Here is a 253,787-nt window from a genome sequence, read left to right as displayed (position 1 = left end):
ATGAGATAAGAACATGTCTGAAAGTTCACAAGAGTCAATTCAACTCAATTATTGAATTATTGACACATTCCACTGTTCTAAACCCTACAAAAACTCCCCATCTGCTTTTGTATTTACAGTCAATTCTAATGTAACTACAGTTGGTCTGCAGTATCCTGTGTCAAGAGAAGAGGAGCCGTTGGGATTACAGAGGGGATATCTGAAATGTGTTGTACTAAGGTGTGTCCTGTGTTTATGGGAGATCAGCTGTGACCCTGTTGTCCAGGAAAGGGATGCTTTTAGGCGGTCTCTTTGCACTTTTATGGCCCGTGGATATGAGGCAGGCTTCCACAATGGAGAGTGACTAATCCGATTGTCTAAGGGGAAAAGGAAGACGCGTGTGGGTGAGTTGGTCATACCACACGTGCATTACAGAAAGAGATTACATGTTGTTTTGGATGAACAGGGGAAGTGTGGTGGTTAGCTCATGGACATGCACAAAAACAATTGTAGTCAAGGCTGCAAGTAGACCTGTCACGATAATGACTTTGGTGCTTATTGTTTAATGAATATGAACTGGGGCAGTACTGTAGATTTAGAAAAGAGTCTACTAGGATTAACTTTAAAGGGGCCATATAAAGCTATATTCTGATCTCTGTTATAAATTTGTTTCCTCATCATAAACATACCTGGGCTTGTCTTGTTTTATTCACACGTTTAACACACAAAACCTGCATATTTAGGCTCAGTTTCTCTCTCAAACTGAAAAATGTCATGTGGTAATACAGGATGTGCTCCACTGTGTTTAGTTAGTCTACTGAACAAAAGGTAAGAGGAGCTATTAACTTGAAAACTACTGCTTCATGACATCAATAGGTGGATAACGCAAACATGTTTTTGAGGAGATAACAACATTCTAACATGGTTTAAAGCTCACAAGGGTCAATTTTGTGTAATACAGGACCTTTAATTAAGCATTATTTTATAGCATTAGTGGCATAAAGTACTTTTATTTTATTTATTGTGATATTGACCCGAGGAGCTCACAATGAAAAACTACTACTTCAGAAAATCAGCCTTCAGTATACAAGGCACCAAAAAATGCAACTCTTTTCCTTACCTATTTTTGAATGATGTATATTTGTATCAATTTGTATTGTCAGTCACGGTCTGCTATGGTGTTGTTCCCATTGACATTGAGAATTAGCCTCGGTGAAAATGTAGTGGTGTGTGACATGAGATAATGAAGTAGAGCTGCACAGTTTGGGGAAATGTCTAATTACAATTTTTCTGACAAGCACTGCAGTTGCAATCAGATTTTCGATTTATGTTTTAATAATAGGGCCGAGAACTGACATAAAGACTGAAATATGAACTCACAAACTAATACAAGAATCACATTTCAGAACATGTTTGTACAGATGCAGCTTAAGACAGGATATTTTATTGTTTGTGAAGGAAATGACTTCAAAAATTGCAGCCTTTGCGATAATTGTATACATCCAAATTGAGATTTCGATTCGATTGTGTTTGATCTTGCAGCATTATGAAGCAAACCTGCCTCTATCAAATAAAACAAAATAATAATACTAATCATTTTCTGTTGCAAAAGATTGATAAATACAGTAGATATGTTATTGATCCCAAAGGAAATGCAATATCTCTCTTCAAATGTTGTTATTCTGACAGGCCTGGCTGCAGGAAAAATCAGGATGAGAATAGTTGCAATTAGCACATGTTAAATGATAGGCTACAGTCATTACTTGTGCAAACAACAACACATCCGTATCCATGGGGTCTTATTATACAAAAGCTGCTAACCCTGTACTTTAGACCTTTACAAACAAGTTCAGTCTTCTCTCAGATGTTAATTTGCACTGTGATATCAAGCTTCATTTTAAAAGAGAAATCAAATCAGAATGTCTCCAGGAGCTTTAAAAGTTCCACATTACACTATTTTCTGATCTATGTTATAATGTCCTTTTGTTTTGTTTCATTCACACGTACACATTGGAGATACAGACAGCCCAATAATGCAGGATTAGTCTAACATGTGAGAAAGAAACGAAACGCAACTGCAGGTATGTTTATGATAAGGTACATTATAACATAACTTAAAGCTCACAAGAGTCAATTGTGTGTACTGAGAGAAAACGGAAATATGAATGGATAAACTAAACCCTTACATTTCAGGACATGTTGTAGAGGTCTAAACTACACATACAACAAAATTCAGACACAAATTGATACTTTGATTTGATTGTGATACAGTGTACAGTCTTAGTAGTTGTAATACTGTAGTACCACACACATACTGAGCGGAAATCATGCTGGCACCATCCTGATGAAAGATGAGCTGTATCCTCCGCCGTGACTCATATTTGTAGTTGTTTATGGTGTTGTGCAAGAGCAGTTTTCACAAGTCCTGGTGCTTTAGACTGACAGCTCCATGGAACAGGGCCATAAGTGTAACTGATCCAGCTGCTTATGTCTGTACAACATATGGAATAGTCACAACACACCACATCAAAGATAACTGTGGGATTATGTTACAATAGTTGAGAACAGACAACTCCCTCAGTAAACTCCAAGTCATTTGAGAAACTGTTTATGATATAAAGAAGGTCTATGTATAATGGTTATTGTGGTAGGGCTGGGTACCTTTCTTTAAACAGTATTGTGCTTTTTGGCGGATAGACTATGAGTTTTCTCTCATCACCTGACTGTCTTTCAGAGCACAATTTAATTAAAATAAGATACTTCTTGTACTTCTTCTTCTAGAGATCGACTGATATGCCTGTTTTCATGGCAGATGCTGATACGATTGTTTAGAATCCAAAGGAACTGATGACCTCTGACGATATTTTTGGGCCGACTTTAGATTCTGCGTAGAATCCAATCTAGTCACATTTTTGCTGTACCTTCTTTGGTCTAAAATGTTCAAACAAACCTTTTTGCATATATTTTTTCTTGCATATTTAGGCTGCTGGTTGAGCCAAACAAAATATCGGCCTCTTCTGGAGATGTATGTCTGATAGCTGATACTCTAAAAAGGGCAAATATCGGTCCGCTGATATATATTGGTCTATCTCTAATCTCAACCCCCCAAATGAAACCCCCAGGCCCCACTTTGGTCACCCCTGGCCTAGTGTCTCTGTCTTTCTATAGAGATCACCAGAAAGCTTGGCAATATGTTGATGAGAAACACAAATTCTAATTGAATCCCGGTGACATTTAGCAATTTTGTTGATATTGATGACCAAATAGAGAGAAGCAGGATTAAAAAGCAGATATAGTGTTAAATCTTTATAGAGGTACGACTACTTACTACTACTTCATACATCCAAGTTGTAAAAATATTGTATGTTTTGGCATATCGCCGACCCCACACTAACCATCAATGAAACAGCTACACTTCTCAAATGTGTACAGAATCAGTGTAATCTTGAAAAACACCATGCTCTTAGTGCGCATAATGGACGTGGCCTTTTTAAATCAGATGAAGTCATTGTGAAATACAGTTATGTTGCACTTGTATTGTTGTATTGTTCCTGCTACTTTAAATCACAGGAAGACAAGCTGACAGCGGGTGAAAAAGCTGCTCTTAAATCAGTCATTCATGAAAAGTGAGTGCAACATTTGTGAGGAGATTGTGTCTTGGCCCAGCTGTGCGTCAGGCTCCAGTGTGTGCGGCCGAGTCGGGGCATGCCTCCTGCTCTGTCTGCCTTTGTGCCTCGGGGCCTGAACACACACAGTTACACATAAGAGGGAATATGCTATAGAGCAGGCCCAGAAAACACACAAGATTTAGAAGTTAGCACGGGGGATATTGTGAAGTGGCTGTAAATTATAAAATGAACAGGTGATGTCCTTGGGCGACGCTGTAAACCCGGATTTGTTCAATTTACTCAGACTACTCGTGGAAAGTGATTCACAGGGTTTGAGTAAGTGAAATAAAGATGTGAATGTCTGAGTAGAGTAAACATATAAACAAATCCTCAAATAATTACTGTTGTGCTACTGTTGTTGTATGTGCTTTATCATTTTAGTTTGTGACAGGAGAAAGCTCATTTAGTTTGAGTTTAAATTACCTTCATACTGTTGTTATTTTGGTCACACTTAGTTCAGGAAATACTAGCTAATAATAACATACATAATAAGTACTTAATTACATCTTTGTCAGTATTTGTAAAGTACTTTCAATGTATTTTTTGTCTATGGCTGTATTTTGCAAGTATTAAGCCTTTAAGTATTTTTCTTCCTATTAAAGTAGTAAGGATTACAATAGGTGTTTTTGTACATACTCTGAAATCTTAATAAGCATTAATATGTGTTTGATACATACCAACTATGAGCTAAACAACAGCTAATTAGTGTACCAATTATCACTTAGTCAGTGGTTAATGTGTGGTCCCTCAATTAAAGTGTCAGTGTTGTTTTTTATTTAAACAATGTAAGACACATTTTCATATTTAAGCTTTTAGTGCAGCAACCCAATTTTTTGGAAAAAAACACAAAATCCTATTATATTGTGCTCTGGATAGGTAATAGATATTGAAAAATGTATAATATTATTTAATTTGCTGTTTTGGAGCTGTAAAATTTGATGATGAAAAATGATACATTATATAAAAACTAGTTAATAAAAATAAAAAAAACATCAGTGTAATTTCCCAAATATTACTGCACTTCTGTGTGTACTTTTAAAGTCAATCAATGTTTAGTGCAGTACTTCTACCATAATATTTACAGGCACGTTTTTGCACATTTCTGATGGGCTGCAAAAATATCACCTGAATATTGTCATTGTCATAATCCCCCCTAAACTTTAGATGTTCATTTTTGTCCCTATTTTTGATTAAGATTAAGTGAATCTATTTACAATGTGAACACAACACAGTCTGTGTTTGCCCTTCTGAGCCACGTGTTCTGGCAAACACTCGTGAATGTTTGGCACTGAGGATTTGTGGAGTCTCTTACAAATCAATCAATATTACAAGGAGTAGATTGTGATGGATTATCGCTGACAACATTTCAAAAACTGGTAACCCAGAGGCTAATGAACTGGAATTAACATTAACATGATTGTGAGAAGGGTCAAAGGTTTGTTCTGGGACAACATACCTATGGATTTTTGGCCAGAGCCAGTAACAGAGTAACTGTTGAGGGCTGTAATTGTCCTTTGGAAGTTTCTTCTCTATTATTCTTTTTCCTTGCAAACAATTGAAAATTTGAGGGCCTAATCGTTGAATGAAAAGTCCCCAAATTGGGTATGGGATTAACCCGTCCAGTGAAATAAAAATAAAAAAAGAGCATCACAACAATGCCCAAATTGATCCGACACAATAGCGTCACTTAGATGTGGACCCCTATGGGAGTTGGGACAAGCAAAGCTTGGCGAACGAAATTCAGAACAGTGATAGCAAACAAAAAGACAAGCCAAAAGTTGAATTGGCACATACACTTATGATGAACAGAAAGTTGGCCATATTGGATCAAAAAGTTGTAAATGCTACTAGTCCTTGGTTTTTGGTCTAAATGAGCTCAAAAGGCACATCACATTTGGAGACAGGTTCACAAAAATCTGTTTTTTTGGGATATTCCATACTGTTTCTTTGATGACTTCTCACAGCCACTGGCATTGGTCTAGAGATCTTAAATTCAGATCAGAATTGCGTGAACCTGGCCTGAATGTAATGGACTATGAAGTCTAATACAACTGAGCACTATAGCGCCCCTTACAATAGGCATGGACTGTCAACATCGGATTTATACCAAATTTGGGGATTAATTTCGATGCTTGACTACAAGGAAAAAAAAAAAATTTCAGACATGGGGCATTTTTCACATTGTATAAAAAAAAAAAAAATATTATTTAAAGGTGAACTGTGTAATTTTTCTGATGGAGGAACTGTGGGCCTGGGCAGCTGTCGGGAAGGGACAATAGCATGCTGGGCGGTCACGTGGGAGGGGCATGTGTGCCAGCGAGTGGCTTTAATTTCAGTTGCTTGCTCAGCAAAATGTGAACAGCTAGAACTTTAACCGATTTTATAGCAGACTTCTATTCTTGTTTTTTTTTCTTGGCCTTTTATTCACTTTTTTACCTAAATGAATAAATTAACTCAAGTGCTATGTCAGGAAAAATATTGTAGACAACCTCTAAGGCACTTTTAAAACATTTTGACTTTGAGGTAGATTTCTGTCAAGTATTTTTAGTCTCTGATGAAGTGCTGATGTGCTGAGAGGACTAGGCTGCATGTGCCAATCTTTGTAACAGTTAAAACTAAACTGCCACTTTAACAGACTTCTATTAAGAGTGCTTCAAAGACATAAAAAAATAAAAATAAATAAAAAAACATGAGTTTTATTACTGGTGAAACACTGCATGCAGCATGGATATAGCTTCATTTTATTATTGGTGTAGTAGTGGAAACAAGTTAATAGATAATAGTTCTGATAACTTGTTCTGATAATGACTATATCGACTTATCGATCAATATATAGTCAATATGCTGGAAAAATATATTTTCGACATTTATTTTTATTGTGGGTACAGTTTCTTGCAAAAGATGGGAGAAAAGGGAGATTTTTGTAATTTTTATGTCTTAAAATAAGATTAGGGTAGAATAATAAAATGCATCTCATGTCTTTTTAATGATACTGGTAATTTAAAAGTTACTGGGACTATCCTGCTTTGTGTCAGTGGCATGAAGTAGTTTGAATATTATTATTTATTGCCGTATTTCTCTATAGTGATATATCGTGCTTCATGTGTGATTGTGACAGGCCTAGAGCTAACAGACCCACCTCTTTAAAGTTTCATTCCACCAAGCAGCAGATTTACATTCAGGTGTTTTTATTGTTTAAAATGACTACGTGGCATTTTCAAATCCAACATGTGTAACCTGGAGTCTGAATTCTCTGAGTCACTGCAAGTAAATACAGAGCTGTGGGCGGAGATTAACCTGGCTCACACTAGATTCATCTGTGTGGCCCTCGCTGAAAGTGATCAGTAAACACTCAACATCAGGATGATCATGACTATTTGAATCTGAAGGCATCACAACACAACACAAAAATCTAACTTTTGTTTTGTTGAGAGAAAACCAAAGACATCTTCCCTGTCCACAAATGCACAAACAATATTATCTGCATTGATGCTAAAATAGACTGAAGTATGTCTGTCGGTATCACCATATTTGTTTTGGTTTGTTTGGGCACTTCACCTTTGGCTTCTGCTCAAACCTCAATGGTGCAACGTGATTGGCCCGCCCACCAATTAAACAGAACAGCAGGTGCACTCCAAGATGGATTCTTGTGAGTTTGTGAACTCACAAATTTCATGAGAATCCATCTTGTTATGAAAGGTTAGACAGAGAGAGAGGGGGGAGGTGAAAGCAGATATTTTCTGAGCTCTCAAGCCTCAAATGCAGGACAATACAGGACACAGCAAAACATAATTACATTGATGGTACACTCTTATGACATGGCTCAAAACTCACAAACGGTTGTCTTTATACATATTATAATATTTATAATATGCCCTTTTTAAAGATTGTCTCTTCACATAATAAGGCAGCTGGAGTTTGACTTAAACCTGCTCGTAAACTTGAGCGTGTCTCGGTGCCCTTGAAAATCCGATGAGGAAGCTGAGTGTGCATATTTGTGTCTCTCTCTTTCCGCTGGCTGTTTTGTGTGCCAGGATCCTAATATCAATTTAACAAAAAGCTGGGCCTGGCAGGGAATCCGTTTGGAGCAGGAGGAGTGTTTGGCACCAGGAGACACGCTCAGCTCGCATCCTGAACGTACCTCAGCTCTGCACAGGCTTTGATCAGCGCGTGGAGGAACGCGCTCCCATTCTTCTGAGCAGATGTTGATGTTAATTACAGCACAGCCTGAGGGGAGAGACACCGTCGCCCCCTATATACTGTGCCATGAGTGCAGGTGCTGGCGCTCTGTAACAATCAGCATTTCATCACTGAGGGCTGATTTTGGAATAGGTTCATATAATATGAGGGGGCGGCTGATGTGGAACTGGGGCAAGACAGGTTTGAATGATAGCATAGCTGTAAATTAGCCAAAAGTTTGCCAAAAATAAAAAATAAAACCATGAAACAAATGTATTATCTAAGGTCAGGTTATCACATAAAAGCGTCATTGTTTCTAATGGTGCTGACCTTTGTTGATAAAGCATTCACCGTCTGATCCACAAGTGCAAACTGATGTGTCCTTTGGCAAGACACCTAATCTGCATTACCTCCAGTGTCTGCAGGGCACGGGCTGTATCTGAAACAGTACATCAATTCTAGATTTATAGTTGGAATGTATGAACAATGATAAAACATGACAATGCCTGAAGATAGAAAATGTAATAACTTCTTTAACACAGTAGTAAATCGTGGACAAAGGACATTAACCCAGTGTATGTTTGAAACTTACCATCTTGAGCTGCAAGAGCCCTGGAGAGGCCCTCACACAAGCACATGCATACACACACTCTCACAGATAAACACATCTTCATGGCTTGTTTTAACTGACCGCTGTCTTCTGCTCAGCTCTAGGCCAATGACTTCAATGGTGAACCGGGATCTTGTGCGAGAGGCCCACGGATCGGCGATGGAGCAGCTGATTGGGTAAGACTTTACACACTACACCGCACAGTCCTTCACATGTTTCACCGTGTTTACCAAATGACCTTCCTGTCTCTATTCTGAGGTTTCCTGGACTTGTTGCTGATCTGTGGGCACGGCATTGTAACTGCACTGCCATAACTCTGCTCTGAATGGGGGATTTGTTTCACTATAGGCTATTTCATTTAAAAGAGGAAACTCCCTATATGTGATACGCTTTACTAGGGTTTTCAAAATCAGTTGATACATATTTTTAAATAATTTATGTCACAATATATACTGTGTATATGTGATGGTCTGATATGGCATGTGATCAGCTGATATCAATATCAATATTTGTCTTTCTGTAGTGGTTGATAACCGATTTTTTATATTTTAAAAGCGATTACAAAGTCCAGTGATGCACCGATCTAGTTTTTTTCTGTTTCAGTACTGATGTTGATACTGTCATGTAAAGTAACTACAGAACAGCTTTGAAAAAAATATATTAAGTTCAATATTACAGCGTGTTTTGGGTCAACATTGGCCAATAAATCGTCTTATTACACCAATTTGTAGACCAGAATGGGACATCGACTGAACCGATATCTTGGGTCGATCCATCAAGCATAAATTATGAATATGTCTTTCCCTTATATATTTTGTTGTATTTGTATGGTGATAGTACAGGCTCTTCATAGCTACGTTACTTATATATTTCCATTAGAAACAGAAAAAAAGTTGACCAATACTGATAAAAACATCTGCATATCGCCCATTCCTTCCCTTTTAAAAACACAAAATAGTGGTTTAAATTTGATCGATACTCCATGAAAAGTTCACCTAATTACCAAGTGCTTTTATTTCTGTCCCACTTAAACTGTAAAAATTCTATCTTTACATTAATTACTAAAACATGAAACCATGAGCTCCCCATGCTTCGCTTTTGTACATATTAAAAAGCTGCTTCATCACCTGGCATGTCTGGATTATCAAAGGCCTGTCTTTTTATCCAAACTGGTGTAATGAATCTGCATGCTAAAGCAGACTCCTGGATTGATGGATGGGGAGAGTTTCTCAGAAGTATGCGCTTGAGCAGTAAATGCTAAGTGCAGTAGTGTGAAGAGGCACTCACGGATCAGGTGTAGTTGTGTGGGGAGTCACAGATGGACTTTTGTAAGGACTCAGACTTTGCATTTGAGCTGTTTAGTACTGCATGATGTTGGAACAGTATTGTGATGAAATTTGCAATATACAAATTATTACGTTATGTTATGTAAGGCCAGTGTTATGCTATTTCTGATCTATGTTAAAATATTGTTTCCTCATCACAAACAAACTACACACACCTTCACTAGGATCACTTGGATCATTTCAGCCCTGGATTTGACAGTCTCTACTGAACTAAAGGTAAAAGGTAGCTAGTAACTTGAAAACTATCGCTTCATGACATCACAAGGTGGAACAGAGCGATTTGAGCTTTGGAGATGTAGACAGACCAATAATAAAGAATAAAGACAAACATGTGTGAATGAAACAAAACTCCAGATATGTTTTTGATCAGGTAACAACATTAGCCAGGTTGGCACCATCTAGTGCCTCTGCTCAATTTCATTTCTCTCCAGCGAACAGGTCAGAAATTGGAACACACTAGTCGGTTTGCATATCCTTTGGACTTCCTTTGTCAAATACAAACTTCGCATTTTAGCATTCGCACCTTTAATTCACAAGTTTATCTTGCAGAAACAACAATGATCGTTGACAGACATTTTCCCTCTCTGCTTTGTTTGCTGTTGTACCGGCAGTTACTTGGACACTTGGAGTGTTCTGGCACATTACATATGTCACAACCAAATAGCAGCTATTGGTTAAATAAAAAAGTACCTGCCTACTGTCGAGCGAACAAATCATTTCCACGAAGTGAAACCGGCTGATGAATCAGGCTATAACAACATTCCAACATGACTAAAAGCTCACAAGAGTAAATTTTGCGTAATATAGGACCTTTAAGAAGTAGGATTCTGCAGAGTAAACATTGTGAACAATTCCAGGAGCATTCACATTTGAGAAAGGACTGAACTATGAACTGATAAACTAATACAAGAATCCCATACATTTTAGTGGTAGTGGTAGTGACAGGATATTCTGTTTTTTTGCAAAGTGCATTATTTTTAAGTTATTGCAGCCTTCTTGAATTGCAGTTTCGATTTGATTGCAGTACATTTTGCAGCTTTTAGTGTTTTTAAAAGCAGTGCAGGGGGCTGGATAGAAGAGTGTAGGAGTGATGGTCCAAGAAGAGATAGGAGTTTGGGGGAGGGGCGCTGAGTTTATCTTTACACATACTTCTGGTGCTTGGTGGTGGAACTCACATGGATACATCGAAGCACGGGGCATATTTTGAAACTTTCTTTTGCAACTGATAAAGAACGTAATAAGCTGGGTTCACATTTTAGAGCTTAGTTTCAAAATGTCAGATGGAAAGAACATTTGCTAACTGTCTGTCTATATGCTTGCAATCGCACATTATAAAGATTCATGTGGATAAGCCCGATAATTACAGAGATACTAAACCAGGCCAAGATACCTCCATTAGTTTAACGACAGACTTACTTTCTACTCTGTACAGTAAGTTATGAATCACATTAACACAATTATTCACTTATCATAAATAGGGCAAGGCGTTAAGGTTTTAAAGCTCCTATATTACGCGAAATTGACTCATGTTTGTGTAATCCTTTATTATTAGTCTGTCTGCATCTCCAACGCTCAATATGCTCTGTTCCACCTTGTGATGTCATGAAGCAATAGTTGAAGTTAACAACTGCCTTAATGATAGGGCCGAACTTATCCAGATGATTCTAGTGAAGCTGTGTGGAGTTGAAAAACACAGTGGAGCACTTCCTTTATTACCGCATGACATCATAAGGTGGATTAGAGTGTTTTCTGTTTGAGAGAAGAACCTAAATATGCAGGGTTTGTGAGTTAAACGTGTCAGTGAAACAAAACACAAGTCGAGATGTGTTTTTGATGAGGATAACACATAACATTAGGTAAAATGGGTCCTTTAAGACTACGGCAGCACTCTTTAGTTTTATTTGAATCATTTAATCTCATTCAATTTGTAGCATATAAATGTCACATCCTGCTTATCCACCTTATTCCAGCCCACTTTCGTCTCTAAATGCTCCTAAATCGTGCTTTTTGTGGTGGCACTTCTGGCTGAACGTGGATCCCATTCATGTCAGTGGAGAATTTGGGAAACATTTTGCATCTTAAATATGACTTAACGTCAGTTCATTTGTGTAAAATGTTCAATTTTTTATGTGCACCAACAAGAAAACACTGCACACTGCTTTAAAACTGCTTTATAGTCCGTATTAAATGTATTTGCTCTCAAGATTGGCAGCCCCATACAAAATAATACAACCCGAATGATGGCGGCATCCAAGGCAACTTCTGAAATAAGGTGAATATCACACTTTTAAGCACTTTTGAGCAGTGTGGTCTCTTGTATACATTTATGATAATTCACTAAGCAACAACGTCTAATATTCTTGTCCCATTATTGAGTCCAGTTTATTTTGGAATATGGGGAACAATTTTAGACAATTTTCAATTTGACTTTTGGCTTTCAATGCAATTTCATTAACATAAATGAGACAAACTTTTAATCAGCCCCATTTAAAAACTACTACAACTACATGCTAATATTATTCTAATTTTGATGTTTACTGTCATGTTTCCTTTATTTTTACCATATTTTATGCTGCTGGCGTACATGTACTCGTGAACCTGCACAAACTAATTAGTCTTTTCTGCTAGCTAGCGTCCACGTGTGAATCACACTTTTCTTCCTGTGCAGTAGATGTATAATTCATACCTGAGTGGCGCGTGTACCTGGGAATGCGTGCCAGCTTGCTCGTCTCCTCCTACAAGCTGTCAGCTCCAAACCCCTCATTTTCAACGCACTGGAGCCGGGCCCTTTTTGGTGTTGTCTATTGATTTTGACATGTCTTTGATTGCTGATTCACCCTCCTCATTACCTGGCAACCTTTGGCTTTGGGCTCCGGTGTGCCGGCCTCCCTGATTGAGTGGATGCTCAGGAGAGGTCTCACTACTGACTGGCCCCCTATGACTCACCACTGACTCACCATAGGAACAGATCTGTCAGCTTATAGGCCTTGTGTACACACCTTTATTTCCTCCTCCCGCTCGGATTAAACTGGCGGAGATAGGTCGCAAAGTCGCTCACAATGTCCTTGAAAACTTGCCTTTGACGTCAGCGGCCAGTTCATCTACTCCTCCTCTTACTCTTCCTCTTTCCTAAACACACACACATACACATACACATACACACTCACCTTCAATCTACACAATTTGTTAAAGATCCTACATTACGAAAAATTGACTCTTGTGAGCTTTAAGTCATGTTATAAAGCTGTTACCTCATCAAATACATACCTGGAGTTGTGTTTTGTTTTATTTGCACATGTTTGAGTATCTCCAAAGCTCAAAATGCTCTATTACACCTTGTGAGGTCATGAAGCAGTAGCTTGAAGGTTAACAGCTATCTTTTACCTTGTGTTCAATAGAGATTAATTCCAGGGCTGAAATTATCCATATTATTTTAATGAAGGTGTATGGATTTTACAAACACAGTGGAGCACTTCTTGTATGACATCATGACATCAAACATCTCTTCTTAAGGGAATAACTCAGCCTAAATGCTCAGATTGTGTGTTAAACATGTGAGAATGAAACAAAACACAACTCCAGGTATGTTTTTGACCAGGAAACAACATTATAATAACATAGATCATAAAATAGCGTAATGTGGGCCCTTTAATTTCAAATAAACAACTTTTTAATTTTTTGACACTTTGTTGAGTCAGGCCTGATAAGCTAGCGGCTGGTATAACAGATGATTCTGGTATTCAAACGTAATTGGGTAGAGGATTATGACAGTTCTCACCACTAGAGGGGGTTACAACAGCAGGTTTGTATACATAGAGTGAGCATCTGAATGTGTATGTATATGTGTGTGTGTGGCATTTCTTGTTGTTCATCTGTCTCCCGTCTTCCTATTATTCAAGCTTGGGAGTTTTGTATCTGATTGGTAACACTGCTGCAATGTGGTGGCTCTCTTTTGATGGATGTTGTGAGAAAATATGGCGTTCATTTTAGAGCTATAAAGTGGGTGATAATTCAGCTGTCTTTTTAGAAACGGCTCCCGGGACAAATTTGTGTTACATTTGGATGTGTTTGAGAGCAGTTCTTCTCATAAAGCATGTGCTGGGAGCAGCTTGCAGGTGTCCCTCAGCGGCATGCGTCAAGATGGCTCCTTTCACCACATGATAATTACGACGTCAGAACCACAGTTTACTTTGAATACTGAGGGATACAACAGATGCATTATTGATTTATAATGCTCTGACCACACTGCAAAAGTTACACTTTATAGTCTGTTTAATATATGAAAGAGAACATATTATTCTTTTTTTATGATCTATGTTATAATATTGTTTTCTCATCACATACATACATGGAGCTGTGTTCTGTTTGATTCAGTTCTTCTCTTAAACAGATGTGGTAATACAGGAAGTGCTCCACTGTGTTTTTAAACTCCACCTTCAGCTTCACACACCTTCACTAGAATCATTTGGACAATTTCAGCCCTGGTATTGCCAATTTCCACTGAACTAAAGGTAAAAGGTAAAAGGTTAACTTGAAAACTACCATTACATGACACAAAGTGGAACAGAGCATTTTAAGATTTGGAGATGTAGACAGACTAATTAATTATTAATTAGATTAATTCAGAATTATTCAAGCATCTGTGACTGAAACAATTATGTTTTTGGTGGATAACAATATAGTAACGTAACTTTAAGATCACAATAGTTAAGTTTGTGTAATATAGGACCTTTAAAGATAAAGTATGTAACTTTCTTGAGGTGCTGCATCATGATTCTGTTGAAATAAAAGAATATAATCATACTTAAGAACATTCTCCATAGAGATAGATACGTTTTATGCCATTCTATGGAATATTATAACCACTAAACCAGGGGTGTCAAACATACGGCCCGGGGGCCGGATGCAGCCCTCCAAGACCTTTAATCTGGTCCTCGGCTGATTTTCTTTTATTTGGTAATTTTCTGCAGCGCTTAGCATAGCAGCATCTCCAGCGTCTCTGTGCGTGGCCCCTCCCACCAGAGCAGCACAAATGAAGACTTACCTCTTTCCAAACGCTCTTAAAGGACGATCGTTTTGACTGTTGACCGTGACACCCTCATCAGCAAAATGTCAAAAATGAGAAAATTGGACACTGAGTGCAGGATTTTCCAAGAAAAATTGACTTATTCCTATTTGCATACAAGTTAATGTTAAAACATTTTGTTGAAATTGTATTTTTCTTAAAGTTTCAGGTTGTTATAATATTTTGTAAAAGAAAGAGTTCATCAATTAAAAAATATTTCTGTAATAGATTTGTGTTTCTCTGCACAAATATTTGAACTTATTGCTATTTTTGGGGTTTATATGCCATGAGTTTTTCTGATCCGGCCCCTTTGGGATCAAAGTAGGTTGGATACAGCCCCTGGACCAAAATGAGTTTGACACCCCTGCAATAGACCAAATAAGAATAAGGTTTGTGGAGATGCAAGCCCATTCACAGCAACATTTTTAGTGCCATAGTGACATGTTGCCATAGTGATTAACAATTCAAGACAAAATATGCTGTTTTCTGAATGGGGAAAAAGTTCACATAGCAGTTATATAAAAGAATGTGGTGTAATACTAATTTATATGAAAAAAATCTGTATTTTCATTTATATCGACTTGTATCTGAGTATACATTGAGTGCCTTATTAAGTCTGGAGCGCTAATAGTCTTCACAGTGTTTATTTTGTGCATTATTGAAACCTGGCCGGGCAGATGGTGTGTTACTCAGAGCCATGTGGTCAGCCCTCCACAGCTGATCGGGTTAAGTACCTGTGAGAACCTGCCACACAAAAGGCAATCTGATCCAATCGCGGTGACAGTGTTGTTTTGTAAGCAACAGCATAATGGTCCCTTTCTTTCTCTACCAATCTGTCTAACCTGTCTTCACTTCCCTGGTGTTTGAGGCTTTACAACTGTATTCGTCACAGGGCTACAAGAGAAATCATAATTTGAATGGACACAATTAGCAAATCGCAAAAGCTGAAAAGTACCATAATAAATTCCTCAGAAAACAACAAAAATATTATCCTTGTGTAGTCAGTAAAGAGTTCTTTTTACTGATGGCTTGATTAATCTTTATTGTTTATTTTGAGACTTAAAAGATGCCTCTGATTTCACTAACGCCACTGTCAAACTAAAATAATAAACATAAATTACAATTAGAAAAGTATAATATAAAAGACATAATATAATAATAAAGACATGAACAATTACAAAACATACCTCGCTGGCTGACCCATACTTTGGAGGTAGAATGACCTTTTAACACAAATTTATTCACTTTATTTTAACTTTAATTGGCTTGGTTTGCCGACACGCCACACTACTGCTGCTCAATCAGGCGTGCGTCTCTAACAAGAGTTCTTCTCTTATGCGCATATTACATATTATTCAAGAATTATTTTAATAAAAAGTAAATCACAATTATCGTAGTAAAATATTCTGTTTTATTCTACACAAGGTTAACCTTGTATTTTAAATCTGTACATGTATGTTCTGAAATGGGATTCTTGTATGAGTCAGTTCATATTTCAGTGCTGATGTCAGTTCTTCTGGAATTGTTGAAAGGGGCATTTCGTAACTTTTCTAGTGGCGGGGTCTGTCACCTGCTTGTATCTATGGATGTGTCATTGCTCTCCCTGGAATGTTCGACAGTATGGCAGTATGACAAACAGCTCTACCTTACATTTATTTAATTACAGGTGGGTTTAATCCCACCTGTATTTGAATGTAACCGCCCTCCCATGACTGTGAGGGTGGTTGCTTCTCCACAGATCTGACCTGTAACTTGGTCTGGTTTGGTCTGCATGATGATAGAAAGGTTTAATTTCAGACAAAGCAATAACACCTCCATGGAGAAAAGCATTTGACAGGCCCTCCTCCAGAAAAGTTGCAGCATGCACCTTTACATTTTTTTCTTTAAAACTTTGAACAGAATCCAATTAAAACATGAATTAAAAATCTAATCACAAATTCAATATTTTACCCAAATCGTTCTGAAATTCATCAAAACACCCCAATTTTTTCCTCTCATCTGTAGACATTTGCCGTCCATAATGAGCAGTGAGTTGTACACTGTCTAGACCTCTATGCATACATCTGTCATTATTTATCACTTTAGAGAGACATATTTTGCTCAGAACTGCCATAGAACTTCCCTCTATGATCTCCTCACATTAAAAAGTGTGTGGTGTGTGTGCGTGCCGCCTGTTACTTTAAGAGTCCCCCTGGGGCCAGTAAAACTTCATGTGACCAGTGGAGCGCCTCTGCACATTGTAGTCATTGTGTCTCGTAAGCAGCAATAACAGCTCCAATATGGCACTGGAGAAAACAGTATGGTGTCGCATACTTTGACTGCTCTTGTGAATCTGGAACAAGTAGATATTTCAAGAGCCTGATTTACCCGACGCTGTACAACTGTTCATCCATAAGATTCATTCATTTGGTCTGTGTGTCTGTGTGAGAAAATTAATAGAACTGTATTATAAGATGGTTATTATGCAGTTATTTACTGTTTGGTTATTTTAGTAATCGATTATTGCAATTATTCTGTTACCTGTAATAATACTAATAATGCTTTTATACTTACACTCACAGGCTCAAAAAACCCTACTGTAATTATTATTCATTCACTCCATACTACCACTACTACTACTCTAGCAGCTGCCCTGTGGTAGACTGACAAAAACGAGGCTGCCAATCTATGCCATCTGTCTTTCTGAACGCTCACCTATCACATATATGGAGGCAAAGTGGGTGAAGGATGTAGCAACAGCGTGCACTGTCAGGAGCCGAGCTTGAACCTGCCGACCTTTAGTTTGGTGGACAGTTCTCTGGATTTAGGCTTTTTCGTTTATTTTGTTTCCTCAGAGCAGGGGTCAGCAGTATTAACACAGAGACATGACAAAAGACAAAAGAAAAATATGTAAAACTGGACAATATGCAGTCACTCAGGCCAAATACCAGCTTGAACATCACCCTAGTCTGAAATTTCCAGCTTGAACGTCCCATTCTCTCAGCTTAAACTCCAGGCGCCCCCTTCTCTTGCACGGCACACCGATAACTGCTGTGCCCAGGCCTTTAGTCAGCCACGTCATGGACTGTGATGTATTGAGTTAGAAAATCAGCTTCTATATCATAATAAAATGAAATGTGAGTAGCGAAACCAAATGTTGGGCCTTGTTTATGTCATTTTACCGATCTTCCCGAAGCGCAACACTTTTTTTCGATATGTAATATCAATGTAATTGTTGCATTTGTAAAGAAGAGGCAGGTTCGGTGGATTTATAGTTGTTTTATTGCCAGAAAACAGCGGCAGGCAACTGCATTCATGTTCACATTCATTGTCATCTATCTATTAGCTTCTCTCTCTCTTTACTTACTTGCAAAAGACTTTTGTTCAAAAATCATTCAGAATCACTTTTAGGAATGTCTTAATTATGTATTTCATTGAAATATGTAAGATAAAATCCTGAAATAGTTGCAGCACAGTTGAGACCACAAAAGTTTTTTTTATATGTATGAACAAATATGTTAAGATATATTGTAATTTGCGTTTGTACAATATCTATAATCACAAAAAATGATTTTAGATTTTTTTTAAATATGTATATAGATTAACTTCATGGGGACTTTCCAGTCAGCGGGACTTTCCAGCTGGTTCCCCTCAGGCCAGATCTGTACAGTCAATCCATGCTGACAATGCATTTTATGAACATGGGGTACAAGCAAAACCTGCATGAGCTCATAATGCGCTGAGCACATGGGAGGGGTCTGTGATGATCATTAGAGCCTGTCTCAAACTATTCAAAGATGCTCTGTGGGGCAGTCAGAGTGGACACCTCCATAACTTTACAGCCAGTTTTACCAATCTAAAGATCTGCCATTTATACACGACATTCAGGTTTCCAATTCCAAACTGCCTGACTCCGGACTCTGAACCACTTGTCGAACCTGTACATTTCTTTTCACTAATGCATCTTCTACTTCAGATCTTTATTCTAGGTGATGTTAAAAAATGGCCAAAATGTAAAATGCTAATGTAAGCTGTAGAGTGTGCTTTGAAAGTTCTTCTCACATGATAATGCTGCTCCTCATTAGAATCTCAAAGGTGTTGCTGCTTCTTCACTTTGTACCAGAACAAACTGGAGGTGAGTGTTACACAGAGAAGACGCTCAGTTTTTTCACACGAACAGGTCTAGAGCTCAGGTAACTCTGGAGATGTGTGGGGCTGTGTGAGGCTAAGTTATTACATTGTGAGAAAGCAAATCATACGGCTTCTGGGCAATACAGCATTCTATTTGAGCCAGACAAAGAGTATGTCTATTGTAACTACAAAGATGGGGCACTGCACATTATAGCTGAGCAGGTTTTGTGATGTGGTGACGTTATAAAGCCTTTGTAATTTTGTGTAGCCCCAGTGACGTTATCTTTAGGACTGTGACCTCTGCGTGTCTTTGATGTCACACAGTAGCTCTATAGAGTACACGTCATACTGTAGAGTACTTTATGACCTGTCCCTGGACACAAGGGAACAGGAATGTGTGTGTTGTTTCTGGAAATCATTAACAGCATTGATCTGTTTGCCATTAAAGGCCTAGATTACACAAAATTGACTGTTGGGAGCTGTAAGACATGTCAGAATGCTGTTTCCTCATTAAAAACATACTTCGAGTCGTGTTTAGTTTCATTCACACATTTCAGTAAGCCTTTATTATTAGTCTGTCTGCATCTCCAAAGCTCAAAATGCTCCATGTTGTGATGTCATGAAGCAGTAGTTTTCAAGTTAGCTGCTACCTTTTACCTATTGTTCAGCAGAGATTGTCTATTCAAGGGCTGAAATTATCCAAGTAATTCTAGTGAAGGTGCAAGTTTAAAACACAGTGGAGCACTTCCTGTATTACCACATGAATATGCAGGGTTTGTGTGTTAAACATGTGTGAATGAAACTAAGTCCAACTCCAGAACATATCAGAAAATAGACCAATATGGGTCCTTTAGGCAAATGTTACACCCCACAAAATGAACTACAAGACTTTGGGCAGCCTTTTAATTTCATATTTCAGTTCATTTTTAACAAGTGTTTTTTGTTTTCTACCTCTTCAGAACAATACCAAATCAATGCAGTCTTCCCATAAGCCCTTGAGTCTCAAAGAAACATGACCCTGTTATTACATGGATACAATGAAATGATCAAAAATAAATAAATTAGCAATGAAGTATGTCTAATGAGTTTTATAAGAGACATTCTGCATTTTAATTTTCAGGGCACTACACAGGTTAACTGAAAAATGTTGTGGAGTTTTTATAGCACATATAGTCACATATTGAAGATAACGGTGCCATAACGGTGAAGACCCGTTATGGACAAAACATGTTGGCTTTGGACATTTCAGTAAAGGCCTTTGAATTATGCGACTTTTACTTTTCTGCCTGGATTTTGTCTAAGTTTTGATTCATGTTTTTTTCCAAGAGCACCTCTTTTCACTGATTGGAACACCTGCAGCAAACAGCTACATTTTTGTTTTTCTGTGTATTTATTATATAGTTGAGTTCTCCGAAAAGTCTATGGGAAAAATGAATGGAAGTTTTCTATCTTCATGGAGATCAAACCAGACCAAATTATAGGTCAGATCTGTGGAGAGACAACCCTGCTCACACTCAGAATGCCTGTTTTTCTAGGATTTTTTGACCTGCAAAACCACCTGTAGTAGAATACATGTAAGATAGATTTGTTTAAAGTCATACTGTGGAACATTCCAGACACAGCCATAGAAGCATAGAAAAAGTCACATAGTGTACCTTTAAGCTGTACATTCATGCACATCCAGTAGTAAATCACATGAAAAAGTTAATCAGTAGGGGTGTAACAATAACCAAAATATTGTGATATTATATCATCAAAAGTCTCTCAGTAATATCATGGGCCATCACAATATATATATAATTATATATATATATATATATATATATATATATATCATATATATATATATATATATATATATATATATATATATAATATTGAATCACAAGTTTCTTTACTTTTAATTTATTGTTATGGTGCAGCAATAGAAAAAAACAGAGGGAACTACATCGACCATGATCCTTTGCTCTGTTTTGGTGCAAACTACATGAAGAAATAGCAGTTCTAAGCACTTTTAAATATTAGTTCTTTGAATTAAGTCTTTTAAGAGATAAAAGTAGCATATGCACAGTTTTGTTAGATTCCACAAAATATCGCAATAAATTCTGTACCGTGAGATGTATATTGTGAAAATATCGTACTGTGAGATTTGGATATCGTTACATCCCTATAAATTTGTAAATACAAAATAAATATTTTACTTTCCTCTGTTTTTTTAGCTGTTACTGCACCATAACAATAAATTAAAGCAAAGAAACTTGTGATTCGATATATTGGGATGGCCCACGATATTATTGAGAGACTTTTTACGATATAATCTCACAGTATTTTGGTTATTGTTACACCCCTACTGATTAACTTTTAAATGTGATTTCTTACTGTGCATGAATGTACAACTTAAAGGTACACTGTGTAACTTTTTCTATGCTTGTTTCTATTCTGATATGAATTTACCTTGAAATCAGTTCTATATCATTCACAGCAGAAGCCGCTCACATTTTCTGCACTACTGTAACTGCTTCTATGATCTAATTACACTGGTACATGCAGTAAGGATCCAAGTACACACATAGTTTTACAGATGTTTAATGAGACATTCTAACTATAACACCGCAATCATAGTTTCACATGCATAAAAAAAAATCCAGTTTAAATTGGAGTAGACCAGTTATCTGCTTTTCCATGGTGTGCATGTAAAGTGTCATTGACTACGATCAGATGGGCTGCTTCGCCGTGTAATGAATCACAGAGAGCTGTCAGCTGGACTAGAGATTTAGACAACAACAAAAACAGTGGTCCACTTCCGTCAAAACAGGCCTGAGTGTGCCCAGCCCCGCCAATGATGATTTAGTGTGTAATGGGACACTGCAGTCTCCGCTAAACAAAAACATGGGCTGCGAGCAGAGAAAACAGGATACAAGAAGGGAAAGTTCATTGTTATAAAAATCAATTATGAACTTAATGTGTTAAAATATCTATGAATACCAGCTTTGCACACGTTTCTTTGGAACAAGGAAATCTGATAATGATCGCACACTACATTTCACATGCCCTTCCCAAACAAACAAACAAAAACCTTCCTGCATCCATCTTGTGAAATAATAGATTGTAATTTCAATAGAACATCTGACACCACTTTATTATAACACCTTAATGGCCCATATTATGTGATGTTCTGATCTATGTTCTAATGTTTCCTCATCACAAACATACCTAGAGTTGTGTTTTGTTTCATTCTCACATGTTTAACACACAAATCCTGCATGTATAGGCTGTGTTCTTTTTGCAAACAGAAAACTCTCTGTTCCACATTGTGATGTCAGGTCATAGGTTAATACAGGAAGTGCTCCAATGTGTTTGTGTGTGAATCCAGGGCTGGATTTGGATCTCTACAGAACTACATGTAAAAGGTAGTTTTTGACTTGAAAACTACCACTTCATGACAGCGTAAGTTGGAACAGAGCATTTTGAGCATGTTGAAACTAATAATAACAGATTACTCAATCATGCGTGAATGAAAACACAACTCCAGGTCTGTTTTTGATGAGATGACAGCATTATAACACGACTTAAAGCTCACAAGAGTCAATCTATCATAATATAGAAGCTTTAATGTGTCATACCAAACATTGTGCTTTTTTGTCACCACCACTTCCTCCTGTTCCAGCCGACTACTGTAATTATGAAACCTGACATGTTTTAACATATATTTTGTGGTTTCTGAGTTGAAGAGAGTGATCATTTCATTCAGACCACCCAGAGGAATCTGCTCTCGAAATTGCAGTGTTCCTTTTGGGGTGAGAGGCCGGTGCTGAGCGAAGGACACAGTGGTGAGTAGCAGCAAAAAGAGACGTCAACATAAATCTATACTCGCACTTTCACTTTGAATTTGTAGTGCGAATATGAGCTGGAAAAACATAATCATAAATGCGTCTTCAAGTCTTTCTTTGGTGCTTTTTCACTTTCCGCTCTTGTAGCTAACTGTCAACATAAATTTGCATCTCACAGCTTTTTTCTTTTTTTTTTCCGACCGCTATTACAAGACATAATTTTTGTTGTATCAGAAAAAGCCCTGAAGCCACTCCACCTGCTTTCCACCCAGACCCAGACGGTGGTGGAACATAACAATTTAAAAGTAGTCAAGTATTGTACTTAAGTATAGATTTTAGGTATGTGTACTTTACTTAAGCAGATTTTAAAGTGAATGCTTTTGCTTTACTGCATTTTAGAGCAGGTATCTGTACTTTCTACTCCACTACATTTCTGAACAGGACTGAAAAGTAAAAGTATTTTTATAATATTGTGTGAGACCTGCTGAAAAGGCTGTGGGTTTCATTTTAACACATTTGTAGTCAGAGCAAACAAAAATATACAAAACTATAAAAAACTATTCTATTCTAACTCTGTGTTCATTTGTTTCTATTGAACAAAATCCAATCCATCTGAAACCTTATAAGACCTACAGATATGTGTTAAATACTTTTACTTTGTACTCAGGTACTTTAAAACCTTTACCTAATGGTGCACGATGAAACTTTTTGTGAGTCCAGCACATGCTTTTTTCTATGGATACGTTATTGCTCTGCCTGAACGATTGCACGATTTTATGTGATACTATTACTTTTACTTGAGTTTTTCTTTTATTTTTGCTCCAGTATCTGTACTTATACTTTAGTAACAAAACTGAGTACTTGTTCCACCCCAGACCAGCACACTCATGTAAATACAATCTCATATGCACATTTCATCTTTGCTAATCCAAAATACGCCAGTGGGGTTTCTGAATCATGCGGTCCCCAGCTGTTGTTGATGCCTCTTCAATCAGTCCCTCAGCTCAAGTCGGAACATACCAGCAATCACTGTTAGGAACTTGTATAGGATCATCAATTATCCAGGCTGACTGTGTTATGGAATACAAAGTGTCTGCTTATGTAATAAATATGGACGCATTATTTGGGTGCAGGGGGATAGGTGGAAGAAAGACACTTTGAATGTGAGGGTGCTGCTTACGTAAGAGGATTATGGGTAACACTTTGTAAAAATGATCAGAGGAGATGAGAGAGGCACTGACTGGCACCAAGGAGACGTCTTTGTGTGGAGCTGTGTGGGGCTACAGGCTTTTGTCATGTGATGGAGCTGTATGTGTAAGTAAAGGGGGTTTGAAAGTGAAAGTAAAGGTGAAATGAAAAGTGATATCAGAGCCTGGTTTAAAACATTTACAATTGTTAACAAGATATAATTATAAACACCATGAGCATTTTTGACAAAGGAAAAATACAGATTTTTTAGGTTTTACTGGAGACATTTTTACAAGTTGAGCCAACTAGAAATGTTTTGCTTCTTCTGCAGCAGTCATGTTAAACTCAGGCCCGGGTGCCAAATTTGGCCCGTGATATAATTATATTACATATCTTGAAAGAAGAAAAAAAAATGCAGATAGTGTTGAAATTTTTCAGTGAATATATAGTTTGGCCCATGACTTCGTCCCAGTTTTTAATTTTGTGCCCTGTGTGAATTTGAGTTCGACATCCCTGATCTACAGATATATTACACATTCATAAATTATACTTTATGTGAAGCTCAAATACAACTTTGAGGTTAGAAGTTTGTATTTTCCCGTGCCTTGTAATACAGAAGACAATTAACCAATATGTGCACCTTGGAAAGTCTAAACTTTGTATGTGGAGGCTGTATTGTTTTCACTGTGTTCTGCAGATGTCAACACTTTGCCCAAGACAAATTTCCCTCTGAGACAATAAAGTATATTTGATTAGACTGTGAAGTGCACTCCTGTGTGGGCTGGTCGACTCTCATAGGCCAAGTCACTGGTGCATGTTCATTTAGAAGGGTATTCAGAGTCTACTCCCTCCATATCTCTGTGCATAGATTCAACAAAGAGCAGATGGACAATATTCTTTGCCATCTCAAGACTCAAGACTGCTACTTTCTGTACCCAGTGTTCGCACAGAAACTGATACTGCTGCTTTTCAGTATTCTGCACTGACAACCTGGAATGGAAACTAAAACAACTGGTCCCAGTAAGTCTGTTTAGTCTGACTGATTAGGCATTTCAATGGAACATTCCTGGTTAAATAAATGTAAAAAATAAATAAATTAAACATAAAAAAAAAAAAAATCACCATCAATACACTTGAAAAAAAAGAATGGAGATATGATCAGGACTGTCTTTCAACACAGAAAGACCAGGGCCTGGAGTTGAACCAAGAACTTTTTGCCATGAAGCGTCAGTGTGAACCGTGCCACCAGGCCACCATTTATCCTCACTGTGTGTGTAGTTAGCATGCTAATGAGCAGGAGGTGATCATTCTTTGCAAACATGCTAATCCCATTGTTTTTACTTAGTAATACACCATTGCTCTTGCAGATACACAAATGTGAAGGAATTTTCTCTGCTCGCTGACAGGTACAGATGAGGCTCCTGGGTAAAACAAGTGAATACAAATCCTGGAGAACAAGTGGAGGAAGGGAACATTCTCACGCATGGAAAAAGAAAGAGAGAGAGAGGGGTAGAGAGAGAGAGGGGGGAAAGAGAGAAAGAGAGAGAGCGAGTTGGAGGAGAGAGGAAGAGCCGTGCGATTATCCCGGGGCGAGTTTGTAGGGCCCTTTACTGATGAGTCATATTCGACAGTGGCGGCGCGTGTGTCACCTCTTTCGGTTTTATTATTCCACGTCCATATCAAACACCTCTCCGCTTTTCAATCCCTTCATTTTACCGTGAATAAGGTTGATGCTGTGGTTAAAGGTCCTGTCTGACTAATCCTGACACTATAATTACACATGCCAGATTTTTCTTTTTTCTTTTTTCTAAGTCCCTCTCCTCTTGTTCTTCAGAGCGGCTTGTTTGGAGCCACTGGTGCTGTCAAATGAGCCATGAAGTAGAATGACGAATCCGGGCTCCCGCCGATTTGTAACTGGCTGGGTTTGTGTATCCAATTCGGAGTAATAGCAAAGTCAGGTCTGTACTTTAACGTGCTGACGCAAGCTCCACACTGAGGGAGGCAAAACTCTATTAACCGCCTGTGACGTGTTGAGGAACTGGTGGCATACACGGGTGACCGGGAGCTGTTTGTTGACGCATATGTAAATGAAAAGCCATTTGGCCACTTTGGTTTGAGATGTTTGCCAAATGAAAAAAGACAGCGCGCCCAGACCTCCACCAAAGCTTTGTCCATGTCCCCGAGTTCATACGCACATACAGGCTTCTTCTAGTTCAGTCTGTTCTGTATCAAATGAGCCACAAAGCAAATATGTCAAAGAAACATTATGTAACATCAAGTTTTTATTTTTATATAACTTCATTCACTCTTGTTTCATCACTATATTTTGGTTAATACCAGTCAGTAGTCAGTCAGTCTCATTATTTGTTTTATAGAATACCTGTGCAGTGCGGTGGTGTGATTTTTGGCCCTTTTTGAGACGACTTTTCACTCGTGTTTTTGGGATCAGGATGAGTTTTGGCTTAATCATGTGTCATGCTTTGCGTAGTAAACATGGAGTAATGAGAAAAGATTTAATACCTCACGACCAGCTCCCGATCAGCAATCGTAGATCGCAAGAATATCCAACCTGTTTGAAATCCAGTTGCCTCTTGTGAGGGTTTCGTACTGTTGAAGTAGTTTGTATAGAGCAGGAACATAAATCGCGAGCTGTGGACTTTTAAACCCTGTGATTTGGTCATACAGTTTGAGCTGGGGCTGAGTGAAATAAACAAAAATATCGCAGTGTATGTCCCACATAAAGTGGTGAGGCTCTATAAACACCTCTTTTCTAATCAAATATCTTGTATAATAAACTGTATGCACATTCGATCCAGAATAGTGTCTACTAAGACGTTATATAATAGTATTTCCCTTTATTTTTATGATATTTGGTTTGTTTTTTTAGGTCACAGTATAGTTGCATCTTTATTTTTTATTCAGAAAATGTAGCTCCATAAACCAGGTCACATATTAGAGAATAAAGATCAGTTAGATGAATGAAAATGTAAGATTTGGTTATGAATCTCCAGCATTTTACATTGTAAGTAACATCGCTATAGGTGTACGAGCTACAATGAAAATGTAATGTGTAAGGTGAAATTGAAAACTCTTGGCAGTATCATAACTTTTCCAATCTTTACTGTTGTCTTTGTTTAGTAGGATTTCCTCAACATGTATATCTTTTTTTAGATTGATGAGAATGTCTGTGAAAAGTCATCAGGTAGATCCACATTGATCCACACACACCATGTTTACATCCACACCCAAAATCTGGCCATAATCTGATTTCTGGAATTATCATTTTATTATTGAAATGTCATGTAAACAGTTCCATCTGATGTGAGTAATCTGAGTACTTTCTGTTTGTTCTCGCTTATGCAGGTTTTGACAAGAAAAATTATGCTAAAAGGGCAAACTAATAAGGCAAAGAGATAAATAAAAGAGAAAATGAGAAGAATTAAGGACTTATTTGAAAAGTCTAAGATCAGATCTAATTATCGGTGTATCTGATTATTCCACTTATCTGATTTTCCATGTAGATGTACCCACTAACCGGCCCGTGTGACGTGAGCTTGCCTGAATAATGAGCTGCTTTTAAAATAGCAGTTGGGTCTGTCACCCCTACAATCATACATTTACCAATAACCTTGCATTTGCCTGCGTCAAAAGGTGACCTCCACTTGACCTTGAACAAATGGACTGATGTTTTTGTATTAGTGCTGTATGCTCTGTGACAGTGTGTAATGCTTTATTCATCAACCAAACCCATTTTAAGCACAGAGCATCAAGGCGAAAAAGACTGGACCTGCTCCTCTGTCGCACTATATTGAGAAATCTCCTCTGAAGACTTGGTCAGCTTAAAGTGCTGCTGGAGCCTTTTTCAAAATCGGCTGCAGTCTTCAAATCCTCTAAACTGCATTTCAAACTAAATATAAGTCACATTCTACTGACGTTTTCTATCACCCTTTTGCAACTTTTTCCTCTTCACTTACAATTGTTACTGAATTAATGGTGCACTGTAGCTTTTCTGGTGAGGAATGTGCAACCTCGATATGATACATTTTTTATTTTTATTTAAATGTGGATCGTGTAATTTTTCTGGTGGAGAGTCGGTCAAATCAAGTTACAGTTCTGTCAAGTTACAGTTCAGATCTGTGGTTAGGTCAAATCAGAATACATATTTTTCTAGGTATTTGTGTCTTTTGTTTTATTTTTATTGTATTTATTTATTTATTTTTAATTTTTTTTTTTTAAATCTATTTTATTTTAGTACTGCTTTTATGTATTGATTTTATTATTTGTGTTCACTGGTTTTATTATTATTATTTTATTTATTCTATTAGTTTCCTTAGGGCTGAAACATAATTCTGCAGATTTTTTTTTTAAAGTAAAATGTTTTGCATTGCTATGTGAAGCACTTTGGAAACGGTTTTGTTTATAAAATATACAAATCAAGTTGGATTGGATTGGATATTTTTGAGTAATAGAGCCACTTGTAACTGAATAAATGTAAGGTCGAGGTGTTTAATGTCATATTATGGAACATCCTAAGCAGATCATTGCCATATCTGTATAAACAAGAAAGTGACAGACCCCCAACGGAAAAGTTAAGCAGTATGGATTACACAATATGAAACATACATTTTAAGGGTGTAACGATATCCAAGTCTCACGATATCATTACAGTATGAACCTCAAGGTATGATATTTATTGCGATATCGTGGGAAAGCTCACGATATGGTGGGGAGGCTCCCATTCGGATTGTAACAATATCCAAATTTCTCGGTACGATATTTTCACGATGTACATTTCACGGTACAATATTTATTGCGATATTTTGTGGAGGCTAACAAACAAATCTATTAATATGCTACTTTTTCCTCTTAAAATGCCTTGACAAGACTTAATCCAAAGAACTAAGACTTAAAAGTGCTTAGAACTGTTATTTGTAGTCATGTTATCATGTAGTCTACACTGAAATGGAGCAAAGGATCATGGTCTATGTAGTTCTCTCTGTTTTCTTTGCTGCATCATAGCTCTTAATTTAAGCAAAGAGACTTGTGATTCGATATATTGTGATGGTCCACGATATCATTGTGAGAACTCTGACGATATGATATCACCATATTTCGGTTATTGTTACATCCCTAATAAATGTATATTTCTTAAATTTTTTCAATTACTGTTTTATTTACCAAAAATACAGTGAAATAAATGCATTCTTACTGTGAATAGAGTCGCCTCTCCACAGATCTGACTGTAGGCTTTTCCTCATTTAGTTGATTCATTGGTTGATGGTGTTTTAGTCAACCAAACTTTGCATTAGTTGACTACATATTTAGTTTAGATTATAAGGATCAATATACTTTTTCTGTATAAATAGAATTCTCATGCATATATACTTTGGGTCAGATACATAGAAAATAGTTACGAAACAGTTTTTACAGTTTTAGCCACGCCCCTTTTAGTCAACGGCAGGACTTCTTTAACACTAACATCGAGGTGGCGAACCCTTAGAAAAGATATACATTCCCAGACGTAATATTGGGCCATTGTGTGTTTCTTTGTGACCTGCCAAGCCATCCAGACCATCCAAAACCACAATCGTGCAGGCATGAGGGCGGGCTCACAATCACTGCAGAAGAAGAAGAGAATGAGAATTTGTTGAGCGATGGACTGAGACAGCAGAGGCAACCAATCGATGAGCTCAACAGTTTAGCACAAAACCACCAAAGCTAACACAGCCTTCACAGCACATTAGGCTGAATGGGGGATCACTGGACAGCACATACACGGGAGGACAAATACTGAGCAGAAAAACCAACCTGGGTCATGGTCCACAGACTCAGACCAAGTTTTTTAAGTCTTGTCTGTGATTTCATAGCTTATTTGAATCATTTATCACAATATAACGGTGAAGGGCCCATGTTACACTATTTTCTGATTGATGCTGTGATGTTGTTTCCTTCTCTAAAACGTACCTGGAGTTGTGTTTTGTTTCATATGCACGTTTAACACACATTTCCAGCATATTTTGAGTTCTATTTCCAAACTGAAAATACTTTATTCCACCTTGTGATGTCATGTAATACAGGAAGTGCTCTACTGTGTTTTTAAACTCCATACGAGTTCACTAGACTCATTTGGATCATTTCAGTGTTGGAGTTTCCCACCTCTACTGAACAAAAGGTAAAAAGTAGCTGTTAACTTGAAAACTACCACTATATGACATCACAAGGTGGAACAGAGCATTCTGAGCTTTGGAGATGTAGACAGACTGATAAACCAGGATTACGCAAACATGTTTGAATGAAGCAAAACACAACTCCAGACATGTTTTTGATGAGGTAACAGCATTATAAGAGCATTATAATGCCTTAAAACTGTCAGCGTCAATTTGCGTAAGGACCTTTAAAGTTGTGGATGCCTAAGGAGATTTAATACGTATTTTCACTGCTGTTCTTTCCATCTACTGTGACAATATGTAGCTGTTTCCATAATACTGGTGCCATTGTATGAATATATGTATTTTAAATTGAATCTCATTGGCTCTTTAGTTGTTGCCTTGTCCATCCTAAACGGGGACATTTATAAGCTTTTAAACATGTTATAATAGTGTTCCCTCATGTCACACTAAACTGTAAATGAATTTCGTCCTACATTTGAGACTTGTGTTGTTGTATTTTTACCTCTGTTTTAATCTACCCCCATCCCCACCCTCATCGCAGTACTAATACTACCAGTAGCGCGTGTTTGTGAATACGTGAAAAATGAAGGCTCTTCAAAAGTTCAGTATTCATTCTTCAGAAATAAAAACATATAGGCCTAAATGAAAATCTGGTGCTTGCTAAAAAAATAAATAAATAAAAAGGCAGGGCTTATGACCAGTGATGGGAAGAATACTGAAGAATACTACAGAATGCTGAATACCCAAATTAAAATGTATTTTGTAACATATTCTGATACATAGTCCAGAGTACTGTATTCTTACATTGAGTTGCATTTAAATTATACTGTAAAACATCATCATATATAATTACAAACAGCATTATTTTTTGTTTTCCATTAACTTATGTCTAATTAGAGAAGGAAAAATCACATGCACACACATAACAAGAGCTATGTTTGCTTGTTTTCTCTCTAATACCGTGCAGTCCAAAGTATTCCTTTTAACTTAGAAAAGTAACTGTATTCTGAACACCACCAAATGAAAAAGTAAACCAGAATGCAGTTACTCAAAATTAGCATTCAGAATACATATTTTTATTTTAGTACATGTATTCAGTTACGTCCCAACACTGCTTATAACTAAATACCAGAAAAAGCATAAGTCTTCTATAATGATCCAAAGGGGAAGCATTGACTTGGCTTCCTCGTACAATAATAGATTTTCTTACAAATAAAATCAATCAGCCAAGACAAGTGGTGTTCCAACTGAGTTTTCGATTGTGCAATGTTAGCGTATAGTCTTGTTTCTATTTTGTCTTTTAACAATCGTCATTACTTACTCTAGTGAACCCTTAACCTTCTTTGTTTTGTTAATTTAGCAGTTATTTGATCAATCAAGTCAACTGCAACCTTGCTGACCGCGCGCCGACCAGCTGACCCAGCGCTGTCAGCCCAGTAATTGAATGTCAAAATGATAGCTTGCATACTCATTTGGTTATACTGCAAAAAGCAAAATCTAAGTAGGTTAAAATGACTTAAAAGGTGCACTGCGTCACATTTCTAGTGGAGGGATCGCCACCGGCTTGTCCTCATGGAGATGTTATTGCTGTGTCTAGAATGTTCCACAGTATTGACAGAACATGAGGGAGACAAGCAGGTTACAGCACTACACTGCATTACAAGTCAGATCTGTGGAGAGTCGCCCCTATTCATAGAAGGAATTCTTGTATTTTTGAGTGATAGAAACACACCATAATGAATAAACGCTAGATGGATATGTTTAAAGTCATACCATGGAACATCCCAGGCGAAGCAGTAACAACTCCATGGAGACAAGTAGGTAGTGGACCCTCCACCAGAAAAGTTGCGCAGTGCACCTTTAGATTAAGAATATTTTACTTTGAGTATATTGAGCTCGACAATTAAAATGATCCACCAATAAAATAATAGCAACATTAGATTTTGTTTCTTATTTTAAGTGCAAAAAGTCTTGTTCTATTTTATTTGTCAAGTGAAATGTACCCAAATCATGATAAAACTTTCTTAATTCAAGTCATCTTAGGCCACGTTCACATTTCAAAACATTTCCCTTCATTTTTACCCTTCTTTTATGTGCAAACAGTGAATCGTCTCTGAAAACAAATCTTTCTTAAAAACTCTGACTAGAGTGGAGATTCTGGAAAACTATGGTTTCGCGTTTGCATGTAAAGTGAGATAAACAGAGTTTTAGGAGCTGACGCACCAAAAGTGTGACCAATGTTTAGCTACCTTTTGCTGTGATGATGATGATGATGATGATGGATCATTCAGAGCAGCAATTGCATTTCTTCTGGTGCAAACACTTTTCATGTTTACATTTGCACACACAGCTGATGGATCATATTGATGACCAGAGATGAATCATCTCGGAGGTCAGCATTTTTACCACTTCTTTAACAGATCTGCGGAGAGGCGAGCCCGCTCAGTAATGCACGTTTTTCAATTTTTTTTGAGTAATACTTACAACTGTAATGAAATAAACGCTACAAGTTTGAATCTAATCCAGGTGCCGCCCAGAGGCTTGATGTAGTCACGACAGTGCTCAATGGCTTATTTAAGCGACACTGTGTGCACAATGTTATTTTGGAAAACGGAGGGAAATATTTGTTTCTCAACATATCCGGCGATGTGTAAACGTAGCCTTAAAACTGCATTGCGCAACTTTTATGGTGAAGGGTCCAGCACCTGCTTGTCTTCTTGGACGTTATTGCTTTGTCTAGAATGTTCCACAGTAGAGATTAAACCTATCCATCTCAAGGGAGACAACTATAGGCTACATTACAGGTCAGATCTGTGGAGATGCAACCCTCTTCACAGAGAAAATCATTGTGTTTTTGAGCAATGAAACACCCATAATGAATAAATACTACTGTTTAATGTCATACCATGGAACATTCCAGGCAAAGCATTAACATCTCCATGGAGACAAGCAGGTCACAGACCCTCCACCAGAAAAGTTGTAAAATGCATCTGGGCTAGATTTCCGTTTTTGCAGTGTAGAAATTCTGTATTCCAATCATGACAGGTATGATAAAGCAGCCACGAGAAAGTCATTTTATACCGAGATCATATCAGGTGTGTGGAGGGATACGCAATGAAGAGGAAAGATTTTAAAGAGACTGGAACGGCAGTATAGGCGTAGGGATATCTGCTTGTGTGGGAGTCTAATTAGCCCCATAGAACACCCCCTCCCTCCTCACCACTCCTCCTTGTATCCGCCGCAAAATAACAAGAGGAACGCGCTTTTGTAGCTCACCTCATCGCTACACATCAAACATTTTTTCGGGGGCAGGGAATTGATCGACAGGTACAGTTAAAGGGCCCATATTACGCTATTTTCTGATCTATGTTATGTTGTTTCCTCATCACAAACATGCCTGGAGTGTGTTTTGTTTCATTCTCACATGTTTAACTCACAAACCTGCATATTTAGGCTGTGTTCTTGTCTCAAACAGAAAACACTCCACAGAAGAGCTCCACAGTTTTAAAGGTGTACTGTTTAACTTCTATCGTGATACTTGCTTGTCTCCATGGAGATGTTTTTTCTTTGCCTGGAGTGTTCCACAGTAGGGCATTAAATATATGTCCCTTTCATTTGCTCAAAAATACTTGCTTTTCCATAAATTTGACCATTAACATGTCTCCATTGTGATTGCCAAGTTTATTTCCATACGGTGGAATAATCGTGGCAGTAATATCTCCATGGAGACAAGCAGGTGGCAAAACCATCACCAGAAAAGTTACACAGTGTACCTTTAAACTCCATAAACCTTCATTAGAACTGGAATCTGGAATTGTCAATCTCTACTGAATAACATGCAAAAGGCAGATGTTAACATGAAAACTACCACATCATGACATCACAAGTTGGAACAGAGCATTTTGAGCTTTGCAGATGTACACAGACTAATAATAAAATGCTAATAAATCATGCGTAAATGAAACAAAACACAACATCGAGTATGTTTTTGATGAGGTAACATTCTAACATGGCTTAAAGCTCAGAAGAGTCGATTTTGCGGAGTAAAGGACCTTCAAGGGGAAATCCTGGATCCTGGTTTTGGCAGACAGGGTTGCACCTGATCTCGGTGTGAAAGAATCCATCCACGAGACACAGACGCACAGACAGACATACACTGAGACAATACGTGCGAGAGGAACAGCAGTAGCAGAGGCAGCAGTGAGTCCGAGAGAGAGAGAATAGAAAGGAGGGGGTGGGCTGGAGCGGCTCATATCCTCCCAGTAGCTCGCGGCGCTCTCCAAAACACGAGAAGAACTGGTGTGGAGACGCTGCCATCCTCCTGTCTCCCCCTCTTTCTCTCTCTCTCTCTCTTTCTCTCTTTCGCTCCTGTGCATCTCTGCGGGGGCATCACTCCATCCGAAGCCATCGCCAGCCACTTACAATTTGTTACTATTTTAAGAGAGCGCAGTGAAGGAGGCGAAGAGCTGTTTTGAGGTGAAGATGAGGGAGCGCAGCAAGAATCGGACCCTCGGCTGATGCTGTGAAGGAAGGGAGGAGAAGGAGGAGAAGGAGAAGAAGACGCCAAGGAGTCCAAGGAGGAGATTTCGGAAGAACCATCACAGAGACAATGTCAAGTTTTGGGAAACTCACTGACTACTTCAATCGCCGCAAGTCTCGTGAGGAGCTGAGGGTGGGGAGGAGCTCGCAGCGGAGCGGGAGTTACTGCTGTACGGTCGCCGAAGCTAGGTAAACTGTCTGTAAACACAAATCTTCATCTCGTCATCATCATCATCAGCAGCATTTTCTGTGTTACTTATGACAGTGGAGCAAAACAGCAGAGCGTTTAGTAGTAGATACAACATACAGAGATGTTCAAAAAGGTCAGCTGTCAGAGTATGGTAGGATTTTAAGTGTGCATGTGTTCATTTGTTCATAATACTAAAATTTTACTAAAATTCAATTTCAGTATTACAGAATTCACTCAATATTCGATACCACAATGCAGATATTTTTTATTTTTCTCTTTTAGTCATAGAAGTTTCATATACAAAATAAACCTCAAGCTCAAATTTTGTCTTGTTAATGATTTATTTATTTTTTTTCAGTATTGACACTCGCTCAAATGAGTATCTAGTTTTGATATAAGCAGTAATATTGCAGTAGCTGGTATTGAGTTTCACAGACATGTACGCAGCATTGCATTACAGAGATCAAAAATGTTTTGTAACCTCAAAATCTTCACATTTTAGTTTCGTAACCTTAAAATTACCCTTATTTTATTCCAGTTGAGCCTTTGTGTATTTTGTATTTTGACACTGGTGTACATTTTAAATTCAGTGATTTTTAAAAATGGCCTTGCTGAATCTTTTTTGTTGATTTATTTTTGTAGTCCTGCTGTGATAGTCACCCAAAGGTCAGTGCTGTCAGGGCTTGTTGCGTCCGTTGCTTTCATGTACCGGTGAAAGTGGGTGCTGGCGGGTGCTCTTGGGTGCTACTGGGTGCCCTTCCACATGTTTCTCGCGTGAGGTTGTGTTACATAAGTGTGAGGGTGCTGGGGATGTCAGGCGCACTGCTACCGCTACTATGTATCTACCCACTGACTCACTCACACACAGGAACACACAGGAATCATTCTATAGAAAGAAATCACAAAGGTGCCGTCAATAGTACAGAGGACAGAGCAGGAAATAGAGAGGTTAGAATAAGAATGATCAGGATTCAAACTGTTTACTGTGCTAGCGTTACCTTGAATTGAGTCATTTACAGACTGTGTGAATCATTTCAAATAGTTGTAATAGTAAATCACTACTGAAAAACATTTAAAAACAAAAAATAAAATGGCATCAACAAAAATGAAATGCAGATATTCCTAATACAATGAATACAGGTAAGATGCACTCTGTAGTGTTTACGTATAACCACTATAAAAAAGCTTAAAATACCTTTCTGCTTTAATGACACAATTGCACAAACATTTATTTATGGTAAAAATATGCATCCAAACTTGGACATTTGTATAAATATATTGGCTTTAAATTTCCAGCACGGGATGATTTTTTTGTTTTGTTTTGTTCAATCTGTTGGCTAAAAATACACACAAAGCTTTTTTCATACTTAGTAAGAGAGTTGAACAAAACATGACTACACAGCTCTTTTATAGGTTTGTGGTTAAAAAAAACAAAACACTTGGGGTGAGTTTGTAGTAAATTTAAATTACGTAATTTGGAGAAAATTATCAAAATTTTTCAAAAATATGGCCATCTTTTGCTCTGAATTCTAAACAATCAACATCAGACATGAAAACCCTATATCAGTCAATCTCTAGATATTTGTATTGCCATACCAGATAAAATATAACCCGTGTGACGTGTTAGTGAAAGCTGAGAGGAAGTAGATCCACACAGTAGTTCTTTAGAGCTTCAAAACACCACAGTGACATCACAGACAGCTTCAATAATCTTGGCGTGTCTCTGTCTACAAAACCTTCATTTTACAAAATCAATAACACAGTCCTCACCTCAAAGGTAAATGACCCGCTCACAGACAGTTTGTTGAAGAACTCATTAAAGCAATAATAAGGACAGCCCAAGGTCTACATGAAGGACAGCTTATCTTTCATTCTCTGACTTTGGTTTTTATCAGCCTACTTTGAACCAAAAACCCTGCTTAATCATTGTCAGAAAAAGCATCTTTATAGTACGATAAGTCTCTCGCAAATGTGTTTTGTCTAAATTAACAACCCGTGTCTAGACTAAAATCACAGCCTCTGACCCTGGAACCATTCAAACGTCGTGCGGTGGGTGGACATGTGCCACTGAACCGTTCCTGTGTTCCTGCCATTTACAAAACCAGGCCTCTCTCTGGTCCCAACAGCTTTTGTCTCTCCCACTCGTTTTTTCACAAGTGATCCCATCCCACGCTCCTTTATCACTTCTTCCATCTATCCTTGGAGCGGAAAAACAGCTTCAAATAACAGCTTAAATGAAAGAAGGGCTCATTTTAAGGCCATGGGTGACCTTACTCGGGATGACACATAATCAGCATCCGCGAGTCGCTCTATGGGGCCCTGGTAATGAAGTTGTAAATGTCATTTGCGCAGGGTTAAAACCTCTGGTCGCTCCTGTCTGCGCCTGTCACTTAAGCTTCTAAAAGCAGCTTTGTTCAATCACTCCATTCTGACGTCCAATTGTACCCACTTAAAGGCTGACTGATATAGACAGGGGTTAATCTGAGCCGAACTACACAGTCAAATCTGTAATTTAACATATCAAGTCTCTCTTTAAAGTGCACATGACATTTTAGACACTTATTTCACTAAAACTTACTTAAAGGTACGCTATGCAACTTTTCGGTTGGGGGCCCGTCACCTGTTTATTTCTATAATTATGTCATTGCTCTGCCTGAAATGTTAGGGTTAAAATTTTTTTACAAAAACAGGCGTTCTGACTGTGAGCGGAGTCGCCACATATCTGACCTGTCTCCATGAAGTCATAAAGGTTTAATATCATACTGTGAAACTTTCCAGACAAAGCAAGAACATCTCCACAGAGAAATTTTGACGGACCTTCCACTAGAAAAGTTACACAATGCACCTTTAACATCATCATATTTAAGAATTTTAACTTAAAAAAAATTAAAAAACTTTTACTTTCTGGTTGGACACAGGCACCATATGGCGTACATAGAGGTAATTCTATACCTGTTACCAAGCAACCATAGTGCCAATTGTTAAAAATGAACTAATAAAAATAAATGACAGTAGGTCTACCTTTGTTTTGTTGAATTAATGGTACAGTGTGTAACTTTCTGGAGGTGGCATGTCATCTGCATTATTCCATGGAAATAGAAAGTTGAAACCTTAATTCTCCTTGATTTCAGTGAAAAACTATGAGTCAGGTTTGTGGAGATGTGAGTAAAAACCCTTTTTTAATTGTATCTTTAATTTTTTGTGCAATAAATACAACCAAAACAAACAAACAGCAATAAAAAAAATAAAGCCAGAAAAAATAATTCCTTGCACGTAAATTGTAAATAAATTATCGATGAAATTTTCTGTGTTGATGAGAAAGATGTTTTGTACTTTTCTTCTAATTTTGTCCCCCTCAAAACCATGTAATAATTGTAAAAACACACACTTGAACCATTGTGTTACTTTAGAAAAATAGTGCTTGGCTAACTTCTCCAATGATCCCTGTGCTATGGGAATACAATCCGTTTAGCAATGAATGCCTAATGCTTTGAATGGCTGTTTAAGTGAAGCTAAAGTCTATAAATTATTCATATATTAGCGTCAATAACACGCTATTACGCTGGAAATCCAATGGCGTATGGGGTTCATTAGTCTGTATTACTCACATTTGAAAAGGCTAACTCACTCAAGTACGTGTGTGTGGAGTGTGGAGAAACTGTGCTTTTGTGTATCAGCACCTTGGATAGCGCTCTTCACTGGCGTCGCATTCAACAAAGCACTCAGCATTAGTCGCTATTATGCAACGCTGTAGAAAAACATCTGTATTTAGAGCAAACTTATTTATGCTACAAGAATGATACTTGTCTGGGTTTACAATAGACACCCGTGCAAGTATTTTTAAAGATGCAGTATCTGTCACCTGCTTTTCAAATAGAGATGTGATTGCATTGACTAGAATGTTACACTGTGGTATTTGTTAGGGGTGTGCAAAAATATCAAAATATCGATATATTTTATTGCCTAATGTGATGATACAGTATAGATATCATGGGCTGCTGTATCGATATATCGCCAAGAGTACTTTGTTGGTATATTTTACTCAATTAGTTTTGTTGTTAGTTCAGTGGAAGATGCAACACATTTGACATATTTACTGTTTTGAGGATTAAAATGTTTGAACTTTGCACAAGAAGAGGTTTAATAAAGACTTTTAGTATCACAGCCATGATTTAGACATTATTTTTATTGAACCGTATCGAATCAATTTGAAATATATCAGATTGAATTGAAAGTGCACTGTATTGAGATACGTATCATTATTGTTTACATGAATTGAGGTATGTATCGTATCGGCAGCTTCTTCATGATACCCAGCCCTAGAATTAGTTTTTGTTTAATTGTGCAGTTTGTTCAGGGGTTTTTATCTTTTAAAATATTTTAAAAGATAGTATATTATGCTAAATTGATTTGTTAAATGTTGTTATCTCCTCAAAAACATACTTGGAGTTGTCTTTTGTTTCATTCACACATGTTTAACTTAACTTTTATTATTAGTCTGTCCACGTCTCCAAAGCTCAAAATGCTCAGTTCAACCTTGTGATGTCATGTAATTGTAGTTTTCAAGTTAACAGCTACATTTTACCTTTGTTCAGTAGAGATTACCAATTCCAGGGCTGAAATCATCGAAATGATTCTAGTGAAGGTGTTTGGAGTTTAAAAACACAGTAGAGCCAGTATTACCACGAGTTTTTACAGTTTGGGAAAACAGGGTTTGTGAGTTAAACATGCGTGAATGAAACAAAACAAATCCCAGATATGTTTTTTTTTATGACGAAACAAAATTATAACATAGATCAGAAAATAGCCCTTTAAAAGAACACACTCTTAGTGGGGTTGCATTTCCACAGATCTGACTTGACCCTGCTTGTCTATACTGGAATACTGGATACACTTTTTGCCATACCAGACAACGCAATAACATGATCAAGGAGACAAGAAGGTAGAGCAACAACAAAAAAAACGCAATGCACCTTTAAACTATTTTTACAAACTGCAGTGAATTTTTAAAAGTACAAGAAGAAGAAGAATGTGCTACTTTTAGAGGTAAAAGTGGGGCAGTAATACAAATTGCGGTACAGCTCTTGCTCTATATTTCCACAGCACAGGGAATCAATTGTGTTGTAGCCCACAGCGAGAAGGCAAAGGCAGAACTGACACTGGTCCTTGGAGCTCAACTCAGTGAATGGTACATAACAGAAACAAGAAAATATTTAACTTTCACATCATCTATTCTTGTCTTTCTTCCAGACTCAATTTAACCTCAGAAAACAAAAACTCTGTAACAGTGGTTTTATACAAAGCACTATGACGATACCAGGAAGCTCAGACTGCAGGATGGTATCATGACTTGCGATGTTAAAACACTGGCAGTGATAAACAAACAAAAAAAATCTATTATTGATTTTTACAAAACATGGTTCTAAAGGGCAAAAGCCTAAATTCACACTATATATAGAGTCCCCAGATCACAAGGCAAGGTTATATTGACCACGCATTCAGAAGGGAAAGTGATACAAGAATAGCATGAACTTTCAGTCACAGGTGCAAAACTTTGGCTCTGACTCTTCTCATAAAGAAGTGATTATTTGCAGTGGTGGAAAGAGTACTGAAAATGTATACTCTGTAAACACAAGTACAGTGGCTCGGCTTAAATTGTACTTGATTACAATATCGATATTAGCTTTTTCAGTTCTGATACTGATCCCGATACCATGGCTTTAAGTAGTAAATGATATCAACTGATACCTGTGCAGAGACTGAGAACAGCATTCATTTCCTTTAAAACAAAAACTAAATTAGACAAAACTGATCCAAATGTGTTATGTAGTTGTTATATATCCCTCAATAAACAACTTTGTGTAAATAAAAGTTCAAATATTGTGACTGCAACCAGAAAATAGTTGTATTACTAGGGACATAACAATAACCAAAATATCGTGATATCGTATCTTCAAAGTTCTCACAGTAATATCGTGGACCATCACAATATATCGAATTAAAGTCTCTTTGCTTAAATTAAGAGTTAGGGTGCAGCGAAAAAGACAGAGGGGAACTACATAGACCATGATCCTTTGCTCCATTTCAGTGTAAACTACAAGAAGAAATAACAGTTCTAACCACTTTTAAGTCTTAATTCTTTGGATTATGTCTTAATCTTAAATCATTTTAAAAGGAAAAAGTAGCATATTCACAGTTTTAGCTATCTCCACAAAATATTGCAATAAATATCGTACCATGAGATGTATATTATGAAAATATCGTACCAAGAGATTTGGATATTGTTACATTCCTAATTGTGAGCTTTCCCACGATATCGCAATAAATATCATTACACCCCTACTTATTACATCACTGTATTTGTCCAATCAGGATATCGCATGAACCCATATTTAGAAGCCAATATCCGATTCAACAGTTGTTTTCAATATCGCCGCCGATATCCAATACCAGTATCATATTTGTGCTTCTCTAGTCAATATAACACATTTTGAAGAGTGATACATTGCTGAAGTCAATACAGATGATAATATAAAACCAAACTATAAAGCAGGATTATTCACAAAAACATATTTTAAATGTACAATATTGTTAAAAATTGTTCAGCTGTATAAATATATAGCAGAATGTAATTAGTTTGCGCAATTTTAATTTACTGTAGTGTGATTTTAATTCATAATTCTTTAGCTCAAATCTGATCATATTGCAGAAAATCCTACTTCTACATATTTTATTTTATTATTATTTTTTTACAAAATTTTAGTTGTATTTTTGATCTCTGATCTCTCTCATATCCAAAACTATATTCTCTGAGCTCTGGCCAATCAGCAGGCATCGCAGTGCTCTTCTGTGTGTTTGTAGGTAATAGGTGGATTAGGGACAGCAGTGAGACAGCCGTTCACCTGGACTTACTCAGATTTGTACTGTATTCCTGTGATTTCCATTGTATCTCATTCCAATTACATGCCCTCAAGTGAAAGTGCAGGTTTCAAAATCTACTAAAAAAGTACAGTTACTGGAAAAATCAACTCAGTTACTGTAATGTAAGTATTTGTAATTGTAATTAGTTGCTTTCCACCCCTGATCAGTTGATTATTGTCGACACTAAAGATGTAAGCTACAATAACCTTCATTTCACCTTCAAGTGTTTTCTTCTTCTCTCAATATCATCCCAGCATCATCTCAGCTCAGACGTGGCTCAGTAGTATCCTCAAACAATTCTTTTGAAAAACACTGTGGCCCCAGTGTCTGCTTATACCACTGTGGATAAGATATTGTTTGTGAAAATTCCGATCGCTTGTCTCGTCCTGTTTTGTCAAAGTCGCTATAGCAACAGGTCCGCGGGATGCGTCTGGTGTAAGCGGCGGACTGGTTTGGCCGGCTGTTCTTCCCAGTGTGCGGTCATGACGATGCACCCAAGGGAGACGAGCGCTTGGTCTTCAGCTAGTCTTGTTTACAGGGTGATGGCTACCTGGGTGTCATTTACCCCCAGTCTGAGACTTGGACAAGAATTAATGTTAGAAGTTGTTGAGTTGGCAGAAATTGAGAAAAAAATGTGGTAAAATGTACTTGGTTTTCTTACAAATAATTTTTAAATTATTGTTTATAAGTTAGTGTGACATAACCATGCATTGTGTAACTTTTCTGCTGATGGGTCCTGCTGTCTCCATGGAGATGTTATTGCTGTGCCTGGAGTTTGCAAACAGTGTAGCATTAAAGTTATAAATCTCCATGGAGACAAGCAGGTGGTGCTACCAGACCAAGTTACTCATGTTTAATGCCATATTGTGAAAGATTTCATGGACAAGCAGGAAGCAGGCTCTCCAACAGCAACAATACATAATGCACCATTAAAATATACATTTAATTTAATGTATTTATTTTTGCTTCTAAAATTGTCATGATTATTTTGCATTTATTATGATTATATTGTGCCCTGAATAATCACAATGATTGAATAATTAATTGTCACATCCTCCAATTGCTGTGATCAAACCAGGGAGTGCGACGTCACCCACAACGTCTGGCTCCAGTCAAATGAAGCTTATCAAGGCTGGCAGTTCCTAACGAGGCTGGCGCCACCAAGTGCCTCTGCTCAATTTCATTTCTCTCCAGTGACTAGGTCAAGAATCGGAATACACTAGACAGTTCGCAAAAACCCCGGAAGTGCAAGTTCAGGCACCAGCCAATTAGCAAAGAGCCATACATTCTGTGTTGGCAATGATTCCTGAGATTGAGGATTTAAAGCCGGTTTCTACGAAGTGAAACCGGCTGATGAATCAGGCTAGGCAGTTCCAGGGGCAAATCTTGATTTACAGACAAAATAGCAAAACACCAGGATCATGTAGGTCGTGTTAATACAAAAATTTTAAGACCAAACTGAGGAGCCTGACAGTTTCTGAGAGAGAGGTGAGGTTTTTTTCAATAGAAAGTAAATTAGAGCCGATGCACGCCCATACTTACTTCTTATTTGGGATGCAGCAGCTAGCACATTAGCTATAACTATTTACAGTCAACTGATCAAACCTCCCAAGACCTCTTAGAGTACTTTGCTGAAGAAAATAACTCAACACATTAACTTTAATTTCAGGGAAATTGTAACTGACAATTCCCCAGTAAGAGTCCTTTTAGTCAGAAGATATTGGACGTGTATTGAATTCCTGTCAGCTTCCAGAGACAAACAGTCAATTTGAGAAAAACATTTGGCTACTATGACATCATATCATTGGACAGAAGTAAGCAGACACAAACATGATAAAACACGTATTGGTGATCTGTCTGTGTAATGGCACGTAGCATGTTTAAATCGATGGATGGTGACAGTGAAAAGTGGGTCCTTGGTACTACAGCTAAAATATTAGATTTTTACATAGGGCAATGTCAAAAGTGAGACATGTCTAATGAATTTGTCTTGAGAATTTGATGATATCATAATTTCAGATGGAGGGTGAGGGCATGTAATAACTCTTTGGGATTCACTGTTTTTGAAAGTAGGCCCAGTAATCACAGGCATGAACCATCAGCTTCTGGCTCCATCTTTTCTCTTTACTTTACATTGCAAACTTGTCACCCCTCTCTCTGTAACCACTGCAGTGAGCTTTGTCATTTGGCCTTAAAATATCCATATTAACCCGCTCTACATGATCCTAGTGTTTTTATTTTGCTGTTTTGTCTTTAAATCAATTCCTGCTCCTAATATGGATCTCGGCTCCAAATTCACCCCTATAACTGCCAGCACTGTGAGCTTCATTTGACTGGAGCTGAACACTATAACACTATGGGTGACGTCAAACTCCTTTAGTCCGCTTCTTCATACAGTCTATGATTCTGACCCGAGCTCCAGCTGAATTTTTACTCATAGACTTTCATGTACTATCCTCCTGTGTTAGCAGAGTGGCCTCTTGCTGACAGTGCGGGCAGGTGCACTTTACTTCAAAGATGTGCTGACAGCTCGGGCTCTGTCTCCTTACCTCACAGTTCCGATGGTAAGCAGCCGCGGGCTAGCTGCTAACACCTCCTCTGTCAAACATCTGAGGATGTCAAATAGAACGTAAACATTTGGTTTGCTCAGTGCTGCCCCCTGGAGTGCTCTGTAAGGTGAGAGCACATGGTGAAGATGGCTGGAACTTCCACTCTCAGTTTTAGGATTTGTGGGCAGTACTGCAGGAGTGGATGAAAATGTGTATATATCTGTTAGTAAAAGTAGTAAATATAAGACAGAATTATAGTTGTACTGTGAAATAATCTAATCTTCTCAGGGTTCTTGTACTGCCGCTACTACTAACTTAGAATGAGTTCCGGCCTTGGCCTTTACTTAGCCCATTGTCACCCCAGACAAATAAACTGTTGTATTCTGTGTTGTAAAGGGAAATGATAAAGCAGAAAGTAATGTTTCCTTCTTGAGTAAATACATGTGGTAGTTGCTGTCGTACTTTCACCACTATACACGTCATAGTATTAGTCACTAATATTATAACAAAAACACATAAGGTCTTGCGTCACATGAGTGGGAGAGCAGATGACAAATGGTAAAGAAAAGCCTTGTATAAGTCTACTTCCTGTCCACACGACGTACCATTTCCAGCTTTAGCTGAATACACATTTTGCCAGAAGCAGCAGGACACAGCGGTCAGCTCTGCAGTCAGCCTGGATGATTTTCAAAGCCCAAAATTGTCACACATGCTCTGAAGGTCAAAGCCTCCTCCACTTCTGCCTCACTGACTTTAACATCTTGACTTTTTTCACAAAATTCCCCCACATTCGTGTTTGTCAAGTGTTTTTACAAAAAGAGATTTAATGTAGAATTTTCTGCCAGATTCCTTGCATCACGTTGTGCTGAAGTTATGTAACCGTCTGCAACTGACGATCTGATATCCCTGTGCTGCCAAAATGCTTTTGGCCCCTAACCTGCACCATTTGTTTATGAGAGAAACGATGCTACAGCTCAACTCAGTCACAGTCTCCTTCTGTCTCTGTCACCTGAGATGTTCTCAAACACACTGTGTGCCCAGGTATTATGTGTTGTTTGTATTAGCATTTGCAATATTGAAAGAACTCGTCACACGTCTGGAATGTACTTAATTTCATTAAGGATTCTTAATTGTGTTTTTTTATGTAATGAAGCAAATACACTGAACTAGACATCACAGTTTGCGAAACCTTGACCTGCACTCACCTGTAGTGTTCTCACGATACTAACATTTCAAACTCAATTTTCATAATAAGGAAAAGATTCTCAATATCGATTCAAATAGTACAAGAATAATTATTTAAAAAACTGTATTTAGCTCAAAATCATTTTAATGCTATTCTCGAAAGGTGAATTTCTGCTCAAATGAGTATTTTGTTTTGATACTAGTTTTAGTATCTATTAATATCTGATTTTTGATTTCGAATAGGGTTGACTTTTGACGATCCTACTCACATGTATGGCTTTGGTGTAGGGCTGGAATAATCATGAGTTGACTACAAAAATGATAATGATGAATTCAAAATGAGACAAGAAGAATACATATTTTGTGCATGAATGAGAAATACTCTTAATTTGAAAACATTCTCCTTTTGGTACATTTGAAATATTTGTTTCACTATAGCTTAGTAATCAAATTAAATAATCCCTGACTAGTCGTCTACTAAAATAATCAAATTTATTTTATTTTGTCAAATCTAATACAGTTCCACAGTTCATTGTGCATCAGAGACTCTGTACATGTGTCTCTACAGCCTCTCCCAGTCTGTTGGACATACCTCTCCTCTGTAAACACATGGGGTAAATTGCCTGTTGTGGAGTATTTTGTAGGAGCACTACTATTGATCTGCTCTCCCAGAACACACTGTGGGGGGTATCAGTTAAAAGCATTTTTATTGGCCGCACTCCACACAGCTGTCGTCTTCATTATGCTGAGGTGAGAATAATTCCACTATTGATCAGTGGAGCTGCTCTCTTGTAGCTCATTAAACAGTGTTGGTGTGTACAGTGGACTGCGTTTGGAAGGGTCTCTTTTACGCACAAGAATTCCACCTCTAATGAACCAGTGGAGATGGGAGGGAATTAGCTGTAATACATTCCAATGGCACAAAAGGCTCTGCTCATTATTGGGATAATGACATTAGCTCTATAATTGATAATCTGTTCTCTCTGACCAGGTCGCTCGAGAGGAAGCTCCAAAGACCGTTACTGGCCAAGTCTCGAACATTACCCAGCATCCCGCAGTCCCCCACTGTGTCCCGGGTGCCCTCTGATCTGATCTCCAGGAGCCCTCCGCTGAAAAAGAGCCCCTCCACAGAGAGTCAAGGGAAGGCCTGCACACTGCCCCCTGCAGGTAAGAAGCATCATCAAAGCACAGTTCAAAAATAGTGCTCAATGATGGTAAGCACATTGTTTCTTTTATAACAGTAAATGTGTAAAACTAGGGATGTAACAATATCCAAAACATATTTCTTCATGTTGTTTGCACTGAAATGACTCATGGGATATGTAGTTCCCGATGTTTATAAGCTGTTGCTACTGTAAAACAATGCATTTAAGCAAAGGGACTTCCAATTCAATATATTGTGACAGCCCACGATATTTTTGTGACGATACGAAATCACGATATTTCAATTATTTTTAATCAATAGAAAAAACATTTCACACCAAGTATGGCCCAATATTTTGCCTTTCTAATCTCACCAAATCTAAACAAGGATTAAAAGAAGTTATACCAGCTCCAACTGTATTATTTCATTGTGTCATGGGGCAAGACACTTCCCCTGACTTGCCTGTTTATTGTAATGTGTGTTTAAAGGGTCAGTATTACTGTATTTTCTAATCTATTATAGAATGTTGTTTCCTCATCCAAAACATAGCTGGACTGTTTAACAGACAAACCCTGCATATTTAGGCTGAGTACTTCTCTCAAACAGGAAACACTCTGTTACATCTGTGTGATGTCATGTGGTAATAGAGGAAGTGGTCCATTGTGTTTTTAAACTCCATACACCTTTACAAGAATCATTTGGATGATATCAGTCCTAGAATTGCCAATATCTACAGAACTTTAGTTGAGCTAGTTTATTTATTTACTGAGACAGGGACAGTTCACAATATACATTAACCTTAACAGGAGTCCCTGGGCAGGTTGATGTTATAGTTCATAAACTCAAACATACAAAGAGAATGTCTTTATAATGTCCGGAGCATCGTAACAATTCTGTTTCATCATTCACCCCCAGTTCTCTCAACATAAAAACATCCCTTAATCAAATCATCATTCAGTTCATTCAGTTCAGAACATCACTCTCTTCAGACACTCATCAGTCCACATTATGGGCCCAGGTTTGGTTTGAAAGAAGCCACTGTTTTGCCAGGAGTGCCATAGTTTGTACATTTGATCAGCTCTGTTTTTTTTCACAGTTTTTTTTCTATTTTTCCACTGATGGACGTCCGCACATGAAAAGGTTGAGTTACCAAATGCTGTCCTGCGTTTGGGGAAGCTGCTCTCGATGTACACAGTGGATCGAGTGGCTCGGGAGGTGGTTTCAGAGCGTCAGAACTAAAGCTACAATGTACCTGTTAACTTTAAAACTACCACTTCATGACATCACAAGGTGGAACAGAGCATTTTGAGTTTTGGAGATGTAGACAGAGATAAAGGGTTACTCAGACAAGTGTGAATGAAACAAAACACAACTTCAGGTGTGTTTTCGATGAGGAATCAGCATTTTAACACAGCAAAATGCTCATAAAATATGGGCCCTTTAAGCCAACATCACAGCGTAGGTTTTAGCAGTATCCAAGGACCTAAAGACAGTCACACATTATTTCTATCAACAAAAGATGTTATTTTTATCTTTATTCAATTATTTATATTGATTATACTGAATAATGTATGCAAAAGTATGTGAAAATGATGTAATGTCACCTGCTTGTGACATTTAACATTTCTGCCTTTATGTACATGTATTAAATTGCAGGTGCTTTTATAGCCTTTCCACAGATCTGACCTGTAACTTAGCCTAGTTTGACCTCCTTGAAGACAGAAAGGGTTAATGCCATACTGTGAAACAATTCAGACAAAGCAATAACATCTCTATGAGGAAAAGCATTTAACGCACCCACCACCAGAAAAGTTACACAACATGCTTCAGTTTTAGATCAGCTTAACTCACTTAACCCTTGCATAACGTCTTTTATAAACTTAGCCAAGATTCTCAACAAGGCACTCCAGCTGTAGCTAAGTTTGACCCATGTTTGTAGTCTAAATACAGTTACTTTCCTCATAGATTTGAGAGTGAAACCTGCTTTGGCCTTCCATTCTTACACAGTGAATGATGAGTCACTGGAGTACTGGCTCAGGCTCCCTCCAGTTCTGCACAACGGGAGCAGACGTCCTCACAACAGGGAGGCCACAATCACAGTGACTTTATTTAATGGGCTTTTTATTCTTTAGCTGCACAATCATTTTATTTCTAAGTCAGAAGTGGAGTTCTGTGAGAGGTTAGATGAAATAAACCAGTCTCTTGTGATACTCTCGGGGTCATTATGTGTCTCTTGAACTGCTGTCATTGACTCAAGGCCTAACTAGTCACATCTTAAAATTCTTTGTTTTGATTTCTCCTGTCGCTCTTACAAATTCTACTAGGGATTGTTTTTAGATCGAAATTATTCTGCAGATTTGTAAAATTGTGGCAAAGTAAAAAATGATAAGACAAGTATTGCAATTGTGATAAGATTTGCAGTTTATGTATGTATTTCCATTTGAGAGGTGACATAATTTAGATACAAAATTACAAGCATTTCAGATGTTTGTTAAAGTCCAAACTATGTCTTTTTATACATAATAAGATCTCATATAGTTTGTATAGTTTGCTAACAATGAGCTACTGGATTGTGAAGATGTATGGAGTTTAAAAACACAGTGGGGCTCTTCCTGTATTACCACATGACATCACAAGGTGGAACAAGGAGTGTTTTTTCAGTTTGAGAGAAGAACTCTCATTTTGTGTGCAGGATTTGTGTGTTAAACATGTGTGACACAACTCCAGGTATGTTTTTGATGAGGAAACAACACTATAACATAAATCAGACAATAGTGTATTATGGCTGCCTTTTTAATCTGTCAAATTAGTTCCTACAGTTCTCACAAATCCTTTGACACTAGTATTCACATAGATGTTTTTTTTTTTGAATCCATGCAATTTTAGTACTGCGTTTCTAGTGAAGCAGGGTGGATCACGAACACAACCAATTCACTCTCATCCCATGGGTTATTTACTGAATTGGTTCCATTCCTTTCTGTGATTATCTAACAGCCACCAAGGCACATATATAGAACTGAATTTAGAATGTTCAGTGAATTTGGGTGTTACATAAAGGAAGACCTGATTCAAATGAAATGAGTCATGGGGAACCCAAATCATGACTGAACAACAAAACCATATGATGAAACACAAACAAAGCTTTACTCCTCCGCCCTGACCTACATACTTCCTGTTTTAACACATTCATAATTTTTGTGTATAATTAAAGTCAGTGCAGCCTGCAGCAGCCTCCACATGAATTCAAAGTGGGTCATTTGTAACATAATCTCTCCTTGGCTCCTATAAACATCTTCACATCTGAAATATGAATGAACAAGTATGCGGTTGGCGGTGGATCACATAGGACCTGCCTGGGCTGAGCTTGCTCTAGAACTATTTCGTGTTCCTCATTCGCATGCGGCTCCAGTCCGGGAGCTTTGTCAGGGATGATTGACGGTGTTCAGTAGCACCACATCAAAGCTCCACTGCGCTCTCCAGCCTGGAGATGTGCTTTGGCACTATTTTAAATGTTGGGATAAGAGGGAACGCTGCCCTTGATGTTTAATACAACAGGTTTTCATGCTCCACTCACTGCCTCCTTCCAGAAACAGAACCGACCGCTTGTGTTACCCAGAGTGCTTTGTGCTTATTGTATTGTATTGTGGAGTAAAAAAGAGGTATGGAGGTGTAATACAAAAGCAAGACTTGGAGGACAAGAAAAAGGCAGAATAAATCTGATGCATAAAGTGCCCAGACTCAAATATCTGTGTTGCCTCAGGTGTATGCTGCTTAATGGCTGAGCTTACCTCCTGCCATATGCCAACAATAATATTAATGGTCTGATTCAAAGAAACCATTTGTTATGGCGCTTTACACTGAGGGATTTTATGAAAAATAAACAGTTTATATGGATAATTAGAGGTGGATAATTAATATGAATACTTACTTCCAGTTTAATTAATTCACCTTCCAAAATGCTAATTTGCAAACTGCTTCTTTTTATCATCTACTTTGCACCTGTGCTCAGACATTTGATAGAAGGCTCTTATAAAATGGTGAGATTAGACTGTTCTCTTTAGGTGCAAAACTAAAGTTTGTGTCAGATGGAACAGAATGCAGCACTACTTTATGTTGTTTGTGAACATTAAACCCCTGTCCCTCTGGTCCTCTGGTCCTCTGGTCAGTCTGCGGCGGTCTGCTCTGTTGAGCTAATACTGGTCTCATGTCCCGACTTCACCTGTCCCAGCTGATTTAGTCTGTCTCGACGCGTCTCCTCTTTTCTAGTCGTGGTGCCGCTGTGTTGCAAATATCAATTTGAGAGAAGCTTCAGTCTCACGTGGGCCATTGTTGCTTAGCAACTGCTTTCATTGACCAGGATGCTGTCTGCTGAAGTCTGTTTGTGTGTGAGCCAGTTTAAAAACAAGGTGCAGAAAAGTTAGGACAAATGAAGTTGTCTAATAAATCAGCAGTATTTCATTCACAGTTTCTGTGGTGTCCAAAAGGACTGGGAGACTTGTGTTGGCTGTCTGTTGGAGAATGAGAGCCAGATGCGTTTTGGCTGCTGTTCAGACAGTGGAACTAATGCTGTGAAGTTACATTTGAAAGATCGTTCAAAAACAACTCAGCGGCCAAAAGCCTGCTGTTACAAAGTCTTAATAACATAACACAAGTAGTGAGAAAACTACTGTCAGCTCTCACAGTCAGGCCAGTGGCCATGTCTCATCACAGTGTACCGCACTGAGTTCACTCTGGAGAGGAGTACGGATATTCACTCGATATGATACTGTGGGTGAAATTAAATATACTACACTTCATCACATTCAGTGTGATCTATGAAAAATCATAACTGAGTTATGTGCATTTCTTTTGATTGACATGACGTTTGTGTCTTTACCCAGCATGCACCAGGCTCTGTAAGTAACTGTGGGTGCACTTAGTGTTCTTGGAGCTGGTGGTTTGGCTTTGGACAGCGACACACGTTGGCTGTGATTAGAGCCATCCATCTTGTCCCAAAGGAAAAAGGCGATGTAAATGACTGTCTGCTTCTTGGGCTGTAATTTCCACCCAGCAACATTCATAAATAAGATGAGGCAGGACTGTGATTGGGAAAAATATGATACCTTAAAAGGCTGCTTAATGACAATCCTGAAATGCTTTATGGAAGTAATCAGCGGATGACAGATCGCAATTTGACTGGCGAGTAATTGCGGTGCATAAATAGTTGTGATTTGTCAAATTGGATGTGCTCAAATCTGTTTTTATTTTTTACAACCACAATTTAGAAAAAAAATGTTGGGTTGCAGTATTTAATCATTTTAGAATTTTATGTAGTTACACTGTTGCACAGTTTAGAGGAGTAACAAAATAAGAAAAAAGTACTATTAACAACATTGGCACTTCATTTTGATGTGTTCAGGTGTTCTCTTTCTGAATGAATTATGTCCAGCCTTTTCATACTGTATTTTTTCTCTATACTAGTCTATTTCTTTGCACCAATCATAGCCCCCAATTTGATGTCACTGTAACATATCAATAGGTTGAGTTCACGGTCTAGAATTTGGTGTTGTCATACTTCCAGTATAACTCTGTGACGGAAGATTTACTGTTTTTGAAAGAAATAACCAAACTTTAGGATCCTCAGATGTTGAACCCTATCATGATTTATTAGCAACTGAGTCCACAAACTTGGCATACTGTTATCATGGCCTTAAGTCCTTTTAACTGACAATAATCTTTGGGGTTGAATAATGGCACCTGTTTCTGAAGCTATTGTGAAAAAAATGCTGACATTGAACTTTGTGCCAGTTTTTGTTTCAATGCAGATAGGTCAAATAATTACAGAGATATTAACCATAAATAACAATCTCACAATTAAAACGCTGATTCCACCATGGAATTCTGACCAGTCATGTAGCTCGATTTTAAAATATAGGAATTCTTAAGTATTGTAATGTCACGTGAACCCAGCCTTCATCATACTGGGGGTGTTCTATATGTATCTGTATGGTGGGATGTTCAGCTGTTACCATGGAGACACAAGGCAAACGTTTGCAAACACAGCCAAATACGTTTTAGGATAGTTTGAAAACTCAAGAAACAATACAAAATGGATTTAATTTAACACATTTTCAGGAGCCTCTGATTAATTCATGGACGTTCATGGTCCTGTTTAGGTGTTTGATTTTCAAAAAGGTGAGAGTGAAATTGAAAAATTGTTGGCTAATGCTAAGTAACTTGTCACTGTAATCAGATCACCGGTTAAATTGTGTTAAAATAAAGCTCCGATGAATCCAACTTGCTTCAGACAGAGTAGTGCTTTCAGTTAGTTGGTCAATGTCAATTGTTCACGCATTATTCTTCCATGTTTTCCAGGGGAGTTGTGGCGCCTGGAGGATGACATGGAGGCAGAGGATGAGTCAGACAAGAGGAGCCCCACACAGGAGCACAGGCCCCGCTCCCAGTCGCCCTTCTCCCACTTCAGAGCCAGAGCGGCCTACCTACGCAAAAGTGTCTCCGCTGATGACCACCTGGACATCGGGTCAGAGTTCACGACGGGGGCAGGAGCCGAGGGCAAGCCAGGCCGCAACAAGAGCAAACTCAAGAGGAAGTTTGTAAGTTGATATTGCCTTTGTATTTGCTGCTTTTTTACTGTGTAGAAGAAGAGTACATTAGCATTGTGAAGAGGAGGAAAGTGAGTCATATTTGCTATACTGGTACTGTATGTGTGTTTGTCTCTTATGTGTGCAGCTGGGGGCATGTGTGAGACCTTGAATATTATTGGTGGGTCATTTATAAGTTCTTATATCTTGATGTTTGGAATGTCAGTTGAACAAAACAATATAATTTATCATAACAGCTTACATGATCTGTTTTTTTAAAGGGCTCATATTACGCTGTTTTCTGATGTATGTTATAATGTTGTTTCCTCGTCGCAAACGTACCTGGAGTTGTGTTTTGTTTCATTCACACATCGGCTGAGTTCTTCTCTCAAACAACAAACACTACACTGTTCCACCTTGTAATGTCATGTGGTTATACAGGAAGTGCTCCACTGTGTTTTGAAACTCCATACACCTACACTCATTAGAATCATATGGATAAGTTCAACCCTAGAATGACCAATCTCTACTGAACAAAAGGTTTGCGGTAGCTGTTAATGTGAAAAGTACTGCTTCATGACATCACAAGGTGGAATAAATAGACTTCCATAAACAGACTACGTTCTGTGTTATATATTTATATTCTAAGTCACAATGAATGAAACAAAAATGCAACTCTAGGTATTACTTTTGATGAGATAACAACACTCTAACATTACTTAAAGCTCAGAGTAGTTAATTTTGCATAATATAGGCCCTTTAAAGTGTATTCAGGCTATAGAAGTTCTAGAAACCACACGATGTTCGTTCTTTTGCATATTCTGCCCCTATAACCTAATGTTACAGTAACAGTAGAGTGCATAGCAGATGGCTGGTTGGAGCTGTCAAGACAAACCAGAAAGGAGAGGAGGCTTGTTTTTGTTTGTTCTATGTTTGAATAGATGTTTAGAATATTTTTTAAAGCAACACACTGTAACTTTTTGGAGGCAGTACGTCACCTGCATGATTCCATTGAAATTTAAAGTTAAAACCATAATTTGGCACATTTATGGTTTTGAACAAGATGGTTTTATGCCATATAACCAAAGGAACAACATTTCCATGGAGATAGGCAGGAAGTAATAGCCAGGCTGGCACCACCTAGTGTCTCCACTCAATTGCATTTCTCTCCAGCGACTAGGTCAAGAATTAGAATACACTAACATGGTTTGCAAGAACCCCAGAAGTTGTAGTTGTAGTCCCTTTGGTGGTACAACACAACAGTAAACAAAGTGGTCGAGATGGATATAGACGAAGCCATACATTCTGTGTTGGCAACGATTCCCAAGATCAAGGATTTAAAGCCAGAACAAAGAGAATGTTTGGTGAATTTTATCAAGGGGAAAGACGTTATTGCCCTTCTTCTTACGGGATGTGGGAAAAGTTTAATATACCAGTTAGCCCCATTAGCGGTGCATTACATACGTCACGACCAAATTGCAGAGATTGGTTAAATAAAAGAAGTACCTGCCTACTGTCGAGCGAACAAATCCTAATGCTGCGAGGTCAGACAATTTCCATGAAACCGTCTGATGAATCAGGCTAAGGAGGAAGCCCTGCTCCAGGCCAAATACGCATTATGTCTGTGGAGATGCAAGCCTGCGCATAGCAAGGACACATATTTTTCAACAATTTTCAGTGCAATTAAACACCCAAAGAAAGTTACACAGTGGGGATTTAAATAGTTTGATTGTGTTTAACTTATAGCATTCAATTATAATCTAGCTTTTTTTTGTTCCCTGTCCATTTTTACATTTTGAAATGCAAATCAACCTACTACATTTTGATTAGATGATTGATTTCATTAGCCTAGGTGAGAGCAGTACTGTCCTCATTTACCCAGACTCAATGCCTTTCACATAAGTACAATGTTAATACCTTGATTTCAGTGGAATGCATGTTTGTCTACTATGGTCCATCTCCAAGTCAAACATGCTGTCATAGCCTGCCCTTGTGTTTTCTTGCTTCTTTTGGTGTCCAGTGATGCCAAACAGGAGCGGAGCCTTTTAGTGAATGTGTATTAAATATTCATCATGGAGGCCAATATAGTCTGCCGGTCACATGTAACAAGACCCCTCATTACCAGTTTAAGCTTTGTAATTGGGAGTCCTATGTCCCCGGTGCTATTGGACACCTGTACACTCTTCAGAGAGCTTAGAAATTGTCCAAATACTTCACGAGGTTGGACGCAGCCCTTAACAACGTGCCGGGAGTATTTTGGAGTATCTATCCTGCGTATTTTCAAAACGTGACTAGAATTGGACAACTTTTTAGTGGCATGAAAATAAAATACTTTTGTCATCGCAATGGGGACAGCACTGGATCTAATGACCTGCCGTGCATGCTTCAGGGTAAGAGCTCGCATAATTTCATCCAATTAAAATCCCAATTCAGCCTTCCCTGCACTAGTTTACACTCAATGGTTTTTAGTGGCTGTTGTTATTCGTAGAGTTAGTTCTGTGTAGCAGCTCCTCTGGGACTTCCAATAGTGCGTGCCAGATGGAAAATACAGAGAAATAAAAATATATTAAGAGTCCATTAGGGAGGAAGGTTACATAAGGCAGTGGTTTTTCAAATCTTGTCAGTTTGTTGTTTTTGAAAGTGGAGCATTTTATGGTTTGGGCATCTTTTTGGGGGGATTTGTGTTGCTGTCACTGTTTAAAGGAATTGCAGTTTAAAAAATACCACTACAAAACACTACTATACTGCTACAACAACTAAACCTGCATGAAGAGGACACTAGCACTACTACTGATGATTTACTGCAGGTGCCGAAGTTAAGGTACTGAGAATTCAGATTCAGAAGAGAGAGTCCTTTTAGGTTTAAACCAGCTGGATTTCAGCACTGAAACTGGCAACCCTAATGAGAGACCTGTGTGAGGCTCATTCTGCTTTCTGATTGTTGTTTTGGTTTTCAAGATGATTATCCAGATTATAATATAAACAAACTGGCCATCATGTGCAAAGTTTTTGTGATTGAGAATAATCTATATTACAATAGTTAACAGCAAAAGCAACATTTGATTTGAACATACTACTATTATATCTACTACATATCTGGGACACAGTTAGGTCATGTTTTTGGGATTTAAAATAAAAATCTTGCATATAGTTCCTTTAAGACATGCGAATGTGCTGGCTATATTCTGTGTGTGTCTTTGAAGCCTGGTGAAAACGAGCTGGCGGTGTGCCTTCTGGCTTGTTGAGATGGTGCTCATGTCGGACAGTTGAAGTTGTTTTTAACCCAAGAGGCTGGCGAGGACAGAGCACACACACAATGGTGTATTATGTGCAGAGGCAGACAGAATATGCAGAAACAATGTGACAATGATGGGACTTTGGGGAATGTACCCAAACGGTTTCAAAGAGAAGTCATTGTCATTTTGGTGAAGAGCCAAAAGAAAGTCAAATTTAAAATGCTTCTATTTAGAAAATAGTCAACATTTTGATTGAAGTGTTTAATAATTTTGCATTGCATTTGTCATAAGAACCTCAACAACCTGTGTGAATGTTCTGATTCAGTTTGTAGCAAGTATAAGAAACTAAAGCCACAGTATGTACCTAAAGTACTAGTACTTCTACTAAACGATTCAATTAAAAGACCATTTTTCATTTTGGTTGTGCTTATTGCACTGTATAAAAATAAGCATGCTTACTTAGATCAGACTTGCACCTCCAAAAACCTGACTTTTAACCCTATGGAAATGTTGTTCCTTTGACTATAATCTTATGCTTTTAACTTTTTATTTCTGTAGAATCATGGAGGTGATGTGGCATCAGAAAGTTATATACTGTACCTTTAACTGAGTTTCAGTTGTGGCTCAGGGTGAGGGAAGATACCAGGACACAGTTTGTCCCAGTTGTCCTGATGTGCTGTGCAGAGTATGTTGTGTATTACACAGTGTGTGCTGTGTCAACAGTGCTCCAGGTTCTATTTGACAGCTGTTACTGTCTGTCTGATCTATGTGCATCATGCTCATGTGGACAGAGGCTTAGTTTTGTGAAACAGTGTAACTGACATTTGTGTCTTTATTGCTTCTACTTTGAAATCCAAACTTTTGTCACCTCAAAAATTGTGCCAGGAAGTATTTGTGCTTCTGAAATAAGCACATTGTTTTTCTCTTTTGAAAACACCTCAGTTATATTTTCACAAAATGACCTTGTGGCTCCTGTATGACTCAACGCCTTTCTAAAGATAATTCTGTCTTGTGTATTTTATATTGTGTACAGTGCGTCACCGTGACATTGGAAAGGCCTGCAGGGTACACACATAATCACAGCGTATCATTCAGGTTTGATTGAGCGCCTCGTAAGACTTGCTCGTGATAATTTAACCATATTTAATCTGTCTGTTTATTCTGTGACTCACCAATCAACTCTATTAAGCAACAGCAAGGGCCATGCACACTTTTTCAAACTATTATCCACAAGGAAGCTCCAGTTTCTAATAACACATGGATTGTTAGTTTTTGGGCAAATTTTAAGGATTTGTGACTCAGATTTGAACAGGCTTGTCCATAGAGATGTAAAAATGGTGGTACTAAAATAGGATATTTTACCTAGTCCTTGTCACAGCCCACCTCTGTTTATTTGCTTCATTAAACAAAGTTATAAAGGATGGTTTAAAATTCAAAAGTGGTTAAAAGATATGGGTCCACGAACAACAATACATGTCTTCTGGGTTTTAGATGACTTCACGCAGACTGGACCCTATGTCACAATATAAAATTTGTATTATTGTGAGAAGAAACAATGTGCCCATTAATTTACATTGTGTAATACATTATACTTTGTCTAGCAAGACTTCTGAGTATATTTTGCTTCTAAAATGGTCATCATTGTGGTCCTTTTCTTATGATTATATTGTGACCAAAATAATCAGATTGAACTTGGACTGAACCCTGACTCATCCTGGACTAGTGACTTGAACCAAATTGAACTTGTGACTTAAAGGTCCTATATTATACAAAATTTAATCTTGTGAGCTTTAAGCCATGTTACGTACCCGGATTTCTGTTTTGTTTTTGTTTTCATTCACACATGTCTGAGTACCCTTTATTATAAGTCTGTCTAGATCTCAAAAGTTCAAAATGCAGAACACAGAATTTGTGTGTTAAACATGTGCAAAAAAAACACAACTCCAGGTCTGTTTGTGATGAGGAAACAACATTATAACATCGATCAGAAAATAGCGTAATATGGGCCCTTTAACTACAACACTGCTATATATTGATACTAACACTGTCTGTCTGCTGTATAAATAGACCAGACATCCCAGTTGTGTATGTGTGTATGTCCAATAGGCATAATTGCATTCATGGCGTTGCTTTTGTCACTGAGCTGTGCGTGTTAGAGATACGCTTGTCACTGGCAGCATCGTGTTTGGGCTGATTACCACGGCAGGGGAACAGGCAGACCATGTCCTCATACATAATACTTCATAATACACCCATCATGGACATTTGATTCAACACGGGGGACAGAGCGCATGAAGAGAATATACTGGTGCAATTAAGTGTCACCATGGAAGCGTTATCATTATTACCACAATGTTATTTCACTTTTAAATGTCCTATAATACACAAAATGGACTCTAGAAGGTTGTTACCTCATCAAAAACATACCTGGAGCTGTGTTTTGTTTCACTGACGTATATTTGAGTGACCCTTTATTATTAGTCTGTCTACATCTCCAATTCCTTAAATGCTCTGTTCCAGCATTAGTTTTCAAGTTTATAGCTACATTTGACCTTTTGTTCAGTAGTTCAGTAGAAAAGTAGGCAATTCCAGGCGTGTAATCATCTAGTGATTCTAGTGATGAATTAATTTAAACACACAGTGGAGCACTTCCTGTATTATATGAGATCACAAAATGAAACAGAGTGTTTTCTGTTTTTCTGTTTGACTAAATATGCAGGATTTGTTTGTTATGAATGAAACAAAACACATCTCCAGGCATGTTTGTGATGAGAACACATTATAACAGAGATCAGAAAATAGCACAATATGGACCTTTTAAATGGCAGTGATTGAAAGTTTGTCTTGTTTATGTTCATGAAATCAATGCTGAGAGACATATCAATATCAGAAAAAAATCTTGCTATTTTTTGCTTTATCAACCAGCCTTAATTTGGCAGAAAGCAAAATGTTGTTTTCAAACTGGATTGCATTGTGATGGCTCGAAAAGTGGTCTCTAAAATGCGGCTGGCTGTTGTCTCAAAGGAGGAAAGAATTTAAAAAATAAACGTCTCATAATGTAGCTAATGTTTTATCATTGTAACCATGCTAGTTTACATGCCAAGAAGCAAAAGCTAATGTTTGCTTCCCATCTGCTGAATTTCTATTGTTCAAATACCAGCAATGAATCATGGGTGTTTTTGTTGCTGGATATATCTTCCTGTGAGGCAGTCTCAGATGGCTCCGGGATGTCATTGAGCATCGCACTTGAATTTCAATGCAAAAAGGAAGCAGAAAAACACAAGAAAAATGTTTGAATAATGTGTTTTGTATCTTCCCCACTAGAGGGCACTGTGTACAGCTTAAATGGAAAGTCAAACCGAGATGGAAGGCTTAAGGGAATTTTTCTTTTCTTGTGTTCCAATATTTATACAAGGTTTGTCTTCTCTGAGATCTCAAAGCTCCACTGGACAGGTACAAAATTGCTCCTCTGTAGCTAAGCCATGGCTTCTACTTCCACAAACATTTATCAGTGTCTCCTGGTGTGGTGCAGGGCAGATAGCCAACAGGAAAAGTGAAAAAAATCTAAACAAATAAGGGCCATATAAGTCTTGTGGTGGCCATGTCTGTCTATTTAAGATAATGTTTAAAGAGCCATATTAAGTTATATTTTATGTTATAATGTTGTTTCCTCATCAAAAACATTCCTGGAGTTGTGTTTGTTTCATTCACACATTTTTAACACACAAACCCTACATATTTAGGTTGAGTTCTTCTCTCAACACTCTGTTCCACCTTGTTATTTAATGTGTTATTACATGAAGTGCTCCACTGTGTTTTCAAACTTCATACTTTAATTTCAATTCAATTCCATTCAATTTCAAACTTCACCAGAATCATTTGGATAATTTAAGATCTGGAATTGTCAATCTCTACTGAACAAAAGGTAAAAGGAGCTGTTAACTTGAAAACTACCACTTCATGACATTACAAGGTAGGGCTGTGCCAAAAATTGAAAATTGAGATTGAAAGATCGATAGATCAATAGACTGCATTCTTGATCTTCAATGATGAGGCATGCGCATTTTAATCAACAGGTCAACAGCTGATCACGTGGCAGAAAGAGCTGCACGCTGCTGACGATTTACTCCCTTTTTAGGAAAAAAGCAGCCTGAGCCACAGGTGTTTCTTTATGTCCCTTGCATGTCCAAGCGTTTCATAAGTTTTGAGTTGCACAATTTGACTAAAATTAGGACACAATTATTGGTCCTATCAACATGAAATAAATACCGTATTTTGCGTACCCTATACCCGAATCCGCTCGGGTGTCCCAGCACGATTTCAGTAAACTACAAATCCGCACCACCTGCAGCGCACGCAAACACGCACGGAGCAGACAGCGACTGCGCAGCGAAAAACACCGGCAGCCACACTCATCACTCCAGGCGGACGAGGAATGGAACGGAGAAACGAACCGAAAAAACGAGTGCAATGTGCCACTTCTAGACACAACTGAACAACTGAGTCACTGCCAACACGCCAACAATCCAGCGGTCCCAGACAGCGCCCTCCCTACACGCCACAACTGAACAAAGTCAGGAGTCACCGTGAACGCGCCAAACAAAGTCCGACTGACCCATCGAACTGTTGTGTTTCGTTTAAAGTCAGGTGCGGTTTATTTGTGAAAAAAGTTAGAAAATAGACCATTCTACGACAGCGCGCCTTATAATCCAGAGCGCCTAATAGCTCGGAAAATACGGTGCTGTAGTTATCCTGACACTCTGCTCTTTATGTTTGAAGTCCACACGTCTATGTTTTCAATAAGATGGAAAAAAAATCAAATTGAAAATCGAGAAAGAAAAAAAAAATTGTGATTCTTTTTTTCCCCAGATCGTCCAACCCTGTTAGAAGGTGGAACAAAGCATTTTGAGCTTTGGAGATGTAGACAGACTAATGATAAATGGTTACTAAAACATGAGAGAATGAAACGGAACACAACTCCAGGTATGTTTTTGATGAGTAACATTCTAAGAAAGCTCACAAGAGTCAATTTGGTGTAAAATAGGAGGGGGTATTATGCAAAATTGTCCTTCTGGAGCTTTCTACCAAGTTATAATGTTCATCAAAAACATGCCTGAAGAGGTTTTAAATGTCATCTGTGCCTGTTTGCATAATCTAGTGATGTCTCCCTCCTTATGGTTAGCAGTATGATCCTGTAAAATCCTGCTCATGCACAACTTTTTTTATTTTTTATTTTTGTTAATATACAAGAGCAGGAAACAAAACAATGCACTACAACTTCACAAACCTGTTATTTGGACCTCCTCAAAAACAAGATGACACATCTCAGGGGGCATTCCAATAAAATAAATAAATAATCCTGTGTGGCTACCTCTTCTTCTGTAGACTATGTCAGTGTGAATGTCTCCCTAAGGTCCAAAGTGGTACAGCTACATGGTCATTACAGCCTGTATTGTATTTCTGACATTTTAACAGCTATATCAAGTATCATTTTGTGTCTGCCTCTAAAGGTGAAGTGGACCTAAAGGTGCTCAAAGTGCTGTAAACACGCCCGCCCTGGTGCTGTGGGATGTTAGTGCGCTACAAGTTCTGTGTTTGAGCGTATCATTTGAAAGGCCACAGATGACAGGTGTTACAGTGAGATGGATGGTGTGGCCGCTAGCGTTTTTGTGACTCCGTACAATTGCCTATAATCGGCCTGGCCCCTCAATCAAACAGGGTATACAAGAGCAGCTACAGCATTAGCACGCTAATTAGCCACTAATTACTCTGATGCTACGGCATGCTAATGAGAAATGCTGTAGTGGAGTTAGTGTTTCGAAACATGATTTTGTTCAGTCACGCCTTTTTTGGCAACGAAACAAAAACAATGACACCTGATTAATTTGATTCAATCTATTCTTTATAGAGGTTGATTTTTTACCAAGAATGAAGAAGGGAAGTTGTTGTTATGGCAAATCTTGTTGTCAACTTTGGGTTTATCTTGCGCAGATGAGCGTTGCAGATTTGGCAGTTTACTGAAGCTCATTTATATCCTCTGTGACCAAGGATTTGTGGCACACGGTGTTAGCTTAAGTGAAATGTGTACTTGCATAGCCCACATGGTTCAACAATCTGCTAAAGATGCAAAAAATATAAGGAGTAGGCTAATTTTAAAGCTATTATTATTATTTTTTCACTATTGTTACAAAGTTATATTTTCAATGTGTCGTGTTTTAAAGGTTTTATATTATGCGAAATTAACTCTTGTGAATTTTAAAATGTTGTTACCTCACCAACACATGACCGGAATTGTGTTTTGTTTCATTTACACATGTTTGAGTTTGAATGCCCAAGCTCACAATGCTCAGTTCTACCTTGTGATGTCATAAAGTGGTAGTTTTCAAGTTAACAGCTACCTTTTACCGTTAGTTCAGTAGAGATTAGCAATTTCAGAGCTGAAATTATCCAAATGAGGTGTATTCAGTTTAAAAACACAGAGGAGCATCTGTATTACCACATGACATCACAAGGTGGAACAGAGTGTTTTCCATTTGAGAGAAGAACTCAACCTAAATATGCAAGGTTTGTGTGTTAAACGTGTGAATGAAACAAAACACAACTCCAGGTTTGTTTTTGATGAGGAAACAACATTATAACACAAATCAGAAAATCGCGTAATATGGGCCCTTTAAAGCTAGCAGCCATCATTATTTTACTGCTGTTACAAAGCAATGTTTTATAGTGCTGTGAAAGTAATTCTACGCCTTCCACTTGTACAAGCATTTTACTTTTGTTCCATTCATCATCGAGGCTATAACTAAATGCATTTTCTCATTAAATTTCCCCCAAAATAATGAGCTTTGTAGTGACTCATTATTTGCATAATGTTTGGGAGAAAATGAATCCTTTGTATATTTTATGACTTTCCTCAAATATCCCAATACGTTTACCCACATTGCTACGACCATATTCTTAGACTTGTAACCCAGGGTTCTACACAAATATAACAGAGGAACATTATGGAACGTTAATTCATTGGCATAGTAGCAAACAGTTATTAGTATCAACAACTGCAACATTCACATTACATTTTTTATAGCTGTCATGTCATCAATAAAATAAGTGAATTGTAAGTAAAAAAATAAATAAATAAATACAAAAAAATCTAAATAAGGTGTGCTATTGTGCTATGAAAGGTTCAATTATTATGCAAAATTGATTCTTGTGAGCTTTAAGCCATGTTAGAATGTTCTTACGTCCTCAAAAACATACATAGGAAGTGTGTTTTGTTTTTTGTTTTTTTCCATTCACACACCCCAAACTCCTCTGTTCCACTTTGTGATGTCATGTAGTGGTAGTTTTTCAAGTTAACAGCTACCGTTTACCTTTTTTTTCGTAGAGACTGGCAGTTCTAGGGCTGAAACTATCCAAATGATTTTAGTGAAGGTGGGGCACTTCCTGTATTACCACATGACATCACAAGGTGGAACAGAGTGTTTTCTGTTTGAGAGATGAACTCAGCTTAAATATGCAGAGTTTGTGTGTTAAACATGTGAACAAAACAAAACACAACCCCAGGTATGTTTTTGATGAAGAAACAACATTATAACACAGATCAGAAAATAACTTAATATGGGCCATTTAATCTACTGTAGCATAGCATAGTACTATGTGTCCATTACCACATTAAAAGAATTTACCAGGCTACTATTACCACTACTATTTGTACAACTGACTGGACTCTCCAAATTGTATGTATTTCTAAATTCCAAAAAAGCTACCACATTTATAAACCCTCAAAAATAAAACCCACTGGACATGTCCTTTCTTACTTCATAGTATTCTAGGAGGAATCCTTCAGCGCCATCACTGATTCTTTTGTTGCGTCATTGTCCACATGGGGGCAGCATCTCTCCACTTATCGTCCCAGTGCGCCCAGTGGGTTGACAAGCAGTGTTGAGGTTTCTTGTAACTGACTTCTCCATCCTTTCATGACAGACTTCACAACTGTGCAGACAAGCCCTATCTTAGCGGACTAATTCATAACTTTTATTATCCACGGAAATTTGAATTCTCTACATTATAGCTGGCTCTAAACTTAAATAAGTACCCGAATAGCATTTTTTTGTACAAATGTATCGTTTTGATCCACTTAAAACTAGCTCGTATTAGAAAGTGCTGTGGGAATGTTTTGCGCGTCTTCTTTGGTCGCCAGTAGCAACCAGTGCGGCAGCGTTCATTAACTATGTAGATTGAGAATGGCTCCTCTCTGTTTCTTCCTCGAGTGCTTTGTTTTTATAGACATGGGAGCTCTTATAATGGATTAACAAGTCCTCCTCCTCCTCCTCTCTTCTTCTACTCTTTCATTCATCGCACTATTGATGGACTGTAACTCTATGTACTCACTGCCTGAGGTATTGAAAATGACAAATGTAGTCACTTACTCATGGAGGAGCTATTGTTTTAACATTAGGTAAGCGCTGAATCATTTGGAGGTGTGCTTGGTCATATCCGAACACCAGATGCCCTTCCGTCATGAGGTGAGGGTTGAACCGGGTTGTGAAAGATGTTTCATCATGTAACACCTTCTCTATACCTGACCCTAGTGAGCTTAAAGTGAGCATGACTGTGCTTCCGGCTCCATGGACTCCAGTTCACTTTGTATTGAAAAAACATCATCCCTCTTTGTTTCACTGCTGCTGTCAGGCTCCCCAACTTGGTCTTAAATTTTCATATAACCCATCCAACCCATTCCTACTCCTAATATGAAACTCCAAATTTGCCCCATAACTGCAAGCCTTGATGAGCTTCATTTGACTGGTGCCGAACGCTATGGGTTGCTATGATGTCACACTCTCTTAGTTCACTTCTTTACACAGTCTATGGTCACACTGTCATTGTGAAAAGAGAAATATAGTATGTAATTATAACTAGATATAGTGGGATGCATTTATAATACTAATAATAATTGAATACAAAAGCTTAGAACAATATTAAAAATGAAAGAACAGGATGGGAAATAATACAAAAGTGTAGCCTGCCCCATGCCCAAAGTTGCTGGGATAAGCAACTTTGAAATAAGATAATAAGAAGTACAATAAATTAATCATTGTTCTGGTTTTGGCTTTGTCCTGTACTCAGTTTGATTGTATATGCAAACACATGTAACATAACAAGGCAATAAAAAAAAAAATAAAAAAAATACAACATCCTATTAAATAATTAAAAAAAAAAAACTATGTAAAAATCTGTATCAAGACTTCCTTTACATCAAAACCCAATTTGCAAACACAATTGGATCTTCCTTACACTGGTATTATACTGATTCCTGATATTTAGGACACAAACTGATTAAGGTGAGAAATGTTTTCACCACAAATAAAGCTTTATATAAAAGAAATGTAGAAACTTGAGAAAAACTTCTGGTCAGAACTTCTTAAAGCTGCCATCATCGGCTCTGGCAGTTTGCTTACTTTTGTCTTTTCTCTAATCTTACCTCCTCCTTGTCCCCCTCTCTATTTATTTACTTAAGGCCCACTGTGTTTTTGTAGTAATCCACCACCAAACAAATGCTATTGATCCTCATTTCAGCAGAGTCTCCTCCCCTACTGAAACAAGAGCTATTTTTGCAGTGAACTTCTCATCATTTACAGGACATGATTATGCAAAATTGTTACATTGTTTTCCCCTCAGTATATACATGGAGTTTTGCTTCATCGATGCTTGTTTCATTAATCCACTGATCCAAAGTTGTCTTCTCTGAGAACTCAAAAATGCTTTGTTTGATTTTGCCTGGATTGTTGCATCATAGGTAAAAATCTGGACTCCCCCTGCACAGTTTTTAAGTTTGTAAAACCATCACTGTTCCACGGTTTTATCATGGTCACAAAGAACCCATGAACTGTTTGTTCCTGTTGCTGAGAGGAGACGGAGCCTAAATACCCCATGGGAAATAGAGGTGTAGTCTATTAAGTGTTTTTCAAATATAGCCATTATTTTTAAATATAAAAACGTAATGTGTGTTTTTCAAGGTGTTCTGGCAGAAAGGGACCTCCAAAAGCACGTTTATGAGAGGACCAGGTCTTCTGCTGTCTTCTCTATGGCTGACGTTGCCTTCAATAAGAGTAGGGTGAGTGAGTGAAGACCAGGGGCGCTGTGTTTATTTGTGCGGCGCAAGGTTAAAAACTTCCACCCCTTTAATTGACATTCCGGTAACACTTTCCAATAATGGGGCAAGCAATTTCCTTTAAATTGATGTGTGCGTTCACCGCAGCTCTCACTCACCCATGGATGACCCACACAAAGCTGCCTCGTCTTTGTCGCGCGTGTGGGAGCGTGAGAATGGCTTCCTCTGGTAGCGCCAATGATTTTGGGGTTTAAAAGTCAAACATAAACGCAGGGGTAAATATAGTGGGGGCTAATTTGGGCTTGTCATGTTTGCCCAACAGTAAAGGTATTGCGGCAAGTTTATTTTTTACTGTAAATTATGGTCAAACGTAAGCTTAAATGGGGTTTCATGTGCCACAAAAAATCAGTGTTCTTGTGTGGAGTCATAGCATAGTGGCTGGCGGAGGTTTTGTTTTGTGGCTGGATTACAGTGGATATTAGAGTACACATGACAAGTCTGTTCCTTTTCTTTCATTTGTTTGTCTTAGGATCATTTAGTGGAGGTTTTGATGTTGTTACCGAAAGAAAGCCCGCCATTACTGTAGTGGTGATATTGGGTCTGGCAGTCTATTGGCTAAGTGTCAGCTTAGACTTTATATAAAAATGGACATAGCTAACCCAATAGCTGCTGCGTTCTAAATAGGAAGCGAGCATGGGACGCTTCTGGCTCCATCGTCAACCCTCTCTCTGTAACTGCTGCAGTGATTTTGGTCTTAAAATGTTCGTATTAACCCGCTCTACATGTTTCTGGTGTTTTCATTTTGATATTTTGGTCATAAATCGATTCCTTTTCCTTTGATGGAACACAGCTACTAATTTGCTCCTATGACTGCCAGCCTTATGAGCTTCATTTGACTGAAGCCGAACACTGTGGGTGACGTTACACTTCCTTAGTCTATGTAATTAATGACTTTATTAAAATGACAGTATAAGGCAGTATAAGTATGACTGCTGAATGTGCCAGAACAGATCTTTTATTATGATTATGATCAGACGATGGGTAAACACATGCCACTAATTTTTTATTTATCTATTACCTTTGATTAATCCGTTTTAAAAGAAATCATTCAGTCATTGGATCAGAAAAAGCCCATGAAACTAAGAGAGATAAGATGAAGCTCAACTGATGCATCTTGAGGACTTCTTGACAGAGTATTTTTACAGGTTTTTCCATCAAAAACACAAAAATGTCATGTTTCCTGTGTTATGTTTATGTAATTACAGTTCTGTCTGAGTCATAAACCTCTTCTCTCAGTACATGACAGGTCTTGGACTCTGTGTATGGTTCAAAAAACAGACATTTCATTACTAAATAAGTTAGTTAGTAAATGATTTGTTTATCGCTTGGGTCCTAAACTGGGTACTTTGACGAGTATCATTGTCAGTACAAACCAACATTTTCACTGAGCATTATTCCAGCTTGTGGACAGGTTGTATTTGGTCTCTTCTTGGTTTTGAAAGATGTGGTAAATGAGGTGCCTGTGTGTGTCTTAAACTATCTAGATGTTGCTATTATCCTGTCCTCAGAGGTGTTGTTAGCCTATTTATTAGCCTTATTTCAGTCTGGACATAAATACATTCTTCAAATGTTTTCTTGTAGTGAGTGACATCTTGTCGCAAAACAAATCAGCAGCAGAAAAGCTCATTTTGCTGACACTCTCCCAATGTGTGTCTGTGAGAAAGTTAGCTAACACAAACACGCCCCTCCACCACCACGCTGCATCCTTGGCCCGCGCGCTGACCGCCAGAGCGGACCTGCGGCCTGGTGACGCTGAGTGAAATGTGTGTGTGTATGTGTGTGGTAAGTGTGATACACGCCTATGTTATGTGTGTGTGTGCGTGTGTGTCTGTGTGTGTCTGTGGTGTGGCTCTCACTACAGCCTCCACACACACTCTGGGCTCACATGTCTCTCCTGGCATCCTCTCTCTCCACTCATGTTCTCATGGAATAGTGGAAGTTTAATTTCAAATCAAAGTTTAAAGCTTACATGTACAAGAAATGTTATGGTTATTTATGTAAGTTTGGTTTAGTGAGGCGGTCACTTAAAGTACATGACAGAGGACCAGTGGTTTGAATGATTCATTCTAGATACTCTTTAAGATAAAGGAAGGAATATTTCATTTGCTGCTAGAATATTTTAATGAAACATACATGTTTTTAAAACCTGCCATTAGCAGTCGATTGTCTGAGCAGCACATACAGTAGTGTATAGCTGAGCACATCTCATACAGAAGTCTGTGTAATGTTCTCACTCACCCTCGTGTCTGCACCACTGCTGTAGTGCCACAGCACATGAGCCTCACATGGAGCTAGACGCCTGTGTGGAGCTGGTGGGCTTCCACAGAAGTGCTCCGCTCACTGATATCAAACACAGATGTTGGCTGTTCTCCATCAGACGTGGTGAGTGTGTGAGCACACAGAGATATGCTGATCCTTGAGAACACATGCTTTCTTTGAAACTAAAGCCATTATTTATAGTATCATTTTGATTTCATATACAGATATTGGTGCCTCATGAACCTAAAAGTGAATATTAAATGTAACTAAACTCGTCTGGCTGTTAGAATAAAAATGCACTGAAGGATCCAACAGTGGATCATTGTAGCCTCCATTAAACATGGTGTGTGAAGATGGATGAGGCCACACAAATGAGCTCATTTTTAGTCCCCCACAGCTCTGATGTGCAGCTCTTCAAACATAAGACAGATAATGCCTGGACACCTCTTTGTGGCCATATTAGAAATAACATCAGGTGAGTCTGTGCACCTCAAACTTGCCCTCACATTCTTAAAATTTTCTTCATCTGCTCTAAAGCCCCATCTGATTGCTCTTTGGATGGCACCTTCATTTGCTGATTTGCTGTTATAGTATAAAGTAACAAGCATGTTATTGAACTTTATATTTTCATTTTAAGTGACATTTATGGTTCTGAAATAGCAACAGGTCACCGTTGCTGTTTTTTTTTTTTTTTTTTTGCCAAGTTTCTCCAGTTTTCTCCAGTATTCATATCATTATATTTATTTAGTCAATGTTTCAGTTCTATGACTTTGGGCATAAAAGTTGCTGATGAGACATTGTGATTTGAGATGTGTATTTGGTTGACTGGATTTCTGCAAGGACAATTTACTCACACCATTTGTGATACTCATGAAGAGTGAACCCCAGCAGGCAACGTGACAGGGTGTTAGACCCCCCCCCCCTCTCTTTCTCTCTCTCTTTCCCTCTCTCTCTCTGTGTCTCTCTCTCACTCTCACACACACACACACACACACACACACACACACACACACACACACACACACACACACACACACACACACACAGTCATATATTTGGGTGCACACATGCCAAAGAAAAACCACAGTCTCTAGTGGACTTGTATACACAAACTCTCTCTCACTCACACTGGCAGCACGCCTCAGAGCAAACTTTGTCCTACTGCCCCCTTCTGGTCACATGCTGAACTGAGACTTGGCAGCTCTCCTGTGTATTTACTCAAATCTCTAATACATATCTGTTCTAATGAGAGGCCAGACTCCAAAAGTGCAGCAGCTGAAATATGATGTGTATCATGGGGAGCGACAGGGCAGGGGCAGGGGAGGGAGGGGCGAAGGATAGGCTTCATTTCACATAAACAACCAGGTCACCAAGTGTCTGGACACATTTGACTTGTTTCTATGATGGGGCTGAAAGTCATAATAATTTCTATATATTTATGTTGCTGTCTGTATGTTTTTTTCATAGGGGCCACTCTACTTTTCACAGCTAAAATTGCGAGGCAGATTACTGCTCAGCCAGGTCAGACTTAATTATGTTCTTTCTTTTTAAAGCTGTTTTTGCCTGGCTTCAAAATGTCGTCAAAATTCAGAATGGAGGAAATATACAGAACACATCAACAAAAGGCAAAATGAAAAAAGACATGCAACTCTGTAGTGTTACAAGTGTTTCTGGAGAAGAACATAAGACCTTCTCCTCATCAGTGAGTGTCCTCTCCTAACACTTCTTCAAGCGCTCCGACTCGAACGGCTGATGTGGTGACAGCTCTGTCCCTCTGAGCAGATCCTGTGTCCTGCAGACTGCTGGTGCATCCTCTCCTCACGCCTGTCTCTTTAAGATGCTGTTTGTTTATGCCTGGGCTCAGCTCACAGACCTGTGCAGCCTCAGTCCAGGGCTCCTTTCATAGGGGCTCCATTTTGTTCTTAATAAAATGGCACTCAGTGGCCGGGGGACTGGCAGGCACCCAGCTCCCTGGGAAACCAAAGAATGCCGGCCTTCATTTAGTGACAAACAGCTCCTGCCTGAGGAGGCTAGTCCTCTCTGCTCAGCATTACACAGGCGTGTGTCTCATGTGTCCTGCTGAAGGGGCAGGTATGGCCCTCACTGAACATGCAGATGTTACTCTCTTCCGCACTGGTGTCTACTCCATGTGCTGGCATCCCACTCACAAACATGCTCTCCTCCATCACTCCTGCTCAATGGTGGGAACAGAGCAGCCATTAAGACCCCCCTCCCCACCCGCTCCCACTCCCTGCTCCTGACATACATACTCATACTGTAGTCACTAAGAGCTCCTGTCACCAGCGACATATGCAGCCTTACAGACATGCACTCAGAGCTGAGAGCAGACACACCATAATATGTGGTTGGAAAATATGAATGTTTCAGGCTTTAATGTGGCCTTGTTTCTTAGATCCTTGTGAAGTTGGTTTACTTTATCATTTGATAGACAACTTAACCCATAAGCCACTCTGTTATGTTTATGTAGTAAACTGAAATACAGTCACCCAGCAGTTGTTACAGAGACACTCTACTTGATTTAGATGTTTTCGATCAGGTTTCTCAATGATCTGGAAACATCTCGCTCAAATCCGTCCTGAGCTTTATTACTGTTGGTCCCTGGACAGTGGCTCTGCAGGATTTTCCCCTTGTGTATTCTGTTCCACTGTGGCTCTGTATTGGAATGTCCTGGGTCCGTCCAGTTGGCCCAGGCTCCAGTGTTTCCCTGCCCAAGGAAACTCCCCAGAGTCTAGACCTTTTGCTAGTGCAGAATCTCACCCCTCTATATTTTAGGTGTTTATGTGTCTTAAACTTCTTCACACTCAGCTTCTTTGCCCGTCCTTGGTCCCATTACATTCTGACATGTACCGAAATACAAAGAACGGTATTGATAGATGAGTAGAAGAAGTGGACAAGGCGAGAATCCACTTTTGGTCTGTGATCTCCTGCTAATGCGACACATGTGAAAGGTCCTGGAAACAATGAGTCAGCCGGGGCACCCATGGGACCGTCTCTGCTATCAGCACCGAGCAGAATGTCTGTGGAAGACCATTATAGGCCGCTCAATCTGTCGGACTTCTCCTTTTGGGGACTGAACCAGATTTTTCTGCCTTCTCCCAGGCTGTCATCTGAGGACAAGATTTGGTAGACACTGTGGCATAGCTTCACTGAAATATGTAGAAATTGTCTTTGGTTTGTGAGTAAACAAGATGACTCAAATGTTATTGGTTTGATTTCGAGAAAAGCTTGGTAATTGGCCAAATGGGTGAAAATTATGGTCAAGAAACATCTCCTAATTAAATTCAGTTACATTTAAACTTTTCCCTGATCATAACTTGGGTTGCTTCATTTGTTTTGCTTTGCTTTTTATATTAGATCTATGTTGTTGTAAAGATTGAATTAAATTGTTTAGAATAAGCCCTTTTTTATTGCTAGTTGGTTTTCCACGGTTGTTGGCTGCCGACTGTGCAAATGATTCTGGTCATCTGTCTGTAGCTCCCGGCTAAGAGAGAAAATCTGCCAAAAAAATCTCTCATACTCTCCCTTTATTGCATCACTGACGTCTGTAAATTAGTCAAATGTATTTATGTAAACACAGCTTCTTTTGAGAATGTCTGTCTTGTTCAAACCTACAGCACAAATGTTCTAACATCCCGCTCTGCCTGTCACCCTTGGCCATCCTCAACAGAAAAGTGTTTTTATCATGAGGTGCTCTGAGTGACAGTAAAAGCCCAGTTTAGGTCTATTTTTGAGCCTAATTGACACTCATAGCACAACTACTTCCTGTCCTGGTCATGATTAATTGACAGATGAGTGCCGCAGAAAATTAAAACAAGATATGTGTTTTACAACATTTGTCCTCAACCATCTTTAAAGGGTCCTTATTACACTAGTTTCTTATCTATGTTACAGTGTTGTTTCATCATCAAAAGCATAACTAGAGTTTTGTTGTTTCATTCACACGTTTAACACACAAATCCTGCGTGCCTATATAGAGTTCTTCTCTCAACACTCTGTTCCACCTTGTGATGTCATATGGTAATACAGGAAGTGCACCACTGTTTTTAAACTCTGTACACCTTCACCAGAATAATTTGGATGGTTGAAGCCTCGGAATTGCTAATCTCTACAAAAAAAAAAAAAGATAAATGGTAGTTGTTAACTTCAACACTACTGCTTCATTACATCACATGGTGGAACAGAGCATTTTGAGCTTTGGAGATGTAGACTGACTAATAATAAAGGATTACTCAAACATGTGTGAATGAAACCAAACACAACTCCGGGTATGTTTTTGATGAGGTAACAACATTCTAACATGGCTTAAAGCTCACAAGAGTCAGTTTTGCGTAATATACAACCTTAAACTGTCAACAAGTTATGTATCTGTATATTTATTTGTTATTTTCTTTTTTCAATTTGTGTAATTTTAACATTTTATATTTTAGAATATCTCTCCAATAAATAAAAAATTACAGCAAGCGATGGACTGTAAGCTCCTGATCGATACATTTTCTTTTGTATAGTTAGAATCTAGGGCAAAAAAAAACAGTTTCAATTATTTTTCCTCATATTGTTTGTTCACCTTTTATTCAGTTTTATTTTATGTTACTCTAGTTTAAAAACACCCAACTTCTCACTGGATGGACAATAATAAAAAGAAAATGAGGAAAAACAAGACCTAAGCATATCATTGGCATTTAGAGATAACTGATTAGAATATAATTAATTGACAAGCCTTAGTAAAAACCTTTCATGGATGTAAATACTTCTCCAAAAGGGCACCAAGGTAATGACTAACTTTAATATCTGATGCACAACAGATGTTAAAATTACATCACTATTTGAACTGATCTGCAGTCAAGAGTTCGATCACTGTAAAAAACACCAATAAAAACCATTAAGGCGCTCAAATAGTTTAACAGTTAGCTATGATAATGGGCATTTTGTAGCCACATACTTGTTTTGTGCGTTTGTATCATGTCTTGGATGTTGCTGCTCAATGATTTCCACATCGCCATGGCTACACAATAATAAATCTGCAAACCTCTTGTGGTGGTGTTAAGGTGAAACAGCATGCTAAAAATGCATGGCAGTAACAAACATCCCTGGATCGAATTGTTAATCCCTGTCCCTCTGATCACTTTGTTGTTGAATTCCTCTGGTTTATTACAGAATTTGCCGCAGATGCCAAGTCTTCAAAGCTCCACTAATGGCCTAACACTACATAGACTGGACACTGGCTTCTCCACACCTGTATTTACTTATATGCACTATACACATGGGCTCATTATATTTTCTTCACACCGACGCACTAGTCCGACACAGTGCCCCATCAAAGGAGTTCCATCGACTTTACACGTGAAACCATCGTCTCACTCCCCTCCCCGCTGCATGACTTTTTTTTCTTGCCAAGGGCTTCAAGATCAGACTACCAGCAGATATGTGCATCCATTAGGGCTTTGCAGTCACTCAGCGGCAGTATTGTGATACAGGGGAGGTGGCGGGCGGGTGAGGAGCGGGTTGGTGAGGAGGGGCGGGTGAGGAGGAGACTCTCTTGTCGCTCAGTGCCAGGCTGAGGGAGCACTGTGGACGTCTTGACAGATCTGCCGCCTCTAATGTGTCCCGCGGGGCCCTACCTGGACCTGCTGCTGATAGACGCACAGGGAGACATGGAGACGTGAGAGAGACAAGACAGAAGGTTAGCTGCAAAAAACACAGGGAATTCTCTAAGCTCAGGTGTCATTCATATACAATGTGACTGTACATATGTCTTGTAACTGTCTCAAGCCTCAAGCCCCAAATTCACAGGTAACACCAAAGCACCTTCTTAGGATTCTGACTATATCTGACATCATAGTACATAATTCTCCCATCTACTATTTCATATCTGATACTCATGTATTATTTAGACAACAGGGACAGTTCATATGAATGAACATGTGATCCGTATGGAAGATTATAGCCACAGGACAATATAAAATAATAATCTTAGACAAGCTGGTGATGACACAAAGATCACAAATTCCATACAAAACAACTCTATCATAAATATTTACTGTTGTAAACCCCCAACCCATACATAGCAGTTTGACATAATTCCGATTTTTAATGCTTTGTTTTTTTCTGAATTCGTAATAAATTCCAATCAAAATGGTATGTAAAATATAGATATATTTTTTACTACAACACGTAATACTTGTGTGTCAAGAAATAGTCACTAAGCTGTTTTACTTGTAGTTTATAAAATGTCTGTATAAACTGGAGAATGACCTGTATCACATGTCCGTCACCTCTCATGGAATGTGCTCTGACTATTGTGTATTCACGCAGCGGTCAGTGGTCACTTACTGACGCGGAACACAAGCAGGAAGTGGCACATCAGTTTTCAGTGCTACATTTCGCTAATATCTCTTTTCTAAAATAATAACACAACAGGATGCTTGTTCTAACAAAAGAAACGCAAAAAGGCCAATGTGTTCTAATTGGATGGTCCACTGCAGAAGGACAGCACTGTCCTTAATGTGGGCGGGGTCAAAGGTGACTGTATTGCATTTGTAAGGTCAGCAGTGGAGGTCGCGCTCAGCTCTGGGCCTTCCTGCTGCAGACAGCTGGGTCATGCCACCTACATAGAGTCCAATTATCCCTGCCAGCTAATAACTGGTGCGGCCGTTCCAGCACACGGCACACGCGCTACAATGAATGTCGGCGTGCATACTTGTCTTTTTTTAAACACACCCATGTGAGCCAAGCCTTTGGAACACGCTGGAGCCACACGCTGAACGCTGACAAAACCTAATAACATGAAACCTTCACAACATTATAGCAAACTACAAGCACTGTAACATTAACAACTTAAGTGTCCCCAAGAGTGTACAGTCTCTACTTTCATTCATTCTAGTCATACTGCCTGTGTAGATATAGATCAGATAAGCATAATATATAAGAATGCAAAGCTAATTCTTCAGGCTGATCTTCATGTGGAAGTGGTCTGTGCTTTTTGACAAATGGCTGCATTGTTTGTGTCCAAACAAAGAGTTTGAGGTGTATTAATTGGTTTTCCATTGCTGCTTTCCACCATGCGCCCTGCTACGGCTGGCATTCAAAACAGCTCTGACAGCACAGTTTGTTAAAATACTTTTGGTCATTCAGACAGTTTTCTACAAACTCCAGCAAAACCACAACAAATACCAAATATCCAACCATTTTGTTAAAGTTGTGGCCCAGTCAGATGTGACAGTTTTCCTTTGGTAAAACCAGGGCCCTGTTGTTGATATCGCTTCAATAAGTTACACTCTGTTGGCGCAAATGAACTGTGGACTTGCCAGTTGTGCTTAAATAGATAGTGCTGTACCAAACCCTTAAGGAAATACAAAACACAAAATATAGAATGAAGACAGCGGGCAGGAGAGGGGATATTTCGGGGAGCATCATGGCTGTCTGGCTCAGGCTAATGCCCTCTTCAGTGAGCTGGAATGGCACATAAGCTCCCATTAATACAGGAATGAGTTGAATTTAGCTCCGTCTGCCTGCACGGCTCGGCCTGGCCAGCCCCACTGGCTTTCCATGAAGTGTGGGGCACAACACTTAGTGAACAGCTCTCCGCTGTGCTCCGGCATGCCACACCCGGCCCACACCCCCAGCACTCGCCTTTGTTCTCTAACTATAGCTGCAGTCGTGCCAAGGCCCCCGACTTAAATATTCCACTATAAAACAAGTGATAATGAACATGAAAAGCACCAGTGTTGGTAGTTGACTGAGCCACTAAGCGCACACACACATACACACGAGCGCGCCCACGCTCTCTTACATGTATGTGCGTGTAGACAGATACACAACAGTGCAGGGGGCTGCATAACCTCTGCTTACACAAGGCCATTGTCCAGTGAACAGGAGAGTGTGGAGAGAGGGGACCAGCCAGTGGAAAATGATTGATCCGCTTTAAGGGTCCGATAAGTCCTCCAGCTGATGTGGGTATAAATGTCTTTCCTACCTGGCAACCCCTTTCAGCATCACAACAGAGATATTTATACAGCCCCTCCCTCCACGAGACCTTGACCAAAGCTTTTGTGTCAGAAATGGACCAGGAAGTGATGCTGAGACTAAATAGTGAGCCCTATCTATTCACAATACTTATCGGACATCCCGTTGAAGTTATAATAGACTAAGATGATTTGGCCTTTGTTTTTGAGAGAGTGCAAGTTAAAGCAATGGGCTCTTTTCATACTTATGTCACAAAACCAGCAGACGTTTGGAAACATGTGGATGATGACTTCCGGCGGGCTCTCAAAAGTCAAAATCTGGGAAAACTGAGAAAATGGCCTGGTTTTCTTCATCTAGATGTCATTGTATTCTGTTTTTTCCCCTTTTATAAACTGCCTATTAGTTTGAGTATTATAAATTGTCTAACTCAATAACAAAAAGATGTGATTGTAGAATTATATTATGTTTGGCAGATCAACAGTTACAACCAGCTGCCTGTAAGTGACATCGAAGATGCGATTAGAGTCACGTCCCCCATGGAAAGGTTTGGCAGGTTGTGAAGGCCGCTGCTGTCCATGGTTTTATCAAACATTACCAGTATTGGTAACTACCCTGGAAGTTACCATGTTTCTTGTAAGCGTGAATAGGGGGAGAAAGTGGGGAAAGACTTTCAGTGCTGCAGCTCTATCCCTAAGCCACTGGATGATTTGACTCTTGTACACAGCTGTCGTTATTGCACATGCAACTCAACTATTTGTGCAACAAATGTAAGATGTCTTGCCCATAAGCACAAGGACAAATCAGAGGGGGGAATAAGTTGCCAGTGGCTTTCCAATCCACTTATAACAATGTTGAGAAAACCCTTAAAGTTACCCTTACTGAAAAATGTAAAAGTGGGCAAGGTACAAATCCAAGGCACTCCGACTGAATATATTAAAAGCCCTTTATTACATGAAGGGATCCCAACACGTTTCGACCAGCTAGTTGGTCTTCATCAGGGCATTACGCCCGGGTAACTTTCTGTTGAGATGACTAGTTCAACCTTCGTAGAGTGCCTGTACTGCTATTTTTAACTTTTTTATGACCCAGTGAAGTGCTCTACCTCTTTTCTTCATCTGAAAACTCTTAATGTGTTTGAAGATGACCTTGACAGAGATAAACAACCAGTTATTTCTGATTTATGTTAGAATGTTGTTTCCTCATCAAAAACACACCAGAAGATGTGATTCATTTCATTCAGACAGGATTAACACAGTTTTTATCTCAAACTGAAAACGCTCTGTCCCACCTGGTGATGTCATTTGGCAACACAGGAAGTGCTCCTCTGTGTTTTGACACACCATACACCTTGACTAGAATCATTTGGATCATTTCAGCCCTGGAATTTACCATCTCTACTGATAAAAGGAAAAATGGATCTATTAATTTATCGCTTCATGACATCACAAGGTGAAACTGAGTATTTTGTAGATGTAGACTAAGGGTGACTCAAACATGTGAATGAAACAGAACACACCTCCAGGTACATTTTTGAAGAGGTAACAACATTATAACATGGCTCAAAGCTCAGAGTCCGTTTTTTGTAATATAGGAAGTTTAACACACACTATCATCTGGTCTTTCTCCTCATGGTTTGTATTGGTTTATGCTGAGATGAAGTCCACAGACTGAGTGGACACATGACTGTAGTGTTTGTCTGGCTATTGATAAGACCATTCAAAGTGAGTCACTGTGTAGCATCTGTGCTGACAAGGCTGCATGTAAAGGTAGCCTGTCTGTGAGCTCCCCTGAGTGCCATGCCTGTACAGTATGGTATATATACGTGCACACATGCCTCTCTGTGGGCCCTGTGCTCTCCCTGGGGTGAGATGAGACCACCACACCCCCTCCTCCTCCCCTCCGCCCCCCCTCAGCAGCAGCAGGTCTGGCTCTGCTCTTCTCCTCACCCGGCAGCGCACAGACGTGGCCCAGAGCCAGAGGACGCCACTGTCAGGATGGGGCTGGTGGACGGTGGAAGATATGTGCCACTCTGAATGTGTGTATATGCACGGCAGGCTTTGGGTTGGGGGGTTGCAGGGGGGCTCTATCCCCAGACACAAGTTGCTCAGTTTTTTGGAAACTCTGCAGCCCACCCAAGAGGAAAGAGTAGGAGGAGGTGGTGGCGGCGGAGGGAAGGAGGACCGAGGCCTTGGGGGAACAAAGCCTTATTTCAAACTTGCCGAAAACAGGGGTCTTTATGTTGTGATGCTGGGGCCCCCCTCCTATGTAGGGAGATGTTATCGCAAAGATGCAATATCCACCTAGGCACAGGGCCGTGGGGGGGTGTGCCACTGCATAGACCTCCAGTGTTACACTAAGTACCCCGGGGCACTGACCTCACTAATGAAGTCTCCCTTGGCTGCAGCGGCCACTACTGTACCCTCCTTTGTCTTTCACACGGGGATCTCTCACTCCATTTGTCTGTCTGCTGAGCGTCGGGCGGCTGGGCTGGCACACACAACAGCTGTGTGTGTGACCACTGCCATACTGTTTACTTTGCTAGTTTGTTTATACAGCGTATTGTTAGTGGGCCTTATCCTCGCGTGGTAATGTTTGTTTGTCTTGTCCTCTGTCTTGAATTGCTCAATGATCCCTCTCTTTGAGTCGAATGTCTGTCTTTCTCTGTGTGCATGTGTGTCTCCATAGCTGCTTTGAAGTGTCTCCCTGATTTACTGTCCGGCTGTCTTTTCTAGTCTGTAAGACTTTGAAGCTTTCAGTTATCTAACCATTCAAACTCTTCGTCTAAGCTTACGGTGACTTTTAGATGTGACCTGAAATATGTTACATCAAGCTCCAGAGGGAATCTGTAGAGGTGGGAAAAGGGAAATTTGATTTTGGAAGATGGGGATCCAGAGTAAGGCACAATTAAAGTGGACGCCCCACATTCCTGTGTGGAGCCAGTGGCCTGGGGATAGGATTTGCTCAGTTTTCCTGACAGCTTCGAAATCCTAACAATTCATGGTTTGATCCTCATTTGAGCCTGTATCTTCTAAACTTTACATTTCGATGATACACTTCACTTTGCAACAAATATATCTATATATAAATAGCCACAAAATGCTGTTATTGAAAATGATACATTTACAGTATTAAGAATGATTTCAAAGCTTAGAGCTGCTGTTGTAAGATCATCCAGGGTTATATCCAAATAGTAAAACAACACAATTTGGATGAAGCTGCTCTTTGATGCTTGGGCTTTATACAGACATCTTACAGAATGGATGTCACGGCCTCCTGTTGACGCTGCTAAGCCCTCCCTGGGCTCTTAACCCGTCCGAGAGTGGAGGGGTGTGGCACTGAGCAAACCCACCAGCTCTCTGTGCCATTCCACAATGCCCGGCCCCCACAGAGCCAAAGTGGAAAGTTTGCTTTAGCACCCACTGGGTTAGAAGATGAAAGAGCTTTAGGGCGACATGGGTGTACGATCGGGAGGGCGAGGGGAGCATGGAGCATGGGTGTAGGAGGCTTATATCTCTTTATCCTGTCTGGCGTGCTGTGGCCAGGCCGGGACGCACATCAGCTGTCCACTTCTCTCCAGCTGCCAGTAACTCTGCAGTCCAAAGCTGCCCTGTCTGCGGGCGGATTACCTGGGCCAATGCGTGTACCCCCTTTTTACAGTGCGCTATAGGCCCATGCAGCTGCCCTCACCTGAGCACCCCTGCATGGCACTGGGGGCGCAGATATAAAAAGATGAAGGGCAGGGCTGGGCCGCGGCATTGGCAGGCCTTTGGTGCCCGCTGCTTTTATGGGGGCTCGTCGGGATTAGCTGGCGGACGGCGGTTATTGATTCAATTTGAGATGCTTTTTTATCTGTGAGCTCGCTAAGGCCAGCGCACATGCTAGCTTCCTCCGACGGGTCCTAATCCCTGCCCGTTCTATAAAGCAGTATGCCTTTGGTGGTGAAGGAGATGCCAGTGCGGATACCAGTGCAGCGGAGGAGGCATCTGTCATGTGTGTGGGATCAGGGTCTGGGCGTGCTGACTGCAGGTTTGAGCTAGTGCTGAGAGCAGAGCACAGAGAGAGGGGCTGTGTCTTTGGTATGTATACTCGTAATGTGGTTCACTGCTGGGAACGTGTCTTCAGCATCGCTCCAACATATATGCACTGTGAATATTTGGTGTGTGACTCATGGGGACAAAATATGAGCACGTACTGACAGTAGGGGAAAGGATACTATGTAAATGGAGGGGCTGCTGCCATATTTTACAATGTCATCTCACATGTAGGCTGCTCAGCTGATTTAATTACATAGACAGCATGTGCCAAACCATCTCTTGAGGGCCCAACAAAGAAGAGTTTGGGCTGCTGTAGAAGTTTATGTTGACTGGACTTTATGTTATGAAACTCAATATGACATGCCATTGGGCGCATAGGTAAGAATGTGTTCCTAGCGTAATAGACAGCAGGGCAGCTTGAACCATTGTGAAGACCCTTAGCCAAAGCAATTGTGACAATTGACTGTCCCTGATTTAGCAAAGAACAGGAATAAAGTTGCATTGTAGATTGAGATTGGAAACCTCAGACACTAAAAAAGTCCACGGCTCACATTATACTGTTTTATCAATTTTCTGGTGCAATCTTCAAATTAAGAAAATACCAAAAAATCTATTAAATGTCTTATAAAATGTATTGTAATATTAGTTAACACATGTTCTTAATCTTTGAGGAACATTTTGAAATACTGTTTGGCACTGAAGTTAGTCGACATGAATGTTTATTTAAAGGACCCATATTACACTGTTCTCTGATCTATGTTATAATGTTGTTTTCTCATCAAAAACATACACAAAGCCTGAATATTAATCCATATTTAGAATCCATATTTTTATTTAGTTCTCCTATTGAACAGAAAACACTCTGTTCCACCTTGTGATGTCATGTGGTAATACAAAGTGGTTTTAAACTCCACACACCTTCACTAGAATTGTTTGCATGATTTCAGCCCTTCCAGGGCTGAAGGTAACTGTTAACTGAAAACTACCACTACATGACATCACCAGGTGGACCAAAGCATTTTGAACTTTATAGATATAGGCAGACTAATAATAAATGGTTACTTATACATGTGTGAATTAAACACAAACACAGGTATGTTTTCGATGAGGTAACAACATCTGAACATGGCTTAAAGTCCACAAGAGTCAGTTTTGCATTATATAGGACCTTTAACAGACAATTTTCTGGGAGAGGATCTATCACCTGCTTGATTTCATGGAGATGTTACTGCTACACCTGGAATGTTTGGGAGTATGGCAGTAACTTATGTATCTACATCTATCAATTTAGTCATTACATGTTTACGTGTTTATAATGCTAAAAATACTTTGAAAACATACATTCTTACTGTGAGCAGACTCATCTCTCCACAGATCTCACTTAGCTTGGTTGCATCACACTCCATAGATATAGGTAAGTTTAATGCCATACTACTGATTATGCCAAAGCAAAAAGAACACCATGGGGACAAGCAAGTGACGGACCAGAAAAATTACACATTGTACTTTTAAGACTGAAACTTTGTGACAAAAGAAAATAAAACTTAATTGAAAGTTGTGATTTATCAATAAAATGGGAAAAATAATGATACCCACCCCAACCCAACTAATGTAAACATATAGCAGTCATTCTTTTTATCCTTTCCATAAATCTATTCAAGCACAACTGTATAAAGTGTAGAAATAGTGAAAGCAGTCTGTGTGAGTGACAGGCGACCGCGCGGCGAGCAGGGCAAAGAGCAGAGGTTAATGAGAAGAGCAACATAGACGGAGGGATGATGAAAGAGTGATTCAGCTCTCTGGCCCCGCCCCTGCCCTCCCGCGCTCCCTGTTTATTCTGAGATTGTCATTTGTCATTGGTGGAGCCTTTTCTTTCGTTCCTCCGACAGCCAGCTCCAAATCATGCGCAGACAGATGGAGGGGCCAGCAACTCAAATAGAGATGGGACAGGGGTGGAAGAGGGGGGTCCGAGCCCAGGCCAACATCCCACGTTTGATGTCTCTCCCCTGGGCCTCATCCGCTCTGTCACCCCCCTGGACGGCGCTGACAGATGGAACTTCGAGACACCAACCCGCTGGGGACAGTGGCACCGAAATATGAAACAGAAGGAGGGACGAGTGTGGGAGATGAATGGTTCTCTGAATGAAAGTTGATGGAGGAAACTGTGTTCAAAATGGTGAAATCGCTCTGCTGGCTGCGTTCAGGCGTGAGCACAAAGTGTTGCTCAAGTTTCATGGATCTTCACAAGGCACAAACTCAATAACATGTTTTCATGCAAGAACTAATGTACTATAGTGTTCATTTAAACTATTTTCTGCTCCTACAGTACCAATTCCTTATAATCCAATCTAATATTTTGAAAAGAGATTTTTCAAAATTTCTCACTAACAAAATGATTAAACATGCTTAATTTGCAAACAGAGTGTCACAGACAGGATAAAACTCATTATTAGTCAGTTAATATTTTTGCATCCATTGTGGTTTGATCATAATAAAATTCAAATAATATTGTATTAATATTATTTTATTTTTTTTCTCTTTAATAAAATTCATCTCAGTTTGCACACTGTGGTTGCTTTCGCAGGTGACCACTAGAGGCTGACAAACAGCTGTATCCGCACTGCTTTAATGTGAGCCACTGTTGAGCAGATTGACAAAAAGTAATGTACCAGGAATCAACATAAATCTCCAGAAGGAGTCTTCTTGGCATTGGAGTTTTTCTGGAAGCTGGACTGTTACATCCTGTAGCTCAAGCTGTCAGCATACTCTTCACTTTGCTACTACACTCATTACAAATAACTGCTCCATAAATCATAGGGCTTCCTGTCCAGCACTTGATGAAAATGTGTGCTGATTGGCCTCATCAGTTCAACCTTTGTGTCCACAGAGGTGCCAAAAGACACCAGTAAACGCCCCTCACTAGTTTCCTCTCATTCGCCTCAACGCTGCCCTGCAGGTGCCAGCATCATGCAGCCATGAATGGAGAATTGTTGTGTTGTGTCGCGCTCGTGCCCACCAGAGGAATCTGAGAAGTTGGATGTAATACAAGGGGGACATCACTGGTGCTGCCAACCATCTGGGACTCACCTGCTACCTCCAGCGTACAGGGAGCCAGCCTTGTATGGTGTGGGCACTCAGGGCAACTGCAGCAGACAAATGGCAATCTATCTGTTAGTTTCCAGCTACTTTGGGAGCAAGAAAACTGACTCTTGGCTTCTTCAGAAGCTCATCTGTCAGGAGTAGGATGTATCAAAAAAGAGGAGTTCTACTGTGTACATAATGTCAAATATTATTATAGAAGTATGAAGGACACAAATTTCAGTTGAGATGGCTCTGTGATCAGACACACCCTCATCAACTGTATCATGTCATTCATGAGATTACAAAAGTATGCATATGCAATTTGCAAAATGTAATGGAATGCTTGGAAATGTTCTGCTGACTGTTTCTTTTTTTTTTTTTTTTTTTGACTCAGCAAAAAACTTTGAGTTGTTGCTCTTTTACTTGTAATATTTGGATGTGCTCATTTCAGTTCTAAAAAAAAAAAATACCATAATGTAACCAAATAACGTTTGAAACGACGTAAGTGTGACGTATATTCTCCACCTTGTGGCTGTCACCATTTGATGCTAATATTCTATTTGGGTATTCTACTGGTGGCCTTCCCCATGTGGTGGAAATCAGTATCTGTGCTCAGGTCTGGGCCAGGGGCATGGGTCAAGTTTAGTTTTCCTGGCATTTGTGGCCTGGAGCTCATGTAGCGCCGCAGCATTACGCACTGTATTTGTGTGGCCTTTCTGATTGCTGCTGCTGGCACGCTGGAATGTGCACACTTTAGACACAGTTGTCCTTGCCATTTGATTCCAGACCGGGCATTCGACGCGGACATGACGGGTGTGTTAGGTCTGAGAGTCACACTCATTGTCATCGCCACCAGACAAGCTCTTGTTTGGTCCAAGTATTCCGTGTACTTGGAAGCCTTAAGAGTACTAGATGCATTTAGTGGCACACATTGTAGTCTTTATAGCGGCGTCTCCTCCCCTCACCCTCCTACTTTTTCTCCTCTTTTCTCATGTCTACACGACTCCTGCTCTCCTCTTTCCACTGTGCCAGGCATGGTCTAAACCACCAGCCACTTTCCATTCTCAGACAATTGTCTCGCCAGTAAATATTGTTTTAATAATGGCAGACCAGACATGATTAAATAAATGCTTCATATACATGTAATGGGACAAATTCACAACCATTTGTTTTGGCAAGTCTTATACACAGACTATAAAGCTGAAGGTAAAAAGGTTAAGACTATATGGTATGAGAAGCAGCCCAAATGAACGGAAAGAAAGGAGATCCAATCAGTTGCGCTAGGCCGGCCTAAAAGCAGGACTGCTGTGATGATGCAACAGTGAGTTTGGATGCCCCATGGCTGCGCCTCTACCCCACCTCCTGTCCTCACCTCCTACTGTTTCCAGCCCCAGCACACACACACCAGGACTCCGAGGTGGCGCCCAGACTCAGATTATTTACAAGCGCAGTAGCATTAAAGGAGACGGTGGTATTTCTACTTTTAAATACCTGCAGTGCGATGGAATTTTAAAGGGAAGACACAATCTCTGCAGGGTTGTCACTGGTCCTCTTACTGTTGCAGTTTGTCTTATGTCTGTATTAGATGAGGGGGAAGGAGTTTTGTAAAGAAATGCATTATCTTTGGGTACTTATCTTTGGGCTGGTAACCTTCTTCTATGACAAAGCTGCTCCAGACACTTGAGCTGCAGCTGAGCAGGACATCCGTGCCCCAGTTGTATACATACTTTATCATGATGGGAGTACAAATTGAGTGAATTGTGTGAATGCAATCCAGCATTGTAGCCGTGTTCTGCATGTTCAGAATAGCAACCATTCCCAGATATTCCGGTACGCACAAACACTGTAAATTAGAGGCCTGTAGTTTGCAAAAAGGGGTTTGAAAGATATGTGTGGGGGGAGGGGCTGTGGGGTTAAGGGGAGCGGGGCCACATGGAGTCAGCAAGGGTCAGGTTTGCTGTCTTAGGTATCAGCATCCGGACACAGACGCCAAAACAGCACAAACTGGAGAAACCATTAGACCCGAGGGGAGGGGGGAGAAGCGAAGGTGGGTCACTGCTACTGTAGCCCCCCAGAGAGCTGAAGACATGGCAAAATGGGAAAGACAACAAGGGGGGTCTACAGTGAGACAGCAAAGAGGAAGCACAAGGCCTTGGCGTCAGCTGGAGGTACGAGCAGGGATATGTTATGACATGGAAATCCCAGCCCGTTGGTCACGCCGACCTGTGTGAAGCCCAAAGCAGCAGGAAGACCCGGAGTCTAGCCTGGCTGCCTCCTACCTGCCGCTGTCAGGAGCCAGGTCCCCGACTCAGCCTTGTAAACAAACCAAATACCGTGGGAAAGACGAGGCGCTAGGCAGAGGATGCTGCTGTCTCCAATGCTCTGTCTCTGTGCTCCTCTTGCTCCCGCTCATCAATGTCCAAGCTTTTTCCTCTTGGGTCAGCTAAATAAAACACCCTCCTTTCCTGCTTTACCTCTGACCAATGTCCCCAGCTTGTTAACCTTCTGCAAACCATGCGCCGTTTTTATTTGTTTGCTGCGTGTAAGTACGAGGATGAGGTACGCTTCCTGAATAAGGAACTTCAAATGAGGGATAGCAAAACCCAGGAATTCAAAAATACCAACTTTTTGGCCACTTTTCCCAAAGAAGCATGTTATGGTTATTAATAACGGTCGTAATAGTGTCCCACAGATTTAGCTGTTTTCATCCCTTAAGGTTATAAATACAATCTTCTGTACGGCGTGTTTACAAACTTCCTGCTTGTTTACTTTTGCAATAATTAGCCTGTGTACCAGAATAGCCATTACTGTGGGTCCCTACAGCAACCACAGACCAGATTTACCGATCTCACCTTAACTTATCCTGAATAATACCATCGAAAGGAAGTCAAAGGCGTTCCCCTCTTAATCTCTCTGTCCCCCCAACAGGTCTACAAACTGTCACTTGTAATAAATCGTGAAAACCTAAGCTTTCCACTTTTGAATGACTAAGCAGTGGTTAGTTGGAGTGGGGAGGAGAGGCTGGCCCCCTAGACGCCTGTGAGCCGTCGGGATGCACACTCACCCAGCCACAAAAATGAGCCCTGGCCCAGATCCGGCTTTACACAAATACGGTGGTGCTGAAATACACACAGCAGTGGAACAGTCAGGCAAAGTGGGACAGAGCAGAGGAACGGACAGTTAGTAAGAAAGTAGATCATTGACGAGACATGGCTTCATTCACATTTTCACTGGCCCGCTCTGTGAGAAGTGGAAACAGACAGCATTTGTGAATCAGTAGTAAATCTCGTAAACAAGCTACATACTGAATACTAGTGCATGACTATTTGAACATACGGTTTTAAACAAGATATTCTGGTAGGGATAAACTATATCAATGGGGATTTTATATGCCAACAAAAATCATATCATGAATATCTTTAAGGTCCTATATTACACAAAAATGTCTCTTCTGAGTTTTAAGCCATGTTATAATGTTATCACCTCAAAAACATACCAGGAGTTGTGTTTTTTTTCATTCACACATGTTTGAGTAACCTTTTATTATTAGTTTGTCTACATGTGCAAAGCTCAAAATTCTCTATTCCACCATGTGATGTAATGTAGTGGCAATTCCAGGACTGAAATGATCTACATTATGTGTGAGATGTGTGAAATTTTAAGTGTAGCATTTCAGTATTACCACATGGCCTCACAAGGTAGAACTTTGCTTATGTTAGGTCAGCTCTGTGGAGAAGCAACTCTGCTTTTTTACTTTTGAGCAGTAAAAAGTTCAAAGTAAATGTTACTAATAAACGCCATACTGTGAAACATCCAAATGGATACAAGCAAGTTGTGTACCCGCCACCAGAAAGTTGGTGCACTGTTACGAAATTGCCTTATTACCTTATAAAATGTAATAATGTAATCCATTCCAAAAATATCAAAACTGTAACAGAGGGAAAAACAAAACAAAAAACTATGACATAATGCTTACTGGAATCAATCAAACCCCTTGAACTTTTGAGCAACAAAGTCAAGAAGACATTTCTCAGCCTGACAGCTATTGTACAATTTAGAATAACGATGTTGCACAAGCTCTGAAAGACACAACCCAACAAAACACATCTTTCCACAAAGCGTTTCTCATGTAAAGTCTGAGATCACAAATGCTACAAAACGTGACAGAACATTGACTCAAAGGGCTGTTATAATCCCGCATAGATTGGCACTTGGCTTGATGTCACAAATTGTCTTTAAGTCTGCAGTGTATATATTATAATTGAATAAAATCCAAGCAGGAAGAGTAGACGCTCTTTCCTTTACTCAGTACGTCAGAGGGGGCTCATTTGGGTGTCCAGATGCCAGTTTTTGCCATGGCCGAGGCTCCACTCCGTCAAAGTTACCAGTGAAACATGTCTCCTCACCAAATATGCCCTGTGGTAAGAATCCATCTCCATTCCTTTTGCGATGGATTTTTGCGGCGGCGTATTTAGGTGCACGGTTTGGGACAGGAAGAGGGTCTAGGGCTGAGGTTATTTGATTGCTTCATTATGGTCATATATACGGCCTTATATTTATGTATACTTTGTTATGTATGTCATTACATGTACATGAGTGAGTGTTTGTTTGTTTGTGTGTGCGTGGATATTTGTGTGTGTGTGTATGTGTGTGTGTGTGTGTGCGTGTGTGCGTATGTGTGCGTGTGGCAGTAGAGAGGGCCCAGTGTTCGGACCACCCTGCGCGCCAGCCTGACTGACAGCATGGGGCTCACACACACACTCACACACATATATATGCACACGTCAGACGGTTCATTTTTCACCATGTTTTCTACTCTATTAATGTTTCATGACCAAATACATATCAAGCTCCAAAGAAAACACACTGCATTAAAATGGAATAAATCACTTACGCAGGGAGCACTGGGTCTCTGGCACCGACCTGTATGCCACCCAGTAGTATCACATGACTGGGGCTGCTGTTTTAACCCGGCTGCCACCTCTCACTCCACACCGCCACGTCTGATTGGAACGGACAACCCAAACTTTATTCAGGCGCTGCGCAAATTGTATGTTCATTTGCTCTTTAATATTAGGGATTAGAATCAATTTGGTGATGACATATAAGCTACCCATTTTTCGTTTCTGTGTTGTTCCAAATTAGTCGTGCATGGTGTTTTCTTTTTCTTTTCTTTTTTTCCTATGCTGTAATATAGATAGTGCTATGCTTTATAAGATTTCAGAGGAGGTAGAGGTGGGGCATGTATTAAAATAGCATTGATATCTGAATGGTCAGGTTAACGTAGGGTTAAGATACCTCTGCATTTGACCCATCCTTCATATCGCTGGAGCAACCTGTCAGCAGCAGAGTTGTTTTGAACATATGCAAAATTAGAGCGATGGGTATCATGTTTTGTTTTTTGTTTTTATTTAAAACTGCACCATGTGACTTTTTAGTAAAAAATAGACTAAAATAAAAGACGTTTTTGTCATTTTAGATTGCAGTGAAAAACAGAAAAAAACTTGAGAAAAAAATACATCCTTACTGTGAGCGGGCTTACATCTCCACAAACATGAACTCTTTTCATGGTTTTCATGGACAGTACACAGTACTAAAACTCATCTATCGCCATGGAGAATGTTCCGAAGTATGGTTCTAACATTGTATTTCCACAGAATCATGCAGAGGATCGCCAGAAAGTTACATAGTGTTGCTTTAAATATATATTCACTAAAAATAGCTGCAAGTAAATATGTCTACACATTTGGTTACTTTACCAATTTGTGCATCACAACCTCTATCAAGATATTTAGGTCCATTTAGGACTTCTGGGAAATTCAAAAACAGAATCTGATTGTTGTTTAGCCTGATTCATCAGCTGGTTTCACTTCGTGGAAACTGTCTGACTTCGCAGCATTAGAATTAGTTCGCTTGACAGTTTATTCGCTGCTATTTGGTCATGACGTATGTAATGCGCCGCTAACGGGGCTAACAAGTATATTAAGCATTTCCAAAATCCTGTAGGAAGAAGGTCAATAACATCTTTCACCTTGATAAAATTCACCAAACATTCTCTTTGTTCCGGTTTTAAATCCTCAGTCTCGGGAATCAGACATCAGCACAGAATGTCTGGCTCTTCGCTGACTGGCTGGTGCCTGGACTCACACTTCCAGGGTTCTTGCAAACCATCTAGTGTATTCCCATTCCTGACCTAGTCACTGGAGAGAAATGAAATTGAGCAGAGGCACTAGGAAGTGTCAGCCTGGCAAATTTTTTTATTGGCAGGAGAAAAAATGGCATTCAGGGTGTCAATATCAAGCCCTATAAGAAAAAAAATTGCTGCACATATATTACATTTACCACAGTTTAACAATATTTCTCTTCAATTTACTAATGTGTCATATAAAAGCACATTTTAACTAATACAGTATTATAATAAGAAGCTTGAGGTGCTGTGGCGTGTGTGACAGGAAGCCAAAGAGGACAGTAAATTGTTGTGGACGGTTGACGGACGCTGCACATCAAAGTCTGATCTAGGGGCCCCGAGCTCTTTCCCATCGTTAAAACCAGGGTCCACTGTAACCCGCCGATGGATCATTTAATTCTAATGAGGTGAAATAAATAGACCCATTTCCACTGGTGCCTGTCTAGCTTGGTTGACTATTTTTGAAGATAGCTGTGTCTCTACTTTGTGCGTTTGAGAATATCCGTGGTACAAACATCCTCTCAGAATGCGTCACTGGCCCTGGAAGCTTCCCCCACTTCTTTGATATGATTAGCATGCCGATCACTGTGTCGTCACCGGGCTTACTTTGAGTCACGAGGGACACTGTTTATAGTGTAGTGTGTGGTACGATTTAAAAGTGTAGGCAGGGGGCAGTGCAGTTTACCAATGACTCATTTAGAACAAAAAGAAGTAGTAGTGTTGACGTGACTTATTGATTCATGCAAAGTGGAGGTAGTTCTATCTGGGGATGGTGTATGTACTGGCTTTCTATAATTAGCTACCTTTGCTTGTGTTGACTTACTGTCCAGGCACACAGTTACGAAAGCTTTTGCAATTCTGTTTTACAAGTTATCCCAAGTACAATCCAATATCTGCGACGTTAAGCATAATTAACATGTTTTTATCTGTATCTACCTATTTAGCTATAAAATCTTCTCTAGGCATTCATATTGTTATTGCCAAAACACATTAATGTTTCCAATAAAAAATGGTTTAGGGTTCTTACTTCACTCAGGTTCAATCAGGATATTGCATAGTTACAATAACACAACAATATGTTTGCTTACTATTTCAAAGTGTGAAATATAGCCAAGCACAAAGTTATGTGTTACATGAAAATTGTAATTAATGCCTATACATTCAACTAAATAATGGAACAAAAATGCTTTAAAGGTCTTGTATTATGCAAATATGTCTCTTGTGAGCTTTAAGCCATCTTGTTAAAACATACCTGGAGTTGTGTTTTGTTTCATTCACACGTATAAGTATTTCTTTATTAGTTTGTCTCCATCTACCAAACTCAAAATGCTCCCTCTGTCCTGCGATGTCATGGTAGTCAGTAGTTTTTAAGTTAGACGCTACCTTTTACTTTTTGGTAAGTAGAGATTGGAAATTCAAGGGCAGAAATTAACCAAAATATTCTAGTGAATCGATATCTATCTACATAGTCTATAGACTTTAAAACACAGTGGAGCACTTCCTGTATGTATTACCACATGACATCACAAGGTGGAACAGTGTTTCTGAGAGAAGAACCTCGCCTAAATATGCAGGGTTTGTGTGTTAAACATATGTAAAAGAAAACACAACTGCGGGTATGTTTTTGACAAAGAAACAATATTATAACATACATCAGGAAATTGTGCAAAATTGGCCCTTTAAATCTCCTTAAAACACACAGTAAATCTGTAATAACAATGTCATTAATGTGTTTTTTCTAACGAGCAGACTCTGCACAACGCCTGTGCACTAATCCACTTTGATATAAAAACATAATGGCCTATGCGTTTTCCCTCTAAATTTCTTTATTATTTTGCCATTTACAGTTGTCAAGTTCATCTTTTCCATCAAAGCACGAGCAGCTTAAGCAGTGGCACGGACTATTAAGCTCCCACTTCAAGCCCTGTTTTCTCTGATGATGCTCCAACTGCTTGGCTGACAGATAGCACTGGCAGCCAATCCATCTTAACCAGACTTTTCATAAGATTGAGTTATATTAAAGGGGACGTATTATGTAAAACTGACTTTTATGAGATTTTAACCATGTTATAATAGGGTTCCCTCATCATTAGTTTACTTAAAGTTGTATTTTGATTGATTCAGGCACATTTGAGTAATCCTGTATTTTTCTGCATCCAAGGCTCGAGAGCTTAGAAACAGTCTGTTTTCACCTATCATCTATTCTCGCCCACTGTTCTGATCTTGCATGCAATTATTCAAAAAATCATCAAAAGTCATACATGTAGTATTTAAACATGTCACATGGCCATTTGTCAGATATTGGTGAGGCTAATCATTTCTGCGGCTTTGAACCAGGTGTCTGTGCTTCTTTGTAAATCTGTAAGACCAATACTGCAGTTTACAATTAACAAAACAAATGATCTACTTCTGTTATAGTTCAAATATTACACAAAAAATATTACACAAATATTACACTAAAAAAGCATAATATGTCTCCTTTAAAGGGCCCATGTTATACTATATTCTGATCTATGTTATAATGTTGTTTCCTCATCAAAAACATACCAAGAGTTGTGTTTAGTTTCATTCACACATGTTTTAACACACCGCCCTGCGTATGTAGAGTTCTTCTCTCAGACTGAAAACCCTCTGTTCCACCATGTGATGCCTTGTGACAATACAGGAAGTGCTCCACTGTGATTTTAAACTCCATACACCTTCACTAGCATTATCTTGATTTCAGCTCTGGATTTGCCAATCTCTATGCAACTAAAGGTACAAGGTATCTGGTATAGGGATGTAACAATAACCAAAATATCAGGATATTATATCGTCAAAGTTCTCATAATAATATCATGGACCATCACAATATATCGAATTACAAGTCTCTTTGTTTAAAGTAAGAGTTATGGTGCAGCAATAGTTAAAAAAAAGACAGAAGGAACTACATAGCCCATGATTCTTTGCTCCATTTCAGTGTAGACTACAAGAAGAAATAACAGTTCTAAACACTTTTAGGTCTTAGTTCTTTGGATTAAGTCTTGTCAAGGCATTTTAAAAGAAAAAGTAGCATATTAACAGTTTTGTTAGCCTCCACAAAATATCGCAATTAATATCGTACCCTAATCGTGAGCCTCCCCACCATATCGTGAGCTTTCCCACGATATTGCAATAAATATTGTACCATGAGGTTTATACTGTGACAATATTGTATCGTGAAACTTGGATACTGTCTAATCTGTTAACTTCAAAACTAGCACTACATGACATCACAAGGTGCAACGCAGCATGTTGAGCTTTGGAAATGTAGACAGAGTAATAATGCAGGATTACTCAATCATGCATGAATGAAACAAAACACAAGTCCAGGTACGTTTTTGATGAGGCAACAGCATTATAACATGGCTTAAACCTCACAAGAGTCAATTTTGTGTAATATAGGACCTTCAACATTTCACTTTTTTCTCAATCCAAGCCCTTGCCCAAAACTTAACAGGCCAATTATCTACAGAGGAGAAGTAAATAAGGGTCCCGTTTTTCAAAGTCCCCGGTTATTTATGTGAATGAGCTGCATTGTGTGGAAACGTGGCAGGCCCTTACTAACCGCTCCACTTGTTTAGATTTTCTCGATGGAATCCCACACACCATTGTAAGCCAGCGCTAACCACCAGACCATATAGGACTCGCGTGTTTACGGCAGATCTATTCACATAAATGCATTTGATTAAACTTACGCCTATGCCGCACATACATTTCCATACAGACCACAGACACCTCCCCCCATGTGCCCACACCCCCACAGACGCGAGCCGGCCGGGTGACATCATGGCCCGGATGACAGCACGTCTTCCAACCCTATTAGCGTGATTGCAGGTGGCTCCGCTGCAATGATTTATGGGTAAATATGCACAGACGCTCGCACTCTCTCTTGTGTTGATTTACAGTTGGTATTGGAACCGCGGAGCTTGGGAGGGGGAGTCCTGTACAAATAATGACATTGTAAAATTGCAGACCCGCCCTGGCAGCATGGGAGGTGGTGGACATACTTTTGAGTGTCAAGTGTCAAATAAACTTGGCTGAAATTACACTTAGCGGGCAAGTAGGTTAAGACCTGTTTGAATGGAGCGTTTGACAAAATCTGGTTATTCTGGTCTTGCAGCAGCTCTATATTTTTGTTATAGAAGTTTGGTTGGTTCATCGTGATAAAATACAAAGAATTAAAGGTTAAAGATCCCAAATTACGCTGTTTTCTAATTTGTTATAATGTTGTTTCTACATCAAAAACATATCTGGAGTTCTGTTTTGTTTCATTCACACATGTTTAAAACACAAACCCTGCATATTTAGGCTGAGTTCATCTCTCAAACTGAAAACACAAACTGCTCTACCTCATGATGTCAGGAAGTGCTCCACTGTGTTTTTAAAATCCACACACCTTTGCTAGAATCATCTGGTTGATTTCAGCCCTAGAACTGCCAATCTCTACTGAACAAGAGGTAAATAGTAGCTGTTAACTTAGAAACTACCGCTTCATGACATCACAAGGTGGAACAGAGCATTTTGAGTGTAAGAGACGTAGTCGGACTAATAATAAAGGGTTACTCAAACACGTGTGAATGAAACAAAACACAACTTCAGGTATGTTTTTGAGGAGGCAACAACATTATAACACGGCTGACTCACAACGGTGAATTTTGTATAGGACCTTTAAAATTTTAATTACTAACAAGCTCGAAATTCACAAAACAACAGATGAAAATGGTGTGTCATCTTGAAGGAGGTTAATATCTCTGTAATTACTGGGCTTCTCCACATAAAACAAAAACTGACTCAAAGTTCAGTGTCTTCTCTGTCAGCGTAAACAAACAAAAGTTATTTATTTATTTTTCCACAATAGCTTCAACCCTAAAAGAGTCTTCGTCAGTTGAAAGGACTTTAAACAATAAGATTAATATGGCAAGGTTGATGAGCTAATCCCTAACAAATAATAAGATTCAACATTTGGGGATAATATGTTTGGATATTTCTTTCCAAAACAGTGAATCTCCCATAGAGTTATATAAACCTCTGCATTCCTTCTTAAAAGGTGCACGGCTCAACTTTTCTGGTGGGAGGTCCGCTACCTACTTGTCTAGATGGAGATATTATTGCTTTACCTTGGTATGAGTTTTGAAGTATGAAGTTTTCTGCAGTGTTATGAAAAGCAGTTTGTTTTAGTTCAAATAAAAATGTTCTGAGTCCGTGTCAGTTCAATATTGACCTATTGATTCCTTTAGCTTTGTACCACCTGCAAACTTCACTTTTTAATTGTGTTTTAACTTTAAGCTGATTCAGTGCATACATAATTTTTCTTTTTGACCTTTGCTGGCCTTTTCATTCTAATCTTTTCTTTTCCCCTGCTGTGACGTGGCTGATTGTTGTGACTGTCATGTGGACCCCCCAGGAAACTCTATGAATGAAATGTATCCTGGATTCACTCTCCTCCCGGGAGCATTACCCACTGAGTCCTCCGAGCGAGTTACTAAAATAGTTTGCATAATGAGATCAGCTAGCATATACTGTATATTTTTGGCTTTAGTACTTAATATTTACTTATCAGTACCTGGCAACATCTCAAGTTCAGTAAACAGCTTGGAGGTTAGAAAGAGTCTAAAAACAAGCTACAAAAAATTGAGATACAAATGATACTTTATGCCTGTGGTATTTAGAGATAACTATATTTAAAGTCTTATATTATGCAAAATTGACTCTTGTGAGCATTAAGTTATATTAGAATCTCCTCAAAAACATTACCTGGACTTGTGTTTTGTTCCATTCACATGTGTTTGAGTAACCCTTTATTATTAGTTTTGTCTCCAAAGCTCAAAATGCTCTGTTCCAACTTGTGATGTCATGAAGTGGTAATTTTGGTAGTTAACAGCTACATTTTTACTTCTTATTCATAAAAAATTGGCAGTTCCAGGGCTGAAATTATCAAAAATGTGTGTTATCAAAAGTGTGTAGAGATTACAGAGTTTAAAAACTCAGAGAAGCACTTCTGTATTGCCACATGACCTCACAAGGTGGAACAGAGTGTTTTCTCTTTAAGAGCCTCAATACTAGTATATGTGTTAAACATGTGTGAACAAAACAAAAAACACAACTCCAGACACAGATAAAAACTCTGTAAGTAAATTGTTTATGTACATTTTTAGAAAAACGAGTCAAATCGAAAATTGTGATAAATCAATAGGAGGGGATTTTTCTTTTTTCTGTTGTCATAAAGCCCAACCCTTCAATATCACCCTAAATATCAATAACTGTTATTTAGGTCATGTAATTAATTGTAATTAGCCCCACACAGATTTTCACTGACACATTTCGTTTGTTTACATTTCACACAGTATCTCATTCATTTCAGAGTTTGGTGTATCTTCAGCAATCAGCATGAGCCAGCACATAAAGAGGACAAGATGACACTATTTCCTGTGTGTGTTTTTTTTCTTCGACTGACATTTCCAGCAGCTATGAGTAATGCTGCCTTCTCCGCGGTGTGCTTCTTAGGCGTCACACTATAGACTGAGTGGACAATGTGCTGGCAGATATTTATGAATTCCCACCACAGTCAGTGCCTACAAACACAGTGAGTCACCCCTCTGTAACTTCATATGACACATACGTCCACTCTGTATACACTGTAGACATATGGGACAACCTCCAAGAGCGCACGGGAGCATCAAAGGTCACCAGCCGATAAGTACAATTCACTTTCTGCTGCCCCATGGACTTGTATTGATGTTTGTGTTGTTAAAAGTCCAAGTGGGTGGTCTGGTGCGATGGAGAAATTGATAAAGTGTTAACGTTATTTCATGGCTCCGCGTCTGGCATCATTCTTTTAAATCAGGTGTCTACTTTTTTAGTCATGACACCAACAAAAGAAGTGAGAAAATAATTATACTGACATAATACGATCATATTTTCAGTTATTAATGGTCTTATATCACACAAAATGGATTCTTGCGAACTTGCGTGAAAAACCATGTTAGAATGTTGTTACCTCCTCAAAAACATACCTGGACTTTTGTTTCATTCACATATGTTTGAGTAATCCTTTATTATTAGTCTGTCTACAGCTTCAAAGCTCAAAATGCTCTGTTCCACCTTGTGATATCATGAAGTGTTATTTTTTAAGTTAAGTTTTTACATTTAGTTCAGTAGAGATGGACAATTCCAAGTCTGAAATTACCCAAATTAAACTAGTGAAGGTTTATGAAGTCTGAAAACACAGTGGAGCACTTCCTGTATTACCACATGACATCACAATGTGGAACAGAGTGTTTTCTGTTTGCAGGAAGAGCTCAAAGAAGGTTTGTGCGAATGGAACAAAATGCAACTCCAGGAAATAACATTACAACACACTATATGACATTTCAGGTTAGGGGTTCAAGTTACATAGTGCATCTTTAACTCTCCCCTTCTAATCCTTTTGACAGATTAACATTTTCCTGGACAAAATAAACCCAAATTTCATCCTAAACTAAACTACAATTATGTTTTAGAAATATTAGAATAAAAAAACTGAGAATATAAAATACAACATAACCTGTTAAACCAGCCAATATTATTTACAGTTTTGTCAAAATTAACTTGCTATTTTGTGTTTTGAAGTTATTCAGTACTGCAATATTCCTCTACTGGTTTACAGTGTGTGGGTCGTAATGTTCAAGACCCAAGATTATTACCCTTACATAACGCTTACAACTTTTATAGCAGCAATTTTAAGTATGTCCCTTGTTGAACTACATTAGTGTAATATGTTGTGTACTATAAAAATGTAAAAAAAAAAAAACTGCACACATTACAAAACTGAACCTCTGTATCAAGTGGGTTTTAAGTGTCAAACCCCTGTGGACTCTAGAAACATATTTTACTGCTTGTGTTGTAGAAAATGGCTAATTAGCTAATTGCTGCACTACTGCTGATTAACATTTTTTGCATTCTTTATAATTGATTTTTCCACGTACATTAAAACAAGAGGTTTTGACACATTTTCGAAATCCACCTGTTGTTCACTTCCTCGTCCATCACCCCCCTGGTACTGTATGGACCCCCCACCTGTATTCTCCGGAGGCTACTGTGTCTATAATGAGCGTTTCCTTCCACCCCCCGTCACCTATTCTCTCGCTCCTTACCCCCTTTCCCACCTCCCTCGCTCCCCTCCTCGTCGCCGCGTGCAGAATTGGAGAAGCTTATCGCCTAGCAACCACAATTAAAGTACAACAAGTCGGCAGCGGTAGCGAGCAGCATCGGAAGCTTTGCCGAGGAAAAAACAAATCCAGCCGTGTGACCAATCGCTACTGGAACGTGAAAGGAGTTACGACGGAGAGGAAAGGCAGAAGTTTGACAGACAGGTGACTGGAAATTGGGAGTTTGGGGATTGTGCGTTCCTTGATTCGACAGGTAGGTTCTGAGAGTGGAGAAGTTGTTTGCGTGGCTTCGAGTTGTATGTGAAAGTGTTAGAAAATAATCTGATTATGGTTTCCAGGCATTTGTAGTGAGGTGGGTATTGTAATGGTGGAATCACAGCTGTTGGACCTGCTGTAAAGGTATGCAGCTGCCACTCAGAACACAAATCTGACAGGAGAGTGCGGTGTGATGGTAATTACTGACAGCGTTCACTAATCACACTGTTTAGCTGCCTTTGTAAAGCATGGCTCACATTTATCACTCGTGGTTTGACTGTTCAGGAAAAGTATTTGATGTGGTAGTTTGGTCAGAGAAAGATGCATTTTCTAAATATAGAACAGAGATGGAGATAGATGGAGGATGAATTCTTCTTTTTTATTGATTCCATCTGATTATTATAATTTTTGAGTAAGTGAATCATTTACCTGTTGGGGATATTTCTAATTCAAATATAAATTAAATAAAACTTCATAATTCATATTAAACATGCATTATGTGCAGTCATATCGCATATTCAAGATTAGTATCCACCACCCATGTAAAGGTTATAGTCTTAAAATATACACTGAAAAAAGGCATTTTAATTGGTGATAGAAGTATGTAATTTTATAGTTTGATGTATATTTGAAAAGAAGAAGGTACAAAATGAAAGATAAGTTAGACATGTACCGTATCGTAATGATGTGAATGGACGGCAGACAGTGTGTTCTAAATATAGCTGCGCTGGTCATTAGCGGAGGCTGTAAGGTGGCTCAAACACAGGTCTCCCTCCAGCCCACAGGGGGCAGCTCTACCTGTAGGGGAGCATAGAGGTGAAAGGTCATGCTCGGTAGGGTATGCCCTGTTCACACCAGGGGCACATATGCAAAGGTATAAGAGCAGGAACACCGCTGACTGCTCCAAATGTCACTGAGCTGTGCACATAAAAGAACGTGCAGAGAAGGAGTCAGGAGCTGGTCAAATGTCACAGGCGCTAGCATTAAACTGAACTGCCGTCTGATGTGGGCTCTGAAAGGGAAGACATGGTGTGATCCCAATCCTTTCTTTAGCTACAAGTCAAGGCTTTGTTGAAATGCAGGCTGACTTTTGCGCAAATGCACAAGATACATAACAATTGACCATGTCTTATGAGTGAAATGTCTGTCTGGATTTTGTGTTGCTGGTACAAATGTACGTCATAAGTCTACATCATTTTTATTAATGTTATTCATTAACAGTGCACTATGTAACTTTTCTAGTGGAGCATCTGTTACCTGCTTGTCTGTGCCACCAGGTCAGATGACAGGTCAGATCTGTGGAGAGGCGAGCCATTCGTTTTAGAGCAATAAAACACCTATAATTGAAATGTAAGATAGATATGTTTAATGCATCTTTATGGACGTTTCTGGGCAAACCACCCCAGCAGAAAAGTTACAGTGTGCCTTAAATCCGACCTATTATGCAAAATCAACTTTTTAGAGCTTTTAACCATGTTATAGTTGTTTCCCCTTCTCATTTACCCTCTCGAAGTTGTATTTATAGTGATTCATGCATGTTTGAGCAATCTTTAATCAGTTACTTTCAAGACACCATATTGTCAACCCCCGTTTTCACTGCCACCAGAAAACGCCCACTGCTCTCTACTTACTTCATTCTCTAATTTGATTTTCTCAATCAGTGATACATAGGAATCAGCAGCATTATGTAGTCATTGTAGTAAACATGAAAAAAAGAAATAAATAATAATCTGCCACTCGCTATCTTAATCTGCAGCTATCCATAGGGGTTGCTGACTCTTTGTTGCAGTGACGTTTACGGCTCCCATTGGACACCGTAGTTTTCTTACGTGGAAGTCAGTGGACTTTTTTTTTTAATTGAGCTGTTTTAGATGAGTATTGTGATTTAATGTGTGCAAATTATAAAATAAAGATATACAGGGTGTTGTAGATTAGAACCATATAGCAAATTCATGCACAAAATGTCTTCTTTAAAATGTGACTGGTGCATTTCTCTTTACTATGCCACATTTCAATATTTCTACTTACATATATCCCCAAGTTCATACCCATCATCATAGTAATTCTGCTTGTATCTTCAGATGTCCAAGTGTATATTGATATTCTCATCATACATTCTAGTGCTGCCGTTCTTGTACTGTTTGCCTTGCTACTTCACACTGTCATGCACAATACGCTAAATTGACAGGTTAGATCATATTTGCATCATAACCATCTTGTCCACAAAGGAACTGCACTGGATATACCCCGAGGTGCCACACAGAACCATATATCTCAAAGTAGTTGTTTTTCCCTATGGGGCATGTCTCTGACTTCTCTCTGACTGGCCTGAATTAGCCTTTGGCCACAGCTTACCTTAAGGCTACCTGTCTCAGCGTGACTCCATATCGGATAAGTCAGCTGTGCCGCAGGGATGCACCCAATTGTCCCCTGCAGAGACAAGCTGCTGGGAAATATTTTTGGGTTGTGGATGAACTCGGATAACTTCTCCATCAGATAAAGGCTAGAGCACGCGCACACCTCCACACATTTATAATGGATGCCTGTGGATAGGGTTTATTCATTGGAGTAGTGTTTGAAATCCCAGCCAGCCTCATAATTATTTTCACTAGAGACAAGGTCATTAGTCGTGTAATGGTTACAAGGTGGAGCTGATCATCTGAACACTGCTTGGGGCTATAGCCTGCTTTAAAGGCACTGCTGAGACAGATCAGGCCTATACAGAGGCTTAGGCTTTTTAAGAGTGGTATGTAGCTAACGCGTTCGCTCGTTCACATTTAGGGGGTGGTAATATTCTTCTGCCACAGCTGCCCTGGGGTACAATACATTCCTTTATTACGCCAATTTCCAGTTTGATGCAAATTGTAATAGTAGTATTGTTTTTCTTTTTACAGAGTTTGGGCTCAGCTGACCGGAAGGAGAACCAACACAAAAAGTAAGAAATCATTTCTTGTCTACGTACATACTGAAAGAATGTATTTACTGTTTATTTATGTCCCTGTAATCACCACATTGACAGCCGCTCTCCCTGGGGCCCTTTGGACAGTGTTTGTTCACTTAATCCTGAGGCAGGGATCAAAAGAAAAGTACTAAAACACACAAAACTAAAGGAAAACAATCAAATCAACCACAAAACAATGACAGACTAAATTAGCAAAAACGTCTTGGGGTAGGATGGACCATGCAAAAGCATCAAATATATCTCATGAAGCAGTACCACAGTATGCCTATAGAATTACTACCCACATATAATGTCTACATGCTCATATATGATCAAAGCACAGGTTTAACAATCCTTTCTGCTGTCATTTGTGTTGTGCTGCTGTCATTTGTGTTGTGTTGTTTAAGTGACTCAAGTGACATTACCTGAAATAATCACTTGGATTAACTTTTCCCACCATTGCATTAGTGTAATTTGAAAGCTCCACTGATTTTAGCATCCTTCTGTTGTGTTGTATTTTGCCTGTTCCAATGAACTTGCATGATGGTACATCACTCCCATATTTACGTGTGCCAGTGGCATGTTGCCTGTGGTAATAATAGGAGTCCACTGACATGTATACTGCGGATATGCCAGGTGAGCGGGCACAGAGCACACTGTGTGCCAGAACACAAGACATCTGTTGCCAGGAGACTAGCAGCTGTAGTCAAGAACCAGTTTAGCCATCACAAGATGTCAGGCTCCAGCCAGAGACTGCCAAGTAAAAGTCTGATATGTGTCGGCGTGCGCTCAAATACTTTAGCCCTGTTATCTCATTTGTGACAGTGTTGACTATCACCACATGAGCTGGAAAATGTCAATAAAGTTAATTTGTAATGAATATGATCAGTCACTCTCCACCGCTCAGTTCAGATATTGTTCATTCCATGTTTCTCGCTAAGGTTGATTAGAGTGCAATGTTCTGTATGATTCCTGTGAGGTTAGCATGTCCTCTCTGTATTACCACAAGTCTCCTCAGGTACACGTGCTTTGTAAACTGGCCAATCCTCTGTGTTTTTTAAACCATGTCATTCTCAAACTTCTAGAAGAGACATTGAAGTGGAAGATGGTATGATAGAGCTATGATTTTATTTGTCTCTGAGGAGTGGAGCATAATCCAGGGTGACATTTAGCCATTGGAAAGCCCATGTCTTAGTATCACGGTTTATTCCAACAGTTTAAACAGGATGGGCAAATAGAAGGATGGGCACTGAGGGTGTCTCCAGACCAGGGATCACTGGGTTTTTCACTGAGCGGGGGATTTAGGTGCGGATGTCAGGGAAGAGAGAAGTTGATTAGACTAATTTATTCACAGGAGCGAGCCATGTAATTGTTCACATATGGGCTGACGTAGGTCTGAGGGTGATGGAAAAGGAGACATTTGTTCTTCTGGGTTCTGTCTGCTCTTTGTCCACACTGTGTGCATCACATGACTTCAGTCTAGTGAAACAGCTATCTTCTCTATTACTCGGTCAAATACACTGTAAAATCCATCATAGTAAAATATGAATTTATAATGGTGTCAGTGATGTCATCCGGTTGTCACAAATCAATCTGCAATTCAGTATCTTGCCAATATTTCTAAAGTACTGATGTGAATTTGAGTTCAAGAATCCATCTGCAAGAACCCATCTGCATTTGAGCTCAGATCTGGTGGATCAGACCCATTGGACCAATAAGAGGGCAGCATTTTTTTGGGGCAAAAGTCATAAAGAGCAGAGGGAATCGCTTTAAGAAAAGGAAAATGACGGTGTTTTACCTTGAAACAAAATCAGCTAAAGTTTTCTGCACATTGCTTTGTTGTAAAGATTCACCTAATCACCATAGCCTTTGTCCAATGAGGTTTATTTGGTTTTCTGATGTATTCAAAAATATTCTTTTTTCAAACCAGAGTTTCTTTGCTTTTCATACCTGACAGTGAGCAGCAGTCGAAACTGTCAGCTATGAAAAACAAACACACTCTGGTCTGAAAAAGAAAACTTTTTTTTTTTTAAATATCTTGATAAAATTGACTGAACATTCTGCTTTTTCCCAATTTCTTTCACTAAGAATAATCCTGTCGATATGAGTAGGACTCAACAGGACGTATTATTTAAGGGTCAGGAAAAATCCTATAAATATCTGAGGAGATTATGTGTATTTTCCAGTAACTGTTTTGACCTGGTTACACCACAGCGCCACAAATGTAAACTAAATGCTTACATTTACAAGTTTCAATCAATAGGCTAATAAATCTACTCCACAATAATTAAAGATCAACTACATTTACTGAGTTGAATTCAAAGTTTGGCCACATGCTGTATATGCTATAGCCATAACATCATGATACTGCTATATCTGCTCACACAGTCCTATTATAACAGCGGGTTACCTCCATCTGACTGACACTCCGCCATTTTTCCAGACCACTTTTTCAGCTTTTCACCTCATTTTTTCGAGCCGCTGCAGTGTAAATACATATTGAGAAGTATTTACAATAGTGGTGATGGTGGTAAGAGATGGAGCTAGCTGAGTGGGCTGGTATTAGCATGATCCCATGTATCTGTAGCCAGCGCCTGAGAAACTTAGTGGCAGTTATTGGTGTGCCCCTCAGTGTGCTGGTGCCGTTTGATGTGGCTTGGCTGCTGTGGTGTGGGCTTGTTTCACAAAATGCTGCCAGACCCCCAAAAAAGAGACAGCCATTGTTTTGGAACATGTTTGTGTGTATGAAAAATGCTAATGTAGTAAGAACATTGAGATCTGTGCTCTATGAAGCGTAGCCTTTTCCATTGGCTTTGCATAAGAAAGAAAACACGCTGGTTACAACATTGCTTTACAAAAAACATGCACATGCTGGCAGTGGATGACTTGAGCAGAATTTTTTCAGTTTCTCAAAAGTCCTAAAATGTCGTAACCACTTTGTACTATTTAACTATTAATCAACTGAAATTCATCGGTGCAGACTGTACTGGCAACATTGTAAGAAAAAAAATTAGCGATTTTTATGTTCTCAAACCACAAACCCGATCAAGTTTTAAAAAAGTTAAGCTTCAAATTCTCAGTAAATAGTTGATTAGCATAGCATTCTTGTCATACCCTGCCTACAACCACAAGAAGACCAAATCCAATTCTCAGTTCTCAAGACATATTATTCTTGAATTTCTGTAACATAAATAAATAAAAGTTGTTACTAGGAGCCTAGAAAAAAAATATTGTCAATGACACAATAATTGGTTTCAGTGAATAGTGCATTTACCCCTGAACTACATTATCCTCAGTTTGAATCATGGTCTGAATGTGGTGCCAATGTTATTTTCATTTGATTATAAAGCATTTCTCCATAAATACTTAAAACTAACACTAATCCTACTAACTGCATGTCTAAACCCAAGATTTAACTGCAAATTAGCGCTTTTTCAACCTCAACTGGAAAAATGTTCCCTTTGAGGACCCTTCCATAATGAAGCCTGACTGTTGGTCCTCATAAGTATAGCGCGTGTGTACTCTCTGATCCTCCATCTTTCGAGGTCTCCCTCTCTTTTCCAGCATAAATAATCCCTGCCGTCTGCTGGCTCGGCCCTGATTGGAATCTCGACGCCACGCTCAATTGTGGCTGGATGCTTGAAAGTGGGGTGCCCTGCGAACACTGTCTCTTTTTGATCAAGGCCATAAACATAATACCAGAGGGGTGTCCATTTTAAGCAGACCAGACGCAATCGCGCCTGTCCTCAACCACACAAGGCTGAATAATTGTGTATTTATGACAGTTTACTCAGAAATGTGCACAGCTTGGCATAAATGTTGTGTAGTTATTATTGCTATGTTATTGGTTGTTTAGCCAGGCAGGGGCTAAGCTAATAGGTCAGCAGCAGTAGCAGACATAACAATGTGGTCCTGGGAGTTTTAAAGGCAACTAACTATACTTACAGTTTGATGTCAAAAGTGATTAGGAGTAGTGTTGTGGCATGTGACGCCTGCTAGCCGCTTAGTCTGCTTGTAGGAAACTATAGGGGAATAGATTGAGACTCTGGTGAGCATATAGGCTACTCATAGGTGGGATTGCTTGTATTATAAATTGTATAGACTAGAGTTCATTTTGAGATGAGCAGTCGTCATTAAAGGGCCCATATTATGCTATTTTCTGATCTATGTTATAATGTTGTTTCCTCATCGAAAACATACTTGGAGTTGTGTTTGTTTCATTCACACGGGTTCTTCTCTCAAACAGAAAACACCCAGTTCCACTTTGTGATGTCATGTGGTAATACAGGAAGTGCTCCACTGTGTTTTTAAACTCCATACAACACCTTCAGTAATATATTTTCAGTCCTACAATTTTCAATCTATCTCTACTGAATTAAGGACCTGTTTACACAAGAAAGCTTGCGGGTAAAAACAAAAAAAATAGTTTATCGGAAGTGCCTTTCGTTTAGACGGTGACGGTGTTTTTGGGGTTTAAAAATGCAAAATCTGAAACCACCCTCTTTAGTGGAAAAGTTGAATATGCTCCACCGTAGCATTTCGGTCTACACTGCCCAAGACGCAAAACTCTGGTCAGATCTGCTCACGTCGCGTACGTGTTTATGTCACATACATACAGTACACAGAAACAAACATGTCGGATAATTTCCATGCGTCAGACCTTCAAGCTGCTCTGGCAGCTCTAATAAACTTACAGGAGGCATCCCAACAAATATACAGAATATGCAGAGATACTATTAGTGAACAGAGAAGGACCTGCAATTACCTCTGTCAAATTCTGGATGCACCAGTTCATCGCAGGCGAGCCATCACCAACTGGTTCGCCTGTATTCAGCCTCTTTACTCTTTACTATGTGTCGGTTTATGTATTTTAGCAGGTTAATGTGTGTGTGGGGGGGGGGTTTGGCTGTTTGGGTGTCTGTGATGTTTGGTTGTGTCGAGTCGGGCAGCTGTGGGGGTTGGGTTGGTGGGTGGGTGGTGGAAATGTGGGATTGTTTTTAATCTGTGTTACATTTTTGTATGAAAAGTGCTTTATAAATAAAGTTTGATTGATTGATCATATAAGCAGATTTTCTCCCAAAAACGCTTGTCTAAATGGGGAATAAAAAGTGAAGATGCAACGCCACTTTTGCGTCTTCTGTTCAGACCATCGTCATATAAACGTAGCCTAAAGGTAAAAGAAGCTATTAATTTGAAAACTACCACTACATGTCACCACAAGGTGGAACAGAGTATTTTGAGCTTTGGAGATGTAGACAGACTAATAATAAAGGGTTAATCAAAAATCTGTAAATGTAAATTAAATGAAACATAACTCTTGGTATGATTTTGAGAAGGATACTACTTTATAATATGCCTTAAAGCTCACTGGAGTCAGTTTGTGTAATGTAGGACCTTTAAATATATAAATATAGATGAATGCTGAGGTTACAGAGGTTACTGAAGAAGTACAAAGAGACGATTTATCAATGTGGAAAGCAATGGGGAAAAACTGATTTGTGTATTTTGACTAATTTCATGATTTCAGTTGTAGCCAATACAAAACTAACCATATAAAGAGTTGTCATGTAGTGTTAGTACCAGTGGGCAGCCGCAGACTCAGTAGTAGAGCGTTCACCCACAAACCCAAAGGTTGGTGGTTAAATTCCAGTAGGTCCTGACCAGTATGCCTTGTGTGAGATTGGTGGTTGGATTGGCCATAGACGCAGCCACGCTTCCATTAGTCTACACGCGACTACCTTTCACCAGTCTGCAAGAGGAGAGACTGAAGAATGAATGGACTGGAACTTTGGAAAGCAAACTATGATAAGAAACCATACAGCATTGCAAAACATTTCCCCAAAAAGAACAGCACCTCATTTTTTATTTAGTTACAAACTGTTAAAGGGCCTATATTACGCTATTTACTGATCTATATTAGAATGTTTTTTCCTCATCACAAACATACTTTGGAGTTGTGTTTTGTTTCATTCACACTTGTTTAAGGGTACATCCACATGACAACACTCTTGGAATTTTTTTTTTTTTTTTCTTTGCGGGTTGAAAAAAATTCACATCCACACAACAGACGACAATGGAGCACTGAGTGACAACGATGCAATACATATGCCACAACTATATGTGGTGCTGTAAACAGGATAGAGCCAGAGCCACTGGACACACAGTACTACAAAGAGCGCATGCGCAAAAAGTCCTTCCTCAAACACGTGCAGGGCTCTCTTCTGGTCTCTACTAAACAAAATGTAAAGATAGCCACTTCATTACATCACAAAATGGAACAGACAATTTTGAACTTTGGAGATCCAGATACACTAATAATAAACTGTAACTCAAACATGTGTGAATGAAACAAAACACAACTCCAAATATGTTTTTGATGAGGTAACAGCAACAGCATTATAACATGGCTAAACGCTCACAAGAGTCAGTTTTGCGTCTTCACAATGCAGTTCAAATGTGTCATTATCTGTTTCCCACCTAACTGACAGAGTTGAATAAGAAATCAGTGCCTAGACTACACCCTGTAATAGTTCACTGGCATCCTGCGCTCATCAGCTCAACTCAAACATCATCTGACGGCGTATCCATCTTTTATCTGAGCTATCCAACTTCAAACAAGCACAGACACAGTATCAACCTCTTCACCGCAGGGAGCCAACCAAAGTGAAAAAAGACATTGAATTCCTGTCTCAATTTTTGTATCCCTGACAAATTCTGCTAGTGCCGACTCGGCGGAAAACAGGAGCCAGAGAGCGGGAGTAATAAAAGAAGATGAAACGTTGCAAGTGACTCAAATGAAGGTTGAGAAGGGAAAAATAGACTGGAAATATCGGTGTGTTTACAGTAGTGGGCGGATGGGCAGCATATGATGATGATGTCTTGCTTTGGCTCGAAGCACTGAGATTAGATCATTAGCACTTCAAGTGGAGGGAGTTATTGTTACGATCAAGTGTTTGTTAAGGCATTGCTGGTTGTTAAGCTGCTTCTTTTATTAACAGCTCTCATCATCGGCATATTTTCTCTTGGCCTTGAATTTGCGATGTGTTGAGCTACAAAGTGTGTGTAATACGGATTTATGGTGATTATGGTTAAAGTAGGAGTAAATATGATAGAATGCAAGTTTACTCTGTTAGATCACGTCATAATTATACTCATATACTCTATACTAAATTGAACAAGTAGCGACAGATCTTCTTGACAGCATTATGATTTTGTTATCAAGAATAAATCTGCATTACAATTATCATCAGTAAAAGCAACATTTCATTGAGCTACACCTTGTATATGAGGACACAGTTGGAATTTCCATTGTAGAAATATCAGTTAGTTTCTTTTTCTATTACAAAGGATGGATAAAATGCAATCTAGCCTCAAAATTGTATTTGAGATTCAAAAAGTGCAATGCATTTGTCCCGTAAATTATTATAAAATATGGTTTAAAAAATTGCTTATACTTAGAATAGCCAGCTCCCCTCCTACTTTCACTGCCAAGCGGGAACTTAATTGACCTAGTGCCTTGACTAATCACGCATTACACAATAAAGCTATCGCAGTTAGAAATATCACTGCTTCTTATTTTACTGGCGAGATGTGACTCCAAGAGAAATAAATGCAGCCTCCGCAATCTGTAGACATACAGCACAGACACGGGTTTGGACAGCGATGCCGAGTGGAAAACAAGGCTTTCTTTGAGCACATTTTAATTAGCGGCGTTCGTAGCTTGGCCGGGTGCTTTTATGATTGGCCCACTGAAAGAGGTTTTGTTTGCTAATGAAACACATTTAGAGCAGTTTGTGCATTTGTATCTCTTACATGGGCTGGTGCCCGTGTACATTGCTGCTGTTCCTTTGGCACGAGCAGAAGCCATAGCAGTTTGAGGGAGATGAAAGAAATCCAGAGCGTTGTTTTCTCTCCCATTGAAGATAGTTGTTTTAGGTAGGCAGCCATTGGCCATAATTACCGAGACGGGGTCAGGTATTTGTCTGCCCCGTGTATGATTTACTGTAGTGTCTGTTACTTAGTAATCTGCAATACCATCTGTGGTTAAGCCGGCCTAACCACAGGCGCACCGCATAGATTGAGTAATGCATAGCTTTCACTGGGATCACTTTATAAACACTTCTTAGAGAAAAACTGTGTGGCAGGGCATGGGTGCTCTAATAGATACAGAATAGAATAATTTGATTTAAATATATGAATAAATAAAAAACTTCCTGACCTATCCTCCAGCTCAGTGGACACTGGACAGCATAGAATTCTTGAAAGAATTTGCTGTTTCACTATCATCATGCAGATGTATTATCCTTTTATCCTAGTTTGTGGTTAATATCACAAAATTGAATCTTCTTTCTGAGAATAAATGAACTAAGGTGAAATTACTTTTTCACAATAGCTTCAGAAAGTGGTGCCATTATTCGACCTCAAAGATGTAGCGCTGAAAGCATTTTAAGCCATAATTCCTAACAAATAAAGATAAGGTCTAAGATAAGGTCATTTGTGAATCATAAGATTTGATATTTGTTTCAAAAACAGTGAATCTCTCATAGACTTAAATTTGAGAAATGTAAACACAGGCTACTGGGATGTGCATTGTTATTTAATCTATAACTATAATAAAACCTATGGAACTTTTTCATCTGTTGTTCCATTTATACATTGCAGCTTTGCCCTAAACATGATCATATGATTTAAGTTCACTAAGCAGCACACTTGGACTCAAAAACTGCTAAAATTCCTGACCGTCTTAACTGGCTCTCATATAACAGTAGGTTAGAGGGGCTGTGAAAAGGGTCACAGTTGATAGCTTTGTTTACTACAAGAACAACCAGTACTCATTTTTAACATGAATATCTGATGGCTAATTCTGCCATGGTAAAGGAATAGAGGTGACAACAAAGATGGTGAGTTGCTAGTTCAGGGGGAAAGTTACTGGCAAGATCCTAATCAGTCACATTACAGAGAGGCGACTGCACATGAGACGCATATTATGGTCTGTTGTAATGCTTTGTGGGAGTCACTGGTGCAACAATGTGGAACGCAGATAGAAGCGCGACTCTGTAAGCTCTGTGGAGCCTTAAGCAGATGACAGGAAGATAAAAACCATTACAGGAAGATCAGAGCGCCGCTACTAAATTTGTCTTATTTTTCTGGACTCACAACAAAGCACAAACAACTAGTACGCAGATGAATCATGTGAATAAATAGAGGTGTTAATAGAAGACAAGGCAGTGTACACATCAAATGCATCATGCAAATTGTAAATATGTACATATGGTGACATGACTGTGTATTTGTAATGACCAGAAACAGGCGCCAAGAAGAAATTCTAGTCGTCTGAACAAACTCAAATAAAGATGCAAATAAAACAAATCTTAGATGTCTGTGTAATCCCTCAGTTGTCAAGATAAGTTCCATTGCAAAAGAAAAATGAATTCTGTCAAAAAATTCTGGACAAAGACACTTACTAAAGTAGTCAGTAAATAAGCTGCTATTGTCATTATATTTTGTTTTCATCACTAGCTCTGTTGCTGCATACTTCAGACCAATTTACCTCCCATGCAATACTCAAAAGGTGAAGTCATCCTGGCCCTTTATTTTAAATGGAACAGACTTTTCTAGAAACCCCAGATTGAATAAAATGAGTGTGAATCAGTAGCGGACACGCGCAGACCCAGTGTAAGAATCCATGTGTGATGAGAGGATAATTGAGCGGGAGATCCTGAGGGCCTCTGAGGGGGATTGCATCATCAGTGTGTGCCCGCAGTGATGATGTTATCGTGGGACAGCTGCGTGGGGTAAGAGCCAGACTGGACGCTCTTAAGAAGCCAACAGGCACCTGCTTCTCATGTCCACTTGTGTCTAAAGCCCTCAAAGGGATTCCCTGAGTCCCCGGCTAGGTCTGCTGGCCCCCATGCTTTGAACTCTTGATCCCATGTATGTTTTCACGGCATTGAAGTCATTATCCTATTGTCATGTTGTGTCAAGTGTTTGAGCCAAAGGTTCTGTTTGAAGTTTAAAAGAGGGGGCTCCTTCATTGGTCACAGATCAGACTCCAAAATGACACGTAATGCTTTATTTACACCCGCTGATGATTCCTATCAGCCATTCGAGCGGGACTTTTAGGAATTAAACTTTGCAAATCAAAGTCAAGCTCACAGTTTCTACGAAAGAACGTAAACAGTGACGCATCATAGTGCTTGGCGTGTATACAGCAGTGCTACTAATTCAATTAAAAGCCCTTGAAGAAGTCGCATTTCATCCTCGCCTAATACCATCAATTAGAGGCTCCTTTGCCATCTGACCAAAATCCCACACCCTTTGAATGATTCATAAGGGAAAATATGCCTCTTTGTCTTGGAGGTCATGGGCTCTCTGGAGGAGCTGGCGTGGCTTTAGGAAACAGTAGTGGTGCTGGAGGAGTGGGAACCGCTGCACTGGGACTGGGGGCTCCGCTCACAGATAAGCCCAAGCATGAGGTCATTCTCAGCGGGTCAACTTTGATCAGAGTGGCAGCTGGTCCTACAGGCCCTCTATATGCTTTACATAAAGGCTGCACAATTTGTGAAAGCATTGGGAGAGCACTGACCTTTGCAAAGGTATTGATTCTTCTTAGCAATTGAAAATATAGTTGTCCCCAGTCCAATCTATATATTAAAGGGGACAGTAGGCTTGCTCTGAATTGTCCATTGATTCATGAATGTTTCAATCATCCAGTATTGTCCTACATTTGAGACTTGAGTGCTCAGAAATGTTCTGTTTTCATCTGCCCTCTATCTCCACTTGCTACTCTTTTGAATCATTTCAGACTCACATACATTTAGGGTTATAGAATGTTGCATAGCCATTTTTACCAAAAAAAAACTTTAATTCTGCTGCCTTCTACAGTGAAATACTACTACAAAGAAGTGAGTTATTTCTGTTGTGCAGTTTTGAACAGGAATTCCGTGGACCTGTTTCTTTTATTAAGTTCTTTTAGATCAATATTATGAACAAAAGGGAAAGTAAGGATCTTCACATGTTACAGTTCTATAATAAATTCCCACAAAAGCATCATATGTCTTCTTTATACAAAACACATATCTCACTATGAATATAACTCCTGGATGAAGCAGCTTTTATAAATCTAAAATTGTTGTATTCTATTGACGTAGTACTTGGGGAAAACATCCAAATTCAACTGGCCTCAAAAGCCAACCAAGAAGTGCCTGCCTCCATCCTATTGAATCTATGTGAGCAGTTATTATTTCATATTTAATACTGTCCCACTGGAGCACTCAGCCTGCTGGACACACTGTCTGCTGTCCCATAAAAATCTCTCATTTGGGATGCTGTCAGAACTCGACTCCATTCCACTTGTCGTCGTGCCAATGAGGCTATTGAATTAGACACAACTGGATGCACTGTTGCTTTGTCATTCATCCATGTCACAGCTCAGAAATCACCCATCCTCGGGGTTTATTAAGGCCGTATGTGAACAACAATACTGTCACGTACTTGGTCGCGGTGAGGGGGGTGCCCGGCCCATTTGTCTCCAGCAGAGCGCACCGTAGAGGGGCTAAAACACTTTTTGGCTCCAGTCGTCGCAGATATGTGTATTAGTAGAGATGCTTTATCATTCTGAAGTAAAATGGAAACAGTGGGGTATGAGATCAGGTAAGGAGGGGGTCACTTAAGCATAACTTTATATAACTTTACTCAGTTGGTGGAAAAGTCCCTCTTTGATAGTTTCATGTTTCAGAGTCTTTCCTGCTCCGTGTACTGCGGCCTGTCTCTTGGATTGAAAATATTACATTTTGATTACTCCCCACTGTTACCACCGCAATATGAGAGCAGTGCTGAGTCCCATCAAATGCGTCCCGAGCCATTATAGGAGAAGTATTACATTTCCTCTTTTTAATTTCGAGCAAAAAGTTGAACTGGGACATTGGCAGCCTAATAGGAGATTAAAATGTGTGTGACTTGTGTGCAGAAAAGATTTAGAGAAAATTGCGCAGGAAGTATGTAGCTTTCCCCAAAAACCCAATGTCTCCAGCGGGAACTACTGCATTGTTAGCCTGTTTATCAACTTCTTGGGCTGCATTTCAATTAAAATTCATGCCAAACTGTTGACTCTTGTTGGGAATGTACACAGATAAGTCTTCCAGCAACATGGCTGTTCCCAGTTTGAATAGAAGTATTGAAAATGTTGTAATTGTTTTTCCATCAGGTCAGAGTCTGGGATTTCCAAATTTACACATCGCTTGTCCCTGAAGGAGCGTCCATCCAAAGCAGAGAAGAACCAGGACAGACCTGCGTCCTACCGGAGACGATCCCTCAGTGTGGACTGGTAAGAACAGATTTACAAATTTGTTGAGGCTTGGGATGCAATGATATGGACATGGGCCAAATCCAGAAAAAAAAAAAAAAAAGATTTCTGGATATCGCTCAAGTGTTTGGCCAATCAGTAAATGTTATTGGCAGTTGTTGGCCCAAAATATCTTCATTTGAACTTTTATGCATATATTGTGGTTCCTAATAAATAACTAACTTGAAGATTGAATTACTAGATTTCTTATTTAAAGGTGCATTGTGTAACATTTCTCTTGGAAAAATTATTTCTCCGTGTAGATGTTATTGCTTTGTTTGAAATGTTACACAGTATGGCATTAAACCTTTCTATCTTCAAAGAGATCAAACCAGGCCAAGTTACAACTCAGATGTATGGAGGGGTAACCCAGCTCACAATCAGAATTCCTGTTTTTCTCGGGGAGTTTGAGTTATAAAACCACCTGTAGTTTAATTAATGTAAAGTTTAATGTCATACTTTGAAACATTCCAAGCAGAGCAATGGCATAGCCATCGCTATGAAACAAGCAGGTAATGGACCCCAACTAAAACGTTACATAGTGCACCTTTAAATGTGTTTTGTGAAATTCTAGAATTTAAAACATCTATTGTCAGTCTGTTATTGATTGTTAAAGTATCAACAAATGCCTGAAGCCAAAACACTGATATTGGTATCAGAACTAAAACAGCTGTATCGATGCATCTCAAGTTTGTGACCATTAAGCCAAAATCATGCAAGGTATCTGGATCCTGTGGAGAAGATTAAATCCAAGAATGTTCTGTAAAGTGCTTTTGTCAGCTCAAAACTGTGATCATATGTGAGCTCTTGTCAGTGTTTTACAAATGTGTTCTCTCATTGCTGTAGCTTCGAATGAGCCCTGCACAGATGCTCACACATTTGGTTGAGGCAGGGGTCGGCTGAGGGGCTGAGTGGGCGGAGCCAGTGGAGGGGGTGGGGCCTGTGGAGGGGGCGGAGTGCTGATAGGCTCCTGCTCCGTCTCAGCGTCTGGGTTTGGTTGGAGAGAGCCAAGCAGCTCTAGTGGCGCCGGCTCATCTTGCTCTTGTAAAGCTCCAGTCCTCAGGCAGCCGATGAAAGGACTTTGAAAGCTTTCCATCACTGGGGCTGCCTTCCCGTCCACACCCATGGGACTCCTTCCCAGCCTCTTGCTCTCCCTCTGCTCAGCTCTCTTCCGCTAATTTATCTACTCATCCGTCGTTCTGGCATACCCCCTGTTGACCTTCCAGCTATGTACTCCTGGCTTCTTCTCCAATTCTTCTCTCATCAGCGGGGGTGCAGCGGATCTTGCACTTCCCTTGTACTTAGTTTAGGGCTAGGCGATATGACAAAAAATGAATCATGTTCTTGAGCAATCCTGATATTCAGTTAAATTTTTATTTTGCCTTATTATGAACAATCACAATATCATTTCCTTGAACATGAACAATACAGACGTCTAATCATTGCCATTTGACCCAGAAAATAGTCTGAACCCCAAACCACATGCTTTTACTGACAGAACATTGGCTGAGGACCACTTGATTGAAATGAACCACGCTGATCCTTGACAAAGAATCAAAATTAAATTTCAATTCTTTGCACCACCTTAACCAAAGTTTCTGTTAAGTAAAAATGCCTGCTTTGTCACGTGCGTAAACAGCTTTCAAGTTCCTGAATGCTGAGTAAGGGCTACACTTGTGATTCAGTTAGTTGTCAGTATGTTACATAGCCACAGATGTTGAATGGTCTAGAATTCTTCACTTCACGTTTGGTGTGAGGTCTTACAAGGGCCTTTTCGTCATTGGACCATTTGTGTGGTCTTGGACTCGTAGAGGTTGTGTGGTCCGGGGGCAGTGAGAGTAGCCTGGTGTTAAGTATTGGACCATCGGGGTGTACTTCTACTGTGAGGTCCTCCGCTTTAACAGCTCTATGTTTTCCTCTGGTGTTGGTGGAGAAGGAGGACATGGTCTTTAAAGTTCAGCCTCTGATTGATGTGGTCTGGTTTTAATGAAACACAGTGGGTACATTGGACATGCTCATTTATGGGAGACTTGTAGGAGGACGGGGGGAGTGCACTTCGCTTACAGCTGGATTCTCTGACTTTCTCGCACCTCAAATGCGCCACCGGTCTTTTGTGACATAATAAACAAGGCCGGAGTCAAGGCACTGAGGTGAGTCATGCTACGAGGAGGTGAAACCAGGTCGAGGAATGCACCGTCATCAACGCACTCACTGGGAACCACGTGTGAAGGGAGAATCTTTATAAAACATCCCATTGAGTCACTTGCATATTTGGAATAGTTCGCATTTATAGCATTTTATTACTGTCACTCCTTTTTTTCCTTCACAATCCCAACCCTGTAGTAAATTAGCTGAAAGCAGTTTAACACGGTAACACCAATCTGCTCCATGGTCCGTTAGTCCAGATTTCAGATACCCACCCATGCCGTGAGGCCGTACATGAAACCAAAGAAACCAGGACCAAGTGCCAGGACCTATTTTGTAAGATTTATCAAAATCTCCAACAGCTGCTGGCTGAACCTTAGGAAAATGCAATAATAAAAGATAATAGCAGTATTATTTTTATTGGTAATAATTGTAAATGGGCTCTTGGGGTATGGTGAAGAAAGTGAGTGTTGGAATGAAGTGGACTATAACAAAATATATACTTGCCTGATTTACAAACAGGTCAAGTTAGAGAAACAGGCAATGAGCTGTTAAAACTAGGCCACATAGTTATTTCAGCCTTCGTCTTACTATAAGAGCTTTCAAATTTGGAGAAAATACTACTTAAACTAATTATACTGTCCTTTGTACAGTACATTACCCATTACATTTGCATAGGGACATTAAGTGACCACCCATTCTCTCTGCCTCTGAACTTTCTCTGCTTTTGGAGGCACTTCTTGAAACAGCTTCTTTTGTAAAACTCCATTATCGGTTTATAAATTGAGCAAATTCTTGCTAAAATAAATCTATGCAAAACTCGGACCTCTTTAAAGGTACACGATGTAACTTTTTGATTGGGGGTCCATCACCTGCTTGCTTCTATGGATATGTCATTGCCATTAGAAGGCTCTACCGTACATTTATTCAGTTGCAGATGGTTTCATAGTTCAAAAATACCTAGAAAAACTGACATTGTAACTGTGAGCGGAGTTGCCTCTTCACAGATCTGACCTGTGCCTTGTTCTGGTCTGGTCTCCATGAAGATAGAAATGTTTAATGCCATAACAAGCATTCCAGACAAAGCGATAACATCTTTGGCAGACCCTCCACCAGAAAAGTTACACAATACACCTTTAAAACACAGTGAATTTTAAAAGGGACCAAGAATGTGGCTCTAATGGAACTGGCTGCGCTGTGTCAAATCCTCTCATCCTCTAAAGGCCCTGTGCTCCACCTGGTGCCAACCGGTCTTCAGAGATAATTCAGAGCTGACAGCGGCTGGACAATGATGTTTTCACTAGTGCAACAGACACAGAGAAAAACCAGCCTCTCTCCCGTCCTCCTATATTTAAACACCTCTGTCTTTGCCGCGTGTCCTTGTTCCTTGCACGAATCCACCAATGAACCCACGTTGCAATAGTTAGCATCATGCCAGTCCAGGAAATAGGGGTTACTAAGTGTTAATCTGTATGAAGTGTGTACAAAGGGACAGAAGGGAGGGGGGGTGATGGCGAGCAGGCGTTTTTTCTCTTTAATCACTTAAGTTTTAGCGGAAAAAAAGGAGGGCTGCCGGGTAAAGTGCTGTTAGACGAAGTGGCACTCGACTCATTTGGTTTTGATTTGATTTCATATTTCTCACTTTCTCTTTTATGTGCTGGGGCTGCTAGTTCAAACAAGAGCATCAGACAGGAGCGCGTACAGTAAAGGCTGAGTTTTATGTGGTTCAAATCAGAACATTGTGTTAGGATGTCTGCAAAGTCCTAGCTATAGCCTTGAGTTTATGTCATAGTCATTTGTACTGTCAGTAATTGCTTGGTCTGTCAAGATAAGGGAGATGTTCCAAGTATGGAGGCATTGCTCAGAGTTTTCTTTTCTCTCATTAAAGGTGCACTATGTAACTTTTTGGTTGAGGGTCCATCACGTGCTTGTTTCTGTGGATATGTCATGGGAACATTCCAGGCAGACCAATGACATATGCCATTAAACAGCTCTACCTTACCACCATTACAGGTGGTTTTATAGCTCAAAAATACATAGAAGAACAGGCACTCTGACTGTGAGTGGGGTTGCCTCCTCACAGATGTGACTTGTAAGTTGGTCTGGTTTGGGCTCTATGAAGATAGAAAGGAAGAAACATTCCAGACCAAGCAATAACATCTCCATGGAGGAAAGCATATGATGGGTCTTCCACCAGAAAAGTTGCGCATTTAAGAAAAAGCCACACATGTTTAACCTGATCACCTATTATATGAACTGGTCAATTTATTTCTCCAGTACACTGTGGTTCAAAGAAAGATATTAAGAAAAATGTATCTGATGAAGGCTATCTGCCCTAACATTGTCAAAAACTAAAACAATTAAAGAGCGCTATGCATCTTATAAAACAGTATTAACCTCATGTATTTTTCCGAATCAATATTTAAACACTAAAGTCATTAAAGTGATGTCACCCGAAACACAATGGTTATGTTCACTCTGCAGAATTTGGTCAAAGGCCTCATAATTACCATAAATCAGACTAAAAAAACCTGCATTAAGTCAAAAATGTAACTTCTGTTGCTATAATATTTTTTTTTTTTTTACTGCTGAATGTTTGAGTGTTGTATAGTGGGGTATCATGTAATTCACCAAAACATAAATGTCATTCCTTGATCCGTCTTCCGCATGTTGCTACCAAACTGTTTGTTCACCAGATTCCCATGAGACTGAGGAAGTTTACTTACCTCTCTGAATTTGGAGCGACCATAGGCTTTTCTTAAACACCACATACCTAAATATACACTATAGACCGATATAGAAATACAAGCTCATTCACAAATATGTATATACATACAAACAAGACTAGAAGACAAGATGTGACTGTACACAAACACACTGATAGAGTTTGCACTTAGCACGCACACACCAGGAGGTCCGGGGGCTGCGGGCCACGGGACGTCCCAGGAAACGATGGAGACAGGCAGAGAAGAGACAGATTGAAAAGGTGATGGGATGAGACAGCTAAAGCATTTGATAAAGAGGGGGAAGGGGGGAGTTTCCAAATCTAATGTTGGGGAAAAGCGAGGGTGGTGTGCGTGGGTCAGCGGGTTAGCTTGGCTCCATGTGTTGCTTATAAGCTGATAAAAGACAAGACGGCCTGGAAGACTACAGCCCTGTTTTACGTGTCGTGTATGTGTGCTTTCAGGGTCAGAGGCAAAGAGAAAATCAGATGGAGACTCAGGAGGCCTGCGGTTTGAAACCAGTTTCGGAAAATAGTTTACAGATTGAGATAGGAAGCTCAGGTAGTGTTTCTCCTCGCCCACATTAGTCAACCGTCAAACAAAGCTCTGCCAGTACTACACATCTGTTTTTTAAGATTTTGTGACAAAAAAAGGACAAATGCTTTAAAAATTACATTTAAGAGACGCAGTAGGAACACCAGCCTTAGCTATTAGTCAGAAGTTGAAACAACCACCACAATTAAGCTTACGACCATACTGTGGCCAATTACAACTTGAGAATGGGAAAAATATAAACTTATATTTTCTCATGACCTGGAAGACAAAGAGCCACCATCTTATTAATACCAATCTGTCATTTACAGTGTAGAATATACAGGTTTTTCTCCTAGGCTAACCTCATTAGTATCATGAACATAATGAAGCCCCCGCTGCGGCCCCACCCCGACACTGCTCGATCCCAGATAAACAGCCGTGGGACTTTAAACAGGGCGCCCGGCCGGCGTGTGACTGAGAGAATGGGCCAACTGGTGAGTGTGGTAGCCAGGGGTCGCCCCGCCCGCCCCTCTTGCTGGGCTGGTGGGTGGCATATGGCGGCCCAGGCAGGGACACTCACACAGAGGCTCACAGAAGGTCTGGAGCCACCCAGGCTGGCCCACGTTCGCCCTGGGAGACATGGTGTCACCAGGCCCCACAGAGGAGGGGCCCCACCCCACCTTCAGCACCCCCTCCTGAGAACCACATCCAGTGCCCACCGCCACATCGCTATGGCGACTGCACTGTTGTCTCTGCTCATCAAAACTGCAGAGATTTACCTCTGTGAGTGCACACACATCACCAACAGGTGGCAAGCCTTGCTCAGCACAGCAGGCCCCTTCAAAGGTTAAACATACAGCGGCCCGCCCACTCTTTCTCGGCCTTTCCCCGGGGACAGAGGAAAGTGAGGAGATGAGGACAAGATAAAAAGAGACAGAAGAAAGAGCACTGTGTAAACATGAGCATTAAAGGCGCTCCGAGCGTGTCCACAGCTCTGATTTGGACTCATGGCTAAGAATAACACAGTCACTATGAACAGTTTGTTCCTGCTCCTAATTATGAAAACAGCACACACAAGGCTGTCTAATGAAGCACAGGGCTATACCCAATACTTGTCATCCAACCAACCTGTACTCAAGTGTAACTTCCCACAATGCACCAGTGCAGCCCTGGAGCTGATGTTGGGACAATAAAACACATTTGGATCACACATATCAGAGATGTCATGTCCCACTGGAACATCCCAACCTTCAGCTGGCCGTTTAAAAATAGGAAGATGAGACAGTGGATGGACAAAGAGGCTCAACAGTGGAAAGTAATTATGTAGACATTATAGATTTAGTTTAAAGACTGGAAATTGGCTTTGGTGAGCACATCTGTCTGATAATGCCCTTTCCATGACAGTATCATAAATACATGCTAAGCTGTGTTTGATCAAAATCACTGTATTAGACAGACAAATCACCTACTTGGCCATTTTTATCACAGTGACAGTAAGACAGCATCAAGGCCATAAGAACTTCACCTAAACATGGACAAAAAGAAAGATAGTGCATGCGTTAGGCCAAAGCAGGGTTTTAAACAATAGTATTTTAAAATTTTTGTCATATAAATAGAGGGGGGGTGGAAAAACAATGCCACCAACACCATGTAACTTGAGTTACACGCACACGCCTCCGGACCACAACCAAAAGTTGTGGAGATGAAATTGATTATTGCAGTTGGGGAAATTTGAAGACCTGTGTACAAGAATACATTTTTTCATTTCTGGCGTTGTGGCGGTTGCCATGCCGACTCCGTCAGAGTGAGGGCCGCAGGTCACAGTACTGTTGAGATGAATGTTGCCTATAAGCCGATAAGAGGCGCACAGAGGGAACGACTATATGAATTCTCGCGCTGCCCCTCTCCTCTCTCCCTCTATGCGTCCAACAGCCTGCCTGCTTCCAGCCTGTCTGGTGCCAAGACTCAGATTTCAGAATTTCCTTCTACAAGCCACATTTAGAGCAGCCCGTGCTGCGTGTGTGTGTGTGTGCGTGTGTGTGACTGAGTTTATGCAACTTTCTCCTCTGACTGTCTGCCCCCCTGACCCCCGCCTTTCTGTTTTTACTGATCACTGTCTCTCTGGCCGTGCCCCTACGCCTCGATCCATCTACCTACCTTCACTTCTTTTGTTTATTCTGTGGGACCTTGACCTAAGCACACAACTGATGCCATACAAGTCCGATAGCATGAATGGCCACTTGTGACTTTGTGTAATAAATATAATTAGACACACACTAGTGTGTAGTAGAGATTTATGTTGTACTGGTAGTGTAGGGCCAAAGGCACTGGGGAACAGTGGGGGTCCCAGCCAGCAGGCACATGACCTCCATGACCCACGGACTTATTGGGATGGATCCTGAGGGGACATGCCAAAAGAAAGAACAATCACAGTATTTGGCTTGTTCACATTTTTAACATGACCTTTTCTGGCTAAATTTGATGATCGTCCAATGGTACAGGCATGAGTCTGTTTGGATTTGGTAAGTTCAGTAAAGAGATCCAGACAATAATGTCTAATGTATACGTGACTGTATGGACTGCATCAACTTGATACTGAGTTTAGTCATGATGGGGAGAGGAGTCTTGGTGTCTGTGAATCAGAAATAACTTTTGTGACCAACATTCTTTCTTTTCACTTCGAGAGACTTTCCCTTTTTCCTCCAACACCTTCTTTTTTAATCACTTCATCAGATTTTGTCAAACAATAAGTCAATGTCTCAGCACGCAATATTTGTGTACTTTGTTTACACGTGATTCGCTGTCTGCAGCCTTGAGCTGTTTGTGTGTGTAAACAGGCTGATACAACTAATAAAAGGGATGTGTGTGTAGAGGCTTATGCAGGCCCACTCTAAGAGGCTGTGTCTATTTGATGTGGGGTTGATCAGGGGCCAAACACGGAGCCTGGTTTCTTTGTAGGTTTCCCCAGAACAACTGCTTCCTGTTTCTGAAAATGTGGTAAAAGCCCTGTAAATGAACTAACACTGAGCAGACACTGATAAGGTTTAGAACTGCACATACGCCTTTGTTATTAAGTCAGTTTTGGAGTGAGAATGGTTAGACTCCGCAAAAACAATGTTCACCTGTTATTAAAAGAATGTTTAGAGCTTCGCCTTAAAAGCCCTGTAACCAATTCGTTCCTATTTATTTGTGCAAATTCTGTCTTGCTCCATACAGATATATACAGATATATACAGATATATCGTGTAAATTGTGTAAGCAGTATCTAATTAGAAAGCACAACAACTAGCATGCTAGATTCTAGTTGTTGTTAACTTTACCACTCTGGTCTCTGAGCATTGTGAAAAGCACTTATCATTGCAGTGCATAATTAGGATGTAGACAATGCATAAGATATGTGAGGAATATTTTTGGACCACTGCAAACCTTATAAATTGTATAGTTTTGTTTTTTCAAGACAGTAAAAATCAGGTACACTTTTAATTGTGCATAAGTCTGGAGTGTTTCTGTCATCATCATTTAATCATATTAAGCTTCATCACAAACGGATCAGGCATTTCTCTGTTTGGTTACCCCACCTGTCAATAATTCTCATTGGGAGATAAAGTCCCAGACTATGCTAAAATGGAAAAAGCATGTAGTCTTGGCTGGCTAAGGTCATGGTACAGGACCAGTCGCTCCACACTCTCAAACTGCATGATTGGAATTATAACAAATGTATTTGTATGTAGAATACATTTGTCCTCACAGTAAAAATGATGATCTGGAGAATCCAGGTTATTACAAATGCTTTTACAAAAGAATGACACACCTTGTAAGATTTACTAGTATTCTATGGCTTCTGTATATTTCTCTGTGGCAAAGGACATGTCATTGAAGAGCCCTTCTCAAGTGCTGGCTGTAGACACATCCCCGTGTGGTCAGAGAGTGATGGGGCACCACACACTGGACAGAAAAAACTCCTCTGTTCCATCTCTGACAAATAACAATAAGCCTGTGCTGGATTCCGATGGCCTTCTCTTTGAAATGGGATCTCAGCACACACATTACAAATATATCTCTTGTTTTATCTTCCGGGCCAGGCCCATGGAAAAATGATTCCAAATACCTGCCGCGCTTTATCTGGAACACTGGAATAGGTTCGGCCCGGCTGGGAACACGAGAATGTCTAAAATAAGGCCTCTATTACGGGATGGAGTAGAGATGGACAGGAGCGAGCGGGAAGGGACAGGGATCTGGGGTATTTTAGGTGTATGGCCATGTGAAAAGGCCTTGTTGCGGGGGACATGGGCCCACTTTTAAGTGGACAATGTGGATTGCCGTTGTCAGCTGTCGTAACGGTGCGTGTGGGGCCGGAGCTGTGTGTGCGTCCACACTGCAGCAGAGTATAAATAACATTTTTCCTACAGATGTTCTCACCTTGACAAATCTTGGCCTGTTGGCAGCTTCTTGGCACCGTGCAGTGTGCCAACTTAAGTAGACTTATATTTACCTTTCTCTACCGCTGTACAAACCATTTCATTTTACAACAACATTTACATTCCCTGCATTTGTTATGGCAATTTATCAGAGTGGCCCACATTTAGAAAGCCTTTTCAGAGTGCAGAGTAGCTGCCCACCGTAAGCACGACATGAGTGACTATTTTGTATGCAGTCTTTGGTGGAAACAGTGGCAGGTGGACAGACATGACTTTGGTGTGCACTTGTTCTCATGAGAGAATGGAGATGCAGAGTCACCATACACATGAGCCAAAGCAGGGATCTGTTGGGTTTGATGGTGGGACCAGAACATCCATTGGCCATGTTGGTGGGAGAACAGACTGGCATAACCACCACACAATGACTCACACTACTACGAGCTGCCAATCCCATTATGTAGTCCATCTGGCAGCCCAGTGTAATGTATCACCATGCCATAGGTCAGATGTTAGCATCCTCTTCTCACACCGACTGATGATTTTGTAAAGCTTTGCGGTATATATAGGATTGTAATACTAACTGCAGCTAATTCATGAACAGGGCTACTACGGTTAGCTCCTGTTAGCTGTCGTCCTCTGTTGGGCATCTCACAAATGTGCCCAGTGGCAAGGGGTCACATTATGGTATTTCTCTGTTTTAAAGGGTAACAGTCCGAAAGAGCCAAAGAGGCACCGCATTACTGTCATGGTAACACAAAGCATTACACAGATATGTTTCAACAAGAGGAATGCCGGGCTGAAATTTAGTGCAATGTAAATCATGTGAGACTCTGATGCCGTGGTGCTTAAAACCATGTTCACATTCAGTGCTTTGGATGCCACCAGCTCTTTGTAAATCCTAAAGGAGCTAGTTTTCATACAGTGTGGACAGTTTCATATAATGTGAGGACTGTAGACTTTTTACTGTAAACAATATTTAGTTAAATTTGTGCTACACTAGCTTTTTCCATTCATTAATTTATTTTGATTTAAACACTTGAGTTTCAAGTTATATAAAATGATCTGCTATTTACAAAAAAATACAAGAAGATAGTGTCTAAAAGAAGTAGGCAGAAGCAAAGAGTCCATTGAATAAATCTGGCTGATTCGGTGATTGCAATTTGGATTTGCAGTACCAACACATACATACTAAGTGCCAGATTAGTTGCGTTGACAGAGTAATCAAGAAAACTGGGCAGAACCAATACAAGGAGAACAGAGTCACACACAAATATAGAGTCTTATTTTAGAGCCAGTCAAAATACTAAAAGAATTAAACAAGGAACATCAACTATCAATGACAATAAATCTTAGTCCTATGAAAGTAAACGGTGCTCAGACAATGAAATTTCAAGCATGGATTGGGGGATGAGTTTGTAAAAAGCATTTCTTTGGTGCTTTCTCTCCAGGGCTGACTCTGCCAAGATGACACAGCCCATGAGGACAGACCAGGCGCACCAGCCCATCTCGACCCGTAAGTCCTCCAGCCTGTCCTCGCCGAGCGCTGCCCGCCGCCTCTACCGTAACCTCTCCGGAAAGTTCCGCGTGGGCACCAACCCCCCTTCTCTGGAAGACAGTGTGGTGTCAGGACGGGGCGGGGACAAGGAGCGGCTGCGCAAAACCACCATCGTAAGTCACACTAAGACAGAGGGAAAAAATAATACGCTGCCGACATCATAGTCCAAAAATAGTCGGAGGAAAAATATAGAATTTTGGAGCAGTGTTCCAGATCTTTTTTTTAGTCTTAGCCTTTTGAATACAATATTTACATTTTTTGTTTTGTTTTGTTTTTTTTGACAAAAATGTCATGGTGGTATTTAGTAACTGAATCCATAATATTTTTTTGTTAACCAGAAAATATATTTTCTATTTTAACTATGATAAATTGTATTGAATTGCTTCATGGGACAAGACGTGTTCTTTGGACGTTGAGTCTGTTTATGGTCTGGTTTGGGGTTCTGGGACTGAAAAGTGGAATTTGGATCTAGTCTCCACTTGTTCCATCATTTATGTTTAGTTTTTATTATTCAACTGTTCAAGTATAATTTTAATCATAATTTTAGTCTTTATGATTACTATTTCAGATGCGTTTTTTTTTTTTACATCGACAAAAACTACACTGAAAATATTTTTGAAGGAGCACACTTTTAGGAGTTTGTAATGACACAAATGTGTGTTTGTTCATGTCTTAGTTCCAGAGTAATGAAGCCCTGTTTGAGGCGGTGGAGCACCAGGAGCTGGACCTGGTTCAGCTGCTTCTGTCCCAGTACAGTCTGGAGGAGCTGGACCTAAACACACCCAACAGCGAGGGCCTGCTGCCTCTGGACATCGCCATCATGACTAACAATGTGCCCATGGCCAAACTGCTGCTGCGGGCTGGGGCCAAAGAGAGTCCTCACTGTGAGTTTTACACATCAAATGTCAAAAAAGGAGAAAAATGCATTCAGGAAGCTCACCTACTATAATTTGACACCTACTATGTTTTATAACTGTGGAGGGATGGTTCCTGTGGTATCATTATTCATAATTTTACATCAGCTAAGTGGCAGTTTGTGGGGAAAAAAATTAAAAGAAAAGTACAAAACTACAGGAAGTCTAATTAGGTTCATTAGGTCTGCACATTTGCAGGTCTGCACCAGTCAGACCAGTATTTTTGTGTCGTACTTTGGCATGTTTTGGCTCTACTTTGCAGCCTTCTGAGTAGAAAGATGGTGGAAAACTTGTTTAAATCAGATGACCAGACTTGTCACAGCAACATCATGTGACACTTCTGAGGACGGTAGCATGACACATAAATGCAGGTCTGCCTAAAAAATCTCCAAATTATTAAAAAGAAGCTGTTGAGTTTAAAAAAACGAAACCCTCTGCCTATACCATCGAATATTCCATCCAAAATGCAGGAACAGTTTACTGTGTGGTTGGTAGGTAACAGTTATGGAATTAACTGTGCATATGTCACATCACATCTGCTGCCCGTATCCAACCAGGAAATAAAGTTATAAGCTTCACCAAGAAAAAAACGATATTTGCTGTAAAATCTTAAATATAACATGTGAACTATGTTTTAATGAAATGAATAGTCTAATCAGCCATATGCACATTAAAGCATTAATCACAGCATATTACACTTATTACATATTACACAGTATTGTAGATAGTTTTAAATCTCTGTAATTCAAGTCTCCAGTCTCCAAATTGTATGTGATGTCTGCAAATGTCACTTGTAGACCACTCTATATTTCTGGGCTGTAACTAGGTTGTAAACACAAATATTTGACTCATAGCTTTGAAATGCCCTCAGTGCCCCACATCTCATAAAAAATCTGTTTCCCAATGAAATCATTTTATATGTATTACTCCATACAGTAAATTGTTAAGTTTGTTTTTGTTTTGTTTTCATGCAGCACGACAAACATGATCAATGCATTAAAATGTAGTCTTAGCTCATTGTATTGGCTCTGAAGTATTTCTGGAAGACCTCTGCTTGGGTCGCCAGAAAGTCTCTGCATAAATAAGAGAAACAGCTTCAGCTTGCTTTTTTGTTTACAATCATATTTGCGCTAGTAATTGTTATTTCTGTTTACCAAAGTTTGGCAAACCTACAAGTGAATGTAACCAGGATAATTAATAGTCTAGCCATGAACTATCAGACCTACATACTATGACTATAATGACTGATGACCCTATAAAAAACAATATAATTATGGCATTGTAAAAAGCCAAAGCCAAATAATTTCACATAATGCAGACGAGCTTTCTTCTTCCCACCACTCACAAACATGCACATTGAGTTTATTGCCATGATATTAATGCTGATGAAAGGGCGGTAGTTGTGATGTAATATTAGTCATCTTGGTAAGCACTTTTCACTGTCTGTGATCTGTGCGACGCCTCGCTTTTCCTCTTCTGCTAATGATTAGAACACGCCAGTCAGACTCCTTTGTGTTTGTACTCACTCTCTCACACACCAGGACTTTCCAAGAGCCAGCCAGGCTTCTTATAAAGGTATCATTAAATGGAAAACACTTGAATGCTAAGTGCTGTTTACTTTGATTGTGCCCCCAAATAACTCATAAGAGAGTAAGTAAGCATTTAAAAAACAGGCCAGAAAACATATATTTACACGCATGCACTAATCTAACTCCAGCAGGCAGGGATTGACTTCAGACATGCTGCGCTCCTCGCCTCCAGCTTTTAAAAGAATTGATGCTTATTGATACTGCCGAGCTTGGCTGTGCAGTATGTGGTTTCCAAGGCGACCGGGGCAGACCAAGACAACAGAAGAGATTTATGGATGCACTTGTAAATCTTTTGGAGACAAAAGATGTGAGCTATACATGTCAGAGTCACTAGAGTCTGTCTTATTTCATAGGCTCTGATGATAGCTCACCCGTGGATACTGGATTCAACAAATACAACATCAAAAAGTTTCATATTTCACTTTTAGATAGGCATAAGTATGTTTTATTTCACCACACTGTTTATTTTATTCTATAAACTGGCTGAGACACAACAATTGTGCTATGTTCACACTTGCACACAAGCTTCATCAAATTTTGGACTGAATGGAGGCTAAACCCGGAACTAAATCTGGACTAAAGACTAAATCAAGCCAACATCTGGACTTGAATCAAACCTCAACCAAACTAGTGATGTGAGGTCAGTTCTTTTTGCTCTTTGTTATTATAATATATTGTGATGTGTAAGCTACTGGGTCCAAATAATTTCCCTTGTGGATCAATAATGTTTGTCTAAGTCTAAGAACAGCTCATTAATGTGAAACATTCAAACTGGAAAAAACATTTTCTTTCTATTTTTTACACATGTTTACTGAACAAACTTAACAGCATCTGAGCAGATTAGGAAACACAAGACAGTTGTTTTTTAGTTTTTTTCTTTCTTTTTTTTTTTTTTTTGTCCAAAATTTGATTTAGATTAAACATCATTTGCTGCAGTAACTGCGGTCATGCCACAAGTTTGGACAATTTTAATCAAATGTTAGTTCTCATCATTTCTTCCAGTGCCTATTTAGTGGATACATTTAGTTATTTTATTGTTTTTTAAATGAACAAACTCCCATTAAACAGCAATCCATGACAAGTGTTAATGCTGCCTTAGTTATAATGACACAACTGACTTCTGGAAAATCCTCACCTCTTCCCAGTACTAAATGAAAAATCAGATTGTCCATTAGCAGTCCCTCAACTTCAAATCTGAGTCTTTCAAGGTAGAGAACATGGGAGGATGGTTGAATTCAAAGGGGGACTGGGAGACAGGGAGAGAGAGAAACAACACCCAGATGGACATTTTGACACGGAGCTTTAAACTTGGTGTCAACAGTGGAATCTACAATGAACAAACACAGATGAGTCAGACTAAACACAGACACACACCAGCTCCAAACAGTGCCTGAGTGACCAGCCACCAAAGAAGAACTACAGTGTGCTACTGTCCGCCATGACCTGGACTACAGCTTTACATTACCTGCTATGTGCTGGTATGTGGCGCAACGCTCCGCAGCAGCATTTCAACCATACACTTATTTGTTATGGCACCGTTAGCAACCGCTAGTGGCCCGTGACATGTACAGTGCGCAAAAGTGAATTATGTGGATTACTAAGAATGCCTTTTGGTATGTGGAGATAAACTTAAAGGTTCTATATTACACAAAATTGACTCTTGTGAGCTTTAAGCCATGTTAGAATGTTGTTACACTCTTAAAAACAGACCTGGTGTTGTGTTTTGTTTCATTCACACATTTTAGTAATCCTTTATTATTAGTCTGTCTATATCTCCAAAGATCAAAATGCTCTGTTCTACCTTGTGATGTCAAGAAGCGGTAGTATTCAAGTCCAACAGCTACCTTTTAATTTCTTAATAGAGCTTCCAGGTCTGAAATTATCCAAATGATTCTAGTGAAGGTGTACGCAGTTTTAACTTTCAGTATTACCACATGACATCATAAAGTGTTTTCTGTGTGAGAAAAAAAACTCTGCTTAAATATGCAGAGTTTATGTGTTAAATATGTGTAAATGAAACAAAACACAACTGTGATATGGACAACATTATAACATAGATCATAAAACTGTTTAATATGGACTCTTTAATTCTGCTAACATTTTAGTCGGTTATTTATAACTGTGAAATGTGTTTGATTGACATTTCCCCCTAAACTAGTGTAGGAATGTGGGAATCTACACATCCAGAAACATCAAATACAATCACTTTTCATATGTGCAACGTAATCTAGACACTAACCAAATGTATATGCCATTGTGTGTAGTGCTTCTCAAACTTTTCACACCAATTTGGCTTTCCAAAATTTCACCAGATCTAAACCCTGTCTATAAGGGTCTAATAACGTGACTCGCTAGCAGCATTTTAAACAATTGCCTATTTTTATTTCCATCATTTTGTCCTGGTTTATATGCACATTTACACAGCGCTGCTCCCTCTCGCCCTTCTCACTTTCATTGCCCATTTTCAGTGTCAATTTGGGGCTGATGTCATCCTTAAAGAGTGCCTGCTTAGTTAAACTGACTTTATTGAGAAATACACTGCAGCCTCTGGCAAACAAAGACATTAAAGGAGAACCTGGAAAAGCCATTCGCTGCTGCTTCTGTGGAGTGTCACCCTGGCTGTGTGCACTGTCCAATCACCACATTATCAACACTACTTTGTACAGCTATACTCATTTGTTTTCTTTTTCCATTGATCTTTCTCCAGCTACCATGAGTCTTGAGTGTCTAATATTTTTAGCACCAATCCAGGCTTTAGTTAGATGCAGTCCAACGCACCCAGAAATCAGCCCTGAAAACACACTTTTTTTGGGTTAATCACTTTGTAAAGTAATTTGTGCATATTCTCAAAATCTCCTTAAAGTGTATAAGACAGGATAGGGTACTAATTTCAATCAAAACAACTTACTTTTATGATTATAGTAAAATATTGCCTGAATACAGGTAGAAGATATGACATCTCCAGCATAATGCTAACAACAGCCAACCCTGTACAAATTGCACAACTGTTATTATAACATTCATAAAACATAAACGCCAACATCTTTATTTTGTTCAATAAATTTAAATCAAATTGCTTCTGCATTTTGGATTTTAGAGGCATTCTATTTCAGGACTTACCCGTACGTCCGGTGTTTTTGTACTTTTCCACAACTTTACTTTTTACCACAAACTGCCACTTGACTGTGATTAATATTCACCACAGATACTATCAAACCAAACCAAGTAATAATTAGAAAAACACGAAACGCTATCATATGCTCTCAATATTTCTTTTTTTGCAGTTGTAAGTCTTGAAGGGCGTGCGGTCCACTTAGCCACCCTGGTACAGGAGGCTGAGCAGCGGGTGTCTGAGCTCCAGGCCCAGGTGAGGAGTGAGGGCCCCAGCGAGCGCGACTTATCTGACCGCGAAAGGCAGCTCAAGGCCTGGGAGTGGAGGCTCAGGCTTTTCCGGCGAATGCAGAGCGGCTTTGAGCATGCCAGTAAGTCTGTCCCCCTCACTTTGATTCTGGTCACAAAGGAGTTTTCACATGCGTTTTTCACACAGGCCGCTCGGATCAATGCAACACGTCTTTTTATTTTCGCTCCCGTTCTAAATGGCTGCTGGGCGTCATGTCTAGGCACTCTCTTAATGGCTTCCACGCTGAGTTGCCAAGCATTTGACTGAGAGCATTCAAACCATGAACACTCGTACTACTGCTTTAATTTTTAATAGGCATTCCATGACACTGTGAGCAGCGTGCTAGACAGCCGCCTCCTTAACACAGACGCACGCACACTCCCAAACCATTCTGTGCTTTAATGCTAAAAGAACTGTGCCCACTTTATAATTCCACACAGTCATGTCATTTAATGGGCAACTTGTGAGAATGGAAATTAGACACTGGCTCAAAAGCAAGACTGTTGTTACTGCCGCTGCAGAGATATCAAAGCTTGTGCTGGATGGTACTGCTTTTGCATTTCTAAGATTCTACGAGGTAGCACCATGTAAGTCATTAGTGGTAATGTGCCTTGCTCCAATATGATGTTCTTTGAGTCTTTCTAGCATTTTGGTGTTGACTGCAGATCCACCAGATGCCCCGAGTGTGGTACGCCTGTCGGTCAGCAGCAGCACCAGTCTCAGGGTGGACTTCCAGGAGCCTGTCTGTGTCAACTCTGCCGTGGTCACCAAGTACAGAGGTGTCACATTTATATGATTAGATACAAAATAATGCATGTGTTTATTCTTTAATAATGAGAAGATAACTATTGTTCCATGTATGCTGCAGTGAGCTGGAGTAACTCGCCCTCGTGCAGCCCACTGCTGGGAGAGATGGTGGTGGATGACACCACTCAGCTCCACTGCAACATCACAGGACTCACTTGTGTAGGTTCCACTTTCATATGATGAATACCACAATACTACTATACTGCACTGATGCTTTGAGCTTTAACAATAAGAGAAACTACATCCGTTTGGTTAATGTTCATGTCAGTATACTGTTCAGTTCCCACAGTGTCCTTCAGAAGCTCCAGATCAAAGGTTGCTCGCTCTAAGATACTTTAGTGACAAAGCCACACAAAGAGAATGTTGTCCAGCAGAGAACTATGACTATTATTTACACACAAGAGGGAAGCATTTGTCGGAGACATTTCTAGCCATCTACCCAGCAGCTCTTGGTTATTACATCTGTCATATAGGTGGCCCCAGCGCCATGGGGTCAGAGACACATGGGCTTTTAGAAACAACTGAAAGCGTTTATTTACACAGGGAGCTCCTGGTCATTTATGAGTAGCGTCCCCAAACTGATATAAAGAGCAGCATGGCAGTCGGTCACCTGATTTATGTGTGGCATTTTCTGTAGTGGGCATATAGACAAATGGAGGATCTGCTGGTTGTTTGTAGTTGTGTGAAACCCCTTCCCCCTGTGAGACCCACTCCTGTCAAATGACAGGGGTCAAGGCAAGGTCAGAAAGTGTCGGGAGCTACTTTGATTGATCTGGCTGAGAAAGAAGAGCTGTCTGCTCTGGCCATAGGGACAGCCTTATAACTGTTTTACATCAGGCCCAAGATGCATTTGTTGTGTGTAAGTGATATCCTCTTCTGTTCTTTCAGGGCACATATTACTACGTTCAAGTGTGTGCATACAACATGAAAGGCTGGGGTCCCCCGCTTGTGTCCACTCCAGCTTGTGCTGCTCCTTCCAGTAAGTCTCCACTGTGTCAGTGCAGTTGTTGAGATGGGAATCCCTGGTAGTGGATGATCTCACATGATTATACAGCAGGATTAGGATGTGTTCGCTGTATGAACACAAAAGCCCTTGCAGGTTTCCCACACATAAAACAGAACATTGCATCATTCCTTTCACATCCATTTGATTGTGCGAGTCCCACGTCATTGGAGGTTGCCTTGACATCATCCCAGGGGTGACAGCTGGACTCTCCTTGGCCAGAGCTCTACGTGGGCTTTGGGACCCCCACTGCAGACGTCAGTCCATGTAACTGTAGCCCGGGGTGATGTTTGGGCTTGGCTGGCACCAGAGGCTGCCCGGGTTCAGCCAAGAAGTTAACCGTGAAGTCATTCGCCACAACAGCTGAGGTGTTGACTCACTGCTGCAGCGCTGGCCCTTCTTTTTTCTGTCGATTAATCTATCTCCACACTGATCACATTGAGCACACACACACACAAACACACATGTATAGGACAGAAGCCCAGGGAGTTCAGGGCAGTTCATAAGTGTGAGTGTCAAGTGTAAACACTACATTTGAAACTATGTGATTAGTGTGTGAATATAGCAATTCAGCACTAATTATAGTCAGCACTTTATGCGCCTGGCTCCTGGCCAGTCACAAGTGTTTTAAATACAGTTAAAGTCTGAACCAATTTTATGCTAATTGTCAGGTCTATTTGCAAATCATTCTGGCAATAAAGATGGTACACAAACAAGGTTAGAGTTAGCCAATATAAAGCTCAACTATGGCACCTCAATGGACATTGAAAAGCAGTGTTGGTATTTGTAGTAGTAGCAGCAGTGTAATATTAGTTGTGTAATGGTAGTTGTAGTAGTGTAATAGAGTAGTAGTATTAGTGGTCTTCTGATAGCAGCGGATGTACTTACACTCTCATGGCACATCTGGAGAACACATGAGCATATTTGTCCTCATCAGCACCATGTTTTTCAGCTAACTGTGAGATTTCTTTTAAGACTGGGCTTTCCCTCTTTTTTGACTTTTTGTGATGGTCCCCCTCCCCCACCTCTCTCAGAGCTAATTTTGATGTTGCATGTTTGTGTTTTCCATTTGGGCCTACCACTGGAAATATTTGCATGTCTGTGCTGTAGCGCGCAGCGCGGCCCCAACAGTGGGGGCCTTATGCCGGGCCATGGACGCCCATTAAAGGGCCCACTTGTCCTGCTGGGACAGGCACCTTTCCGGGAATAGAGCTCACCGTGTTTGTGAGGCGCGCACACTCCAGGGGTGAGGGCCCGGGGAGTCGGCTGATGGGATGGGGGGGCATGGATGCTGTCAGGCTCAGGAGGTGTTTTCTGCTGCGTTAAACTAATGTCCTCATCACAGTGACACACAGAATATCAGTATTTGTCTGAAAGTGCAAATGTGTATGAAGGCTTTCTTCTGCACACACACTCTCCACTATTAGACCAGTCCAGGACCAGCCCTGAATGTTTGGGACAAAGATACAGACCATCTCCCTCCAAATACTTGGACTGAGTCAGTCTATTAGTCTCATCGGCATGTTTACAATAAAGCATTAGACAAATATATCTCCAGAGGACATCATCACTGTAGCTCCTGGACCTACTTCTGACTGCACGACGTTTTCCACTAAACTGAAACACAAACCTGTCCAGCTTATTTTTATTTGACAAAAGTTATTACTCAATCCTTTCTTAATCCTGGTTCACTTGTTTCAAATAAACCAAATACTGAAATATTCCACTGCTGTCTCTACTGTGTAATCATACAGTACAACACTTTAACATTGTTTAGCTCACAGTAATAGCATATATTTGTATTTAAGTGCACACCACCATCTGTATATTACATTGTAGTTTCTGTCTGCAGGTTGGAGGGACGTTGATGGCCGAACCCCGCGGGTCAAACAAAAGGAGACATTGGACCAACTCTTGGAGCAGATAAAAGAAGCTCATCGTCACTGCATTTGTCACGGTATCTACTACTTTTCTCTCATCTACTCAGTGTGTAATGCCTCCTTCTATATAGTGTTTAGTGGTGCCTGCTAATCTAATACAGTGCAGCGTGCACCTGAGTCCTGAGCCATTATGAATATGGAATTACATGCAGTAAATTCCTGGGTACAATAACAACCTGAAACTAGATGAGTACAAGTACACTTGACCTTCACTTCCAGATCAGTTTAGTGCAGTGTCAGGCGAAACGAGGAGTTCAGTTTACCTCGGGCCATTGCATAAGTCCTGTAAAGTTTGCAGTGTATTTCAGACATGGTGCAGTGCATTGATTATTTATTAGAGACTGGAGAGGACAGTAAGGACATGCTTTACAAGATGGATTGCTGCTTCATGATATAATATGTTCATCATGATATGTTGGAAACATTTCAAACAAAACTACTAGACCAAATATTACCACATACCGAACTGCTCTCCTTACTACCATAGTAAAGCATACAGTGGGCTAGTGTAAAGTGACTGCAGGGAGTTTCAGTTTGTTTAGTTAAGTTTAATACATGTGGATTTGGTGGTGCTGTAAATGAACAGAAGCCCTACCTTTGGCAGGTGCAAGGCGTCTTACACACTACTGTGTTTCATCTCATTTTGACAGACACTTTACAATCTCAGGCTAGGCAAGTACTTTGGGGGCCCATCCACCCTTAGGCAACGTGCCACCATAAAAAATAACACCCAGTGCAGCACCCAGGTCTGTCCCGTCTACTATGTCCCGACCACCACAGCCCATAAGCATCTTTCCATGACTCAGGCCTTCCTCGGCTCAATACGGCCCTCTCTTTCTGCCTGAGACAAAATGCAGATCGACTCTGGAGCTGTTTATAAGCTCAAACACTACTGGTCCCACAAGTGTCAGGAGCTGTCCACACTGGCTGCTTCACATAGCAAGGACCTGCAGTTAGCTTTAGCCAGTTGTCCCATGCCTCAAACAGACACACACACTTACTATTGTCCAGTGTTGGCCACGGGGTATTTGCAGTAGGGTCTGGGCTGTGGTATAATAGTGAGTATTGAGTGGGCCTGCTTCTTCAGACGGGCAAGTGATTGAGTTTGAGAGTTCAGGCACGGTAGCTAAGGTGCCGTGTCCCGGGGTCATGTTTGTTATTCCTGTAAGAGACGAGTCTTGGGCTGGAGTCGAGAGGGGGCATAAATTAACACTGACTGCTGGTGCGGCCCCTCCTCACGGCCCCCAGCAGCCCGCCTGTCGCCCTGTCTACTGTCCGTACATATAAATACATACAGATAGACAGGCACTCACATAGAGACGCTTGTACGCAAATGGACGCGTTGCAGTAATTAAGTACATGTTCTTTTTCAGTGAGTCGCATGTCCATGTTGAGACCCCCACCCCCATCTTGAGTGCAGCTTATTGCTCGCACCACCTTCTCGCTCTTATCCAAACACTATTAATTAAACTGTGAAAGAGGCCTTGACTAACACAGGCAGCCCAGCAGTTCAACCGACTTGTCTATCTTACTCAATGTCAAACAGGGAGCTGGCCAGGAGCGCTAAACACACTGAGGAGGTGAGAAAGCGCGGTGTTTTCTCTTCACCTTGGCTCCTCTGCGGTAACTAAGTCCTGTTCTGAGCTCTGAATGGAGGGATTTATTGACTTTAAGTGGAGTGTGATCACCTGGGAGGGCATCTGGCACTTTCTAATGAGTAGGGAGGCGCGCTATCTCGGGCGACACACAGCACACACACCTCTGCTTCCACACGCGCACGTTCCTCTCCTCTGCCGCCAGCCCCCTCCAGGCCCACTAAAAATAAACACGTCCCCATAGACTTTACTGACCTCCCTGTCAGCGAGTGGCAAAGGGTTAAGACATATACGACACATAGATACACATTAGCGCAGCTCCTTGGCTCCACAGCTCAAGACATGCCATGCTCCAGCAGCTATAGTATGCGCAGGTAAACAAACAGGCGTACGTATATACACACACACACACACACAGACACACAGACACACAGACACACACACTCTTTAGGTCTGGTGTCTCTGGGGGAGCAGGACTAGTGGTTCCCCCAAGGCCCATAGTCTACCACTGGCCGTCAGAGCCACTGTCAAATGGTGCCACGCCACTGGAGCGCTTGAAATGTCCGAAAACATTCCACCCTCAATGTGTTGTTGAACGTGTCAGGTTTGTTGTCAATTAAGTAACGGCCTGTCACCACCCGCCATGTTTCTACAGTCAGGGCAGGGCTGGGTGTGTGTGTGGGAAAGTTTATGTATGGTCAAATGATGTCATAAAGAAAGGCTTGGGGATTTAATAAGATGAAACAAAGTGCAGTTGGCTAGACAAAAAAAATCTCCACAAAGTATACTATTGACAGAAAAAAAAATCACATAAAGCTCATCCTCATTTGTTAATTTACCAATTTTCTGTCTCTTTCACAGAACAATGCAAGGCTCCACAACAAGGAAGGAAACACTCAGTTTCAAAAAGCATCAGACACCTCTTCCAATCCACCAGCAAGTTTGTCAAAAGTTTAAAAAGGTATGTCATCTTTCATAACAAAGGTATGGATTTTAAATGTTTTGTTTAAAAACAAGTTTTTGCTTATCTTTTTTTTTTCTTTTTTTTTTTATTTAGAGGGCTTTACTTGACAACAATAATGTACAGAGATGACAATGTGCTGGTGACACCTGAGGATCAGATTCCAATAGTGGAGATGGAGGATTCCTACTCCAACTCACTCATGCAGGACTTCCTGTGGTTCACTAAGGTGCAGTCAACAAAAGGAGCTTACAATGTGTGATCAGTGAAAAGAAAAGTATTACATATATATACAGATTTCTTGATACAGCAATGTCAAGTTCTGTGGTAAATCAGCAAGTGGGGATTTGGCATTCACTGAAACAGTCTTTTCATATCTAATTTTTATAAAGTGCATAGTATAAAACTGAGACACATTTGAGTGTGAGCCTCCTCCGCCTTTACTGTAAATGTAAATGTGTATATGAAGCCTCACATTGTAGGTCTGCTGCAGGTGTCTTATCTGTGGGAGGAGATCCCCTGGCTACAGCAGTGTCTCAGTCCCACACAGACGTCCTGCTCCTGCACACTGCAGACACGCCTCAAGATGCTCCAGGCCATCTCACATCTCCAGGTGACTACTTTACTCTCACACAAAGCACTGCATGTTAATGCTAGTGCTGTGCTTAATATGCTATCAAAATATCCTGTGTGTTCCTCAGGGAATGCTGGGGACGCAGGATCTTGGTCAGGTGTATTTTGAGCCCATAAAGGACAAACACGGAAATGCACTGTTGGTTCTTCTAAAGGACATGAACGCATGTCCAAACCTGGATGGAGTTCGCTGGATGCAGCTTTGTAAACTGCAACTCCAACGCAAATCCATCTCCTCCCCTGAGGAGCCCACTGCCCTGGACACGCTCCTCATCACGCTCCATGTAAGGAATACTCATTCATATTTCTATGAATATGAATCTTTGCTGTTAACCTGATGGGGGACCAGACCTCTCAAAATAGTGTTTGTTTGCAGTGGTTGTGTTTTTTCATAAAGGTTTTGTTTTTCAGATTCTTTGTAACCTAGAGATTTAGACCAATGAAACTGAACATCATTTTGTCATCAACAGTGCACCCTAACTTCTGGAAAACATTTATGTAATGCTTTTAAACAGATAAACTTCTAAACAATAAGACTGTAAAGGGAAATGTGCTTGCAATTATGAGAGTTACTCATTCAGACACTTGTTAAACAAGCATTATTCATTTAGGACACTTTTCGGCCTGTTGTTTTTGCGTCAAGATCCACTTGTAATTGACTTATTTATCTTCACTTTAGCTGATCATTTGTTATTTTGTTTCGGAAACTCCACATTAGTTAGTACATAATGATCCCTGTGATATTATGTTTTTAAATGTTTTGTTATTATAATCCAACTACAGTAATTCTATGTATTCAAACTGTAGGGGCCCAATCTCGAGTTAAACCACGAGTTGATTTTGTCTACATATCCTAAATATGCTCTTCTCATTGTTGAAGGGCTGTTTTGTCTCCAGTAAACCTTTTTGGCCTTGTGGTTCCCAAACAATGGTGGAGTCTGCCGCTGGCAAAACCACAGTTCACTGAAATATTTTTTTGTGGCCAGTTAACAAATTCAAAATTTAAGAGAATTTTAAGAGACAGATACACATTTTAAACACACTATAGATTCTAGCTAACTGTCTTGTGTAATTCACAGGAGAAGCTAGCGTACCACCGCAGGAGTCAAAAGGTCTTGTCTCCTGGCTTGTACCTGGGTTACCTGAAGCTATGCACTTCTGTGGAGCAAATCAGAGTGCTGGTGCCACAGAAACTGCCCAACGTCCTCTGTCACACCAAGATACGGGACAACTGCAATGTGTCCAGGTCAGAGCCATAGAGTGTGGGCTGGTGCAAGGCTGCTCACTTTAAATGTGATTTTCTCTAAGCCCAAAGGCCAAGCCACAATGAATAGAATCTTTCTGAACCCACTTCCACATGTTTACTGTTAGAAACGATATTACTGCACAGTTTAAAATGGCAAAGAAGAATTTAGACCAACATTCTTCAGATTAATCTTATTCACTGTAGAACATTTCAACAAAAAACTGATTGTATAGTTTATTTTAAATTGTACAGAGAATATTTTGGTTCAAATGGCTGCTTATTAAGTTATGTATGTATGGCCGTATGGCTCAGGGGTACAAACTTCAGTACATATGTAGTAACAATATTATGCATGTTATAGAAATTGCATTGCTCTGTTGTATTTCTCTGTAACCATTGAACTGTTTGTAGGGAGGAGTGGCAGTGGCTACAAGCCCTCTCTTCACTGGACGAGACTATAGAGATGGACCATGACGTACAGAGTGCTCCTCACAGACTCGTACAGGATCTACGCAGTGCCATTAAAGACCTGATGGCCCACATCAATGTCCCAGGGAACCAGGTTAGACTGGCCTCTTGTTGCATCTGACCTTCAGCAGAGGAAGGTGGACACGGGCCAATTTTGCAGAGCAGTTATGCACATACATATATATGGAGAATCTAATAACCAAATCCACACCAACAGTGGCTCAGCAGTCCACCAACCCAAAGGTCAGAGGAACGATTCACGCTTGAACCAATTACTGTCATTGTGTACTTAAGCAAGACACTTTGTCCACCTTGCCTATTATGAGTGATGAGTGTGTGTGTGAGTGATTGGTGGTGGTCAGTGGTGCCGATGGCGCAGATTGACAACCTGGCTTCCATCAGTCTACTCCAGGGCAGCTGGGTACAATAGTGGCCTACCACCACAGAGTATGGAATGAAAGAATAATAAAGCGCATTGCTAGATTATTATTATTATTATTATTATTATCATCATCATCATCATCATCCCTTATGTCTTTGTGTGTGCTTAGGTGCAGGACTTCCGTATCTACAGTCAGGAGGTGGTAGAGTTTGGGGAGAAGGTATCTTTCCTGCTCTTGCTGCCTCCTTCAGATGAAGTGTGCACGGCTCCTGGACAAAACAATCCCTATTCTCCTCGCTCGGGCTTCCTAACACTGCCACTGCAGATCTTTGAACTGGGTAAAAATTTCCCTTAATGCAATCTCACTTGGCACACATTAAGAACTGTTTATCATACTGTGGATCGGATATGAATTGTTTTTGAATTATCTTTGCAGTTCATTTCAATGCCTATTCCCCCGGTTTCATCGGTCAGTACTGCAGAGTATCGGCCCTGCTGGAGCTGGAGTCGCTAATGTCCCAGCAGGCTTTGAGAGAGGCCTTCTCTGAGGCTGAACTGCTGCAGGCCAAAAAGAAGCACCAGCAGATCCAAGAGCACATACAGGTACTGTACAGCCCCAGCCCCAGAGAATTTGGCTCACAGACTGAGATAAACCACTACTAACCCTGACATCCCTACAGCAAATGGAGGAGGTGTGGCGAGATGTGCGCTGGATCATGGACGCACTACAGTATGCGCGCTACAAGCAGCCCACAGGAGGCATCTCCATCAGCTGGATCATAGACTTCTCCAAAGAAGTGCTGCCAGACAAGCCCCTGTCCACCTCCTCTCAGACAGACTTCATGCCCTCACCCCTTCCCTCTCCGGAGCCCTGCCGCAAGCACTCCGGTAAGTTCAAAGGTGATCAAATGTCCAAGTGAGATAACATATGACATATTGTTGAGTGATGAGCAAACTTACAATAGCAAAAAACAAACAAAAAATCTATTCATGATCTGATCCCTATGAAATTGTCATATTGGGACTCAGTGTTTCTTTATGTAGCTCTAATGCTCAAACACAGTCCTTAAATCCACCCATTCTTCCTATTGGTATATTGTCAAATCAATACAATGGTCACTATTAATCAGTAAGTACCAGTATTTCGATGTTAGTTTGCTATTTAACTAGGTATTACCTTTGCTTGTTCAGATTTTGCAGGCCTATCTGATGAGGAGGGTTCCTCCGAGGTCTTCCTGACCACAGACAGTGACTATGACTCAAGTCGCGCTCAGAGTCCTCGTGAGTTGGACCTACTGCCCCCATCCCCTCTGTCCTGCACTGCCCCCCTGGAGTCTCGGGGTCTCCTCCGCAGTGATGGGAGCAGCTCAGGAGGGTGCATGAGCAGCGGGGGACGAGGGCCACTTAGAGACTCCACACCGGATGTCCTGCAGGCCTCTGAGCACAGCCGGGACGGGGAGCGCTGTGGAGGGGTGGGTCTAGGAGTGCGGAGAAGAGGAGCACCGGAGCTGTTTGACAGTGACTTCATTCTGCCCAGCCGACAGATCGAACTGTTGCACATCACAGAGAAGAGACAGGCCTTCTGTGTGAGGACCAGCAGTCTGGAGTTTCCCTCTCCTACCTCATCCCACCCACAGCCTTACCCCCAGCCCACCAGCCGCCTCTCTCCCTCTACACCCCCGCAAAAACGCTTGCACAGGCCTTCCTCAGTGGACCGCTGCTGTCCCAATGAGCGGCCTCCACTTCTACCCCCCACACGCACCTTATCAGAGGACAGCGGCACCCAACGGCTCACATCCCCTTCGCCCACTGCTCTCAGGAAAGGGTGCCATGTTACGCTCCGGGTGTATCCACAATACCGCACTGGTCTGCCCAAAGACACGTGTGTTAAGGTACATTGTTTCATTTATGAATATATAATGTGTTTAAGGTGTCTAACAGTGACATTTGTCCCTCAGCTGTGCGTGACTCCAGGCACATCAGCGCGGGAGATGGTGCAGCTGGTGGTGCAGGAGATGAACAGTGTTGCTCGGCGACTGTTGGGCAGCAGCGGTGATGGAGGGGACAGTGAGCCGCGTGCAGACGGCCAATGTGTCTACTACAGCCCTGAACAGTTAAAGCACTTTGGACTGGTCCTCGTCCTGGACAACAGAGAGAAGTGGCTGCAGGATGACTTCTGCCCTCTAGAGCTACAGAACCCATGGCTCAGAGGGAAACTGTGTGTCCGAATCAAAGAGTACTCTCCTCTGGCTTTGACACAGAGCCGCGCCACCACTGTGTGACAGCACATGCACACAATACACAGCATCATTCTCCTTCTTACAACTGCAGCTATAAAACACTCTTATCTGAAAAGCTTCAGGAGAATTCTATGAAATCTCTCCAACAACATTTTATACACTTCGCAGAAGCTCATATGGACACCAAATGAACAGTAACTAAACAGAACACAGCGCTCTCCCCAGTGTCAGTCAAAGAATGACACAGTACTACTTGTGGTGTCACCAGCGAACAGGGCAGTACAGGTCCAAGTGTTGTACAAGTCTTTTGGTGCTGTCTGATAGCAACTAGATACTGCGATCTCTTTCCTCTGTACAGTCAGTAGTCAATAGTAGTGTAGCTCACTAATAAAACCACTATGTTGTGAATTCAAACCAGCTCATTCCAATTCACAAAAAAAGAGAACACAAGCAATACTTGAAAACGCATGTGACCCTGTTGTACAACATCCAGAGGACTGGAGTCATGCCGTGCTAGAACTTAACCAGTTAAGTATTTTTGTTGTGCTTCGTTTCGTGGTATTCCCAGATGTGTCAGGAAGCGGTGCCCGTCAGTCTAGAGCCGAGTCTCCCCGAGGATTCTGGTGTGAAAGGGATGACTTAAGTTGTCAAGAGGCCCAGCGTTTGTAAACAAACTTGCATACCATATATTCCAAATGGATTCTTCAACTGCTTTCGAAAAGTTATTTATGAAGTGACTTTGATATAGCGCCGTTGTGTCAGTCATGGTCTTTCAGGCCTAAAACCAGCTTTTATTTATGTCGTATTTACAGGAAGCAATGGCAGCATTTGGCAAAGATTGTAATTTGTCATTGCAGGCAAAATCACTTCATTGATTTAATTTATCAAGCCTATTTTTAAGAGACTTGCAATATTTTCAGATCTAGTATTGAGCTTACATTAGCTGACATATGTAGCGGCTGAAAGGGGAGGGTGATGTCAGTGGACCTGGCCTCCAGTACTGTAGCATTCCAGGTTCAGAATGATGGAGAACATGCGTCTGCTGGATTACAACCCACTTTATAAGTGTTTACAAAGAGCCCTGTTCCTAAACCTCCACAATGTGTTTACGTGTAACTACTGTAAAAAAAAAAAATCTACTGAAAAAAACTGTAAAAGTGTTAGTGCTTGGATGTAATTCTGTTTTATATGATGACCAAAAAAACTTTTGTGTACATAGCACCAGATCATAGCAGGGATTGAATGTACTGTATAGGCCCATAATGTGAAGGTAAATGAATGTGGGGTCAAAGGTCAGGGGGGTTTATGCTGCAGCCAGAGCTAGAGCTGAGGGATTTCAGGTTTCCAGTGAAAAAACTTTAGTCCCCCCCCCCCATGTTTACAAGGAGCTGTTGGCACATCCATCAGGCCCAGTCATGAAGGAGACATCACGTCACTTTTTTAAAATCTATTTTTATGGAACAATAAATGGATATTAAAAAAATAAAAGGCTCTGCTGTTTATGTGGCTTCTTTTCTCTTTGCTGCACACCACTTTAGGAAGCTCCTAACCTTAATTAAACAACACAATCTTTAAATGACCATTTTACACATCCTGTTTGGAGAAAGCCCTAAACTTTACTATCACATGGATTCTGGCACACCTCTTTGACCATAAGGACCAGAACAAGCCTTCATTTCAAGCTGCAGATTAGATTTTCATAGGGGCTTATGCCTTTGCTATGGGGCTCCATCTTTACTTATGATATATTCCCAGAAGTCAGCCATGGGGCCAATAGAAATGGAAATAAATGACAAATAGTGGGCACTTGTTTCTACAGATGCTATACTGCAATGACCTCATGGGTGTTTGACACCCAGCCGATGACAACAGCAGTGGGCAGCTGCAACTGAGGCACCACCAACAGTAATGCTACTATTCTATAGGCCAGGGAGTTCCTTATGTTAACGTCACATCTAATGTAGATTTAGTGACTCATTTGTGAAATGCGAAGTTATTTTTTGCTACTGTGCTAACTGTGTAATTTGTAGTGTATAAATCATTTGAAAACCTCAACATAAAATGTGTTTCTAAGACTGACATTCACCTTAAGAGTGGGACATTTGATTCCCAAAGGCACAGTTCCACACTGGAAAAATTGTATTTTATTAGAACTTCTCTATCCAATTCCAGGCAGACAATGGGAATTTATATTTAAATAATATTTTCCTTTATTAATTGTGTTAACATATACAACATATGTATATAACATCTTGATCAAAATACATTACTTGTGGCAAGGCTATGAACCAGGCCTTTTCATGCCTTGAGCTGACAAAAAAACATGTGACATGTGTCAGTGATTAAAGTGTTCATTTATCAACCCACAGGTTGGCAGTTTGATCTCTGGTATGCCAGTGGGCAAGAGACTTGACCCACTTTAGGTGATAGGAGGGGCCTTTGGCACTGTCTACCTTTTGCCCCCACAGAAGGAGCTTTTCACCACCAGGTATGGGATGAAGAAATAATGACTCCCAATAATCAATAACAATAACTATACTAACTCAGATTTTTTATTCAAATCTTATTTGTTTTACATGATACATTGACAAAACACAATTTATTTTGCCAGTTTTGTATTAATAAGGAAAAATATTTGCTTGGTAAAAGGAAAAATGTGATGGCAGAGGAATTTTACAAAAAATGTGAAGTGTGAGGTGTACATTGTTGACATTCAGCATGAGTATTTACAGTGGCAGCACTTACACAGCTCTTTTATTTTACACTATCTTCATATGTTGAGTTGACTCATGATGCCAGAGTCAAATTCCAAATGACTGGCTTTGCTTTCAGCGGGCTCCTATCTCTGTGCTCTCTCTCCAGCCCGTGTATTTTTTCAGCCCTTGAGCAAATAAAATGCGGCATGCTCCCCTGTCAACAGATCCTACAAACACTAAGTCGCAAATGGACGCACAAACACACTCGCAAAAATGCCATGCACTCTGAAATGCTATGGTCCAAATGTGTGAGGAGGCACATACAGTGTCAAAGATTTACACTTTTTGAACTACATCAAGGCTTATCACATGAATGTCACATCTTTGGTAATGCTCACACCTTGAGTGCCGCCCTTTACGTTTATTGACAGTAACTTAATAATTGTACCGGAATTTTGACACCTCCTAATTTTAAACTGTGCGATTCCAAGAGGACCTGATCTAAAATTAACTGTTGGTATATATCTGAATCCCTACAAAGAAAACATTCCTCAAACACTGTGAATAGTGGCTATTCATGCTCCTAAAAACATTGGATATGTGTGCACTGGGCTCATGTGGCCAGACGTGTGACTCATCATAATATGAGAGATAGGGTTGTACATGCTCAGCTCTAGCACTGCTAGGCAGCTTACTGCCACAGTCATCTGTTAATTGCACAAGGCCACACTCCACTTTGTTTCCTCAAACCCCGTGCGGCGCTGTATCGGAAAGTGAGTAGGCTCCAGGACCTAATCTCCATGCACTCACCATGACCCACCTCTGGCTCCCAGGCCTGACCTCTTCTCAGGTTAACGGAGATTAGCAGCCAGAGCCTCGTCCTGACTTTACACACAGGGCTGTAGAGGGTAAGCACAAGTGAAGGGGCTGCTTGAGAATGGGAGAATGGTTTAGGGAAAAACATGGTTGGAAAAGACCCTAAATGGCATTAAGCTGACTTCTGGAGAATCATCTCAAGTGTTTGTTTGGAGATCTGTGGTGGACAGGGGCAAATGAGGTCAAGATACTCTTACTTTGTTAGATACATGCACTTCAAATACAAGTCAAAGGTTTAAGTACAATATTTGATTTCAGAGCAGTCCAGGGCACAGCAGTCACACAAAAACAGTTGCATTAAGTGAAGCAACATTCAAATAAGATAGGAAGTAGTGATAATAACTGCAGAGGCTAGAACGTCACAATCACACTACCATGGAATCCTTTGATACTTCCGATAATTTTGAGTTGTTTGTAAAAACAGACAGGATTCTTCTTTGGTGTAATGAAATAATAAACCAATTAAGCTAATTATGCCATGGTGTTAAGAAACAGAGGCAAGCATAGTCACTCTCAGAAAAAGGAACAACATGCATGAAGCTGATTCATAATAAAAGGCCAGATTAACGGTTTGGGAAGCCTGGCCACCTGATAAACACTGACATGCCTTTCCACGTGGTCTTCTATCTGTATCATGTAATTGCAGTGTATTTCTATGCTTCACAAACCTTCACAGCTATAGTTTGGAGTTAGGACTAGGATTAAAGTATGAATTCCCACTCAGATCTCTTTGTGACACCACTCTGTCATCCATGTATGCGTTTGTTGCTTTTACATTTGACTGCCCACCTGTCCTGGTCACCCCTCCACCCAATGTGCCTGCACCCCTGTGCCTCTGCCACTGGCCCTCACGCGGATTATCCATGGCATACATGTAATGTGTGATTTGTTTTTGGGCTGGGTGAGAAAGTGAAGCCTGCCACTACAACTGCATCACTCATTTCTCTCTCTCCCATTCTCTCCCTCCCTCCCCTGGGCCCATAAACCTTTAAAGCACCTATAAAACACTTGGCGAGGCCTTTTTGAAGTTTTTATGAAGATCTGGCTTTATTGTTCCCAAGAGATGAGCCCCGCTCCACTGGCGCCTCAGAGCTTTCTGGAAGTGCCAGTGAATTCAGGAGGAGGGGGCTGGTTGTGGGGTGTTCGACTGGTGGCAGAGAATAGGGAGTCCCAGGGCATCATGCTGGACTTTTATGTGTATAATCTATGCATTGAAGATAATCCAGGTATACTGTGAACATGACCACTGACAACTTTATATAAGACGTTTAAAACAGGAGTTCAAAGCACATGTGCTGCAGCCTGTGTGTCAGCGTACGGCAGGGTCTGTACTCTGGCAAACGATAGGGCCAGCAGGTTGCATCCTTGTTGTTTGAAGTGGGACTCTGTTGTTCTCCTCGAGCCGGACCCCCCCATCTGTCTGATCCAGCGGCACCAGCACCCTCCCTCTCCAAATCCCAACTCCGACGCCCGACTCACCGGCCCCTCACAGGAACAGTTGGCAAACGAGAAGGCCTATTAAACAGGCCAAGCCCACGGACCCTCAGCTCATAGGAGTGCGATGGATAGGAGATAAAAGAAAGACGTGTGCCTTATATGAGGGTATATAGATCCATGTGAGTGGATGCTGCTAAATGACACCTGTGTGTGCATTAATGAGTACCTCTGCAGCTCAGTGGCTGAGATGAACTGTGCTGATAAGGTGTGTGGTTCCATCATGAGCGGGGCTTGTGGCTCAGATATGAGTGGAGCCGATAGCTCTGGCTCTGAGATGAGCTGAGGTGGTGACTCACCTTCCAAATCCAGCCAACCTATGCATGTTCTTCGAGTTCATAAAACAGTGATACCTTTCTAATTACTTCTCTCCACCATAATCTCTGATAGTTGTGATTCAGATGTTTATCTGACTCATTTTGTTATGAGTCAAATAAATATAAGCTTTCTATGTCCTGGAGGATCAGAAGCACCGTCTCTGTGTCAGATATTTGTCATCCTACACTGTGCTCTGAAGTTCTACAGACTGTGCCCACCCGTGTTTCAGAGTCTGGCTCTCTCACACGCAGAGGAGCTACATGCTGATCCAAAGAGAGGGTAATGCAGAAAATATTCAAGATGTTTCTTAGTCTAGAAGATGTATTATTTTTTGAGGGGCATTTGGTATTAAACTATAACATACTGTATGCAGATCAAAACTTTATATTATTTTTCACTGTAAATGACTATATTGGGCTAAAACAGGTCCATTGACTTCTTATCCAAAATTGCTAAACTGAGGGGTGATAGGGGGCTAGGAGAAAAGAGAAATTTTCTGTACACTCTAGCCTTGAATGCAGGACAATGCAAAATGACTCAAACATGCACAAAACAAATGAAAAACAACTTTGAGTAAACTAATGGCATGCTTAAAAGCTCATGAAAGTCAATTTTACCTAAATACATAATATGTCCCCTTTAATAATGACACTCATTAAGAGGATCAATCACTCGCTCACACACCAAATTCATACTTAAGCAAGATGGGTGAAGTTTATTGCCCAAGCACTGAACTGCCAAAATTATGGACGGAGTTGGCAATCTTATGGATTTTCTACATGCACTCTATTGGTGGTTTTCAGATTATAGAAAGTGATGATGTCACAGTCGCATATTGAGGTTAGAGTCAGTATTCAGTATAAATAATACTGAACAGGGGATTCTCATATAAGCCAAAATCACAAATGTTGATCTGATCTTAATCTCTTCTCTTAGTGATTAAACCCGGTCTACAGCCTGCTATATTACAATTAAAATCTGAGCTTTAACAATATTATTTTTAGCTGAATCTACATCTATATTAAAGAATGTTGAGATGTCATCTTAACCCAGCAGTTTCATTATTGGATTATCAGTATTAAATACATATTTGTGTGATTTTGAGCTTTAAGTTCCTAGATTTTAAGTGCATGGAAAGATGACACTGAATGCCTCAATACGTGCTGACAAAGCAAATTCTATTTTATAGAATAATACAGGTTAAAAAACACTTGTTTTTGCTATGGCTAATGAAGCTTACATCTCAATCAGTCATGCCCCAAAGTCATTTGATTATTTATTACTCTGTTTAGTAACAAGAAATGTAATAAATATATAATATAATTGATTATTCTAAATATACAGAAAAAATATCTACACTATTATTCATTAGAGTGAAACAAGAAAGCTTAGTTAGACATTGTGTGATGTGCTTGTACACACATTGATGCAGACACCAGCTCCAGCCTTCTTTGTGCCAAAAGATGATGTCATGCTTTCTGAAAACATGTGGGTTGGGGGAGTTTAGAGGGGGGGATTCCTTTGGTGCCTTTCAAGTTTGCAGGGGGAGCCTTGGGCCACTGTGGGGTAGACAGTATGAGGGCAAGAGGCTCAACCATGCCACCCCCATCCCTCACCAACCCCACCCAGCCAGCAGTCACATTAGGCACGCTCCGGCCACCAAATCAAAGGCTCCCACTTGCATCAGCACACAGTAAGGCAGGCATCCATGTTCAGAGCCCAGTCAAACGAGCATGTTAACAGTCCCAACAAACGCGTGCCTAAAAATAACTCTGTGCCTCCACACACAGTGACATACCAACACATCAAACGCACTTCAATCATCCCCCCCCCCCCCCCCCCCCCCAGCTGTGTTTTTGTTTTGAAAATATGATTGCGGTGACGGATGGGGTGGGGAGAGTTGTGGGCTTTGGCAGGGGCGAGTGGCAGGGCCCCTCTATTGTCCCAGACCAGTGTGAGTCTGTGTCCATAGCTATAGAAACTGGGGCCACACGGTGAAGGCATGCTTTCATCTCCACCACAGGCTCACCGCTGGCAATAAGGGGTCAAATAAATCCCCATGGACACACTGAGAGAGGGGAGCTCTAGGCATAATCTGGCACACACAGGTTGTTTACCTGATGCATCTCTGTTTACACTCATATGTAAAAACATGCACAAATACATGAGCAGTGAGCAAGCCAACAATAAATCGAATATGCAAATGCATAACATTTTTTTATTTTACATCAGAATATTGCAGTCTGTAAAGTATCTACTGACTGCAGTAGAGAGAAATGCTCCTTTGAGAATCCTCAGGCCCATAAGAAAAGGCACAATCATGAATTATGTTGTAAGGACTAAGAGAAAGAATTTACAAACAGGCAGAAGATAAACTATTTAAGATGATTTTTCAATCAGATTGAACCAACTAAGACAAGTCTTCCATTTGGTCAATATTACCTCCATACTAGGCTCTATATCATGGGATCTATCAGTCAACACCTCTTCTCTTTGGTGGAACCTTAGGTAACACAAGACCACAATATTGATCATAGAGTTCACAATGTGCTGAGACATTCCAGTCCTACATGGACAGTGTCCACACAAACAGACATGCAGGACATGTCCATGCTGTTGACAACACACCCGCATGTAAATACATAGGCCCTGAAAACAAAGGTAACTTGCTAAACCACTGCCTGACATCATCTTCCTCTCACATTCCTGCTCTCTGGTGTTATATCACACATGACCATCACTGCTTCATCTTCAAACTTTGTCCTGCTGAGGACCTAAAGCCTTCAGGATTAATGTCAGGCACACTCATTATGGGTCTCTGTGTGTGTCTGTGTGCACCACAGCCTTGTGTGAAGATACTAAGACCAAGGATCAACTCACCAAATATGAGAGAAACAGACAGGTAAATAGGAGCTGGAGCCGGGCGGATCACTGCCCTCTCTCCATCGCACACACTCACTGCTCTGCTATGCGACACTGTAGAGTGCTTTAAGGTGCATTTGTACAACACAACTCATTTGATGGAAGCACATCAGGAACTAGCATGAGAGAAAAATGACTGTTTATTTTTACAAGGCCGCATGAATGATTGCATTAGGCAACCGTAAACCGCTTGTAATGCTGCTCTAATATAAATATACTCGACCTAACCTGATATACTGTATGTGTGTTTTTCAGTTCAACTTTGAAAACACACTCTTCAAAGCAACATGCATTTCTTTTAGAAGTTCTGCTTTGTAAACATTTAAGAGAGTCTTCATTTATCACAAATGGGTTGAATAAAATGTTAAAGTTGTTGCCTTTAGGGAGTGTGTGTCAAAGATCTTGCATCATTTTGCAAGAAAATTTAATAGTCAATCTTTCCAAGCAGTACCATTCTAGTTTTTACTTTGGACAATTTCTATATATATTTTTTAAATACAATCCTATTAATGCCCTAGTGGCAAAAAAAATTCAAGTGTCTAAAAATATAACTGTCAAAAACAAATCGCATCATTATATTTATATTGCTGTTGTAATAAATCATTTCATTATGTGCATCTGCATGTGGTTTGATGGGCACCACTGGAGTTTGTAAAATATACACTTTTTATAAAACTTGAAACAATGAAATATGCGTTACATTAACATTCTGATGTTCATGGAGCTTTTCCGCAGGAAAGCAGTCAGCTGTCCTGTTAGCACCTTTGTGCGTGTGTGCGTGTGCGCGTGCCTGTGCAAGTGTGCGTGTACGTGGACGTATGTGTGCGTGGAGGACAGGGAGCCAGTCAGACAGTCAGCCGTCCTGAGGAGAGAGGAGCAGAGGGAAGGTCAGCAGCACCACTGCATGCCACAGACAGACTGACGATACTTCTGCTGGCTGTAATTACACCACACACACACGCACACAGACATGCACACACACACACACACACGCATACACACACTATTAGCAGTCACACTGAGAGTGCACGGCTCCTCCAGTCTGTCTCCGTTGTAGGGTCTAATAACGTCTTTTGCATTTTGTAAACTCACCACAACATCTCATATACCTGCGAAGTCTGTGAGCGGACCATGAAACAACTGCCTGTCCACAGAGTCAACATCAGTGGTCCTACACAAATGGCTTTCCCAATTTTCTTTGTCAATGGGCACTTGTAGTCTGGGCTGTGAACTGGCCAAATCCAAGGTTAAATAAGGTCAACAAGGTTATTGGCACAAACCACAATTGTGATCTTGTGTGACTCTCAGACTGACAGCAGCACAGATCTCCAGTCTCAATAGCTCCTTGTTGATGTGCTTGGCCCGGATGGTCTGCCTCTGCCCTCTCCTCCATAGGCCCAGTGACTTGTGAAAGTTATTGCAGTGTAAATGTGTTTAACAGCCTCCGTCTGCTCCTTGGCGTACTATGGTCAGTGCTATCTGTTGTCTGCTTCCTGCTGCACAGTTTACTATTCCAGCCACAAAGGTTTCCAGTTGCATCTGAGCTTGGCTGCTCTGATAGGCACAATTGCATAATGTGATTAGTCTGTTGAAAAACTGAAAATATACATCCGCACTTAACAACATTTGAAATGTAATTTCAGTTAATTCAAGAGTAGAAATAGACTTATTAGAATGTTATACTTTCAACAACAGTCTGTTGGGCTTTTTATTGGTTGACTCTAGTGGCTCTCAATTAAGGAAAGAGCCTTATTTACAATGACAGGTGGGAGGGAGTGGGTGTTTCCTGATCTTGCTGGGTCTCCTGTTAAAAACACCTTAATCCTGGACTGAAACTTAAGCACTCCATTTACAAAGGAAGCCTTGAGGTTTGTATTGTTGCTTCTTTTCAATCCGACCACTTCCTTCATTTTTCATACCTGCCTTTCAGCCACTCCCCCCAGGCCCAATCCCGTATCCCCGTGGTGACAGAAAAAGGCAGACGTTCCTGTTTGCTCGTGGCTCCAAGGGCTTGTGGCTCCCGATTAGCAAACCAGTGTGAGTCAACATCTGGTACATCCCTTGGACAAACTATCCCTCTGAGCGCACACTCAGCTTGTTGTCAGCCCCCGTCCTTTTCCGTCCATTCCCAAGCAGACAGACACCCACCGGGCGGCAGTGCGTGCTCGCACACCAGCGAGACATTTCCCAAAACCTTCCCAGTCCTCCTGGCATCTCAGCAGGCTGTCACCTTCCACCCTTCTGAGTGTTCGGCAAACATACCAGAGGGCCACAGGGCATCAGGGGCAGCACTACCAGTTTAGTGACATCAGTGATTGTAGTTGAGTGGTCCAGCTGAGCTCTACAGGTTTTGATATTGAAAAGCATCATCCAATCTGCAACCAGCATTGTCTATTTGATGCATCTAGTGCACCAGAATTTCAATGCAGTCCAAAAAACATAAACAGGTCTACCTCACTCACAACCAGTCACAAACCTTCAAGACGCCATCGTAGAATTTCCCTCTCTTTGTTTTTCTTAGCCAGTGCCAGTCTATGGAAGTGCCTTGGCGCTAGACTCAACAGAACACACATGCCGCAGAGGCAAGAGAACATCTGTTGTGGTCAGCGGCTGTGGGCAAAATGTTTCATTTCGACAAGATGGCCTGTGGCAGCACAATGGCTTAGTGGTTGGGAGAATGACCGGATTGCCAGTAATTGTGGTCAGGGTTTACCTAAGTTGGAGAAAACTTCTTAAAAGATATGTGTTCACATTTAATATAGCATTACTCAAGTTATGAAATGTCCAGCAACAACAGTGTAGTGCCTGAAATTCAATTTCAAAGTCTTGGAGTGTGATGGTACATATTCATTTTAACATTAAATGCCTTCCTGTCAATAGTCTTTTCCCGTGAGGTCCATTTTCCATTTGACATCAAACTACTATTCAACAATAACAAGCATCAGGCCCGATCACTGCTGCATGCAAGCCATGATTTCACTGATGAGAGGCTAGATTACATTGACAGACTAAATCTTCAATGGTAGTAAAACATATGGCAACTGTTGGATTCAACCTTGAGATGTTCCATTGTCACAGCCCTTGTCATAGCACTCATTCAGATTTTGACGCCTTTGAGCGTCTGTCTGCAGCAGAGTAGTGAGCTAACCAACCATTTTTGCATTGTTGGCACCCTGTCTCCTTCTTCTGTCTTGCACTCTGCATTTCTCTTCCCTTCTTGGCCCTTGTGGCAGAGTGGAGAAGGCAACAGTGACCCTATTGTAAATGGTGGGAATTGGGCAGCAAGCCAATGATGTCATCCCACCATAAGGAAGATCAGGGAGAATGCCCTCCTGGTGCTAAAATGTACTATTTCTCCCTGCAGTTTTTTTGGGAAGGCATGATCAATTCAATTCCACCTTCATCTCTGCTGTGTCCAGGTCAGTCTAAGTGAGGAAGCAGAGAAAGAGACATCTCCCAACTTTCAAAAAGGGTGAATCCATCAAATGTGCAAAAGGTTTACCCCTGACTAACTTTTCTTTAGATATGTTTTTGTAGGGATGTTATACACATGAAATTTCATGTGCAACATAGGCCAGTAAATATCTAGAATGGACATTAAAAAGAGGTAGTGTGCAGTTGAGAAACAACATTATAGTATTATAGTATATAGTAATATTACTAGTGAGTATATTGGATTGGTGCAATGATTTATTTTAATTTTCATACTGGCGGCCGGGGTAAAGCGCATTACCAACCTCAGACATGTGTTCTTGTGTTGCACATATTATTTTGATTATTGGGTAATGTTTTAGTATTTAGTTTTCCATTGTGTTGTATTAAGAAAATAGTTTTCTGGTTTTGCAAAATGCTATTAAGGAAATCTTCACAGTTGCAGGAGTCTGTGTTTTGACTGGGTCGAATCATCTTTTCAGTTTACCATTAACAAAGAGCTTAATTTGTGAAAAGGTTGTCCTTTGGTGTGTGTGTGAGTTCCACAGTGCAGCTGTGCTTGAGTTGATCAGCACCAAGTTCAAAGTGGGCCCACCATCACTTCTCAAAGCCACTGCGCTGTCTACGATCTGATCACCATTAATCACAGTGCACCATTTCTCCATCACAAGTGGAATGCTGCCGTAGAAACAAAGGATGCAGACTCAGATTGACTACAGATTGCATGGGCACAGCAGACAGTAACAAGCCTAACTCCCGCGTTGGTGCCGCGTTCTTTTCTTCCCCTCATCAGAACAAGGGGAAATATCACTTTGATGCTGTTTACTGGTATTTTGCAAAACTAACTTTATGGTGAATTTTTGTAGAAAGAAAAAAGTTGAGGGGCTTCAAAAGTAACGTTAACGGGAGACAGATTTTTGACATGCTTCCCAAGCCATCTGCTTTAGGTTAAGGCACGCAGACAAAGTTGAATATGGGGGAGAGTGGAGACAGAAGTAGAACTGGAGGATATGGTGAAGGCAGTGGGGAATGAAGGTAAATGCATTGACAGGCACTGATGGCCTTGTTTTTACATAACAGATTGGTTTTGAATCGTGGTCCAGGTGAGACATTAACTATCTAATTCAGAATAATGTTGTGTTGTTTCTTTGTTGTACTAAACTGAAAGAAAACTAAATTTTGTATTTTGAAATTCCTTTAGACATTCCTGTCTGTCCAGCTGCCAAGGAAACAAGAGAGTGGTGAAAATGAAACAGCACTAAGCTAATTACAGTTATCTCAGAAAAAGGGGTTTACACTACATCTCTGCCATTCAAAACATTATCATACTGTGCCTTTCCCTGAGTGACTTAATCTTTTAGACTATAAAGTTGATATAAAAATTGTATAATAAACAAGGATGATTTTGTAAGTCTAACATGTTTGTGCTTTGTGCCTCGAAGTTAACTCCCCTCCATCCTGTCCAAGCTGTCCGTCTCCTTCCACCCCCTGTGCCATTCTACCAGTCCCCAGTGGGCACAGTCAGCCAGTCTGGCCAGGCCAGCCCCTTGCTGTGCCCCAGCACTGGATAAGCTCCGGTCCGAAACTTGGGTAGAGGTCTTTGTGTGAAGCCGCAGGGGTGTCCGAGTGTCTATGTTTGCGTGTAGCATTCACAAGTGAAGGGTCCTATCTGTGCCTTAGGGCTGCCCCCCAAAGCACCCTCACCATGTGCCCTATTGAGACCTAAGGGAGCGTGAACAATCATTGCAAAACCAAAGAGCTAAGTCCTCTTGTTATACAAGCCCAATTTTCAGTGGCGACCCCACCTCTCTCCTATGCAGCGAGTCCACCCCCCAGCCCCTCTCGTCAGAAGCTTCGTTAAAGCAAGCCGGGATCCTTTTATGGTGTTATTTAATTAGCCATTCCACAGCAAACTGCCATCCGGCACCACCACCATTACCACAACACCCAAGCCCCCCCCCATCATGACAAACAGCAGTCTTTCCCACTGTGCTCACCATCCCCTCACTCTCTTCCACTTGTCTTTATCTCTGCAGTAATTAGCCCGGGTATGGGGGTGCACTTAATGCTGGCCAGCCTGACAGTATTAGAGCTTGGGACGAAAAGTTCCCGGCATGGGGCTCAGTGCACTAAGACCTGCGGAGGGAGACAATGGAATGGTCATTTCTACAGTAACAGCTCAGCCTTACTGTCCCCACTGCCCACTGAGTCCTGTCTACAAGGGACACTAATCATTAACCACTTTATAAGAGGGAAGTCTGTAGAGGTTGGGCTAAGCAAGCCCAAATGACAGATCATCAGAGAAATACATACTTCTCTATTAAATCATTCTCACGATATTTATGCAGCCATTTTACAAAGTTTCTGAAAACATATTAAGAATTCAACTATAATTTAAAGTGGCAGGAGACAAAATAACAAAGCATAAGGCAACGGTAAAGCAAACATTGTCAAAAGCATGACCACAAAATCAGAAACGACTATCACAAAAATTGCCTAATAAAAATCCATGTGCATTAGTAACTATAGCACAAATAGAATCCAGTGAGGCTCTTATACCATTCTAGTGATGTCCTCACTGGCCTTCAAAGCAAGTGCACCATTTGAGTTGAGCTGGACCATAACTTTGAGAACACATTCTTTCCTCATGCACTTCAATTTGAGCAGTCTCTGAACGAGCCTGGAGAATCCACAACATGCTAGATCGACGCCCTCTAGTGACCACTACAAAGGACCATCACAATGAGGAGGCAGCACTAACCACTACAGCGTTTCCAATAAATAGTATAAGAATGTTACTATAGATACCAAAACGAATGCATTAGTACGTAAAAAAAAATGACTGTCATGTATTAGTATTGTTATTCTATATTTATTTATTTACGATGAAAATAATAATTATTATAATAATAATCCAATTAAACTCAATCTGTTCTATCTGATACCTAACGTTTAGTTCCGTGGGCCCGATGCCACTCCCGCGTGGTGTAACGACTGCTTAGCATGGGAAAGGTTACTTATCCGCAGCCATTTATAGCCCTTAATTACGCGCCTATTTTGTGACCCCAGAGTTCAACGGGCCAATTCCTGTGCAGACCCAAATCCTGATGAACAAAGGTGGAATGTGATGCCCCTTTTCCGTAGACAAGCTACTAAATGTTTCCCATCAATTTCATGGGAAAGGTTCAAGCGGAGGAAACTGATTCATCTGATTATTGACAACGGATTGAAACTATTAGTCTGTAATACGGGGCCGACCAGAAAGAGTTGTAGCCTATTAGGATAGATTTGCTCATAAAATATAAGTTTCTTTACACCAACGTGGATAAAAGTGGTGCGTTAGGACCCAGTTGATCCTTAGATTGTGGCTGATATTTTCCACGTTGTGAGGGGAGGGTTGGCCCGAAAAGGAGAGCTGTCAATCACAGTGAAAGTGGCCGGGGTGGGCAGGACCCTCTGACACTTTGTACCGTCGGAGGGGGATATTTAACTTGGGACTGAGGGCAGCGCTCGCTACAGACACTCTCAGACTCGAGTAGGAGAGACGCAGCGCCACTTACCACAGCACACACTCCCTCAGGAATTGGCCGTAAAACGAGTCTACGTTTGGGACAGTCTCACCATGAAGTGGCGGAGAAGGATGCAGTGTTTCTGAAAGGATTCTATACTTCGAGGAACCAACTTTTCAAACTGAGTAGAGACGTTTTGAGACCTATGTTCCATGTAGAAGTAGACGAGACTTTGTAAACTATTTCAAAGTGTGGACTCATCCTGCGGGGAGAAACGGTGCGCAACGAGGGCGCATCTCGTTGCAGGACATTCTAAGCACTTTTGCTTCTCTGTGTAAGGTGCACATCTTGGGATTTGAAAGGCAACTGTCAGTGCGCGTGGATCGCGCGTCCTGGGACCTGGCTAGTGCTGAGCGCGTCAGGCGACGTGAAAAAGTCAAACCTCGGTTAGAAAGACACATGCGTAAAAATATCAGTGTTTTTTCAAACTTTGTTAAGTCGGCTTGTTTACTGTGGAGACGCCGTGGATCTATTCAGTCCCTGCACACAGCACTCAGTCGTTTAGAGTCTCCGGAGTAACCATGACAACAGAGAGAGACCCCAAGTGAATCCAAGTGAGCGGGGCTGACGCCGGAGCGAGCGTGAAAGAGTGATTTTGTTTGTGCGTTTTTTGATCAGACTACACATCATCAGCTGTAAAGCACCCCATGTCATTCAAACCGGTCGCGGTCTATTAAAAGTATCGCCTTGCTGGTGACTGAACCTCTACTATTTATGAAGCCCAGGGCCAGTGGTTGCATACAACACAGGCACCGGGCAAAGAAGTGAACTGTTACGCGATAGAAGAGGAACGATGGCGCTCTCGCAGACGCTCCTAGTTTACGTGTTCCTGTGCGTCCACGTCGGGGTCTCCTCCCAGCATTACCTACGCCTCCGTCCATCGCCCAGTGACCACCTGCCAGTGCCTGACCTCAAGGAGGACCCGGACCCGGAGTACGACCCACGGGAGCAGGACTTGGTGGAGAGGACTTTGAGGAAAAAGCTGGGCAGCAACTTTGACCCTAACTTCATGTCCATCAGCTCACCCATGCTGGTGAACCTCTCGGACACACATATGAAGCCACACGGGCCGATGCCCAACGAGATTAAAAAGCTGGACCTCACTGAAACCCCGTATGGGAAGCGGGTCAAAGTGGGGAAGAAGGCGAGGAGGAAATTCCTGCAGTGGCTGTGGACCTATACGCATTGCCCTGTCGTGTACACTTGGAAGGATTTGGGCGTAAGGTTCTGGCCACGTTACATAAAAGAGGGGAATTGTTTCTCGGAGCGCTCGTGCTCCTTCCCAGAGGGCATGTCTTGTAAACCAGTCAAGTCTATCAATAAGATTTTTCTACGATGGTACTGTCAAGGCTTCCTCAAACAGAAGTACTGCACGTGGATACAGGTGCAATACCCAATCATCTCAGAGTGCAAATGCTCGTGCTAATCCTCACGAGGAGGAGGAGGAGGAGGTGTGGACTGGAAATACGGTTTTCTATTGCACTGTTAACTATTACAAAAGTGGGCACCATAGCAAATCTATTTTTTTATATAGCATTTTAAGTGAAATATCAACATTGTACATATTTAAGACAAATGCAGCTATTTTTTTCTAATTGATCCAGGACCATATTTTATTCTGCGGAAAACATGAGCACTTCATATGGAAGAGCTTTCTTTTTTAAAAATATTTTTACATTAAGAGACTTTGAGAATGGATTGCTATACACTTCTTCAAGAAGGGAACTTTTCAACTGAACTGACTGTTATTTCACTGCAATGCTGCCTAGAGGTTTTTGTATATTAATATCAATAATTATTAAATTGTTTAAAAAGTTGAGGCTAAAGATATATATAAAGGCGTGAACTCAGCTTTTTGGAATACATAGTATTGTAGAAATAAACAAATCTGTATGTTTTATTTATTATTTTAACGATTGTGAGTATAGAGCATAAGGAAGAGAATAGCAGAGTATACCAGAAACAAAAATATGGGAGATGTCTACTTGAATATTGCTAAAATGAGAAAAAAAATAAATAAAAAAGTCGGACATATCAGTGTACATGTTATGGCTATCACAATTTAGCAATAAAGTCTATATTTCAATGTGTTTAGTGTCAACAAATACTGGTCCAGGATGTGCACTGTGAGCCTGTCTAAAGTGCCATCCGTTTGTGAGAGGAGGCGCGTTTGTCCATGAGGTGAAACTCTGCTTCAGAACGCGCCAGTGGCTTTGCGCAGCTTTGCGTCTCTGGGCTGCATTACTCTGGGGCTGCTCACACAAAGTTCCACTGAGGTATTTGTAGACTCGAGGTGGACTGACTGCAGCAGACCGGCGCCTGTGCAAGTCTCACCGCCCTGAGAGAGAAAAACAAAGCCCATAAAACAATGGACAACTGTTTTTCACGTTAGCAGAATTAGCCAACTAAACACACGCTTAATGAAAGAAACGAGCCATTTTGTCTAAGTATGGGGGTTTGTGGTGTTTATAATATTCTTTAAATACAATCAACGACTTAAACAGAGCCATGACTAACGTCTGAAAGCGAAACTTTCCATTGAGCGCATCTTGTGTGCCTTCGAGTGATTTGTAGCTCTGTGGCCAGAGTTGGATTTGACACTTGCCGCTCGCTTATTGTGACAGAACCGCGGAGGGCTTTGGTAAGAAGAGAAGAAAGGCAGCGTGCCAGCGCAGAAGGAGGAGGAGGCGAAGGAGAGGAGAGGAAGGGGCTGCTTTCCTCACTGTCAGCTTCTTTCTTGATGATGTCTCGGGGTTTTTAGAAAGTGCGTCTGTGACTCTACGGCGCCACTCAGCCGCCCCCTCTCGACTGCGCAGAATGAGGCACTTTGGGAAACAGTAACCCTTTCAGGCTCTGCCCGCCCGGAGAGTATTTTAGAAGCGTGTGAAAGGCAATACGCCGCCCTGGCTCCAGCCAGTGAGGTGCGCACCTTTAGACACACAGCCTGCCCAGCCAGCCAGTCAGAGGTGAGGGGCTCTACCCGGGCCGGCAGCACAAGGTGAGGGTCAGAAAGCACCATCAGCTCCCGGCAGATCACCGTTCAGCACATTTCAACAAAAAGGCTAGAGCCACTTTGCTTTAAGAATAACAATCAGAACATTTACTCACAAAAAAGGTAGAAATACAAAACAATGGTTGTAAATGACATCTTTAGACTATAAGTCAAATTTGGCGTAAGTGTCATGGCTTAGAAAATATAGTACCTATCCTCAAATGCCTATCAATCTTATGCTGTCTACTTCATTCATAAAAAGACAAAATATGACCATGTGACATTGTCATAGTTACACAGCCATCATTTGTGCTCATCATTTGTACTGCAGAAGCACATGTGAGATGTTGACACTTCACAAAGATGTTCATACAGTGCTCATAAAAACGTCAAGACGCCACTGCCTTCTGCTGTAATGACTATGTGACAGGGCTGTCTCCACACTCAACAAGCAGCTGCAAACAAAAGGACTCCTATACGATCTGCTCTTATCCCTTGTTAACATAACTATCTCATATTTATGTATAAAAAGATAAGGAGTAGTTTGTGCAGCCAAAAAAGGGCTGGAATAATGGCAGCAGATAATGATGTTGGCTGAGTGACATGCTTAGTGGTGAGGAGGCTGAGGCCTCATTATTCTGATGCTTGTGGTCACACTGGGAGCATCAGTGGGTGGTACAGTCTCAGTGCTCATTTTCATACCAGGACAAAAGTGCGCAGGTCACATGACAGTACCTGCATAGACAAAGGCGCAGGATTAATAGGTGTAATAAGTGTGGAGCCGCACATATCTGCAGACAGACAGAGCCGGAGACAAGGGTCTATGGCTGTAAGTGCACCCAAAGCCCACAGTAGTAAAAGGCTTTGAGTCAGCACTGTGAGGGTATTGATGATGACAGGGTATTAGCCCCAGCGCTGGAGGGAGGGGGCAGATGATACGCAGCATACCAGCAGACCACCAACCCCGGCATGTGGCGCATGTGTGTGGGCACATAACATTAGTTCTCTCTCAAAGGCAATAGAAGAAGTGTGTATGTAAGTGTGTACGCACGGCTACGTCTCCGAGCGGCTGTATGTGGCTTACAGATCTCTTACACGTGTCCTGGTGGTCTTCAGTTGATTTGTCACTTTATGAAGCCACAAAAATGGTCTAATTATAGCCCAGTGTTACCACAATCATGCCCGAAATGCATGTCTGTGTATTATCCTTCTTCAGAAGTCACCAGTCTCTCACAGCGGGCTGAGACTTATCTTTGTATTGCCTTTATGTAGGCTTTACAAACCTGAGGCAGTAGATAAAGAATTCATCACAACATCAACACAACAGCAAGCTCACATTCCCTAACCCAACAGGTGAGTTTATTCAAATGAAGGTTAGTACACTGAACAGCGAGAAGAACAGTGAAAAGTCATGTGCATGGCAAGCTTAAAAGTGACCCACATCCCAGCATACAACTTAATCTGTTTATATTAACCCTTATTAGACACGGTGAATCCAAAGTTAGGCCTAAATATAGAGCTATGAGTAGCGAGGTGCTAACAGGGCCGGGAATAGAGCATATTCTGAGCCCTGTTTCCATGGTTACACACGCCTTCTGGTAGTGCTGGTGTGCATCTTAAATTTAGAAAGGGATGCACCAAAAGCAGTGTTGTTTAACTGGTGTTATCAAGACTATTTGTATTTCATTGATTGGAAATGCAGACAGAACTACTCATTCTTACCTCGTCAATGTGAATCCAGGTTCAGCTCTTTCTGTCAAACCAATTCAAGTGTTTTGGAGAGTGGCCCCTGCTTCTCGAGAGGCCACTGACCCTCTCCACTGCAAACAAGTACTTACAGCTCTCCGCTAACACCAAATGGGCATTAGTGTAGCAGGGCATTCATCACCAACATGCACAAATATGAGATGATTCCAAATAGCTCCTGATAGGCCCTGGTTATCATAACGATCCAAACCACTGCATTTGAGATGTTTACTTGTCCACTCAGCTCCATCATGATTGCGATGGTGCTATTACGTACACTGGAGTTTTCCCTAATTCAAATCTATATTTCCGTACCCATGGTGTCGTGGGTCGCTGATTGCCCCCCCCTCCCCTCAGAGCCGGCGCGGCGCTGTCTCCCTGTACCCCTCTGTGCGCAGGCTGCATGGCATGCTGAGAATGTTTACTTTCGCCACAGTGTGTATTTACAGAGCCTAATAGTTTTTTAGGCCGCAATGGCGCCTTGCTCTGTAACATATGTACAACCCAACGTACTATCACTAACTCCCTGGCACTCCCAAACATACATCTCTGACAAGAAACTCAATAAGTGCTAGTCATGGTCTGCAGTATTACTAAAGCCAGGTGATGATGATGAAGTTGGTAAAATATTTAATGCCCCCAGTGGGAAAAATGTGACTAAGTTGTAAATAATCTGAATAAATGGATGTTTTGGGCATGCCGCAGACTTGTGAATGTGTCTACAGTAAGAGTTGGGAGTTTGGTCTGGTGGGGTGTACCTGGAAGAAGCCATTACTGATACCGCAGAGGTCTTGAGCCAGATAACTTGCAGGAAGATGCTACAAATAAAAAGGAAATTGTTAATCCAGTGTATTAATTAGACAAATTTGAAATACTGTTGCCGGATTCTTTTAGAAATGATGATTCCATACATTTAAAGTTCCTTTATTATGCAAAATATACTCTTGTGAGCTTTTAGCCATGCTCTAATGTTGATACTTTCTCAAAAACATACCTGGAGTTGAGTTTTCACACGTTTCAGTAATCCTGCATTGATAAGTCGTCTGCATTTCCAAAGCTCAAAATGCTCTGTTCCACCTCGTGCTGCTATGAAGTGCCTTTTACTTTTTGTTCAGTTGATTGGCATTCCAGGGCTGAAATCATCTAAATGATTCTAGTGAATGTGTAAGTTTAAAAACACAGAGGAGCAATTCCTGTATTACCACATGGCATCACAAAGTGGAATAGGGTGTTTGAGAGAAGAACAGCCTAAATATGCAGTGTCTGTGTGTTAAATTAAGTTGTGTGAATGAAACAAAACTCAAGGTATGATTCTGATGAGGATATTTATAACTTTATAACATAGATAAGATGGACACTTTGAAATATAATTTCACATAAATAGTTGTTTTGCTAAAAGCAATGCACTCATATTCAAGTTCAACTTCAGGGTGAATGTCAAGCTAGTGTTCTTGGCATTATTTAAAGTGAAACGTAGAATAAACACAAACAGAAATGTGGTTTTAACTCTATTACAGACAGTGCATTCAACCTCAGTGAAAGGACAGAGTTTTAAATGGAGCCCACAACACTCAGGCCATTGTCTTTGTGCCATTAGACAAAGCGCACAGGCTGAGGTGACCAAACAGGTGAACATAACTGGCTGTATTTTTCCCAGCAGGCCACAGCGCACCAACCTGACGTCCTGACGCCTGGCTGTCTGTCGTATTCAGCCGAGGTGGTCTATTCAGAGTAAGGGATGTATACATGTGTGTGTTGGTGTGTAAAACAGAGAGAGGGAGGGAGGGAGGAGGCAGCGGGTGAGCCACACAGAATGCTTGGTGATGGGTTACCAAAAACAGAGCACCGGGGGACAATGGGACCCAGGACATTCCTGACATAACCCCAACACATCGAGGAGGAAGTGGAAAGGGCTGGGGGGGTTTATTGGTGTCAGCGGACCCCCACAAGAGGAGCGAGTGCCTCTTTTGTCCCCTCCGGCGTTGGAGATGCACTGAATCGAGATGCCTTGCAAAAGAGTAGACAGCCTCCTCAACACATAACACATAATCAGGGCTTTGAAAGAAGAACCACCAATTAGAAAATGGACATAGAGGTTGGAGTCTGAAAGGGGCCGTGCTCTGTCTGTGTGTGTGGCAGCCTGCATGCACTTGTCAATAGGATCTCCATGTAAAGGGAGAGCCAAATGGGATGCTTTTCAGCTCAAAGTGCACAAGGGTTGACCCCATGGGAACAGCGCAATGACCTTGTTTGAATCAGACGGCATTTAGTCTCATTTAGAAATGGTTCATGTTACGCTGAAAGAGGGCATGACGAGCCAGAAATTGCAATACTCTGGTAATTGGCTGGACATTTGTCAAGTGAATTTCCCATAGTGTTATTCAAAACTGTGTGCGTGTGTGTATGTGAGAAAATACACTTTAGAGCTGTCACTAAGTCAATCAGATGACCATAACACTGTGAAATAATTATAAACCTCTGATAACCCATGCTACATGTTTGATAAAATCCATTGAGTAACACTATTAGAAGTCCTGGTTTTGGATTGCATTGTAATTACTGGCCTGCCCTGAGTCTCCTTACAGCTTATGCAAACCATATTGAAGGTAAATACCCCTTTTGTGAAAGGAAATGATTAGGAAAGCTGACCACTAGGCCCGACAAAGAAGGTTTTCTCCATAGATACCTGAGACTTAAGCCCCAGAGAAAACATCAACACTGCAGTGATTGAAGACTGTCTTTAAATGTCAATATGAGGAGATGAGGATAACTGAGGTAAAGAGCTAGTACACATTATACAAATAACATGGATCTATTGGCTTTAAATAAACTATAATCACATCATCTTAATTTTGTAGTGTACACTTGGCAGTTGAGCGCTCTTCTGATCCCCTCTCCGGCTCCTCCGACAGGTAAGAGCGCAAACTAAACCAAAGCAACACTGACATCTAGTGGTGACAAAACTATTTCTTAATAAAGAGGCACACTCATCTTGTAATCCTAGTATAAATCCTATAATATTCAGATTATGTCAGTAAACCAGTTTTCTAGTTCAGTCTTCTACAATAAAGTAAGCTCCCAATAATACAAATGACAGTAATTTGCAGTGAGAATGTTAAGTGGTTGTTCTGTCGCGCAGAAAAAGGCACAAAATTCAAATACAAATGTAACCACTTAAAAACAAGTCATTCTTTCCCTTTACTATGGGAGCATCAGTTGAGAATAACCACAGATACTGATGCTTATGGACTTGGACAGACAGGAGAGAAATATAAGAACAGCCCATGTCTTCCCTAAATGATTGCACATTTATTTTGTCATTATTTACGACCAGCGTATCAGAACTGAAATCCCTCCTCGCCATCCGCTTCCAACTCCGCAGATTAAAACTAATTCAGTGGCTCCATAGCCTTGGGTGGCATTGCTGTGACCGTACAATTTATTAGCTAATTGTCAAGACAGTGCCAGATTCCCCAGCTCATGAATATCAAGGCGGAATGAAAACCAGAATCTGCGCGGCATTCCCAGTCGCTCGGAACACACATCGAGTTCAAATGGGAACTTCCAAGCACTTCCAGCTGGCAACACTTTGGGATAATGATCCTGGATTCCTCACAAATGAACGGTCTAAATACCACCAGTGAGGTACCTGGACCCCCTCCCTTAATTCATGCATAGCTACATGTATGTAAAAACACACACATACTTTGAAGAATTTGGGCTAATCATGCATACACTTGAACACAGTACAAGTCAGGAAGCCATAGTTCCTGTTGCCATCATTTATACTGTCAAAGAAGCTAGCAAACTAAAAATAATCTTATGACTGGACATAGACCCTCCCCATGTACACACAACTTCCTAATGTTGAAGAGAGCAGATTGAGTTACAACAAATCCCTTACTGCAGCCTTGAGGTATCCTGATTTAAAAAAAAAAAAAAAGTCCAAGCTGGCAACAGACCACCTTCAGAGATGCAGTGTCAAAATGATGGATGGGTCAATAATACTGGCACAAGAAAATATTGATAGCTTTTCCTCCGCTTCGACATGCCCGACCCAGCAACAAAGGAGGACACTTACGTAGCCACCCTATAGTGTCCATTAATATGTCTAGTGTCCGGTTCCTCTCAGGACTAGAGCTTTGAAGTGGAGTGGCAGCTGAGCCGTGAGTGAGAGAGTGTGTGAGAACATGTATACAATAACGCTATCTTGACTTAGGACAACTCGGGGGAAAGTAAACACACTAGGACCCTCAAGTGCATTCTAAAGAGGGGCTAAAGCTGTTTATTTTTACACTAGACCAGTCTGAGAGAGTGCCCTCATTGCACTCTACATCTTCACTTGACCTGCTTTTTGTGCTCTTCCAAAATCTCATCACTTTACCAAACTGGTCCCTCCTCAAAAAACCTACCATGTTCAATCCTCTGGGGTCACAGTCAGCCCAAGCTAATTATCTGTGACTGGGTTCCTTTGCAGCCCCTGCACTTGGCCCACTTCTCAGCATTGCACTGGAAAAATACAAGACAGTTGTATTATATTGTTATGAACAGAGCACGTAACAACATATAGAAAACAAACATAATAAATTGAGTTAACTTGTGGCGCAATATTCAAAATTTCACATAATATTGTACTTTTGTGTTAGCCGTGGTTTACTGCAAGACTACTGGGTGCAAGTAGCCTATTTAGCACCAGGCAACAAACTTGCCTTTTTCGTTATGCTTGAAATACCTAAAAGACTTGGGCGCTTTCCAACCATTCGAGTGACAAAGAGAGAGTCACTTTCATTGGCCTAACTTTACAACACAACTAACTACTAAAAGAAAATCCACTGTAGGCTACTATGCTAACTCACCTAGGTCAGTCATCAGTAAAGAAACATTAGCATAGCTTAGACTCATGTTTGCTAAACTACACCTGTGATTAATCATAGATTCATTATAGGCATCATGGGCTAAATAAGATATTGTCATAAAATAGGCCTACAGTTCACACCTTTGCTGCGTGATTAGTTCCCACAGTAGTAAGCACAGATCCAGTGTGTGATAAGGTTATTTTAATAGATCCATGGTGCGGTCACGAAGCAGCAGTTTCCCTCCGACACCAGCAGTTGCGCACGGGGATCGTGGGAGGGGGCGAGCGCTTACGGAGCACTTTGTGGCGCTGTTTTTCATACACCCACAAGAGGGCGACCTTTACCTTAAAAAACGGCGGGATTTCTCTTTGAAAAAAGTATGCCTTCAGTATCCAATTCAGTAAAATAGTGCCAAAAAGAGCGAGGGGGACCCAGGAGGCTGACATCTTGTGCGGGTTGTCCGCCACAGGGAACCCGCCTGACACCAGACTGCACACTGGGCCCGTGCACATGTGCTCCAAGAAGCCTGCGACACCCAAAACAAGCGCGGATAAAGGGCCCCTATAGAGCTGCACAAGTAGGTGTGTTTCCTGCTGTTACAGTACATCTTCTTTATCCTATATTTTACTAATATTAAAATTGAGTCAGTGAGTGCATTACGTTGCTTTTAATGCAAGAGACAATATTTTGTGTTCATTTTCACAGTTGTATATTCATGAATTTTATTAGAGTGGAAGCAGTTAAAAAAAAAAAAAACTTAATTACACACGAAAATCGCACGAACCTCTTTCATCAATGTTGAAAAACACACACTGCACCTCAGGCCTTATTCAGCTACATTCATTCCACATTTGATTAGATGAGGCCCACTTTCGTGGCTATTTTAAATTTGAATGCAAATATGAAGAGCCAGTAGCAGTTTGGAAAATGTATTCTATTCTATTTATTTATTTTCTTTCTTTCTTTCTTTTGAAATATTTGAGTAGACTGAAGTATTCGAAAAAGGCCAAGTTGGCCCGGATGGTTCCCCCCGGAGGATGGTACAGTAAACACAGGAGGAATGTTGATCAGCTTATTGAGCCAGGAGGTGCCGTGATGCCGCAGTCTTGGTTCGCTTGTTGGTGGCTTGCACCTGTAAAACACTACACGCTGTTGTGTGGAACATGACTGGTTTTACCAAGGCAAACAAGTTCTGTGTCCCCTCATATTGGCTATTATTATTAATATATAACTACAGCCTAAATGTTTAAATAGGAAGGTTAGAAACATCCCTTAACATAAAAGATTGTGAATTACTTTTCGGTTTGCAAATTGACATTTGGTGCGATTTTACGCACATGCGGGACACGTCCATATTTTACCAAAACGTATGCCATGTCTAGTCCTTTATTTGAAAACAAAGAGAAGATGCTCTTGCGGTCCTGTTCTAATGAGAAAACAAAGCCGTGTGGCAATGGAGCGCATAACTGAATGTGCAGCAGTCTGCGCGTCAAGCGCTTGTGGTAAAAGTGAGACCAGTTGTGTTGTTGGAGGTGTAAACACAGTGCAAGTGCTACTTTGACAAAGTGGTTATTTTGGTTTACGGCTTGTTTTGGCCACACGGCTAAATTATACCTGTCGCCAAATTACAGGTGAAGTTAAGACACGGCGACCAATTGCTTTCTGACTCTCTCTCTCTCTCTCTCTCTCTCTCTCTCTCTCTCTCTGTCTCTCTCTCTCTGTCTCCTCTCTCCCGCTCTCTCTCTCTGTTTCTCACTCTGTCTCTCTCTTTCCTCCTCTCTCACACTCACGCGCGCCGGGGGAAATGTGGGTTTGATTTGAAGGAACAGCCTACCCCGGGCTGGGCTTTACAACCTATGGCTGGAGTGGCCGCTCCTCAGTTGGTGTGAGCTCCGGACTCGGACAGGCGCATTGCTCTGCCTCTTAACATCGTTGACTGCGCTTTTACCTGCCGGCTCTTTTTCTGTCAGTCTGGAGAAACGGGGTGTTTTAAGTCGCAGAACTGTCTCAGTTTGGATCTTAATACATTATTTACAACGGTGACATCCAAGATTTGACTTTAGGTGAGTTCAATGTTTAACTAAAGAGGCCAACTATTGTATATTCTGAAGTCGTTGTATTTTGCGTGCGTGTGGTGTTCCGTCAGTTTCATAGTGAGTTCATTTCACATGTCCTTCATGGTTGCCGGTGTGTTTCGGGTCCTGGTCAGAGAGCCCGATGCAAAGGCCGCACAGGTGTCAGTTCTCCGCTTCACTTGACCCTGCGGCCGCAGCACAGCACAGTCCGGTGCGCAGAGAGGGAGGATTGAGCAAAGCACGGTTTTTAATAAGGGGGTAGTCTACATTCAATGCCAGGAGAAGATGCCAAAGCAAGCAGCACGCATCTCGGTTCCACAGTTCAGCCTCTGCCAAGTCTCCCAATGCGTTTGTCACTTCCAATATTTTTCTTCAAGTTTCAACAGCACCATATGCACACTGACCATCATGCCATTAACCAACCGTTTAATTGTCACCTAACTGTACTTTATATACTGTATTTGATGTCTTTAAACTGCTTAACTGTATGTACTAAAAACTAAAACTAAAGGGATGTATAGGAGATTGGTCAAGTGGCCCAATTTGGGATTTCCCAATGAACTGCTTTAAATTCATTTGAAACAGGGGTCTTCCTCACTACTCTGCAGCATTGTCTCCTGACCTACTTGTCACTTTGATCCAAACTGAACAAGATCTATGAACTGGACCCGCATTGCTTGCAGTCATCTGCACTAGGGTCATGGTTATGTTTTTACAGATTCAGGAGATTCTACATTGTAGGAACCGTTTGCAGCTCCTGTGACTCTTTTTAGTATTGTATTGAGATGTTCTTAGATCCTGCTCTGGGGCAGGTATTTTTCAGTCACTTTGATATTTTGATGAGGTTATAGGTGACGTTGTATTTTAAATGTCTTTCAGTCACATGTTATTTGACAACTGTGTTGTGCAGTTTTATGTGCGTTGGTTTACATTGTATAGAATAAGATGTAAAAATATACACGTGATAAAATATATAACTGTCCATCCACATCCACTGCTGAATGTAAACACTGTTAGATTCTTTTCATCATCATTACTTGGATGTCTGTTTCCTTTGCACATCCATTAAACCTGTACCCTTTCCCCAGAGTCCGCTGTCTCCATGCAAACTCCAGTGACTAAGGTTCTATGGCCGAATGGGAACTGAAGGATTACAGGGACTTGGTTCCTGGTACTGTTTGGTTCCAAACCCTCTATTATTTGTTGCGTCATGACTCCATAATTTATAGTGAGGGCGACCAGGTATACATTGTAGATGTAGAATGGGTGGATGAGAAAGAATCAAAAGAATGGTAGAAAGATAATCAGTGCTTTGAAAGGCAGGCTTACACTGGATCCAGTTTCTGTTTTCCTGAAGCTTTAAATCAACACACTAGTCATCACCTCAGGACAGCAACAGGGCAAATGCTTCCCTCTTAAATAACAGTCTTTCTGATTCTCTCCATCACTGACTTAAAAAATGCATTTGTTTTGTTCTTGTGAGCAGAGGTGCATGTGGAGTGGTGTGAGACGCACCTCTTTGTACCAAGGTGAGAATGAAGTGGAGGGCTTAAGTGATCATGTGTTTACTCTGACAGACAACCCCCCCCCCCCCACTCCCCACTTTTAAAACAGTCTTCAGTCTTCAGCTCATCACTTGGTCCTGTCTGTCAGGACCAGGCTGTGTGACAGTGAGTACCCTGCAAGACCTGCATGTGTCCCTCACATTACAGCTCCAGATACTATGTCTATGGCCTCTGCCCACTTAGTGCCTATCAGGCCTGACTCAGGAGCCCAGATTTCTGAGGAGCTTTTTATCTGTGACTGGGGGTAACACTGATCAGTTTTATACAAAACTGATTACATACCAATTTGTCCATTTACATTTCAGATTACTTATGCTACAATTAATGATGCAGTAAACAAATGAAACAAAAAATAACTTGTTTTTCACTGGGATGAGAAATTGCATTTTCATCTGAAAATGGCAAGACACATTAAAACATTTTTGATGAGTCTCGGTTATTAGTTATTGGTTTGCAGTAGGGCAGGGAGCTATTTTGATAATGTGATAATGTGATCTTGTCAATGTGACAATCTGCTATTTTGATCAAATCAACATATCGTGATTCACTAATTCTTTTGAATGCAGCTCTATGTTCAGATTAATGCACATTTCCCCACCTGCACCTCCTATTGGTCAGCTTCAGCAATACTCTGAATGATTGACAGGTGGATTAAACCAACTGCAATGAAGCGTGAACTTTCAGAAGAAGCTGACTACTTTAGTTTAGTAACCTCTTAAAGGCTATATAAACATGAACTGTGCTAAAATCAAAATAGTAATCTAATTACAAGAAAACTGTTATATGATTTTTTTGGTCCCTAGTTTGAAGACCCATAAGCCAGTGCTGTCCTGACACTGAGAGGCAGGCTTAAACAGTGTGAGCGAGCTTGCGGCCTCTCCAGTCTGCCTTATTGACTGTCTCCGACATAGAGCCCATGTGTTTGTCCATCAGCGTGGTGTGTTTAAGTGTCATGTATGCCACAGTGTGAGTATTACAAGCACTTAATAAAATAATTAGTGGTTTTTCCCCCTGCGAGTTCAAAGCAGGTTCTTGCTCTGGGCTGTGGGCTAGAGGTTTTCTCTTGTGCAATGGAAAAAAGAGACTTGTTTTCCTGTCGGGGGGGCTTTTGGGGAAAACCACAGCACTGCCTACCGCAAAGGCCTTCAAAGAGCTCTAGTCCACACCTCTCCTTTCCGTAAACCTTCAGGGCCATTGACTTCCTCACTGACTCCAAATTCTCACCTGCTTCACACCATCATATCTTGTCTTCATCACTCTAAGAATCATGGGAATTGTTCAATCTAAAGATCCAGGGTCCACCCACGTAGACTTTAAACAGGGCGTTTTAAGAGCGCACAGTTCCTGCTCCGTGACACCCAGTGAGGAGGAATCTGGCTGTGGGTGTCATCTTCTTTTCCCAGGCGCATCTTGACAACACATGGAGCAGAAGTATTTCTTGTATTTGAGAGTGGATCAGAGGCTGACATGGGAGAGCGTAAATCTGTGAACTTGTGTCCTCTCACTCCCACATCTTTGTATAAGGAGATATTCAAGACAAAGTATGGGACTATGTGAACTATGGGACACTATTGGCAACATCACAATATCAAAAGTCTCTGTGCTTAGTATCTTAATCTTTACTATTTGAATTTTCTTTATTTCATGGGTCTGAAATGCATAGCGCTTTTTTAGAAGAATTGTAGGGAATTACTCAGACCAAGATCTTTTATTCTATTTCAATGCAGCCAACATAAAGCAATTGATAATTTCTCACATAGCACTAGGCCTCTTACGATAAAATAAAATAAAAGTACTATTTAGTGTGGAAGAAAATATAGATGAAATATAAACGACAATACTGAATGTAATTATCTCCACAGGTAATGAATATAAGATGCAATAAATAAGTGAACCACTTAAGTTATAGAAGTTATTTATTCACAACTTACTGATCACCAAAAATTATTGTTCCATTATGTTTTGAATAATATGTATATCAGTAAACTTTCAATCTTTATTTAATGTTGTCGTAGATCTGATATAGATAGACCGATCAAAACCTATTTCTGAAATGTCCAATATTGTTCTATTTATATTTTGTTTGATTAATTATCAAAATTAAATTTTGATACTACTTTATATATTTATATATATGGGTAGCAATTATCTATAGAGAGGTGACCCCAAATATATGTTTTTAAGGTATTCTTGAGCAGTAGAAACACCTGTAATCAGATGAATGCAAGATGAAGTTTAGTGTGAGGAAAAGCAGGTGTTGACCCTCCACCAAAAAAGTAACATAGTGCACCTTTAAAAACAAATGCACCTTTTCTGCCATTGTGATTTCTGTACTGGTGTTATAGAGCCTGAGAATCTCCCTGACCCCGCAGTCCACCTTGGGGCTGTCTGTCTCTGCTCCTCCCGTTGGCCCGTGGATCAGGTTTATGTTGATTTAAAGAAGTCAGGGTCCCGGGCCAGCGGCGTGTGGGCAGGGCAACAGAAGCAGGCGCATTCCTCTCCAGGGCGTTCGTGCTTTTCCCTCTCCCTCACTCCCCTCGCTCCTGTCAGGCACAAAGATGGAAAAATAAAGACGCAGATTATTGGACTCACGTCTTTTGGATGTGGAGATGTCACACCCACAAGCTCTTGGACTGAAGCAGGGTTAAGAAATTAGGCGGTGATCCTGGGATGCAAGGTTTGACCGGGTCCTCCAGGACCGGTTGATGGCAGAAAAAAATGTGACTCAATTCCAAATTTCAATTTCATTTTTATTTTGTCTTCTATAACTGGCTTTTAATATCAATTCCTTAAACATTAAAGATGCACTATGTAACTTTAATGGTGGAGTGTGAACTAGGTGCTTGTCTTCATTATAGCTGAGTATTCCACAGAATTGGGCCTATCTAGCTTACATTTATTTTCATTAGGAGTGCATTTATTTCTCAAAAATACTTTTAAAAAGATGGCTTCTTCCTCTGAGTGCCTCTCCACAGTTCTGACTTCCTCCAAGGAGATATATAAGATTACTGTAATACTGTATAAATAATTAACAATTAGAAAAGACTGAATCATAGTCATAGTTCATATTTTATGAATTGCACAGCCCTACCTCCTCTGTTCTCCATATTGTGGGCCTGTTATTGATCTAATATAAAGAGATAGGAGAGTGAGAGTCCCTAAGGTCCACACTGTGTGACCTCAGCTGTCAGCTCATCACTCATTCATTCAAATGTATGTGTACACTATCAGCATGGGTTTGGTTAGCTAGAGTATGCAAACAACTTTACTTTTAAAATGTATTTCTTACAATGAGTTGTCCAGGATTGGACAGAATGTAAAGACTAAAAGACTGCTAAGCTATGAACCCCATGCATTTCAGAACATGATCATAATGGTTTAGACTACAGTTACAACAAGATTTTTCTATAAAAAACACTGCTCTTTGCAGTGGACATTCTATTATCTAAATAAGTGTTCTCTTAGGGTTTTGAGAATTGTGCCAACACAAATTGTGGCTTTGATTTGATTGCGATATATTGTGCAACTCCGGTCTTGTTTTCTGCCCAATTTAGTTCTGATGTACACTTGGATTTTCCTGTTCTAGGTCTGATTTAGTTTATGGTCCAAGTTTACTTCAAATTTTGATGTGTGTTTTTTTAACTGTTCATTTCAGTAACACATTTGGCAAACACTCTATAAGACAGAGATTGTCGCTAATTGTCAGTATCCAATTATATTCACCCCATTCATCTTTGTGTGATGATAATGAGCCTGGAAGTGCCCTTGTTGTCAGCCTATTAAAGCGGCCTCAATGCCCCTGCGCGGCCGCTAATAACCCCCCAGAGATCACTGTACATCAGACCGGCCCGCTGTCATCCAGAGGGGACGACCCGGCGGACCCTAACCCTCATCCAGGGCCCCCATGTGGGATACAAAGTGGCTCAGCTGTCTCTCCCCTCTCCCCCATAGTGCTGGTGCTTCTTCTTCTCCCAAGCCAAATAAAGCCTCCTGGCCACTTGTGTTTTCCTAATCTGTGAACTCTGACAGAGGCGCCCACGCTTGAAAGGGAGACAACTCAACATGGGACGATCTCCTGGTGACAGGGAGAAGCTGAAAAAACTGTGCACGGAATGTAGCTGCTGAAAGTGAAGACCACCCTGCGGCCTCAGATCTGCGAGTCCTTCTGTCTGTCTATGACTCCTCCAGTGCTGTCAGAATCAGATTTTATTTCCATTGTCCCGCTTGGTCAGTCAGGGCTTCCTCATTGGGTTGTCATTGGTTGATTACCTAAATATTCTTTTGAGCCAAGAACAACTTCTAAAGCAGGATGTTTCCTTTCTCTCTCCATTCACATATGTGGGTAGGGTACTGGACTTTTCCATTGAGAACTATGTGGTCCATCTGGGTAACGCTGTTGAACTTGTTATTTTCTTGTGGGTTACTAAAATTGTAATATAATATATACAAATGTCTGATATTCTAACACAAATTTAGAGCTGGGTAATGAATTGGATTTTTATTGAGATGGAGATTCAGTAATGTCTTATCGTCATTGATTAGCTAGGTTCTTTTTAAACGAGTGGTGGCTTTGTTTACGCAAATGAAAATAATACTGACATTTTTATTTAGTTTTTTGAAAAGAAAGAGTGAAGTCTAACTGAATGGTAATCTGAGCTATAATGCATTGTTTTTGGTCTTTGTGTCAAACCCAAACAACAATGAATCATGAAGGCCCAATAAAAGATTCTAAATTTGAGTTATTACTTTAAAAGAATGCTGTCAATTTGGAATATGTGTTATATTACTAGAGGTGGGTAGTACTCAGTTACTGAGTTACATTTAGTTACTTCCAACTGTAAGTCCACAAGACAAAAGCTTTACACTGACCATAATAAATGATTGGAAGATTTGTGTCTGTCCTTTGAAAATACCAGAGTTTGTGTATTATTATTCTTTTGTCCTTCAAGTTACATTAATTTCAGATTATAAATCAGATGTTTTATTTCAACAGTTACTCTTTAAGTTACTTTAAAGTAGTAGTTTCCCAAATCCCAGACTTTTTGCTCTTCTTCTTGGATCTTTACTTGTTCATCTACTTGAGTAATATTATTTTAAATTAAAGTTATTCTTACTTGAACACAATTTTGTCTACTAGAATTTAGACTCCATCTTGATCAAAACACCAACGGCCTGAAGCTGCTGCTACTGAACCACTAATGAAAGACAATGTGCGCCCCTCAGAGGACACTGTTGGCCTGTTAAACGCACTGTCAGAGCTTTCTGCTGAGTCAGGGCATCAGTATGTTTAAGGTCATTCAAATGCACCTCTGACCTTCTGGCTCACTTCCCAAACATGTAGAGTTGTGATACAGGATTCAGGTTTTTATACAGACCAGATTTGCACTAGAATATTTCAGTATTAAACAGAATGTCACTGCTCTGTGTCTGTTTAGGCTTAATCTCCCAGGAGGCCCGGCGGCACATGGAACGCACCATATTTAGTCACCAGTACAGTGCGCGCTCTGATCCTCCTCTCCATTCTGTGTCCCTGCTCCTCTCCTACACCTCCATCACTGTCAAAAACCTCCTGGCGTCTTTCACTTCCTCTTGGGCTTCGGGGTCTGCTTGTCTTTCTCTCTTGTGCTTGTCAAAAGTGTGTTTCCTTTTCCTCTTTGAACTCATCAAACTTTTTGTACCTCAACAACGCGTCAATCAAAAGAAGTTTTCTCCTCCACGGTCACTTCCTGCCTCTCAGCTTCAAATCTGTTTATTTTGCCATTGATTTTTGCCTTTATTTTGCTTGTGTGTAAGGTTTAAGTGGAATCCATGCCTTTGTGCCTGGCTAAATGATCTGTGAAATTATTCCCTATATCTCTCCTCAACTGGGCTGATGGACTGATGATTGAATAATAAATTTATGTATTAAAATTTCTGTTTGAACGGTACCAAGATCAACTAACACAGACCAACAGCAATGAAAAGTATAGTTCCATTTGGTAAACATTTCGAAAATTATATGAATTATATGCCTAACAATTTTCTGTAATTGGTCATATCCTGTGTTCTGCCCTTATTAAACTTGGTTATTTTATCACATGCTTGCATTTGGCTTGTAGATTTACAATAACAGAATATGTCTGAAATAATGTCATTTGTGTGCATGTTTTGATCACAGTTATTTCCTGCTCTACGATGCCTGTTCTGACCTGTGGTTCTCTCCATAGGCTAACACGATTTCATCCTGGGGAGAAGCATCACCAGCACCTACCATCTACCCCCTCTGACCTCACACAGACACTTGGGCACAGGCTCTGGGAGAGTCCCGTTGGAGCAGGATGAAGGAGCCGTGGAGAGGCCTCTTGGCCCTGGGCCTTCTGACCTGCTCTGCTCTGAGCCTGAGTGCTGTAAACCCGTTTGCTGGACAGCAGGCCCCTCTGGACCCATGCTACGACGACACAGGAGCTGCACGCCGATGCATCCCCGAGTTCATCAACGCAGCGTTTGGCAAAGAGGTGGCCGTGTCCAGTGTGTGTGGCCGCCCTCCCTCTCGCTCCTGCAGTGTGGTAGAGCGAGGAGATGACCGACCGTCTGTTCGTACTTGTCAGATCTGTGATGCGGCTGACCCCCGCCGTGCCCACCCGCCCTCCTACCTCACAGACCTAAACTCTGCTCTGAATCTCACCTGCTGGCAGTCGGAGAACTTTAACACGTCCCCTCACAACGTCACACTCACTCTGTCTTTGGGAAAGAAATTTGAGATCACCTATGTGAGCCTACAGTTTTGCTCCCCACGGCCAGAGTCTATGGCCATTTACAAAAGCATGGACTACGGAAAGACCTGGATGCCCTACCAGTTCTACTCGTCTCAGTGTCGCCGTATGTACAACCGACCCAACAGAGCCACCATCACCAAGCTGAATGAGCAGGAGGCAGTGTGCACAGACAGCCATACAGAGCTGCACTCTGCCTCTGGGGGGCTCATTGCCTTCAGCACTCTGGACGGGAGACCCTCAGGGAAGGACTTTGACAGCAGCCCAGTGCTGCAGGACTGGGTCACTGTCACTGACATACGAGTGGTCTTCAGTCGCCCACAGATGCCCCCATTGCCCCGGGACCACAGCACGGGGAGGGAGGATGAGCCTGTGGCGGTCCCATCCACTATGGCTACTTACTTTTATGCAGTAGGAGACTTCCAGGTGGGAGGGAGGTGTAAATGTAACGGACATGCCTCTCGCTGTCTAAAAGACAAAGAAGGCAAACTGGTGTGTGACTGTAAGCACAACACAGAGGGGCCAGAGTGTGACCGCTGCAAACCCTTCCACTACGACAGGCCATGGCAGAGGGCCAGTGCCAGGGAGGCCAACGAGTGTCTGCGTAAGTCTGCTGTTCTCTTTAACCATACTCCTGACTGTGTAGTATGTGAGGGTCTTATGTTAGGGCTCATAGACGCACTTGTAGATGATGCTGATCCTGTCCTGTCAGTTTCTTTACAGAGGGCACATCTAACAGTAAATAACTGCTCATGTTTTTGGCACACAACTACTACTAGTAAACATGTTATCTGGAATCATTTGTCTTTAGCTCAAGAGAAGCTCAGCATCGTTTTCCAGAGTTGTTCTAAACCTGTGCCAGCGAGAATGAAAGCAATTTAGGTGTCATTCTGTGTAACTATATGTGATCATCTTTGCACTGCAGAAGTCTGTGATATCATGTTATGGAGCTTGTTTAGCCTTCACTCTTTATTTACTTCATATTATTCCTTCTGAGAGCCTATGTAAGTCATATGTTTTCTGCACAATTTTTCCACTACATGTGGTAAATTTAACAGTATTGCTCTTAGTATAAATAGACTTTGGTAGGACTTTATTTAGGCCCTGTGTGCTTGTCATGAAAATATGTAAGTGCAGGAAGAAACCACTGGCCCCTTTTTAACCTTTTCTATAATGAAATATAACCACATCCAGAAAAAAACACTCCACTTGATATTTTTGTAACAAGTTGTAATTGCCCAATGCGTTGGCCTCAAATCCTATTTAGAATTGGACAGTGCCAGATGTGTTTAAGCAGGACAGAGGGGGGCAGGAGCGGAGAAGGGAAGCAATAATAGCATCAGTATGGCAAATAAATTCCACCTCTCCTCCTCGCCAGCATTACCTTTCTCTGGCTCCTTGTCCATCATTGACACATTTCTTGACTAAAGCCATGCGCACACACTCGTCTAAACAATATCCTGTGAATCCCTTAGTGTTTTCTCCGGTAATGTGGACACGCCTCTTTTGACTGTAGCCTTTTCTGTTTCCGAAACGTTACACCCGCTCCGCGCTCGGCTCCTCTCTGCGGACCTGATATGTCACTTCCATCCACCATTCCTGGACTAAACAGCCACGCTCCTACGGCCAACTGGGATGACCTAATCCAAGTGTTGATATTGGGCAGTAAAAAACTATTGCCTATTGCACGCTATACCTGATCACTCATCCGGACTGACACGCCAAATATCCAGTCCCAGATGCCCACAATTTAGATTTCACAAGGACTTTTTTTTTACAACAAATTCCTGTAGATTTTTTTTCTCAAAAATGTTCAGAGAAGTAGCAGGGCCTTTTAACTAGGCTTTCCAATATATTCTGACAGTGCATGGTGCTGTTTTGTTATGAGAGGCAGTAAGCTGAGTGGACCTTGTAGGTGTCATTGTTTTAACTGGAGGAGCAAGTGAGCTCTACTGACCAGAGAAGTCCCATAGGTGTCACCAGAGCCTTCAGCGTGGGCCTCAGGGTGTTTGTGTGTGTGTGTGTGTGTGTGCGTGCGTGTGTGTGCGTGCGTGTGTGTGTGTGTGCGTGTGTGTGTGAGTGTGTGTGTGTGTGTGTGCATGTGTGTGTGTGTGTGCATGTGTGTGTGTGCGTGTGTGTGCGTGTGTGTGTGTGTGTGTGTGTGTATATGTGCTAGGGTGAGGGGGGCAGAAGGGCTAAGCAGAGGTCATGATCCTGAGTGTGGTGGTGACAAGGTTAAGTTGTCTGGAGAAGGCTTGTGGCTAATAAGGAACTGTAAGGGGCAGCCGCAGAGCCAGTTCAGTGGTGGTTTTACACTCTGAGAAATGATGTGTGATGCAGAGAAGCTGTTACTGCTGCTGGTTTGAGGTAGTAACCATGATCTCACAGACTGAGACTACGCCTGACGTCTCGCACAGTGTCCTGGCTCGCTCCATAGTCTGACACTGAGCACACATACAAGCCCCTTCACTGTGGCTCCTCTATGACAGCTTACAAACCGCCAGGCAGAGGCGACACAGAGCCTTGTAAAAGTCTGCTTGTGTTGAAGACGACACAATGGAAAAAGCTGTGATGGATTTGCCTCCAGCAGAGGCCTGGGGACAGAAAGAGGAAACAGATGGATATGAAAATGTTGGCGTCTCTGTTGGCACAGTGTAACAATCTAAATACTCTGTGTTGACTTTAAGATGTGAAACGCTATATCATGTCTTAATAGAGTCTGCCAAAGCCACTGTAAAGGAGCAAGAGCCTCTTGTGGATTCAACGACAATGTGACAGAGTGTAGCTGATCATTTATGGTGGAGCAACTGCAGGCTCTTGGCCATGTTGGCGGCCATCTTGGCTCTGTTTGCATACAACACCAGTCTGTTCTCTGTCCCTCCTCTCTCTCATTAGGATTCAGAGAGGAAGTCCTGCGTAGATCTCTGGGAGGTGTGCAGGACTGTGCCAAGCCTCATCCCTCCCAGAATGTACCAGTGAAACTGCTCAGAGCGCTGGGCTGCTGTGGTAGAACAGGGTCAGAGGAAGGCTACACAGCCCTGTGGTTGAGCACTTATAAAGGCAGGTACATTTGGCACAGTTTGAAGTTACATGTCTCTGGGTGTGGTTTGGAATAGATTTATGTAAAAATGTAACTTTATTAATAGTGTGGAACCAATCCGAGCTCATGTTTGAGGGAATTTCCTGTCAACTCAAACCAATATGGCAAGTTAATAAACACAGCATTATACACAGATGTCATCACCTGGACTGAGTTGCATGAGAAGATGGCATTAGCTGGTACAGTGTATATGTAATCGAAGTGTATGTGTGCCACCCAGATGAAGCTGCACATTAGAGGCGTGGATCAGAGCAGAACAGGCCCGAGTGAAAGTGACAGCTTTAAAGTGTATCCCTGTGTGAGTGCTTACAGACTGGTGTAGGGCTGTGCTTCCACAGGCTCAGCTTGTGTCTTTTGGAAACTATTAGCTGGAATTAGCAGGACACTGACAGATGGAAGAGCGCTGTGATCCAGGGGTGCTCCGAGCAGGGCTTAAATACAAGAGTGTGGAAACTCAGAGGACTGGGACGGATCCATAGTAAACCATGTCTTACACACACAGACTCAGCTCAGATGCTTATTGGAGGCTGATTAGAATTTCAAAATAGGGTGCAGTCCTTTCACAACTTTACCCCCCAACCCCTCTCTCTTTCTCTTACAAAGGGCGCACAGAGGTGAAGATCATTTTTAGACTTTGTGAAGGGCTTACTACTCTAACAGAATAGTTTTACAAGTGACGGACCCTAGTAGAGTTCCTTCTTGTTTGTGTTACCTAGCGGGCGTCATGACATGGAGCTTTGTGTGAGTCTATATTTAGAGGTGTGTGGAGGATAAAGCTGGAGTTAATGTGCCTAATATGACTACATGTATGCGCTGTGTTCCAACTTTCGCTAATTGACTTTAATGCCCTGCACCCCTCCTGCCTGCTCCTGTCGCTGGAGGGCAGCTAATGGGACCCAATACTTCAATTAGTTACACTGCAGCCCCCAAATGAGACAGAGCTGTGTGCGCATGTGTGTTTGTGTGTGTGTGTGAGCGAGAGACAGAGGAGGGGGCGCTGAAAGAAGGTGGATTTGAAAAAAGAACCTCCTGTGCTTTCAAATAATTACACAGCGGAGGAATGTTGTTCTAAAATCAACAGCCCTATGAAATGATGCCTCTGGGGTGCTGGCGTGAGATGCGGAGCCGCTGCACTGGCCTACATGTGTGGGACTGTGGCTGACTTTTACTTACTCTCAGTCTATGGAAGTATGGGCAGAGATGGATGAAGCAATGCAAACAAGATATTAAAGTTATATTGCTTGAGTAGAAGCAGCTAACAGAATTAACAAAACTTAGCAAGCAATAATAAGTTTGTCATCTAATAAAAATATATATCAAATACCTTCAAATTTATTTTTATGCTTTAATATTAGTCTAATTGCATTTGTATATTACTTGGACCTCAGCTTTCAATATCACCCAACCCTAAACTTGATCTAAATCTTGTATTATCCAAACATAATGAGGTACTCCAAAACTGAGAGACCTTTGAGTTAAATAAGTAGTAAGTCTGTATTTAAGATACGCTTGACTCTTCTGTGTCTCCAGATAAAAGGCAGACATACAGTATTCATATATATGATACTGATACTGATAACAACGGTAACATTGATTTATTCTTAATTGCAAAAACCTTGGAAATGATCGCCAAGCCCTTTTTGTGGTTTGGTGTTTTGGCTCTCAAGACAATCAGAAAGCAGAATGAGCTTCACATGAGTCTCTCATCTGGGTTACCAGTCAGTGCTGAAATCCAGTTTTTCTCTTTGATCTGAAAGGTCACTACCTAAACCCCAGCACATGCAGCCAATAATCATGAATCAGTGCTAGTACAGCCTCTGCAGCTCAGTGACTGAATTCTGAAGATTTTGAACTTTCACATGAGGCATGGTCTGTCCATATACTGGGAATGAGGAAAATCCTGTTTGTGTCATATGCAGTATATGCAGGCTAAGGAACTGACAACCCAGGTGTTCTTTCGTTTTGTGTGATTTTTGTCAAATATACAATTTTCCTTCATAAATCAACTAAAGTAAATATGTTTCTTGTCCTCCTGACTCTTCTCATATAAAGAAGCCACCCATAGCGTGAGGGAGGTGCGCTGTGAGGACAGCCCAGTGTCTGGTGACTGTGTTCTGTCAGCTGGGTTAAATCCTTTGGAAAAGCCTGTGGTTGCCAGAGGCCAGGAGTGTGTGCATGTCTATGAGAGCTGCATGAAATCGAGTGTTTCTGTAGCGCGGTGTTTGAACCCGAGGTGAGGTGGAGGAGGGGCGACTCTGTGCCACCCGCTCTCACAGATGGTAGTGATCACCTCCTGCTGACTGTCCGCTGGAACCATCCCAAACCATTTACTCTGTGCTCCTCGCTCCCAGTACTGTCCAGGTTTCCAGTTAGCTCTTCTGTTTACGGGAAAACTATGCACAAGGCACAAGGCACAAGGATACATGACAGACCAGAGCTGCATGTAACAGTATGCAAATAAAGCACTCAGCAAAACATACTCAACTGAACCAGATCTATTCACTTCAATTATTATTTGTTACGTATTGCTCTTGTGCTTCAGGATAAGGCACACTTCAGTGTCCCAGTATGGCATTTGACCCAACCTTTTATTCCACTAGGGCAACCAGTCAGGAGTAGTTGGCATTGCAGTGCCAAGTAACCTAAGACATTTTATGGATAGCAAACCTCACAGAGTACATACATTTTCACTTTTGTAAAAATGTTATCTGTAATAGAACACAGCCATCTCCTAAGCGTCATTGCTTGTCTATTTTAAAGAGACATGACATGAGGACAAATAGCAGGAGCATCACTGTTGGCAATATGGCATATAGCTCTTATATATGTGGACACATTACATTATGCTCCTGTTGACAGTCAGGAGCCATCTCTGCTCTACTTGAGTCTCGTTTTACAGTTTTGTCTTGGTCCCACAGTAGCAGTGAGTGCTATAGGACGACATGTACCCCAGGACTATTAGTATGGAACCAATGTCATATGTTGTGTATGGACAAATCCACTGCTTTAATCAAATGTTCCAGTGAGTGGGCTGCTCTTACCTACATTATCATCTCCATATGCTGCACACAGACCAATGGGACACACGGACAGAACAGGTTTCAGATTCTGACTTTAGCTTTGATTTGTCACCTTTGGAGGAAAGACTTCTGAAAATGTATACTTCAGAAAAAGCACAGTTATATGGATACAATGTACTCTATTACGTGTACAAGTACTGCTGCCAATATTTGAAAGTTCAGAAGAAAAAATACTTTTTTAATGCAATTTTAGTTACCCTTTTATACAAAACTTGACTGAGTTAACAGTTAAACACTGTATTAAGTTATTTTAATTTTCTGAGCTCTGGCCAATCAGAGCAAGCGAAACATTGCTGTGTATCCATAACTATGGGTAGTGGTGATTGGTCTGTTATCAGTAACTCCTATGATTTTAAATAAAAAATTACAAGTACATGTACAGGTATAAAAATCTATTCCGAAAAATACAAAATTATCCCAAAATATTACAGGAATGTGACCGTTTTTGTAATTATTTCCATCACTGCCCATTTGAAAGGGACATGCACTCTGACGTCTTCAGATCAGGTCAAATTTGTGAACCCCAAACTAAAGAGACTAAAGAGACTCAAATAGACTCCCCATAGTGCATCAGTTTTGGCAAGAAGTGTACTCTGCTGTTGTGAGGATAATGCAATTGCACCGTGTGTTTATGGGGACATTAGGTTACTGCCTGTAGGAGGGAAAATACAAAGAGTGAAAGGCGGGACACAGATAACAATGTTTAGATGTGGCCAAGTGAAGTGGACCAGAGAGGGAACAGAGCCCCCCCAACCTGGCAACCCTCCAGCCTAATCCCATTAACGTTGCTGTGTGCCTGATGCCGTACGCTCATACACTGAGGCTGGTGCAGGGGCAGTGACAGTGTCTACAACAGGGTCTAAAGGCAGTCAGGGTGTAGCTTCAAGAAGTTACTATAGTTTTAAGAGCTTCTAACAGACTGTTTTGGTTCATATCATAATTAGTTTTAGAACAAGACTATATATCTTAAATCTAATCACGCGAGTTGAGTATAGGTGCAATTATCAAATCACTAAGACTACAGGTACTTAGATAATAGACTGAAATAAAAACAAAATAATTGTAGTTTAGCCAATACAAACATGTTATGAAATGCATTGGATTCTTATTATTACCAGATCATATTTCAGTCTTCTCTCACTGTGAATGCTTGTGGAGTTGTTTATGCTGTGCAGTCTGTACAGAAGCCACTTCTTAAACACATGACACAAATCTAAACACAATCAGAAAAAAATAGCAATTACATTATTTTCCATAATTGTGCAGCCCTATAAATCAACTATACAAACAAGTTCGTTTCTGTGCCAGGATTTGAAGGCCAGGTCCCATTTTGGACATATTACTAACACAGTGCACAAAGTAACTAACTACAATGGCACATTTAGTGTTGTGCATCAATCAATCAATTTATTAGCTCTTCTTTATCCCCAATGAGCCAATGCAAGACATTTCTTAAAAGGTCCATATTACACTATTTTCTGATCTATTTTATAATGTTGTTTCCTCATCAAAAACATAGCTGGAACACAAATCCTGCATATTTAGGCTGAGTACTTCAACTGAAAACTCTGTTCCTCCTTATGACATCATGTGTTAAAACAGGAAGTGCTCCACTGTGTTTTTAAATAGCTTACACCCTCACTAGAAGCATTTGTATTATTTCAGTCGTGAAATTGTCTTTCTCTACTGAACAAACTAAAAGATAGTGGTTAACATGAAAACCACCACTTCATGACCAGAAACAGAGCATTTTGAGCTTTGGAGATGTAGACAGCCTAATAATCCAGGATTACTCTGTGTGAATGAAGCAAAACTCAACTCCAGGTATATTTTTGATGCGGTAACAGCATTCTAACATTATTGGAGCTCACAGCAGTCTATTTTGCCTAATGTAGGACTTTTAAAACAAAGCATTCGACTGTTTTAGACACTGCCTTGCTACGCTGGCTGGACAGTACTGTATTGCTTATAAATCTCATCCACCTGGCAAAATTAGTGCTTCGCTGTGTTAGCAGTACCTTGGAAGTTTATCATTTAAAAGGCGTATTATACACACACTACATTCTATCAGGTGTTGCTAGTCATCAGAATTCTGCAGACGTGCTCTTTGCATATTTTTGTTGGAGGTCTGCTTTGGGGCGAGGGGTTAATTAAGCGTCTGTTCTGTTGGACCCAGAGCAGGTGCTGGAGCGGCCAGGCACAACTGTCCGCAGCGCTACACACAAACACACACATGCACTGACCTCTCTCCGGGCACCTGTAGAAGTTTTTCAGCTATTTTATTTTCAGTCATTGGTTTTGAGTTTCACAAAAGTTGTAGATAAGCAAGATAACATACAGATCTACACTGTAACTTAAAATGCTATTTTGAAATTATATGAGTATCGTACTCTAAATCTTGAATTGAAAATCAAATAGTGACGGAGTTGTGCTTTGTTTGATTCTCACATGTTTAACACAGAAACCAAACATATTTAGGATGAGTTCTTCTCTCAGACTCTCAGATACAGCAAGTGCAATGAGTGTTTTTAAACTAGATTCACCATCACTAGAATTATTTGGATAATTTCAGACCTGGAATGACTAATCTCTACAAAACTAAAGCTAAAAGGTAGCTGTTATTTTGAAAACTATCACTTCAGGACATCAGAAGGTGGAAAGGAGCATTTTGAACTTTGGAGAGGGAGACAAATTAATAAAGGATTACTCAAGCATGTGTGAATGAAACAAAACACAACTCAAAGTATGTTTTTGATGCGGTAACAACATTATAACATGGCTTAAAGCTCACAAGAGTCAGTTTTCTTTAATATAGGCAATTCAACAAATGTATTAATCCCAAAGCTCAATTCAGTTCACGGATCTCTGGTCATGCACAAACTATAAATAGTATAGTGCACATAACCACAAAACATTGAAGACACCTCTCTGGACACCTGCAGGAGCTCTCAGCCGTTCACACCGAGAGCAGAGGGCACCACAGCAGGGCCACACTCCTCCTCCTCCAAATGTCCACATTGCCATTACCGACCAGGGCTTTGGCTCCTCTATCAGCACTCTGCATCAATGGCTGTGTATACCGTGTCAACCTGGTGGAGATGAGGGGACAGTAGCTTAGTTTTAAACCTGGTATATGTAGAGAATGTAGGTGGTACACACTGGAGCTGTAGTTGACTAAAGAAGTTCTTGGTCAATTAATTGAGTAGTTGACTAAAATGTGGCTGGCTAAAACTCTCAAAACAATTAAATATCTCTATAAACTGAATCTGTATCTGACCAAAACTGCAACTATTTACACACTAGGAAACGTTGTATTGTATTTAGACCTACATGAGAGAATGCAGATGAAACATAAAGCTGTTGTTGTACCATATAATCCTTAAAGAACACATATTTTGTGCGAGCCTGCTATATAGTTCACATATAATCTATGTAATCGCTTCTAATCTACAACACTAGTGGATGTTTATGTTATAATTTGCACATTTTAAATTACAGTATTCAACTAAAACAACTGATTTCCGTGTTAGAAAACTGCAAAACCCAGTGACAGCAGACGTCGCAGTGGATGTCATCACAACAAAGCAGCTCCTATGGATAGCTGCACATCACACTTCGCTAGCAAGTAGTAGATTTTTGCTTTCATTTGTACCAAATTCACCGTACGTGAATCACAGATTAAGTAAATAAAATTATAAAATGAAGTAAGTACAGAGCAGTGGGTGTGGAAAATAAGCAATTAAAGATTACTCAAACATGCACAAATCACTCCAAATACAACTCCCAGAGGAAAAATAAAAGAGGCAACAACTATAAGATGGATTAAGGCTCCTAAAAGTTGATTTCGCATAATTAGTCGACTAAAACTCAAGGACACCATTGACCAGGTAATCAACCAAAGAACTTAAAGACCTACAGACCCAGTACACACTTTACCTTACCTTTACCTTTACCTTTACTACTACTTTATTTAGCGAATGCAGAACAATTTGTCATAGCATAGTTAGACCAGGACTTTTACGAATGCAAAAGTTATAAATGTTGTTTTATTTTAATCTTTTTTATATCAAAATTTCCTCAGCAATGACACGTGAGATTTATAGTAGCAGTGATTGTGTTCATAATTTTGTGGTAATAGTTTCCGCAGGCTGTGCACGCTCCTCCTCCTCGTGTTATTTTTCTCTCCCTTTTAGCCCATCTTCGGCCAAGTCTTTAGCTTTTGTTTGTTTGATTTCCCAGACAACCTGATGAACCGCACGCTGGCCACTGGACTCAGAGTAGCAGAGAGGTGCAGGCTCACCACTGGCTTTCCACCACACACAGAGACTCCTGTTTTCTTTAAATGATAAGAGAATTAGTTACTGTTAGTTAGGGATAGATTAATGGTAGTTTAGTTTAGTCTTCTTTATTTGTCAGAGGCCGTGTACAAATCTATTCATCTTACAAAGTGAAAATGATTTGTACCAGATTTAGCTACTAAACTACTGATAAAAGGGTCCTTATAGGGAGTGAGGACAGAAAACTAATAAACAACACGTCAAAGGCAGCTGCAGCTTGGCTAAAGGATTCTTAGTTACAAGTTAGAAAGTTAGCAAGTTTTAAAGGTGCACTATGTAACTTTTCTGGCTCTTCTCCATGGAGATGTTATTGTTTTGCCGGGAATGTCTCACAATATGGCATTAACTGATCTGTCTTGCATTTATTAAATTGCATGTGTTTTAAATGCTCAATAACAGTTTGAAAAACATGCATTCTCATAGTGGGGGGTCACCTCTCCGCGAATCTGACCTGTAATCTGCAACCTGCTTGAGGATATGGTTTTAATGCCCTACTGTGGATCATTCCACATAAAGCAATAACATTACCATGGAAACAAGCAGGTAGCAGATACGATCATGGTACTGCTGCTTCTTCTTCATATACTGCAGCTACAAAAAACTTTGAGTGTGCATTAGATACTACTACTGCTGCTACTACAACTACTACTATTACAAAAAATACCAAACCTAAAATTTATCTCATACAGAAAATCTTATCTTATCTAGTTGTTGTTAATTTGTCTAATAGTTCAAACAGTTGTGGGTGCTGGTGCACACTTCAAAACAAACCCATAAACATTCCAGGATCAGTGCTTGGGCAGCTGCCGCTCACATGAGTCCAAATGCAGATGTGGCATCATCAGGTAAAACACAAAACACCTACTTAGAGACATTCGATTTTCCTTTTCTCAATTTGTCCTCCTCCTCCAAGTCCTCCTCGCTCATCTCCTCAGATCTCACATCCAAATCTGCTCATGCCAAACATTAATTCCTTTTTTCCCCTCACGAAAGGCCTGGCTGTTGTTAAATCCACGGACTGCTGTTACACATGTTAAAGCGCTCAGCGGAGGGCGGCGGGATTTCCTTGACATTCTCCACACTTGAACACACCGTTTGGGAGCGGGGACTTTGTTGGCTGATCCTGTTGCAGTGAGAGTGACTGGAGGAGATGCAGGGCTTTCATGTGGGGCTGGAGGTGTTAATGGACACAAGTGCTCCCAGCTGTGGTGGTACAGAGCCGAGTGAGACGTTTGTCATGGTGGGCAAAGGGCCTCAGGCACAGGCACACACACAGGGTTAGCCTCTTAAGACAGAAAGTCAACTCTACATGTTTACACTATGTTTTTACTTTTAATAATATGTACTTTCTGAATAGTTGGTAAATGTACTTTTGTGTGGTGGCAGGAACACTAGTAGTATAACCTTTATTGACTAAGGCTTTTCTGACTTTTTATGAGTACCCCTAAGGACTGAATGATGCCCAAAATGATAATTTAAAAAAAAAAGATTCTTAAAGGATCTCTATAAAACTGGTGGAAGGCCCGCCCACTGCATGTTATTGCTTTCCCAGGGATATTCTATTGTTTAGTACATGCACATCCAGATCAGATCTGTGGAGAGAGTACCTAACTCAACAAGCCAAGCTGTAATTGATAATGCAACATAATGTATACTGTATGTGTTAATGCCAAATAGTGGAACATTCCAGGCAATGCCATAACATCTCCATGGAGAAAAGCAAGTGGCATTGATTGGCTAATCCACCTGTCAATCACTTACGTGTATTCTGGATCCCAGACAACAGGTGGTGGACTTCCCACAAATGTAAAATATACTACAAAAAACATTTTTATATTCAAATATAGAACCACCGGGTTAAAAGGTTAAAGGTCCCCATACTCCTGATTAGGAAATACTGGAATAAGATGAAGCCTAAGCTGCCTAAAGGCAGTCACAGTTGTATTGCAGACTTTTTATATATATATATATAATTTTTGAAGAATTAGATTTTTCTTTCTTTTTCAAAGAATATTTTTGTGAAGTGTTTTTGCTTGTACAGATTGTAGTACAATATGCTTTGGCATGGCTACACATCCAAATGTCTCCATCATCAAAAGGAATTGGCCCAATCCAAAATTGTATTTTTATTAGCTGTAGAATTCCACTGCTAAACCAGATGGAATTGGGAGCCAGTCTGGGAACGTGTTCTTTTTCCAGTCCTGGACCTGGGGGAGGGGGACTGTTTCTTCATTGTTCCGTGTTCAATAGGACGCATGTTTCTTACTTCCCATGCTGATCACTACAGGTGCAATGGTGCATATGTGAAGGGGCCGTGTTATTGTTTGGATTTGTCTTCAGGTCTCATCTCAGGTCTCATCAGTGACCATGTGTCACAGAGGTTTAGACCTTAAAATTTTCCTTAGAATGATGTAATATTCACTAAACTGTTGTACAGTGAACTTATTTCCAAAAAGTACTGACTTAAGTAAGCATAAATAAACAAACTCACAGTTAAAGTAGAGCCAAAAGAAGTTGTCGTTTATTTGTTTATTTATTCATTTATTTGTACAGGGACAGTGCACGTTAATGAAAATTACTGTAAGTGCCAGTTTAAGCTGCAAAACCCATTTTCAACTGTACTCCCTTGGCAAGGTGTAGCAATGCCCACAGCAGACATACAGAAAACACAGAATTATATATAGAATATATTTATGAATTATTCTATTTTCTTTGTCTGCAATACACTTAGGATTCAGCAGTGTTGTGTAGTCACTTTGTTACAAAATGAAAAAAAATCTGCTTCCTGCTAGTGTGATCTGCAGCTTTTCATCAGAGTTGCCAATTCTTTGTTTTGATGATGTTTACAGCGACATCTGCTCTCAATGGGCACCACAGTTTTTTAACGTGGAAGTCAGCGGACTTGTTTCTTTTCTTAAGTCATTTTAGATAAATACTGCTATTTACAGGGGCAAATACGGGTATAAATATATAGCAGTCTCAAGGCCAAACATCCCACATACAATAGCTTTTACAGTATCATGATTTTTTACCAGACACCACATTGTTGCTTCTGATCTCATCCAAAGCTCCCTATGTGACTGCAGCCTCTTCCCTTCAGTGTGTATGTTTGTGAATACTCGTGCTCCTCTTTGGCCTGAGCTGTTGACACACAGGGTTAGACAGCCCTGCCGCTGTTTACTGCTCACTAAACTATGTGCGGCCATCTTTGAACTGGAACTGAGCTCTTCTGCAGTGGCCTTTGAAGCCATGGCCAAATCTTCAGGTCCGGAGTCTGACTTTGATTTGCCAACAGAGTGTGTGGATCAAACTGGAGTACACAAACAGCATGGGCAGGTTTCTCATTAGTCCATCCAACAAGAGCTTCACATGAGACCACTGAAAAGGACTTTTACACAAGGAAATGGATTTAAAATGTACGTTTTGAACTTGGAGAGGTCATAGAGAGATACATGTCATACGTTCTGCCTCGGCTCATTTAGCAAACGCCTTGATCGGGGCCATTTCTTTATCGGAATGACTTTTGCCTTTAATAGAGCTTATAGGGCCCTTGCATACGAGTGATGGATGAGACGCGTGTTTCTAGTGATTAATATCCAATGGACTGAGAGAGGCTGAATTCATTAGTCCTGAGATGGGGAAAATGAGTTCTGCAAATATGGCTTTTGATGGATGAGATCTGAAATAGCAGCCAAGAAGCACCAGCACTTTCTACTCCACCTCGCAAATGTCTAAATATACATGCCTTGTATAGCTGAACCAGAGCATGATGCGAGAGAGATAAATCAAAGTGTATTTATTTATCCATTCATCTGTTTATTCTGGAATTCAGTGTATGTCGTTAAAAGTTTAGCATTTGGCAGTTAGAGTTAGATTAAAGGCTCACTGTGTAACTTTTCTGGTGGAGAACTGTTTGACCCTATGAAGATCTCATTGCTTTGCCCTGGGTGTTCCACAGCAACAGTTTTGCATGTATTCAGTTACTCATGTTTTATTGTTGGTAAAAACATATCCAAAAAACCTCCATAACTGAGCCTTGTGGTGTCACCTGCTTGTCTTCTTGGAGAAGTATAATGTCATACTGTTGAATGTCACAGGCAAAGGACTTACATCTCAATGGAGAAAAACAGGTAGCAGACCTCTCAAAAGACAAGTTACATAGTACAACTCTAAATTAGGAATGGGCTGATGTGGAGTTTTATTTTAACCTATACCAATGTTAGATATTTGTCCTCTGCTGTGTCTGATAATTGATATTTGCAGATACCGATATTTAGCTTTTAAAAACCAAAGCAATGCTCACAAATTATTCTTAAATTGAAGTAAGAATCACAAATTCACTTTTCACTTTTGTAAAAATAAAAGCTAAATTTATCTAGGATATAAAATAATTAGTTCCTTGTTTATGTAAAAATGCAGCCAACACTCTTCTGTTTCCGTTTTAGTCTGTTCAGAAAGGGCACTCACAGAATGTGGCAGCGCAAAAAATATTGCTGTCAAATATCTTGATACCGGCCAATATGGATATCAAAATATCGGTATTGATATCGGCTGATACTGGAACTGATACATTGCCCATTTCTACTTTAAATAGCAGTTACTGGAGAAGACTTGACACCAAAAAGGCCAGCGGGCCAGATGGGATCTCAGCTTTCCTGCTAAAGACTTTTGCTGATGAACTGAGCCAAGCATGGTGTCCCTTATTTCAAATTTCAGTAGATACAGGGGATATACCTTTGCTCTGGAAAAAGTCTATTATCACCCCTGTACCAAAGAAAACCTGTCCTAAAGAGAACAATGACTTCAGGCCTGTGGCCTTGACATCAGTGACCATAAAATCATTTGAGCGTGTTATGGTGGGGTTTCTGAGGGAGGAGGTAGCGGGACATGTAGATCCCTATCAGTTTGCTTACTGCAGCAACAGAAGTACTGATGATGCTCTTGTAACTACTGCCCACTTAATACTGAAACACTTAGAGGATCCTTCATCATATGCCAGAATACTGTTCATGGATTTTAGCTCAGCATTTAATACAATATTACCGAGCATTCTGCTGAAGAAGCTGTTAGATCTGGGTGTTAACAGTCATGTTATTAAGTGGTATTGGGCATTTCTTACAGGGAGACAGCAACAAGTTAAGGTTAACTCAGCGCTGTCAGATATTCAGGTTGTCAGCACTGGGGCACCACAGGGCTGTGTTAGCTCACCTCTTCTTTTCACTTTGTACACCAATGCGTGCAGGAGTAGACAGGTAAACAACTATATAATTACATTTTCTGATGACACAGCTATTCTTAGTTTACTCAGTAAAAGCACAGATGCCATCAGCTACAGGACAGAAATTGATGAAGTGGTGCATTGGTGTGAGGAGCATAACCTTGTCTTAAATGTGGAAAAGACAAAGGAGATCATTTTTGATCCCAAATCTGTCGGGGACCACAGCCCCATTAATATCAGGGGGAGGGACATAGAACAGGTGACATGTTATAAGTACTTGGGTGTGTTATTTGATTCTCAGCTCCAATGGAGCCAGCAGGTACAGTCTGTCTGCTCAAGAATCAGCCAGTGTCTCTATTTTTTAAGACGGCTTAGGTTACATGGAGTTGACACCAATGTAATGCTGTTGTTTTATAAAGCATGCATAGAATCTATCTTACGCTATGGCATGTCAACATGGTTTGGTAACCTCTCAGTCAAACTTAAAGCACAGATTTTTACCTTGACTAAAAGAGCAGGTAAAATAATGGGTGTGGCCCCAAACTCACTTCAGCAAATTTTTGAGGAGACTGTTAGGAAGCTCAGCAGGAAGGTGATCAATGACCCAACCCATGTTCTTCACAGTCAGTTTGAGTTGATGCCATCAGGCAGAAGGTACAGGGTCCCAAACTGTAAACTGAACAGATTCAAACATTCTTTTGTGCCACTAGCTGTTAATCTGCTAAACTCAGATAATGCAGTTAAAAAATAATTATAAAAGGCTTAGGGATTGTGCAATCAAAACTGCACATAGGTGTAGGGAATGTGCAATTAAAGCTACACATAGGCTTAAGGAATGTGCAATAATTAAATCTGCACATAGGCTAAGGGAATGTGCAATAATTATAACTAAAACTGCACATAGGCTTAGGGAATGTGCAATAATTATAACTAAAACTGCACATAGGCTTAGGGAATGTGCAATAATTAATAGAACAGAAGAATGCAAGGGTTTGCCTGTTAAGGATAATTTAAGGGTCCTGTTGGTGCATCACTCGTGGTCATACTGGTCTCATATTTACTTTGTTTTATGGTGTTTGTTTATGTGCTGCTTTGTGTTGTGTTGTCCTGTTTTTTGATAAAACATGTTACCCCCTGTCCCAAGACAAATTTCTCCCATGGGAGACAATAAAGGATTATCTTATCTTATCTTATTATCGTTGACGACTTTGCTTATAATGGAAGAAGCATTTACCCCTGAATTAGTACACTTCCATATTTAAGTTATATATTTCAATAATTGCAAGGGAACACACAATTAGGCACATATCTGTTTGTATTCCTTATATTCATTGCAATGTTGTGTATCTTTAGTGAATAAGTATTTGTTTTAATCTGACTTTTTTTTTTTTTCTTTTGTTGTTTTTCTGTAGCATGTAACTGCAACCTGCACGCCCGCCGCTGCCGATTCAACATGGAGCTGTACAAGTTATCAGGACGGAAGAGTGGAGGAGTGTGTATGAACTGTCGCCACAACACGGCAGGACGCCACTGTCACTACTGCAAAGAGGGCTACTACAGAGACATGGCCCGGTCCATCACACACCGCAGAGCATGCAAAGGTAAACAATACTATATAAGAGGTACTAATATTACATAGGGCTATGCATTTAAACACATTGTAATTGAGATTCAGTCATCTATAATTATCAATGATGTTATTAGAGTGACAGCCAATCCTCTATCAGTAAAAACATGTAGTTTGGTGCAGACTTAGGAGGAAGAAATTTATTTACAGAAGTTTTTAAATGATAAAAAGTCTGAGAATTATGTTCAGAAAATAAATATTGAATGCCATTGTTATTTAGTAAATAAAATCAAAATGAAAATGTTTGGTAAATAAAATCAAATTGAAAATATTTGGTAAATAAAATCCAAATGAATATGTTTAGTAAATAAAATCAAAACAAAAATTGAAATTGAGATCACCAAAAAGTTGTGATTCACTGGCATATTGTTATAGTAAATATTGACCATCTTATCTGGTTATCTTAATATTCCACCTCTGTTGGTTTGTGTTACATGGTGGAATCCTGCATGTTAAAAACCTTGACAAATTTATGGTCTGAACAATGCAGAACTAATCCCACATACACATCGTAAATCTGCTGGCTTCATGAATATTTATTTATGTGAAAATGTCATGGATTATTACTTGAAGCCCAAGTGGACTTTTCTCTTGGCAATAAGCAGCAAAAGGTGTTTATACAAATTTCAAACAAATCCAGATTGAGATGTTCTAACCCTACTAATACAGTAATCACGCCATTTCTGAGAAAGAGCTGTAGAACGTATAATCAAGCTCTGAAAATACACACCTATGGACACTTATAATATAATGTCCTCCCTGTGTCCATATAACCTATGGAATGGTTATGTGTTCTAATCTGAATTGATTTGCACGCAAGGAGTTACAGGAGGCATAAGGTCGTGTCCACATTCTAGAATTTGATCATGTCATAATTTCAGATAGAGGGCTGGGGCCTGTTTTGGGTCTCCTCACACTTTCTGCAAGAAATATCCAAACTTATGATCCAAAAATGTTGAACCTTATCTTTATTTGTTAAGGACTGGCTCCATAAATTTACCATATTAACCTTATGGGTATTTTCAACTGAACATAATCACGTCTTTGCTGTTGTGGTGGTAGATACAGCTATCCATCTTTTTCAGTTCCAATACCAATTCTGATACTATCGCTTTAAGTATCTGCCAATACCCCATATCCAGTGATGGAAAGAATACTTTGTAAATGTACTGAGTTACAGAAAACTGAATAGATGCATTAAAATGTATTTTGTAATGTATTTTGATACATAGTCCATTCAGAGTATTGCATTCAGAATACTGTTACACAAAGTTTCAGTTAAATGATATTGTAAAAATGCAACACAGGATTAAAAACAGCTTCATATTTGTTTCACTGTTTGTTCTGCATTTCCTATCACTCATTGGAGAAGGAAAAACACACACGCACTCACCACAAAAAAGTGTTTTCTGTTTTTCTCGTGAGATCAACTACTGCAGCGTATTCCTTTGATTTTAGAAGTAACTCTTTTCTGAATAAAACCAAATGAAAAAGTAACTGTATCGAACCAAATTAAAAGTAATTGTACTTTAATACAGTTACTCAAAGTTAATATTCAGAATATGTATTCTCGGTGCATGTATTCAGTCACTTCCCAACATCAACTGGCACCAGTGCAGAGACTGAAAGCAGTATTTATTTCTTTCAAATAAAAATAACATAAGGCAAAACTGATCCAAATGCGTTATGTATCAGAACAGCTATAAAAGCAAATTCAAACATAACAACTATGACTAGTAAAAAAATATATATTCCTACATAAATTTATATGTCCAACAGGAAATCGGCTGAACAGATATTTGGGAGCCAATATCTGATCCAGCAAATTTTTCAGGATGGGTTCCACTATAGAACTGAACTTCAATTTTAAACTATAGGGATATGTATGTATATAGGGAATGTTTTAACTTGAACGCAACGTATTCCTTCAACCTCCTGTTTCCATGTGCCATTTTGAATACTTGAATATGATTTAAAAGATATAATATATTGTTTTAAATTGTTAATTGCTATGGCAGCAGTGATCATTTTTCATCACTCGTCATTTTAAGCGCTATTTGAAAATTTCCTGAAACAATATAAAGACAACCAAGCCAAGTAATATGAACATTTGTGTGAATCCACTCTTACCTCTTGCCCGCATTCTCTTCAGTCACCTCCGCACACTGAAACCAAACTCCACAGACTCATGGCGTGATAACCCAGCGCAGTGGCCCAGCTCGGTCCCACTGTAACATGGACACATTAATCACCACCACTTGGTCACATTTTTCCGATCTGAAGTCATCGCCGCGCAGTCCCTGATGGAGAAGTCTGTTTTTCCTGACGCCAAGCTATTCCCGCACACTTCATTTCCTGTAATACCTGGAGCCGAGATGATTTTAGTTTTACAATCTGTCCCTATCAAAGCTCGTTGAATGCAATGAATTATCGCTGCAGAGGTGGGAATGGAAGTTATGAATGGCCAGGTAGTACCACTGGAGCTGTGATGGATCAGTGCAATTCCACAACTGTCAGGGAGGCATGACTGAACTGTTTGGGTGTTCAATCTATTACAATCTCATGCAGGGCCTATTTATTATTTAATGTTTACTTAGTTATTACTGGTCTTGTGGAATATAAATTTGTATAAGTATGTGAGGACTACCACATTCATATTTTAGGCTTGGGTTTGGATACTGAGCCCTGGTTCTTAAATAAATAATCATTTATACTGTTTATTCCAATACAAAGTGTTCATACAAGTCGTATTGATTGATCCATAGCTGCCCTGGGGTGAACTGGCAAAGACATGCCAGCCATACTATACCTTTTTTCAGTCACCATTTTTGTTGAAAATCAAACTCCCCTACCCTAAACTGGACCATGAATGCTCCTATTGATTGCAGGCTCCTGAAAATGTTCTGTTTAAATCCATTTTGTGTTTTCAGTGTAAGTTTTCAGACAATCTTAAAACTTTCAGACAGTCCTGACATGTGTGCAGTGTGTCATCATGGTAACTCCTAAACATTCCACCATAAGAGATACACATAGAACAACCCCAGCATGATGTCACACAAAGTATCAATATATTATGTTTTGAGTCAGAATGAGTCATGTTGCATTTCAACAGTCAGTTGAGAACCTTGGTTAAACACAAAGATTATGCGTGGGAGGTAATTTACCTGAAGACACAACAGCAGTATCATGCAAGGCATTAAAAATTCCAGTAACCCAATTTATTCTAAATTAATGTATTCAATTATTTATTTTGCTTATGCTTTTTAAAAACATATTTTTAACTACTCAAAGGTCCCATCTTACATAGAATGTACTCTGTTGAGCTTCAAGCCATGTTATAATGTTGTTACCTCCTCAAACACATACCTGGAGTTTTGATTCATTCACACATGTTTGAGTAACCCTTAATAATTAGTCTGTCTATATCTCCACAGCTAAAAATGCTCTGTTCCACTTTGTGATGTCATGTAGTGGTAGTTTTCAAGTTAATGGCTACCTTTTACCTGTAGTTCAGTACAGATTGGCGATTTCAGGGCTAAAATCATCCAGATAACTCAAGTGAAAGTGTATGGAGTTTAAAAACACAGTTGAGCACTTTTTGTATTATCCCATGACATCACAAGGTGGAACAGAGTGTTTCCTGTTTGAGAGAAGAACTTAGTCTAAATATGCAGGGTTTGTGTGTTAAACATGTGTGAATGACACAAAACACAACTCTGGGTCTGTTTGTGATGAGGAAACAGCATTATAGTGGAGATCGTAACATGGGCCTTTCATACGTGATAACTACTGCAGGCCTGTTTCCTTGGCTCTCTGCTCCTACTTTCTATCATAACTGTTTACATATAGTGGCCCCCTCCAGACTCCTTCCTCCTCTGTAGTCTGCACTCCTCTCAGCCCTGATTTGCCAGGCTCTGCGTTTCATCTGGAGGTGAGGACGGGGGTCAAAGGTCACCGTGGCCAAAGGGGCGAGTGTGACGTCTGAAACGGACAATAAAATACAGGTGTTTCCATAGCACAGATCCGTACGAGAGGAGGGAGGGGCGACGGGGTGAGGAGGGGGTAAGCCAGGCAAGCTTCAGTGCTCCCAGTCTGGTTCCAATCAGGCTTGCTGTGTGGAGAAAGAACTTGTACACTAACTTTCAAAGCACTCCACTGTCTCCTACCTCCCACATGCTCCGAAGCTCGGCCAACTTCACTTTGTACGAGACAGCAACCTCCCCTTTAAGGCCTTTACACTGTCACAAGTACTAAAACGCTCAGTAAAATCAACCATCCCAGGCCATCAAAATGTGGCTACAGTATATGGGCCTTCCCAATGGTGTTTTTAAGGCGATTTTCATACAGCTGGTATCTGTTGACCCGAGGGAGAGCTGATATAAAGCACAAAAATGAGGCAACAGAAGCCAATGTAAACCGTGGTGGGCGGACTGGCTGTCTAAAATAACACAACTCTCCCAAGGCTAGGTCTCCTCAGTCACGTTCAGAGGCATAACACAAGACGTGACGCTCAAGCCAGGATCTGCTATCAAAGGGAGGAAAAGGCCCAGGAAATTTAGAGCTAATTGAAGATGTGGGAATTTGAACAGATATTATAGGAGTCATTTTACAGTAAATACGTCATCAAAGTCATGCTTGTGTAGTAAGTAGTTGTTAGGGTAGCCTTGGTCCCTCATCTGTATAAATGCATACCTATGTGTTCTGAGTAGATTGGATTTCCACTTTGGATTGGATTGGTTGTTTAAAGGCTGAAAGAATCATATTGTTATTCCCTTCTTCATTTTGTGACAAAAAAAAAAACGGCATATTTATTTTATTTACTCATTTATTTGAAAGGAGACTTGTGAACTTTAGTAGGAGCGGACATTTTATAGGTTTAACTTTTTTGGTGGAGAATAGTTGTCTTCATTGAGGAGGTGTTGCTTTGACTCTTTGTATGACAAGCAGTATATCTATTATGCATTTTTACAATTACACGTGGTTTTATTGCTTGAAGAAATATATTGAAAAACCTTACTAATGCACAGATCTGACCAGTAAATTGACCTAATAATAATAATACCTATAATAATAATAATAATAATTTCCATCTATATTGCGTTTTTCAAGATACCCAAAGCTCTTCACAATCAGAGGCGGCCCTACCATTAGGCAACAGTAGGCGGCCGCTTAGGGCCCCAGAACCCCAAACAATTGCCCTTGCCATTACCACTAATGGTCGAATGGCTCAGAGCATTTTGATTTTCTCTCAATATAACAATAAACAAGAGTGGTTTACTTTTAAATAAAAAACACCATCAAAATAGTGTCTGATTGTCAAATCTGACTAGTCAGTTTGATCCTGATTTGCACATAATCGTAGCATAATCATATATAATAGATGTAAACAAAAATATTATTGTATTAATTCTAAATTTATAATTTGTAAATTTAAAATTTCATCTCTGTTTTTTAGTAGGCTACTTAACAAATAAGACAAGTTTCCAATCAACCCTAATTCAAATATATATATTGAATACAAAAAACAAACAAACAACAAAACAGTGCATTATAGTGAGGGCCCCAAACTCAAGTTCGCCTAGGGCCCCCAAATTGTTAACTCCACCACTGTTCACAGTAACACACAGAACACAGTAACACACACACACGCATGCAAAAACACGGGAGTGGTTAGGTGGGATTAAAGGCCAGTTTAAACAGAAATGTTTTGAGAAGTGATTTAAATCTATCAGTTGTTTCAGCAGTTTGCATGTGAAGGGAGTGTGTTCCAGAGTGAAGGAGCCTGGACACAGACGGCTCTGTGTCTCCTCTCCAGTCACCATTACTACTATACCAGCTGACCTAACCCAGATCTAGCATTGCGCATCCCTTTTTCATTTCCTTGTTTAGTTTTCATATACAGTCCATAACACAGAATTTTGCGATTTTGTAATAGACATCAAACGTTTGTGTTCAACCGACCATATGGACACTTAGCATAGCAGGTCTAATCAGTTAAATTGAAGCTGTCAAAGGACTACAAATCCCATCAGGCCTCTGTCACGTCTGCAGCCGCTCTGGCTTGAAAAGTCATCAACATCTGAGGACGTTTTTACTGCTCCTTAACTGGCCCGAGCCCCTGGCCATAAAAGTTCAGACAAACAGATTGAGCGGAGGTGTGGGTGGAGGTGCCTGTTGTTTACGGAGCCCTGGACGTGCTCTGTAAACTCCCATGTTTAAAGTCTGCCATTGTTTAAAGGGGAAGTGAGAACATCCAACATGGCCTCCACCTTGTTTACGTTGAGCAGCCTGACAGATCAGCTCAGCACTGATACTCAATAAGTTTATCCCACGTGTCTTTTGTCATTAGGCACGCCATCACGCAGACGGCTACACATCTGTCTGCGTGTGTTTACGTTGACTTACTGAATGACTTCATGTGCTAAGGCAAAGTGAGATAATGATATAAGCGGTTTATTCGGCTGCCTTTAGATGTGGATTTGAGTCGTAATCAGCTGGATTTCATTAGGACGTTTAACAGGACAAATCCCAGGAATGCTCTAACATGGCCGCCACTGCATCTGGAGCACGGCAGGAGGAGAAAGACGCAATAGTGAACGCAATATGGTCTGTGTTCACTATGGAGCTTATTATCAGGTAACTTAGCAAATTAGCACAACAACTCTGTACCCCTGTCTATATACATTATGGTGATTTTGAATGGGTAGGGTTGACTTATTATGATGAAAGCGAACGCTTATGGACACGTATGTATGTTGTTACTCTTTGTTGTTCCATTACTGTTGCTTTCTTAAAATAATATCAGATTTGAACTAGATTTCTGTCACAATGATAGCTTTATATTTGTGGTCTATTTTTTGTATTAAGTTCTATACCTTTGAACCATTATACACTTACAGAAAACCATTAGCAGGAGTTAAATGACATAGTGCAATGTAATGTACACTACCGGTCAAAGTCGCGCAAGTCCAATGAAGAGCTTGAAATGGTACAAAGGCAAGAACTGAACAGACAGATGTTTAAAAAAAGATAAAAAATCATAAGTCCAAGCTCTGCCAAAACTACCTCAGGAAAAAAGAACAAGATGGTAAGATTGAAAGCATGGAGTGTCCAGCACAGTGTCCAGACTTAAACCTCATCGAGCTGGTTTTGGGATGAACTGGACAGAAGAGTGAAGCACAAGCAACCTACAAGTGCCACACACTTATAGGAACTTCAGCAACAGCCTTGGGAAGAACTTTCTGAAGAATATTTAATTTCTATTGTAAAAAGAACAAGCCACGAGTGTGTTCAGCTGTTAAATCTGCCAAGAGTGGCTACTTTCATGAATCAGTAGTTTAGTATACGTGTTGGTCAACAGTAAAAACTGGAGTGTGGTGTTCTAAAACTTTTGACATTTGATAATACTTAATACAGCTGGAGGATGACTGATTTTTATGGATTCTAGCACTCATGATGCATGTCTTATTGGACCTATCTCGTAATGATAATATTTTGTATATGCCTTTGTTGTTTTTTAGTTACCTCAAAATAATATCAGAATTTGACTAGATTTTTTTGTCATATTAATAGCTGTATCTTTGTGGTTTATTTTTTTGTGTTTTGTTCTGTTACTTTGAACCCTTATAGACTTACAGAAAAACATTAGCAGGAGTTGAGTGACACAGTCCGGTGTAATGTAGACTATCAAAGACTCAGCTGGAGAAAAGTTATGTTTCAATGGAAATAGTATATATTTTAACATACTTGTACAGCACTACTTTAAAGTGAATACATTAACCAACCGTCTTCTCATCTGGAATATCTCAGTCAAGTCCCATCAAAGCGCACTGACCCTGTCTATGTCGGAGCGTCAGATTTACGTGGAGCATCAAACGTACCACGGCTCTCCGGACACCTGCGGACCTGTCGCCGGAAAAAAAACACCAAAGTTCTGAGCCAAAGTTAATCCTTTTAGACTCCATCAGACAGGGTCACTTTCAGCCATTTGACCTTTAACCTGTTGCATGGTCGACAGGTGGTATAGTGTTCAGCCTGTGTTTCTCTGATATGTACGGGCTAATAAACACATTCGGCTCTATGGTGTGTTAGCAGCTGCTATATTCTGGCAAGCTCTGTAGATATCTGTCAAGTTACTGGGTTTTTCCCCGTAAAGTGTAATTTCGGGCTTGTTTTTTTCTTGATAGACATGGACTATTACAGCTATCGAATAACAGCGCAATCACTCAAAATCTGCCATCACAGTTTTTTCTTTAACGGAACAAATATTAATTTTTCTAGAAGGTCCAAAATGTCTAACTTCGCTGTTGTCGTTAGCAATAAATATTTGAATGTCCCTTTAAGATCTCTCTAAGGAGTTAAGACCAACACTTTTAAATAAATTGCCTCCAACCAGTAAAAAGTCAAAAGCTTTTGGCGCTGCAATGTGACCGGAGTATTTCTTGTTGCTGTTGGCGTTTGTGTGGCATCTACTAAAGTTTTATTTCGGGAAGTGATGAAATAGGCGAGCATGTGTCAGCAGACTCCACACAGCAGCTATGAGCTCAGGAACGAGTAAAGGCTAGTCATTACCTGATTACTTTACTTTATACTAAACATGCATTGACACCATACTACTACACTGTATAATTCCGCCTCTTACATACTTGCAGGTATGTCATGATAACAAATTTTGAAGGAAATGTAGACGATAAGCAATAATATTGAAACTACTGACACTACCAATGACTTGAAAAAAAGTAAAATTATTCTCAAAAAACTGTACAAAAATGAAAAAAGTGTACATTATGGTTAAAAATCACAAACTGCAATAAATAAATGGCTGAATGAAACACTTAAGTAGATTAAGAAGTTTGTATCTATATTGAGTCATCGTAGTACTTTCTTCAACTCTCCCCAGCTCAAATCTAATCATAGTACAGAATAATCACTAAAGGTTCTCAACTACTACAAAGAAAAAGTACCTAGGATAAATATTGACCCACCCCAAAATGATTGTTCCATCTAACTTGATATAGTAATTATCGTGACAGGCTCACACACTAACTGTCTATAATGATTAACAATCAAACGTATACTTTCTCTTTGCCCTCCAGCGTGTGACTGCCACCCAGTCGGAGCAGCGGGGAAGACGTGTAACCAGACCACAGGCCAGTGCCCGTGTAAGGACGGAGTGACCGGCATCACCTGCAACCGCTGCGCCAAAGGGTACCAGCAGAGCCGCTCGCCCGTCGCACCCTGCATCAGTGAGTAACTACACGGACTAGTATTCTGTATAAATATGTGAACCACAGAGGACAGGCAGACAACAGACTAAGGGATGCACTTTTTTTTTGTTCCAATACCGATGTCAATACTTTGGTAGTATCTGCTGAGCCCTGATATCAACCGATCGGTTATTGGAAGGGCAGAGACTGGAAATATCCATTAAACACAAACAGGGTATGGTAAAAAAAAAAAAAAAAATATATATATATATATATATATATATATATATATATATATATATATGTATATATCCAAAGATCAAGTAACAGTTTAATATTAGGAGGTGTTTGGGATGATCATTGTCCTATAAATCATCTGATTACACCAGTTTTTGACCAAAGTAAGATACAAACTAAATCAATATCTTGGAACCAAAATCAGATCCATCAAAAAATTCAGTATCAGTGCCAATAACCGATACAAGTATCATATAGGAGCATCCCTAAACGCACTATGGTACAGTTCCCCCATTCTTTTATTATTCAAAAATGCTAATTAGGAGAGGCCCCCATATCTATTTATCAAAAACTTCAATTACCATACTTAATGACCCGTCAGTACCCTACTGTACGCATTAATTTACTGTGGCAAAAACAAGTTCAAAAACTAAGTTAAAAGAGTACAATGGTTGTGTTCATTGACAGACACTAGAAATATTTCCATTACAATCACTGTCATTTAGACTACATCTGTGTGTGTGATATCATGTATTTTAAAGGGCATAAATGTACATGTGTATGGGATTTTGAAACTATTAGGCATATTAACACTAGTACGTACTAGTGTTTTACTCCTTTAATTGACAGATTGCTGTGTGTTTGTAGTAATATAGTAAACATACTGTATGCTAGTACTTTGTTGTAAAAGTAACCCTCACTGGCTTGTCAGGCAATATTAGCTCATTGTGTTAATATGCCAAATAAACCTCAAAGTGGGCAAATAACAGTATCCAGCAGTAACACCCTGCCCTGTGGTGCCGTGTTGGTGGAGACTGCAGATTCAGAGCAGATGGCAGGCTGGCACGGGCTACAGTAGCTGTGAATGTGTTTGAGTGACACTGAAATCCAAGTGATCGCACAGAACAGTAATGGTAATGAGATCTATGCGCCTCACCTCCCATTGAGACAGCCGAGGAAGACAAAGCTATTAAGCAGGCAATTAGTATGATGGCTACAGCGCTAATTTGAATGATCCGCACTCATCTGTCCTGGGCACGCAGATGAGGGGAGATCGGGCAGCTGTATTGCCACAAAAGCATAGTGTTCATGTTTGTTTATGTTGGTGGGGTGTCTATAAATTCAAAGACAACATGCTGATCGCCAACAACTTCACCCCTCACTCTCCTGCTGCTGAGGTACAAGCCCTGAATCCCCAAATCCAATCAGAGCCTTTGATGGGTGCTAAGACTGCATCCCTAAATCTGTTTATGTTAGGAGGCTAAAGCTGCTGGTAACATTAGCATTTGTATTGGAAAATCATTGATTAGCAGAAGTCCTGGAGGAGGTCCATGCTGCAGCACTTTTTAGTGTAGCCAGCGGGCATCACAAGGGAGGCTACAACTGTCAAGATCCTCCCAAACAACTCCCTCAGCACCATCTGTCCATGTGTACGTGCATACAGCATGGAGATTACACAGCGGTGTGAGGGAGGAGGCTAATTAGTGCAGAATAAGATAATGAAATGTATTGTCTGTCACCACTTCACTCTGCTCCAATGATGATGTTAGTAGATGTAATCCATTGGTAGTAACAACATATAGTTGGAATTATACTACTAATCGCTGAGATAAAATCGTTAATAAATCAAATATTTATGTTTTAAAATTCACATGATGGATGGACTTGCTTGTTTCCATGGAGATGTTATAGTTTTGTCTGGAATTCTACATAGTTTGGGATTGAATTATACATGGAGAAAGTATGTGATGACATCAGGCCAAGTTACAAGTCATATCTGTGGAGCGGTGACCCCACTTACAGAGTGAATGCATCCCTTTGGAGTTATTTAAAAACACCTGTAAATGAATAAATGCACATTTAAGAGAGTGCATTAACATCTCTCAACAAAAAAGTTTCAGAATGCACTTTCATTATTGAACTTCATACTTTCTACAGTGATACTAAGCACAAATCATTAACATGATCCTAAAGATTTGTTCATTTGTATTTCAGAAATCCCCGTGGTGAACCCAACAACAGCCGTGAGCAGCACAGAGGAGCCAGCAGGTTTGTACCTCACCCATTCACCACTGCTCACTTAAGAGAACAAAAACATATTATCTTATTTCTAGACTGGAGTTTGAAGGTGCATAATAAATATTAATACAGGGCGGGCCACCTCTGTCTGAATGATCGCAGACTTTTTCCATTGTCGTGAATTCCTTTATCCTTGGCAAGGTTTCTTAGGCTGACTTAGTGGAGCCTGGAGTGAGTGTATATGCAGCTTAATGCCAAGGCCAGCAGATAGGCCGTGGCTCGGGTAATTAGTTACACTTGAGCTTGTGGAGATTTAGCGAGAGAGAGGGCTGTGAGGCGTGAAAGGAGCGCTGGCGTGTGACTGCTTTGGACCTCAGACTCTGCTCAATTACATCGTTTTATTTCTCATTTTGTGCTGTTATACATATTCAGAGGATATAGATTTGGAACTTTTTAAAAGATGTTACGTGGTCTTCACAGTGTACTGGTATAGGGGGATAGGGAAAAATGCATGTTTACTCATGTACCGTTTAGCTGATAATATTAAAAATCAACGGACGACTCAAACTAAAGCCCCACCATGTAACGATGTTAATTTTTTCATTTTAGATCTTTTTATTGCACTGAATATAAATACAAAAACATGCATCCTTACTCTGGTCTGGTTTGCATCTCCTCAAACTCTCTTATACTTGGTCTAGAAAAAGGCCTCCACCTACTTGTCTCCATGCAAATGTTGTTCTTTTGGCGGTAATATCTCACAGTATGGGTTTAACTATATTTACGTTTACACATACACATTTACACTTACACAAAAATGTTCATAATATTTCTCATCTTTAATTGTGCTGATTGAAAAAAACTCTCTCCTGCCTGTGTGCTACCATCCTGGGAAAGTTTTGCAGAAACAGCACTGATCGCACATTCACCTCAGGCTCCACAGCAGTCACACCGGAGCAGTGCCCCATCTCCCTCTGTCACATCCTGGGCTTTTGTGGAAGGGGCGGTGGGTGCAATCTGTCCTTGTCGCCCAGCTTTGAATGGCTGTAAAGGCGGTTTTGGGTGCAACTATCTTCTGGGTCAACTGGCAGAAAGGGACTCCTCATGGGAACTGTCCACACTGTCCCTGTCTGATATTTTTCAAACAGCCAGCAACACTAGAGAAAGAGGTGAAAAGTAGCTCATTATAAATACTCACATTGTGGTAATCAAGTAGATTTTTGTTGTGAGTAGATTTTTAAGCATGTACTTGTAACTCAGTATAATTCTAGCCATGCAATTGTCACAATGTCACATTTTAAATTATTTGAGTCGCTGAGAAAAAAAACTAGTAGCCAGGCTGGCACCACCTAGTGCCTTTGCTCAATTTCATTTCTCTCCAGCAACTAGGTTAGGAATCGAAATACACTAGACGGTTTGCAAGAACCCCAGAAGTTGTAGACCCCGCACCGGCCAATCAGCGAAAAGCTGTGAAGCTCCTGTCTGAGTAACTTTTGTGGTAGCACAACAGTAAACAAAGCGAGACGAGACGGTTGTAGACAAAGTCATACATTCTGGGCAACGATTCCCGAGATCGAGGATTTAAAGCCGGGACAAAGAGAATGTTTGGTGGATTTTATCAAGGGGAAAGATGTTATTGCACTTCTTCCTATGGGATTTGGCGCATTACATACGTCGCGATCAAATAGCAGCGATTGGTTAAAAAAAAGTACCCACCTACCGACAAGCAAACGAATCTTAATGCTGTGAGATCAGATGGTTTCCATGAAGTGAAACCGGCTGATGAATCAGGCTACAATACTAGTCCCAATCATCCCAAAGCACAGCTGTCTCACTTCTGTCTCGTTCTGGCGCATTTCTATGTTTACAGTATAAACACTTATTCATGGGTTTTAAAATGATAAAAATCATAGCAATTGACAATTTAAAACAAAATATTATATCTTTTGAGTTGTCAAAATCATAAAAATGTTATCTATAATAGAAAGCTGAACAGATCTGTACCACCTGCTCAGTGGACAGGTGGATAGCAGTTTAAAATGACTTAAATCAACTTTTGAATTGATTGATTGATTGATTTTGTATAAAAACTGATCTAAAAAGTAGTTAGTTTTTTCATTCATACATCCTCTCACTCAAGTACAACTTAATGGTACTTGTTCACTTGATTGTACACTTGAATTGAGTACATTTTACCCATGTAACTTTACTTTTATTTTAACACATATTTTCAGTTTTCTCTTTCCACCACTGACACATTAATAATAAACACATTATTTTGCTCGGCTATATACTGATTATATTTTTACTACATATGTTGCCAGTCATTTTTGCATGCATCCCTAACAAGATAATACTTTACAGACAAAACCATGACAGATCTCGATGGCTTGAATATTGGATAATGTGATTGAGGTTTGTGACTGATGTGCGTACACTGACCCATCACACGCATTTCTCCAGAGCCGTCAACACCTACACTACGTATCGTCAGGGCTGACCAATGTTGGAAGCCATTTTTCCCCTCTGTCTGTCTCTCTCCTCTCCTCCTTTTGTTCCTATAAAATTTCCACTTCTCTGATATATAGCCAAGCCTCCTGGACATTTATAGGCTCCCCGGTCCCCTGTTCCATCCTTCCATTGCTCAAACAGCTCTCATGCGAACCTTGAACCTTTGATTTCTCTCTCCCATGGCAAGTTTTTCCTAATTGAGATATTCCGTGTTCATTTTATTTGGATTCTGCTTGTGAAGATGCAGGGGGAGTTCGCGCATGTGGTTTTTGAGTTGGGTGCCCCCGCATTCCAGCTGTGACAACCTAGTGTGTCCCGTCTTAAGCTTTTCGTTCACAATTTTTCTGTTATTTTAAACGCACACTGTAACTTTTTCTGTGGCGGGCTCTGCAATCTGCTTGTTTCCATAGATATGTTATTACTTTGCCAGCAATTTTACACAGCGTTTCTTTTATTACAAGTGTTTTAGCCAATGGTTTTTCAGTTAGTCACGTTCACATTTCTGTTGAAAATCAAACACCTAAACAGGATCATGAATGCTCGTATTAATCACAGACTCCTGAAAATATGTGGTTTAAATTTATTTTGTACTTTTCCTTGAGTGTTCAGACTATATTAAAACTTTTTTTGTGCTTGCTAATGCGCATACTGTCACCATGGTTACTGTTGAACATTCCACCAATAGAGATCCATGCAGAACTCCATCAGTGTGATGTTCCTTCCACTAGAAAAGCTACATAGTGGACCTTTAACCCAGGGTCTTCAAAGGTAATTAAACTAATTGCATGTAAAAATGAGGCAGGGTTTCATTAAGTGCAGCTATCTTTGTATCTGGTTTCAGCGCAGCGCTCTTAATAAGCATCTCAGAGTCCAGTGATTTCAATTATAAAGCTGACAGGACACGCCTTTCATCTGTTTTGAATGGTTCACTACATTTTGTTCCACTTCATGCAAAACATCTTTCGTGATCACAGAGAATCAATGGTCTTAATGTTGGCATGGCAGAATAAATATTTCATGAACTCTAAAAAGCAAACAATGACAAATAATTACATGCATGTGCGCTCGGTACGCCAAAAACAGACCCTTGCATGCTATACTTTACTTTATGGCGATGTGAACTCCTCAAAGCTGGGACCATGAAAGGGGTAATGCCAACATTTTAGTGGTGATATATTTTTATTTTCTTATGCTTTTGTCATGATCATGTAGTAGTATAGTACTGATCTTGAACTTTATTAGAAGTAGTGTAATCACAAATTAAAGGGGCACTCTATAGTATGCAGAAACCTTATATCCTTTATGGAGATTCTGATCACATATTTCACAGAACGGCATTAAACGTATCAGTTTCTAACCAAAGCAAGTATTTTTGCCGATAAAAAGGCCATACAGTATGTGGAACTTACCAGGAAAAGCAATAACATTATATTGTATACACATTTTAATACGGAGATTATTAGCTTGATTCATCAGCTGGTTTCACTTCAGGAAACTGTCTGACCTTGCAGCATTAGGATTCGTTCACTCAATGATAGGCGGGTACTTTTTTTTATTTAACCAATCGCTGCTGTTTGGTCAGGATGCATCGAATGAGACTAACTGGTATATTAAGCTTTTCCCAAATCCCGTAGGAAGAAGAGCAATAATGTCGTTCCCCTTGATAAAATTCACCAAACATTCTCTTTGTTCTGGCTTTAAATCCTCGATCTCGGGAATTGTTGCCAACATAGAATGTATGGCTTTTCACTTGATTGGCTGGAGTTCTTGCAGACGGTCTAGCATATTCCGAGTCCTGACCTAGTTGCTGGAGAGAAATGAAATTGAGCAGAGTCATTAGGTGACGTCAGCCTGGCTAAAAGAGTACCACCAACTTTATGAGTTATGTTGAGTTTGACTTTATCCATTCTAAGAACTTTTAAACTCTTTTATCCATTCATTGGAATAGTACTTGAGTGTCTCTTAAAGGTTCACTGCACAACTTTTTTGGCTGCCACCTGCTTGTCTCCATGAAGATGTTTTTGCTTTGCCTGGAATGTTCCATGGTAAGACTTTAAGCATTTGCATCTAGCATTTATTCATTTCTATTGCTCAAAAGTATGTTAACGCTTTCTGTGAATAGGGGTGACTGTCCACAGAACTCCACAGATGCAGTGTAGTACTGTAGCCGGGTTGTCTCGCACATGATAGAGGTTTAATTTATACTGTGGAACATTCTAGACAAAGCAATAACATTTCCATGGAGACAAGCAGGTGGCAGACCCTCTACTATGAATGTTATGCAGTGCACTTTTAAGAATGTTGTCAAAATCAGTGTCAAGTTTAGTTCTTGAGTCTCAAAAGTAGACTACAGCACCGTGACAGCACCCGTTCAGAGCCAGTTCATTTGAAAATATCACATGTATTTTGGGTGATACAGTGGACTGCTCGTAGGACCTTCTCTGGCAGCTCTGAGGACAAATGGTGGGAGAAGGTCATGTGTGCGGTGTGTGGTCTGGATCTTCATGCTGGCAGCCAAGCCCTATTCACATCTATCCAAGCATGAGCCGCTCTGTCTTTGCTCAAAATCTCCCAAAACATGTCAGGCCCTACACTTGTGCTCCTCTGGTATGCCTCACGGCCTCCCAGCTGGGCCTCTGTGGGAAGAAAACACATACACGAACAAACTACAGTGTCCACTATTAAATAATATGAGCACAGAAAAGTTATACAATGCACCTTTTTTGTTTAGAGTTGATTGTCTTGTTTTGTTGTGTTTGTTTTCTCTGTGGTTTGTCTGTGGATTCTCATGCTTTATTAAAACAAACAGGTTAGAAATGTTGAATAGTCATTGTAGACCCCCACCAAGGCAATGACCTGATCTCGCAATTACGTTTGTGTATAGATAAGGGCACCGTCTTAAAGGGCTATATTATTCAATTTTCACTAGAATCATTTGGATGATTTGAGCACTGGGATTTTCATCTCTAATGAACTAAAGGTGAAAGGAAGCTGTTAACTTGAAAACACTACATTACATCACAAAGTGGAACAGATTACTTTGAACTGTGGAGATGTAGACTCATTACTGTGTGAATGAAACAAAACACAACTCCAGGTTTGTTTTGATGAGGTAACAGCATTCTAACATGGTTTAAATTTAGTTAATTTTGCATAACATAGGACCTTTAATCTTCTAATTGAGATTTTTAGATGAGAAAAAAAAACATACAGTGTTTTGTCTAGCAGTTATGAAGTGCTTCACAGTGCTATAAAAATACCAACCCCCATCATAAAACAAGAATGAAAACAACAACACAATAAAACACATTAAATATGATCAAACATTCTCAAAACCCTCCAAGGTGAAATCAACCAAATGCTTGTATGAATAAAACAAAAATGGTTTTAAAAGTGCTTAGACGTTTAACTTTTCGGGCCTAATAGGGGTAATGAATTCCACAGATAGAAAACGGGGCATGAAACAAAAAAATACGACCCCCTCTGGTATAAAGTTTGGTTCTATGCGCACCACAAGAAGAGCTAAGGATTTACAATAACGTTTAGAGGTACTTTCACAGTACATAAGAGTTTACAATGTTGTGTCACCCCAGCTCCCTTTACAAGCTGCAGGACCAGAATACAGCTGTAGTCCACTTAACACTTGTACATCATCATTCTGTGTGTATAAGCGTGTTCAAGATCTCCTGTCTCTCTTCTCTTACAGACTGTGAATCCTACTGCAAGCCTGTCAAGGGAAACCTGAAGATCAACATGAAGAAATATTGTAAAAAGGATTATGGTAAGGCACTGTTAGATACTAGAAAGGGCTGCATGTACTCATTTAGGGAAGCGCAATTAATCAAATTTTAATCAAGGTCAAGATTTTGTCATTTCTTACTGTCAATATTATGCTTGGGTCTTTTTAAATCAAGAGGTCCAAAGCCAGTCTTCTGTCAGTAAAAGCATGTGTTTTGAAATGAGAATTCAGATTTTGGATGAAGAAATGTAACTATTTGAAATGGCAATGATTACAATTGTGTCTTGTTTTTGTTCAGGAAATTTACAGTGATCAAATTCCAAATCGTTTCAAATTGGATTATTACATGCATCTGAAGTCCATGTTTGAATGAAAAGTGTAAAACTAACTGGGTTTTGTTTATGATGTGTCCACAGCGGTGCAGGTGAACGTTCTGGACATGGACACAGTGGGAGATTGGGCCAAGTTTTCAGTCAACATTGTGTCAGTGTACAAAAGCCGCGGGGAGCCCTTAAAACGTGGCGACAATGTGCTGTGGGTGCACATGAAGGACCTGGCCTGCAAATGCCCCAAGATCCAGATAGGCAAGCGCTTCCTGGTGATGGGCGGCAGCGAGGGCGGCGTCACGGCGGGGGGAGGTCCGGGGGCGGGGCCTGGCAGCGGATCAACCAATCAGGTGACGGGAGCGGAGCGCGTAGGGCTGGTGGCCGATAAGAACAGCTTGGTGATCCAGTGGAGGGACGTTTGGGCGCGGCGTCTGAGGAAGTTCCAGCGCAAAGAGAAGAAAGGGAAGTGTGGCAAGGCATGATGGGAAAAACCCTTCCCCATGTGAACCCTGACAGGACAGCCCTGAGCCCTGGCCTGTCACTGGACACTGCACACTACAGACTGCATGTACCAACTTTTTCTAAGGACCTCACCTGTGTATATTGTATAATTATTATGCTATTTTTATGTCGATGTTTGTTATTGTATTGTCCATGTGTTTTGGTTTGCGTTGGTTTGCCTTAAAAAGGGACCATTAAAAAGGGTATGAAGTGTCAACACAAAGTCCATTCCCTTCACGACAACAGCACAACTCCACTGTTGGCAGACCCACTGACTCTGTGCCCTCCCTCTGTCCACTCTGTCCACTCTGCTCTGAAGTCAGGCTGCTGCTGGGCCCAATTTAAAGGAAACTCCAAATGATCATTGCAGTAGTCTTTTGAACCTTGAGGAACCAAGGGCTTTCTTTTGACAGCACAAACCTTAGTCCTACCACCTGGATTATACTGGCTCTATGTGTCTGTGTAAGAGTCTACAAAGTCTCTGAAGGAGCAATTAGATTCATGAACCACCATCTTGACTTTTGGAAGGAAAAGCGTTGTGGACAAACAGCTGGATTCTCAGAACAATAGCCAATACTCCAGGAGACTTTGTGCTTAAAGGGCAGTGTGGCCTCAGATGTGTGTGGCCACTGTAGTCTCTCTTTAAATATATGGAATCTGTGTGTTTAGTGACTGGCGGACATTTGTTTGCCAAAAGAAGAGATTGAAACGAGAGTTCCTTTTCATGCAGTCAAAGAGAAAACAAAGTGGGATAAACAAGCATGTTTGTCTCTAGTGTACTTTGACAAAATGAATGAGGCTGGAAACTTTTAGTGTTCACTGATTGTATTATGACATGAGAGTATCCGATTTCATTCCTCATGAACTTTGTTATGTTTGCATGTTTGTGGTTTGTGCTGGTCCATCAAAACCATGCAGTGTGCACAGAACAGCTAACCCAATCTGAACATTAAGATCCAAAGGAAAACCTCCCAAGTCATCTCCCCTTATGCCTTCCTCAACTGTCCCTGTCATCCGCTGCCAAAGAGGCATACTCACATTTCAATTCAATTTCATTCAGAGCTATGTGAACCAGGAGCAACCCAAACCACAGAGAGGAGGCTTTTATCTGCCCACTGCTGTTACTTCATGTTATAAAGCGTATTATAATTGATTTAAAGAGAGTGGAAGATGAACAGGAGCATGTCCTGCCAGTGCAGCAGTGAGTGTGCTGACATGTCTCCTCCTCACATGTGTGCTGGGACTGCTCCCTGTGTCTTACCCACACTCTGTGTCCCATGTCTAAGACAAGTGACAGCTTGTGACAGCTCATGTTTACTGTACTGCACTATAGCATTTATCTGAATGTATGTGAAACTGTGAAGAACTCACTCAAACAGGAGTCTTAAGTGATTCCATGCTCCATGCTAACTAATGATAATTATATAAAGCTACTCTGTGCTGTTAATCTGCATATTTTCAATAATTCAACAACTGTAATGAACCACATGATGTGTCTGAGGAACAAGGATGGAGATGTATGACTTACTCATTATCATTAAGACTTCATTATTGACGTGACCTCAGGCCTGTGGTTTGTGAGGGCACAACTGACTTTACTCATCTCTTCTAAAGAAGGCTTATGACTCAGCTCTCACATAACATAATCATGTCCAACTGGTGACACAGATTCTGATTTGTATTCTGATCCACTGAGTGAAAAAAACTGGGCTCATACTCACAGACAACCTGCTCCTATTACTAAAACTTCAGTTAGAACTTCAGCTCACTTTTAGTCAGATTTGATAGTCAGTTCTGTGTCAAGCCTCTGCCAAAACTGATGGCCTGAGTTTGGGCAGACACATCTAAAACTAGAGGCCCATCTCATAGAAGGCCTGCTGGAGTGCCCCTGTCTCCACAGCTCCGTTCCTTTGTCAGGATTGAAGCCAGTAGCTGGCCTGTGTTGTGACAGACAGGTGCGTCTGCAGCAGCCCTGCCTCTGGCTCTGGTATGTGAGAGTGAAGCTGATCATGATGAGCTATGGTCCAGTTACGTGCTTGCCCGGGCTGTGCGCTCCTCACCACATCACAGAGGAGGTGTGACATTGCTCTGCCCTGTAAATCTGAGCTGTAGAGCTGTTTCCCACCCTCAGCGCTGTCGAGAGATAAGAGCGAGGCAGATGTTTGTGAAAACTGTTTAGTTCGCCACATAGAGAGCTCTATCCTGTTTTACGTTAACAAGCCGCGATACTTGGCAGTGGAACTCTTTGTTTCCAACCATGCCAGATTTTACGAGGCATACAGGTGTGTATGTGTGTGTGTGTGTTTAATGAAGCTATCCACAGAAACAAAAGCTTAGTTATGAAGTTCTCCGGCCAGACGACAGTGTTCACTGTGTAGATGAAGAATCCCCCATAGCACCATGTCTGTGGTTGTAAATACATATTTGTACCACTTGATGTTGGGATGTAAAAGCAGACATTGTTACATGGATGTGGAAACAGGAACATATGCTTTTGTCATCTGCTCGAAGATGTGGTTCGAGTATTCAAACCGAATGTAATCTCTTTGCTTGTTTGCAGATTATAGATTATACTTCTTGTTGGGATCAAATAGTGACAGTGCCCAATCGGTTTGAACCACAGCTTTGCCGTACATTATTCATTGAAATAGCAGTGCTCCTACAGCACTGATCTTGTTACACTGATGTCTTCCTTGTACATTTTCCCTTTGAGGCAACAAACCACTGACTTTTTAATCTATAAAATAAATTATTAGCTAATGAATTGTGTCTTTCTCAGTCATTACCCAACATGAGTATCTCAGTATGAGAGGAGGCACAATTTTAACTTTTCCCACCCACACCTCTTGTAACTAAACACAGATGAAATTCATTTTTACTTTTATAGTCACAGTTGCCCTGGGGTAGACTGATGGAAATGGGGCACTTAAATACAATATACTCATACTAAGCAATGTAGGTGAAGTGCAGTGAGATGCAGTCTTATTTTAGATTTTTGAGATTGGAAATTGGCCTCTAAGTATTTTACAGCTGTAGGAACACAGCTATATGGTTTAATCTGATCACTCATGGTACAGTATAAGATACAGTACAAGATGATGACTGAGTCTTTGTGGAAGCAGGTGACTGTCATCGTCTGGGTGACAGAACCACACCAAGGGCAGCATTTCTGGGTGTTATGCAGTTGTGTTTTGATCAAAATAAACTGTCATGGAAAATGTTGAATAGGTCCCAGACAAGAGACCGAAAATATACAGAAATCCAACCAGTCAATGGTGACAAATGAGTTAGTGTGGTGAGAAAAAATGTATGACAGAAAAGACAACAAACCTTGAACTATTATCAAATATTATCAAATCTTATCCATTTAACTCATTGTAGATCTTTGAACGCAGTTGACATTATAGTAAGCAGGAAGACATTATCCTAAGTAATAACAATAACAACTTTTGAAATGCAAAAAGTCCACAAAATATTGCATGTAACAGGAAGCTGAAACAGATGAATACTCGCACAAATTTCTCTCCTATAAAAATATATTTATTTTTAATTGTACAGTAAACTGCAACTTCAAAGGCTGCTCTAAATGTTGCCTTTATTAGCATCCTGTATTTCTTTCTAGCTACTACATATAACTTCGTACTATGGTTACTGTTTTAATTACTTCCCAACAGTTATGCTGTCATTTATATTATGTTGCACATTACACTTAAAGAAGACATACTGTGCTTGAGCCTGCTCTATAGCATAATCTACCACACCTGTGGATTATTCTATTATAATTTGAACATATAAATTGCAGTATTCATCTAAAATGACTTAAAAGAAACAAGTGCAATGACTGATTAGAAAACTGCAGTTGCGATAAAGGTCATCACAGCAAAGAGCCAGGAAGTTGTCAACCTCTCCAATGGATAGCTGCAGATAATTTTTATTTTTTTCCATATGTACCAAAATGACGATTGCTATTCAGAAAATTAAATTGGATAATGAAGTAAGTACAGAGCAGTGGGAGTATGCCAGTGGCGATGAAAACAGGTTGATCAAAATAAGTGATTAAAGATTGCTTAAACATGCGCAAATCAATCCAAATACAACTTTGAGAAGGGGAAACAACGATAACATGGCTAAAGGCTTTGAACAGTCGTTATAGGTCTGCTTTAAACAACTTTTTTAAAACCGAGTACAATGCAGTTCTTTAAAAATGTTAATTAAAACCAACTTTTGTCCCACAGAGCCATGGCCCTCTCAGTCTGTTTTTGTAACAGTCGCCCTGCTCTAATCCTTAGTAGTGGCACCCAGTTCTGTTTTCACATACACTCCATCTCTCTCTCTCTCTCTTTCTCCTTTTGTATTTTTGGAGATTGTACGGGACAAGTGACCTCAGGCCCAGATTAAGAGTGGACAGAAGACCTAAAAGACTTCTCCCACCTCAGCTGCTGTTGACAAAACCTCCACTAGAGCTTGTTTTGGCAGCGCTCCTCACCAGACGATAACTGATGAACCCTCAGACAGGAAGAAGGAAAAAAGAGGTGTTCAAAGCTCAGGTCCAAAGAGCTACTGTGCCAGACTGATAGTGTTGCAATCAAAACAGTCCAACTGCCTCAAGTCTGCTTCATATGTAAGATAAATGTTTTGTTTTTATTCAACTTTTATTTCTCTTAATATCCCAGACTTGACACTGTGCTGGCCATCAGTTCATATCTATGGGGTAATAAAAATGACATCTATGCATATTTATATTACTTTCATAATGTAGTCTATTTAAAAAGTGAAATAAAAATAATAAAAATCTTAAATTAAAATGGGATCATATTTGGAGGATTGATCAAAAATGAGTTACAAATTTGATCACTATGCTGTTCCACTGCATTGGAAAAGCTATGGTTGCCCTACAGGGACATGCTCAGTGTAAACAACATGTTTTGATTCTGGGTGTAAATGTCAACTAAACTGTGCAGAAGTCAGAAGAAATTAAATATGTACTTTGTAACTCTTCTATTGAAAGGTCCACCACCTGCTTGTTTCCATGGAGATGCTGTTGTTTTGCCTTAAATGTTTATCCATCCATTTTCTTCCGCTTATCTGGGGTCGGGTTGCGAGGCCAGCAGTCTAAGTAGGGACTCCCACACTTCCTCCAGCTTATTCAGGGAGATCCCAAGGCATTCCAAGGCCAGCTGAGGGACATAGTCCCTCCAGAGTGTCCTGGGTCTTCCCCGGGACCTCCTTCTGGTGGGACATGCCCAGAACACCTCCTAAGAGAGGTGTCCCGGAGGAAGAGATACCTGAGCCACCTCAGCTGGCTCTTTTTGATGTGGAGAAGCAGCAGCTCTACTCCGAGATCCTCCTGTGTGACTGAGCTCCTCACCATATCTCTAAGGGAGCACCGCTTTTATCTGCTATCTTGTCCTTTCAGTCAGTGCCCATAGCTCATGACCATAGGTGAGGATAGGAACGTAGATTGACCGAATAAATCAAGAGCTTTGCCTTTTGATTCAGCTCCCTCTTCACCAAAAGGGTCTGCTACAGCGACCGCATCACTGCAGGGCCACCTTTCAATCTCCATCCTCCTCTCACTCGTGAACAAGACCCCGATATACATGAACTCCTTCACTTGAGGCAGGGATTCTCCAAACACCAGGAGAGGGCAAGCCACCTTTTTCCAGTCAAGAACCATGGCCTCAGATTTGGAGGAACTGATCTTTATCCCAGCTGCTTCACATTGGGGTACAAACCGCCCCAGTGTATGTTGCAGGTTCTGGCCTGATGAAGCCAACAGGACATCATCATCATGCTGTCAAATGTTTAGTATACTTTGTATATCTTGCATTTATTATGTGTTTCTGTTGCAAAAATGCCTTAAAAAACATGCACTCTTACTGAGAGTTGGCTCATCCTTCTGCAGATCTGAACTGTAACATGGCCTGGTGAAGGCATCTGCTAATCTCTGTGGAGATAGATATGTTGAAAGGGTCATATTATACTGCTTTTGGATCTATGCTATAATGTTGTTTACTTATCAAAATTTTACCTGGAGTTTTATTTTGTTTCATTCATACACAAGTCCTGCTTATTTAGACAGAGTTCTTCTCTCAAACACTCCACATTGTGATTTCATGCTGTAATACAGAAAGTTCTCCATTCTACTGAACGAAAGGTAAAAGGTAGCTGTTAAGTACCGCTTCATGACATCACAAGGTGGAACAGAGCATTTTGAGCTTTGGAGATGCAGACAACCCAATAATGCAGGATTACTCAAACACAACTCCAGGTATGTTTTTGATTGGCAACATAACATGACTTAAAGCTCACAAGAAGAGTCAGTTTTGAGTAATATAGGACCTGTAATGGATGTGAAACATGCTAGTCTAAGCAATAACAAATCCATTGAGACAAACAAAAAAGTCACAGTGACAGAAAAGTGACAGAAAAGTACACTTTGACTCAGTGTTAAATTAGTTATGGCAACAAGCAAGTTTAATTGTATTTGACCCACTTTGGTGTTTGGTGGAAAGCACTGGATTGGTTTTGGTGACAACCAGGGCTTAACACACTGGAAAAAGCATCTCATATAATCCCTAATACTGTCCATTGTCCTCCCTCTCTCCTCACAGCGCACAGGGCCGGGCGAGTGCGGGGGGCTTACCGATCCCCCTTTCAAAAGCTGCCAAAGCCGGCTTCATTGGCTTTCAATAGAGCCTCATTACCACTCCGCTTCAAAGAGAAACAACGCTATTTTCCAGCATGGGGCCCTCAGCATGAACGCACAGTCTGGTACCTAAATCTCCCTTAATATACTTCTTTTACATTTCGCCACATCTAAACACTCTCAGTTTTAATGATCTCCAAAGCGTATTCCTTTCCACTTAGAGGCAGTCCAAAGCTTGTGTGAATTTACAAAAGTGCTTATGTATCTGTGTGTGGGTCACCGAGCCCCTCCGCAAAACCGCCAGAAATGTGGCGAGAAATCAGCGCAGCCCAGATCATAAATATTCAGTGGGAAGGACTGATCGCTCTCTCCTTTTCCTTTCTCTCGCTGTCTTTTTTTCTCTCTCTCTCCGTCTCTGTCTATCTTTTCTCTCTCCCTCCTTTTCCCTCTTTTTTCTTTCTCGTGCTCCTTCTCTCTCGTTCCCCCCCTTTCCCGACTCTTCCTCTCCTTCCCCCACCCCCCTTTTACTGTCTTTCTCTCTCTCCCCCTCATCTTCTCGCTCTCCCTCCTTCTTTTCTCTCTTGCTTTTTCTACCTTTGTCTCTGCTCGCCCTCTCCCTCTTTCTTCTCTTCTTCTCCCTCTTTTCTTCTCTCTCACTCTTTCTCCCTTTCTCTCTCCATCTCTTCTCTCTTTCTTCTTTTCTCTCTCTCTGTCACTTTTTCTTTTTCTCACTTTCTCTCTTCCTCAGTCTCTCTCTCTCTATAAGTCTCTCTCTTTTCCTCCTCTCACTCTCTTGCCCTCTCTCTCACTGAACGTCTGGCTTCGCGTCTTTGCTCTGACTAAAAACAGCTGTTGTGTGCGCTGGGGCCCCTCCCTCTGCTGTAACTGACAACACGTCTGACAGTGGCCCCGCCCCTACACGCACATCTGTCATCTTTCCATCTACAAATGTTCAATATTTCCATCCCATGTAAAAATGTCTCTTTACCTGGAACAAGGCGTCTGGGATTCCTTCTGTGTTACGAACGTCCAATAGGCATGGTGTTACACTCAGCAGCTCTGCAACTGTGACACATACAACTGGATAGAAGTGATCAAAGGGGCCAACAGATAAACACCAGAACATGAGCAGTTTTGGCAATGGTATGATTCTGCTATGGCTGAATCGGTCTAAGGCTAATCGCTAGTTTCATGGATGTTTACTAGTGTGTTGGATCTGAACATCTGACTCAAGACATGTTTAGTCCCACTTGAGTAATATTTTAGTTTTGGTTATTCTTCTCTCTGTGACAGCTTGCTTCATGCTGACAATTTTAAATTATTTCAGCATTTATGTTTTTTTTTTTTTCTTCTGAAATTCTAAAAGTTTCCTTCAGAAATCAATTACAGTTTGCATATATGTGATCTATGCTTTGGAAATACCAAATTGTGTACATTATTGTGTGTTTTGTTCTTACCATTAGATTACATTAATACACTCATACACACATACTACATACATACTTACGTACTTTGTACTTTTATTTGAATACTATTATTCTATTGGAAATACCAGATTTTGTGTATTATTCCATGTTTTGTCCTCACAATTACATTCACTTTATTTATTATGAATTGCATAGTATGGCCAGACATTTCTTCTTAGCAGTTCTCAACTTGTAGTCTCTCCAAATTCATTTTTTAACAAATTGTTGGACCACTACTTTTACTTAAATATTATTTTGAAATAACTGTCTTACTTGAGTTTTTTTTTTTTTTTTTTACATATGTCCCTGTGGTCATAGTGTTATGGCAGATTACAAAGTAGATGTGAGTGATGAATTTGATTGATGCCCCAAGATCTGGAGGTTGAACATAAATTCTTTCTTGGGAATGTTTTTTTTTTCTTTTTTTTTCCATTGAACATTTTGAAAATCTATCACTGTAAGCCCATTTCAAGTAATAACAGCCCAATATAGATTTGCACACCGTCTCTGAGAGATTGTACAATTGTGCCTCATTCACTTCTGCGTTTTTTTAAGACTTTATTGGGGCATTGAGTGATTGAATGGAATTGTGGGTAATTCGAAACCAGAGCGGTGCCAGATAGGAGCCTTGGGGTGCTCCTAATCCATACCTCAGCCTTGCCTTTGATTGGGTGCTGTTGAAATTGGGGATGAGTCTGCCTCTTCAAAGCCAGTAACTTAAGAGGAATTTGCGTGTGTGTTCAGATTACTACAAAAAGCTATTGTGTGTAGATGGATACATTGAAATTACACAGTTAAATTGTAGTGTGTAACATGACTCACTTACTTCTATCCACAAAGGTACGATTTTGAGAATGCGGTGGTGCCTGTTGCCGGATATTCATCTGATCTGTACTCGAGTGTCATAGCCAGGTCAGGCATTCACTTTGGAATGAGCATTGGGAATCAAAGCTCCTTGGCCTTGATTTGTCCGGGTTTAAAAGGAGAAATTGTGCTTTATAGACAAGTGTGGTCGCCGCGTCTGGAAGTGGAGCAGGCACAGAGCGCACTGATTCACTCAGAGCCGGTTACATCCACTTAAAACAGCACAATGAATCAATGTCTGATGGGAACCTAAAAGCCATTGCTTTCCAAGGAAAGAACTGAACACAAATGTTGTGTATGTACTTAAAACTAGACATAACAGCTGACAGATCAAGTATTTACATTACAATTTATTTATAATTTGGCTATAATCTTGTAGTTAGTACTAATTATTGTATAATAAGGGAAGTAAAACTGGAACTGTTCCATTAGTTGCTACTGACCCATCAACATACTATTTGATAGCAGTATTCATCAAATACATATAGTAAATATGTATGTATCATTGTCAAAAGGACTTGTATCTAAAACACAAAGCTTAAGTTATGGATCAACAGTTTGTGATGGAAAATGTATTCTGAATTAATCAATTTCTTAGCGCATTATTCATCTGTGCTTTACAAGTGATGACAGAGTGATTGTGAAAATGCGCCGTTGGACAAAAGTCTGAAGTTTGGCGTGGAGGTCCATGGAGAGCCTGGGCCAGGCTGCTGATGAAATATGGATCAGTCAGCAGTGAACTGTTTAGAGTCACTATGATTCATATTTTGGATCGCTAAAACAAAGAAACTTGGACAAAGAGTTACACCTCAGAGGAACATTTGTGCTGTACACACAAACCAATAAAGGCTGTCTGAAAAAGACCTTGTGATATGCTGGTCTCACTGAGATTTGGAATCTCATTTTTAGGGTGCCTTGGCCCCAGAGGGACTTTCAAACCAACTGCCTTCTTACTGAACTCTTGTTCTGTGCTCCAGGTTTTTAGGTGGTCTTCAGGAGTCACTGCTGAGATGCAAACACACTCACAGTAAGGCGCATGTTTTACTAAGTATGTCAGTGCAATGAAAACATAATCAAAACATCTACATCTATTTTCAGCTAAAATGTTATATACAGGTCTGTAATCACTGGTACCAGAGGATAGTGAAAATAAAATGTGAGAGAGCCAGTATAGTATTTTAACATACTATTTTTTATATATATTTTCACTGCACATGTAAAGTACTCAAGTTAGCACTATTATCTTTACACTACAAGTACCCTAGTTAAAGTGTGTGGGGCCTAGATACTGTACCCCTCTCTTCTGAGCAGGCCCGATCCTTGAGGTCCATCTGTTGGCATTTAGGCGCACTTTTCCTGCCTGCATGCGCGCTGATCTCCGGTCTACAATAACGGCCTAATTTGTCTGCTGAAGCCTGCTCTGATTGTTCCCACGTGAGGCAGTGTGAAAGGTGAGGGATTCCACTTATCTGTGAAGACCACAGCACATAGAACACACCACGAAGGGGGAGAGAGGAGAGAGAGGCGGTGTGTGTGTGTGTGTGTGGGGGGAGTGTCTTTGGGTCCAGGGGGTCAGACAGGGTTAAGAGGACAGAGGAGCAGAGGAAGAGGCTGCGATTAGAGAGTGACATGGGAACACGGGGGGGAGCACGCTGTTGCGATGTGTTCAGATGAGTTGAGAGTTGAGATCCTGTGTGGTTTGGGAGGTAACAGAGATGAGCCATATCCTTAGCAGCAGCTCTTTGTCACACACCACTTTCTCCTAGACCGCAAAGGAAACAGCTTATTTTAGATGGCCTGTCTCCAGTCATTTGTTTTAATAAAATCAATATTTCTTGTGTGGTTATGGTTCAAATCCATCTTTTTATAAGTACAATGGCCGTCTGTCTTGCCAAATGAAACAATGAAAGTGTAGGTAAACTGTTAAACTGTATAGCCCACATTTACCAATTTGGGTTACTTAAAGGTGAATTGTGTAACGTTTTTCTGTGTTGAGGGGTATGGCATGTAATTTATTTTTCTTTGGAGACAAGCTGGTGATGCCAACAGATCAGATCTGTGGAGAGGTGTCCCACTCACAGTATAAAAGCATATTCAAGGTAGTAAAAAAAAAAAACTTCTGTAATTGAATAAATGCAAGATCGACAATCTGGACAATCCCAGGCAAATCAATCACCTCTCCATGAAGAAAAGCAGGTAGCAGACCCTCCAAGTTACACAGAGCGCCTTAAAAAGCTTTGATCAAAACAAGATTGCAAAGATCTTTTTTCTCATATTTTTTATATTATAGTGGACAAATTTACATAAACATATTTTTCTCTATTAAACATCTGGTGACTTTATCTTCTTCCCACTTGTTGATTTTGAAATGCAAATCCTTCTACACTCTGGTCTTGGAAAATGTAACAGTTACACACTTATAAAGAACATTACAGCTCCTGCAAAAGTCTTGTTCTTGGATTAGTGCGTATCTAAAGCCTGTGATTCAACGCCACATGTCACAGGTTCATTCAAAGTCAAGTCCAACTCCTCTTTCCCAAAAACTTTGCTCCTAATTCTTTCGTGCCAGTGGGTCCCTCCAACCTGCAAGCCTTCAAAGCAAACGACAGCTTCTGGGCCTGAACTTTTCCACTACATTTTCATATTCGCCGTCAAACTGTTGAAGTCATAACAGTAAGAAATCAAAGGTTTCGCCCATGCATTTTATTATTTTCTGACATAGTTCCACTGGTCTTAAAGCGGTCCCATTTACAAGCATACATTATGAATACAGTGCCTCATTAACACGTACTGCAGCAGGGTAATCATGTGTGGACATTTGAAGACGATTGCTTCCTACAGCCCATACTTCTACACTAAAGGAAGCCTTGGACAAGAGGAGCCTTGTGCCTGCCAGGGTAAGCACGACTCAGACTCTCACTTCAACAACAGAAGCACCTGTGAAAATAGGGCGACGGAGCACGTATCAGAGCAAATAAACTCCCCTCGCCGTAGAGAGGCACAGCGCGATGACAGACCAGAGCAGGCAGACCGCACCCACCACTGTAAAACACCTCCACAATGGACTGTGAGAAAAGTGACATGAGGGGTCAGGAACAGTGGGCTCAAGTACACAGACAGACTCTGAGAGGACAACAGCAATCCTATAGTGTAACTGTATCATGAAGAATGTGACGATCCTCAGATCAATACAGAGCAGCAGTCATTCAGTCTGTTCTGTGTACTGTGTGCACTTCTGGGGACTAGTATTGTCAATTGGTGGAGCGGTCTAAAGGCTGGCAGTTTGAATCCCACCCTTGATATGAATGGTAGAGCTATGAGATTCACTGGCCTGTTTAAACCCAGCACCCACAGGTGAGTTGTTGTGTCCTTGGGCAAGACACTTCATCCCCAGTTATACACTAGTGTTTGCAGACAAAACACTGGGGTGTAAGTGTCTGCATTCACTAGTGTATCAGCCTTGAAGGTAGAAAAGTGCTATATACATCGTATACATCAAACACTATACAAAAGTATAGACACCATTTCTACTGTACTGTCACAGTGTCCTATGTGTGTGTTAGTGTGCGAGTGTGCTTCATTGTGACTGGAGATGCTAATAAGTATTATAATAAGATTATTAGGCATGATTCTGTCTGCAGCTGTAGAAGTGTGTAACTGATGGACCCTTGCTTCAAGAGGTATGTTTGACAATACTACATTATCTGTATTTGTCGCTCAGAGCAAGACTCTTCTCTAATTGCAGCACAACAAAAACAGACATTTCTGTCAAAATCTGGATTAAAAACATAAACACCGAAAGCAGGCACTTTAGATTTGTAGTTAAATTCAAAGTCAGAGCAGTTCTTAAATTCACCTTGATCCCTGTGACAGCGTGTCAGACTGAAGTGTCCACTCTAGTGAAGTCCTAACCTCTGACACAGCACAGTCTAAGCAGAGGAAACCACATTTCCTCTCCTCTGCTCTTATAGCAAAGTGGTAATGGCTCAAGCACCAACAGTGCGCTGACTGCATGTGCAAGGCCAGTCCAGCCAATGGAGAAGCTGTCCCAGTTTACTTTGGCCCCAAAGCCCAGGCTCACGATGCAGCTCATATACAGACCTTTTCCACTCAGCGAGTATTAAAGGGCTCATGCCTGGCACATCGGGGCATGTTTGTAAAAAGAGAAATAAATGTACCTCATTATGCAAAAAACTGAAAAAGAGTCTCCAGCTGCATCAGCCCGGAATGCCAAAACACAGCTATAGGCTTTCCTCTTCTTCAAGCAGCCACCACTGTGAGAAATTAGACACCAGATCGCCACTTTCACTTTAAAGCAACCCATTTTGCTTTAAAGCAAGTATAATGTCTTAAAACTTTAAGTCTACTTCTGTTTTGCATTTGACCCATCCTTCAGTGTCACTGCAGAAACCTGCCAGGAGCACTTGGCAACACCAGCACAGCACCGGATTTGTCCTTTTAAACTTCACCAAACTCACACATTGCACTGACGAGTATGTATCCTAAACATGGAAAAATGTTCCATAAAATGGATATAATAAAATTTGGATAGAATATTGCTGGCTAGCTACTCTCGCTCTGATTGGTCAGAGAAATCATGTGGTACGTGAGACCGCGCTCACATGCACCATTGAGCTCGGACCATTCACTGAAATGGGCGGTCATGTTTAGGCCCCGGGGCTTGAACCTAAGTTAGCTATAGCACACATTTTTTTGCTAGCATTGTCATGAAAGGTGCTTCTGTGAATTTGCTCTGACATAGCTCTAAAATACAGAATAATTGTAATGTATAAAAGCGGTAAAGCTACATGTGGTGTTTCTTTTGAGATGGTTGGTGCATCGGCGAGAGAGTGCAGAGCATGCTCTCTCTCTCTCTCTCTCTCCTCTCTCTCTCTCTCTCTCTCTCTCTCTCTCTCTCTCTCTCTCTCTCTCTCTCTCTCTCTCTCTCTCTCTCTCTCTCTCTCTCTCTCTCTCTCTCTCTCTCTCTCTCTCTCTCTCTCTCTCTCTCTCTCTCTCTCTCTCTCTCTCTCTCTCTCTCTCTCTCTCTCTCTCTCTCTCTCTCTCTCTCTCTCTCTCTCTCTCTCTCTCTCTCTCTCTCTCTCTCTCTCTCTCTCTCTCTCTCTCTCTCTCTCTCTCTCTCTCGTCTCTCTCTCTCTCTCTCTCTCTCTCTCTCTCTCTCTCTCTCTCTAGCTGTGCTTTACTAAGTCAACAACAGTGATATTCATATATGAGGTCATGGCTGTTTACATAGCCTGCTGACATCTCTGCCAGAGACCAAGAGCTTTGTGAGTAATCAAAACCACTGCAGCCTCCAAATGCAGCATCATGAAGAAGCACTTACTGCTCCATCCGCACAAATCCCCCTATGCCACAGCCTGGAGCCGACAAATGACAGTGGGAGCCGGGGTGCAGGCCAGCGGGGCGAGAAGGCCAGAGAGCCGCGGGGGCCCATGGGTGCCAGGGTGCCACGGCCGATCTGTGTTTATTATTTCAAGGCTGAGGTGAGGAGAGGGTTATTGGGGAAAAGGGAGAAGGGCGGTCGTACCACACAAAAAGCATGCATAATAACAACCAGGTGAGATGGGTCCAGGCTCCAGGATTACATACACTTTCATGACAATGTCCGATGATATAAAGTCTAATAAAGGAATAAGGGAAACAATTCTATACATAGGCCATTCTCTTAAATGGGGAGTTTTCCTCTTTGGTAATATCAGTTCTTGCCTAATTAATCTACAAAAAAAACGTCCTATCTTTCCGTATCTCTCATTAGATCAGATTTGTGCGTTAGTTAAGGCTTTTTAGCTACACGAAAATACCCAACACTTTTTTATGCCATGTACTGTTGTATTGCAAATACCTTTAAGAGACACTTGACTCTTTATTGCTCCCTAATTTTGTTCCAATATAAATATAGCACACATAGACTTTATATCAAGCTATCTTCTCACACTAAATCACATTCAACTTTTACCTTCAGCCTAAAACATTTAAGAATGCAGTATTTGACTTCTGTGTGGTATTAACGAATCACACATAACATAAAGATCACCATGTTACCTTTTATTGTTTTATAATGCTATATTCACCAAACACAACTTTTAACATTAACTTTTTATGAGTTTTTGAGTCTTCCCTCTCTTTGCACTCCAAGTCACTCCCCCTTCAGAGTACTATCGCAACACAATCAGCATGCATCAAGCTAATGAAACTACTGCACATCATATCAGGTTTGTGAAGTTGTTTTATATCATGCTTTTGTATATTTGTAGAGAAGTGTCATGGGGAGCAGGGCATGTGAGCTGAGTATTGGACCAGGGAAAGATCGCTAAATTACTCAAACATGTATGGATGATATCTACAACCTCTTCAGGCATGTTTTTGATGAGGGAAAAATGTTATAACATGGTAGATGAAAACTTTTTTTTGCATATAATACCTCTTTTTTAAAATACTTTCATTGTAATACTTTTTTATAATAGTCCAATATGGATGTAACTAATAACTGTAAAATAATATAACTGATTGATATTATCCTATATAACCATAAACCAGTGATTGTACAAGCAGATATCTGTAGCCTACGTTGTCTTGTTAACTTTTTGATGATAACTACACATAATTGTTATCTCGGGTGTATTCCTGGTGGCATAGTTATTAGCTTTGTTACCCCCAATAAGTAGCCACTTTTTCCCACCCTCAATCTAATGAAAAACATATGAGTTATGTCTTCATATTTGTCACTTTAATCTATGCATCCTCTCATTTTCCTCATTCTTTTAACTGCAGCCATGTGCTTTTAATTAGGCCCATCTGGTTAGCACTAGCACCCCGGGCACCCCACCCCCAGCAGATCCAGTAAAGGCACTCACTTCATACCTGAACAATGCACTTTCTAAGGACAGTAAATCCAACAGAAATCATAGACTGTATATATAAACCTGCCAGCCACCGTGTTTCAAATTGGAAGTGACCATGGGTGCACTTCTGGCTCCATCGACTCGCTGCAATTCACTTTGTATTGAAAAATGATCACTATCTCTGTAATTGCTGCAGTCAAGGCTCCTCGTCTGGTCATAAAATGTGTGTATTAACCCGCTCTACATGATCCTGGTGTTTTTATTTTGCTATTTTGTCGGTAAATCAATTCCTATTCCTAATGCGGATCTCTGCTAATACCAGCTTGCCTCGATGAACTTCACTTAAATATAGCCGAATGCTGTGGGTGACGTCACACTCCGTTAGTCCACTTCTTTATACAGTCTATGATAGAAATAAACAATAGTGTTACATCATGTGTGCAAATTGACTGATGCTGTATTCCCGGTAAATGAAAAGCTTAGCTTACGAGGCTATTACTCACATGTAGTTGTCCACACACTTTATTGTTAGCCTGAATGAGCGCTTATCCAGATGACAGTTTTAGTGGACTTACTGTCGACACACATTGGCTTGTCATTAATGTTTAAAATTCCATCGAGCAGCAGCCAAGACTTTAAACCATTTAAGTACCAACAGCTGCTTCTCACCTCGTGTAGCATCAGGATTATCTGCATTTTCCACTTAGTCAAGTTTTATTTTCAATTTCCTTCTTGCATCCTTACGTGTGTACAATAGAGTGTAATAGAGCGCTTAACAGCTGACACACTACACCGATTGTGTGTATTAAAAGAAAACAGCAGGTGTGCAAGTGACTAGTTATCGCTTCTTTTCCCTACAGCTCTGGTGCTATAATGAATATGCACACCAAAGACTGAGATTCAAATCAGAACATGCTTTGACTGTTATTTTTTAAAAGCAAACCTATGCAAAATTTACTTTATAGAGCTTTCATCATGTTATAATAGATTTCCCCCTCACCATTTACTCACCCAAAGTTGTATTTGGAGTGATTTGTGCATGTTTGAGCAATTTAATTGCTTATTTTTCAGACATTTAGACATTTTAGATATTATCAGACTACGTCACTTAACACTCTACTGCGCATGTCTGGCATGTCTCTTGCAGAAAGAGCCACTGTCTTGTATTGTATCCTGTGAGTGTTTTTTGGCAGATTTCAAGTTCTCCGGGGGGCTAGGCTAGTTGTTTCAATCAGGTATGAATGTATGTCCAGCTACTGAAGTTTGAGCCATTTCTTCTCATCATTTACGCACTCAATGGCATTTAATGCATATGGATCATTAAGAGATATTCCACTCACTGATTTAGTTCAAACCTTATTCTAGCACACAACGATAAACTGTTATAGTGCGCACTGACACCATCGCTAGTTAGTGTTGCAACTTCATGTTAACCATGCGGACAGTGGCACTTTCTGTACTCAGGCCGCGCACATCCACTGTGTTGATAAACAACTAATCACTCTTTTGCTGGTGAATCCCTATTTTCACTGCTACCGGCATATGCCCACTGCTCTGTACTTCGCTTTCCAATTTAATTTTCTTAATCAGTGATAAATGTAGGATTTGGCAGCATCGCATAGTCATTTTGGTACAAATGACTCATTGTTGTGATTACGTTTAAGTCAGCGCCAGTGTACGTGACGCCCTTTCCAGAGCAGTGTACCTGAGGCCCTCCCACAGCAGTGTACCTGAGGCCCTCCCCAGACCACTGGCAGTACAAACACTTGGAGTCACATTCCTAGTCCCTGTGAATTGGTCTGCTCAGCATCAGCTGCTCTCCGCTCCACTGCTCCACTGCTCCTGGGATGTTTGTACTGCTGGAGTTTGGGAAATGCTCAGTGAGGAACAAACCACAGCTGGTAGGCCAGGCCACAGACATACACCCAGACTTAACATCATTTTAGACAATTCCTCCTAACAAGTACACATGCCTACAGTACAGTGGTATGCCATTAGGTCTTTTCATATAAGAGCTACATTGTCCACCGATGGTGAGTGCACACACCTGTCATGGGCAGCGTTTTTGTTTGTTTTTTCATTCATACCAAAAAAAAATTATCATTGATTAAGAATATAAAATTGGGGAACAAAGTTGAGAGCTGTTGGTCTATGCGGTTGACAGTGAAAACAGGGGTTGATGGGCAATATGGCGTCTTGAAAATAAGCAATTAAATATTGCTCAAACATGCAGAAATTACTCCAAATACAACTTTGAGTGAGTAACTGGTGTTGAATATGTATTCAAAAGAGTGATACATTTGCATCACAAAACCTTTGTCCGTTGTTTGGCAGTGTTTACGTGTTCAGACTGGTGACCGCCGCGACATGAAAGAGCTAACGTGAGAGGTAGAATGATAAGTATATAAACTTGTATAAGCTATATAAGAATATATCTAAAAAATGGTGTGGACTTGTGATTATCCAGGCTGTAACAACAAAAATCTGGCTGAATCTCCACACAAATTTCACTGTTTTCCTTTCACGGACAACTTTGGCTTCTTGCCTTAGGCTTCAATGTGGAAACCAAATTGCCAGAGATAAAGAAAACTTCGTGTGTGCAGTGCGTAATTCAGCGACAAAGATTATTTTCCTTCATGCTGAGGACAGATGAAGAAATCTGTTTTGAAGAGCACTGCTGTACCTGCACCCCAGGTAAGAACAAAGAGGTGCCGCTATGTTTACAAGCGGACAGGCTCTCAAGAATCTGCTCGTAACATGTGCAACAAATCACTCAATGTCATATTACCAGTGAAGTTTCTACAAAACATAACGTTATATTATGAATATTGTCAGCAACTACGTGGACATGTGGATGATTCCATGTTTCTATTAGTAGCCCATGCTTCCAGTCACAGTGTAGGCTATATATTAGCCTATTGCATACGAGTTTATAAATGACGTGATAGGTGACTGTTGGTCACCCAGTCTCTTACAGCTCCAGCTGTGGCTCCAGATTCAACTTGTACCACTTCTCTGTCCCTCCTCTCACTCTCTGCCCATTCTAACTCCATCTGGCAAATTTCGGCATCAGTATATTCAGGTTCATAGAGATATCCCCTTGGCTCTGTGCTAAAGGCAATGTCTTTGACCTCGGCGTCGTAGTCAGACATGTTGTTGCTAACTTTCCGAGCAATAAACAAAGTAAAACAGGTGCGGCTGTCACCTGGCGGTAGCGCGCAGTGATCCGAATGGAGATAAAATAGTGCCAAGCAATTATGAGGTCTGACTTTTTTGTGGACAAAGGTATTTAGATGCAAATGTATCACTCTTTTGAACACATATTGTTTTGAGAAGCAAAACGTGTTATTTTCGTGTCCCCAGCCAATTTTCATCAGCACCGGCCAGGATCTCGGCTCACCGGATGCTGTAGGCAGTAAGTCAGTGTGAATGGACGACACTGCTGGGGGATGCCATACAGAATCAATTCAAAAAACCCGAACTATCCCTTTAACAATTGGTAGATAAATGTTGAAGTTGTCTGACTTGTTAGCAGAATCACGTTTTGATGCACCAGGTCCTCACAAAACCATAGAAACAGCCCTGTGTGGGATTATATAACGTTAAATTGGTGGTAAGACTTGACCTGTTGTTTTGTCCCACACACCTGCACCTTCACCTTAAATCCTCTTTTTTGTCTCACGTTTCTTCTCACAGTGCATTTGTATCCACTTGCTCATGCTGTTCTGCGCTTCCTTCCTGCTACATATTACGTCCCGGTGCCATGGGTGATCTATTCCCATTGGGGTTGGTGCCAGTTTTCTTTTCATTAGCTCACCTGGGGGGGGCGGACCTCCACTATCACAACAAGCTTTATATTTTTATCGACATGTCCAGACGGAAACGGCATTCCAGGGATTAGGCTCTATTTCACTTGGCCCCTGGTGTTTTTAGGGAATACCCTGCTCCCACATCTGCCCCCTGCTTTCCCCAATGTATTTGTATAAATCATAGGGCACCTGATATTCCAGTTTATTGTTTCAGTACCAGGAGAATGAATCACACGCGTTTGCTTTTCTATAGGTTTTGTTACAGTGTCCTTAATTGAATACCCACCTCTGTGTTTATACTCTGCTCTGTAAAAATGAAGGATACAGGGGTCGCTTTATCACTGGGAGGAACAGTACGATTGTGTTATGAGTTATGTATTCAATGCTGTCAGATAACTGCACATTCCACTTGCAAATGGGTGTCTACGTAAAAAAAAAAAAAAATGCATATTTTACATTTTTTATAAAGCTACAGACCTGTCACATATGGCATCTAGACACTACTTTTATTTCTCAAATACTTTTAAACAACTTTGACTTATTTTTTATATATAATAATTAAATCTATAAACAATTAAATCTATAAACAAAAATGTAGTTATTTGTAGACATATATGGCTGCTTTGTCCTCATTTACATGCTCATCACATCAAAATTGGGACTAAACTAATTCCAGAACTAAACCTGGATTAAAACAGTACCAAATCGAGATTAAACTGGGACAAGTGAACACCACCAAAGTGGTGAGCGGTGTTGTCAGTATAAAACAGGCATGTCCAAACACATTTTTTTTGTCCCTCAGGCTTCCGAACGACTTGGCTCATATTACATTAAGTAGTACTTTTTACTACTACTATTACTAGTTTTTAAATATGTACCTTGATTAAGTCAATATCAAATGTTTTCTGTGTCCTATTGAGGATGTAAGCATGAATACTGGTCTAGAGGCTTATTGTAACCTGTTATAAATGCCTGTATTTAAATTATCCACCATATTGACCACCAGTCTATGACCCTCGATGAGCCCTCACCTTGGTCTAGTCTGTGCGGCTCTTGATGAGAAAAGTCTGGACACCCCTGGTATAAAATGTATAGTTCACAAAGTTACTCCATTGTACAGGTATGGACTCGTGTGTTGACATGACGTGAAAATCTAAAATTTCATGACACAATTCAATCATGATAAATGTAATTAACATAATCTTTTCATAACATACTTATCTTTATCATGCTCTGTCCAAAAACATTACAGATGTTTTGCCATGTCTTGTTTGGGAACCATTTAAATGCACCTGCTCCAGTGTGGTATTTTGCCCCATACTCTCGCCTGCCCCATGCACCAGCCCTGGCCAATTAGTATTTTATTATGTGTGCTCCGAGGAGGGGGTCACACTGTGGCTCTGACCTGGGGAAGTGCTACCTCCACCTCAGCTCTCATATTGAGAGTACCACCTGTAATTATGAAGGGATTACCTCTCTATGAGGAAGCTTTATGGCATTCAAAGGGACTTCCTGTTTCCCTCTCCAATAAAAGCCCAACTGTAGCAGTGCAGTGGGATCAGAGAGCACTATAGATCTGTTTCTAAATCCCAAGGCCACCGGCGTTTAGGTAAAAAGGGCAAAGGAAGATTTCAACCCATTGTACAATGTGTTCAGTACATCAGATTGTATGATATAACATCTGCATTTAAGAGCTACGGAGGGTTTTCAGTAGCAGTTGGTTAAAGCTCCAAGCATTTTTGCTTATTAGTATTACACTTTGATGACATAGGCCAAGATAACAAAGAATGAGCTGGTAGTGAGTGCCCTTGGTACAACACAGTAGTGACATTTCTCTATCAGTTAGCTAATTTAAAAATTGTATAATGTTTTCCAAAGCAAATACAAGGCCAACATTAAACAAGAGCAGTGATTTCCTACAGTTATGAGATTAAAGCACATGAATCCACACCAGTCTGAATCTCAGCTTCTCATCTCAGACCCTCAAGCACCCAAGGACTGTTCATTTCAAGCAACATTCAGCTTCAACTTTAATATGCTGTGGTGCCAGTTAAATGCATTTGGTTGGATTATATGTTTTGTAATAGGTATTAATCATTCTTATGAGAAATGCAAGAACAATGTTATTAAGCTGTCGAGATGTTTGTCCAAGAAAGGGACATTGGACGCCAGTCGCTAGTTTAGCTGGATGGGAGCTGGAGCAAGATTCATGTGCACTTCCAGCTAAAAGCTAAAATCAGATTTTGTGGGTTTCCTGGCTCTGGTTCATATGAGACTTAAGTGATTCATCAGCTGGTTAACAGCTTAAAACACTTGATTAAATCCCCTGGTTATTGTCAAGAAAGTGCATTTTTATTGATCAATTTCTCAATATCTGTCATTGCAAATCATTAAAACACCTTCACATGAAAAGCAGGACAGGAACCATATAAATTTTGGAAAATCTTAAAACCATTTTCATTTGGCTTGATGGAAACAGGACTGGTTCTTTAGATTTTGATGGTGGGAATTGTGTCCCACTTATATGAACATTAAAGCCATTCAGGGTTATTTCATTAAAGTTGAAAGAGCATGTTGTGCAGAGGACCAGCCTCTGCAGTGAGTCTAAGACATTATAATGTAGTGCTATAAGGGGCTATGTGCCCTCACTCAGTGGCCCTGGGCTTGTCACTTAGATTGAAGACTGCTAGAGTCATTTGGCCCATGTTCAGTCATTTATCGTATGTTGGCACGGTGCACATCTCTGGATGTCTCGGGATGCGTTCCAGCTCATAGCCTGTACCACTTCTAATCCGTATTCTGGTGAAGGAAAAAGGAAAGAACCGTAAAATCAGGCAGGAATTCTGTTTATGGGGCGCCAGAACACAGCTGCTGGTTGGCGATGGCGGTCCGTGTCACAGACAAAGCTGGGAGCTGCTGGTCTTAAAGTGGCATTTGCCAGATGGCCGAGGTTCACGTGTATGTGTGTGGAGAGAGAACGACAGGTCTGAAAACACTGGCTCTGTGCAGGTGCAGCCCTGTCACAGCCCTGTCTCAGGCCTGCAGTAAAAGAGCAGCAGCTCACACACAGGCAGCACTCTGGGTTATTGGTGCTGGACAGAGCCTCACAGCCCTCAGCCTGGAGCACCAGTGTCGCACGCAATGTGCCGACTGCAGCCACAGAGGGAGCATCGCCAAGAGGAGGGACTGGGACCACTACTGTTTTCTCAAGCATGCTATGGGGGTTTGAACTTCTTTCACTTTTTATTTTATTGTGCTGTGAATTGTATCTTTTGAAGCATCTGAAGTTATGTATGTAAATACATTCACAATCTAAAAAGTAAATATGTCTTTGTCAGATATGTTCTTATCTGTCTTTCTGAATGGGAACACCAGGTGGAAAAGTCTCTCCATTTGTCAACAGATCAACATGAAGTCAAAAGTGGTGCATTGAATGAAATGCGCGTGCAGAGCACTTTAAAAACCATGTTATTAAAATAAGTGCAGCCATTGTAATGGAAAGTCTTGTGTCTTGACATAGGCTTGTTAAAACTCACTGAATCAGGCCCTGTGTTTCAGCTATTTTGGGGGGTGACTTCTGTTTTAAATGGATCACTTTAATATGTCTGCACCAGAAATATGTACATTATTCAAGGCATTTAATTAACTCACAATATGAATAAAAAGTGAAAGCAGCTCGTATAGTGAGGCTTTACCAGTTCCACCCCAATTAAAGTTCCTCTAGTCTGTGCCAAGAGTGAAAATGCATTTCATGGGTCAAGATCACAATCTCCTTCAAGTCTTCTTGTCAAATCAGAACTACATAGTACTTGATCTGAATCTTACACTTCAGCTTAAACGCTGGACTCCAGTGGTTAGCTTGAAACAGAACGCTTACAGCTTCTTTATGAGCCCTAAACCCCAAGATGGAGGTTAGGTGTCACTGCGGGTTGTGCTTGGCCGGTCTAAAGACTCTGATTTGAAAGTCAACATTGCCTTTAATACTCGTGAGTGGTGCTACTTGATAGGTAGGAGACCCTACAAGCCTAAAACATGACAAGCTACTCGCCAGCAATCATGGCCAGATGCAAGATTAGGAGCAAGGAGAGGTCAGGTCTAGAGTTTATGCAAAAATCAACTCTTTGCAACTACAATGTAACTTTTCTGGTAGATGGTATGCCACCTGTGTGTCTTTAAGGAGAGTTGCATTGCCTACAGTGTTCCACAATATGGCATTCAACTGTATCATGTATTCTTCAATCACAGGTGTTTTAATATCTAAAAAAAATTACCTGAGAGACATGCATTTTTAACTCTAAGCAGGGCTGCCTCTTCTCAAATCTGCCCTGTAATGTCACCACCAATGTGTCATCTGTTTGTCTCCATAAAAATACATATGTTTCTTTGTAATATTCCAGGCAAAGCAATAACATCTCCATGGCAACAGCATAAAGAAGTGGACTAAGGGAGTGTGATGTCTCCCATAGTGTTCGGCCCCGGTGAAATGAAGCTCACGATGCTAACAGTTCTGGGGTGAATTTGGAGCCGAGATCCATATTAGGAATAGGAATTTATTCACGGACAAAATACCGAAATAAAACCCCAGGATCATGTAGAGTGGGTTAATAAGAACATTTCAAGACCAAAATGACGAGGCTCACTGCAGCAGTTACACAGAGAGGGGCAATTTTTCAACGTAAAGGCAATTGAAGCCAGAATTGATGGAGCCAGAAGAGCCTCATGGTCCCTTCCTATTTGGAATGCAATCCAATTACATATACAGTCTATGCGACAACAGAAAAGTCACATAATGCACCTTTAAATTCTTTAAAACTGATCATTTGTCTTCTAAATGTTTTGGGGATGCACATGGCCCAAGCAGGTGCCAACAGTCCCACTTGAATTTTATTTTTCACACTTTTAATTGGAGATATAAACATGACCAGACGCTGCCCCTTTGATGCCAGAGACATTCCTTACATCTTTTGGATTTCTTCGCTGCTTTGTCGAAACCCAACTCCAGTTGAAAGCATTTTCCAAAGAAGAAAGACGAGTTTGGGAAGGGCTGGACCCGCGGACACCTGCAGCCGGCTCCAGATCAGATCTAGATAATGTGTTTGTTCAGTGATGGCCGTGTTAATAATGAGACTAATGCATTGGAATGGCAACAGCAGCCCTCATAAAAGCTGTCATCTGTCTCTCACAGTCATTAATGTGGCGGTAATTGGCCAAATTCTAGTCATGTTCGCCAACAGTGCAGAAAAGTGAAGGGTATCCGTTTACAGCCAGACCTGAAAATACAGGACTAGCTCACTCCAAAACTATAATTTATAAGAATTATGTTTGTATAATCTTTGCTGTAAATGAATTCTCTGAGAAAGTATTAGAGCTAATTGGGGTGTAATTATTATTAAGTGTTACTGTATTAGGTAAATAATTCCAGAAAAATGTAAATTAGGTGTTTCTCATTGAAAGCTAGACCTCTTATAATAAGCTCCACTTTTGAGAAAAATCCATTTGCAGAGTCCAGCTGAACTCCCCCTCCCAAGACACTTCCTCCTGCTTGTACGGTCTGTCAATCTCAGTTTTATCCTCTCTTACGAACGGACAGGAGGAGCATTATTTATCACAAGCTAACATGACCTATTGTATATAGCTGAGAGTTTTAGTATTTATTTTTCTATTTTATTTTGACTTGTACATGTACATATATATACTTTTTTGACACCAGTCTCTTGTTATCTTTTTTGCTACTTATTTAGAATGTATAATTACCATTTATATTTCTCTTTATTATATTATATTATATTATATTATATTGTGATGTGTGAGCTACTGTGTCCAAATAATTTCCCATCTGGATCAATACAGTTTGTCTAAAGGCCATCACACACTAGAGGATTTGCCCAATTTTGGCTGCAATCTGATTCTTCCTGAGATCGGGAAGGCGAGACCCCACTTTGTGTCCTTGTGTGTGATTTTAAAGCTGCTGCTGTGTGGTGTCAGTGTGACTCTGAGCTGCTCTGTCAGATCATAATCACTAAACACCAGGAATGCTACAGCAACAGAGAATAAACCAGAGAATCAGTGGCAGACGGAGTGACGGACACAGGAAAATACAAACTCAGGAAATAGCGAAAATAGTGTGAAGACTTAATTGCTTACCTCTCGTAAAGTTGCAAATTTAAACTACAGCATCTCATCCATATTCTCCATAGAATTTGTCCTCCGCAAATAATGACATCCAGTCCACAAGACAGCACTATTAATCCAGTTTGAAGCATTTTTTAAAAGTAAAAAGGCAAGAGTAGTTCCTCATGTGTGTCTGTTTACATTCACACAGCGTAGGGTTCGGGGTGAAGCTGCAGATTAAAAATCAAAACTCTACTTCCTGTGTACTTTATTGGCAACCTTTTATGCTTTAAAAAGTATTGCACCACATTTCATACATCTGAACGTCTCAAAGTGAGGCAACTCACAACTTTGGAGCCTGTGGTCCGCAGCCATATCCCGCTGCAACCTTTGCAATCAGAGATTTCAAATCTCACAAGATTCTCCTCGTATCTGTGGTGTGTGCGCTTTTTGTTGCATGTTTAAAAATTGTTTAAGACCGAAAAATCCTGTAGTGTGTGGCAGCTTTTAGTCTAAGTTCAGAAAGGTCAGCAGTAATATTTATTTACAATATGGGCATCGAATATCGGTGCCAATACGTGCAAATCTGATTGATCAGGTATTGGCTCCAAAATATTGTTTCACCTGATATATTTGGGCCTATAAACTGATGTAAGAAGACTATTTACTGGTTGCAGTCTGCTCAGAAAGTCTCAGAATATTTTAGCTTTTAATACAAAATTCTGTAGTTAACTGTAGTTAAATAACAGCTACATAACACATTTGGTCATACAATGCTTTTAGTTTTTTAGGAAAATAAAGACTATTTTTTGTTTCTTTCCTGATATTGGTTGATATCACCAGATACTTTAAGAAATAGCATCGGAATCGGTATCAGAACTTAAAAAGCTGGATTGGTGCATCACTTGTATTATTGCCGTATTTGTTTCATAAGTAGGATTCTGTCTAGAGAGTACTTAGTAAACAACTCCAGGAGTGTTATGATTTGAGAGCAGACTAAAATATGAACTGATAAAAAAAAATACAAGAATGCCATGAATTTTCAGAGCATGTTTGTAGAAGTCTTAACAACAGCTACAATAAAAAATTGCAATCTTTGTTATTTAATAATTGCGCCAACTCAAATTGCGTTTTGAGTCTGACTGCGATATATTGTGAAGTCCTAATAATTGAGTGAGACAAACAGTTTGAGATTCTGTGATAGCTGACTCCTTTGGCTGCTCTGAGGTGATTGACTTCCCCAATAGCCCTGCTCCAAAATTACATTACATTTCTTATGCACATAAACAAGGCTATATCAACCGTGAGGAGAATGAGACAAGTTAGCGTGACTGACAGGAGGTGGTTGCCGAGGGAGACGGCCGATGGGTGTGAGTTTCCATGGAGGTGTGTGAGGGCTTAGGTCGGCCGGTACACACGGATCTACGCTTTGAGGAATTTGTATTAATTTCATCTCCCCCTCGAAATTGTTTCCAGCCAGCAGCCATCAAAACGCTGTCAGATCTACCACTCGCTTCCAGTCTGTTCTCCCAGGCCTTTGTCACATACAAGCCATAAACTCCACCACAAGGATATACTTAGAAAAATACTTTAAGACCGAAGGGGAGAGATAAATCTGAAATATAACCTAATATTTTTCTGTGTCTCAAAACCCATGCACAACCCCCCCAATATTTAGTTCTTCTCTCTTCTCTCAGGCACCACTTTGTTCCACCTTGTGATGTCATGTGGTAATACAGGATGCACGCCACTGTCTTTTTAAACTCCATACAACTTTAATAGAATCATTTGGATATGTTCAGCCCTGGAATTTCCAATCTCTACCAAACTAAAGGTAAAAGGTGCTGACTTGAAAACTGCCACTACATGATATTACAGAGCATTTTGAGCTTTGGAGATGTTGATAAGACTGATAAAAAAAGGAATAACATGGCTTGGATCTCAAGAGTCAGTTTTTTGTAATATAGGACCCTTAAGATACTCACCTACATTATTCATTCACTCTTCAGATTTCTGGAGCTACAGCTGCCCTAAGACTGAGTGACAGGGACATGGCTGCCTATCTGTGCCATCAGCCTCATGAAACACATTCATACTATGTGTACTGTGGGTAAAAGGTCTTACCCAAGGTCACAACCACAATTATAAGACAACCATGTAAGGAGAGTACAAAACCTTCTATTCTCATGGAGATGTTGTTTTGAGTTAGCCAAGCTCGCGCCACCTAGTGCCTCCACTCAATTTCAGTTCTCTCCAGCGACTAGGTCAGGAATTGAAATACACTAGACAGTTCACAAAAACCCCGGAAGTGCAAGTCCGGGCACCAGCCAATCAGTGAAGAGCCATACATTCTGTGTTGGCATCGATTCCCAAGATCGAGGATTTAAAGCAGGAACAAAAAGAATGTTTTAACAAATGGAAAGACGTTATTGCCCTTCTTCCTATGGGATTTGAGAAAAGCTTAATATACAAGTTAGCCCCTTTAGCAGCGCATTACACACAACTACCGTTGAGCAAACAAATCCTAATGCTGCAAGGTCAGACGGTTTCCATCAAGAGAAACTGGCTGGTGAATCAGGCTAGTTTTGAGTGGAATGTGGTACAAAGTGGCATAAAACTCTCCATGAAACAAACATGTGACTCCACAAACCAAGCATTTTTGTGGGACAAAAATGAGTAAATGAAAATTTGTGTAAAACTTACTCTATTGGAACATTCAGGCAAAGCAATACAATTTTTATGAAGCCAGCAAGAGACTTACGCTCCACCAGATTATGTAGTGAACATTTAACACTATTGTTCAAAAGGTATGCATCGATATATGTGATGTAAAAATCAACATTGCATACTAAATGGAAATAACGTCTGCTCATCGGGGCAGTACTTGTGAACATGACTTTTTAAGGAATGTTTTGAAGCCATCAGTAAAGGTCTGACCTCTGAAATATGGAGCTGGGAGTCATTTGGGTCCAACTGAAAATATGTCTTGTGATTTCATGCATGCTTGGCAGTAGTAATCTGTCTCTGTGAAGTGGTCGCCTGTCTCATTTGTGAGCCAAATAAATGGCCAATTTCACTGAGCTGCTTGACATCAGGTTAAGTGATTGTGGAAAATAGAGCCATAATTTTAGGTTTTTACATGACTGGAAAATTGCAAAAGTGGTTCATAATAAAACCAAAACTGATTCTATTTCTGTATGCAAACATAGTTAAAGTTTCTACCTGCAATTTATCAGTCAAAATGCCATCGTCTATAATGGCACTAATTGATTTTTTATTTTTATTTTTTTTTCAATATGCATTTCCAGCTGTTTAACTTTTGTCCAAACTTTTTGAGATGTGTTGCTTCTTTCTTTTTAGCTTTTCTGATCCGTTATGGAAATCTTTACATCAATAGCCTTTGTACCTGGTTTAGGCTTTTCATAAATGGTGTGTGAAATGTTTAATGTTATACAAGGTCAAAATCTCACAGTCTGGCTCCTAGTTTCTTAACTTAATCCTACCCTTCATTCCAGGCAGCACAATGACATCTCCACAGAAACACCACCAGAAAAGTTACACAATGCACCTTTAAGTGTTTCTGTAGAAATTCTATAACAGATTCAATCTATAATGAATTGACGATCTATCCAGGTTTGGTTCTGCAATGGTAAAAAAACAAACAAAAAAAAAACACACGCACACACACACACACACAACAGTTTTTTTGTTTTCTTCTAAATGTAAAATATTTACAGTTTTTGGAAATTTGTGAAAAACTTGCTTTTTTTAAAAAAAATCAGTGACTCATTTTCAAATTTGTACAATGTGTTATCTTCGTCTGCGTTTCTTTTTTCCCCATTTCATTTTGACGTGATGCAAGTCGGATGTTACCCAGCAAAGAGGAGGACAAGCCCTGATCATGGTCCCATCTGTGAGCAGTTTGATGGTCGGTTGCAAAAACACCCTCTCCCTGCATCATAGGCCAAAGGTACAACATCCCAATGGAAGACTACGGGACATTTCTTTCCCACTAAAGAACTCATGGATGCTACACTGGGGTCAGACACCACACCCAACTAAAAGGAGGCCCGGTCAAAAGGGTGAAGGTCAACTACAAGCAAATGTGCTCCATCACGATCGGCCCATTGTGGCGAATCGCTGCCATGTTTTGTTGTGCGCAGGAGGACTTGATCTGACCCGAGCCGGATCACGTTTTTCTCTGTATCATTCTCAATAACCATCACGTGCTTGAAAAGGCCATAAAATCCACTAAACCTTTTTAAAGAGTCAAGTTGCCTTTCCCAGGTTTATCTACTCTTTAGTCATTCTATACCTTTGTTGATTTTGTGATTTGAGGAGTGGATGGCGTAACTCCCATGACAATTTTGATGGAAGTGTCATAGTAGAGATGTAAAAGTAATAGCTATTTTTGTTATATTTTTTCATATCTTCGTCAATAAAATACACTTTATTGGACCCTATCGACACAAAGAAGCTATGTCTCCATCACACTTGGAAACAATTCTGCATATAAAAATACATCTTAAGGGAAAAAATCCAGGCACCAGTGCTTTCCTCAAAACAAAATTTATCTCCTCCAGATCTGGATACTTCAACTCTCCAGACAATTTCAAAACATTGCCAAAAATAGACACACTATGATCAAACATGATTTTAGGTTTGAGTACCAAGGTGAGTGGCGTTCTTTGATAAATGATCCTGGGAAATCAATTTCAAAGACGACAAAATCCAGGAGGAAAAGTTGAAAAAGTAGGTGAAACTTTGTTGAAACACGGTTGGCATGGGGATCCCTGAAAGTAAGAGTGTATTATGACAGAGGTAAGTGCCGTCAAATCTATCGAAATGAGAGTTGAAGTCGAGCTGATGAACAGATGAAGAGATGTTTTGGAGAAGAGGGAGAGATGGAGATAGACTTAAAGCAGAGTGGATTGAAACCACATGTGTCTGCCTGAGGTGAGGACACCAAAAGGAGGGCGCACATGCAAAGAGCCCATGTCGTCAGGGACACATCCTGCTCCTGCCAACTTTCTCCTGCCCTGCCGCAACACTTTGACTTTTCCATGGATAAATAAATAAAAACAAATTAACAATACAAAGTCATCTTCTGTCTTTTTTTGAAGGGAACAATGCTTTGGTGAGCGTTGCCATGACACAAAGGTCCTGAGGAAATCCATGTGGTCACCAAAGTCATGGGAAGAGGAGAGCGGATGCCCAGGATTCACTAGGACTGGTGCTGCTCAGAGGGTACGGAATATATTAAAGTTGTATTTAGGTATACAATAACTGGTCCATCCATACTTCTACTTTGACTTCTTTAATGAATACAACATAGACAATAATATAATCAGTATTCAGTGTTTTCTTGGATACAGTTTCACTATTTCTAATTTCACACTGAGAAGTTAGGAACCATCTGTAAACATTAAAAACACCTAATAATTGGATTTAACTTGTTTAAGATGGGCCAAAAGTTCTTATTCATTACATTTGCTGCACTTGTTCATCCTTAAGTTCCTCTTTCAATGAAACTAACTTTATCTGGCTTAACAGTAGCAGATTGAAGTGGTAGCTCAGGTTCACAAGCAAGGAGCCAGCAGTGATAGGAGGAGACCGGAGCAGGAGAAAGGGAGCGAGACAGCCACGCTATGGGAAAGTGTTTTGGGGAAACCAAATTAAGGCGAAGAAAGGGTGGATACAAAAGCCTTTGAAAGTGGTAGACAGTTCCCTTGACATGTGCCTTAAAAGAGATGCTGCTGTCGATGCCAAGAGGCAGAAAAAGGAGAGGCAGGAGCGGGACTGAGGGAGGGAGAGGAGGTTAGATCAAGGCCTATAGGATGGACTACAGCAGAATGACTTGAGTTCATGATGGATGTAATGAGCGTAGATAGAGTCATCAGAGAGGGACAGTGACACACACACAGCGGCCTGCAGAGGTATGTGGTTTGTGTGAACGGGCATGTGTGTGTACACTTATCAGAGTGCATTGGGCAGAACCAGCTTTTTCATGTTCAAGTCTCGTAATGGATTGTGGTCAGAAGAGGTATGGACAGGAAATATATCATTTCCTGTAGCTAGTTTACTCTAATCTTGTGCAATATTCGGTTGTGATCACTCAGTACTGAATAAGAAACGACAGACTATTCTAAGGTGGAATCTATTAAATTAGAGCCTATTTCCTTTAATTGTGTATGCTTCCTGGTCAAAAATATCAATTATAAATACATTCAAAGGTCCTATATTACACAAAATGCATACCTTCTATATACACAAAACAAATCTGGAGTTGTGTTTTGTTTCATGCACACATGTTTGAGTAATCCTTTATTATAAGTCTGTCTACATCTCCAAAACTCAAAATGCTCTGTTCCACCTTTTGATGTCATTGGTTTTCGAGTTAAGAGCTACCTTTTACCTTTTGTCGAGCAGAGATTTATAATTCTAGGGTTAAAATTATCCAAACAATTCTAGTGAAGGTGTATGGAGTTTAAAAGATGTATGCAGGGTTTCTGTGTTAAACACCCACAATTCTGGGTATGTTTTTGATGAGGAAACAATATAATATAGATCAGAAAATAGCGTAATATATTTAAATTAGGCTTTTTGAAGTTAGGAGGTTCTGTACTATCTTATCATACTTGGTTCTGTTCATGTTGGGGAAGGTTAAGCTATAGCGCAACTTGTGAATAAGAGTTCACTTTTATTGGAAAGTCCATGTGCTTTGCTGCTGACGTCTGAAGAAAAATAGTAGCCTCTTTTTTCACATGCAGATTTATTCTCTGATGCTGGTCGGCCCCTCTTCTACGAGGCCCCTTTACCATTATGTGCCCCTCACAGTGAACTTTCTCCATCTCTCCCTCCTCACATACACATAATCACACACACACTCACACACACGCTCACACATACACTCTCCTTCCTCAGGCTGGGTCTGACTCCGCCATGAAATCGATTTTGGGGCCTGCCCCCTCTGCCCGCCCCCTCCCTGTGCGGCGCCCATTCTCCCTCACCGTGAAGTAAGACTGTTGTTGTGCCAGTCTGATAAAAAACCACTTCCCCCAACTTTCTGCCCTAGTAACTATCTTCAACTCGTCTTGGTTTGGTAAGTGCTTTTGTATGTGGCTTTATTCTTTCACCAGTCTACGTAAAGTTTACTTCACATATAAACACTTGAATGTCTACAGAAAACATTAGTGATCAGATTCTACAGTTATGCTTGATGTAAAGTACAACTATATTCCCAGATGTTTGTATAGAATAGTAGCATGCCATTATTTTTGGCATTAGGATGTTAAAATCTGGGAGGGATCCCAATGTGTTCCCAGGCCAGCTGAGAAAGAGTCCCTCCAGCGTGTCCTGGGTCTTCCCCAGGGCCTTCTCCCGGTGGAACATACCTGTAACACTTCTCCAAGCACACAAAAGCCATCCAGACCAGATGCCCAAGCCACCTCAGCTGGCTCATCTCAACATGGAAGCGCAGTGACTTTACTCCAAGCTCCTGACATGTGACTGAGCTCCTCACCTGGTCATTATGAGCTCATGACCATAGGTGAGGGTAGGAATGTAGAGTGACCAGTAAATCGAGAGCTGTGCCTTTTGACTCAGTTCCTGCTTCATTACAACAGTCTGATACAGTGACTGCATCAGTGACCACCAGTGAATCTTACACTCCATCCTTCCCTCACAAAACCCTGTATCTTACAGCTCAGTTTAGGACACTGCTGAAGAAGAGATAAATACAGTTACATTAAATGATGGGAGGTTGATCCAGTTTAATGAGTTGGAACAAGTGACCTCACAGAATAGGTCTGCAGTGGGCACCTTTCATCCACCTAAGGTTAGGATTGGAACAACTTCAGTTTGGATTACTTACTTTTACCTTTAACCATTTTTTTATGCAAAAGAGAAGATTTTGTTTTGCAGTGTAGAGCTTGCTACATCATTCACACAGTGTTTAGAGTTCGCTTTTGATCACTAATACAAAATGGAATTTGGATGGTTTCAACTGGATATTTAATTCCAGCTCTGCTGAAAATGAAAAAGTTCACCAGCTGTTTGGCCGCATAACAGTAGCATCAAAAGACCGTCAAAATCCCCAAATTGGTTTAAAGTGACAAAGAGTGAGCAGGCTGACAGAGGGATGGACGAGGAGGTGAGTGGTGACTTTTATGGGCGTTATTCCCCGACGCTGATGCGCAGCGCTCCTCCTAATCTGCACTGACAGGCTTTTCATCACTGCAGCACTGGGACCGGCCCATGGACCAGGGGACTTTCCTCTGCACTCAGCCCAGGGACGGTGAGGGACGGGCGGCTGTAGCGGGCCACCAAGAGCCCTTTTGTGCCAGTTATCAGCAGGTGCTGAGTGATGGCACGGCAGGCCTCCCAATCCCGACAGAGAGAGGGGCAGGAATGTTCCCAGAGGGCGCGAAAGAAAGAAGTGTATCAATGCTCCGGTCTCACAGGTGCACCACAGAGGAATGTGCTTCGCTGGGATGACTCAATACAGCTCCAATGGCCAGTGGGAATGGTCAGTGTTCTGCTCGTTAGAGTAGTTAAGGATGACCAACTATACCTCTTTTGTTCAACTGCACAGCCAACAGGGACCACCTGCAAAACCTGACTTTCATGCACAAAATATTTTGGGTGTCTTTGGTTGTCAAGAGTCAAGCTCAAGAAAATATCCTCAGATTCTCCTCCTGAAGTTTCCTTGATAGGTTGATGGATGTGTCCTTGAGCAATGCACTTTCCCAGTCAGTCAGCCCCAGGGCAGTTTTTCGTACAAACACTGACACTACCAAATCTGACTGAGTGAATGATTAATGAATGAAATTGTTAAGCGATCATTACTATTAAGTTCATTTGGTGCTATCTAGACCTGTTGTAGGATTTCATGCCTTGATTCAATTACCGTTAAAGACGCAGAGGCGAGTGACACAGACTATGCACACAAATCTGAGGAAGTATTTGGACGATGCTGGTTGTCAAAGGTCAGACTAGTCCCCCGCCGCTCTTTCCTCTGGTCTCGTTCTCCCACGCTCCCTTGGACGGCTACCACACCTGTGTCCTCAGTACACCCCCCGAACAGCCTCTGCCCCACACTCCCTGACCCACAAACGCTCCACGCACCTGGGCTGGCCGCTGTCATCACCACGGTAACGGGCACACAGCTGGCTATGCTGCTATCACACAGTTCATCTGCCCCTGAGTGAAGAAAATAAGAAAGAAGAGTGAGGAAAGTTGTGACTGAGAATGCAACGGAATATGTTCATATGACAAACTCTGACTGGATTTACAAAAGCTGTCAGTAGCAGGAGTTTATTTGGACTAAAGCTGTGCTATGCATTGGGGAAAATGTCATAAGAATCAGTAACGAAACAGTTCACCTTATTTTACACTTATAGAACCTGGAATCGAATGCCCACAACCAACTGTTGGACAAAATCCGCCATTTTTGTTGCAGCAGCACAAAATGTCCACAGAGATGCATTAGCCCAAAACAATGTTAAAGGGCCAATATTACGCTATTTTCTGATCAGTATGTTTTGTTTCATTCACACATGTTTAACACGCAAACCCTGCATATTTAGGCATTCTTCTTGATGATTTGGATGATTCCAGTCCTTGCCAATCTCTACTGAAGAAAAGGTAAAACGTAGCTGTTAACTTGAGAACTACCACTACATGATATCACAAGGCGGAACAGACCTTTGGGAATGTAGACACACTAATAATGAAGGGTTACTCAAACATGTGTGAATGAAACAAAACACAACTATAGGTATGTTTTTGAGGAGGTAACAACATTATAAAATGGCTTAAAGCTCACAAGAGTCAATTTTATGTAAATAGAAATGACTTGAAACATGTTCTTTGGATTGAGTTGCAATCTGGGCACCACATCTTCAGTGTTACAAGATTTAGGCCTAAAGTCAATGTCTTTTTTATGCTTCTTCATCATTGCATGCCTTATGAATTATTATGAAATGATTGTACCCAATATCACAATAAGGAGCCAGTCCAAGTCATGTGCACGCAGTTTAGCAGAAATGTAAACATCCCTCTATAAAGGTCAAGTCACTGAAACCAAGCCAAACTCCTACCGCCCCCTGCATTGTGGGTGGCTTTAATTACAGTTACGGAAGTGGCGCAGCTTAGCATCACCCACCGCTAGCTCGTTACATCCCATGACGCTGAACGAAAGCAGAAAAGGACTTTAATATCTTTTAATGTGCCTCAGTGTGAGCCCATTGCACCAGGCCGTGTGTGGCACTGCACCACTCAACATATGGGACATCAAAAGGTGGGCTTTATACCCCCGTCACTAAAAATCCCACCCCAAAAGCAGCCATTTACGGGACAATAAGAGTCAATTTATGGCCCCCCAGAAAATGAAGGCAATTCGGAGGTGTAGGATGAAAGATGACAAGGGCTTTCTGGAGGCGAGGAGGCGTCAGCTGGTAGATCTGTGTTTCCTCACCACTTTCTCTGATGTGTAGTAGGGAGCAGGGAGCAAGAAGAGTGACACTTTTAAGGGCACTAAAGTGGGGAATAAAGCAACTAGGCTGACAAAGAAGCTTGTTAAGAAATTATTAATTAGCTGATAATTAGCTTTAACATTGTTGGTGTTTGACTAATTTTATGTTGCAGTAAAAATAGAGCACCCACATCTGGACTTGTAGAGACCTTCAAGTTCATGGAAAATGCTCCACAAATTAAACACATTACTAGTATTAAAAAGGAATTAACGCTAAGAATGTTTTTTGATCTATCTTGGCACAAGTCAGTATCTATATATGAAGTTTTCAGATTGTGTATCTGTATGTGTATATAGTAGTACTTGATTGCAGGTAAGACATACTTAAGTAAATGTAAAATTATCACATGACAAATATCTACTTAAGTAAAAATATTAAGGTACCTGTTTGTAAATGTATTTAAAAAGAATAAAGTAAAAGTATTTTGCAGAACTTGAGGTCTAATAAAGAGTCAAATGCAGTGATTTTGATACAGATTATTGCTGAATTTTGTTCAGTAGAAACAACTGAATTGATTATTTTTTGTTTTGTCCTGTTTTTCTTTGTATATTTTTGTATACTCAAATTATGAATGTGTTAAAAATACATTTTATTAACAATAATAAAATATACTTTTATATTTCACTCCAGTTAAAAATGTAGTGGAGTAGAAGGCTGTCAAATATAGTGAAGTAAAAGTAAAAGGTATCCAGTTTAAAATGTACTTAAGAAAAGTACAGACACCAACAATTTTTATTTAAGTGCAGTTATTAACCTTCTTTTACGTTGTTACGTTTCATCACTACCTATGTTATACTTTGGTGAGTAGAAATTTGAGTTATTGTAGAGTAATTACTAGGGAGAGTCATATAAACGTATCGCACTCCAGCGTCGTGATGGTTCTTCTGAAGATACACATATACGTCACAGTGTCTTTCATGTTACTCAGGGCGCAAATATGTTTGCAGTTCTTACTTCAAACCAGCAGCTTCCTCTGACGCAGTGGACGCTTCTCTTTGAGGCGGTGTGGGCATGAATCAGCTCCCGGGATCTGGCCCCATAACACGGGCTCGGGTCTGGAAACAACTTGAGAACGAATCACTGTTTGCTTCTCACCCCTCGTCTCCTCTTTTATTCGCTCGCTTTAATAGTCTGTAATAGTTACCAGTATCATTAAGGCCAACCTCTGCGGCTTCTCACGGCGCTGTAGGCAAGCCAAGTGTTTGTTGTCGGCGTTTTATTGGCTCCCAGGGAGGAAGGTTGTTGTTTTTCAGTGTAATCTTGGCACGCCAATAACAGGTTTCAATAAAAGCAGCTGCGTCCTGATGGAGCTCCTCTCTCCTCCTTCTAAGTTTTTGGAGAAGACGCGTAAGTCTGCAAGCACTCAAGATTATTGTTGCTGTCTACACTTATCCTATTGCGCAGTGTTTACTTTTTAGAGTTTTAATCTTCTTTAAAACAAAAGCTTATTCCATTCTGTCTCAGGGAAATGCGTGTTATCTGTGCGAGGGCAGGTTGGGATTTGATAAAAGTTTAAACTGGACCACACTGCCCCCTTTAGGTCATAGGCTTTGAGTGCAAACGAACTGGAAAGCAACAGAAAAGTACAATTAAGAATATTGTGATTTTAACTTATGAATGATAAAAAATAAATAAATAAAAACCTATTTTTGTTGTTGAGCAATGTAGTGTCTTAAAAATTAAATAACATTTCCATGGAGACAAGCAAGAAGTGGACCCTCTGTCAGAAAGGTTGCATGATACCTTTAAATAGAGAAAAAAAAAACAAGATTTTTTTATTTTTTAAATTATGATTTACATGTTTGAAACTTAAACACTAAAATGTCTTATTTAGAATAGGCCTAGATATACAACCATAAGGGGGAAAAGGTGTGACCAGCGGTTAAGTTCTCAGTGGTCTTCTGGTGGTACATGAGATCCCATTTGTCTTGGCTGAGGAATGGGAATTGCCACTACATTCCAGTTTCCGCAGCAGGCCGGAGAGTTCACGTGTGTTATGCAAAATTAAAACAGGCTCAGATAAACATTATTCAAACTGCACTGGAGCGTGAACCCTCCATGATGTTTGGCTGGCCTCACTTTGGATCACATTACATTGATTCAGCTTTATTCTGTCAATCATTTCATTGTATATTAATATTGCATTATTTTTAGAGTTGATTTAAACAAAACATATGTTATCAAATAATCTTTTTTTTTTATTATTATTATGTGATACAAGTTACACATTTTATCTGCTATTAATCAATATGAGAACATGAGTCATTTTAAAATGGAAAATGTCAGATGACAAAACTAATTTGAATTTTTCACTTTTTACTTCACAGAGCATGATGCTTTATCCTAATTCATCTGACATGATTTTATAGTTTATTGTCGAAGAAATATTCTCTTCTCTTCTCAGCAGTCAAATGGGGCATATACAGGGCAATATGGTACAATGAATTTTAAAATATCTCTTTCAATCTTTAACATTTTCTCTTTCATTTTTGTCTGTCAAATTTGTTTGCTCGTTTTGCATAATTTTCCTTGTCAAAACCTACACGTGTGAACGATCATAAAGAAATCAGATTACTCACATCAGAGTAATTTTCATGACATTTTAATAATGTGATAACAACACAAATCAGATAATGATCAGATGTGTGAATGTAAACATAGCCGATGTCACCATCTCTTATTACTCAAAAAAGTTTATTTAAAATCACAACAATAAGCAGTCAGTGCTTGACACATATCACCATAACTGAGCCCATTACCCTGAGCAGTTTGTTCCCTGAGTGCATTCTGGTCACAGATTTGGTGGAAAACATCTCCTTTTCAGCCAATTACAATTCACTCCATTTCCAGGAAAAACCCATAGTCTTGTAACAGCTGCTCTATGTAAGTCCCGCACCTAGTCACTTCAAACATCATGGGATAAACCCGTTTGACCCTACGAGGTTCCCATAGCTATTATGGATATCAGACTAAATACTGAGAAATTCTCATGTGAGACTCCTCCAATGATTTTGTTGACTAATTTTAAGTGCTACAAAAAAAAAAAAAAAAAAAAGTAAAAGTAGTAGGGCACTGGAAGTAGTATGGGCAGCTATCAGAATTTAAGTAGTAATAGAAGTGCTAATACTAGTAGTATTAAGTACCTTCATTGTTCTTATAGATGGTACACTTATTACGAGATAAATCAATTTGGCCATTCAAGAATTACAAATGATGTAGTAAGCAGACAGTAGTACTAATAGTAGTAGTAGAAGTAATACTTTTGGTGACAGTGGTAGTAGAGCCTTTGTTATACTTGTATTATGTAAGTTCAGTTATTATGAGATAAACCAATTTGTCCAATCTAGACTTGACTTTAGACTATATTATTTTACAGCAGTATCAGTGTAGTGTAGGAAAAGGGATGTGGTCTCTGAAAGTGACTCATGTGTTATGATTAAGATCTTTTGAGGTGTAATTTCTTGTAAAAGTACCCAGAAAAACATAATTAATCCTAACCTTTTATAACCTTTAGCTCGATGTAGAAACGTGTGTGTGTGCTTAAAAACAAACAGTACAGCCCTGACTGTACTAATGGGGTTTTCCAAAGTTGGGAAGCAATGGTTTATATGACAACATAATGGAGATCTGAGCTCCCAAAGGCATGCGGAGGTCATCCATGATTCGTTTGGATAATGAGCCCCATCAGTTAGGCTGTCACTGTGCTCCTCTGAGGGGAGACTCATATTCACACAAGTGAGAGGTCCATAAGCACTAATCCCATGCACCAGTGACCACACTGAGGAAGGAGCACTAAACATATACACGGAGACACGCTGGATGCATTCTGTAGGGTGG

At 40.5% G+C, this 253,787-nt stretch overlaps 3 protein-coding genes across 3 annotated transcripts; all 3 read left to right on the top strand.

The window, feature by feature from the left end:
- The first annotated feature begins 96,871 nt into the window (after positions 1 to 96,871).
- Positions 96,872 to 143,882, top strand: LOC110159742 (ankyrin repeat and fibronectin type-III domain-containing protein 1). Its single transcript, XM_020924352.2, has 22 exons — positions 96,872 to 96,905; positions 98,401 to 98,623; positions 101,520 to 101,560; positions 113,772 to 113,891; positions 125,178 to 125,397; positions 125,961 to 126,168; positions 131,072 to 131,269; positions 131,853 to 131,966; positions 132,056 to 132,153; positions 132,883 to 132,973; positions 134,850 to 134,954; positions 137,394 to 137,493; positions 137,590 to 137,722; positions 137,987 to 138,106; positions 138,195 to 138,410; positions 139,206 to 139,372; positions 139,784 to 139,934; positions 140,392 to 140,560; positions 140,659 to 140,825; positions 140,903 to 141,110; positions 141,414 to 142,114; positions 142,181 to 143,882. Exons 5-22 carry the CDS (start codon positions 125,194 to 125,196, stop codon positions 142,502 to 142,504), a joined length of 3,474 nt encoding a protein of 1,157 aa, XP_020780011.2. The 5' UTR covers positions 96,872 to 96,905; positions 98,401 to 98,623; positions 101,520 to 101,560; positions 113,772 to 113,891; positions 125,178 to 125,193; the 3' UTR covers positions 142,505 to 143,882.
- A 14,070-nt stretch (positions 143,883 to 157,952) lies between these two features.
- nog2 (noggin 2) lies at positions 157,953 to 159,794 on the top strand. Its single transcript, XM_020924404.2, has one exon. It carries the CDS (start codon positions 158,563 to 158,565, stop codon positions 159,193 to 159,195), a length of 633 nt encoding a protein of 210 aa, XP_020780063.1. The 5' UTR covers positions 157,953 to 158,562; the 3' UTR covers positions 159,196 to 159,794.
- A 9,466-nt stretch (positions 159,795 to 169,260) lies between these two features.
- On the top strand, positions 169,261 to 214,159 carry ntn2 (netrin 2). The gene is made up of 7 exons (XM_055150313.1): positions 169,261 to 169,426; positions 177,210 to 178,359; positions 194,903 to 195,091; positions 204,213 to 204,362; positions 206,556 to 206,609; positions 212,797 to 212,871; positions 213,246 to 214,159. Exons 2-7 carry the CDS (start codon positions 177,321 to 177,323, stop codon positions 213,635 to 213,637), a joined length of 1,899 nt encoding a protein of 632 aa, XP_055006288.1. The 5' UTR covers positions 169,261 to 169,426; positions 177,210 to 177,320; the 3' UTR covers positions 213,638 to 214,159.
- Positions 214,160 to 253,787: the final 39,628 nt, after the last annotated feature.

This window comes from Boleophthalmus pectinirostris, unplaced genomic scaffold (assembly GCF_026225935.1).
Source record: "Boleophthalmus pectinirostris isolate CB_2022bp ecotype Guang Dong unplaced genomic scaffold, ASM2622593v1 HiC_scaffold_14, whole genome shotgun sequence".
NCBI lineage: Eukaryota > Metazoa > Chordata > Actinopteri > Gobiiformes > Gobiidae > Boleophthalmus > Boleophthalmus pectinirostris.
This window is presented reverse-complemented; position numbering and strand designations above follow the sequence as displayed.

Bases quoted from the DNA above. Each gene is read 5' to 3' on its own strand.
- nog2 (XM_020924404.2), top strand. From the start codon at position 158,563: ATGGCGCTCTCGCAGACGCTCCTAGTTTACGTGTTCCTGTGCGTCCAC.
- LOC110159742 (XM_020924352.2), top strand. From the start codon at position 125,194: ATGACACAGCCCATGAGGACAGACCAGGCGCACCAGCCCATCTCGACC. The intron at 126,169-131,071 runs GTGAGTTTTACA...CTTTTTTTGCAG, and splicing joins GGCCAAAGAGAGTCCTCACT to TTGTAAGTCTTGAAGGGCGT. The intron at 132,974-134,849 runs GTAAGTCTCCAC...TTCTGTCTGCAG, and splicing joins AGCTTGTGCTGCTCCTTCCA to GTTGGAGGGACGTTGATGGC.
- ntn2 (XM_055150313.1), top strand. From the start codon at position 177,321: ATGAAGGAGCCGTGGAGAGGCCTCTTGGCCCTGGGCCTTCTGACCTGC. The intron at 206,610-212,796 runs GTTTGTACCTCA...CTTCTCTTACAG, and splicing joins CAGCACAGAGGAGCCAGCAG to ACTGTGAATCCTACTGCAAG. The intron at 212,872-213,245 runs GTAAGGCACTGT...ATGTGTCCACAG, and splicing joins ATATTGTAAAAAGGATTATG to CGGTGCAGGTGAACGTTCTG.